General features: G+C 43.8%; 1 protein-coding gene and 1 pseudogene across 2 annotated transcripts; both read right to left on the bottom strand.

Annotated features, from left to right (window-relative positions):
* Positions 1–3029: 3029 nt before the first annotated feature.
* Positions 3030–212656, bottom strand: LOC311127966 (voltage-dependent N-type calcium channel subunit alpha-1B-like; annotated as a pseudogene). Its single transcript has 48 exons — positions 212363–212656; positions 210774–210869; positions 208159–208298; positions 138338–138429; positions 137610–137762; positions 136564–136751; positions 103193–103296; positions 98216–98331; positions 97224–97313; positions 84636–84725; positions 82880–83098; positions 82516–82628; positions 80645–80757; positions 80129–80260; positions 69144–69216; positions 68689–68806; positions 68290–68357; positions 68075–68181; positions 66046–66108; positions 62115–62828; positions 61794–61996; positions 60293–60419; positions 59929–60058; positions 59448–59507; positions 59029–59139; positions 53299–53423; positions 52259–52419; positions 46469–46606; positions 41384–41585; positions 40114–40278; positions 36322–36432; positions 35229–35312; positions 33700–33816; positions 31250–31315; positions 26947–27038; positions 26552–26702; positions 26308–26435; positions 20160–20256; positions 17790–17895; positions 17246–17353; positions 16706–16866; positions 16108–16271; positions 15815–15944; positions 14407–14517; positions 13035–13073; positions 5552–5813; positions 3695–3918; positions 3030–3557 (listed from the first exon to the last, which is right to left on the bottom strand). The product of its transcript is annotated as a voltage-dependent N-type calcium channel subunit alpha-1B-like (transcript).
* Positions 212657–248315: 35659 nt separating this feature from the next.
* LOC311127970 (histone-lysine N-methyltransferase EHMT1-like) lies at positions 248316–270506 on the bottom strand. Its single transcript, XM_084159886.1, has 27 exons — positions 270430–270506; positions 266228–266315; positions 264950–265485; positions 264606–264765; positions 264245–264369; positions 263959–264120; positions 263694–263771; positions 263366–263480; positions 263155–263262; positions 262394–262530; positions 262059–262202; positions 261527–261762; positions 260611–260823; positions 260269–260351; positions 260004–260110; positions 259606–259728; positions 259246–259347; positions 258290–258394; positions 258006–258160; positions 256053–256214; positions 255655–255799; positions 255235–255312; positions 255034–255149; positions 254678–254764; positions 254446–254524; positions 252762–252937; positions 248316–248863 (listed from the first exon to the last, which is right to left on the bottom strand). The coding sequence occupies exons 1-27, from the start codon at positions 270451–270453 to the stop codon at positions 248686–248688; spliced, it is 3822 nt and encodes a 1273-aa protein (XP_084016012.1). The 5' UTR covers positions 270454–270506; the 3' UTR covers positions 248316–248685.
* Between the last annotated feature and the right edge of the window lie 17852 nt (positions 270507–288358).

A 288358-nucleotide genomic window follows, 5' to 3' on the forward strand; every position in this document is an offset into this window, starting at 1 on the left:
TCCACACCAAAACAGATCACCATCAAGCAGGTGAATATATCACCAATAAATATGCCAACTCATTGGCTTTAATCATTTTCATATATCTTTATTCAAGGACTTCTATTCATACAAAATGTAATGGTAGAAATGACTGTAGGATTGACAGTCATAGGCCTATAACATATCAGGCAGCAAATGACCCACTTGCTCCAGACCAGAACCTTTTGCACTTAACCACACTAATGGTTCAATACTTTCGTTAAAATGTTATTCAACCTATTTGTCTTTCCAGAAACAAAGACATATGCATTAAAGATCTTCAGAAAATACAACCAGTGAACAGATTGTTTATCTTCATACACTACATTCTTTATACAATGTATTTTTTTTGCACATGCACATACTTTTCATAACATGCAAACATGACATGTCCAGGGAATATAGCCACAGGAAAACTGGATGAGGTATACTGAGACAAACTGGTGTGGTTTTAAAATTGGCATCCTATTTAATGGGGGTTTGGGGTGGGGTGAGTGAGTGAGTGAGTGAGTGAGTGAGTGAGTGAGTGAGTGAGGTTTAAAAAATGTATGGGTCTGTCCACAGATCTAGGGGTACACACTGATTTTATCCCCCACTATGACACCATATTGTGACATTTAGAGGCCAAAGGAAGATTCCTGCAATCCTACAAATAGCCATGTTCACATTTACAGACTTCAATTCAAAGTCTAATACTTCACCTTTGACGATCCATCAAATAGATTGCACGATATATCTGACTCTAGAAAACAAAATAAATGTGATTTCTGATTTAGTACAATAAAAACCAACATTTGTACATCTGGGTGGTTCTATCAGGGTACATGCAAATCGACTTGCTGAACTCAAAATGCCCCTTTGACATAATTCAATTTATAACCATTGTGCCTTCATCAATGCATTTTCCATGTACATGATATACTACATTTAAATTTTACAACTCTTTGTTAATAAATCCTACGTAAAATTTGGTAAAAAATCATGCTAAAGCCTGAACCTGGAGACTCCAGAGGGTCAAGCTACAGGGCAGGGAAGAATTTGTCCCAAAGTGTAATCTTGTTGCATAGCCCTACTTTAAAGAGTCGACAATCAACACAACCCTTCAATACCTGTGAACACACAAGGTTGTAGGCTATATATCAGTTAGTGAAACCCTTCACACGACCCTGTTTTTTTTTCAGGATAAATATATTTGGAAGAAAACAAACCCTTGAGATATTGGCAAAAGTGGCAGAATTCATAAGCATACTCTACATTAACTCTATTTTATCTGAAAGATATGGAGGCATTTATTTGAATATATTGTTTCTATCGATAAGAACATGTAAAGTGAAACTTTCCTTGTTGGAAGGAATCACAAAGGGCACTTTTTCCCTTGGAACCACTTTTCCTTCCATCTCACTCTGGCAGTGCTGTATATTTTTGGAAGAGAAAGACAAAAGCCCTGTAAAGTACAGACAACTTTGACATGTTCAAGACCCTGGCATGCATTCCATTGCTTGCTTTGGATCTGTAGTTCTGACCTACTTATAACTACTATATTGTACATAATCATTACACAAAAATTATTTTTTGCATTCTTTCCCTCCTTCGAGATTCAAAGAAAAGGCTTTGTTCATTCCAAACCAGCAATTCATACTGTAGTCCTTAAATTCTGTAAACCTTTATTTCCTTTACAACTATATACATTTCTACTCATATGCATAACCAGTTATTATATACCTCATATACTGTATACCTAATATCATACGTTCCACCCTCTCCTCTGCTCTCCAGTGTTGATACATCACGAAAGTCAGGCTGCATTATAGCTTTACAATAACACATCTTTAATGATAGGCACTTGGTATTCAGCCACTAGAGCAATACGTTAGAAACAGCTGACCTACCCAACTACACTAATATCATTTAGGTACAACTCACAAAATAATGAACATCATGAAAAGATATTCCATCTAATGTTATAGTTCCATAGAAAATGTATTAGAATCTTCGGTCCTTCTGTGTAATTTTTTTTAGAGAAATGGTTCAACATGTCATGGGTGACATGGAAAAACAGCAGCAATACTATACCTACTTAACCATATACTATCCCTTATGTATGTTACTGTAATACCTATATGGGTCTATCAGTGAGAAGCCCAACGCTTGTGTAAAAAGAGTTAAAGAGATACACTAAAGTATTTTCTGCAGAGAGGGAGGGGATTTGAGTGGTAGTGCATTGTTATCATCACTTGTGCCTCCTGGTTCCTCTCATTTTACTTCCAGGGCCAGCAGACACATTAAAGGAAAACACACACCATACGCAGTAGATCACCTGCTGGGTGTCAACGAACATTGGTGATTCATTGTGTAGAATCGTCTGGAAATTAATACAAAATGGCGGCTGATGGTCTGTGGTTAGAGGCGATAGGCCACCCGCTGCTTTTAACCGTTTGACAGCACAGTGTGTTTTGTCCTTTAGACAGCAATAGCATGTAGCCCCATTTTAAAACTGGAATAAAGGGGGAAGGAAAGGTTTTTATCTGCTCAATCCTGCAGAGAAACACTGTTCACAGTCTTAGTTGTTTTCCCCCACAGACAGTAGGAAGACATTTTGGCTTTTTTTCATCTACTAAAACAATGATTTCAATGACCAAGGCAAAATACTCACAGGGATTTCACATGTGCTCTGGACTATGCACACTATCGAAATAAGCTTTAATTTCAGTGCAAGAAGGGAATTGAGAAAATGTCATAGCAGGTGTCCTTTGACCTTTAGTGTCCTTTGTGTAGAAAAGAGAAAACATCACAAAAGAACGGGAATGATTTTCCTTTTCAGAGTACTTTTTCAATATTTTACACATCTTGGAACATATCCCTCACCCTTGAGCACCTAAGAGCACACAGGAACTGACATCAACACTGTACTGTCATCTGCACAAAAGATGAGCGAGTTCATCAACATTCAAGCTAAAACGCTTTCAGATATGTGAAGGGGGATGTTAGCTAAGCCACGCTATGCAACACTAGCACCAGTCATCCTCTTCCTTCTCCCGGAAGCTCCCAGTCCCTCTGGGGCTGGAGCTTGAACTGGCGTTGACCCCAAGAGTGAAGTGGTACCCATTTGGGACCCCAGCCCGGCCCTGTGGGGCAGGGGCAGAAGAAGGCCCAGCAGCCCCATGGGAGGCTGAGGCAGCAGTCCTAGGGGAGCGGCTCCCTCCATGGGTGCTCACAGCATCCTGGAAGTCGTCAGGCTCCTCAGGGAGGCTGTGTGGAGGGGCGTTCCGTGGACAGGGGCTCAGGTTTGGGTCTGAGCCAATGAGGGTGACGGGCAAGGGGGGTGACTCCAGCAGAGCGTTATGATCCGAGAGGCCACGACTGAGAAGGGACTGGTGCCCCGTGGCACCAAACTGCACAGGCAAGGAGTTTCCAGTCTTGTAGGCCACGGCGGGGCGGGGGGTCAGGGGGGTCTGGGGGAGCTGTCTGCGCCCACGGCAGGGTGTGATAGACCCAGAAGTTAGGACCGCTTGGCTGCCTTTACCCATGCCGATACTCTGCAGGAGACAGAAAACAAAGCAGAGAGCAGTAGAGATGAAGTGATGGACAGGATATCGGCCCCCTAACCTAAATCATCTCACCCTAAAGCAGCACTGACATCTCACCCTCAACCCCAAGCTCCAGGGCTACTCACCTGCTTGAAGAGGCCTAGGTCGTGGGTCTCTCCAGGGGAGGTGGAGCGGCTGGGGCCAGCTGACTTGGTGTGGCAGTGCTCCCTGCCTCCGTAGCGCTCACAGGAGTAGTAACGCTTCTTCTCCCCGGCTGCAGAGTGGTGCCTCCTCTCCTGAGGCCGGCCACGGTCACGCTCCCTCGCCCGCTCCCTGGACAAGCCCTCTACAGGAGGGTCAACAGGCGAACCTGGGGCACACACACACAGGATTAGGGACTGAAGTAACATACACGCATGTGGAGTATGTGTGTGTGTGCATCCCTCAGACCAAATTAAAAGGAATAAAGCCAAAACATCAGAAAGTGATTTCTGCTGACCTTTCAATTTTCTTCCAAAATTCTATGTTCTGATGAAAACCACGACAGAACAGCTTCAAGTGGCTGTTTTTCACTCTTCATGTGTCAGAGCCCTGTCCTAGTGTGTCTGTCCCAGAGGAATGTATCGCTTTCTCTTAATCTCCCTCCCTCTCTCTCTAACTCGCTCTCCTTCCCTCCTCCCTCTCGCCTTCTCTCCTTCTCCTCCTCTGTCTTCATCTCTACCTCCCTCCTCCCTTCCTTCCTTCCCTCCCTCCCCTCCCCTCCACTGCCAAAAGGTGTCCATAAATCCCCGACTGGGCCTGCCCAATAAAGCCCAGCTGCTGCTGCCCTCCAACGCTAACACAAAAACCACCCTGCGATCCTGGCATTACCCTCCATCTCCACTACACCATGACCACAGACTGATCTCTATTGCAGATCACCTCCATGTCCTCATCAGTGGACACTTGGCTGACCAGCCAGCCCACCAGTTCCATGGATCATGTTTCTGCTTCATGGAGATCATGGCTAGGTTCCAATTGGCACCCTATTCCCTATGTAGTGCACTACTTTTGACCAGAGCCCTATGGGACCTGGTCAATAGTGCACTATATAGTGAATAGGGTGCAACTTCAGACATTACCTCATACAGAGCAAACAGGGACTTAGGGGTGTCATCATGGTCTCTGAGCGATGTGAAATGGTACGGTATCTGTGTGGTTGTCTATGAATTAGGTCAGTATGGGTTTGAGTGTGTATTGATGACCTTTGACCTATGTGAGAAAACATGAACTATACCAACACAACTCTTGGCTGCTGAGGCCCATGTTCTGTGGGGCTCAGGCTGCCTGAGATATTCTCGACTAGAAGTAAAAGGGGGTTTTAGCCTCAGTCAGTCACAGCCTGTACATGAGACAGGCTAATTTCACATCGTACACAGTTTGTAGAGCGGCAGCCCTGTCGCCCATAAGGGGAGCTACTATTGGAGCAGCTTAGCCAACATTTTATAACTACTTTTTTTGAGGCCATTGTACAAAGAAGAACGGCGAATACAAATCAAAAATCTAATCCCCACAAAGCAGATTTTCCTCAGGGAGCTCATAAGTCTCTTTGCTAGTCAGATGGAAAACTTGACACGCAAAATCCCTGGCTCAAGCCCTTAGGGAAGCGCAACAGAGAAACCCCTTTCCTTCATAACCCGTTTCCTTCATAACCCGATCAGGCCCTTAATCCAATAAGGAATTTATGCCACTATGCAAAGGCGTCCAAGCGATTTGGAACAAGTGCTAGGTCTCTAGGTTTCTTTCGCTGCCTCTGAGAATGAAAGGTTTCCTTACTCTATTTCTGTATGAATTCATAGTTCAACAACTAGGATTCCACAGTGAGTGAGATATCTTTGAGTGTGTGTATGTTGCTGCATAAGTGTAGGTATGCATGTGAACATGAGTACATGACCATGTGAAACAAGTCTGTGTGTGTATCTGTGTTTCTGCACATGCATGCATCATGTGGGTACCCCTCTCACATGCTGTACTAGAAGGCTGAACGCTGGTTGCCCTGTCGAGTGACTTCTGCTTCTTGTCCCGGTCCTTGTCCCTGCGTCTGTGACAGCGGTGGTGGTGGTGATGGTGGTGGGTCCTGTCCTGGGCCTGACCTGGGGCTGAGGAGGCCTGGGCTTGGGCCTGTCTGGGCCGCTCCAGGGTGTAGTTCCTTAGATTCACCTCCTGGGGGCGCTGGGAAGCCAACATGGATGCCGACCGTCTGATAGGACTGATGTCAGCAATAGGCTGAGAGGAGCAAGCAAAGAGGAAGAACAGTGAGTGGAGGAATACAAGATGGAGGGCTAGCTACCATAGTAGTGTAGCGTTAGAGTGTTATAGAATACAGCACAACCAAAGCACTACTGGACTGGAGCACCAAGCACCAAACTGTTCACTAGACACAGTACAGACGAGGAGGTACGACCGACCGGTGGATACCACTCTCTGGGCTTGAGACTGACGTTCAACCTCTTCAGACACAGATGTTGAGGAGACATTTCTGACTAAAACACTCCGCGATTTCAACTCACTACATTTCATCTTGAACACATCACTAATGATTGGCATAGCACCCTTCGAATCCCAAATCAACCCCTTTGCCCCTATCCCTAGGGCCTAGGCACATGATATAGATCCGAAAGGATAGGGTAGGTATAATCAATATGGTAATGACTCTACCTTGCCCCTGGCCCCTGGCTAGCTCGGGTCCAGGGCATTATGTGAGGCTTGCTGACGTTGTAGGATGGCACAGCATCAGCAAGCCACATGTAACGCCGTGGACCAGAGCTATGGCCTCTGGCACGCTACGTGGCAACATACTGGCACCGTACCATATTCACCATACTGCCTAAATCTATCACATTTTTGGAATACACACAGGTGCATAGGGGGTAAGAGGTTGGGTGTACATAATGTTGGGTCCAAGTTGTTAAAACTTGTCATAAGCTAGCAGGAGACACTGCTAGTGAAGTAAGAAAAAGAAGGGTGTTGACATTTCCCATTAAATATTCCACACCTTGACAAGCTCAGATTTTTCTGTCTTTGAAAGAAGCTTGATTACGCAGTAAAATTAACATGGCAAAAGAGAACATTATGAAGTTTAAGACTGCTGGAAATGAATGCATTGACAGCTTCTATCAATGTGGCCAATTAGTAGTCAGTACAATACCAGTCAAACGTTTGGACACACCTACTCATTCCAGGTTTTTTTTTTTTTTTGACTATTTTCTACATTTTAGAATAATAGTGAAGACATCAAAACTATGAAATAACACATATGGAATCATGTAGTAAGCAAAAAAGTGTTAAACAAATCAAAATATACAGTGGGGAGAACAAGTATTTGATACACTGCCGATTTTGCAGGTTTTCCTACTTACAAAGCATGTAGAGGTCTGTTATTTGTATCATAGGTACACTTCAACAGTGAGAGACGGAATCTAAAACAAAAATCCAGAAAATCACATTGTATGATTTTTAAGTAATTGATTTGCATTTTATTGCATGACATAAGTATTTGATACATCAGAAAAGCAGAACTTAATATTTGGTACAGAAACCTTTGTTTGCAATTACAGAGATCATACGTTTCCTGTAGGTCTTGACCAGGTTTGCACACACTGCAGCAGGGATTTTGGCCCACTCCTCCATACATACCATCTCCAGATCCTTCAGGTTTCGGGGCTGTCGCTGGGCAATACGGGCTTTCAGCTCCCTCCAAATATTTTCTATTGGGTTCAGGTCTGGAGACTGGCTAGGCCACTCCAGGACCTTGAGATGCTTCTTACGGAGCCACTCCTTAGTTGCCCTGGCTGTGTGTTTCGGGTCGTTGTCATGCTGGAAGACCAGCCACGACCCATCTTCAATGCTCTTACTGAGGGAAGGAGGTTGTTGGCCAAGATCTCGCGATACATGGCCCCATCCATCCTCCCCTCAATACGGTGCAGTCGTCCTGTCCCCTTTGCAGAAAAGCATCCCCAAAGAATGATGTTTCCACCTCCATGCTTCACGGTTGGGATGGTGTTCTTGGGGTTGTACTCATCCTTCTTCTTCCTCCAAACACGGCGAGTGGAGTTTAGACCAAAAAGCTCTGTTTTTGTCTCAGCAGACCACATGACCTTCTCCCATTCCTCCTCTGGATCATCCAGATGGTCATTGGCAAACTTCAGACGGGCCTGGACATGCGCTGGCCTGAGCAGGGGGACCTTGCGTGCGCTGCAGGATTTTAATCCACGACGGCGTAGTGTGTTACTAATGGTTTTCTTTGAGACTGTGGTCCCAGCTCTCTTCAGGTCATTGACCAGGTACTGCCGTGTAGTTCTGGGCTGATCCCTCACCTTCCTCATGATCATTGATGCCCCACGAGGTGAGATCTTGCATGGAGCCCCAGACCGAGGGTGATTGACCGTCATCTTGAACTTCTTCCATTTTCTAATAATTGCGCCAACAGTTGTTGCCTTCTCACCAAGCTGCTTGCCTATTGTCCTGTAGCCCATCCCAGCCTTGTGCAGGTCTACAATTTTATCCCTGATGTCCTTACACAGCTCTCTGGTCTTGGTCATTGTGGAGAGGTTGGAGTCTGTTTGATTGAGTGTGTGGACAGGTGTCTTTTATACAGGTAACGAGTTCAAACAATTGCAGTTAATACAGGTAATGAGTGGAGAACAGGAGGGCTTCTTAAAGAAAAACTAACAGGTCTGTGAGAGCCGGAATTCTTACTGGTTGGTAGGTGATCAAATACTTATGTCATGCAATAAAATGCAAATTAATTACTTAAAAATCATACAATGTGATTTTCTGGATTTTTGTTTTAGATTCCGTCTCTCAAAGTTGAAGTGTACCTATGATAAAAATTACAGACCTCTACATGCTTTGTAAGTAGGAAAACCTGCAAAATCGGCAGTGTATCAAATACTTGTTCTCCCCACTGTATTTTATATTTGAGATTCTTCAAATAGCCACCCTTTGCCTTGATGACAGCTTTGCACACTCTTGGCATTCTCTCAACCAGCTTCATGAGGTAGTCACATGGAATGCATTTCAATTAACAGGTGTGCCTTCTTAAAAGTTCATTTGTGGAATTTATTTCCTTCTTAATGTATACAGAAGATAGCCCTATTTGGTAAAAGACCAAGTCCATATTATGACAAGAACTGCTCAAATAAGCATAGAGAAACGACAGTTCATCATTACTTTAAGACATTAAGGTCAGTCGATACGGAGAATGTCAAGAACTGGCTCTCATGAAGACCGCCACAGGAATGGAAGACCCAGAGTTACCTCTGCTGCAGAGGATAAGTTCATTAGCGTTACCAGCCTCAGAAATTGCAGCTCAAATAAATGCTTCACAGAGTTCAAGTAACAGACACATCTCAACATCAACTGTTCAGAGGGGACTGTGTGAATCATGCCCTCATGGTCGAATTGCTGCAAAGAAACCACTACTAAAGGACACCATTAAGAAGAAGAGACCTGCTTGGGCCAAGAAACACGAGCCATGGACATTAGACCGGTGGAAATGTGTCCTTTGGTCTGGAGTCAAATGTGAGATTTTTGGTTCCAACCACCGTGTCTTTGTGAGACGCGGTGTGGGTGAACGGATGATCTCTGCATGTGTATTTCCCACCGTAAAGCATTGAGGAGGTGGTGTTATGGTGTGGGGGTGCTTTGCTGCTGACACTGTCTGTGATATATTTAGAATTCAAGGCACACTTAACCAGCATGGCTGCCACAGCATTATGCAGTGATATGCCATCCCATCTGGTTTGGGCTTAGTGGGACTATAATTTTTGTTTTTCAACAGGACAATGGCCCAACACACCTCCAGGCTGTGTAAGGGCTATTTTACCAAGAAGGAGAGTGATGGAGTGCTGCATCAGATGACCTGGCCTCCACAATCCCCCGACCTCAACCCAACTGAGATGGTTTGGGATGAGTCGGACCGCAGAGTGAAGGAAAAGTAGTCAACAAGTGCTCAGCATATGGGGGAACTCCTTCAAGACTGTTCAAAAAGCATTCCAGGTGAAGCTGGTTGAGAGAATGCCAAGAGTGTGCAAAGCTGTCATCAAGGCAAAGGGTGGCTATTTGAAGAATCTCAAATATAAAATATTTTGATTTGTTTAACACTTTTACGTTTTACTACATGATTCCATATGTGTTATTTCATAGTTTTGATGTCTTCACTATTATTCTACAATGTAAAAAATAGTAAAAATAAAGAAAAACCCTTGAATGAGTAGGTGTGTCCAAACTTTTGACTGGTAGTGTACATAATTACAGTTATTTCTAAACCACTTCAATACTAAACATCTGGGTGATACTGTAGTTGCTTAATAGGAATGTCTCCCCCCTACCGGATTCTTATCTGACCGAATGGCTCTGCCTGGACTGGAGGTACAGTTACTAAGCTGATTGGCTGGAACGCTAACTACGTTATCACTCCCTCTGGTGGTCACAGCCTGGATGACATCCTGCCATAGTCTCCTCGAAAAAGCATGTGAGTATTCCCAATATAAAAGTCCTATTCAATTTTCAGTTCTAAGTTTAGTTCTTAATTGATTGTTGAATCGGTACGGCCACAAGTCAACTGACTGATATTCTAGATGAAAACCAAATTGATTCTTGAGGTATACACTCCGTTGTGCTTGTTCCAAGAGTTCCTATCACACAGTCCTGGCCAGTAGCTTCAGTCAGTGGATTGTACAACAACAACAACAACAACAACAACAACAACATACAAAGAGAGAACAGTACAGTTATGTCAGTAGGAAAGTAGGAAAGTAGGAGAATAGCAGTCCCTGATTACATTAAACATTAACACACCACCCACTGAAACAACATTCAAAACACTAATTCTCAAAAATATCATATGATGTCACTTCATGGAAAGAAAGCAGAAAGAGTGTTTGGCGTACCATGCATTCGGAAAGTATTCACACCTCTTGACTTTTCCCACATTTAGTTATGTTACCGCCTTATTCTAAAATGGATTTTTAAAAATGTATCCTCAGCAATCTACACACAATAACCCATAATGACAAAGCGAAAACAGGTTTTTAGAAATGTTTGCAAATGTATTACAAATAAAAAACAGAAATACCTTATTTACATAAGTATACAGACCCTTTGCTATGAGAGTCGAAATTGAGCTCAGATGCATCCTGTTTCCATTGATCATCCTTGAGATGTTTCTACAACTTAACTGGAGTCCACTTGTGGTAAATTCAATTGATTGGACATGATTTGGAAAGGCACACACCTGTCTATATAATGTCCCACAGTTGACACTGCATGTCAGAGCAAATACCAAGCCATGAGATCGAAGGAATTGTCCGTAGAGCTCCGAGACAGGATTGTGTCGAGGCACAGATCTGGGGAAGGGTACCAAAAAATGTCTGCAGCATTGAAGGTCCCAAAGAATACAGTGGCCTCCATCATTCTTAAATGGAAGAAGTTTGGAACCACCAAGACTCTTCCTAGAGGTGGCCGCCCGGCCAAACTGAGCAATCGGGGGAGAAGGGCCTTGGTCAGGGAGGTGACCAAGAACCCGATGGTCACTCTGACAGAGCTCCAGAGTTCCTCTGTGGAGATGGGAGAATCTTCCAGAAGGACAACCATCTCTGCAGCACTCCACCAATCAGGCATTTATGGTAGAGTGGCCAGACGGAAGCCACATGACAGCCCACTTGGAGTTTGCCAAAAGGCACCTAAAGACTCTCAGACTATGGGAAACAAGATTTTCTGGTCTGATGAAACCAAGATTTAACTATTTGGCCTGACTGCCAAGCGTCATGTCTGGAGGAAACCTGGCACCATCCCTACGGTGAAGCATGGTGGTGGCAGCATCCTGCTGTGGGGATGTTTTTCAGCGGCAGGGACGGGGAGACTAGTCAGGATTGAGGCAAAGATGAACGGAGAAAAGTACAGAGAGATCCTTGATGAAAACCTGCTCCAGAGCGCTCAGGACCTCAGACTGGGGTGAAGGTTCACCTTCCAACAGGACAACGACCCTAAGCACACAGCCAAGACAACGCAGGAGTGGCTTTGGGACAAGTCACTGAATATCCTTGAGTGGCCTAGCCAGAGCCCGGACTTAAACCCGATCTAACATCTCTGTAGAGACCTGAAAATAGCTGTGCAGGGACGCTCCCCATCCAACCTGACAGAGCTTGAGAGGATCTGCAGAGAAGAATGGGATAAACTCCCCTAATACAGGTGTGCCAAGCTTGTAGAGTCATACCCAAGATGACTCAATGCTGTAATCGCTGCCAAAGGTGCTTCAACAAAGTACTGAGTAAAGGGTCTGAATACTTATGTAAATGTCATATTTCAATTTTATATTTTTAATAAATTAGCAAAACATTATAAATACCAGTTTTTGCTTTGTCATTATGGGGTATTGTGTGTAGATTGATGAGGGGGAAAAAAACAATCAACTTTAGAATAAGGCTGTAACATAAGAAAATGTGGAGAAAGTCAAGGGGTCTGAATACTTTCCGAATGCTCTGTATGTGGGGGAACTTTCAAAGTACTAAAACACTGAACAATAGTTCTACTGTGGGTGATGTGGATCTTGACTACTCACACCAATATGGGCTTAAACTAATGTCTAAAGAGTGTCAGACTGATGGTGAGCAATGTTCCCTCTAATAGTTTTCGGCTCTGAACAAATTTCAGGTCTGCTGAACGCAAACTTGAACATTGTGAAAATTCTGTGCAACTTCCAGCGCGTGTTTACTATGAACACTGAGGCTGTACCCGCTTTAAGTTACAGTTTTAACAGTGGCCAAGTAGGCTACTGTGGCGATTAGATCATAATGTAGGCCTACCCGATTGGATCACCATAAAAAACAACGGAGAAAATGCAACTTTTACAGTTTTAACATGGAAATAGCTGTTCTATCATTCAGCCTACAGTAGCAGCCAATGTGTGGTGTTCAATGTAGGATTTTTGAAAAAATCATGCAGGGTTTGACATTCATCTGTTTATCCACTCGTCCTTCAGACAAGGAGGTGACTGAAAATGTTGTGTTGTTTGATGCAAGAAACCACTTTACAATTTAAAATGCTTTATTATTCCCATTCCATTATTACAGAGAATCAGATAAATGATGCTCCCCTCTGCCTATTGGCTACTTAGCTTATTCAAGCCTGTCTCAAAATACAACACTGCTCCTTTAAGACAAATAAAAGCTCTACCTGACTCGCATTTCAAAGATGTCTAGAAACGTGCGAACTCCGCACTGGAATGGAGGGAGCACAGAGGCAAACATAGAGTTTGAAAAAGAGGAATGCGAGAGAGAAAGGGAAAGAGATATATAGAAAGAGAGAGAGGAGAGGAGAGGAGAGGAGAGGAGAGGAGAGGAGAGGAGAGGAGAGGAGAGGAGAGGAGAGGAGAGGAGAGGAGAGGAGAGGAGAGGAGAGGAGAGGAGAGGAGAGGAGAGGGAGAGACGGAACAGGTGTACATACTGCCAGGTAGGTCCCAGGTAGGAGGCGAGGGTGGTTCCGCTATCAGACACAGGAGGGAGGTGGGCACAACATTAGCCATGGGAGTCAAGAGGAGAAGAGGAGGGAGGATGGGAGGAATGGGAGTGGATGGGGAGACAGGAAGACAGATCGACAGCAAAGCGAGACAGACATGTTTCATATGGTTAGACGTGTGAACCAATCACACAGCTGGAAAGAAGGGTCCAGAAAAAGTATTCAAGAGGGAAGAAACCAGGACTCCATTTACCATCGGAGCAGGGAGAAAAATATGGGGGAAAAAATGAAAGACAGTAATAAAAATACAGAAAATTAATATAAGGGGAAAACAATTTTGGACATTGACTATATCCATAATGGATATAATAACGTTTGTGTGAAAAACAAAATCATGCAAATGGGTCAAAAAATATGTGGAAATGGATTTCAACATTTATAAACAGCATGATGAAGATGGGGCATAGTTGAAATAAGGTTTTATGCAATTCCCTACATTTCTTTCACCTGAACTTTTCGGGGAGAGAGATATTTGCATATGACATTATTATATTACACAATGTGACCATCAGATTAGCATCAGTTGTTTAAAACATGATTTTTTAAAATCTTGTGTAGTATGCTAAATACTCTGTGTTAACAGAGATAAACATTATTCTCGTTCAGGTACAGTGTCGCTATCTGTTCCAGGGTGCCATGTATTGCTGGGGACATGGCTCTACATTCAGAATTGTTGAGGAAATATTATAGTGAGATGTCACATAAGGTCTACATCACAAATGGCACCCTATTCCCTATATAGTGCACTAGTTTTGACCAGAGTCATATGGGCCCTGGTCAAAAGTGGTATATTGTATAGGGAATAGGGTGCCATTTGGGATTCACACAAGGTCAGCAGAATGACTTGATGTGCACTGACAGACAGCATCTCTGCTTTAGTTAGCCTGTGGCTGCTTTCACTAATTAATGTCTTCCTACCTACCTTTATCTTCTGTCTTTCTTCTACTCTATCTTTCTCTATCCTACTGTATGTTCTCTTTCACTTCTACTACTTTCCTCACTCCCTTCCTCTTGGACTATGTATCATAGTAATATCAGCATCAAGTACTACTGACTGTCTGAGAAAGTATTATTTAATACTGTCAACTCTGGAGTATTAACTGTGTTGTACGAACCCTAACCTGTATAATTTGTACTGCTGTACAACTAGAATTGTCCTAATGTTGACATTGTCCTATTTGTAGAATCAATGCCCTTTGATTTGTGCAGGCACCATGTTGGCAGCCCTAGCGGGTCCTGGTGGGGTCCTTTGTGAGAGAGTAAAGGGGTACAGTAAGGCGGTGAGTGATGAAGGACTTACATAGTACTGGGAGTCCAGTCTTGGCATGGAGGCTGCTCTGCCATGGCCATCCAGACCAGAGTAGCCCCCTATATCAGCACCGTTCTCCACCTGCCTCATCTCCACTGATTCCTAAAAGTTAAGTTGAGGGTACCAGAGTGAATGATGGTACGGTGGTTGCTTGCATAATTCACATCTTTGGTACACTACCAGTCAAAAGTTTGGACACACATACAAGGTATTTTCTTTATTTTGACTATTTTCTACATTGTAGAATAATAGTGAAGACATCAAAACTATGAACTAACACATATGGAATCATCTAGTAAGGTCAGTCAATACGGAAAATGTAAAGAACTTTGAACGTTTCTTCAAGTGCAGTCGCAAAAACAATCAAGCACTGTGACGAAACTGGCTCTCATGAGGACCGCCACAGGAATGGAAGACCTCTGCTGCAGAGGGTAAGTTCATTAGTTACCAGCCTCAGAAATTGCAGCCCAAATAAATGCTTCACAGAGTTCAAGTAACAGACACATCTCAACATCAACTGTTCAGAGGAGACTGTGTGAATCAGGCCTTCATGGTCGAATTGCTGCAAAGAAACCACTACTAAAGGACACCAATAAGAAGAAGAGACCTGCTTGGGCCAAGAAACACGAGCAATGGACATTAGACAGGTGGAAATCTGTCCTTTGGTCTGGAGTCCAAATTGGAGATTTTTGGTTCCAACCGCTGTGTCTTTGTGAGACGCAGTGTGGGTGAACGGATGATCTACGCATGTGTAGTTCCCACCGTAAAGCATGGAGGAGGAGGTGTTATGGTGCTTTGCTGGTGACACTGTCTGTGATGTATTTAGAATTCAAGGCACACGTAAACAGCATGGCTATCACAGCATTCTGCAGCGATATGCCATCCCATCTGGTTTGGGCTTAGTGGGACTATAATTTGTTTATCAACAGGACAATGACCCAACACACCTCCAGGCTGTGTAAGGGCTATTTTACCAAGAAGGAGAGTGATGGAGTGCTGCATCAGATGACCTGGCCTCCACAATCCCCCGAACTCAACCCAATTGAGATGGTTTGGGATGAGTCGGACTGCAGAGTGAAGGAAAAGCAGCCAACAAGTGCTCAGCATATGTGGGAACTCCTTCAAGACTGTTGGAAAAGCATTTCAGGTGATGCTGGTTGAGAGAATGCCAAGAGTGTGCAAAGCTGTCATCAAGCCAAAGGGTGGCTATTTGCAGAATCTCAAATATAAAATATATTTTGATTTGTTTAACACTTTTTTGGTTACTACATGATTCCATATGTGTTATTTCATAGTTTGATGTCTTCAATATTATTCTACAATATAGAAAATAGTAAAAATAAAGAAAAACCCTTGAATGAGTAGGTGTGTCCAAACTTTTGACCGGTAGTGTAAGTACCTGAGGTTTGTTGGAGTAGGGCACGTCCTCTGACTGGCCCCTCTGTAGAGTCCTATTTCTACTGCTGGACCACTGGCCCTCCTGAGACAGCTGCTCTCCTGACTCTCTTATGGCACTTCTAGGGCTTGGTCTGAGGTCACACACACACAACCATATTAGTTCCATTATTAGTTAACGTGATGTGCTACATCTAATGTTACCTGCTTTACTACCTGTGTACAGTATGTGTATGTTAATCCATTGATATTCATGACTCTATGTCTGCTAAGAAAACCCCATGGGTGGGCACTCACACTGCATCCCCATTGGTTAGAGAGGTGGTGGAGGGCAGGGGCTCTGGCTGAGACGCTGGTTCAGGCTGGGAGGATGGCAGGGGATTGGCACTGGTGATTGGCGTCACCTCCTCCTGCATATGGGTCATGGTCATGGGTCGGAAGAAGGTTGGACCCTTTTTACTCTGCAGGAGACACAGAGAGAGGAGAAAATAATCAAGTGATGTTATGAATGCATTGAATTCCATCCCATTTCTAGCTCTTCATCTGGACCTCACAGTAGAGATACATTCAATGGATTTGGAGCCTATAACTCGCTAATAATTTGTCCCCAAAATAACACCATAGGGCCCAATGCCTTTTTGTCTGTATGGGTCGATTTATCTCGGGAGCATCCGTGAGAGTCAGTCCCATGCATGAGTGCATATTTGAGGCCAATAGAGTTGGATAGAGGGCTCACTTGCCACAAAGCTTGTTTTTGCATGGGAAGCGCCATTGACGACTTTCACCATTTTGAAGAAGTGGAGATAACCCTCAATGGCCCTCCCCATGCTGTCACAGAAGCAATTATGGCAAAGATGAGCCCTTTATCCAACTCTATGTTGGGGCCATATCCTACCTTAATTGTCCCTGTGAAGTCCAGTCCCAGTTGCTGTTCCAGTCTCTTGGCCCGGTTCTGCTTGTAGTAGTCAAAGATCATGAGGGCAGCGTAGACCTTCCCCACTGTCAGCTCTCGGTTTACAACCGCAAAGGGGCAAAGGAGCTCATTGAACTCATCAACTGAAAGAAGAGAAGGAAGAAGGTGAGATGGAAGAAGGAGAGAGTAGTGGAGAAAAGCACTAGTTGTCTTCTCTCCACTACCACTAGATGGCATCGAAGGAGACAGAATGAGGGCGAATGTACTGTAGTCAGGCCGTGTGTGTGTGTGTGTAAATATAGCTCCTCCCACATACACAGAGTAGACTGAACAAGCAGTAAAAAGAGCAGAATGAGTAGAAAGCAGCTGGGCCTACACACTCACTCAAGGGATGACTGGGATTTGGTGAAGCCGTCTTTTCTGTCTTTCTAAGTTCTTTCTCTGTATTTTAGTTTCTCACTCACATCCTTTAACACACACACACACACACACACACACACACACACACAGAGCTTGGCTTACTTTTATATGGTGTGACCAGCAGGTCAACAGTCTTCTGAGGCAGGTTGGGCCAGACTCTGGAGATCTCTTTCCTCAGGTCAGCGTCACACAGGCGCTGGGCCAGGACGCCTGAGGAGAGAAACTCCTATGTCACATCACATCCATCCACACTCGTTCATCAGCACCACACACTAATGTCCCACACATCCCTATCAGGGCCCATATGTATCAAGCATCTCAGAGTAGAGTGCTGATCTAGGATCAGGTCCCCCCCTGTCCATGTAAGTTAATTCATTTTGATCTAAAAGGCTAAACTGATCCGAAGTCAGCATTCCTACTGTTGATGCTTGATACGGCCCTGGACCTAGCAGGACAGGTTTATTAGGCCACCACCCTCTTCTTTGAATGATTACATATTGTGATTTCTTTAAGTAAACAAAATGAGTACCTTATTTTTCATATATTTTTTTACTTGATTTATGATTTGTATTTGCCATATTCATATTCTACTACTGTGGTTGGAGTGTGTTCATGTGTAGAGGTGCTTAGGTTAAAGATCACTGACCAGATGCCAGTTTGATCTCCAGAGCGGTGCGGATGAGAGCCATCAGAGTGGATGTGAAATGCACTGTGTTGTCATCGGCGATGGGCATGTTCATCTTAACCAATCGCTAAGGAGAATAGAAACCATGGTGAGGGCCCATTAGAACACCCACGTTAGCACATGTTAGGATCAATAGCTCTTTGGGGAGGTTATGTGTGCTGGCTGTAGAGTATTTCCATGTTAAATGATGGAACCGAGACTGACACAAGTCCTGCAGAGTCTGAAACTGTCCTAATATGGACACTAAACATGCAGAATTAGTTGATATGTTTCACTTGAGAGTAAGTGTGGACTTCTGACAGCCAGTGGCTTGGCTTAGTTTCAGACCAGCACACAGAAGAGCTTTCCAAGGAACACAACAACACAAGACATCCCAGAGAGGAGAGAGAACATTCAGAGCAACACTCCATGCAAATGGTAATGTGAGAGTAAGACTATGGGTCGATGTTTGAGATGGACATTGAGAGGGACAACAAATCAACGCAATGTGCATTAGGACTCCTCAGAACATGTCAGGGTTTTATTTGGCTTAGAGAAATGTATGGTGAGTTCATCATCTTATGGACTTAATAGCAATTTACTAGAAACTATGAGTGGTGTGGATGAAGTGGAGTGTAGTTAGTCCTTTTCTGAATTCAGTGACCACATTACATAATGTCAGCATGCATCCAAGGCAAGCCCTGGAGTAGTATGTTTTAGTGCTGCTATGAAAGGATGAATGAATGAAACCATGTCTGTGTTATGGGGCCACACTCCTCCAAGCCTCCTTTCATTGTGAGGAGGCTAGCAGAGCAGAGTGATAGGCTGCATCCCAAAAGGCACACTATTCCCTATATAGTGCACTACTTTTGACTAGGGCCCATAGGGCTCTGGGCAAAACTAGTGCAATATATGGGGAATAGACTGCCATTTGAGACTCAGCCATAGTGATATACATGCATGTAGAGCTTGATGCAGGGCTAATGGGGAGGCAGAATGAGGATGCACACAAACACATGCAGACACTGGGAAGGACGGATCCTATTGTCTTCAAGCCAAGTGGAGGGGAATCGCAGATGAGACGTGTGTGTGTTTGTGTGTGTGTGTGTGTGTATGTGCGTGCAAGCAAGCCTCCCTTGAGCTCAAGAGAACGTACTTCCATGCGGGAGTTGTTACAATACAGAAGGAGAAGAGGAGAGGGGGAAGAGGAGGAAGTGATGTGGAGGGTCTGACATGTCATGTAGTGTCCACTAGAGAGACAGGAAAACCACAGACACGTGAGGCCATCACCCAAACATACAAATACTGTATATACACATACAGGTACACACATGCTGTCAAAAACACACGCACACACGCATGCATACACCCACCAGATCACCCACCCACCCACACACACAAAGTGGAGCTGGGCTGATGAGAGGAAGGAAAAATCCCAACAGGGAGGACAAGAAAGGTAATTTAGCAGGGATTGTGACGCTCTGCTCATAGCCAGAGCGGAAAATTAGGAGTTGAAAACAGAGGGTGACAGAGGGACAACAGAGATACACAGGAACCACTGTGTTCATTAGGGAGGGAGTTGAGCTAAATGCATTTTCCACAACAGCAAAGAAAGGGAGGAAGAATGAAAAAAATGGATGAAAAAATAAAAAAGGCTAGCCTTGCTCCAGTGTGCCGCATATCTCTATCATTTCTCCCTGTCGATTCATCTCTCAAAAGCTGGAGTTATATTTGGAGAAGCCACACAAGTCAGACCCAACTAGTCGCTTGGCAGACGCTTTTATCCATGATTCATCTAGACAGCTGTGTACATGATAGAACCACTCACAGTGGTAAACGCCACATACAAAGTGTACCTGAGTACTGAACAATCATTACCTTGGTTCTATAGGACTCTAATTAAAGGGGAATTCTGCCACTTTCTAACCTCGTATTCATTATCTCATTTTATGTGAAACGGCACGTTTGTTTAAAAATATAAGAAGAAAAAATCCTAAGAAAGTAAATACAGTGATTTTTTTTGCAAACTTCATGGTAATAGTGTGGCTTGTGTGAACTGTCAGTCTTAATTTCTTCTTAGTTGAACAGAATGAAAACATAGTTTAAAAACAAAACAAGTCTAAATGGCCAGACGGAGAACACTAAACACCAAACACTGAGAGAAGGCAGAAGGCAGAAGAGAACGTCACAAACAGACAGAAAGAGCAACAACAAGGACACAACAAGAGCACAGCAGGAAGTGGCTGTGACAGACTGACAGAAGCCGGGATATACAGGGCAGGTGGGAGTGAGCGACAGGGGTGAGAGGAAGACTGCTCGGGGAAGAAGTGGGAGGAGGGGGAAAGAGTCTACCTTGTAGGCGATTCTGGGCGGACATTTCTTTCCCAAACCTAGCGGAGGGGACATGTGACGGAGCATCTCGTACATATCGAGGTAGGTCATACGGCCACTTCACAGGGGGAGAAGTCACAGGTGGAGATCACAGGGGTCAGAGAGGGGGTTGGAGGTATCCAGGTAAGGTAGGAGGAGGGGGCAGGGGGAGTTAGAAATTACCAAAAGAAGATGGTAAAACAGAAGAGAAAATGACAAAAACAGACATCTGTATTATTTTAGATGTACAGGGCAGTGGGCAGTGTATTCAGGGGCGGGATGCCATCCCTGTCCTGCATGAAACAAGGATGGATCCCAGGATTGGAGAGGAAGAGGGTATGGTGTTTTCTGGGAATTCAGATGGCAGAATCATGAGGTTGGATTGATCATGATGGGTACAGTGGCTTGCGAAAGTATTCAACCCCCTTGGCATTTTTCCTATTTTGTTGCCTTACAACCTGGAATTAAAATGGATATTATTATTTTTTTCTTGTGAAACAAACAAGAAATAAGACAGAAGAAAAACTTGAGCGTGCATAACTATTCACCCCCCCAAAGCCACCTTTTACAGCAATTACAGCTGCAAGTCTCTTGGGGTATGTCTCTATAAGCTTGGCACATCTAGCCACTGGGATTTTTGCCCATTCTTCAAGGCAAAACTGCTCCAGCTCCTTCAAGTTGGATGGGTTCCGCTGGTGTACAGCAACCTTTAAGATATACCACAGATTCTCAATTGGATTGAGGTCTGGGCTTTGACTAGGCCATTCCATGACATTTAAATGTTTCCCCTTAAACCACTCAAGTGTTGCTTTAGCAGTATGCTTAGGGTCATTGTCCTGCTGGAAGGTGAACCTCCGTCCCAGTCTCAAATCTCTGGAAGACACACAGGTTTCCCTCAAGAATTTCCCTATATTTAGCGCCATCCATCATTCCTTCAATTCTGACCAGTTTCCCAGTCCCTGCCAACGAAAAACATCCCCACAGCATGATGCTGCCACCACCTTGCTTCACTGTGGTGATGGTGTTCTCGGGGCGATGAGAGGTGTCGGGTTTGCGCCAGACATTGTGTTTTCCTTGATGGCCAAAAAGCTAAATTTTAGTCTCATCTGACCAGAGTACCTTCTTCCATATGTTTGGGGAGTCTCCCACATGCCTTTGGCGAACACCAAACGTGTTTGCTTATTTTTTTCTTTAAGCAATGGCTTTTTTCTGGCCACTCTTCCGTAAATCCCAGCTCTGTGGAGTGTACGGCTTAAAGTGGTCCTATGGACAGATACTCCAATCTCCGCTGTGGAGCTTTGCAGCTCCTTCAGGGTTATCTTTGGTCTCTTTGTTGCCTCTGATTAATGCCCTCCTTGCCTGGTCCGTGAGTTTTGGTGGGCGGCCCTCTCTTGGCAGGTTTGTTGTGGTGCCATATTCTTTCTATTTGTTAATAATGGATTTAATGGTGCTCCGTGGGATGTTCAAAGTTTCTGATATTTTTTTATAACCCTACCCTGATCTATACTTCTCCACAACTTTGTCCCTGACCTGTTTGGAGAGCTCCTTGGTCTTCATGGTGCCGCTTGCTTGGTGGTGCCCCTTGCTTAGTGGTGTTGCAGACTCTGGAGCCTTTCAGAACATGTGTATATATACTGAGATCATGTGACACTTAGATTGCACAAGGTGGAAATGATTTAACAAATTATGTGACTTCTGAAGGTAATTGGTTGCACCATATCTTATTTAGGGGCTTCATAGCAAAGGGGGTGAATACATTTGCACGCACCACTTTTCCGTTATTCATTTTTTAGAATTATTTGAAACAAGTTATTTTTTGGGGGACTATTTTGTGTATGTCCATTGCATGAAATCCAAATAAAAATCCATTTAAATTACAGGTTGTAATGCAACAAAATAGGAAAAACGCCAAGGGGGATGAATACTTTTGCAAGGCACTTTATGTACAGTACCAGTCAAAAGTTTGGACACACCTACTCATTCAAGTATTTTTTACTATTTTCTACATTGTAGAATAATAGTTAAGACATCAAAACTATGAAATATATGGAATCATGTAGTAACCAAAAAAGTGTTATATTTTAGATTCTTCAAAGTAGCCACCCTTTGCCTTGATGAAAGCTTTGCACACTCTTGGCATTCTCTCAATCAGCTTCACATGGAATGCTTTTCCAACTGTCTTGAAGGAGGTCCCACATATGCTGAGCACTTGTTGGCTGCTTTTCCAACTCATCCCAAACCATCTCAATTGGGTTGAGGTCGGGTGATTGTGGAGGCCAGGTCATCTGATGCAGCACTCCATCACTCTCCTTCTTGGTAAAATAGCCTTTACACAGCCTGGAGGTGTGTTGGGTCATTGTCCTGTTGAAAAACAAATGATAGTCCCACTAAGCACAAACCAGATGGGATGGTGTATCGCTGGTTAAGTGTGCCTTGAATTCTAAATAAATCAAAGACAGTGTCACCAGAAAAGCACCCCCACACCATCACACCTCCTCCTCCATGCTTCATGGTGGTAACCACACATGCAGAGATCATCTGTTCACCTACTCTGCGTCTCACAAAGACACGGCGGTTGGAACCAAAGATCTCAAATTTGGACTCATCAGACCAAAGGACAGATTTCCACCGGTCTAATGTCCATTGCTCCTGTTGTTTGGCCCAAGCAAGATCTTCTTCTTATTGGTGTCCTTTAGTAGTGGTTTCTTTGTAGCAATTCGACCATGAAGGTCTGATTCACGCAGTCTCCTCTGAAAAGTTGATGTTGAGATGTGTCTGTTACTTGAATTCTGTGAAGCATTTATTTGGGCTGCAATTTCTGAGGCTGGTAACTCTAATGAACTTATCCTCTGCAGCAGAGGTAACTCTGGGTCTTCCTTTCCTGTGGCGGTCCTCATTAGAGCCAGTTTCATCATAGCGCTTGATGGGTTTTGCGACTGCACTCAAAGAAACTTTCAAAGTTCTTGACATTTTCCAGATTGAATGACCTTCATGTCTTAAAGTAATGATGGGCTGTCGTTTCTCTTTGCTTATTTGAGCTGTTCTTGCCATAATATGGACTTGGTCTTTTACCAAATAGGGCTATCTTCTGTATACCAACCCTACCTTGTCACAACACAACTGATTCCTCAAACGAATTAAGAAGGAAAGAAATTCCACAAATTAACTTTTAACAAGGCACACCTGTAAATTGAAATGTATTCCAGGTGACTACCTCATGAAGCTGGTTGAGAGAATGCCAAGAGTGTGCAAAGCTGTCATCAAGGCAAAGGGTGGCTACTTTGAAGAAACTCAAATATAAAATATATTTTGATTTGTTTAACACTTTTTCGGTTACTACATGAATCCACATGTGTTATTTCATAGTTTTGATGTCTTCACTATTATTCTACAATGTAGAAAATTGTAAAAAAATTAAGAAAAACCCTGGAATGAGTAGGTGTGTCCAAACTTTTGACTGGTACTGTATGCTCAGGGCAAGGTTGCAGCTTCACTGTTCAGATGTCTTCTGTTCCTGCATGCTCCGAGACATCAGCGGTAACCAAATTGAACATCGGAAACAAAGCACACAATTCTCATAACCTTTACTTTACTCTGTGTGTGCGTGCACTGGTTCAAACAGTCTCTCAGGCCTACTTTGAGAAAACTATATAGGCCTAATGCATACTGCATTCAGTATGGTGAAAACAGAGCTTGATGATGAAGCCTGGTCAGTATACTGTAATGAGACTTACATTGTGGCATTGTTTTCCATTAGTTGCCATGGTTACCCACCAGATGGTTAGTATGGGAGGTGTGTGTGGTTGAATCTCTGGCACTAGGAGTCATTCACATTCATTCACTCTCCACTTCCAAGTCATCCCTTTATGATTAAGGGGTGTGTGGGGTTGCAAACCTTGTAGGCCACCCTATTAGGACACTTCTTCCCTAAGCCGAGAGGAGGCGAGATAAAACGCAACAATTTGTACATATCCTGATAGCATATCCTTCCGCTGTAAAAGACAGACAGGTTAGAGGAGGTTAGGACACAAACACAACCATTTCCAATGACTTAACATGTACAGTGCCTTCGGAAAGTATTCAGACCCCTTGACTTTTTCCACATTTTGTTACGTTACAGCCTTATTCTAAAATGGATTAAATAAATAAAAATCCTCAGCAAACTACACACAATACCCCATAATGACAAAGCGAAAACAGGTTTTTAGAAAGGTTTGCAAATGTATATAAAAAAAAAACGGAAATACCTTATTTACATAAGTATTCAGACCCTTTGCTATGAGACTCGAAATTGAGCTCAGGCGCATCCTGTTTCCATTGATCATCCTTGAGATGTTTCTACAACTTGATTGGAGTCCACCTGTGATAAATTCAATTGATTAGACATTATTTGGAAAGGCACACACCTGTCTATATAAGGTCCCAAAGTTGACAGTGCATGCCAGAGCAAGAACCAAGCCAAGAGGTCGAAGGAATTGTCCGTAGAGCTCCGAGACAGGATCGTGTCGAGGCACAGATCTGGGGAAGGGTACCAAAACATTTCTGCAGCATTGAAGGTCCCCAAGAACACAGTGGCCTCCACCATTCTTAAATGGAAGAAGTTTGGAACCACCAAGACTCTTCCTAGAGCTGGCCGCTCGGCCAAACTGAGCAATCGGCGGAGAAGGGCCTTGGTCAGGCAGGTGACCAAGAACCCGATGATCACACTGACAGAGCTCCAGAGTTCCTCTGTGGAGATGGGAGAACCTTCCAGAAGGACAACCATCTCTGCAGCACTCCACCAATCAGGTCTTTATGGTAGAGTGGCCAGACGGAAGCCACTCCTCAGTAAAAGGCAAATGACAGCCCGCTTGGAGTTTGCCAAAAGGCACCTAAAGGACACTCAGACCATGAGAAACAAGATTCTCTGGTCTGATGAAACCAAGATTGAACTCTTTGGCCTGAATGCCAAACGTCACATCTGGAGGAAACCTGGCACCATCCCTACGGTGAAGTATGGTGGTGGCAGGATCATGCTGTGGGGATGTTTTTCAGCAGCAGGGACTGGGAGACTAGTCAGGATCGAGGCAAAGATGAACGGCGCAAAGTACAGAGAGATCCTTGATGAAAACCTGCTCCAGAGCACTCTGGACCTCAGACTGGGGCGAAGGTTCAACCTTCCAACAGGACAATGACCTTGAGCACACAGCCAAGCCAACGCAGGAGTGGCTTCGGGACAAGTCTCTGAATATCCTTGAGTGGCCCAGCCAGAGCCTGGACCCGAACGAACATCTCTGAAGAGACCTGAAAATAGCTGTGCAGCAACGTTTCCCATCCAACCTGACAGAGCTTGAGAGGATCTGCAGAGAAGAATGGGAGAAAATCCCCAAATACAGGTGTGCCAAGCTTGTAGCATCATACCCAAGAAGACTCGAGGCTATAATCGCTGCCAAATGTGCTTCAACAATGTACTGAGTAAAGGGTCTGAATACTTATGTAAATGTGATATTAAATAAATTAGCAAACATTTCTAAAAACCTGTTTCTGCTTTGTCATTATGGGGTATTGTGGGTAGATTGATGAGGGAAAAAAACAATTTAATCCATTTTAGAAGAAGGCTGTAACCTAAGAAAATGTGGAAAAAGTCAAGGGGTCTGAATACTTTCCGAATGCACTGTATATCCTCCATTGCGTGCAGTCTTGGTCATTGAATAAAGCCCACCTGTAGATATAGTGCAGATATACACTGAGTATACAAAACATTAAGAACTCTTTCCACAACATAAACTGACCAGGTGAATCCAGGGGTGGAACTCAATATTTGGAAGGTGTTCCTAATGTTTGGTATAATCAGTGTATAAATAACAACATGACTACAGGGTTCCTGGAAGGTTATAAGTGTGTCCCAAATGTAACCCTATTGCCTATAAAATGCAAGGGCCCATAGGGAGTCCCTCCCTGCCCGTCAAACGTTGTCAAATGTCACAGAGTCATCCCACTGGAACTTAGAGCCATCTTTGTTTTGTCACCCCTCACTATGACACTTCATCTCCCTCTCTTCACCTCTTCACTCCTGAACCTTAAACTGATGCTGTCTTGACTCAGGGGGGGGGGGGGGGAAATCACCTGGAGGAGGATTAAAGACACGTACCAGGCAGCAGGGTCGTACTCGGCCCAAACACGGATGAATTCGTCCAGGTGGTGAGGCCCCAGGATAGAGGCGTCTCTGGTCAGGTACTCAAAGTTGTCCATGATGACCGCCACAAACAGGTTGAGCATCTGGAGGGAGGGAGAGGGAGGTGGAGAGGTGAATGGTCCTTCATTGCTGATCATTGGTCAATCATTGGACATTGGTCATTCTGATTGGTCATTCATTTGTGATGGCCCATACTGACCAGAAAGGAGCAGAGGAAGATGAAGGAGACAAAGTAGAAATAAGCAAAGTCACTGCCGCATTCTTTCCCTGCGGACCCTGACAGCTTATCACACGGACGGTTACTCAGACACGACAGCATGATCTCATGCCACGCCTCGCCTGTTGCACTCCTGCAACGGGACACACACACACACACACATTGTAGATACACACATATACACAAACAAACACATGCAATGTAAGCAGTGTATATCCATCATTGGACACTGTATATCCACCACAAACACCACCATGAGCATAAGGAACTACATGGCTATTTTACTACATTATATTGCAATAGAAAGAATAGAAAGACATGAGAAAAGGTCTAAAAGAAGAATATGGTGAATATGGAGATTGTGGAGGGATGGTCACCTGAACAGAAGCATCAGAGCCTGGAAGAAGGTCTGGAAGTTGTTGTGGTGGTTGATGGCTGATTCCTCATTCAGCTCAATGTTTCCAAACACCTGAAGGAAGCAGAAAGGGCCAGCATAGCAGTTAGAGGGATTCCCTTTATGCTATCTATAGGTATGTCCCAAATGGCACCCTATTCCCTATATAGTGCACTACTTTTGACCAGTCCTATGGATTCTGGTCAAAAGTAGTGCACTATGTAGGGAATAAGGTGCTATTTGAGACACACTTATGTGCGAGTTAGAAATAGGCAAGTGATTTGTATAAGAAAGTGGTCCCAGGAGCTAGTGCTGATTGTATCAGCCTTTGCAGGATTCAATATGATGTAATGTAATGCAATCTCCAAAAAACACATTGGCCACTTTGGCCAGGAATCATTACTTTTCTCAAATCCTGCCAGAGTAGGTAGACGATGTGTGTGTGTGTGTCTGTCATCACACTACCACCACCATACTTGACCATTGGTATGAGGTTTTTACTGGGGAATGCAGTGTTTGGTTTTCGCCAGACATAACGGTGGCCATGTCGTCCAAAAAGTCGACTCACATTGGCCAAAAAGCACCTGGATGATCGTCAAGACTCCTGGAAGAACGTTCTATGGACAGATGAGTCAAAACTGGAACTTTTTGGATGACATGGGTCCCTTTATGTCTGGCAAAAACCCAACACTGCATTCCACTGTAAGAACCTCATACCAATGGTCAAGAATGGTGATGGTAGTGTGATAGTTTGGGATGCTTTAATGCCTCAAGAACTGGATGACTTGCCATCATTGAAGGAACCATGAATTCTGCTCTGTATCAGAGAATTATAAAGGAAAATGTGAGCTGAAGCGCTACTGGGTCATGCAGCAAGACAATGATCCAAAACACACAAGCAAGTCTACATCAGAATGGCTGAAAAGCAACACATTTAAAGTTTTGGAATGGCCAGACCTAAACCCCATTGAGATGTTTTGGCAGGACCTGGAACCCACAAATGTTGCTGAGTTAAAATAGTTCTGCATGGAAGAGTGGGACCAAATTCCTCCACAGCAATGTGAGAGACTGATCAACAATTACAGGAAGCGTTTGGTTGCAGTCTTTGCAGCTGAAGGTGGCACAACCAATGATTGAGTGTAAGGGGGCAATTACTTTTTCACACAGATGCATTGGGTGTTGCATAAATTTGTTTATAAAATAAATGAATTAATTATCAACATTTTGTATTATTTGTTCACTCAGGTTCCCTAATATTTGGTTTTGGTTGAAGATATAATAACATTCAGTGTAAAAAATATGCAAAAATAGAGAAAATCAGAACGGGGGCAAATACTTTTTCACTGCATGTGTGTGTGCACGTAGATGCATGTTTGTGTGTGTGTGAGTGCGTTTGTGCGTGTGTGAGACAGTCACACAGTGTGATCTCCCATTGAGACCACACCAAAACATCCTCAGGGCCTTCATCCATTATTAACATGCCTCTGGGCCAGGTCAGCCTCAGTTGTTGGCCCATAGACATAGACATGACATCAGCCTGTCTAGGGTACTAGATCTTTGTTCTGGCCAATGTACAGAAACTTCAATGTTCACAATGTACTATACCAAACATCAGCACACAACTGAACCATAGAGACTGAATGCATAGTGGTTATGTACAATACTATATACAGTGAGCTCCAAAAGTATTGGGACAGTGACAAATGTTTTGTTGTTTTGGATCTGTACTCGAGCACTTTGGATTTTAAGTGACACATACAACTATGAGGTGAAAGTGCAGACTTTCAGCTTTAATTTGAGGGTATTACAGCACTTTTTGTACATAGTCCCCTGAATGAATTTGTGAATAAGTTACAGATGCACAAATATCATACCCCACCAAAGATGCCCTGTTAATGTAATGGTTAGAGGTTAGCATGTCTTGGGGGTATGGTATTTGTGCGTTTGTAACTTTCTCAGTCATCATATTCACGATTCCTTCAGGATTATCCGGAATCATGGTTGCATCCACATGAATGTAGAAGTTTTTAGAAACATATTATATTCTTATTTACAATAAAAGTGACTCCAAAATGACACAATACATTATTTACCATTCATTTCTATTGGGCACAAAATAATCTGAGAAACAACCAAAACAAACAGCAAATGCATCCAACAAATGTGTAGAGTCACACGCTTGATGTAGTCATTGTGTGCTATGAATATGGGACCAAGTACTTCACTTTTTACTACTTTAATACACATATAAGTACATTTGTCCTAATACTTTTGGTCACCTAAAATGGGGGGACTTTGTACAAAAAGTGCTGTAATTTCTAAACGGTTCAAAGGGCTGGAAGTAAAGAGCCAAAACAAACAAAAATAATTAACTGTCCCAATACTTTTGGAGCTCACTGTAGCTATCTAGAAATCTTTATAATCTAAAAACAATAGAATTTAATGACATGGTGATGCCCTCTATTCTGCCCAAGTCCACACTTATAGGGTGCATCCCAAATGGCACACTATTCACACTAATTTTGATATTCCCTATATAGTGCACTCTTTTTATTTTTTTAAATTTTTTTGGTAGATCAGCTTTAATATTTCAGATAGATTGTAACTTCCATCAATGTAATTGTCTGCATCACTTCCAATCCCCCATATGTTTTTTTCTCTGGCAAATATATATATACAGTGGGGAGAACAAGTATTTGATACACTGCCGATTTTGCAGGTTTTCGTACTTACAAAGCATGTAGAGGTCTGTAATTTTTATCATAGGTACACTTCAACTGTGAGAGACAGAATCTAAAACAAAAATCCAGAAAATCACATGAGGGAAAACCTGCAAAATACTTATTTTCCACCATAATTTGCAAATAAATTCATAAAAAATCCTACAATGTGATTTTCTGGATTTTTTTTCTCATTTTGTCTGTCACAGTTGACGTGTACTTATGATGAAAATTACAGGCCTCTCTCATCTTTTTAAGTGGGAGAACTTGCACAATTGGTGGCTGACTAAATACTTTTTTCCCCCACTGTATATATATATATATATATATATATATATATATATATATATATGTATGTATGTATGTATGTATGTATGTGTGTATATATATATATGTATATATGCAAGAAAAAAAACAAAAAAACATATGGGGGATTGGAAGTGATGCAGACAATTACATTGATGGAAGTTACAATCTATCTGCAATATTAAAGCTGATCTACCCCCTAATAAATTTAAAAAAAATAAAAAATAAAGACCATAAGCAAATAGGTAAACTAGGATAATACTAATGAGTTTATTAGGGTGATTTTTCCACAAATTTACAGGTATTTACCTTTCCATGGTAGCAAGATCATATCTATTTTTGCTAACTTTCTATTAAAATGTATTGGAGTGAGATCATTTATTTCATTTGGGATATGTATTCCGAGTATATCCACATCACCATCAGACCATTTTATTGGTAAACTACATGTTCATGTAAAATGTTTATTTTTTAGTGATCCAATACGTAATATTGTCCATTTATCATAATTTGGTTGTAATCCAGGGAGGTTAGAAAATGTATCTAGATCCTCTATGAGGCTGTGGAGGGATTAAAGTTGTGGATTTAAAAGAAAACATGAATCATTACATTTACATTTACATTTACGTAATTTAGCAGACGCTCTTATCCAGAGCGACTTCATCAGCGTACAATGACACCATTGTTTTTAAGCCCTGGATTTCTAATCCCTTGATATTATTGTTGGATTTGTTGCACTACCTTTGATAAATGCACTATATAGGGAATAGCGTGCCATTTGGGATGCACAGATAGTCCTGATAATAACAAAGAGACAGATAAGCTTCTGTTATCTCCCTGTTTAATTGGGAAGTGAAGTTTGTCACTCATGGTGGGGGGTGTCCTGATCCAACCCTCCCTCCGGGGCTCTGTAGTCATTAAACAGCATCTCATTATACAGTATTGCTGATTAAATGAGGGCTCTTTTACCGGAAGACACAATTACCATTGATTTACAATGCCATGCTAATCTAGTGGATGGCACGCACCCCCATTGTGCATACAATTGACCAGATTTGCTGCCACATAGGCTTCCTTTTAAATGAGCAATCAACTTTAAAGATTGGATCCATTTGTTTAAGAGGAGAGCCAGGTTCTCTGTGTCTCTCCCATAGAGCAGAAGCTATTGACATTCTCTTTATGATATATAACATAGTTCAGCATAGTCATTGTCACTGGACGTGTGTGTGTGTGTGTGTGTGTGTGTGTGGTACGGCTCACCTGCATGCCGATGATGGCATAGATGAAGAAGAGCATAGCGATGAGGAGGCAGACGTAAGGTAGGGCCTGGAAATAGAAAACACAAACCGAGAAGTTAACAGCCCAGTAAGGTTTAATAGTCTTATTTATGGAGCAGAGCAGCCAACTTGACCCGCGGGGTTGATTTCCTTAATCACATATTTATAAGGCTACACATTAATCATAATTAATGAGCTACCTTTTAACACTCTTCAGCAACTCTTCATTTTCATTGGGGCTTAAAAGCGCTCACCACCCCACATTTAACCTGCTATCAAATTAACTATTATTGGCAATGCCCTTGTTCTTTCTATGACAAAAGCTCCATAGAACAAACCACTTCTCTAAGACTCCAAATAAACATCAATATCACTCCAAATGCCATTAAAGGGATACTTTGGGATTTTGGCCATGATGCCCTTTATCTACTTCCCCAGAGTCAGTTGAACTTGTCGATACCATTTTTATGTCTCTGTGTCCAGTCAGAAGGAAGTTAGAGGTCGTTTCGCGAGCCAATGCCAAACTCCCTCTAACTTCCTTCATAATGGACACAGAGACATAAAAATGTTATCCACGAGTTCATCTGAGGAAGTAGATAAAGGGCCTCATTGCCAAAATCCCGAAGTATCCCTTTAAGTACAGTGGGGGAAAAAAGTATTTAGTCAGCCACCAATTGTGCAAGTTCTCCCACTTAATAAGATGAGAGAGGCCTGTAATTTTCAGACAAAATTAGAATTTTTTTCTCCAGAAAATCACATTGTAGGATTTTTAATGAATTTATTTGCAAATTATGGTGAAAAATAAGTATTTGGTCAATAACAAAAGTTTCTCAATACTTTGTTATATACCCTTTGTTGGCAATGACACAGGTCAAACGTTTTCTGTAAGTCTTCACAAGGTTTTCACACACTGTTGCTGGTATTTTGGCCCATTCCTCCATGCAGATCTCCTCTAGAGCAGTGATGTTTTGGGGCTGTCGCTGGGCAACACGGACTTTCAACTCCCTCCAAAGATTTTCTATGGGGTTGAGATCTGGAGACTGGCTAGGCCACTCCAGGACCTTGAAATGCTTCTTACGAAGCCACTCCTTCGTTGCCCGGGTGGTGTGTTTGGGATCATTGTCATGCTGAAAGACCCAGCCACGTTTCATCTTCAATGCCCTTGCTGATGGAAGGAGGTTTTCACTCAAAATCTCACGATACATGGCCCCATTCATTCTTTCCTTTACACGGATCAGTCGTCCTGGTCCCTTTGCAGAAAAACAGCCCCAAAGCATGATGTTTCCACCCCCATGCTTCACAGTAGGTATGGTGTTCTTTGGATGCAACTCAGCATTCTTTGTCCTCCAAACACGACGAGTTGAGTTTTTACCAAAAAGTTCTTTTTTGGTTTCATCTGACCAATCCTCTTCTGGATCATCCAAATGCACTCTAGCAAACTTCAGACGGGCCTGGACATGTACTGGCTTAAGCAGGGGGACACGTCTGGCACTGCAGGATTTGAGTCCCTGGCGGCGTAGTGTGTTACTGATGGTAGGCTTTGTTACTTTGGTCCCATCTCTCTGCAGGTCATTCACTAGGTCCCCCCGTGTGGTTCTGGGATTTTTGCTCACCGTTCTTGTGATCATTTTGACCCCACGGGGTGAGATCTTGCGTGGAGCCCCAGATCGAGGGAGATTATCAGTGGTCTTGTATGTCTTCCATTTCCTAATAATTGCTCCCGCAGTTGATTTCTTCAAACCAAGCTGCTTACCTATTGCAGATTCAGTCTTCCCAGCCTGGTGCAGGTCTACAATTTTGTTTCTGGTGTCCTTTGACAGCTCTTTGGTCTTGGCCATAGTGGAGTTTGGAGTGTGACTGTTTGAGGTTGTGGACAGGTGTCTTTTATACTGATAACAAGTTCAAACAGGTGCCATTAATACAGGTAACGAGTGGAGGACAGTGGAGCCTCTTAAAGAAGAAGTTACACGTCTGTGAGAGCCAGAAATCTTGCTTGTTTGTAGGTGACCAAATACTTATTTTTCACCATAATTTGCAAATAAATTCATTAAAAATCCCACAATGTGATTTTCTGGAGAAAAAAAATCTCAATTTGTCTGTCATAGTTGACGTGTACCTATGATGAAAATTACAGGCCTCTCTCATCTTTTTAAGTGGGAGAACTTGCACAATTGGTGGCTGACTAAATACTTTTTTCCCCCACTATATACACAAAAGCTAAAAAATATGCCCTCATTTTATTTCCTTATATCTCCTTACAGTTCAATCTATATGCTTACGGTCATTACAAAATAATGAATCAGCCTACTTTCATTCAATTCACTACAATTGATCAGATGAATACCATGTAACTCTCAACTCAAGACTCCATGTTGAGTAGGCAGGGGTCAAACCTCAGGGTCAAGGGTCAGAGGTCAGGGGTCAGTGACTCACCTTGAAGGACTGGACAAAGGTCCATAGCAGGATGCGAATGGTGTAGCCCTGTCTCAGCAGCTTGATGAGCCTGGCCGCCCTGAACAGCCTCAGGAAACTCAGGTTGATCAGCTTGTCCTGCAGGAGGAGACACACTGGCCATTCAAACTGGTCCTGGATCAGATCTGGGTTACACTCAGAATGGCTGAGGTTAACAAGGGGGCTCAGTGAAGCAGTGGTCAAATTTCAGTGAAGAGTATCTACCTATCCATTTATGTATGATTTATGTATGATTCAGACTGGCTGCCAAGGGAATGGTCAAAAGCAGCGGGAACAAGAAAAGACACTTACCGTCTAGAGAGGCCCAGAGTGTCAGAGAGGGTGGCACAGGCGCCAGCAAAGAAATAGCAGAAGATGGAAACACAGCAAGAGAAAGAGAGAGAAAACCAGAGAGTGTGAGAAGAAAAAGACAGTAATGTAGAGAGAAATCCGACACAAAGGGAGATTTCTTCCACAAAGAGAGTTAAATAGTAAACGGACTACTCCAATCCACTTCAATGTTACTGTGCTGCAATCTGCACAGAGGCTTTACCCATTTCAAACTCCGCCTGCCACTCCGGTCTGTCCCCCAGCTCCATACTAATCGATCCAGCAGGAGAGACTGACTGCTCAGTCCCGGCAGGCAACCGGGGCCAAACTTCCTGCCATCCAGGACCTCTATACCAGGCGGTGTCAGAGGAAGGCCCTAAATATTGCCAAAGACTCCAGCCACCCTAGTCATAGACTGTTCTCTCTGCTACCGCACGGCAAGCGGTACCAGAGTGCTAAGTCTAGGTCCAAAAAGCTTCTTAACAGCTTCTACCCCCAAGCCATAAGACTCCTGAACAGCTAATCAAATGATACCCGGACTATTTGCATTGTCCCCCACCACCTCTTTTTACGCTGCTGCTACTCTCTGTTTATTATCTATGCATAGTCACTTTATCTCTACCCACATGTACATATTACTTAAATTACCTTGACTAACCTGTGCCCCCGCACATTGACTCTGTACCGGTACCCCCTGTATATAGCCTCACTACTGCTATTTTACTGCTGCTCTTTAATTATTTGTAATTTTTAAATTTTTCTTCTTTTTTATATTTACATATCTATTTTTTACTTAACACTTATTTTTCTTAAAACTGCATTGTTGGTTAAGGGCTTGTAAGTAAGCATTTTACTGTGAGGTCTACACCTGTTGTATTCGGCGCATGTGACAAATACAATTTGATTTGATTTGATTTGATATGATGCTGGCTTCCACTGATTACCTCACCACCAGCACTGTAACTTGGATAAACGTCATGAAAACATCCTCATTCAAGGAGTAAATGTATTATGAGTGAAGACATACAGGCACGACCGCATATAGGAGAATCGCAATGTCCTGATTCATTTTGTAAATTGCCATATCTTTTTGCCATATAAGAAGTTGTATGGGCACACTGTACTGAAGCAGCTCTTACATAAAGTAAGATATTGTATAGGGACATGGTAGCAGCACTTACCTTAATCTCTGTGACCAAGATGTCCGTGATACTCCCCAATACTGTCACAAAGTCAAACACGTTCCAAGCTGCCTTCAGGTAATTCTGCAAACAGAGGAAGAGAGAGGAAGAAAGAGAAAGCGAGAAATAGAGGGAGCGAGCGAGAGAGGGGGGAGAGAGAGAGGGGGGTGGGAGGGAGAGGGGGGAGGGAGGGAGAGGGATAAAGAGGTTTTACTGTCATTGGTACCAAACTCTTGCTATTTAAATGCTTTCCTTAGGCCACGCTCTACAGAGCATGTCTTCTAAGCTCCTCAAATGAGGCAGCTTTTAATGAGTTGCTTTGAGTTTCATTAAAAGGCCATCCAATATTTAGCTACAGTGTGTCACTCACTCCCTGACACACACACACAGATTCTAAACAGTCTTTCAAACAGTGGCACAGACCTCCTAAGACAGACAGGCCAATCTGTCAGGTGGCATGGCAGTGAGCATATGCTCCTCCTGGGGAGCATAGCAATTTGAAAAGCAGGGGGTTTAAAACTACATAGGTGCCCGGAGAGAGAGAGAGAGGCCCATCCATCTGGGCTAAGTGCTGAACAGGTGGAGGTAAGTGGCGTGTGAGAAAAGCCATTTGATAAATGAGCCTGGGGATGAACTGTGGATGAAGCTAGAGATGAAGCGCCTCGCCGAGGGGCCAGACGGCCCGGCACTGCCTGGGAGATTTATTTGTCCCTCCCTCCATCCTACACCTCTGCTTTACCTTCCCACCCTCATCCCCTCAACTGAAGCTGTTGTATCATCCCCAACACACACCTCTCCTCCCCGGTGGCTCTTGCTGAAGGCTTGTCAGCCTACCCTCATCCAGCCTACCCCTCGCCATCCATCAACCTTCCAACGTTTTCACAAAGGCTCTTTATCAGTCTCTGTCCTGATTTCCCCCTTTCTCTATCTCTGCTTCTCTGTCTCTCTTTCCCACCCTAGTACTCAAACTAATCATCTATTTTCCCAAAAAGGACAACTTGAGTGATTCCAAAATTCGTCTACAGTCGATTTTCCAAAATGCTTGGATAGATAGTGACCATGTGCAGTAATGTATGGAGAGATGGAGGCTCACCAGTGGTCCGAAAGCGATGATCTTGAGGATGCACTCTAGTGTGAAGAGAGCTGTGAACACAATGTTCAGGTACTTCAGCATGGCCTCGTACAGCTCCGGAGCACCGTGAAACTGAAGGCAGAGGTCAGAGGTCAGGCAAAGGTCAGGAAGATGTCAATCAGTGGTCAACATTCATTCCCACTGAACATGAGGAAATGATAATAGGCATGTCCATTTCCAATTTCATACAGACAGACCATTGTAATACTTGTTAAAGTTATCCTTCCCCTCTTTCTTCATCTTTCTGTCTCTATCTGTCACACAGTGTGTGTGTGTGTGTGTGTGTGTGTGTGTGTGTGTGTGTGTGTGTGTGTGTGTGTGTGTGTGTGCGCGCGCATGTGCATGTGTGTCTTTGTGTATAACACTGTCCCTGATTCATTGACCGGTAATTAACAAACACGTTTAGTATCGCCAGACCTCCACGCATACCAGCTGCATACAAACTGCTGATGCGTTCTTTTGGAATATCTACATTTAAAAAAAAATATATAAATTATAATAAATCAATTTAATATACACCATCACAATAAATCCATTATTTATTTTAGTCAGGTCTAAAGAAACATTATTATTTGAAGAAAATATATTTCAGAAGAACAGAATATGAGTTGGCCTACTGTATGTTATCTGGCTATGCTCCATGCCATAGGCTGTAGGCTTGTTCCTTTAGCTGACAAGATATGCTTATAAGTTCCGTGCCATTATTTTATATTATATGATTTTATAGTAAGAAGAATATAATTGAACTTAGCTGAATAAAATAGAAAGGATATTTTTCCCATTCTGGAGCGAGTGCACATAAGAAGTTGTGAGTAAAAGTGATAATTTGAAAAAAGTTCCTATATGTTAGATTTTTAGTTATTTGGCAACTTTGGTTTTGAATGTTACAAACCTTAGAATGTCTTAGAAAGCAAAACATATATGGGCTACATGGTGCGACAATAGGCTATTGATTATATGTTCCTTGCCTCAGGCTGCACAGCTGTTCTCTCATCAAAGTGATCATATTTTCACCCATCAGACTATTCTCAATTTAATCTTCTCTTTACTATGTAAAATTAGTTTTGATTTAGAATGGCCCATTATCAAATGGGCAGGAACAGGGGCAGCGGAAAAAAGATATGTCATCTGTATGCACTCGAATAGCGAATGGAGGCCTCGCGCTTTCCCCGCCGGTCCGGTAGGCTACTTCGGTTTTATAGTGGAGCTGTACTTAATATGAGTAGCTGAGAAATAAATATAACAACACTTATTTCACTTCATGCATCAACCACTGTTTGAGGAGCATGTTCTCGCTGCTCTCCAACCTCGTTCCTGCAGCTACCAATTGCTTAATTTGGGAAACCAAGTGAATGAAATCTGTTCGGGAACATCAACAGTAACATGTTTTCGCAACAAAACATATTTCACAAAACTGTTGACAGCCCGTCTGCACGCTCGAGAAAGGAATAAAGGAGAGAGAGGAGGAGATGGAAACGCATAGTGGTGAGATATTCTGTATAGCTAAAGATAATGTGCCACCAAATTAATTATGAAAATATAAGAAATTCCCTATTACTTGGCTCTTCAAAATCAAATACAAATTCACTATAATTGTAGGCTACCTGTAAGCTGCCCTGCACAATCAATGAACCAACAGCATCGCCTAGGGCTCTCTCCCAGAATCATGGATAGACATTTTGGAGCATAACATAAGGTAACCAGTCCATCCAGTCAGGGCAAGGAGATTGAGGTTGTAACCTCATATAAATATCTTGGAATTCTAATTGATGACGGCCTCTCTTTTAAATTGCATATTCAACAACTTACAAAAAAATTGAAGCTGAAATTGGGATTTTATTTTAGGAATAAGGCCTGTTTTTCTTTTGAAGCCAGAAGGAGGCTAGTATCAGCTACATTTATGCCTTTACTAGATTATGGGGATATTTTATATATGAATGCTTCCGCTCAGTGTTTGAGATCAATTGACACTCTTTATCATGGTACTTTGAGATTTATTTTAAACTGCAAAACCCTTACGCACCACTGTACTTTGTATACCAGGGTTGGCTGGCCTTCTCTAGTCACTCGTAGGCTCAGTCACTGGTATACTTTTATTTACAAAGCCATTTTGGGTTTACTACCTTTTTATTTGGGCATTTTTATTGTTCAGAAATGTGGTGGGTACTCTCTTCGTTCACTGGACTTTATCCTGCTAACTGTTCCAAATGTCCGAACTGAATTTGGTAAAAGGTATTTTATGTACTCTGCGCCATCGTCTTGGAACACCTTACAAAATAATTTTAAACTGGAAGAACTTGTCCCGATTGGTGTTTTTAAATCTCTGATGAAGGATTTTGAGGCTGATTCCCTGACCTGTCAATGTTTTTAATTTGCTGTTTTTGATATTGTTATACTCTTTTGAATTCATGAATGGTTTTTTACTAGATTACTTGTAGTTTTTCATGTTGTCTGTCTGTAATTTTTTGTAATGACTTGGTGCTGCCTACCTTGGCCAGGACGCTCTTGAAAAAGAGATTTTAAATCTCAATGAGCCCTTCCTGGTTAAATAAAGGTTAAATAAAAAATAAAATAAAAAATAATAATACAGTTCACACTCAAAAGGCGATTACTCAGATTTGTTTAATTTTGGAGTATAGGCTAGACCAATTATGTACCCAAGACATCTTTAAACGTTTGATGTTTTTCTGCCATGGGTAATATGCGGTAGGCTATGCGGTATAATGGCACGATCATCATTTTAATTCAGATTTATTTTTAGGCTTGGGCTCATAAGCCTATGCATAAGCTCTTATATGTTTTTGGGTGTTTTGAATTAATCATCACCTTAGAAAGTGCTGCCCATTTCTTTGTGTTAGTCTTTGAAACAACATCCACAACAACCATGTTTTACACTCAGTTTCAACCTGTTGTTGAACTTCTTTCTTCAAATTGATCATCACAGTGAGGTGAGTTTTAAAAGCACAATACTGTTTTGATGAAAAGTGTTTGTTATTTTTGATTGCATTTGCATTGGCGTCAGAATGGTTAGAGGGACAATAGTGCCCTGACTACCAGGCCATTAGGACCTGTCAGTCGTTAGCAAGTTGGGTATGTCCAGAGTGCTTAAAAGGAGATTACCGTGACTCAACAGTCATGTGGATTTTTACTGTGGTCATGATTCATGACTGCCGGTTTGGCGGTAATATGGTCACCGCAACAGCCCTATCCCTCAGTCTGACAGACATGTACAGGTCTATACCTGCAGATAAGCCAGATGGCTCAGCCATGTGGTTAAGGGCATTAGCAACAGAGAGGCTGCTCTCAAAACTAGCTTGTACATCAACAACGAATAAGTTCAATGTATCCATCCAAATTATACTGATTACCTGTGCCAAAACCCTCTCCCAAAGTTATCCCGCTCAAGGTAAAAATGTCCCCTTACAACAGATCTAGGATCAGATTTCCCAACCCCCAAATCATTCATTAGAGTTAGAGTTATGACAAACGATCTGACCCTGCGTCAGTGATCAAGGGCAACTTGCTATGCTTATATCCAGTTATAGGTTGTGTTCCAGGCTGACTTCATAGCAGACGATAAAGTTATTGACTGTGCAGTGGGGCATCCAATTGCTATTATGTGTATAGTTATCCAGTCATTCTGAGATATGGCATGCGTCTACAATGTAGTCAGCCTGGAACGCGACCATTGTTTCTACAATGGACACATGCAATATGTCACAGCGCCCCTGGTGTGTGGGAAGCATCACTGACCTTCATCATCAGCACCACAGTGTTGAGTGCGATCATGGTCATGATGGAGTACTCAAAGGGCGGCGACACCACAAACTGCCACATCTTATACTGGAACGACTGCTTGTCTGCCGGCATGTAGCGCGTCAGAGGCTTGGCGTTGATGGCAAAGTCAATACAAGCTCTCTGTGTTGGAGGAGGGGGAGGGGAAGAAAGAAAGAAAGAAAGAAAGAAAGAAAGAAAGAAAGAAAGAAAGAAAGAAAGAAAGAAAGAAAGAAAGAAAGAAAGAAAGAAAGAAAGAAAGAAAGAAAGAAAGAAAGAAAGAAAGAAAGAAAGAAAGAAAGAAAGAAAGAAAGAAAGAAAGAAAGGTGGGAGGGAGTGAGGGGGGGAACAAAGTGCATAAAAAACTGTATTAGATTGTAAGAGTTTGTGAAACTCACTCACTCATCTCCCTAATCAGATCTGATATTGTTCAAATACTGATTATCAACATAAAAAAGGACCATTGTACAATCAAATGAAAAAGATCGAAGGCTGAACTAACGTCCGATAAGTGCTGGCAACACAACAGTTTCCAGGAGTGTTTAATATCCCGAGACAAGGCTGCAAAAGCAGTTTACAGACAAGAAACACAAATGCTGCGTCCCAAATGGCACTCTATTCCCTATATAGTGTACTGCTTTTGAGCCCATAGGGCTCTGGTAAAAAGTAGTGCACCATAAAAGGGAATAGGGTGCCATTTGAGACATAGCCAGTGAAACTCAGTGATGTAGGAAATAGAGATACAGCTGGATAGACTGGGCTGGTTGCTCCTCCTGAGGGTTGCTGTTCTTTTGTGTTGACGCCTTTTGAGGGAAACAACAGTCTAGCAAGGAAATCAACTGAAATATATCCACAGGTGCTCTGAAAAGTATTGAGATATCTAACACTGGGCCGGTTTCAACAGAGGAGAGGCAGAAATGACTTTGCCTTCTATTAATAACGGTCTGTGCACGTCTCAACAAAAAGTGAGTTACCTCCTACTGGGTGCTAGGCAACTAGGTGAGAGTGTGTCTGTTCTCTGTGTGTGTATGTGTGTTTTTCTCTCTGCTTGTGTATGTGTGTGTCTTTCTGTGTACGTGTGTGTATATCTCTCTCTGTGGTCCAGCGTGTGTTCAAACAGCATACTGTGCCTTGTTCTTCTCCAGTCTACAACCTGACACGGTCTTGTCTCCCGGCTCCTGGAAGGTGTGTGTGTTGTGTTGTGTGTGCCTGCGTGCGTGCGTGTATGTGTGTGTGTGTGTTTGTGTACCTCGTTCTTCTCCAGACTACACTCTGACATGGCCTTGTCTCCCTGCTCCTGGAAGGTGATGATGATCAAAGCCACGAAGATGTTGACGAAGAAGAAGGGAAAGACCACAAAGTAGACCACATAGAAGATAGAGGTCTCCATACGGAAGCCTGGGCTGGGACCCTCGTCCTCATAGGTGGCATCCACAGAATGCTTTAGGACCCTGGAGAAAACAGGTGAACAGGAGGGTGAATTTGCCCCTAGTGGCTGACCTTGGGTCAGTTTTGTATTTTTCCCACTATGGTTAAAGTAAGGATTTGGGTAGGGCAAGCTGATCCTAGATCTGTACCTAGAGGAAACATCACCCGGAGCTACACAAACATGAGACAAGGCCAATGACACTAAACTAAGAAGACAAACATGCAACTATTATGTACAGCCCTCTAACCAATTGTACTATTATGTGTGTTTTTCGGCGTTATTTGTAATTTATTCTGTACATAATATTTCTGCCATCGTCTCTTATAACCAAAAAGAGCTTCTGGATATCAGGACAGCGATTACTCACCTCGTATTGAACGACAATTTTTTCTTCAACAAGTCGGACGCGAAGGATATCCTACAGACACCCGACAAGGCCCAAATCCCCATCATTCGCATGAGAAAGAGACGGAGATATCGTGGACGTAGGTCGGGATGCCTTGTAAGGATCCGACGGTGAGCGAGTAAACTGCCTCTTCCATCAATCGTATTAGCCAATGTTCAATAAATTAGATGACCTAAGATTACGGTTATCCTACCAACGGGACATTAAAAACTGTAATATATTATGTTTCACCGAGTCGTGGCTGAACGACGACATGGACAACATACAGCTAGCGGGCGATACGCTACATCGGCAGGATAGAACGGCTGACTCCGGTAAGACAAGGGGTGGCGGTCTGTGTATATTTGTAAACAACAGATGGTGCACAAAATCAAATACTGAGGAAGTCTCAAGGTTTTGCTCGCCTGAGGTAGAGTATCTTATGATAAGCTGTAGACCACACTATTTACCAAGATAGTTTTCATCTATATTTTTCATAGCTGTCTATTTACCACCACAAACCAATGCTGGCATTAAGATTGCACTGAATGAGCTGTATAAGGCCATAAGTGAACAGGAAAATGCTCATCCAGAGGCAGCGCTCCTAGTGGCCGGGGACTTTAATGCAGGGAAACTTAAATCAGTTCTACATAATTTCTACCAGAATGTTAAATGTGCAACCAGAGGAAAAAAAACTCTAGACCACCTTTACTCCACACACAGAGATGCATACAAAGCTCTACCTCGCCCTCCTTTTGACAAATCTGACCATAACTCTATCCTCCTGATTCCTGCTTATAAGCAAAAACTAAAGCAGGAAGCACCAGTGACTCAGTTAATAAAAAAGTGGTCAGATGACGCAGATGCTAAGCTACAGGACTGTTTTGCAAGCACAGACTGGAACATGTTCCGGGATTCTTCAGATAGCATTGAGGAGTACACCACATCAGTCACTGGCTTCATCAATAAGTGCATCGATGACGTCGTCCCCACAGTGACCGTACGTACATACCCCAACCAGAAGCCATGGAAGACAGGCAACATCCGCACTGAGCTAAAAGGTAGAGCTGCCGCTTCCAAGGAGCGGGACTCTAACCCGGACGCTTATAAGTAATCCCGCTATGCCCTCCGACGAACCATCAAACAGGCAAAGAGTCAGTACAGGATTAAGATTGAAACGTACTACACCAGCTCTGATGCTCGTCAGATGTGGCAGGGCTTGAAAACTATTACAGACTACAAAGGGAAGCACAGCCGCAAGCTGCACAGTGACACAAGACTTCCAGATGAGCTAAACCACTTCTATGCTCGCTTCGAGGCAAGCAACACTGAAGCATGCATGAGAGCACCAGCTGTTCCGGATGACTATGTGATCACGCTCTCCGTAGCCAATGTGAGTAAGACTTTTAAGCAGGTCAACATTCACAAGGCCGCAGGGCCAGACGGATTACCAGGACGTGTACTCTGAGCATGTGCTGACTAACTGGCAAGAGTCTTCACTGACTGAGTCTGTAATACCAACATGTTTTAAGCAGACCACCATAGTCCCCGTGCCAAAGGACAGTAAGATAACCTGCCTAAATGACTACCGACCCGTAGCACTCACGTCTGTAGCCATGAAGTGCTTTGAAAGGCTGGTCATGGCTCACATCAACACCATTATCCCAGAAACCCTAGACCCACTCGAATTTGCATACCGCCCCAACAGATCCACAGATTATGCAATCTCTATTGCACTCCACACTGCCCTTTCCCACCTGGACAAGAGGAACACCTACGTGAGAATGCTATTCATTGACTACAGCTCAGCATTCAACACCATAGTGCCCTCAAAGCTCATCATTAAGCTAAGGATCCTGGGACTAAACACCTCCCTCTGCAACTGGATCCTGGACTTCCTGACGGGCCGCCCCCCAGGTGGTAAGGGTAGGTAACAACACATCTGCCACACTGATCCTCAACACGGGGGCCCCTCAGGGGTGCGTGCTCAGTCCCCTCCTGTACTCCCTGTTCACCCATGACTGCATGGCCAGGCACGATTCCAACGATGAGACAGCCTATAGGGAGGAGGTCAGAGACCTGGCCGTGTGGTGCCAGGATAACAACCTCTCCCTCAACGTGACCAAGACAAAGGAGATGATTGTGGACTACAGGGAAAAAAAGAGGACTGAGCACGCCCCCATTCTCATCGACGGGGCTGTAGTGGAACAGGTTGAGAGCTTCAAGTTCCTTGGTGTCCACATCACCAACGAACTATCATGGTCCAAACACACCAAGACAGTCGTGAAGAGGGCACGACAAAGCCTATCCCCCCTCAGGAGCCTGAAAAGATTTGGCATGGGTCCTCAGATCCTCAAAAAATTATACTGCTGCACCATCGAGAGCATCCTGACTGGTTGCATCACCGCCTGGTATGGCAACTGCTCGGCCTCCGATCGCAAGGCACTACAGAGGGTAGTGTGTACGGCCCAGTACATCACTGGGGCCAAGCTTCCTGCCATCCAGGACCTCTATACCAGGCGGTGTCAGAGGAAGGCCCTCAAAATTGTCAAAGACTCCAGCCACCCTAGTCATAGACTGTTCTCTCTGCTACCGCATGGCAAGCGGTACCGGAGTGCCATGTCTAGGTCCAAAAGACTCAACAGCTTCTACCCCCAAGCCACTCCTGAACAGCTAATCATGGCTACCCAAACTATTTGCACTGCCCCTGCCACCCCCACCCCATCTTTTTACGCTGCTGCTACTCTGTTAATTATTTATGCATAGTCACTTTAACTCTACCCACATGTACACATTACCTCAACTACCTCAACTAGCCGGTGCCCCCGCACATTGACTCTGCACCGGTACCCCCCTGTATATATAGCCTCCCTACTGTTATTTTATGTTACTTCTGCTCTTTTTTTCTCAACACTTTTTTGTTGTTGTTTTATTTTACTTTTTTTTAATAAAAAAATAAATGCATTGTTGGTTAAGGGCTGTAAGTAAGCATTTCACTGTAATGTCTACACCTGTTGTATTCGGCGCATGTGGCCAATACAATTTGATTTGATTTGATTTATGTTAAGTGTGTAATAGTTTTTTTTGTATACAGCAGTATTGTGTGACCAAGACAATTTCCCCCCAGGAGACAATAATCCTATCCTAACTAGCTTAATTGTTTTAGTCTATACATAAAGCACTATGGTAGCCATGGCAGGGAGGGCACAGAAGAATATGTGCTGTACAAGCAGGCTGTGGGGAAAAAAAGCCATACATTTACTGGAACAAAACATGTTCAATATTCATCTGTCATCTCCCATAACTGAGTACAGTGTTGTTCGAATATGATTAAAACAGATGAGCAGTAAATATGTGTAAATAAAACTAAAAACACTGATATTTAGAAGATATTCTGACATATTCATTTCTGAGAATACCAAGAAGAGCTGTGACATTCCTTCTCAAGCCCTATTCACTGGGTCACAGGGAACAGAGCCATTTTGATTTAAAGATTAATCTAACGGCTAGTTTGCTCTTTTTACATGATATCGTGTAGCCCTTGTTAAACCATGTATTTGGGGTAATGTTTTCCTTGAGGAAGGAGATGTGGCGAGAGAGAGAGAGAGAGAGAGAGAGAGAGAGAGAGAGAGAGAGAGAGAGAGAGAGAGAGAGAGAGAGAGAGAGAGAGACGAGAGAGAGAGAGAGAGAGAGAGAGAGAGAGAGAGAGAGAGAGAGAGAGAGAGAGAGAGAGAGAGAGAGAGAGAGAGAGAGAGAGAGAGAGAGAGAGAGAGAGAGAGAGAGAGAGAGAGAGAGAGAGAGAGAGAGAGAGAGAGAGAGAGAGAGAGAGAGAGAGAGAGAGAGAGAGAGAGAGAGAGAGAGAGAGAGAGAGAGAGAGAGAGAGAGAGAGAGAGAGAGAGACGGAGAGAGATGATGAATGACTGACTAGCTGAGGAGAGCATTTAAGACACTGTGGTGTCCTCAACTCCAACCCTAGTCAGGTTCTACATGCCATAAATTAGTGCTAATGATGAGGGGCATCTCACTGACTAGCGCTATCTCCTCCTGAACATTACCTCAGCACACGCACGCCATTACGCACGCTTGTACACACACACACACACACACACACACACCTCTCCCACTGAATTTCACCCTACCTAGCCTCACCCCGAGAGCATTTATTTTCCCCACATCATTGGCACTTTGGCCTTTGGAATGGATGTCAAATGGGATGCTCGTCTTGTAAAGGACACTGTGTACATTAAATAGGGGTCAATGGACCCGACAGGAACCCTCTCGTCTGCCTGGGATTATCCGGGAAGCTGATTGGCTAGCTGGTGGTTATGTGAATAGGTGATGTGTAGGTGATTGACTGGCCTGTATTTCTCTTTGCAGTTGATTGGTTAGCTAGTCTGTGGTTTTGTGAGTAGCTCATTACCAGTGATTGGCTAGCCTGTGGTTATGTGACTAGGTCCTTACTGGTAATTGGCTGGCCTGAGCTTCTCTCTGCAGCTGATTGGCTGGTGTGGGCTACTCACATTGGCCAGCCCTCCCCGGTGGAAACGGTGAAGAGGGTGAGGAAGGCCCACAGCACGTTGTCATAATGGAACTCATACTTCCTCCACTCACGATCCTGGGCCGCCACTTCATCACGGTCATAGTCCAGAAACTTACCCCTGATGAATGATGGAGAGAGAGAGAGGGGGAGAGAGAGGAGAAAGACAGACAGAAAGAAACAGAGAAAGAGAGTAGCACAGTATCATATTATTATCTTGTAGGTAAATTGGCACGAGCTATGTTCACCCTTACAACAACAAAAAACTTTACATGTGAAAAGATGGTGTTAACATTTTGCAGTAGCTATAATTCCACTGGTGGAATTAAGGTGACCACATCTAAATAGCCCAAATGCGAGACAGGGGAAAGATTTTGCGGGACATTCACGGAACAATGGACAGAATAAAAATGTTGGGGACAGGTTAATGGATCACGTTCAAATGGCGACATAGTTCTGCTGTATGAAGGTCACTGGCTGTTAAAGGGGCAATCCTTAGTTGCTACATATATTTTTGGACTTATAAATGAATCACATGAATCCATTGATTCTTGAAGAATATAACGTACAAATGTCTCATGAGCTTAGTTTAACTGTCGTACCCCATCAGCACACAAAATATACGATTGTTTTACTCCAATGTTTGTAAACAAAGTAAATGTAAACAACCATTGTATAGCCTAAAAACACTACAATGTTGATATCATGGATGGTCAGTCCTTGCATCGATCAGCCGTGGTCGGGAGAGGTTGTGTTTTCTCTAGCAGGAGGTAAGCTTGGCTTTTTATATGGTGTTGAGTAAAGCTTAAACCATGTATTTAGATTGTAGGTAGGTATTGTAGTTAGGTATTATAGGTAGTTTACTCAGGTAGTTATTGTAGGTTATTGTAGGTAATTATTGTAGGTAAGGACTGTATTCGGCGGACCCCGGCGAAGCACGAGGCTAGCTTACCCACTACTTGGACCAACAAAGCTAGCTAGCTAGCTAGCGGGTAGCTACTGGTAACTTTTAGCAACAGTGGTTAGTTGTTTCCAATGTTATTTCACGCTTAAGAGTACCTGTGATTGAGCCAGCTAGCCGCCACCATTCAGCTGTTTTTCTAACCTCATTATCATTAACGTTAGGTGGTTGGTAGCTGCTGTACTTAATTACGGTTACTGATTGCAGTCTGCCAGTTTGGCTTTATACATAGCTTGGGCTTTGTCGAGTAAGGCTTAAACTTTGTATTTAGATTGTAGTTAGGTATTATAGGTAGGCATCGTGGGCTGTATATTATTAAGTAGTATAGGTAGGCATCGTGGGCTGTTGTGGGTAGCTGTTGTGTAGTTATTGTAGGTTACTTTTGTATTCGGCGGTGCCGGGTGTAGCACGAAGCTAGCTAGCTAACTCACCTCCTGGATTAGCTGGCGAGTAGCTATTAGCAACGGTAGCAACTAAAAACAATATCCTTTTAGCCAGCTACATTCGTTCGCAGCGACGCCGTTTTTCAAACAAAGTCAACACAGCAGCCATTGCTAGCTAGCCAACACTACCAGCTGGCTGTACTGTAGTAGCTAAATACAATATCTTTGTGCTAGCTACCCAACGTTTAATCATTGCTGCGTTATGAAAGGTAAGCTTGGCTTCTTATATGGTGTTGAGTTAAGCTTAAACCATGTATTTGGATTGTAGGTAGGTATTGTAGTTTGGTATTATAGGTAGCTTACTCAGGTAATTATTGAAGGTTATTGTAGGTAATTACTGTAGGTAAGTATTGTATTCGGCAGACCCCGGCGAAGCACGAGGCTAGCTTACCCACTACTTGGACCAACAAAGCTAGCTAGCTAGCTAGCGGGTAGCTACTGGTAACTTTTAGCAACTGTGGTTAGTTGTTTCCAATGTTATTTCATGCTTAAGAGTACCTGAGATTGAGCCAGCTAGCTGCTACCATTCAGCTGTTTTTCTAACCTCATCCGAGGCATTAACGTTAGGTGGTTGGTAGCTGCTGTACTTAATTACAGCTACTGATAACAGTCTGCTGTAGTTTACAACAATTCTAATTTCTAAAGTGGAAGTTGGGAGAGTTTTATTCGGGTGGTTCAGTGAAACAATTATAGTTTCTGAGGTGGAAGTTGGGAGAGTTATATTAATTTTTTTGGTGAGGGAGGCCTGCTCTCTCCTTTCCCAGATGTTTAGTTCATTTCATTCCGATCTCCTCTGCATTATTGTAGCCATCTGCTGCAGCCTGTCAACTATGCCTCTGCCTATCCCTGTTCTCTCCTCTCCGCACAGGCTACACAAACGCCTCACACCGCGTGGCTGCTGCCTCTCTAACCTGGTGGTCCCTGCACGCACCACACACCTGGAGTTCCAGGTCTCAGGCAGCCTCTGGAACTGCCGTTCTGCCGCCAACAAGGCTGACTTCATCCCAGCCTATGCTACCCTCCAGTCCCTCGACTTCCTGGCGCTGACGGAAACATGGATTACCACTGAAAACATTGCTACTCCTACTGCTCTCTCCTCGTCTGACCATGTGTTCTCGCATACCCCGAGAGCATCTGGTCAGAGGGGTGGTGGTACAGGAATCCTCATCTCTCCCAAGTGGTCATTCTCAATTTTTCCCCTAACCCATCTGTCTATCTCCTCATTTGAATTCCACGCTGTCACAGTCACTAGCCCATTTAAGCTTAATATCCTTGTCATCTATCGCCCTCCAGGTTCCCTTGGAGAGTTCATCAATGAGCTTGACGCCTTGATAAGTTCCTTTCCTGAGGATGGCTCACCCTTCACAGTTTTGGGGGATTTCAACCTCCCTACGTCTACATTTGACTCATTTCTCTCTGCCTCCTTCTTTCCACTCCTCTCCTCTTTTGACCTCACCCTCTCACCATCCCCCCCCACTCACAAGGCAGGCAATACGCTTGACTTCATCTTTACTAGATGTTGCTCTTCTACTAATCTCACTGCAACTCCCCTCCATGTCTCCGACCACTACTTTGTATCCTTTTCTCTCTCGCTCTCCTCCAACACTACTCACTCTGCCCCTACACAGATGGTAACGCGCCGCCGCAACCTTCGCTCTCTTTCTCCCACTACTCTCTCCTCTTCCATCCTATCATCTCTTCCCTCTGCTCAATCCTTCTCCCTCCAATCTCCTGATTCTGCCTCCTCAACCCTCCTCTCCTCCCTTTCTGCATCCTTTGACTCCCTGTGTCCCCTATCCTCCCGGCCGGCTCGGTCCTCCCCTCCAGCTCCGTGGCTTGATGACTCATTGCGAGCTCACAGAACAGAGCTCCGGGCAGCTGAGCGGAAATGGAAGAAAACTAAACTCCCTGCCGACCTGGCATCTTTTCACTCCCTCCTCTCTACATTTTCTTCATCTGTTTCTGCTGCTAAGGCCACTTTCTACCACTCTAAATTCCAAGCATCTGCCTCTAACCCTAGGAAGCTCTTTGCCACATTCTCCTCACTGCTGAATCCTCCCCCCCCCTCTCTGTGGATGACTTCGTCAACCACTTTGAAAAGAAGGTTGACGACATCCGATCCTCGTTTGTTAAGTCTAATGACACTGCTGGTCCTGCTCACACTGCCCTACCCTATGCTTTGACTTCTTTCTCCCCTCTCTCTCCAGATAAAATCTTGCGACTAGTGACTGCAGGCCGCCCAACAACCTGCCCGCTTGACCCCATCCCCTCCTCTCTTCTCCAGACCATCTCCGGTGACCTTCTCCCCTACCTCACCTCGCTGATCAACTCATCCTTGACTGCTGGCCATGTCCCTTCCGTCTTCAAGAGAGCGAGAGTTGCACCCCTTCTCAAAAAAGCAACACTCGATCCCACTGATGTCAACAACTACAGACCAGTATCCCTTCTTTCTTTTCTTTCCAAAACTATTGAGCGTGCCGTCTTTAGCCAACTCTCTTGCTATCTCTCTCAGAATGACCTTCTTGATCCAAACCAGTCAGGTTTCAGGACTGGTCATCCAACTGAGACTGCTCTTCTCTGTGTCACGGAGGCTCTCCGCACTGCTAAAGCTAACTCTCTCTCCTCTGCTCTTGTCCTTCTAGACCTGTCTGCTGCCTTTGATACAGTGAACCATCAGATCCTCCTCTCCACCCTCTCCGAGCTGGGCATCTCCGGCGCGGCTCACTCCTGGATTGCGTCCTACCTGACCGGTCGCTCCAACCAAGTGGCGTGGCGAGAAGCTGTCTCCGCACCACGTGCTCTCACCACTGGTGTCCCCCAGGGCTCAGTTCTAGGCCCTCTCCTTTTCTCCCTATACACCAAGTCACTTGGCTCTGTCATATCCTCACATGGCCTCTTCTATCATTGCTACGCTGACGATACACAACTAATCTTCTCCTTTCCCCCTTCTGATAACCAGGTGGCGAATCGCATCTCTGCATGTCTGGCCGACATATCAGTATGGATGACGGATCACCACCTCAAGCTGAACCCTGGCAAGACGGAGCTGCTCTTCCTCCCGGGGAAGGACTGCCCGTTCCATGATCTCGCCATCACGGTTGACAACTCCGTTGTGTCCTCCTCCCAGAGTGCGAAGAGCCTTGGCGTGACCCTGGACAACACCCTGTCGTTCTCCGCTAACATCAAGGCGGTGACCCGATCCTGCAGGTTCATGCTCTACAACATTCGGAGAGTACGACCCTGCCTTACACAGGAAGCGGCACAGGTCCTAATCCAGGCACTTGTCATCTCCCGTCTGGATTACTGCAACTCGCTGTTGGCTGGGCTCCCTGCCTGTGCCATTAAACCCCTACAACTCATCCAGAATGCCGCAGCCCGTCTGGTGTTCAACCTTCCCAAGTTCTCTCACGTCACCCCCCTCCTCCGCACACTCCACTGGCTTCCAGTTGAGGCTCGCATCCGTTACAAGACCATGGTGCTTGCCTATGGAGCAGTGAGGGGAACGGCACCTCCGTACCTTCGGGCTCTGATCAGTCCCTACACCCAAACGAGGGCATTGCGTTCATCCACCTCTGGCCTGCTGGCTCCCCTTCCTCTGCGGAAGCATAGTTCCCGCTCAGCCCAGTCAAAACTGTTCGCTGCTCTGGCACCCCAATGGTGGAACAAGCTCCCTCACGACGCCAGGACGGCGGAGTCACTCACCACCTTCCGGAGACATTTGAAACCCCACCTCTTTAAGGAACACCTGGGATAGGATAAAGTAATCCTCCCCCCCCCCCCCAAAAAAAAAAAAATTGTATAATTGTAAAGTGGTTATCCCACTGGCTATAGGGTGAATGCACCAATTTGTAGTCGCTCTGGATAAGAGCGTCTGCTAAATGACGTAAATGTGCCCTTGAGCAAGGCACTTAACCCTAATTGCTCCTGTAAGTCGCTCTGGATAAGAGCGTCTGCTAAATGACTAAAATGTAAAATGTAAATGTATAACGTAGTCTATGGATTTGAGAGTGGTTGCATGCCTCTGAAGCTAAGCAGTGTCTCCCTGGATGGGAGACCAGATGTAGCTGGAAGTTGTGAAAAATAAACAGGTGAAAAATGAATCGCACATGAGGGGAAAACACATGAAATATTCACATGTGAAACTTCACGTGTCTGACTCATGTAAAAAAAAAAAATATATATATTTAAAAATATATATTCACATGACATTTTTCAGGTGATTTGTTCACAAACGACTTTGTCATGTTTCTTTTTTGTAAGAGCATATCCAATACCAGTCAGTGTAATTTGTAAGTCGCTCTGGATAAGAGCGTCTGCTAAATGACGTAAATGTAAATGTAAATGTAAATAGTGTGAGTGTGTAGTGTACCTGCAGTCCTTCTCCAGACCTTTAGACTCGTCGGTGCAGTAGAAGAACTTGCCCTTGAACAGCTGCACGGCGATCACAGCGAAGATGAACATAAAGAGCATGTAGACGATGAGGATGTTGAGCACGTTCTTCAGAGAGTTCACCACGCAGTCAAACACAGCCTGAAGGAGACACACACATACACATCAATACAGCCACACACAAACACATACACAATCACGCAAACTCATTGGCATGCATGTGAACACCCATCTGCACACATACACACACACACAGTCTCTACGCAGCACTCTGTTGATCAGTTTGTGGTTTGAATGACTGTGTCTACCTGTCATGGCATGTATGCAATCTGCCCAATGAATATGTATCAGCAGGGATGAATGAGACAGTAAATCACAGAGCTGCTCCCTGATGTAAGGTATTTTTACCTTCTAAAGACAACATGTCACTCATGTCACTCAGTCCAGGTATCTAACTGTATAAGAGTGGTTAGCTCTGGTCCAGTGCGTTATGTGCAGCTTGCTGACGCGGAGCCTTCAGCATCAGCAAGCAGCATGTAGCGCCCTGGACCAGAGCTAGGGAGTAGTAGGTCTTACCTCCCTGCCAGCCCTGATCTATCTCAATCATCCCATCAATTACTTTAACAGGATAGGGCTGCTATTTGGTCTGATCAACTACCTTCCACACATCAATTACTTTGGTCTAGTCTTCGTGAGACAAGATCGGAGCTGGGGTCCTGATAAGAGTGAGACATATTTGCATTTTTCTCATTTGTCACCGGGCAGAGGATGATAAACTGGTATATGAAGATAGACACTGGGGATATCAGTCATTACATCACGCCCACCTCTTCTCTCCCACTGATGTGATTAGCTTATTAGCTTATATCTCATACAATCACTTGGGAGATCTTAATCCACTGGCTGCTGCTGCAATTTCTGTGTGTGTGTGTGTGTATGTACGTTCGTGAGTGCATCCGTATATGTTTGTTTGACTTGTAACAGGTCATGGTGGAGTTAACAGGTGACAGATGTAGCTACCTTGAGTTTTGGCAGTCGTTTGATGGTCTTCAGAGGCCTTAGAACTCGCAGCACCCTGAGAGACTTGATGGTGTTGATGTCCTTGCCTTTAGTTCCCCTGCACAGAGCAAGCCCGCAGTTAGTGACTAGAGACAAAACAAAAGGAAAATGGGCATTCTGCTGTGGCCCACAGGCTCTCACCACTACCTTACCTTCTGTTCTGTCACACACACACACACACCCCAGAGAAGGTTGGTGGGAGGAGCTATAGGAGCATGGGCTCATTGTTGGAATGGAATAAATGGTACAGAGTCAAACGTGGTTTCCATGTGTTTGATACCGTTCCAGTTATTCCATTCCAACCATTACAATGAGCCCGTCCTCCTAAAGCTCCCCCCACCAGCCTCCACTGACACACACACACACACACACACACACACAGTATTCACTAAACTCTCTCCCTCCACACATGTATAAATCAAATATCCCTCCATCCGTGCAGTTACAAGTTCTAGTAAGGTATACTCAGCAGTTAGTCGAGTACAGTACAATAGAGTTAGTAGAGTACAGTAGAGTACAATAGAGTTAGTAGAGTATAGTAGAGTATAGTAGAGTACAATAGAGTTAGTAGAGTACAGTAGAGTATAGTAGAGTACAATAGAGTTAGTAGAGTACAGTAGAGTACAATAGAGTTAGTAGAGTACAATAGAGTTGGTAGAGTATAGTAGAGTACAATAGAGTTAGTAGAGTATAGTAGAGTACAATAGAGTTAGTAGAGTACAATAGAGTTGGTAGAGTACAATAGAGTACAATAGTTGGTAGAGTACATGCATGTGAGTGGATGGGTTATTCTACAGAAACATACCTACACACGGCAATAGGACTATTGAATCACATTTTAAGAGCAATTCCAAAGTGTTTCTATACAGGGAGCATTCACATAATAGGACAAAGGACTACAATCCACTATCCACTGGTATTTCTGTAGAATAACACAGACATACACAGTGGTAGAAAAATATACAAAGAAACATGCCCTGAAAGAAAGAACCACTTCTGTCCTAGCCATTAGCGCTGCTCTTGCTACAGTTGCGGGTTACAATAATTTAGAACCTGTTAGCGACAATATACAGTACCATCCTCAGGAGCCAGAAGGATTGGTCAAAGACAGTGAGTGTGGCGTCAATACAATAATCTACCAGTCACATTGACAAACTGTGGCTGTCCATTACTCTCACCATGGTATATTCTGTTTGTGTGTTTATTATAAGTTTACATACTTTATTGTGTGTGTGTGAGCTTGTGTGTGTTTGAGCGTGTGTGTGAGCATGTCTAGTGTGTGTGTGTGTGTGTGTGTATGGTCATAGCTCCTCGGCAGGTTGATAAGGCCTGCGGCTCCACACTCATCTGTAGAGAGCTCTCTAGGGTGCATCTCTCCCCCCTCTTTCCCGCTCTCCCTCCTCCTCTCTCTCCGCTCACTCAGGCAGAAATCAGTCAGTCCTCTCTGTCCATCAATATGGATGAAGCTGAAGCTTCTAAACTCAGTGTGAAATAAGGCCCAGACAGCCAGTGGAGGAGGACTAAGTGGCTCCAAAGAAGAACTGACTACTGGAAGTTGTAACCCGTCCATGATTCTGCTAGAGGGGATGAGAGAGTAACCATGCCTTTCCACTCTCAGTGGAGCACTGTGCAATGTACTGCACTATACAGTTTGGAATCATGACTTGAGGTGCATACTGAACTGAAGTACACACCTCATACTTTGGAATAAATTACACACTGCCGTCAACGGAAGATTGGCATGTAAACTGGAGCTATACAGTATGTATTCTGCACCCATCTCAAGGACTGAACCCATAATGAGTTAGTCTACTTGTATTCAGTGGACACAACTACCTTAGTAACGAGAGAAAACAGAATCATGGTTCCACACAGAATGGGCGTGTTTACTTTTTTTTACCCAATGGGAGCTTTAGGTCTAATACACTTGCATGCAACAGTCATGCTCTGAAGATCTGGTTACCCTGGCATGCAATATGGTAAGTCAACCCCCGCCCGCGTCAATCCAGGGTCTCAACACATCTAGATGGCGAGTGAACCGTTCACCAATAGCTTTCAGAAGAGCCGTGGGCAGGAAGGATGGATGTGTGTGTGTGTGTTCACATTAAGTAGCTCAGATCAGCCCTGATATGCCTTGTGTGTGCAACTGCAGCAGCCAGACGCGAGGAGGTTATACTCGGTCACCATGACTACAGCCTTATTGGCTGCCCCTTTCCGAGAGAGAGCGCACATCATTTCCTGTTTACAGATGGGAGATCTGTCTTCCAATAATCTGCCTCCCAGTAGAACATGAGCATTACTCTCAACCTTCTGCTCTCTCTGTTGTTTCCACCCAGAAACATGATTCACTCTCCCTGATCTGCCCTTCTCACTAACTCCTTCACTATTTAAGATTATGCTCATTAAGGATGTTTGTATGTGAATTGTGACTTTCTGATGACACAGTATGTTTGTAACTATGCACAGTATAAACATATGAATATTGATTTGATATACTGTAAGTCTAATTCCAACTGTAAATGTTGGCATTGTACAACTGTCCTTTACTTTGGCATGTCGGCACACAATGGCAACAAGAGACAGAGTTGAATCTGATCAGTGATTGTCTTCTGAAAGCTACCGGGAAGAGTCTCCAATGGTTCCTCATTGGGACTGGGCTTGGTTCACTGAGAGAGTAATAGGTGGAATGGGTATCCCGCCCGGTGCAGCAGAGAGAGTGAGAGCATTGGAACGCGATGGAGGAGGTTGATAGGGGAATGTTTTTGGGGTCAGGGGTCAATGATAGAGAGAGGGTAGGTCCCCACCTGGCCACGCTTTGTTGCGATCTGATGAAGAAAAGCAATGATAAACAGGACACACTCAAACAAACACACGTCACGAATCACATCGAACAAACACAAAGCACATAAGAAATTATGGCTGCTTCGTAGAGACAAAGAAAAAGGCAGAAATATACAGAAACACTGATCAAAAGAAACACTTTAAGCCAATAATAATAATAATAATACTGTTGAACAGGCATGGCGATACAGCGGTGCTAGTTAGCCTTAAGACTTAATAAGAACATCAAAACACAGCAGAAACAGATCATGACAAGCACAAGGACTTTACTAAGTTCAAGTGAAGAGCAAAAAAGAGCAGAAACCTAACATACTGAAAAAATAGTAAAAGGACAGATTTAGCTGTCCATCTTCTGTTTCTGACAAGAAGACCCACGCTGAGTTCCAAATTACACCCTATTCCCTACATAGTGCATATTTTTTTGACCTGAGCCATATGGGCCCTGGCCAAAATAAGTGCACACATAGGTAAATGGGGTGCCATTTGGGACTGGAGGTTTTTCCAGTGAGATGGCATCAAGGAGGACAAGACATGATTTTCAAGGGCCTCCCGAGTGACGCAGCGGTCTAAGGCACTGAATCGCAGTGCTAGAGGCGTCACTACAGACCTGGGTTCGTTCCCGGACTGTATCACAACCGGCCGTGATCTGGAGTCCCATAGGGCGGCGCATAATTTGCCCAGCGTTGTCTGGGTTAGGGGAGGGTTTGGCCGTGGGGGGCTTTACTTGGCTCATCGCGCTCTAGCGACTCCTTGTGGTGGGCCGGGCACCTGCAGGCTGACCTCGGTCATCAGTTGAACGGTGTTTCCTCCGACACATTGGTGCGGCTGCGTTCCGGGTTAAGCGGGCAGGTGTTAAGAAGCGCGGTTTGGCGGGTCATGTTTCGGAGGACCCATGACTCGACCTTCGCCTCCCGAGCCCGTTGGGGAGTTGCAGCGATGAGATAAGATCGAAATCTATCTATCTATCTGCCAGTGATGTGAGCAGCTAGGGAGAGGAAGTGTATCCTCCAGATAATCTCCCAATCAGCAGCCCAACATCCCACAGCACCAGGAGAGGAACACACATACATACCCTACTGAGCCAACATTATGGGACAACAACTACCACACACATGCATGCATGCAAACACTCACACACGTGCACATACACACACGCGGAGGTATGAACATATAGACATCCATTCACACACGCACACAGAGAACAGGCACACACACTCACACACACACACACACACACATCTCAAACGCACCTACTGTTACATGTAAAAACATCCTGTCCATGGTGAGTCTGTGTGAATTTTCAATGGAAGAGTAAATAAGTGAACATATGCAAATGGTAGAATAACAGGTAACAATTTATTTGGATAGTTGGTTTGTAGATGTTCAGTAGATGTTCAATAACTGTCAACAACATTTCAACTAACCATCCACTAAACCTAACCCTAGCCCTTAATCTAACCTTAACCCTAAACTGAACGCTAATCTTAACCCTTACCCTAACCCTTATTCTAACCCTAACCCTAACATATAGTTTGTTGATAGTATTACCATCTGTAGATCATCTATATGGCACTATCCAAATAGGGTGTGACCGAATAATCTACAGTAATATAATGAGGGTGAATCTATAGATACGTAGCCATACAGGCTAATTAAGCAAATGGACTGAGAAATGAGCATGAGGCTGCTGGCTACATGCTGGGCATAGGCTCTGCTGACTCAGATGGACAGACAGAGAGACAGAGCGAGACAGACAGAGAGACAGAGCGAGACAGACAGAGAGACAGACAGAGACAGAAAGAGAAACAGACAAACTGGCAAGAAAGGCAAAAAAGACAAAGACAGGGAAAAAGCAGGCAATCACAAAGGCATTACCCCATGAAGCTCCTGAAAGCAATCCAAGCCACAAAAGAGAAAGATGGAGGGACAGAGTTAAAGAAAGGAGAAAAAGACAGTCAGCGACACAGAAAACCATCAATATACAGAGAGAAGAGTAGGATAGACACAACAGCAATAAAAAGGTGGTACAATTGGCTACTTCACAGGTTATTACACATTAACCCCATAATGACACCACTGGGTGCAAAATAGCTGACTGAGCTGGTTGTGGGAGAGAAAATACTATTTCCTTTTACTGGTCGGCATGCTTGAAAAGACTGGTTTTCACCTCCCTTTATTGTCTTTGTGTGTATGTGTGTGTGTGTGTGTGTGTGTGTGTACTTGTGCTTGTCTGAGACTCTGTGTGTGTTACTTGCCATAGAAGCACCTGATGACATTCCCTCTCAGTACCAGCTGAATATTAGCACTAAGAGGAAGCCCCCCCCACCTCCCCCCCCCCAGCTTAACCGCACACTCATTAACCAAATCACACACATCCTATTACACAGATGGGAGGGGTGATTAACGGTTAAAAGAAGAGTTTGAGCAACAACCCACAGGCAAGGTGGTTTGGAGTCCCTGAGAGCTGTACGGAGAGGTTGGTTTGGGGGAATGTTTTGGGCTATGGTGGGTGAGTGAGAGCACCACTCAGACTGGCATGTTTGTAGGTGCGCCAGCAGGGAGAGTCAGTGTGTGACTGTGAGGGGGGAACCTGTGGAGGTCACAATGTAGGGGAGAGGTGCTGTTGGCTGAAACAGGATTTGAAACAGTAATAATACTGTAATCAATTTAAAGGAGGCAATCTGGGATTGGTACATACATTTTTGGACTTATAAATTAAGTTTCTAAATTTCTCCTTTCCTCATTCCTCAGCTGTTTACCAAAACAAGTGGTGAGGTGACTGCTGTTTGGTTTTTCGAATCCCAGATTGCCCCTTTAACCCCACCTACAGCTGGCATAGGAAAGCCGTACTCACGAGCAGGCGAACGCCACCAGAGCTCCGCTGACCACAATAAAGTCCAGGATGTTCCACAGGTCGCGGAAGTAAGAACCAGGATGGAGGAGCAGTCCCAGGTCTATCATCTACACACAGAGTTAAAGTCATAAGGAAGATGATCCACATTATGAATGTAAATGGGTGAATGTTACCACTCCAATACGGAGCCCTGATCTTGGATATACTGTAATACCAATGCTACCGCAGTGGCTTTGCATGCTAGCAGTACTTAAAAAGAAACCAGATATTTATTATCTTCCTTCCACCTTGAGGCAGCATTGTAGTGGAGCTATTTCTAGCTGCAACCTAAGAGAGTACCCTCTGTGTGTGCTATTCAAACTGAGGAAACTGTTGTATGTCCATTTCCAACAATTTCACCAGTATGACCTCTCACCTTAATCACCATCTCAAAGGTGAACACTCCTGTGAAGATGTAGTCCAGATACTTGAGCACCTGCAAGAGGACAGAGGAAATATGATGGTGAGAAAGTATTGAATGTTCAGTCAGATGTCACACAGCCTGTCTTCTTTCCTCTTCCTCAAGACACACAGCAGGCAATCACCTTAGCAGCACTCATCTCATAGTTATTACTATTTTTGTTTCTGTAGCACTCTCATACAGTCTAACTGTCAGGTGATATTAGCAGAAATTCTAGAAGCTTCTGGCAGCTCAATCAGGCCTAATGAATCAGCTAGTCAGTCAGTCGGACTGAGGGGGTTGTGGGATTTGGAGGCAATTCCTATAGCGCTAGTAGGGACTGCTCCTCAGGCCTCTGTACCCAAATACCCAACAGCCCAGTGTGTGTGTGTGTGTGTGTGTGTGTGTGTGTGTGTGTGTGTGTGTGTGTGTGGGTGTGTACTCTTGCAGGACTCACGTTGTTGCGTGGTGCATTGGCCTGCACAGGGTCCTCTGCAGCCAGGGCTATGCTGCTCATGGTGATAACTGACAGGATACACATCTCAAAGTAACGCAGGTTCACCACGTAGTGGCACAGCCGACGCACCCTGAACAGTACAGCACAGATCATCTCACTGAGTGCACTCAACATACCCTCCCAAAACGCTAACATAATACTGAGTTGGACTCAATATCGAAATGCAGAAACAGTTATTGCCCAGACTAGTCTTACAGCATTTACAGGTAGAGTTATAGGTAGAATCACAGCATTGTTATACTGTACATAATATGAGCAAGATAAATTAGAGCCAACAGGTTCCCTGTCTCAGGACCTGACTTACAGGTTGGTCTGTCCAAACACAAACATGGAGCTGTAGGGGAGAATGTGTTTGGGGCCGTTCTTCAGCTCCTCCTCCAAGTCCTTCTTCTCCTCGTTCAGGGGGAGGCTCTCACAGTCTATGTTATTCACTATCAGACAGAGAGCGAGAGCCAGAGCGAGAGCGAGAGCGATTACACTCAGAGAAAGAACTCATGACAGGCCTCCACTACAACATAACCAACCCACAGCTGATCAGTCATACTAACCTGATGTTACACCAGCCTATGGCTAAGAGGAACATAACACAGTGGGGAACTGACTAGGGTAAGGACTGGGGAACTGCCTGGGGTACTGACTGAGGTACAGACTGGGGTACTGACTAGGGTACTAACTAGGGTACTAACTAGGGTACTGCCTGGGGTACTGCCTGGGGTACTGACTAGGTACAGACTGGGGTACAGACTGGGGCACTGACTAGGGCAGGGGTTTTCAAACTCGGGTCCGCGGCCCCCCTAGGGGTTGTGGGGATTTTTTTGTATGTGAAAAATAATTATTTTATAAATATCACTAGCTGCAACAGAATATCATCATGGTCACCATTTTTATGTCACTGTGTCCAGCATGAAGGAAGTTAGAGGTAGTTGCACTAGCCCATGCTAACTGGGCTTAGTGCAATGATTGGAAGCCTACAGGAACAGTTAGCATGCAAGCTGTTCCTGTTCATCCGACTCTGGGGAACTATCCCTTTAATATGGAGTAAATTACAGTCATTGGAGCTAATTACTGGGGGGGTTTAAGTTGCAATTTACGGGATGGAAAAACTATTTCAGTGTCAATTTAAACGACCAAAACCAGATAGAAAGCACGCAAAAAAGATGTTGAACTATATTTTTTCATAATACCATCTTTGAGAACAAATAATCAAATAAAAGCTAGACAGTCAAAAAAAACGAACATTTCTTTTTTAGAAAAAGGCATTCGGGGCACATGTCCATTGATTTTGTTCTACTGTTTGAGCAGAGGAACACAGCATTAGCCATGGCAAATGTATAGAATTGCAGGAAATTAGCTTAAAAATGGCAAAATTGTCTCTCAGGTCCATGCCAAAGTGTGTAGAATTTCTGAAAATTGGCTTCAAAACTGCAAAATGTTCTCTAAGTTCAATGGGAAAATGTGTAGAATTGCAGAAAATTTGCATTACAACAGCAACACTTTCTCTACGCCGCCAAGATACCTTTCTTGCTAATAGACTATGTTAGAGTTCACACTTTCTCTTCCAATGAACTGTGGAGAGGTCAGAATAATGCAACTGTTTATCAGATCTATTCATTTTAATCTAATGTTGATTACTTCTACTTGCCATTATCATTCACAATTTTTTTGGCTAACATATGATGGAGGTCCCTTGGTCGCTGGTTTACCTGGGCGGTGGTCCCTGGGCAAGAAAAGTTTGAAAACCCCTGGACTAAGGTACAGACTAGGTACAGACTAGGTACTGACTAGGTACAGACTAGGGTACTGACTGGGTATGATGGCGGTCTCTCTGGACGGGGCGGTGATGGTGACAGGGATGTGGACAGTGTTGCTGTTCAGGCCTGCCTGGCTGGCTCTGTGGCTGTTCTTCTGGTTGTCAGCATCCTCTTGCTTCTCTCCAGCCTGCAGACCTGCAGGAGGCTGAACAGGACTGGTGGGCAAGCTCTCCCCTTGAGAGTCGGTCTGCCTGTCCCTGCAAAACATTCAAAACACAGCCAGTGCACATCAGTGAAGCTCTGCAGTGATGACTTAGTAAAAAGAGGTCATTAAAGCACATTGAGAATGTGTTGGTCAGTCAGCACTGGTCTCACCTGTGTCCTTGGTCCCTGTCTCCATTTCTCTCTCCGTTCTCTCTGCATTCGTCTCCATCCAGTGTTGACTGGGCCCTGACCATGCGTGAGCGGTGCTTCCTCCTCTCTCCGTTCTCCTCCCTGTGGCCCCGGCCCCTGCTCTCCCCTCTGTCCCCGTTATCCAGGGCCCCGTTCCCCTGTCTGTAGGAGTGGTGGGGGCGGTCCTCCCTTTCCTTTCCCCCTCCATCAACCCCGTCCTCTGGGGATCCAGCCTGGTGATGGTGCCTGTGGCCCTGCCCCCCCTCTCGACTACGGCTCCTCTCCCCCTTGCCCTCTTTGGACAGGGGCCCATCTGGGTGGTCGTGGTCCCTACTGCGGCTGTGGTGGATGTGATGCCTGCTCTCACCATTCTCCCCGTTTCTCTCCCGGTGATGGTGGTGCTTGCGGGGCTGTGGGCTGTGGGGGTCTCCTCCCTCTTGCTGGGGGTCTGCTCCGTCTCTGACCTCCTCGGGGGGCCGGGGTTTGTCCCCGCTGCCTGGCTCCATCACTAGTGGGCGGTCGTTGTGGGTCTTCATGTCGGGGCGCAAGTGGAGGGCGGAGGAGACACGCAGGCGCTCCTCGGGGTCCAGCTCGTTGAACAGAGCCTCGGAGCTGGCCCTCAGGTTGTTTCGGCGCAGCTGGTTGGTGCGCTGCTCCCACACCGACATCATCTTATTGGCTCTCTGCTGCTCCTTACTGCAGGGCCGGTGAACAGGGGAGGGGAAGGGAGATGAGGGGGGAGAGGGATACATGGTGTTAGTTAGAGTAAAGTAGCAGCTCACCTGTAGCTCTCCTATTTTGGCGTCAATGGTGTTTAAGAAAACATTGTCATCCATAGCACAACCATATTTTGCTATCAACCCATGAGCATCTAAGCTTCACAACTTGCACACAAAACAAATCTCTAATTTCTCCATTATGGTCTGAGTTGCTGTCCAAACAACAGTGGGACTTTGCTGGCTGGGGACACAAGATGGTCTTCATGGATGTGGAAAGAAGTAGAAGGTGCTCACCCAACATGAGTAGAAGTGCAACCTAAACATTTGCAGACATCATTGGACAGGAAAAGGCGCAACGCTCGCTTCACCATAAAAAATACGTCGTTTTATTAGGCAAGTTTAAAAGATTGACGTTTCGGCCTTCTATGGCCTTCTTCAGAATAATCACAAAGGGAATGGACAAGTTCATAAAGGGCGTGCCATAGTAAATGCTCACCATAGTAAACTTGTCATTTACCATGCTTGGGTTTAAACATGCTCACCCATGGGCTGCATCTGAAATGGCACCCTATATAGTGCACTACTTTTGATGAGAGCCCTGGTCAAAAATAGTGCACTTTGGAATAGGGTGGTGCCATTTGGGATGCCCCCTGGCCATGTTTGGACCAGAAGCGCCACGGTTCCCTGTGGGACCACAGTTACCATAGTGATGCTTTTCTGTGAGGTCTAAAAGGCATGTGAGAACATGTGATGGGTTGCATTAGGGATGTCATTTTCTCCTTGCATATGCTTTCTGTTTCATCGATTCATCTGAGTTAGTACTGTAGATGGCAACAGTTGAGGATGACAATTCTCCAGTATTGTGAGCAGCCAGTCCTGACCTGCATAATGGAGGCAGCCAGCTTTAATCTCCACCCAATCACACCAGCAGCTGAAAATACCTCACATGTTGACCTCCTAGTTCCTTTACTCTCTAAATAGTAAGCTACAGTGGCTTGCGAAAGTATTCACCCCCCTTCGCATTTTTCCTATTTTGTTGCCTTTTTTGGTGGTTTGTATCATTTGATTTACACAACATGCCTACCACTTTGAAGATGCAAAATATTTTTTCTTGTGAAACAAACAACAAATAAGACAAAAAAACAGAAAACTTGAGCGTGCATAACTATTCACCCCCCCCCCAAAGTCAATACTTTGTAGAGCCACCTTTTGCAGCAATTACGGCTGCAAGTCTCTTGGGGTATGTCTCTATAAGCTTGGCACATCTAGCCACTGGGATTTTAGCCCATTCTTCAAGGAAAAACTGCTCCAGCTCCTTCAAGTTGGATGGGTTCCACTGGTGTACAGCAATCTTTAAGTCATACTACATATTCTCAATTGGATTGAGGTCTGTGCTTTGACTAGGCCATTCCAAGACATTTAAATGTTTCCCCTTAAACCACTCGAGTGTTGCTTTAGCAGTATGCTTAGGGTCATTGTCCTGCTGGAAGGTGAACCTCCATCCCAGTCTCAAATCTCTGGAAGACTGAAACAGGTTTCCCTCAAGAATTTCCCTGTATTTAGCGCCAGTTTCCCAGTCCCTGCCGATGAAAAACATCCCCAGAGCATGATGCTGCCACCACCATGCTTCACTGTGGGGATGGTGTTCTCGGGGTGATGAGAGGTGTTGGGTTTGCGCCAGACATAGCGTTTTTCTTGATGGCCAAAAAGCTCAATTTTAGTCTCATCTGACCAGAGTACCTTCTTCCATATGTTTGGGGAGTCTCCCACATGCCTTTTGGCGAACACCAAACGTGTTTGCTTATTTTTTTCTTTAACCTCTCTTGGCAGGTTTGTTGTGGTGCCATATTCTTTCAATATTTTAATAATGGATTTAATGGTGCTCTGTGGGATGTTCAAAGCTTTAGAACAGGACAAATGGGGCTGGATTTTGACAAAGGCTAGGTTTTACATGACCTTAACACCAAGGCCAAAATCTGGTGAATTAATATGAAGATGGGAGGGAAATATAGATTTCAAGGGAAGTAACCCTTTGTTCCTCCTGTCACGGGATATCGTATCGTATCATGATCCGAAGGAATCATTTCAATGATGGTTTCTATGTACACATGATTTTAGATGTTTTTGAATCTGTGTGTACAGTATGAATGTACGTGCAGACCTATGTAAAGTTGCATCCTTTGTGTCACCTGTACCTCAAGACTCGACGGGGAGTAGATCAAACTCCTAAAAGATGACAGCATAGTAAGACAGACAAGTATGCAAGACAGACAGACAAGTATGCAAGACATAGACAAACGGACATGTAAGCTGTGATTTTGGTATAAGAGAGAGATTACAGTGGACAAGAAAGAAACATACACACACACACACAGACTAGCAACAACAGCACCACACCACAATGTTTAGAAATAAGAGTTGCTACTAACAAATGATCAAGACGTGTCAGGTAAGCAGCAAAGCCAAATTCATGTAATCTCAAAGAGGTCAGAGGTTAAATCCACAAAATGCTATGTTTCACTTTATTTGATTTGTCTAGTATGGCAGACTACCACTTGGCTACTGTACTATATTTAGTTTGGCCCTCACTCATAGTGTGTTGAAGAAGTGAAACCCCGGGGCATAAAAAACACAAGCTGTAAAACTGACAAAGTGTCTTGGGAATTGACTGAGCTCAGAGACATTCAATATATATATAGGAATTATTCACTCTAAAGCTCAGGTTAAACTCTCATCACTTCAGGCGTCAACACAGTGCAGACGAAAGCTGGCGCTATGCACAATGACATATTCAGTATTCAGAAACACACACACTCAGTCACACACACACACACATACACACACATTTTCACACATGCATTTACACTCACGTATTATTATGTTAAATATCACTCTATAGTGTGAGCCACCAGTGAGCCACCAGTGGGTTCTCCAGTTTCAAGCGTATCTCAACACTCTGGGAGGACTGGGAGGATCACAAGGATGGAGAGAGTGATGAATAGAGGGATCGGAAGGCTAGGAGGAGGAGGAGGGGAAAGAAGAGATGGGGAAGTGGATGGGGGTGAGGTAGAGGGGGGTTCAGAATTGGAGAGAGGGGAAAGGAGAGGGGGAGCAGAAGGAGGCGGATATGGGGGAGAAGACGGGGAAGGGGAGGAGAGGGGGTAAAAATAGTGTAACAGAGAGCAAAAACTCACGGTGAATGTACGCTGGAGACGGACGAGCTGCGAGAAAGTGCATCTCGATTTTGCTTTACAAAACTGCACATTCAGAACAAAAACAAAAAAACAAACAAAAGAAAGGATGAGACACAAACCAAAAGGATGTGGTGGGGAGAGGTGTACGGCAGTTAAACTACTCCATAAAGTGTCTGTCCACCTTTCCCCTCCACGAACAAGAAGGACTAGTCCATCAGAGCTACAACTACAGTAGTGGTTAACACTTCAGCAGTAGGGGTAGTGTACAGTATACAGTAAAGATAGTTTGTAGTACTGTCCTTTGTAGTACTGTACACCCCACACTGTTACATACTGTGGTCAAGTGACTACGAGGGGTGCAAATATTTATTGATACTAAACCCCTTCACTGAAGTGTTACCAAAAGACATAAAACTGACAACTTTCGGAAGAAATAACACTCAAGTCAACGTAATGAGAGAAAAAGTGGATTCACAAAGTTCAATACACAATGGGTTTACAAAGCCTTTCAAACCGTAAGAGTGAATTTTTCAATCAAATAGACAATGGTCTTTGTTAAATAAACATCATGATTACTTTTGTGAATAAAATATGATTATGGATTCACTTAATCAAAAGTAAAAAGGTTTGTAAAACTGCACATTACACAGATATCTAAACTAAAACGTTTCCTCAGAAATGGCCTGCATCAACACAGCTTTGAAATAGACTGACAAATGAAACTCACTACGTTTTAATCATTCTATGTTACAAAGATCAAAATGAAGATAAAAGCACAGATAAAACAAGAGGCTATTTATGGCAAATCCATCTTCAAAAGCAATCATCAGGATTGATGCAGTAGGCTACTGTCAATCTAAAATGTGTTTATTCATTATTAATCTTGGTTGACTAAGAACTAAAATAGTGTGTAATTTGGTCATCTGTCCATGAAAGATGAATTCATTATTTCAATGATTTGTTTTCTGAAACTAACCACCATTCTGACCTAGGCACGTATCCACAATGCGTCTCAAAGTAGGAGTGCTGATCTTGGACCAGGTCCCTCCTATCCATATCATCTTATTCAAACTGATCCTAAATCAGAACTGCTACTCTGAGGGTCTTTATCAATACGTGCCCTGGTCATTGGGCTCACAGTCAGGACAAAGAGGCCATGTCATAAACATCTAATAGATGATGTGTCCCACCTGGGCTAAGACTGACATTACTGATGCATTGTCATGTACAAACCAATTACTTATTGACCGTCAAAATGTTTTGTCAATATTCTTTATAGAGTACTGTTGTCAATACTGCTCATCTTTACCTACTACATAATGGCATCCCTAATGCTGAAAATGACACTATTAATTAATTAGACCTAAAGCCAATTCCAGTGGGGAGAGGGCGTGGCTGCTTGGTTAGATACAGTAAATAGGTTATAGGAGATCGCTGATGTTGACAATGTTCTGATTGACTCCATCAGACTCTAATGCATGAATCAGTTATATTGATGTTCACTAAATGAGTGAAAGGCCAATGAGAGAAACTAATGCTGATTGGAGATCAGTTTCAGATCAAGCATCCACTCCTGTCAGTATCTGATTGGTAATGTATCCCAAATGGCACTTATAGGGAATTTAATACGCTGCCTGGGTCACCTCTTCCACCTGGGAGGAGGATAACAGAGGGGCTCCCAGTTCTGTAAGACAATCATGACCAACATTAAAATACCATTGGGGGGGATATTGCCATAGACGGGGGAAAGAGAAGGATCGTCGTCAAAGCACACACACACGTAGACAGAAACATGTCAATTGTGTAGTTAGGAGAATGCAAATGGACAGAGGCAATAATCACAACAGAGACACATTGAGAGACAGTAATCAGAGCCAAGACACCAACATCAACAACAATAGCACATTGACTAAGGGCAGAACCAGCTATATCTGATACTTCACAATAGAGTGACAGGCTGGTGTCAGATTGGGAGGGCACACGGGAGAGACCATGTTTGGAGAACATGGGGGGGGGGGGGGGGACTTACGCAGCGATTGAGATGTTGGCTGCTGACATGGGGCTGACCTCCTTCACCTCCATGGCCTTCTGCAGGGCCAGCTTCTTATTGGCTTCTTCCTCCTGCTTCTCCTCATCCTGGACCAATAAACCAGAAGGGATGGGTAACCAAGGGTAATGTTATTCAGAATTGTTTTTTAAAAGTTCCCTGGGTAGAATGTGGTTTCTTGGGTTCCTCAGCCTTACCTTGGTGAGCTCCTGTGCATTGGCAAGGTTGTCGACGGCGATAGCCAAGAAGACGTTCAGGAGCGTGTCTGGTTGGAACTAAGCTCAGGAAAAATCTTGACACGACTTTAGTGGCTTTCACGGCTGAACAGAAGTGCATTACAACCAAACATTTTGAACATCAGCAACAAACTGGATGTGGTGGAAATGTGTGGTGGAAATGGCCAGAATTCACTGGGGGATCCCTCCTAAGGGGGTTCAGGGGCATGCCCATCCCCGACTGAAATAATTTGTCAAAGTTTACAGCTCTCATTGCAGCACTTGACATGATATATTTATATTTCACTATATGAATATTTCATGCAGATTAAATCTCTGATATCCATGCAGGGGTACGACTCGGAGAGTCAAAGAGGATACAGTTTCCAAAGAGTGTGAGGACGATGAAGTAGACTGAGGAGAACATTCCCTGCCGTACGCCCCCCTGGGACTCAATGCCATGATACATCACTGCATTCCAATCCTCGCCAGTCAAAACCTGCCGTTGGCCGTTGAGATAGAAATATAAAATATTGTTTTCTGGGGAGTGGCTCAGTGTAAGAGATGAAGAATAACAATATTTAGTTATACTGTAGGGTCAAAAGTTCAACAATGAATACTTTTAATAAAAGTATAACACAGGCTAACAGAAAGATAAGTCATTTGGAGAGAAAGAGACAAAAAGTACACAGACCACCAAATTCCACTAATTGCAAATTATCTTTGTTCAAAACACAATTCTTTCATCTAGTCCAACATTCCGAAGGATAGAGCTCCAGAGTGAAAGGCCAAATTAGTTAGTTCATTAAATGGAGAGAAGGACAGACAGAGTGTACCTGGAAGACAGTGAGAATGGCAGCCGGGAAAGTATCAAAGTTGGTCGTCGGTGTCTCTTCTTCAAAATTAAACCTTGAATAAAGAACAATGGACAGTTTGAGTCAAATAAAAGACGTTTGGCCTGAGAGAGGACAGACAGGACGTTCAGAATCAGATACATGGGCTTCCATCTACAGTGGGGGGAAAAAGTATTTAGTCAGCCACCAATTGTGCAAGTTCTCCCACTTAAAAAGATGAGAGAGGCCTGTAATTTTCATCATAGGTACACGTCAACTATGACAGACAAATTGAGAAAAAAAAATCCAGAAAATCAAATTGTAGGATTTTTAATGAATTTATTTGCAAATTATGGTGGAAAATAAGTATTTGGTCACCTACAAACAAGCAAGATTTCTGGCTCTCACAGACCTGTAACTTCTTGTTTAAGAGGCTCCTCTGTCCCCCACTCGTTACCTGTATTAATGGCACCTGTTTGAACTTGTTATCAGTATAAAAGACACCTGTCCACAACCTCAAACAGTCACACTCCAAACTCCACTATGGCCAAGACCAAAGAACTGTCAAAGGACACCAGAAACAAAATTGTAGACCTGCACCAGGCTGGGAAGACTGAATCTGCAATAGGTAAGCAACTTGGTTTGAAGAAATCAACTGTGGGAGCAATTATTAGGAAATGGAAGACATACAAGACCACTGATAATCTCCCTCGATCTGGGGCTCCACGCAAGATCTCACCCTGTGGGGTCAAAATGATCACAAGAACGGTGAGCAAAAATCCCAGAACTACACGGGGGGACCTAGTGAATGTCCTGCAGAGAGCTGGGACCAAAGTAACAAAGCCTACCATCAGTAACACACTATGCCGCCAGGGACTCAAATCCTGCAGTGCAAGACGTGTCCCCCTGCTTAAGCCAGTACATGTCCAGGCCCTTCTGAAGTTTGCTAGAGTGCATTTGGATTATCCAGAAGAGGATTGGGAGAATGTCATATGGTCAGATGAAACCAAAATAGAACTTTTTGGTAAAAACTCAACTTGTCGTGTTTGGAGGACAAAGAATGCTGAGTTGCATCCAAAGAACACCATACCTACTGTGGAGCATGGGGGTGGAAACATCATGCTTTGGGGCTGTTTTTCTGCAAAGGGACCAGGACGACTGATCCGTGTAAAGGAAAGAATGAATGGGGCCATGTATCGTGAGATTTTGAGTGAAAACCTCCTTCCATCAGCAAGGGCATTGAAGATGAAACGTGGCTGGGTCTTTCAGCATGACAATGATCCCAAACACACCGCCCGGGAAACGAAGGAGTGGCTTCGTAAGAAGCATTTCAAGGTCCTGGAGTGGCCTAGCCAGTCTCCAGATCTCAACCCCATAGAAAATCTTTGGAGGGAGTTGAAAGTCTGTGTTGCCCAGCGACAGCCCCAAAACATCACTGCTCTAGAGGAGTTCTGCATGGAGGAATGGACCAAAATACCAGCAACAGTGTGTGAAAACCTTGTGAAGACTTACAGAAAACGTTTGACCTGTGTCATTGCCAACAAAGGGTATATAACAAAGTATTGAGAAACTTTTGTTATTGACCAAATACTTATTTTCCACCATCATTTGCAAATAAATTCATTAAAAATCCTACAATGTGATTTTCTGGATTTGTTTTCCTCATTTTGTCTGTCATAGTTGACGTGTACCTATGATGAAAATTACAGGCCTCTCTCATCTTTTTAAGTGGGAGAACTTGCACAATTGGTGGCTGACTAAATACTTTTTTCCCCCACTGTACATGTAGGTTGGAGTGTAGTGACTTTCATGGTCACAGCAGATGAAATGTGTAAAGCCATTATAATTGCATTTGCAGTCATTGAATATGCTACATTAACCCTGAATTACTGAAAGTTTGCCAACTGACATCAACTGGCAGAAATACTCTTCTCCAAAATATAAACAGTTATAACTAATTCAACGCAACAACAGAGTTCCATCCTGTTGTTCATCAGTACACATACAAATAGTATGCGCACTCTAGGCACTGCCCCCCACCCCCACCCCCCACCCCATCTTTTCACGCTGCTGCTACTCTGTTAATTATTTATGCATAGTCACTTTAACTCTACCCACATGTACATATTACTTCAACTACCTCAACTAGCCGGTGCCCCCGCACATTGACTCTGCACTGGTACCCCACTGTATATATAGCTTCACCACTGTTATTTAATTTTCTCAACACTTTTTTGTTGTTGTTTTATTTTACTTTTTTTATTAAAAATAAATGCACTGTTGGTTAAGGGCTGTAAGTAAGCATTTCACTGTAATGTCTGCACCTGTTGTATTCGGCGCATGTGGCCAATAAAATTTGATTTGATTTGTAAGCTTCAATACATGTTTTCTATGCATCGGAAGGATTCCATCAACACACCCACACATTACGACAACATGCATATAGAAACACTGCACTGAACAATGACTTATTTCCTTGACTGTCATTGTTTGAGTGGTTTCTTTACGTAGATGACAGGACCTTTGCCCAAGAACACCAAGGTAACCTGCCTGTCTGTAGCCATGAAGTGCTTTGAAAGGCTGGTCATGGCTCACATCAACACAATCATCCCAGAAACCCTAGACCCACTCCAAATCGCATACCACCCCAACAGATCCAAAGATGATGCAATCTCTATTGCACTCAACACTGCCCTTTCCCACCTGGACAAAAGGAACACCTCTGTGAGAATGCTGTTCATTGACTACAGCTCAGCGTTCAACACCATAGTGCCCTCAAAGCTCATCACTAAGCTAAGGACCCTGGGACTAAACACCTCCCTCTGCAACTGGATTCTGGACATTATGACGGGCCGCCCCCAGGTGGTAAGGGTAGGCAACAACACATCTGCCACACTGACCCTCAACACAGGGGCCCCTCAGGGGTGGGTGCTCAGTCCCCTCCTGTACTCCCTGTTCACCCATGACTGCGTGGCCAAGCACGACTCCAACACCATCATTAAGTTTGCCAACGACACAACGGTGGTAGGCTTGATCACCGACAACAATGAGACAGCCAATAGGGAGGAGGTCAGAGACCTGGCAGTGTGGTGCCAGGACAACAACCTCTCCCTCAACGTGATCAAGACAAACAAGATAATCGTGGACTACAGGAAAAGAAGGGCCGAGCACGCTCCCATTCTCATCGACGGGGCTGTAGTGGAGCAGGTTGAGAGCTTCAAGTTCCTTGGTGTCCACATCACCAACAAACTATCATGGTCCAAACACTCCAAGACAGTCGTGAAGAGGGTACGACAACACCTATTCCCCCTCAGGAGACTGAAAAGATTTGGCATGGGTCCTCAGATCCTCAAAAAGTTATACAGCTACACCATCGAGAGCATCCTGACTGGTTGCATCACCGGCTGGTATGGCAACTGCTCGGCCTCCAACCGCAAGGCGCTACAGAGGGTAGTGCGTACGGCCCAGTACATCACTGGGGCCAAGCTTCCTGCCATCCAGGACCTCTATACCAGGTAGTGTCAGAGGAAGGCCCTAAAAATTGCCAAAGACTCCTAGTCATAGGCTGTTCTCTCTGGTACCGCACGGCAAGCGGTACCGGTCTAGGTCCAAAAGGCTTCTTAACAGCATCTACCCCCAAGCCATAAGACTGCTGAACAGCTAATCAAATGGCTACCCAGACTATTTGCATTTTTTTACGCTGCTGCTACTCACTGTTTATTATCTATGCATAGTCACTTCACCCCTACCTACATGTACATATTACCTCAATTACCTCGACTAAACTGTACCCCCGCACATTGACTCGGTACCGGTACCCCCTGTATATAGCCTCATTACTGTTATTTTATTGTTGCGCTTTTATTTTTTACTTTAGTTTACTTAGTAAATATTTTTCTTAAAACAGCATTGTTGGTTAAGGGCTTGTAAGTAAGCATTTGACGGTAAGGTCTAGACCTGTTGTATTCGGCGCATGTGACAAATAAAATTTGATTTGATTTGACAGTATGATGTACACATAATTAGGAGGAGCAAGTTCAAGTCCCAGGCATTCACATTGTTAATGTACCTTCTTACAGTTACATTACAGTCTCTCTCTCTATCTAACTCTCTATTTCAAACTTGCTCTTTGAAACCTTTACACACACACTCTTACACACACCAACGCAACCTTGTATAGTGTTATACACAGGTACTTTTATTTATTTATTTTACCTTTATTTAACTAGGGAAGTCAGTTAAGAACAAATTATTATTTACAATGACGGCATACACTGGCCAAACCCGGACGATGCTGGGCCAATTGTGCGCCGCCCTATGGGACTCCCAATCACGTCCGGTTGTGATACAGCCTGGAATCGAACCAGGGGTCTGTAGTGACGCCTCAAGCACTGAGATGCAGTGCCTTAGACCGCTGCGCCACTCGGGAGTTCTAGAGTTCTGAGAGCATTTGGGGATCGACCCAAACACTGTGCATTCCCCTCAGAACAGCCTCAATTCGTCGCAGAATGGACTCTACAAGGTGTCCAAAGTATTCCACAGGGATGCTGGCCCATGTTGACTCCAATGCTTCCCACAGTTGTGTAAAGTTGGCTGGATGTCCTTTGGGTGGTGGACCATTCTTGATGCACACGGGAAAATGTTGAGGGTGAAAAACCAAGCAGTGTTGCAGTTCTTGACATAAACCAGTGCGCCTGGCACCTACTACCATACCCCGTTCAAAGGCACTTACAGTGGCTTGCGAAAGTATTCACCCCCCTTGGCATTTTTCCTATTTTGTTGCCTTACAACCTGGAATTAAAATTGATTTTTTTGGGGGGTTGTATCATTTCATTTACACAACATGCCTACCAATTTGCAGATGCAATTTTTTTTTTATTGTGAAACAAACGAGAAATAGGACAAAAAAACAGAAAACTTGAGCGTGCATAACTATTCACCCCAACCAAGTCAATACTTTGTAGAGCCACCTTTTGCAGAAATTACAGTTGCAAGTCTCTTGGGGTATGTCTCTTTAAGCTTGGCACATCTAGCCACTGGGATTTTTGCCCATTCTTCAAGGCAAAACTGCTCCAGCTCCTTCAAGTTGGATGGGTTCTGCTGGTGTACAGCAATCTTTAAGTCATACCACAGATTGGCAGACTAAATAGCCTTGGTTTCTCAAATGACTGCCTCGCCTGGTTCACCAACTACTTCTCAGATAGAGTTCAATGTGTCAAATCGGAGGGCCTGTTGTCTGGACCTATGGCAGTCTCTATGGGGGTGCCACAGGGTTCAATTCTTGGGCCGACTCTTTTCTCTGTGTATATCAATGACGTCGCTCTTGCTGCTGGTGACTCTCAGATCCACCTCTACGCAGACGACACCATTTTGTATACATCTGGCCCTTCATTGGACACTGTGTTAACAAACCTCCAAACGAGCTTCAATTCCATACAACACTCCTTCAGTAGCCTCCAACTGCTCTTAAACACTAGTAAAACTAAATGCATGCTCTTCAACCGAACGCTGCTTGCACCCGCCCACCCGACTAGAATCACTACTCTCGACGGGTCTGACCTAGAGTATGTGGACAACTACAAATATCTAGGTGTCTGGTTAGACTGTAAACTCTCCTTCCAGACTCACATTAAGAATCTCCAATCCAAAGTTAAATCTAGAATCGGTTTCCTATTTCGCAACAAAGCCTCCTTCACTCATGCTGCCAAACATGCCCTCGTAAAACTGACTATCCTACCGATCCTTGACTTCGGCGATGTCATTTACAAAATAGCCTCCAACACTCTACTCAGCAAATTGGATGTAGTCTATCACAGTGCCATCCGTTTTGTCTCCAAAGCCCCATATAATACCCACCACTGTGACCTGTACGCTCTTGTTGGCTGGTCCTCACTACATATTCGTCGCCAAACCCACTGGCTCCAGGCCATCTATAAATCACTGCTAGGCAAATCCCCGCCTTATCTTAGCTCATTGGTCACCATAGCAACACCTACCCGTAGTCTGCGCTCCAGCGGGTATATCTCACTGGTCATCCCCAAAGCCAACACCTCCTTTGGCCGCAATTCCTTCCAGTTCTCTGCTGCCAATGACTGGAACAAATTGCAAAAATCTCTGAAGCTGGAGACACTTATCTCCCTCACTAACTTTAAGCATCAGTTGTCAGAGCACCTTACCGATCACTGCACCTGTACACAGCCCATCTGAAATTAGCCCGCCCAACTACCTCATCCCTATATTGTTATCTATTTTGCTCATTTGTACCCCAGTATCTCTATTTGCACATCATCTCTTGCACATCTATCATTCCAGTGTTAATACTAATTGTAATTATTTTGCACTATAGCCTATTTTATTGCCTACCTCCATAACTTGCTAAATTTGCACACTGTATATTATATGTATTTCTGTTGTATTTTTGACTTTGTTTTGTTTTACCCCATATGTAACTCTGTGTTTGTTTTTATCGCACTGCTATGCTTTATCTTGGCCAGGTCGCAGTTGTAAATGAGAACTTGTTCTCAACTGGTTTACCTGGTTAAATAAAGGTGAAATAATTTTTTTTTTTTTAAAGATTCTCAATTGGATTGAGGTCTGGGCTTTGACTAGGCCATTCCAAGACATTTAAATGTTTCCCCTTAAACCACTCGAGTGTTGCTTTAGCAGTATGGTTAGGGTCATTGTCCTGCTGGAAGGTGAACCTCGGTCCCACTCTCAAATCTCTGGAAGACTGAAACAGGTTTCCCTCAAGAATTTCCCTGTATTTAGCGCCATCCATCATTCGTTCAATTCTGACCAGTTTCCCAGTCCCTGCCAATGAAAAACATTCCCACAGCATGATGCTGCCACCACCATGCTTCTCGGGGTGATGAGAGGTGTTGGGTTTGCGCCAGATATAGTGCTTTCCATGATGGCCAAAAAGCTCAATTTTAGTCTCATCTGACCAGAGTACCTTTCTTCCATATGTTTGGGGAGTCTCCCACATGCCTTTTGGCGAAGACCAAACGTGTTTGCTTAGTTTTTTCTTTAAGCAATGGCTTTTTTATGGCCACTCTTCCGTAAAGCCCAGCTCTGTGGAGTGTATGGCTTAAAGTGGTCCTATGGACAGATACTCCAAACTCTGCTGTTGAGCTTTGCAGCTCCTTCAGGGTTATCTTTGGTCTCTTTGCCTGGTCCATGAGCTTTGGTGGGCAGCCCTCTCTTGGCAGGTTTGTTGTGGTGCCATATTCTTTCCCTTTTTTAATAATGGATTTAATGGTGCTCTGTGGGATGTTCAAAGTTTCAGATATTTTTTTATAACCCAACCCTGATCTGTACTTCTCCACAACTTTGTCCCTGACCTGTTTGGAGAGCTCCTTGGTCTTCATGGTGCCGCTTGCTTGGTGGTGCCCCTTGCTTAGCGGTGTTGCAGACTCTGGAGCCTTTCAGAACAGATGTATATATACTGAGATCATGCGACAGATCATGTGACACTTAGATTGCACACAGGTGGACTTTATTTAACTAATTATGTGACTTCTGAAGGTAATTGGTTGCTCCAGGCCATCTATAAATCACTGCTAGGCAAATCCCCGCCTTATCTTAGCTCATTGGTCACCATAGCAGCACCCACCCGTAGTCTGCGCTCCAGCAGGTATATCTCACTGGTCATTCCCAAAGCCAACACCTCCTTTGGCCGCCATTCCTTCCAGTTCTCTGCTGCCAATGACTGGAACGAATTGCAAAAATCTCTGAAGCTGGAGACTCTTATCTCCCTCAATAACTTTAAGCATCAGTTGTCAGAGCACCTTACCGATCACTGCACCTGTACACAGCCCATCTGAAATTAGCCCACCCAACTACCTCATCCCTATATTGTTATTTATTTTGCTCTTTTGCACCCCAGTATCTCTATTTGCACATAATCTCTTGCACATCTAGCATTCCAGTGTTAATACTATTGTAATTATTCTGCACTATAGCCTATTTATTGCCTTACCTCCATAACTTGCTTCATTTGCACACACTGTATATATATTTTCTGTTGTATTTCTGACTTTATGTTTTTTACCCCATATGTAACTCTGTGTTGTTTTTTATTGCACTACTTTGCTTTATCTTGGCCAGGTCGCAGTTGTAAATGAGAACCTGTTCTCAACTGGCTTACCTGGTTAAATAAAGGTGAAATAAAAAATATAAAAAAAAAAAAAAAAAAATGTAGGGGCTTCATAGCAAAGGGGGTGAATACATATGCACACCACTTTTCCATAATGTATTTTTTCGAATTTTTTGAAACAAGTTATTTTTTCTTTTCACTTCACGAATTTGGACTATTTTGTGTATGTCCATCACATGAAATCCAAATAAAAATCCATTTAAATTACAGGTTGCAATGCAACAAAATAGGAAAAACGCCAAGGGGGATGAATACTTTTGCAAGGCACAGTAAATATGTTGCTTGCCCATTCACCCTCTGAATGGCACACAAACACAATTAATGTCTCATTTGTCTCAGGGCTTAAAAATCCTTCTTTAACCTGTCTCCTCCCCTTCATCTACACTGATTGAAGTGGATTTAACAAGTGACATCAATAAGGGAGCATAGCTTTCACCTGGATTCACCTGGTCAGTCTATGTCATGGAATGAACAGGTGTCCTTAATGTTTGTATACTCAGTGTATATAAATGCATGTCCAAATAAGCATTATTGTCTATGGCCGTAGAAATGCATATGACATATTATGCATGTGTGTCATTTAAGATGGGCATTCATGATGGGCTTTCTCAATGCTGAGTTGTGCTTTCCCGTTCCCTTTGAATGCTCAAAAATTCTGACGAGGTTACACGATAACTCCAATGAGTAATTACAAAGATATTCCTAGATAGACTTGCAATGTACACTTAAGAAATTGGTTTGCTAGAGACAGCACTGGTGTGAATGGAAGAGCATTAGAATGGAAGTGATGGGGACGTGTGAGGAGAAGAGCATCAGAGGAAGTTAGGCATGGGATGGTTTGATGGGAAGGAGGGCACATAGGGTTATCACAGTTACCAGCTCTATAAACAACTCCTCATGAACCCTGCTTAGAGAGCCGGTGGTAGTGGTGTGTGTGTGTGTGTGAGATATTAAGTATGGGTGTGGTAAATTGTAGATTGTCCACCTGCAGATATGCAGCCTTTTCCCTTGTTCCCTTTCTCTCTCTAGGTTGGCACACTGATGGCAGTGGCGGCAGAATGCTCTGGTGCCGCTGTGCAGACCTCCACAGTGTTTACTCTGATAATAGGGATTGGATGTTGTTGTTTCGCCCCCCCAAGGCATCTACAGAGACTTCATTAAATCAATTCTCAAACAGAGGCTTGTGAGAGGCTCTGATACACTGCGATGGATTCTGCCACCCCCTCCCCCACCCCCTGAGACAATAGCTCTGCTCTGTGGAGAATGGGAGGAATATGCTCTAGTTTACAACGAGAAGGGAACGCAGGCGTTGGATCGGCTTCCATTAAAATGTGTTGAATTTAGAGTGCGGTCACAGTCCTCTAGACTAGAGTATTGAGAGGCTCCCTGAAGCACATGAGGGATTCAATACAAAGCACACCTATAAAACACCATCTCTATCTAATAGAGGAATGAATAATAAAATGTTTATATCTAACATGAAAACCACACAATAACCTATATAACCAATGAGAGTGAAGTTTTTAAGACAAAAGGGCAATACTTTTCCATGTGGACCAAATAGGCCTACCACTAGGCAAAAATGTGGTTGGATCTAAAAACAATTCCCTTGTTATTTTAGCTTACTTTATCAATGGAATGAAGTTGCATCAAAGTTGGCAGGTTCCAACAAGTGAATAAAAACGAATATTAAACACAAGCCCAAAAAAAATAATTTCTACAACATTATCTTTTTATCCTCCCCATTGTTGATATTATCATTTGATTAGAGCTTTTCATAAATCCCCTGCAGGCAATTATGTCCTGCAGACATTCAAATCCCTGCGGAGCAGAAGACTGCTCTCTTAAACCGTTTACTTTCCCGTCCTCCCTGGATTTTATTGAGAGATATGTCTGGGGCTGGCTGATAGGGATGCAACCTCTGCAGTGTATAATCAACTCAATCATTCACTGGCTGAGCTCAAATATAGAAGTCTATTAATGCCTTTTCTCTGTCGCCCATGTCTTTTCACAAGGAGTCGGAACACAGGTGATTATAGGAAAAAGAACAATGGATTCAGACTCTCATCACATGATAGGCATGAGGCCCAACAGCTGAGCACCATGTGCACATCAGAGTGTTTTCACACATATCCATCAGCCTAGACTGATGTGGCCATTATGATGGAACAGCCAGTTTAAATTGAGCATGGGACCATGCCTATCCAAATAGCCCAATGGGAGCGCAGCATCCGCCAATGTCGTCATTCTGGGAGAGGTGAGAATATGACACTGGAGTTTCCCTCGAGTGCTCTAACCTCTTACCTGCTGCAATGTCGAGGATATATTGGGCAAGGTAGCTTACTTTGACTCAGGTCGCTGAGGTAAAAATCGAATGACAACATAAACAATGTAAACCTGACTAAACAATTAGGAAGGCATTTTGACTGGCCTCTGGTCTAAACAATAAACAGTGTTCCGCCAGATGGTGTGTTTGTGGCTGTCGGCAGGCAGAGCTTGGTTAGAGCCAGGCCTTTGATTAACACATCGTAGCACAGATCAGGTGGTTTTACACAGCCCGGTTTCAAAGCTACACTGCTGTGCCGGTCCCTGCTGTGGCAATGTGTCTGCCACCACTGCAGTGCTGGATCAGGGATTAGAGAGAGAGAGAGGGGGGGGTAGGTAGATAGGTAGGTGTGTGGTGTGTGTGTGTGTGTGTCTGTGTGTGTGTGTGTGTGTGTGTGTGTGTGTGTGTGTGTGTGTGTGTGTGTGTTTGTGACCAGAGAGGAGTCAAGGGTGAAAAGTTAGGGGTCAAGGGTCAGGTTCCATGGAGGAGAGTGTAGGGAATACTCACTGTCCTCCGAAAAGCTGCATGCCCAGCAGAGCAAAGACAACGATGAAGAGGAAGAGGAGGAAGAGCAAACTGATAATGGACTTCATTGAGTTGAGCAGAGACACCACCAGGTTCCTCAGGGAATTCCAGTACCTGGGGAAAGCAGAGAGAAGAGAAAGGAGGAAGAGAGAGAGAAAGAGAGAGAGATAGTAGTGAATGGATAGGGAGAACATAGGGAGGAAAGGACGGTGGGAGGCTTGATTGTGGTGCTACTGGTAAATAGATAGAAATGTTCCACTACATTGTTGTGAATCACATGATTATTGACTAATCTAGTGAGTATAAAATGATCCCTATCTAACTTTAATAGGATTACAGACTGACAGAATGGGACAATGCTAAACATTGCTCTGTGGAGAAATATCTTCTTACTGTCCCCACATTTGATTCTGAATGTATGTTGATATCTTGTATGAGTGTACACGGAGTGCGAGCGTATGTAGGCCTATGTGTGGACAGAAATGTGTGTTCACTCACTTGGTGAATTTGAATAACCTTAGCAGACGAAGAGCCCTCAGTACACTAATGCCATAGGATGCCCCTGGTTTGATCATAGACCACACCACCTCAAGTATACTTCCTATTATCACCTGTGGAGAAGAGGAGAGGAGAAAGAGCTACTATAACAAAGTAGCTACTACTTGCTACTCAGCAGCAATAGTTTGGACACACCTACTCATTCAAGGGTTTTTCTTTAATTTTACTATTTTCTACATTCTACATAACACATATGGAATCATGTAGTAACCAAAAAAGTGTTAAACAAATCAAAATGTATTTTATATTTGAGATTCTTCAAATTTCAAATAGCCACCCTTTGCCTTGATGACAGCTTTGCGCACTCTTGGCATTCTCTCATGCAGCATCATGAGGTAGTCACCTGGAATGCATTTCAATTAACAGGTATGCCTTAAAAGTTAATTTGTGGAATTTCTTTCCTTCTTAATGCGTTTGAGCCAATCAGTTGTGTTGTGACAAGGTATGGGGGTATACAGAAGATAGCCCTATTTGGTAAAAGACCAAGTCCATATTATGGCAAGAACAGCTCAAATAAGCAAAGAGAAATGACAGTCCATCATTACTTTAAGACATGAAGGTCAGTCAATACGGAACATTTCAAGATCTTTGAAAGTTTCTTCAAGTGCAGTCACAAAAACCATTAAGCACTATGATGAAACTGGGTCTCATGAGGAACGCCACAGGAATGGAAGACCCAGAGTTACCTCTGCTGCAGAGGATAAGTTCATTAGAGTTACCAGCCTCAGAAATTGCAGCCCAAATAAATGCTTCACAGAGTTCAAGTAAAAGACACATCTCAACATCAACTGTTCAGAGGAGACTGTGTGAACCAGGTCTTCATGGTCGAATTGCTGCAAAGAAACCATTACAAAACGACACCAATAAGAAGAAGAGACTTGCATGGGCCAAGAAACACGAGCAATAGACATTAGACCGGTGGGAATGTGTCCTTTGGTCTGGAGTCCAAATTTGAGATTTCTGGTTCCAACCGCCGTGTCTTTGTGAGACGCGGTGTGGGTAAACGGATGATCTCCGCATGTATATTTCCCACCGTAAAGCATGGAGGAGGATGTGTTATGGTGTGGGGGTGCTTTGCTGGTGACACTGTCTGTGATTTATTTAGAATTCAAGGCACACTTAACCAGCATGGCTACCACAGCATTCTGCAGCGATACACCATCCCATCTGGTTTGGGCTTAGTGGGACTATTATTTGTTTTTCAACAGGACAATGATCCAACACACCTCCAGGCTGTGTAAGGGCTATTTTACCTAGAAGCTGGTTGACAGAATGCCAAGAGTGTGCAAAGCTGTCATCAAGGCAAAGGGTGGCTATTTGAAGAATCTCAAATATAAAATATATTTTTATTTATTTTTATCACTTTTTTGGTTACTACATGATTCCATGTGTTATTTCATAGTGTTGATGTCTTCACTATTATTCTACAATGTAGATAATAGTACAAATAAAGAAAAACCCTTGAATGAGTAGGTGTTCTAAAACTTTTGACCGGTAGTGTATACTGTATACATACACTGTATATGCCATTTAGCAGACGCTTTTATCCAAAGCAACTTACAGTCATGAGTGCATTCATTTTACGTGTGGGTGGTCCGGGGAATCGAACCCACGATTCCCCAGAGGACCAATGAATTAAATCAATTGATTCAATTCAACATTCAACATTTAACATTAGAATCAATTCAACATTTAATCATCATATAAAACATGTATCCAGTGGCCATGTAAGTCAAGTTAAGTTAGCATCTGCATCTGAGATAGATTAATTAGCTTTTCAAGGTATTGCAAAGGCATGTATGGTGACTTACACCAAAGTCGAAGCAGTTGAAAGAGGAATGGAAGTAGTTTCTTGCTCCCAGGCCGTACATCTTCAGGCTCATCTCAGACAGGAACAGACCCAGGAACACAAACTCTGCCTGGTCTGGGGTTCCAGGGGGATGGAGAACCATCAATGACTAAATGCATCAGCTACTGATAATCATCCATTTGATTGTGAATGTGTGTGTGTCTGTGCATGTGTGTGTAGGCATCTGTGAGTGTGTGTGTGTGTGTGTGTGTGTGTGTGTGTGTGTGTGTGTGTGTGTGTGTGTGTGTTTGTGTGTGTGGATGTGCGTGTGTGTGGATGTGCGTGTGTGCCTGCTTGGTGTGAATACACACGTGTGTGTGACTTACAGAGGGTGGTGGTGAGCCACTCAGGCTGGTCGTAGTGGACGATGGCCACACACAGCGTGTTGAGGCCCACCAGACACAGTACTATCCAGTAGAAGCTCTGGGCTTTGACCATGCGACGGATGAAGAAACGCATTCTCCTTTCCTTGCGGCGGAAGTAGGACGAGCTCTCCAGCTTACTGCTCTTCACGCTGGCCCGGCCAAACGGAGAGCCTGGGGGCGCTAGGGGAAAGAAGGTGAAGAAGGGAAGTCAGCACAGAAAGGTGTATCATGTCATCCATCACGTCACATTCCCAAAAGTGATTTACTGTTCATCATCGTTGGCATTATTATCATTATCATCATCAAGTAATCATCGGCAAGTCTAGGGTGATTTGAACATTATATTACAATACATGTTCTAATAGTTTACAAAAAGAAATATTGACATCCAGCATTAAGTCTGTACTTCTGTATCTGAGGGGGAACCGTATAAGAATATTGAGGCTGTTTCAGGCTGTAATCAACCCACTAGAAGCTCCATATTTAGACTCTCGCTCTACATTCCACCTGAATAAATCAGAGCTTCTTTGCTAATTGAAAGACCTTCACGGCTAAGACTCAAATGGATAAGACTCAAATGACTAAGACCAAAATGTATCCTCAATTCTCACTTACCACTCTGAAAAGGTATAATTTTTTCCATTAAAGGTTTTATAATCTGCCTCACTGAGAGTGAAATCGGATCTTTAGTTTAGAACAGGACAAATGTAGATGTTAGATTTGACTGTGTAAAGCCTGTATCCCCATGACAGTAATTTAGATGTAAAACAGCCACTGGAGGTTGTCAGGAGAGGAATCCTGTCACACCCTGGCTCTGGGACTCTATATGTTGAGCCAGGGTGTGTTCATTCTATGTGTTCTGTTTCTATGTTGGGTGTTCTAGGTTGGTTATTTCTATGTTTGACTGAGTGACTCCCAATCAGAGGCAACGAGTGTCAGCTGTGTGCTGGTTGTCTCTGATTGGGAGCCATATTTAACTGTCTGTGTTTCACTTTGTGTTTGTGGGTTTTTGTTCCGTGTTCAGTCATTGTCACTGAGGACTTCACGAGTCGTTTATTGTTTTGTTATTTCGTGTGTATGCTTTAATTAAATAAAGCAAGTATGTTTGCAACTAACGCTGCGCTTTGGTCCACTCCTTCATACGACGTTCGTGACAAATCCAGACGGTTTCTTTAATGTGAACACTAAAATCATTTCAATTATCATGGTTAGGAGTATTTCCCCCAAAGACAAGTAATTACATATTTTTTTCTGTGAAGCAAACTTAATTTCATTAATATTAAAACTCGAATCCATTATCCTGGAGTGATTTTTCCAGCTACTATAATTTTAGAGTATAATAAGAAAATTGAACAACATCTACAGGCTACAAATAATCAGTAAAACAAGCAATCCTTCTGACTATGGTAATGTAAGTAGAGTTTCCTTGTGTAACAAGTGTTGTTAGTTTGTGTTACATACCAGAGATAACAGTGAAATAAATTGAAGCATCAAAAAGATGCATGAAAATAGAAAAACTTTTGAATAGGCCAAAGGTCACCAGAGGGGGAACATGAGACAAGCTGTGAGGACAAGCTCAAGTAGTTGTTATCTAAAAGGTCAAGGGTCAGCCAAAGGTTGATTTAGTCAGTTGAGGTCAAATGTGAAGGTTGGGGTCAGTCAGACAGACAGTTGAGTCTGGTCAGTCAGATAGGAGTACAGGATGGTTGAGTCTTACCAACAGAGGACATGTCAGTGAAGTGATCCTCTCCCTCCTCAGCACCGATCAGGTCATTCTTACTCTTCTTGACCTTGCCTCGTTTCAACACTGCACACACACAGCACAGCAGAGAGGCAGGAGTAAGGATTTCTACACACACATGGGCATTTACATACACACATGTATGTGTTGCCACGTGCACTGACGTACACACGTACGCACGCACGCACACACACACACAGCATGCCCCTCCCCCCATATGTGTGGGCTAATTGGATGCTATGAATAGTGGGCATCAATCACATTTTTCATTCTCCGATTCTGGCTTCCGCTTCAAGCCAGCCTTGGAATGAAAAACTGTTGTGCATGAATGTGATCGTCACGTGAGCCTCGATGTCACAAAAGATCTACAACCCTTCTAGAATCTAGAGTACCTCTTCAATGCTCTGCTCTGAGGCAAAATCAGCTCCGCTTATGTTCTCTATGAATGAGGATCAGAGCAGTATCTTAATTTATGAGTAAATGGTGAAACAGAGAGAACCATATCATCTTTAATAGAACGACAGACAGATTGACAATGGTCCAACATTTGTATCTTTACCTATAAATCCGTCCTTTCATTTCTCTCCATCCCTTCCAGCGACTGTATCTTTGCTTGGGATTTGCCCAATGCCCTCACCTGCGTTATGTGCAGCAGGTAGCCTAGTGGTTAGAGCGGTGGGCCTGTGACCGAAGGGTTGCTAGTTCAACTCCTGAAGCTGACAAGGAGAATCTGTCAATGTGCCCTTGAGGAAGGCACATAACCCCAATGTGCAGAGTCACTTCATGATAAGATGGATGACCTCCGATTGTGGATGTGCTATCAACGCGACGCTCGTAACTGCAATATCCTCTGTTTTACTGAAACATGGCATTCGGAAAAAATATAATCGAGCGGACAGGACATCGGATTCAGGGACAACCAGAGGGGGAGGGCTATGTCTCTTCATCAACAACAACTGGTGTGCTGACTCTATCGTAGTGGTAGTCTCGATCTATTGTTCACCCGTCTTGGAATACCTGATGGTCAAATGCCAACCCTTCTACCTCCCGAGAGAGTTTTCCTCTGTTATCGTGACTGCTGTATACATTCCACAACAAAAAGCTGGCACTTGACAAACTGTACGAGGCTATAAGCAAGCAGGAAACCATGTACCCGGAGATTGCTTTTCTTGTTACCGGTGATTTTAATTCCACGTCACTAAGACAAGTGATGCCTAGGGCTGTTGCAGTGACTGTATTACCGCCACACCGGCGGTCACGAGTCATGAAGGCAGTCAAATTTCACGTGACCGTTTAGTCATGGTAATTAGGCTTCTCCAAGCTCTGATGCTGCTGATGGTCATTAGTAGCCTACCAAAATTGCTAACTACGTGGTACTCAGCACTCTATTGTCCCGCTAATCACTCTGACATCAATGCAAATGTAATCGAAAATCTAATCAAACCCATGAGCTCATGTTGCACAACATTTCTATAAGCTATAAAATTGTGCAAGAAAACAGAGTGATGACCTCTATTAAAAAGAGGAGGATCCCATCAGCTTTCTATATTTATTTTTCAACTTTCCTAATATTAAGCAAATATTAAGCACATTGCTTATCTTTACAACAGGGGCTATAGTCTACCTGGCTGGCATGAAAATGAACCACAGGAAAAGCGTCCTCCATTCGCTATTTAAGTGCAGAGATTACATGTATTTTTTCCCCTACCCCTATTTCGAGACAGCTGCATGATAATGGTCCATTCTAAATCAAAATGAATTTCACACATATATTATTTAGTATATGTAAAGACAAGATTAAATAAAAAATAGTCTGATAGGTGACAATATTAGCCTATCACTTGTGAATTATATATTATCACTTGTGAATGATGCCCATCTTAAGGCAAGAAACAATGCCTTTTTTGTGTGACTTTTTGGAATCATAGTCGCACACCTCATGTAGCCTAGCCCATAGGCCTATATGTTTTGATAAGGTTTGTATCACAACAAAAGTGACGAAATAACTTCTTAAAATGAAGCACATTAATCCACTTTACAACGGGTGTAGAGCCTAACTGACATACATACGCAGCGCGTGAGTTTCAAGTTAGGGGAAGATAATTTTCACCATAAAAATGCACCTTTATAATAAAAGCATTACATGCATAATCACATTTGTGGTCCCTTTTGATAATGGTGTTTTCCCGCAAATGCAACATTTGCGCTTATAGCCTACTGCCGTGTGCGCATTGCTGCGCTTATAATGTGAAGAAATAGCCTAATAGTTTATCAACATTTTAAGCTAAACGTTCTGATCTGTTGCGTCAGCCTCATTGCGTAAAAAAGTTTTGGGATGCTAGGGTTTGTATTAATTTGGGATCTATCGCATCCCACAACTGTCCCAGGCTATGTTTGGCACAGAATAGAATAGGTCAACTTTTGTACTATGGGGGATAGTAGATTGACATAGGCTAGTGCTTTTGCTGTTCGTTAGGCCTACTCATCTTGTTGGCTGACGAAAAGTAAATGTGGAAAGTTCTTCCAATATCTTCAATATGCACCTCGGAATTGGATAAGGACGCGCGCAGTTGCGTCCCGGATGTGTCTGTCTTCATTTGTAGCCTGTGAGAAAGACCGATCACGTGATGGAGAGCCCTGTGAGTGAGATGAGAGCTGCTTCGGAGCAGGCAGCACTCAGGGAGAAGGGCTGCAAAAGGCATTTAATTTTTTAGGTGCATTTTGGCCACACAAAGGGGATGCCGCCGGGAAATTCAAGGCATTATCAAGTGCTTCTCAAATTGTGAATGTGAGACTGACGAAGTGTGTACAGCCTGTGCAAAAAACAAAGCAGAGCTCATGACTTTCATGCAACTTTTTTCAAATCATCATTAGAGTCGCATCATGCAGCCTTACAATGTATTAAAAATCAAAACATATAGCCCAAAGTTTGTAGAACAACTGAAGTTACATTAATAACTCTAAGTTAAGCATTTGGAGTACCTATTTCTTTGTTAACCGCTCAACACAGAATAGCTGCATGTGCGCACTCCCTCAAAAGGTTTGGAGAAAAAATCATTTCAATTTTATTCAGCTATGTTCAATTGTATTCTTCACACTATAAAATAATATAAAATAATGCCACGGAATTCTAAGCAAATCTTGTCTACTAAATGAACTAGTGTAGCCCACAGCCATATGGCATAGCCAGATCAGGACATAACATAAGGACAACTCAGAGTATGCTATTCTGTTCTTCTGAAATAGACTACATTTTCTTCATATCATGTTTCTTTAGACCTGTCTAAAATAAATCATGGATTTATTGTTAAGGTGTACGCTGTATTACATGGATGTCACGGATTCTGCCGAGGCTGCCCCTCCTCCTTTCTCGGGCAGGCTTCGGCGTACGTCGTCACCGGAATACTAGCTGCTGCCGATCTATGTTCTATGTTTCTATGTTGCACCTGTTGTCTGATTGTTACACACCTGTTGCCCATTATGTGATTACTCCTTCCCTATTTAACCCAGTGGCTCCCAATGTGTTTTGTCGGTGGTTGTTTTTCGTTTCGTGTGTCGTTGGTGAGCGGGTTAGTTCCTCCCTGTGTGGAGGTATTCTGTATTGTTTTTACTTATTTCAGTAAAGTACGTTTCTGTGTTCTGTGTCCTGCGCCTGACTTCGATCCACCGCATTACACTGACACTCGTGACAATAGATTTATTAGACTTTTTTAAATGTAGATGTTCCAAAGGTCTGCATCAGTGGCTTGTAGGCTATGTGTGGAAGCCAGGAGATGCTAAATGTGTTTATGTTAATTAACGGTCAATTACAGTGAGACCGACAGTTATTTGCTTGACAATCACCGCCACAGCCCTAGTGATGCCCAACTTCTATCAACACGTCTCCTTCGCCACTAGGGGTGATAAAGTCCTGGACCACTGTTCCTCAACCCACAAGCAAGCATACAAGGCCCTCCCTCGTCCCCCTTCGGCAAATCAGATCACGACTCAATACTCCTGCTTCCTGTTTACAGAAATAAGCTCAAACAGGAAGTACCCAGGACACGCTCTGTTGAAAAATGGTTGTCCGAATCAGAGGCAATGCTGCAGGACTGCTTTGCTAGCGCTGACAGGAACATGTTATGGGACTCCACCGATAGCATCTACAATCTAACCACCTTCGTCACCGGCTTCATCGGGAAATGGATTGCCGACATTGTCCCCACAGTGAAGGTTTGCTGCTTGTGTCAATGATGGCAGATTGATTGACTTCCAAGTTTTTAGTATACGTTTTTTCAAGATGAGTGATGAGAAGAGAATCGTCCAGCCCATTGGGTATCTCACTACACCCCCATATGCCATGTCTTGCAATATGCAGACAGACGGATTAAAAGTAAGTTTACATTGTAATCATTCTGACAGCCAATTTTATAGGTCCGCCCACAACTTCCGGACTATATAGCATTCCCAGAAAGCATGGATTATTGAGTCATTATTAGTTTTACACTTGAGACATGACCATTGTGCTGTAGAATTTATGAATTTTGTCTCTTGTATAATACATTCTATACATCAGTTTATACTGGATTAAGCGTACATATTTGTTAATTGTAATTTTGTTAGTTATGCTCCAACTTTCCCTCCATCTTGTGCCAACATCAGTCCTTTTTTTTCTCTTTGTACTTTTACCCCTTTGTCTCCCCAATTTCGTGATATCCAATTGGTAGTTACAGTCTTGTCCCATCGCTGCAACTCCCCTACGGACTCGGGAGAGGCAAAGGTCGAGAGCCATGCGTCATCCGAAACACAACCCAGCCAAGCCGCACTGCTTCTTGACACACTGCTCGCTTAACCCGGAAGCCAGCTGCACCAATGTGTCGGAGGAAACACCATCCAGCTGGTGACTGATGTCAGCTTGCAGGCGCCCGGCCCGCCACAAGGAGTCGCTAGAGCGCGATGGGACAAAGAAATCCCGGCTGGCCAAACCCTCCCCTAACCCAGACGACGCTGGGCCAATTGTGCGCCGCCTCATGGGTCTCTCGGTCACGGCCTGGGATCGAACCCGTGTATGTAGTGATGCCTCAAGCACTGCGATGCAGTACCTTAGACTGCTGCGCCACTCGGGAGGCCCAACATCAGTTATATTTCTTTCTAAGAGATTGTCAGTTGGAAATGCTCTCTGCAAGGTTTTGTATATCTTCCCTAGCATATGAACATCCTTTTCGGACTCAAATAATAATTCCCTCAAGGTTGCTCTGATGTCCAAAAGATTGCTTGTATTTGAAACGACAATGAGTATACAAAACATTAAGAACACCGCTTTCCATGACAGACTGACCAGGTGAATCCAGGTGAAAGCTATGATCCCTTATTGATGTCACTTGTTAAATCCACTTCAAATCAGTGTAGCTGAAGGGAAGGAGACAGGTTAAAAAATTATTTTTGAGACAATTGAGACATGGATTGTGTTTGTGTGCCATTCAGAGGGTGAATGGACAAGACAAAATATTTAAGTGCCTTTGAACGGGATATGGTAGTAGGTGCCAGGCACACCGGTTTGTATCAAGAACTGCAACGCTGCTGGGTTTTTCATGCTCAACAGTTTCCAGTGTGTATCAAGAATTGTCCACCACCCAAAGGACACCCAGTCAACATGACACAACTGTGGGAAGAATTTTAGTCAACATCGGCCAGCATCCCCGTGGAATGAGTTTCATTTTCTTCCATATTGTTATATTGTTATTAACTACTTCTCCCTGTGGAATGCTTTCATTGCCTTGTAGAGTCCAAGCCCGAACAAATTGAGGCTGTTCTAGGGGCAAAAGGGGGTGCAACTCAATATTAGGAAGGTGTTCAGTCAGTGTATATTCCTGCTACCAGTCACTTTTCAGCCCGGTTGATTTCTATATCCGCCTATTACTTTTTACTATTTTACTATTATAATAATAATAATTATTATTATTATTATTATTATTATTATTATCATCGTCATTGTTATTATGATTATTATCATTATTATTATTATTATTATTATTATTATTATTATTACTATTATTATTATCATCGTTGTTATTATGATTATTATCATTGTTATTATTATTTTTATCATTATTATTATTATCGTTGTTATTATTATTATTATTATTATTATTATTATTATTATTATTATTATGGATCCCGCTACCAGTCCCTTTCTCCTAATCCCCGCCTACGTGTACAGTACATACAGTGAGGGAAAAAAGTATTTGATCCCCTGCTGATTTTGTACGTTTGCCCACTGACAAAGAAATGATCAGTCTATCATTTTAATGGTAGGTTTATTTGAACAGTGAGAGACAGAATAACAACAAAAAAATCCAGAAAAACGCATGTCAAAAATGTTATAAATTGATTTGCATTTGAATGAGGGAAATAAGTATTTGACCCCCTCTCAATCAGAAAGATTTCTGGCTCCCAGGTGTCTTTTATACAGGTAACGAGCTGAGATTAGGAGCACACTCTTAAAGGGAATGCTCCTAATCTCAGTTTGTTACCTGTATAAAAGACACCTGTCCACAGAAGCAATCAATCAATCAGATTCCAAACTCTCCACCATGGCCAAGGACAAAGAGCTCTCCAAGGATGTCAGGGACAAGATTGTAGACCTACACAAGTGTCACACCCTGGTTCTGGGACTCATTATGTTGAGCCAGGGTGTGTGCAGTCTATGTGGTTTGGTTCTATGTTGGGTGTCAAAGTGTTGTAATTATGTTGATTAGTCATATGACTCCCAATCGGAGGTAACGAGTGTCAGCTGTCGGCTCGTTATCTCTGATTGGGAGCCATATTTATTCTGTATGTGTTCTTGTGGGGATTGTGGGTTATTGTTCCGTTTCTGTCAGTTTAGCAGAGGACTTCACGAATCGTCGTTTGTTTTGTATTTACGTGCTTTACTTTATTAAAGTTATCATGTTCACTCAACGCGCTGCGCTTTGGTCCGTTCATTCATCAGACGATCGTGACAGAATAACCCACCAAAGAAAGACCAAGCAGCGCGTCCAGGAGCAAAGGGTCTGGACATCGGAGGAGGCGCCGGGTCAGGAGAGAACGTTGGTGGATGTCCTCCTCGGCTGGGGACATATTACCCAGGAGGAGGCCGTCCGGTACCGGAGGGCGATGAAGGGGGAGAACCTGGCAGGAGAGGAGCAGGGCCATCGTCGGAAGGACGGGAGGCAACCCCAAAAAGTTTTTGGGGGGGGGCACATGGCTTGGGCGACTGAGCAGCAGGAGGCTGCCACAAGGCAGATTCAGAAGGCTACCAGGTTAAGGGGGCTGACGGAGGCAGAGAAGGGACGGATTCAGGAGGCTACCAGGTTAAGGGGGCGACTGGGAAAGGCAGGGAAGGAAGGTGTAGAGGCACGGCGAGAGGTACTGGGGTGTGTAACCAGTCCGGTCCGGCCCGTTCCTAATCCCGAGGTACAGCCAGTCGTGTGTGTCCCCAGTACGGTACGGCCTGTTCCGGCCCCTCGCACTAAGTGTACGGTGCGCGTCGCCAGCCCAGCCCGGCCTGTTCCTGAGCCTCATACGAAGCCTACGGTGCGCGTCGCCAGCCCAGCCCGGCCTGTTCCGGCCACTCGCACCAGGGATACGGTGCGCGTCGCCAGCCCAGCCCGGCCTGTTCCTACTCCACGCACCAGGGATACGGTGCGCTTCGCCAGCCCGGCCCGGCCTGTTCCGGCCACTCGCACCAGGGATACGGTGCGCGTCGCCAGCCCAGCCCGGCCTGTTCCGGCCTCTCGCACCAGAGATACGGTGCGCGTCGCCAGCCCAGCCCGGCCTGTTCCTGCTCTCCGCACTAGGCCTTATGTGCGTCCCCAGGGCCAAGCATGCCCTGTTGCTTCTCCCCGCACTAGCCCTGAGATGCGTGTACTCAGCCCGGTACCTCCAGTTCCGGCACCACGCACCAGGCCTACGGTGCGCCTCAGACGGCCAGAGGCTGCCGTCTGCCCAACGGGGCCTGAACTGTCCGTCTGCCCAACGGGGCCTGAACTGTCCGTCTGCCCAACGCCGTCTGAACTGCCCGTCTGCCCAACGGCGCCTGAACTGCCCGTCTGCCCAACGGCGCCTGAACTGCCCGTCTGCCCAACGCCGTCTGAACTGCCCGTCTGCCCAACGCCGTCTGAACTGTCCGTCTGCCCAACGCCGTCTGAACTGCCCGTCTGTACTGAGCCTGCAAAGCCGCCCGTCTGCCATGAGCCTTCAGAGCCGTCCGCCAGACCGGAGCCGCTAGAGCTCTCCGCCAGACAGGATCAGCCAGAGCCTTCCGCCAGACAGGATCAGCCAGAGCCTTCCGCCAGACAGGATCAGCCAGAGCCTTCCGCCAGACAGGATCAGCCAGAGCCTTCCGCCAGACAGGATCAGCCAGAGCCTTCCGCCAGACAGGATCAGCCAGAGCCTTCCGCCAGACAGGAGCAGCCAGAGCCTTCCGTCAGACCGGATCAGCCAGAGCCTTCCGCCAGACCGGATCAGCCAGAGCCTTCCGCCAGACCGGATCAGCCAGAGCCTTCGGCCAGACAGGATCAGCCTGATCCGTCGGCCAGCCATGAGCAGCCAGATCCGTCGGCCAGCCATGAGCAGCCAGATCCGTCGGCCAGCCATGAGCAGCCAGATCCGTCGGCCAGCCATGAGCAGCCAGATCCTTCAGCCCGCCATGAGCCGTTCAGCCAGGATCCGCCAGAGCCGTCCAGCCAGGATCCGCCAGAGCCAGCCAGCCAGGATCCGCCATTGAGTCAGGTGCTGCCCCTTATCCTGGTGCTGCCCCTTAGTCCGGTACTGCCCCTTAGTCCGGTGCTGCCCCTTAGTCCGGTGCTGCCCCTTAGTCCGGTGCTGCCCCTTAGTCCGGTGCTGCCCCTTAGTCCGGTGCTGCCTCTTAGTCCGGTGCTGCCCCTTAAACCGGTGGGGGTCATTTGGAGGAACCTACGTAAGCGGGTAGTGACGATGGTGGGGTGGTGGTCTAGGCCGGAGCCAGAACCGCCACCGAGGAGGTATGCCCGCCCAGCCCTCCCCTGTTTGGGGGTTTTGAGGCGCGGTCGCAGTCCGCGCCTTTAGGGGGGGGTACTGTCACACCCTGGTTCTGGGACTCATTATGTTGAGCCAGGGTGTGTGCAGTCTATGTGGTTTGGTTCTATGTTGGGTGTCAAAGTGTTGTAATTATGTTGATTAGTCATATGACTCCCAATCGGAGGTAACGAGTGTCAGCTGTCGGCTCGTTATCTCTGATTGGGAGCCATATTTATTCTGTATGTGTTCTTGTGGGGATTGTGGGTTATTGTTCCGTTTCTGTCAGTTTAGCAGAGGACTTCACGAATCGTCGTTTGTTTTGTATTTACGTGCTTTACTTTATTAAAGTTATCATGTTCACTCAACGCGCTGCGCTTTGGTCCGTTCATTCATCAGACGATCGTGACAACAAGGTTGGAATGGGCTACAAGACCATCGCCAAGCAGCTTGGTGAGAAGGTGACAACATTTGGTGCGATTATTCGCAAATGGAAGAAACACAAAATAACTGTAAATCTCCCTCGGCCTGGGGCTCCATGCAAGATCTCACCTCGTGGAGTTGCAATGATCATGAGAACGGTGAGGAATCAGCCCAGAAATACACGGGATGATCTTGTCAATGATCTCAAGGCAGCTGGGACCATAGTCACCAAGAAAACAATTGGTAACACACTACGCCATGAAGGACTGTAATCCTGCAGCACACGCAAGGTCCCCCTGCTCAAGAAAGCACATATACATGCCCGTCTGAAGTTTGCCAATGAACATCTGAATGATTCAGAGGAGAACTGGGTGAAAGTGTTGTGGTCAGATGAGACCAAAATGGAGCTCTTTGGCATCAACTCAACTCGCCGTGTTTGGAGGAGGAGGAATGCTGCCTATCACCCCAAGAACACCATCCCCACCGTCAAACATGGAGGTGGAAACATTATGCTTTGGGGGAGTTTTTCTGCTAAGGGGACAGGACAACTTCACCGCATCAAAGGGACGATGGACGGGGCCATGTACCGTCAAATCTTGGGTGAGAACCTCCTTCCCTCAGCCAGGGCATTGAAAATGGGTCGTGGATGGGTATTCCAGCATGACAATGACCCAAAACACACGGCCAAGGCAACAAAGGAATGGCTCAAGAAGAAGCACATTAAGGTCCTGGAGTGGCCTAGCCAGTCTCCAGACCTTAATCCCATAGATAATCTGTGGAGGGAGCTGAAGGTTCGAGTTGCCAAACGTCAGCCTCGAAACCTTAATGACTTGGAGAAGATCTGCAAAGAGGAGTGGAACAAAATCCCTCCTGAGATGTGTGCAAACCTGGTGGCCAACTACAAGAAACGTCTGACTTCTGTGATTGCCAACAAGGGTTTTGCCACCAAGTACTAAGTCATATTTTGCAGAGGGGTGAAATACTTATTTCCCTCATTAAAATGCAAATCAATTTATAACATTTTTTACATGCGTTTTTCTGGATTTTTTTGTTGTTATTCTGTCTCTCACTGTTACATTTTACATTTTAGTAATTTAGCAGACACTTATCCAGAGCGACTTACAGTTAGTGAGTGCATACATACTTTTTTTATTTTTCATACTGGCCCCCCGTGGGAATCGAACCCACAACCCTGGCGTTGCAAACCAGCCGGCCATTCCCTCCCCTACCCTGGACGACGCTGGGCCAATTGTGCGCTGCCCCATGGGTCTCCCGGTCGTGGCCGGCTACGACAGAGCCTGGATCAAATAAACCTAACATTGAAATTATAGACTGATCATTTCTTTGTCAGTGGGCAAACGTGGCACTGACCCTGTATATAGCTTCCTCTCTTATTTCTTATTTATTGTGTTTTCTTTATTATATAAATGTTTTATTTTGATTAATTATACTATTTTGATATTGATTACTGCACTGTTGTGTAGAGCTTGCATTTCACTGTACTTGTGCATGTGAAAATAAAACTTGAACTTGAACCTGCCATTCAACATCCCTTGGCCACGATTACATTTTCAGCTTTAACAATATTATTGAGTGGGATTTCTCTGGCAGTGAGCTCAAGCATTATAATCCTCAGCATGTAATTAAGTTATTAAACGAAGGAAGATGTAGACAAGCCATCAGTTCTGTCATCTAACCTGAGAAGTATGTGTATGTGTGTGTGTGTGTGTGTGAGTGTAGATACGTGCTTATGTGTGTGTGTGCATGTATTGTACAGCCCTAATCCAATCGAGTCATCTCTCTAAATCCCCCTAATTAACCCTGGCTCCCACACCAGACCTAATTGGCTGAGAGTATGGGCCTAACACAACATGCGGCTGCCGGGGGCTGAGGGGAGTAACATCTGGGACATGACTGCACTCCAGCTGGAGCAGGGAGAACCGTCCATGTCGGAGAGAAGAGGAACGAGAAAGAGAAGAGGGGGGGTGGAGCGAGAGAGAAGGAAGTGAGAGAGAGAAGAGGAAAGAGGGAGAGCAGAGAGAGGAGGGGAGTGAGAGAGAAGGGGAAAGAGGGAGAGAAGAGAGAGGAGGGGGAGTGAGAGAGAAGGAAGTGAGAGAGAGAAGTGTGGTCCTCTGTAGCTCAGCTGGTAGAGCACGGCGCTTGTAACGCCAAGGTAGTGGGTTCGATCCCCGGGACCACCCATACACAAAAAAATGTATGCACGCATGACTGTAAGTCGCTTTGGATAAAAGCGTCTGCTAAATGGCATATTATATTATTATATTATATTAGAAGAGGAAAGAGGGAGAGCAGAGAGAGGAGGGGGAGTGACAGATAAGGGGAAAGAGGGAGAGAAGAGAGAGGAGGGGGAGTGAGAGAGAAGGAAGTGAGAGAGAAGAGGAAAGAGGGAGAGCAGAGAAAGGAGGGGGAGTGAGAGAGAAGGAAGTGATAGAGAGAAGAGGAAAGAGGGAGAGGAAGAGAGAGAGAGAGGGGTAGTGATAGAGAGAAGAGGAAAGAGGGAGAGGAAGAGAGAGAGAGAGGGGTAGTGATAGAGAGAAGAGGAAAGAGGGAGAGGAAGAGAGAGAGAGAGCGATAGGGGAAGTGAGAGAGAGAGGGCAAGAAGAGTGGAGTGAAGGGAAATACATAGAGGGAAAGTTTAAGAAATAAAGGATAGAAAGATACAGACAGAGAGAAAAGACTGACAAACAAGATGTAGTGCAGGGACACCAGACAACAACTCATTACAGCAGTCTCCCTGGACCTTAGTAATCACTCACTGATACTCTAACACATTGTAATAGTGTATTAAACCCTATACCCCAGGTGAAAGAGAACCAGACCACATTCATGGTACCCTAAATATGGCATGAATCGAATTGAGCGATTTATACACCACAGAATGACATGGTGCAAAATCGTCTCAATCTGAAAATGGAGGGTGAGGCTAATTCATGAGAATGATGAATCGTATCTGACTATGCCTGTTTTACCATAAGGTACCATGGTAGTCCAGTAGGGTACCATGGTAGTCCAGTAGGGTACCATGGTAGTCCAGTAGGGTACCATGGTAGTCCAGTAGGGTACCATGGTAAAGGCCACAGTGTGGACCTCGAGCCCTCTTTTCACCTGGGAGGTTCTGTTTCCTCTTGTACCACGCACCGTCCAGAGGGGACTTCTCCTCCGCGTTCTCATCCTCCTCCTCCAGCAGCACCTCCTCTGGAACAGGAGAGGACAGGGTTATATACCACGACACACGCACACATACTCACAAACGCTCATGCACACACATACAACCACACAAACTGTACACTCTTAGAAAAAAGGGTTCCAAAAGGGTTCTTCCGCTGTCCCCATAGGAGAACCCTTTTTGGTTCCAGGTAGAACCCTTTTGGGTTCCAGGTAGAACCCTCTGTGGAAAGGGTTCAACATAGAACCGAAAACAGTTCTACCTGGAACCACAAGGGTTTTACCTGGAACCAAAAAGGGGTCTTCAAAGGGTTCTCTCCTATGGCGACAGCCAAAGAACCCTTTTAGGTTCTAGGTAGCACCCTTTTTTCTAAGAGTGTACATACACATCACCAACACACACATGCCTTGCAAAAGTATTTAGACCGTTTGGATTATTTCACATTTTATTGTGTTACAAAGTGGGATTCATATTTTTTTGGTCAACAATATACACAGAATGCTCTATAATGTCAAAGTGGAAGAATAATTAAAAAAAATAAATGTATAAGTAAAATATAGTCATTGCATAAGTATTCAGTCCCTTAGTTTAGTCAAGCCTAAATTAGTAACATTTGGCTTAACAAATCACAAAAAAAGTTAAACGTAGGGTTTGACATGATTTTTAAATGACTAACTCTTCCTCTGTCCCCATACACACAACATCTGTAAGGTCCCTCAAAATACATTTGCAAAAATTTCTAAAAACCTGTTTTGGCTTTGTCATTATGGGGTACTGTGTGTAGATTGATGAGTTTAAAAACATAATGAATCCATTTTAGAATAAGGCTGTAACATAAACAACATGTGGAAAAAGTCAAGGGGTCTGAATACTAGCCGAATGCACCATTTACACACACACACGGATTACAAGAAGTGGAGGTGAGCCTGACCTGCCTTGCATATCCACTCTAGGTATCCCGTTAGCTCTTTCTCTATCTGCTGCTGTCTGCGCAGCTTCAGAAAGTCCTGCCTCTTCTCCACACGCTCTCTCTCTTTGGCAAACTCCCTGTGAACACACACACACACACACATATGGACACACACACACGGACCCACACACTTTAAACTCCTATTGGAATTCACAGGTTAATTTCTATGGCATTTCAGCCTATGTGTGTGTTCCACTCCTCCTCTCCTCTCTAGGAGTGGAACATGAAAGGGCTCTTTGAAGGGCCAAACTCACAGAGAAACAGACATGGATGAATGGACGGACAGACAGATACAAAGATATAGCCGTGTGTTCCACTGTTAAAGCGTGGTGTGGATGAGGTCAGCTCACAGATAAAAGACACAATTATTTAAATATGCTCACACACACACACAAAGACACAGGCACGCACCTATGCACGCACTCACACATGCACACACACCAACTCATTCCTTAGACCCAGATAAAGTTCTGCTTCCCCATAGGAACCCCAGTTCTTTCTAGACTAATGACAGTGTTTATGGAATGAGCCCTGTGGAGACGGACCCAGTGTGTGTAGAGGAGTGTGTTTCACTGTCACAGACAATGAGACGGACAGACCACTGAGTTCAAAGAGAAGAGCAAGGGACACCATTAAGTTTAAAGACAAAGACCTGGCCATTTTAAAACACAGGAGAGAGAGATCGAGAGAGTGAGAAAAGAGAGGGAGGGAGAGGGAGATAAAGAGAGCAAGTAGTGGGGAGGGAGAGAAGGAGAGTGGGAGAGAGATGACTAATCTTGCAACTGAATTCTATTTTAGCCGTTTTCAGTATCATTTCAGTTAAGATGCATTTCCCGTCAGTTGGAGGAATTAAAAATGAATGCGGTATCATGTGGTATCACCAGTATCATATTATGATGTTCCCCAACAGTGTCACTGTCTTCACAGTGCCATCTCTCTGTTAGCTCAACCACTGGAGTGATGGCTGAGATTCTACTGTGGTAAGCTGTGGAATGTGAGAGGGGAGGCTAAAGGCTTTCGCATATTTCGGTTCGGCTGGCGCCTAGCCGAACGAGTGTGCTCACATACTTCCTTAAAACACCTTTGCTTGAAAAACGAGAAAAAGCAGCAATAGTACTGTTTGTCCATCTTGAGACGCAGTAACCCAGAATAGTCTGAATTAATGTAAGATAACTCAAGAAATTAGATCTTAGTTGCGCAATTTTACATCTAACTAAGATGTTTGGTGCAGTATTTCTCAAGTGAAAAAAGTACCATGAAAACAATTAGTCTATCGTTGAATGACAACAAACACTTAATTGAAGAATCCCTACTGTTGACCAATGACCGACGAAGGGGCGTAGACTTCGGCTCTGAACTTCGGCTTGCCTCGAGAATTTTAGGGTTTTCACAAACAGCCGAAAAAACCCTTGCCGAAGACCAAAACGAACCAAAACGTCACAAAATGTTGTCATAATATATGCACAAACTGTTCCGAATTGTTGTGGATGGGAAGCATGCGGAAGCCTTAAGGCAGAGAGTCATTGGGTTCAGGAAGGACAGAAGAGATGGAGGATGCACGCACATACGCACACATAATACACACACAGACAGAGGAGAACTAGCCATGCACTGAGTAGGAGATTAGGCTTTCCAGAAAACATAAATATAGCACCTGACCAGGAACATGTAGCCACACTACGGTGCTCTTAACAGGATGTCTCCTCGTAGGGCTAATGGGAGACATTGTGTGCCTGTGTGTGTGCCTGTGTGTGTGCGTGTGTGTGTGTGTGTGTGTGTGTGTGTGTGAGCATGCACGCGTGTGTGTGTGCGTGGGTGAATAATGCAAACCATATTAAAAGAGTGGGCGAGAGAGAAAAAAGGAAGAAGATCGAGTGAGAGAGGGAAAGAGAGAGAGTGAATGATGACTCAGAATTAACATTGCTGGGGAGGGGATGTAAGTGAATTCCGATAAGCTTTTCATTATGATAAATCTGGAGCCTCAACTCTCTCCATATTTACACAGCTATTCCAGCGGCACTGGCTAATTTCATTATGGTAATGCTGTCTCTGTAAATGCACATCTCTTTATGGGGAAGGTCTCCCCGTCAGGCCAGCTAGGCTTTCAGCCTGAGTGGGCTCCGCTCAGCCCCTCCACTGGAGACACAGGATCAAACACGCGCACACACAAACACAAATACAGTACATATACAGTGGGGAAAAAAAGTATTTAGTCAGCCACCAATTGTGCAAGTTCTCCCACTTAAAAAGATGAGAGAGGCCTGTAATTTTCATCATAGGTACACGTCAACTATGACAGACAAATTGAGCATTTTTTTTCCAGAAAATCACATTGTAGGATTTTTAATGAATTTATTTGCAAATTACGGTGGAAAATAAGTATTTGGTCACCTACAAACAAGCAAGATTTCTGGCTCTCACAGACCTGTAACTTCTTCTTTAAGAGGCTCCTCTGTCCTCCACTCGTTACCTGTATTAATGGCACCTGTTTGAACTTGTTATCAGTATAAAAGACACCTGTCCACAACCTCAAACAGTCACACTCCAAACTCCACTATGGCCAAGACCAAAGAGCTGTCAAAGGACACCAGAAACAAAATTGTAGACCTGCACCAGGCTGGGAAGACTGAATCTGCAATAGGTAAGCAGCTTGGTTTGAAGAAATCAACTGCGGGAGCAATTATTAGGAAATGGAAGACATACAAGACCACTGATAATCTCCCTCGATTTGGGGCTCCACGAAAGATCTCACCCCGTGGGGTCAAAATGATCACAAGAACGGTGAGCAAAAATCCCAGAACCACACGGGGGGACCTAGTGAATGACCTGCAGAGAGCTGGGACAAAAGTAACAAAGCCTACCATCAGTAACACACTACACCGCCAGGGACTCAAATCCTGCAGTGCCAGACGTGTCACCCTGCTTAAGCCAGTACATGTCCAGGCCCGTCTGAAGTTTGCTAGAGTGCATTTGGATGATACAGAAGAGGATTGGGAGAATGTCATATGGTCAGATGAAACCAAAATAGAACTTTTTGGTAAAAACTCAACTCATCGTGTTTGGAGGACAAAGAATGCTGAGTTGCATCCAAAGAACACCATACCTACTGTGAAGCATGGGGGTGGAAACATCATGCTTTGGGGCTATTTTTCTGCAAAGGGACCAGGACGACTGATCCGTGTAAAGGAAAGAATGAATGGGGCCATGTATCGTGAGATTTTGAGTGAAAACCTCCTTCCATCAGCAAGGGCATTGAAGATGAAACGTGGCTGGGTCTTTCAGCATGACAATGATCCCAAACACACCGCCCGGGCAACGAAGGAGTGGCTTCGTAAGAAGCATTTCAAGGTCCTGGAGTGGCCTAGCCAGTCTCCAGATCTCAACCCCATAGAAAATCTTTGGAGGGAGTTGAAAGTCCGTGTTGCCCAGCGACAGCCCCAAAACATCACTGCTCTAGAGGAGATCTGCATGGAGGAATGGGCCAAAATACCAGCAACAGTGTGTGAAAACCTTGTGAAGACTTACAGAAAACGTATGACCTTTGTCATTGCCAACAAAGGGTATACAGTGATCCCTCGCCACTTCGCGGTTCACTTATCGCGGATTCGCTATTTCGCGGATTTTCATAATGCATTTTTTTTTTTTTGGTGCATTGTGCTCTGCATTCTGATTCGCTAAAAACTCACTCCCGCTTCTTGTATCAAAACATGCTACGAATTGTGCTATCATTTTGTCGTCTCGTGCAGTTATGTGTACGTACATAAAACAGCTTGGCAAATTTACATTAAGTTGGCCAAATTATCTTGTAATTTCGAACATCTCCTAAACCCATAATGTCGACGAAACGGCCTGGACCGACAAAAGCACCTGCGGATGGGCCCAAACGGCGGAAGATGCTACCTATCTCAGATAAAGTTAAACTTCTGGACATGCTAAGGGAAGGTAAAAGCTATGCAGCCGTTGCTCGCCATTACGGAATCAATGAATCTTCCGTTCGTTACATAAAGAAGGAGGAAAAAAACATAAGGACGACAGCAGCAGTCAATGAGGAGGAAGGACTAACGCTTGGTCGCTTAGCAACCATGGTGCGAATGGCCACTGAACTTAAGCGAGTAGCTGAGGAATGGGACCCTTTGATGAGCCGTTCATTACAGTTCTCCAACGTAATCGATGGTGGCATGTCGGTGTACAAGGATCTTTTTGCAAAGAAGAAAAAAGAGCGACAACAGCTGCCTATCACTATGTTCTTCTCCCGAACAAACACACCTGCACCGCGGGCTTCAGAAGAAGAGAACACTGCAGAGCGCAGTCAGGATGCAGCGGCCCAGTCTGAAGAGCAGTGAAACGGCCTACACGTGAGTCACTGTATTTGTATACATGTAATAGTTGCTAATTGTAAAAAAAAAAAGTTTTCTATTTCGCGGATTTCACTTATCGCGGGTCATTTTCGGAACGTAACCCCCGCGATAAACGAGGGATTACTGTATAACAAAGTATTGAGAAACTTTTGTTATTGACCAAATACTTATTTTCCACCATAATTTGCAAATAAATTCATTAAAAATCCTACAATGTGATTTTCTGGATTTTTTTTTCTCATTTTGTCTGTCATAGTTGACGTGTACCTATGACGAAAATTACAGGCCTCTCTCATCTTTTTAAGTGGGAGAACTTGCACAATTGGTGGCTGACTAAATACTTTTTTTCCCCACTGTATGAGCACAAGCACAAACACATACACACGTATGCACACACATATTTGTGCACACACAAACACACACGTCTCCTACTACCTCCCCTGTCAATAGAGTGGGTCAGTATAGGGGACCGTGGCTCTAGTTGTCATCCTGTCCTAGCTAATAAAATGGGTGGTTTGTATGCTAAGTCTGATCCATGCTTCCCTAGACCGTGTGTCTGTGTGTGTTGGGTCAGACTTACCCTGATAAGACACCCAGGACCAAGTTAAGCATGAAGAAGGATCCGATGATGATGAGGGGGATGAAGTAGAGCCAGTTCCAGGTGTTCCCCGAGGCATCGTTGGCCTGCACACACACACACACACACACACACACACACACACACACACACACACACACACACACACACATTCAGAGTGGGAAAGAGAGACAAAGAAAAAGGTGTATGTGTATTAGTATTACGCTTCTTAATGTTTGCAGTTGGTCAACGTACAACATCTGCATGACATCGATATCCAGGTAGAACCCTTTTGGGTTCCAGGTAGAATCTTTTGGGGTTCTATGTAAAACCCTCTGTAGAAAGGGTTCTACATGGAACCTAAAAAGGGTTCTACCTACAGAGGGGGAAAAAAGTATTTAGTCAGCCACCAATTGTGCAAGTTCTCCCACTTAAAAAGATGAGAGAGGCCTGTAATTTTCATCATAGGTACACGTCAACTATGACAGACAAATTGAGGAAAAAAAATCCAGAAAATCACATTGTAGGATTTTTAATGAATTTATTTGCAAATTATGGTGGAAAATAAGTATTTGGTCACCTACAAACAAGCAAGATTTCTGGCTCTCACAGACCTGTAACTTCTTCTTTAAGAGGCTCCTCTGTCCTCCACTCATTACCTGTATTAATGGCACCTGTTTGAACTTGTTATCAGTATAAAAGACACCTGTCCACAACCTCAAACAGTCACACTCCAAACTCCACTATGGCCAAGACCAAAGAGCTGTCAAAGGACACCAGAAACAAAATTGTAGACCTGCACCAGGCTGGGAAGACTGAATCTGCAATAGGTAAGCAGCTTGGTTTGAAGAAATCAACTGTGGGAGCAATTATTAGGAAATGGAAGACATACAAGACCACTGATAATCTCTCTCGATCTGGGGCTCCACGCAAGATCTCACCCCGTGGGGTCAAAATGATCACAAGAACGGTGAGCAAAAATCCCAGAACCACACGGGGGGACCTAGTGAATGACCTGCAGAGAGCTGGGACCAAAGTAACAAAGCCTACCATCAGTAACACACTACGCCGCCAGGGACTCAAATCCTGCAGTGCAAGACGTGTCCCCCTGCTTAAGCCAGTACATGTCCAGGCCCGTCTGAAGTTTGCTAGAGTGCATTTGGATGATCCAGAAGAGGATTGGGAGAATGTCATATGGTCAGATGAAACCAAAATAGAACTTTTTGGTAAAAACTCAACTCGTCGTGTTTGGAGGACAAAGAATGCTGAGTTGCATCCAAAGAACACCATACCTACTGTGAAGCATGGGGGTGGAAACATCATGCTTTGGGGCGTTTTTCTGCAAAGGGACCAGGACAACTGATCCGTGTAAAGGAAAGAATGAATGGGGCCATGTATCGTGAGATTTTGAGTGAAAACCTCCTTCCATCAGCAAGGGCATTGAAGATGAAACGTGGCTGGGTCTTTCAGCATGACAATGATCCCAAACACACCGCCCGGGCAACGAAGGAGTGGCTTCGTAAGAAGCATTTCAAGGTCCTGGAGTGGCCTAGCCAGTCTCCAGATCTCAACCCCATAGAAAATCTTTGGAGGGAGTTGAAAGTCCGTGTTGCCCAGCGACAGCCCCAAAACATCACTGCTCTAGAGGAGATCTGCATGGAGGAATGGGCCAAAATACCAGCAACAGTGTGTGAAAACCTTGTGAAGACTTACAGAAAACGTTTGACCTGTGTCATTGCCAACAAAGGGTATATAACAAAGTATTGAGAAACTATACTTATTTTCCACCATAATTTGCAAATAAATTCATTAAAAATCCTACAATGTGATTTTCTGGATTTTTTTTCCTCATTTTGTCTGTCATAGTTGACGTGTACCTATGATGAAAATTACAGGCCTCTCATCTTTTTAAGTGGGAGAACTTGCACAATTGGTGGCTGACTAAATACTTTTTTCCCCCACTGTAGAACCAAAAGTGTTCTACCTGCAACCAAAAAGGGTTCTTCAAAGGGTTATCCTATGTGGACAGTCGAAGAACCCTTTAAGGTTCTAGGTAACACCTTTTTTTCTAAGAGTGTACTCACAGTTATGTACTGGTACGATATGCTCCAGTGGATTACTGGACTCTAATCCAGCTAGATCTGCTGTACTGTTACACACTTCTCTTATTCCATGTTAATTAACATTCAAGTTTTTATTGTCACGTGCACTGCAGTAATCAATATCAGTAGTACTATAACATGTATTTAAAAAAAGAAAAGAAAAACACAACAAAGTAAGCTATATACAAGATCAGTTCCAGGGTCAGTACCAATACCATATTTACAATGTGCAGGGATACTGTAGTGGTAGGGTTAGATATGTACAGGGTTAAGATGACTAGGCATCAGGATATACATCATAAACAGAGTAGCAGCAGCATACAGCATATGACGATTGTGCAATTGCTAAAATATGTATCAGTGCCTCATTTAAATTCAATAGCAGGGAAAGAAAGTGTTCTGCTACACAGCTGACATTGCGTTTGCGAAGCTGACACAACAGTTTATCTTTTCACTTTCACTTATCTTTCCGATTATCCATCTACAGTCCCCAGAGATGCTGGGGGAGACAGTGAGACATTGGGAGAGACAAAGTTAAACTACAGAGATAATGAGGGAATGAGATAGAAGTTAGAAAGATAGAGAGACAAAGGGAAGAGTAATGGACGATAAATCAAAGCGAAGAAGAGAGGCTGATGCCGGACATTTATCCTGTGTGTGGGCTGAGACAGTGACAGCTGAGAGAGAAATGGTAGGATGGGATGAGTGTGTGTGCTCGTGCATGCGCCTGTGTGGGCCTGTTTTTTATTTTTTTTGTTTGTTTATTTGTCAGGGACCATGTACAACATGCCATTGCACCAGATTTAGCTAGATAGCTCATTTTCATCTGTAGTCCCTGGGCAAAAAAGCATCAACATGCGTGTCTGTGTTTGTACACCTGTGCGGGCTGTGTGTGTGTGTGTGTGTTCACCAGCTTGCTGAATCAGCTGCCCTGAACCCCCCCCCCCCCCCCCCATCAATTACACCCATTATGTGGCAGCGCTCCGACACTGGCGTCTGCACAATGTCACCATGCTTCATGAAGTCCATCAGTCCCTGGGTCCATCCTGTTAGCTCACTGTCATCTATAGGGCATCACTGGGATCAGGGACTCACATAGCAAACACACCCTCTGGCAGCCCGCTGCCCAGGAGAACTGATTCTGGATCAGATCTTCCATAACTCAATCCTACTCTTCACAATATGAGCACAGTGACCAAAACAGCCCTGGGCCAGTTAGAGTAACCAAATCAACACACAAGTGGGGCCCAAAGGAGAGAGTGTACAGGGAGAGATGGAGTGTCCAATTATGGTGTGCTAAGCTTGTGGAATGGTGGGAGATACACTTTATATACAAAAGACGTAGACACCTCTTCAAATTAGTGGCTTCGGCTTTCAGACATACCCGTTGCTGACAGGTGTATAAAATCAAGCAAACAGCCATGCAATCTCCATTGACAAACATTGGCAATAGAATGGACTTACTGAAGAGCTCAGTGACTTTCAATGTGGCACTGTCATAGGATGCCACCTTTCCAACAAGTCAGTTTGTCAAATGTCTGCCCTGCTAGAGCTGACTAGGTCAACTGTAAGTGCTGTTATTGTGAAGTGGCAACGTCTAGGAGCAACAATGGCTCAGCCGCGAAGTGGTAGGCCACACAAGCTCACAACATGGGACCAATGAGTGCTGAAGAGTGCAGCGCTTAAAAATCGTCTGTCCTCCATTGCAACACTCACTACTGAGTTCTAAACTGCCTCTGGAAGCAATGTCAGCACAAGAACTGTTCGTTGGGAGCTTCATGAAATGGGTTTCCATGGCCAAGCAGCCGCACACATGCCTAAGATCACCATGCGCAATGCCAAGCGTCGGCTGGAATGGTGTAAAGCTTGACGTCATTGGACTCTCTCTGGAGTGAGCCCCTTAGTTCCAGTGAGGGGAAATCTTAACGCTACAGTATACAATGACATTCTAGACGATTCTGTGCTTCCAACTTTGTGGCAACAGTTTGGAGAAGGCCCTTTCCTGTTTCAGCATGACAATGTCCCCGTTCACAAAGCGAGGTTCATACAGAAATGGTTTGTCGAGATCGGTGTGGAAGAACTTGACGGGCCTGCACAGAGCCCTGACCTCAACCCCATCGAAGACCTTTGGGATGAATTGGAACGCCGACTGCGAGCCAGGCCTAATTGCCCAACATCAGTGCCCGACCTCACTAATGCTCTTGTGGCTGAATGGAAGCAAGTCCCCCCAGCAATGTTCCAACATCTAGTGGAAAGCCTTCCCAGAAGAATGGAAGCTGTTTTAGCAGCAAAGGGGGGACCAACTCCTTATTAATGCCCATGATTATAGAATGAGATGTTCGACGAGCAGGTGTCCACATTTTGGCCATGTAGTGTATTCACTATAGGTCTCACACTTTTATCTGTTGCTGCATCACTATTGATCATTAGCATACAGTACCAGTCAAAAGTTTGGACACACCTACTCATTCAAGGGTTTTTCTTTATTTAAAAATTGTTTTACATTGTAGAATAATAGTAAATAACACATATGGAATCATGTAGTAACCAAAAAAGTGTTAAACAAATCAAAATATATTTTATATTTGAGATTCTTCAAATAGCCACCCTTTGCCTTAATGACAGCTTTGCACACTCTTGGCATTCTCTCAACCAGCTTCACCTGGAATGCTTTTCCAACAGTCTTGAAGGAGTTCCCACATATGCTGAGCACTTGTTGGCTGCTTTTCCTTCACTCTGCCGTCCGACTCATCCCAAACCATCTCAAAAGCACTCCATCACTCTCCTTCTTGGTAAATAGCCCTAAATAGCCTGGAGGTGTGTTGGGTCATTGTCCTGTTGAAAAACAAATGATAGTCCCACTAAGCCCAAACCAGATGGGATGGCGTATCGCTGCAGAATGCTGTGGTAGCCATGCTGGTTAAGTGTGCCTTGAATTCTAAATAAATCACAGACAGTGTCACCAGCAAAGCACCCCCACACCATAACACCTCCTCCTCCATGCTTTACGGTGAGAACTACACATGCGGAGATCATCCGTTCACCCACACCGCGTCTCACAAAGACACGGCAGTTTGAACCAAAAATCCCCAATTTGGACTCCAGACCAAAGGACACATTTCCACCAGTCTAATGTCCATTGCTCGTGTTTCTTGGCCCAAGCAGGTCTCCTCTTCTTATTGGTGTCCTTTAGTAGTGGTTTCTTTGCAGCAATTCGACCATGAAGGCCTGATTCACACAGTCCCCTCTGAACAGTTGATGTATTTAATTTTTTTGTATTTTATTAGGATCCCCATTAGCTGTTGAAATAGCAGCAGCTACTCTTCCTGGGGTCCACACAAAACATGAAACATGACATAATATAGAACATTAATGGACAAGAACAGCTCAAGGACAGAACTACATCAATTTTAAAAAGGCACACGTAGCCTACATATCAATACATACACACAAACTATCTAGGTCAAATAGGGTAGAGGCGTTGTGCCGTGAGGTGTTGCTTTATCAGTTTTTTTAAAACAAGGTTTTCTGTTTAATTGAGCAATATGAGATCGAACGGAGTTCCATGCAATAATGGCTCTATATAATACTGTACGCTTTCTTGAATTTGTTCTGGATTATGGGACTGTGAAAAGACCCCTGGTGGCATGTCTGGTGGGGTAAGTGTGTGTGTCAGAGCTGTGTGTAAGTTGACTATGCAAACAATTTGGGATTTTCAACACATTAATGTTTCTTATAAAAAGAAGAAGTGATGCAGTCAGTCCATCCTCAACTCTTAGCCAAGAGAGACTGGCATTCATAGTATTTATATCAGCCCTCTGATTACATTGAAGAGCAAGACGTGCCGCTCTGTTTTTGGCCAACTGCAGCTTAACTAGATATTTCCTTGCAGCACTGGACCACACGACTGGTGTCAAAAAAAGCAGAGCATCTCTTTACTACGGACAGACCTCTCCCCATCTTTACAACCATTTAATCTATATGTTTTGACCATGATAGTTTACAATCTAAGTAACGCCAAGTAATTTAGTCTCCTCAACTTGTTCAACAGCCACACCATTCATTACCAGATTCAGCTCAGGTCTAGAATTTAGGGAATGATTTGTACCAAATACAATGCTTGTTATGACGAGTTTCTCTGGTATAGAGTACTTCAGGATGTAAGAGAATAGTTAAACACTTTGATGGAGAGTTGATTCATAGTTATTTAATAGTTACAGTACTGGATTCGTTTGACAAGCGGTACGGGAGTAGCCTATTGTTAACCCGAATGACTTACATAGAAAACCTCTCAGTTTATATAATGCTTTCTGAGCTAATTCCATCCAACAGTTGCCAACCATTATTGAGTGTCACTCATCTCCTACAATAGGATCCCCCTACATGGTATCGTGTGGCACCCTAGCCAGGATATTCCATCACGTACTCCTTCTAAGATTAGCACAAGTGGCCCCCAAGCTATCTTGGCACGCAGACCTTCTGGCACCCACCAGTGACAGAAATAACACATGGAATGTCCTTATCCTCTCACCCATACCGCTCAGGAGATCGAAGACATTAACAAATACTGTATAGAAAAACGTCATATCAATGCTCTTAGTTTTAGAGATGTTCAGGACCAGTTTATTAGTGGCCACCCATTCCAAAACAGACTGCAACTCTTTGTTAAGGGTTTCGGTGACTTCATTAGCTGTGGTTGCTGATGCGTATATGGTTGAATCATCAGCATACATGGACACACATGCTTTGTTTAATGCCAGTGGCAGGTCATTGGTAAAAATAGAAAAGAGTAGAGGGCCTAGAGAGCTGCCCTGTGGTACACCACACTTTACATGTTTGACATTAGAGAAGCTTCCATTAAAGAAAACTCTTTGAGTTCTATTAGATAGATAGATCTGAATCCACGATATGGCAGAGGTTGAAAAGCCATAACACATATGTTTTTTCAACAACAGGTTATGGTCAATAATATCAAAGGCTGCACTGAAATCTAACAGTACAGCTCCCACAATCTTCTTATTATCAATTTCTTTCAACCAATCATCAGTCATTTGTGTCAGTGCAGTACATGTTGAGTGACCTTCCCTATAAGCATGTTGAAAGTCTGTTGTTAAGTTGTTTAAAGAGAAATAGCATTGCATTTGGTCAAACACCATTTTTTCCAATAGTTTGCTAAGAGCTAGCAGCAAGCTTATAGGTCTAATGTTAGAACCAGTAAAGGCCGCTTTACTATTCTTGGGTAGCGGAATTACTTTGGCTTCCCTCCAGGCCCGAGGACAAAGACTTTCCTCTAGGCTCAGATGAAAGATATGACAGAGAGGAGTGGCTATAGGGTCAGCTACCATCCTCAGTAGCTTTCTATCTAAGTTGTCAATGCCAAGAGGTTTGTCATTATTGATCGATAACAATAATTGTTCTACCTCTCCCACACTAACTTTACAAAATTCAAACTTGCAATGCTTTTCTTTAATTATTTGTTATTTTACGCATGAATACGATGGCTCACTGTTCATTTTTGGCATTTCCTGCCTAAGTTTGCCCACTTTGCCAATGAAATAATCATTAACATAATTGGCAACATCAAATGGTTTTGTGATGAATAAGCCATCTGATTCGATGAAAGATGGAGTTGAATTGGTCTTTCTACCCATAATTTCATTTAAAGTACTCCAAAGTTTTTTTTTCCCATAGTTCTTTATATCATTGATCTTGGCTTCATAATACAGTTTCTTCTTCTTTTTGTTGAGTTTAGTCACAAAATTTCTCAATTTGCAGTAAGTCAACCAGTCAGATGTGCAGCCAGACTTAATAGCCACTCCTTTTGCCCCATCTCTTTCAACCATACAGTTTTTCAATTCCTCATCAATCCATGGAGCCTTAACAGTTCTAACAGTCAGTTTCCTAACAGGTGCATGTTTATCAATAATTGGAAGAAGCAATTTCATAAATTAATCAAGTGCAGCATCTGGATGCTCCTTAATAATCACATCAGACCAACAAATATGTTTTACATCATCCACATATGAGTCACAGCAAAAGCTTTTCTATGATCTCTTATACACTATTTTAGGCCCAGCTGTTGGAACTTTGGCTTTCCTGGATATAGCCACTATATTGTGATCACTGCATCCAATGGGTACGGATACAGCTTTAGAACAAAGTTCTACAGTATTAGTAAAAATGTGATCAATACATGTGAATGATCTTGTTCCTGTAGTGTTTGTAAACACCATGGTAGGTTGATTAATAACATGAACCAGATTACAGGCACTGGTTACACTAAGAAGCTTCCTCTTGAGCGGACAACTTGATGAAAACCAGTCAATATTCAGGTCCCCAAGAAAGTAGACCTCTCTGTTTACATCACATTCACTATCAAGCATTTCACACATATTATTTAAATTCTGACTGTTCGCACTTGGTGGCCTATAGCAACACCCCAAAAGAAAAGGCTTTAGATGTGGCAAGTGAAACTGCAACCACAACACTTTAATAACACTTGACATAAGATATTCTCTAAGCATTACAGGGATATGGCTCTGAATATATACAGCAACACCTCCCCCATAAGCATTTCTGTCTCTTCTATAGATGTTATATTCTTGTATTGATACTGCTGTATCATCAAATTAATTATCTAAGCGAGTCTCAGAAATGGCTAATATATGAATGTTATCTGATGTTAGCAAGTTATTGATTTCATTAACCTTATTTCTAAGGCTACATATATTAATATGGGCTCTTTTCAGCCCTTTCCTGGGAAGCTGATCAGATAGACATAATACTAGAAAGAGCAAACAAAGCAAAATAAAAATATATACATTCAGCAGACCATTAATCAATTGGTGTGTGTGTGCTGCGGGGTTGAAGCTACAAACCCATAGTCTTGGCTCTCTCATCCCTTCCAGGTTGCTGGAAGGTAGGGTGGACAATGAGCCTGTCATAGCGGATGTAAGCAATGTCCCCACGCACTCTGGCAGCTTTCATGGCTGGGATAAGCTCTTTCATCTTCTGGCGCACAGCTTCAGGATAGTCCTTGTTGAGAAAGATATACGTTCCTCTCAAGTTCTTGGCTCTTTCCAGAACAGCTACCTTGTCCTTGAACCTCAGGAACTTGACCACTATCGGCATGGGCCTGTCACCTGGGCCGGTGGTGGTTTTCCAGTCCTTTGGGTGCGCTCCACCTCAATCTTCCTGTGGTCCATCTTCAATGTCTCAGAGATCATTTCCCTCACTTTGTCCTCAGACTCCGTCCAGGTCTCATGTGGAGATTCTGCAATTCCGTCCACAACCATGTTATTACGCCTTGATTGTCCCTCGAGACAGTCTGATTTATCCGTCATTGTTATCATGGATTCACAGACAGAACTGATGTCCTCTCTCAATGTCTTACAGATTTCTGTAATCATGCTGTTCTCCTGTTTCAACTCATCGAGCTGACCCTGCAAACTGTTCTTTAGGTCCTGGACCTCTCTGGTCAGGTCGTCCATTCTTTTATTAGTCGAATCCACCAGTATTTGGACAAAGCACTTGAAGCTATTTTCTTGTTGTTGAAACAACTGCTTGTAGAACTATTTTTGTTCGTTTAAAAGATCCTTCACGTGTGATAGAGAGACACCACTCAATCAATCAATCAATTTTTATTTTATATAGCCCTTCTTACATCAGCTAATATCTCGAAGTGCTGTACAGAAACCCAGCCTAAAACCCCAAACAGCTAGTAATGCAGGTGTAGAAGCACGGTGGCTAGGAAAAACTCCCTAGAAAGGCAAAACCTAGGAAGAAACCTAGAGAGGAACCAGGCTATGAGGGGTGGCCAGTCCTCTTCTGGCTGTGCCGGGTGGAGATTATAACAGAACCATGCCAAGATGTTCAAAAATGTTCATAAGTGACAAGCATGGTCAAATAATAATCAGGAATAAATCTCAGTTGGCTTTTCATAGCCGATCATTAGAGTTTAAAACAGCAGGTCTGGGACAGGTAGGGGTTCCATAACCGCAGGCAGAACAGTTTAAACTGGAATAGCAGCAAGGCCAGGCGGACTGGGGATAGCAAGGAGTCACCACGGCCGGTAGTCCCGACGTATGGTCCTAGGGCTCAGGTCTCTCAGTTGGCTTTTCATAGCCGATCATTTAGAGTTGAAAACAGCAGGTCTGGGACAGGTAGGGGTTTCGTAGCCGCAGGCAGAACAGTTGAAACTGGAATAGCAGCAAGGCCAGGCGGACTGGGGGCAGCAGGGTGTCATCATGCCCGGTAGTCCTGACGTATGGTCCTAGGGCTCAGGTTCTCAGAGAGAAAGAGAGAACGAGAGAATTAGAGAGAGCATACTTAAATTCACACAGGACACTGGATAAGACAGGAGAAGTACTCCAGGTATAACCAACTAACCCCAGCCCCCCGACACATAAACTACTGCAGCATAAATACTGGAGGCTGAGACAGGAGCGGTCCGGAGACACTGTGGCCCCATCCGAAGAAACCCCCGGACAGGGCCAAACAGGAAGGATATAACCCCACCCACTCCGCCAAAGCACAGCCCCCGCACCACTAGAGGGATATCCCCAACCACCAACTTACAATCCTGAGACAAGGCCGAGTATAGCCCACAGAGGTCTCCACCACAGCACAAACCAAGGGGGGGGGGGGGCGCCAACCCAGACAGGAAGATCACGTCAGTAACTCAACCCACTCAAGTGACGCACCCCTCCCAGGGACGGCATGAAAGAGCACCAGCAGGCCAGTGACTCAGCCCCTGCAACAGGGTTAGAGGCAGAGAACCCCAGTGGAGAGGGGAACCGGCCTGGCAGAGACAGCAAGGGCTGTTCGTTGCTCCAGCCTTTCCGTTCACCTTCACACTCCTGGGCCAGACTACACTCAATCATATGACCTACTGAAGAGATAAGTCTTCAGTAAAGACTTAAAGGTTGAGACCGAGTCTGCGTCTCTCACATGGGTAGGCAGACTGTTCCATAAAAATGGAGATCTATAGGAGAAAGCCCTGCCTCCCGCTGTTTGCTTAGAAATTCTAGGGACAATTAGGAGGCCTGCGTCTTGTGACCGTAGCGTACGTATTGGTATGTACGGCAGGACCAACTCGGAAAGATAGGTAGGAGCAAGCCCATGTAACGCTTTATAGGTTAACAGTAAAACCTTGAAATCAGCCCTTGCCTTAACAGGAAGCCAGTGTAGGGAAGCTAGCACTGGAGTAATATGATCAAATTTCTTGGTTCTAGTCAGGATTCTAGCAGCCGTATTTAGCACTAACTGAAGTTTATTTAGTGCTTTATCCGGGTAGCCGGAAAATAGAGCATTGCAGTAGTCTAATCTAGAAGTAACAAATGCATGGATTAATTTTTCTGCATCATTTTTGGACAGAAAATTTCTGATTTTTGCAATGTTACGTAGATGGAAAAAAGCTGTCCTTGAAACAGTCTTGATATGTTCGTCAAAAGAGAGATCAGGGTCAAGAGTAACGCCTAGGTCCTTCACAGTTTTATTTGAGACGACTTTACAACCATCAAGATGAATTGTCAGATTTAACAGAAGATCTCTTTGTTTCTTGGGACCTAGAACAAGCATCTCTGTTTTGTCCGAGTTTAAAAGTAAAAAGTTTTCAGCCATCCACTTCCTTATGTCTGAAACACAGGCTTCTAGCGAGGGCAATTTTGGGGCTTCACCATGCTTCATTGAAATGTACAGCTGTGTGTCATCCGCATAGCAGTGAAAGTTAACATTATGTTTTCGAATAACATCCCCAAGAGGTAAAATATATAGTGAAAACAATAGTGGTCCTAAAACGGAACCTTGAGGAACACCGAAATGTACAGTTGATTTGTCGGAGGACAGACCATTCACAGAGACAAACTGATATCTTTCCGACAGGTAGGATCTAAACCAGGCCAGAACTTGTCCGTGTAGACCAATTTGGGTTTCCAGTCTCTCCAAAAGAATGTGGTGATCGATGGTGTCAAAGGCAGCACTAAGGTCTAGTAGCACGAGGACAGATGCAGAGCCTCGGTCTGACGCCATTAAAAGGTCATTTACCACCTTCACAAGTGCAGTCTCAGTGCTATGATGGGGTCTAAAACCAGACTGAAGCATTTCGTATACATTGTTTGTCTTCAGAAAGGCAGTGAGTTGCTGCGCAACAGCTTTTTCTAAAATTTTTGAGAGGAATGGAAGATTCGATATTGGCCGATAGTTTTTTATATTTTCCGGGTCAAGGTTTGGCTTTTTCAAGAGAGGCTTTATCACTGCCACTTTTAGTGAGTTTGGTACACATCCGGTGGATAGAGAGCTGTTTATTATGTTCAACATAGGAGGGCCAAGCACAGGAAGCAGCTCCTTCAGCAGTTTAGTAGGAATAGGATCCAGTATGCAGCTTGTCCTCGACAACGGTACTCCCGCCGGATTTGGTCTTTGTCATTGTAGCTAGCAACGTAGGTTATGCTGTTACGCCTCGCAGTTCCAGACAGGGCAGGTCACAGGGAAGATTGAAAACAACAAACAGCAGGGATCTAGACATCCACAAACACGGGACAATCCGCAGTCCCAGCCACAATGGCTATCCATGTCGCGGACTGCGTTCAAGCCCTCAAGAAAACTCAGCTAGCTTGATATGCTGCTAGCTAGCAGCTAGGCTAGCTGCAATGCCAAATAGCTCCTCAGACCCGTCCTTGGTCGGCAGGATCACTGGACAGAGACTAGCAATCCCAGCAACTGATGTCAACTGTGTCGCGGGATCCAAACTAAAAAGTTAGCTAGCTACAAAGAACTTCCCAATACACTTTCAAAACAACAAACTTTTCAAAACAACAAATCCGAGCTCTTCCTTGTTCCGCGTTTAACAGGAAGCGGTGTACAACAAGGATGTTGAGATGTGTTTGTAACTTGAACTCTGTGAAGCATTTATTTGGGCTGCAATTTCTGAGGATGGTAACTCTAATGAACTTATCCTCTGCAGCAGAGGTAACTCTGGGTCTTCCATTCCTGTGGCGGTCCTCATGAGAGCCAGTTTCATCATAACGCTTGATGGTTTTTGCGACTGCACTTGAAGAAACTTTCAAAGTTCTTGAAATGTTCCGTATTGACTGACCTTCATGTTTTAAAGTAATGATGGACTGTCATTTCTCTTTGCTTATTTCAGCTGTTCTTGCCATAATATGGACTTGGTCTTTTACCAAATAGGGCTATCTTCTGTATACCCCGCTACCTTGTCACAACACAACTGATTGGCTCAAACGCATTAAGAAGGAAAGAAATTCCACAAATTAACTTTTAAGAAGGCTCACCTGTTAATTGAAATGCATTCCAGGTGATTACCTGATGATGCTGGTTGAGAGATTGCCAAGAGTGTGCAAAGCTGTCATCAAGGCAAAGGGTGGCTACTTTGAAGAATCTCAAATATAAAATATATTTTGAGTTGTTTAACCCTTTTTTTGGTTACTACATAATTCCATGTGTGTTATTTCATAGTTTTGATTTAGTTACAATGTAGAAAATAGTAAAAAATTAAGAAAAACCCTCAAATGAGTAGGTGTTCTAAAACTTTGGACCAGTAGTGTATTTTTCATAATTTTTTGAAAAACGTTATTTTTTTCATTTCACTTCAACAATTTGGACTATTTCGTGTATGTCCATTACATGAAATCCAAATAAAGATACATTTAAATTACATTTAAATTTTTTACATTTACGTCATTTAGCAGACGCTCTTATCCAGAGCGACTTACAGTTAGAGTGCATACATTATACTGGCCCCCCGTGGGAATCGAACCCACAACCCTGGCGTTGCAAACGCCATGCTCTACCAACTGAGCTACACGGGGCTACATTACATTAATTATTAAATTATTAATTACTCATTATTAAATTACAGGTTGTAATACAACAAAATAGGAAAAATGCCAAGGGGGATGAATTTGCAAGGCGTACCCCCTATACAGACAAATCAAGTAAGGAATGGAATTAAGAATATATACATATATGGACGAGTAACAACAGAGCGGCATGGACTAAGATACAGTAGAATATGATAGAATACAGTATATACAAATGAGATGAGTAATGCAAGATATGTAAACATTATTAAAGTGACTAGTGTTCCATTTCTTAAAGTGGCAAGTGATTTCAATAGGCAGCAGCAGCCTCTAATGTGCTAGTGATGGCTATTTAACAGTCTGATGGCCTTGAGATAGAAGCTGTTTTTCAGTCTCTCGCTCCCAGCTTTGATGCACATGTACTGACCTCGCATTCTTGATGATAGCGTGGTGACCAGGCAGTGGCTCGGGTGGTTGATGTCCTTGATGATCTTTTTGGCCTTCCTGTGACATCGGGTGCTGTAGGTGTCCTGGAGGGCGGGTAGTTTGCCCCTGGTAATGCGTTGAATGGTGTTGAACGCTGAGCTGTAGTCAATGAACAGCATTCTCACGTAGGTGTTCCTCTTGTCCAGGTGGGAAAGGACAGTGTGGAGTGCAATAGAGATTGCATCATCTGTGGATCTGTTGGGGTGGTATGCAAATTGGAGTGGGTCTAAGGTTTCTGGGATAATGGTGTTGATGTGAGCCATAATCAGCCTTTCAAAGCACTTCATGGCTACAGACGTGAGTGCTACGGGTCGGTAGTCATTTAGGCAGGTTATCTTAGTGTCCTTGGGCACAGGGACTATGGTGGTCTGCTTGAAACATGACGGTATTACAGACTCAGTCAGGGACATGTTGAAAATGTCAGTGAAGACACTTGCCAGTTGGTCAGCATATGATCGGAGTACACGTCCTGGTAATCCGTCTGGCCCTGCGGCCTTGTGAATGTTGACCTGCTTAAAAGTCTTACTCACATTGGCTACGGAGAGCGTGATCACATAGTCATCCAGAACAGCTGGTGCACTCATGCATGCTTCAGTGTTGCTTGACTCGAAGCGAGCATAGAAGTGATTTAGCTCGTCTGGTAGGCTTGTGTCACTGGGCAGCTCGCGGTTGTGCTTCCTTTTGTAGTCTGTAATAGTTTTCAAGCCCTGCCACATCCGACGAGTGTCAGAGCCGGTGTAGTACGATTCAATCTTAGTCCGGTATTGACTCTTTGCCTGTTTGATGGTTTGTCGGAGGGCATAGCGGGATTTCTTATAAGCGTCCGGGTTAGAGTCCCGCTTCTTGAAAGCGGCAGCTCTACCCTTTAGCTCAGTGCGGATGTTGCCTGTAATCCATGGCTTCTGGTTGGGGTATGTACATACGGTCACTGTGGGGACGACGTAATCGATGCACTTATTGATGAAGCCAGTGACTGATGTGGTGTACTCCTCAATGCTATCTGAAGAATCCCGGAACATATTCCAGTCTGTGCTAGCAAAACAGTCATGTAGCTTAGCATCTGCATCATCTGACCACTTTTTTTTTAACCGAGTCACTGGTGCTTCCTGCTTTAGTTTTTGCTTATAAGCAGGAATCAGGAGGATAGAGTTATGGTCAGATTTGCCAAATGGAGGGCGAGGGAGAGCTTTGTATGCGTCTCTGTGTGTGGAGTAAAGGTGGTCTAGAGTTTTTTCCTCTGGTTGCACATTTAACATGCTGGCAGAAATGAGGTAGAACGGATTTAAGTTTCCCTGCATTAAAGTCCCCGGCCACTAGGAGCTCTGCCTCTGGATGAGCGTTTTCCTGTTCACTTATGGCCTTATACAGCTCATTGAGTGCAATCTTAATGCCAGCATCTGTTTGTGGTGGTAGATAGACAGCTACGAATTATATAGATGAAAAGCCTCTTGGTAAATAGTGTGGCCTACAGCTTATCATGAGATACTCTACCTCAGGCGAGCAAAACCTCGAAACTTCCTTAGTAATAGATTTTGTGCACCAGCTGTTGTTTACAAATATACACAGACCGCCATCCCTTGTCTTACTGGAGTCAGCCGTTCTATCCTGCCGATGTAGCGTATATCCTGTCAGCTGTATGTTGTCCATGTCGTCGTTCAGCCACGACTCTGTGAAACATAAGATATTACAGTTTTTAATGTCCCGTTGGTAGGATAACCGTAATCTTAGGTCGTCCAATTTGTTCTCAAATGATTGAACATTGGCTAATAGTATTGATGGAAGAGGCAGTTTACTCGCTCGCCGTCGGATCCTTACAAGGCACCCCGACCTACGTCCACGATATCTCTGTCTCTTTCTCATGCGATTGACCGGGATTTGGGCCTTGTCGGGTGTCTGTAGGATATCCTTCGCGTCCGGCTCGTTGAAGAAAAAATCTTCGTCCAATACGAGGTGAGTAATCGCTGTCCTGATATCCAGAAGCTCTTTTTGGTCATAAGAGACGGTGGCAGAAACATTATGTACAGAATAAATTACAAATAACGCAAAAAAACACACATAATAGTACAATTAGTTAGAGGGCTGGAAAACGGCAGCCATCTTCTCCGGCGCCTCTTCTAGACTCAGATTAAAAATATGACAGATAGGAGTGGCAATAGAGTCAGCAACCATCCTCAGTAGCTTTCCATCTAAGTTGTCAATGCCAGGAGGTATGTCATTATTGATCAATAACAATTTTTCCACCTCTACCAAACTAACTTCACAAAATTCAAATGTACAATGCTTTTCTTTCATAATTTTTTTTATTATGCATGAATACGATGGCTCACTGTTAATTTGCCAAATTTGCCAATTAAGTAATCATTAAAATAGTTAGCAACATCAAATGATTTTGTGATGAATAAGACATCTGATTCAATGAACGATGGAGTTTAATTTGTCTTTCTGCCCATCATTTCATTTAAAGTACTCCAAATGTTTTTTTCCAGCATTCTTCATATCATTGATCTTGGCTTCATAATACAGTTTATTTGTATTTTTGTTGAGTTTAGTCACATCATTTCTCAATTTGCAGTAAGTCAGCGAGTCAGATGTGCAGCCAGACTTATTAGCCACTTCTTTTGCCCCATCAGATGCACAATTGAGAGCATCCTGTCGGGCTGTATCACCGCCTGGTACGGCAACTGCACCGCCCGCAACCACAGGGCTCTCCAGAGGGTGGTGCAGTCTGCCGAACGCATTAACGGGGGCAAACTACCCGCCCTCCAAGACACCCACAGCACCCGATGTCACAGGAAGGCCAAAAAGATCATCAAGGACTTCAACCACCCGAGCCACTGCCTGTTCACCCCTCTATCATCCAGAAGGCGAGGTCAGTACAGGTGCATCAAAGCTGGGACCGAGAGAATGAAAAACAGCTTCTATCTCAAGGCCATCAGACTGTTAAATAGCCATCACTAGCACATTAGAGGCTGCTGCTGCCTATTGAAATCACTGGCCACATGAAGAAATGGAACACTGGTCACTTTAATAATGTTTACATATCTTGAACTACTCATCTCATATGTATATACTGTATTCTATTCTATAATATTCTACTGTATCTTAGTCCATGCTGCTCTGTCATTGCTTGTCCATATATGTATTCATAAATTCCATTCCTTACTAGTTTTGCGTGTATTGGGTATATGTTGTGAAATTATTAGATATTGCTTGTTAGATATTACTGCACTGTCGGAGCTAGAAGGACAAGCATTTCGCTACACCCACTATAACATCTGCTAAACACGTGTATGTGACAAATACAATTTGATTTGATTTGATCTCTTTCAACCATAAAGTTTTTAAATTCCTCATCAATCCATGGAGCCTTGTCAGTTTCTTAACAGGTGCATGTTTATCAATAATTGGAAGAAGCAATTTCACAAATTCATCAAGTGCAGCGTCTGGATGATCCTTATTATTCATATCCGTCCACACTATTTTAGGCCCAGCTTTTGGAACTTTGGCTTTCCTGGATATAGCAATATTGTGATCACTGCACGGATACAGCTTTAAAACAAAGTCCTACAGTATTAGTCATGTTTTCAATACATGTGAATGATCTTGTTCCTGTAGTGTTTGTAAACACCCTGGTAGGTTAATTAATAACATGAACCAGATTACAGGCACTGGTCACAGTGAGAAGCTTCCTCTTGAGAGGACAGCTTGATGAAAACCAGTCAATATTCAGGTCCCCAGGAAAGTAGACCTCTCTGTTTACATCACATACACTATCAAGCATTTCACACACATTATTTAAATACTGCCTGTTAGCACTTGGTGGCCTATAGCAACACCCCAAAATAATAGGCTTTAGATGATGCAGGTGAACCTGCAACCACAGCACTTTAATAACACTTGGTAGCTAGTTATGAGGTTGGGAGATTGGCTCTGACAGTGTATAGAGAAATAGATTCAACACCCAACCCATCCCTACCCCTCGAAAATTCCACAGGGTTGCATTCCTGGAGGAGAAAAAGTGCTGTAGAGACATAATGATGGGAGAGATAAAAACACATACACACCCACAGATCTGTAGAGCTGCAAAAAGGCCACCTTGCTAGACGCTTGGTAAAAGATGGCACCTTATTTCCTATATATAGCGCATCACTTGTGACCAGAGCCATTTGGGCCCTGGTCAAAAGTAGTGCACTAAATAGGCACTCAGAATCAGTTCTGGAGCTCCTTTAAGAGTGCAGACACAGGGAGAGTGAGGTACAAACTGGTTGGAACAATGGGGGACACACAAGGAACAACGGCCTTGAGAGAATTCTGAAAAGGAAAGCATTTTCTTTACAGTTCTAGGTGATGTTAAGTGCACTACTCTCTGCTTATCAACTTGGTTTTGTTCATGAGATGAACACTGGAATGTTATTACGGTTATGAAACAGGAAGAAAGTATGTCTCTCTCAATCTCTCTATCAGCCCTATGTATCTCATTTACACACTCACTGTTCTTTGCTACTCCCTTTGTCCTTTTCTCTCTTTTTCACTTTCTCTGTCTCCCTGCAGATAGAGCTAACGCATGTCTCTGGAATGTGTAGCCGTCTGTCTCAGTAAAGACACACACACACACACACACACACACACACACACACACACACACACACACACACACACACACACACACATATGCACACACTCACAGTCACACACACACACCGAGATGTGAGCACAGTCTCTTCCACTCCCCTCATGTTTAACTGCCGCTCCAACTAGCCGCAACAAAAAAAGGGATGATCCACTGACAACAGACAAACACAGATCATATTAGTCTCAACGTGGCCCCTCTCACTCCGCGCCGCCCGCTCGCCCCTCCTCCTCACTCTCCGTCTATTTTTAAAAGTGTTTAATGAGCGATGTGATCGTTGTGACAGTACAGGATACCATGGCGACGGGGTCAAGGTGAGCCCAGACTACAGTGACTCAGATGGCTCTAATGAGGCGAGAGACACGGGCAACACTGACCACAACCACTACTGTGACTGTGAACCTAGGACTATTGTGACCATGAAACTAGGGCCATAAGGACTACTGTGACCATGAAACTAGGGCCATAAGGACTACTGTGACCATGAAACTAGGGCCATAAGGATTACTGTGACCATGAAACTAGGACCATAAGGACTACTGTGACCATGAAACTAGGGCCATAAGGACTACTGTGACCATGAAACTAGGACCATAAGGACTACTGTGACCATGAAACTAGGGCCATAAGGACTACTGTGACCATGAAACTAGGACCACAAGGACTACTGTGACCTTAAAACTAGGTCCACAACCACTACTGTGACAATGAAACTAGGTCCACAGCCACTACTGTGACAATGAAACTAGGTCCACAACCACTACTGTTACCATGAAACTACAGTAAGACCCCAAAGACTATTGTGACTAGACATTAGGACCACAAAGAGTACTGTAACCACACAAAATTACAATTTAAAACTTATAGGGGGCACTATGACCACAAGAGGGCCACACAGGCAACCCACCACCATAAACATTTAGATCGCCTCGACCACATTAAAAACTTTTCCTGCAGTCAATGACAGAAAGTGCCCTCTAGTGGCTTCATGGGTGGAAGGTTATTAATATTTTTCATAATTTCATAATTATTCAACATTATTTCAAAACTACCACTGAAAATATGGTGTTTCAATGTCACATGGGCCCTCAGCCAGCCAAATCACCAGTTGAGATCTTTATCAGCCTTTCTCCCCTCCAACACATGCAAATAGTTCAGGTAGCCATGATTAGCTGTTCAGGAGTCTTATGGCTTGGGGGTAGAAGCTGTTAAGAAGCCTTTTGGACCTAGAATTGGAGCTCCAGTACCGCTTGCCGTGCGGTAGCAGAGAGAACAGTCTATAACTAGGGTGGCCGGAGTCTTATTTTAATTGTTTTAATTTTAAATTTTTGTTATATTTTAGTTTTATTATTAATTGTTTAGTTTTTTTCGTTTTACTTATTTTTTAATTTTTTTTGTTTTTGTTTTTGTTTTTTATGGGGGAATGGATCAGCTCAATATTGCAGATAGATTGTATCTTCTATTAATGTAATTGTCTGCATCACTTCCAATCCCCCATGTTTTTTTTATATATATATATATATACTCCCCTTTATTACTTTTCTACCCCACCATCCTTTCCCAACTTGGAGTAAATTAGTGAACAACAATGCCCAGGCCTCTACTTCCGGTATATACTTACTAGCTACACATTATGGACAGAGTTAATTTTACAATAATTCTATTATATATATATATATAAAATAAAAATAAAATATATATATATATTTATTTTATTTTTTTTGCTCCTGAACTTCTTCTCCTCTCAACCTCTCCAATCATTTTCATGATGTCCATCCGGTTTTCCATATCTTTCTAACTGTGCTCTTTCCCAAAAGCTCCCAACATACAACCTATATACTTATTGTGGACACAGTATGCTTACATTATTAGCTATCTTTGTTATTATTTGTTGTTATTTGTTATTAGTCCCATCCTTCAACTCTATTCAATACCTCCCATCTATCTCTTAACACCATCCATATAGGATTTCTATTTGCCATATATATTTCAACTGTACTGTGATGTTTTACAAAAGTTCTGAACCTTTCTATTCTCATTGCTTCTACAGATTGTGAATTAAAAATAAATTGTTTTTGCAATAAGTATTATTATATTATTGATTGATTGACTATGACTTTTCAGATCACCCAGTAATGCTATCTGCAAGGTTAGCTCCAGGTAAATATTGCAATCCTTTAGCCATTCCTGGACCTGTGTCCAAAAACGAGCTACAAATGGACAGAACCAAAACAAATGATCTAATGATTCTGTCTCTTCACAGCAAAATCTGCAGAGCTGGGAAGATTGTATCCCCCATATAAATAACATTCTATTGGTAGCAAGAATTGTATATAATAATTTAAATTGAAAGATTCTAATTTTTGAATCCGGTGTCGTTTTGCGTGTCAGTTCATAAACACTATGCCATGGGATCAGTACGTCAAAGATCTCTTCCCAACTATTTTGCAATCTATATGGGACGGCTGTCAATCCTTTGGTCCTTAAGTGAAACTGATATACTTTTTTATTTATCACAGTTTTCCTTAACCAATTATGTTCTTTAATGCAAGGCCGACAGACAAGTTCCTTACTTTCTCCCCCTTCCACTTTCCTCTTCCACTTTTGCGGTAAGGCTGCAATTATTTGGTTGTAATTTTGGGTAGAGCAGACATTTCCATATGTTTTTGTTAGCTGCATGTGCGACATAACTCCACCAGTCCTACCGATGATATCATTTACGAAGATTATACCTTTTTTAAACATTCTGTCAAAAAATAAAGGTTTTTTGTCAATTAGTATATTTAAATTTAACCACAATATTTGTTGCATTATTTGTTCTGTCGTTTCTGGAGGATTAAATTGAAATTGCAACCAACTTTCTATGGCTTGTTTTAGAAATAGTGATATTTGGGAGATTATTTCCTTTTCAAATAACTGAAAGTGAGAGGTTGTAATCTGAATAAAGGGAAAAAGGCCTTTCTTGAACATTGGGTGAGACAATCTTACTAATTTGCTTGAGAACCAGTTCGGATTTAAGTATAACTTTTGTATGACTGAAGCTTTTAGTGATAGGTCTAATGCTTTAATATTTAATCATTTCTGTCCTCCGAATTCATATTCATTATATAAATATGCCCTTTTAATTTTGTCTGGCTTGCCGTTCCAAATAAAATTTAATATTTTTTTCTCATATAATTTAAAAAACTGTTCGCTAGGCGTAGGCAAGACCATAAGCAAATAGGTAAACTGGGATAATACTAAAGAGTTAATCAGGGTGATTTTTCCACAAATTGACAGGTATTTTCCTTTCCATGGTAGTAAGATCTTGTCTATTTTTGCTAAATTTCTATTAAAATGTATTGAAGTGAGATCATTTATTTCCTTTGGGATATGTATTACGAGTATATCCACATCATCATCAGACCATTTTATTGGTAAACTACATGGTCATGTAAAAATTGTATTTTTTAGTGATCCAATACGTAATATAGTACATTTGTCATAATTTGGTTGTAATCCAGAGAGGTTAGAACATTTATCTAGATCCTCTATGAGGCTGTGGAGGGATTCTAGTTGTGGATTTAAAAGAAAACATGAATCATCAGCGTACAATAACACCTTTGTTTTTAAGCCCTGTATTTCTAATCCTCTGATATTATTATTGGATCTGATTTTAATAGCTAACATCTCGATGGCCACAATAAATAGATATGCCGATAGTGGACAACCTTGTTTCACTCCTCTTGACAGTTTAAAACTTTCGGAGAAATAGCCATTATTTACTATTTTACACCTAGGGTTACTATACATGATTTTGACCCATTTTATAAGAGATTCTCCAAAATTGAAATGCTCCAGGCATTTATATATAAACCACAGTCGAACTTTATCAAATGCCTTTTCGAAGTCTGCTATGAATAGCAGGCCTGGTTTCCCATATTTTCCATAGTGTTCCATTGTTTCCAATACTTGCCTTATATTATCTCCAATGTATCTTCCATGTAAAAAAACCTGTCTGATTAGAATTAATAATATCCGACAATACCTTTTTAATTCTATGCGCTATACATTTTGCTAGGATTTTTGCATCACAACACTGAAGTGTAAGGGGCCTCCAATTTTGTAAATGGACTGGATCTTTATATTTTCCACTTGTATCCTGTTTCAGTAATAATGAGATCAGACCTTCTTCTTGAGTGTCAGATAATATACCATTTACATAGGAGTGGTTAAAACATGCTAATAACGGTCCTCTTAGTATATCAAAAAAGGTTTGGTATACCTCGACTGGTATGCCATCCAACCCTGGAGTTTTCCCGGACTTAAAGTCTTTAATTGCATCCAGAAGTTCCTCCTCTGTAATTTCACCTTCACATTAGTCTTTCTGTGTGGCTGTTAATTTGACATTATCAATAGAAAAAAATCTCTACAATTAGCTTCAGTTAGAGGAGATGGAGGCGACTGAAAAGAAAATATATGCTTAAAGTACTTTGTTTCTTCCTTCAAAATATCATTTGGTGAATTATGGGTGACTCCGTCAATTGTAACCAGTTTCATTAAGTTATTTTTGGTAGCATTCCTATGTTGAAGATTAAAAAATAATTTTGTGCATTTTTCCCCATATTCCATCCAGTTTGCTTTAATTTTATAATATATTACACTTGATCTTTCTTGAATAAGTTTCTCCATTTCTTTTAATTCTGAGCCTCTATGTTACAGTTTTTATTGCCATCTATCTGTTCTGTTAGACTTTCTATTTCCTTTCTTAGTATAAACTCTTTTGACCTAAATCGCTTTTGTTTTCGAGATGAGTACTGAATTGCATGGCCTCTAATGGCACATTTAAAGGTGTCCCATACAATAAGGGGATTCGCTGTACCTATGTTATGTTGGAAAAAGTCAGTTATAAATTCCTTTGTTCTAATTATAAATAAATGATCATCCAATAGGCTTTGATAAAATTTCCAATATCCTCGCCCACGTGGAAATTCAGTAAGAGTAATGTATATGCCTATTATATGATGGTCCGACCGCATTCTGTCCCCTATCAACACTTTTTTTTACTTTTGGTGCCAACGAGAATGAGATAAGAAAGAAGTCAAGACGACTAGCTTGATTCAGTCTCCGCCATGTATATCTCACTAGATCAGTATATTTAAGCCTCCATATATCTACTAGTTCTAATGTATCCATGACATTCACAATTTCCTTAAGAGCATGTGGGTGATTGTTTGTGGTGTGATTTCCTTTACGGTGGCTGGAGTCTTTGATCATTTTTAGGGTCTTCCTCTGACACCGCCTGGTATAGAGGTCCTGGATGGCAGGAAGCTTGGCCCCAGTGATGTACTGGGCCATACGCACTACCCTCTGTAGTGCCTTGCGGTTGGAGGCCGAGCAGTTGCCATACCAGGCGGTGATGCAACCATTCAGGATGCTCTCGATGGTGCAGCAGTATAACTTTTTGAGGATCTGAGGACCCATGCCAAATCTTTTCAGTCTCCTGAGGGGAAATAGGCTTTGTCGTGCCCTCTTCACGACTGTCTTGGTGTGTTTGGACAATGATAGTTTGTTGGTGATGTAGACACCAAGGAACTTGAAGCTCTCAACCTGTTCCACTACATCCCCTTCGATGAGAATGGGGGCGTGCTCATCTCTCTTTTTTTCCCCTGTAGTCCACAATCACCTCCTTTGTCTTGATCACGTTGAGGGAGAGGTTGTTATCCTGGCACCACACGGCCAGGTCTCTGACCTCCTCCCTATAGGCTGTCTCATCATTGTCGGTGATCAGGCCTACCACTGTTGTGTCGTCGGCAAACTTAATGATGGTGTTGGAGTCGTGCTTGGCCACGCAGTCATGGGTGAACAGGGAGTACAGGAGGGGACTGAGCACGCACCCGAGGGGCCCCTGTGTTGAGGATCAGTGTGGCAGATGTGTTGTTGCCTACCCTTACCACCTGGGGGCGGCCCGTCAGGAAGTCCAGGATCCAGTTGCAGAGGGAGGTGTTTAGTCCCAGGGTCCTTAGCTTAGTGATGAGCTTTGAGGGCACTATGGTGTTGAACGCTGAGATGTAGTCAATGAATAGCATTCTCACGTAGGTGTTCCTCTTGTCCAGGTGGGAAAGGGCAGTGTGGAGTGCAATAGAGATTATATAATCTGTGGATCTGTTGGGGCGGTATGCAAATTGGAGTGGATCTAGTGTTTCTGGGATAATGGTGTTGATGTGAGCCATGATCAGCCTTTCAAAGCACTTCATGGCTACAGACTACAGAGACCACTGCAAATTTTTCTTAAATCACCATCTCTACATGTATGACAGCCTTTCCATTCCAGTGTCTGTTGAATTCCAACACAGGCACACCTCATTTTACTGAATTAGGTACTGATTAGGTGATCACCTGAACCAAATCTTATTTAATGAGGAAAAGTATAAAAACCACTGCTGTGGTCATCACTATCCTCTTGCAATAGGACCAGCTGGATGGTAAAAACAGTGCTAATAGTACCTAAAAAGTAATATTAATCAAAAATGACTCTCTACTGACCGGGATGACTGCCAACTCATTCGAATGTCACTCAACAACTGTAGGATGACATCAAGTGGCCTACAAAAAGAATGGCAAACGCCAGCTGGGGTGAAGTGCACGGCGAGGACGGTTCTAAACAGGCTCCTAGGGGCAGAGCTGAAGTCGTGCAAAGCTAGAAAAAAGCCCTTCCTCAATGAGAAGCAAAGAAGAGCCAGGCTGAGGTTTGCAAAAGACCATAAGTTGTGGGTGACCAAATACTTATTTTCCACCATAATTTGCAAATAAATTCATCAGAAATCCTACAATGTGATTTTCTGGAGAAAAAAATTCTCAATTTGTCTGTCATAGTTGACGTGTACCTATGATGAAAATGACAGGCCTCTCTCATCTTTTTAAGTGGGAGAACTTGCACAATTGGTGGCTGACTAAATACTTTTTTCCCCCACTGTATATGCATGAAAATAAAGATGTTTCACACTAGGGGAGATTTTTGGACACTAGGGGACGCCTAGGCATTCTTATTGATAAATGTCTATAAAGATGGATTGGTATAAGATATCTGCTCCATTTTTGGGGAACATGTTGACAAGATGTTGGGAATCACTGGAGGGGAATACTGACCAACTGTGCATCTCTGAACAGTCACCTCAGTGTACAGCTCAATAAACACACTAGGCGTTTGTTATATTTCAGTCTTCTGTGATGTATATAAAGTGTAATATTGGGATGCAAACTTAAAATGGAATACATTTAAAGTCTATATCTGACATGGTACAGGTGTCTTGTTTTTTGTAAGCCTATTAACCATGTGTGTGAGATGTACACCTCTGTTTCAAAGTAGATTTGTTCAAGACTACCAAGAAACACTCTGTGTTACCATGATTTAGCACTACCAAGGAACGCTCTGTGTGACCCTGATTTAGCCCACTGCAGTAAAAGGTTAACCCAATTACATTACAGCTATGCTACCAATATAGCTACAGAATGCCATTTACTTCCAACTCAGTGGCCTTGTTAGATTGTCTGCCCTGAGATTGGAAGGTTGTGGGTTTGATTCCCCGGTCGAGTCCTATCTAAAACTCTACAAATGGGACCTGATGTCTCTCTGCTTGGCACTCAGCATTAAGGAGATGGATTGGGGGTAAGATCCTGTGATAGACTAGGATCCTGTCCAGGGGGAGTACATCAAGCTGCCTCACGCTACAGAAATAGGAGATAGGCTCCTGCACTATTCAGGCTCATTCTGACAAGGCTACTTACTTAATGCCATTTACCAGAGGCTTTTATCCAACGCTAGATCACACTACATTGAGACAAAGTTCCCATCAGTTGAAGGGAGATAAAGCCTTCTATACAGAGTGAGAGAGGCTTTTGTTCAGTAGTCTCTCCATGTGGTTGGGGTGACTGCTGTGCCAAGGAGGATTATGGGGGACATAAAGAAAAACAATGCACAGCAGAGGTGATTAGAGATTGTTCTAATTAGCCAGCAGTCATTAGGTTGCTTAGAAAGAGAGAGAGAGAGAGAAATAAAATCAACAAGCATGAAATGAAAATTGCCACATTATTAACACTAGGAACCACCCCCGCTCACTAGCATCTAACGGCAGCATCTAGCTAGCCTGACAGGGACTACGTCCCAAATGGCACCCTATTCCCTATATATTGCAATACTTTTAATCAAGGCACATTGCTGCTCTGATCCCTGACTGATGCTCTGATCCCAGTAGCAGTCAGCAAGAAACAGAAAGAGAAATATACAGAGAGAAACAGAAGCTAGGTTTCCATCCAATCAGCGACAGATTTTCACGCGAATATTCAAAAATCCACATAAAGAAAATATGCGCATTTTCCACCAAACCGTCTTGTTGCGGATAAAAATCAGTGCGTGATGACGTAGTGCACACAAAAAGTACTTTTCGCTTAAGTTTTCATGTACTGAATAAAAATCGAAAGTTCAATGTGTTTCCATAGCCAACAACAGCTCGCAATCTACATGATGAGATTGTTATGTATAAGAGCAAGAATAATTTTTTTTTGTCAAACAGCAGTCAAGCATCGATCATCATGTCACCAGAATAAGACCCTCGATATTTTATTGGAAAAGAGCATCAAGCGCATAGCGTGCTCTTTCACCACCCTGTGAAGTTCATCATAACTTATTTCATCTGTAGCCTAATAAGCTGCATGGTTTCGCGAGTCGTAGTGGGAGGACCACACAACATATCATCGCGTGACTCCAAGTTTACTTCGATATGATGGTTATTATATCAATATTTGCACATAAAGGCGTTTACACCGCCATTTCTCGCATAATTAAATGTACAAACACAAAAATATCCCACCATGTCGAACGAACAAATTATAACAAATTCCATCACAGCTGTCGTGAATCTTTTTCTATACGGTATGACATCACTAGCATTAAAACAGTGGATAGAAAGGTGGTTAGAGCGAGAGAGAACAAGACAGATAGACTGAACGATAGAGAGAGCAAATGAGAGAGTTATAGAGTGTGATTCTGTAATTTTCAATCCATTTACCCTCCATGGGTAGTTGAACAGTTCAATATGTATTCCTCAGCAATATAGCCCCACAATGGTCCATGATAGCCCATGCTTGTGTCCTTAATGGCACCCTACTCCCTACATAGTGCACTACACTATGGGCCATTTGGGATGCAGGCCATTTCTGTTCTGTTCATCCTCTCTCTGTGTGTGGCTTCTAGACTAAGATGACACTGGGAAGTTGCCTCCTAGTCAGCCTACGCTCTCTCTCTGAGATGGATGACAACATTATCAAAATTAGCATAAGCTCATATCATTCTTTATTTGTAGTATCTTCCCATGATTAAAACATCAAGATAGTGTGCTCGCACTACTGCCCTCTCCTCTGGGAGTGCACATGATGTCTCCTTTAGTCAGGACTTGTGCCCCCAGCCTGGCTGTCTGCAGTTCAGTAATTAAAGTGCAGATTAGCGCTCACCACACCATTAATGAGTATCCCAGCATTCCCTTGGGGCTGTGGAGAGGATAGATAGTCCATCAATCCACAATGTTAACGCTGGGTAACGGGAACACGCAATGTATAGAATGGAGAGAGGCTTGTGTTCTTATTTCATTATGCTACTGTATTGTTCCTTCCCCCGCATCTGTGCTAAGAACACACACACACACACTGGCATGTGCATGTGCATGGACATGTACGCACGCACGTATGCACACACACACACACACACACACACACACACACACACACACAGATACATACAGTCTCCTCACAGTGCCTTTAGCGTGATGTGCAAATATTACTGGAAGTGACTCAGAGGCCCAGGCTGAATGTGTGAGCATGACATAAGCAAAGTGTCAAAACCATCCTGTTGCTGTTAAGATGCCCACTTTACAATTCTCATGTATTCACAAACACATCACTTCCAAGAAAATATCTCCAGGACGTCATCCAGGACCTGTGTGTGTGCTTGTCTGTGTATGCGCGCGTGTGTGTGTGTGTGTGTGTGTGTGTGTGTGTGTGTGGACGTGTTTAACTATTCTTGTGGGGACCAGAAGTCCCCACAAGAATAGTAAACAAACAAACATTTGACCAACTGGGGACATTTTGTTAGTCCCCACGAGGTCAAATGCTATTTCTAGGGGGTTTAGGGTTAAGGTTAGAATTAATGTTAGGGTTAGAATTACGTTAAGGGTTAGGAGCTAGGGTTAGTTTTAGGGTTAGGAGCTAGGGTTAGGTTTAGGGTTAAGGTTAGGTTAGGTTTTTGGGTTAAGGTTAGGGTTAAGGTTTGGGTTAGGGTAAGGGAAAGAATACGGTTTAGTGTTAGGGGTTAGGGAAAATAGGATTTTGAATGGGACTGAATTGTGTCCCCCCACAAGGTTAGCTGTACAATACTCTCTGTGTGTGTGTGTGTGTGTGTGTACACATGCACCAGTTCAATCCACTTAACCAGAGTAGAGGAAGACGGGCCAACAGGATTGATCTGATAGGAGGAAGGCAAACAGTATGTTTCCGAGTTCCATGAGGCCTTGTGAAAACTGCCTGTCCTACTTAGAGGGAACACTCCTCGCCCTGTGTGAAGGCAGCCTTGCCAGGAACACAGCAGGGGGCATAAGAGAGAGAGAAATAGAGAGGGGAGAAAAAGAGAGAGAAATAGAGAGAGAGAGAGAGAGAGAGAGAGAGAGAGAGAGAGAGAGAGAGAGAGAGAGAGAGAGAGAGAGAGAGAGAGAGAGAAAGAAAGGGGAGAGAGATAGAGGAAGAGGGAGAGGTAGAGATGGAAATAGAGACAGAGGGAGAGAGAGAAGAGAGAGAAATAAAGGGGAGAGAGACAGAAAGGTATAGAGAGTGACAGGTGCACTAAAAGCCCAGCGAGTCTGTTCCCAGCAGCAGCATGGATCCACACTGGAGAAGAGCTGCTTAGCATAACGAGACAGCAGGCAACAGGAGAGGTTTTATAAAGAGGAGGAAAAAGAGGAGGATGGAGAGAAGAGGGAGGGCGAGGTGGAGGTGTTGGAGGTGGAAGTTGTAGGGGTTGAAAATGCTGCCATCCTGCCACGTTGCTGGCAGCCCAGCCTGCCTAAAGACAAGGTGGCAGGATTTGGGGGGAAAAGGAAGAAGCCAGAATCCACACTAGACTCCAGAACCCAGCAGGGGGTAATCTAAACTGCTGTCTACTACTCCTGGTTCTCCAATACCAGCTGCTCTTCATTCAAACTGTCTGCTAGTCCTGGTTCTCCAATACCAGCTGCTCTTCATTCAAACTGTCTGCTAGTCCTGGTTCTCCAATACCAGCTGCTCTTTATTCAAACTGTCTGCTAGTCCTGGTTCTCCAATACCAGCTGCTCTTCATTCAAACTGTCTGCTAGTCCTGGTTCTCCAATACCAGCTGCTCTTTATTCAAACTGTCTGCTAGTCCTGGTTCTCCAATACCACCTGCTCATAATTCAAACTGTCTGCTAGTCCTGGTTCTCCAATACCAGTTGCTCTTCATTCAAACTGTTTGCTAACCGAACGCACCATTGGGTGCACACTGCCTGCCCTACAGGACACCTACAACACCAGGTGTCGCAGGAAGGCCAAGAAGATCATCAGGGACCTCAGCCACCCCCTGTTCTCCCCGTTTCAATCACTCAGACGTGGGCAGTATAGGAGCATCATGACAAACTGTAAGACTGGCCAATAGTTTCTACCCCCAGACCATCACGCTGCTGAATAGCCACCACTAGTCAGCTACCTGCTCCCCCTCTCCTCCTCCTGCCCCCTCAGACTTCCTACCACCCCCATGGACATCCTCCCCAACCCAATGGACATTTATCATGCTGAATAGCTACCACTAGTCAGCTATCTGCTCCCCCTGTCCCCCCTTCCTACTCCCCCGGTATTCCTACCCCCCTCCCCTCCTCCATTGCTGCTCCTCCTATGCCCCCCCCCCCCCCCCCCCCCCTCAATATATATAATTAATTTTTAGAAATGTATTTTTTTATTTCACTTTTTCCTGCATTGTTGGAGGTCGTAATTTCACTGTACCCTATTAAACTCTATAATCTAAAAACACACACACACACAGTAGGTAATGGAAACACAACACACGGTACCAAGTTTTAGGCCTCGCTTGCTTGTCTTCATTTTGATAGATAGCCTTTTATAGGCAGATTTTGATAGATCACCTCTCAAGGTTGGATAAGTACAGTGGGGAGAACAAGTATTTGATACACTGCCGATTTTGCAGGTTTTCCTACTTACAAAGCATGTAGAGGTCTGTAATTTTTATCATAGGTACACTTCAACTGTGAGAGACGGAATCTAAAACAAAAATCCAGAAAATCACATTGTATGATTTTTAAGTAATTCATTTGTATTTTATTGCATGACATAAGTAGTTTGATACATCAGAAAAGCAGAACTTAATATTTGGTACAGAAACCTTTGTTTGCAATTACAGAGATCATACGTTTCCTGTAGGTCTTGACCAGGTTTGCACACACTGCAGCAGGGATTTTGGCCCACTCCTCCATACAGACCTTCTCCAGATCCTTCAGGTTTCGGGGCTGTCGCTGGGCAATACGGACTTTCAGCTCCCTCCAAAGATTTTCTATTGGGTTCAGGTCTGGAGACTGGCTAGGCCACTCCAGGACCTTGAGATGCTTCTTACGGAGCCACTCCTTAGTTGCCCTGGCTGTGTGTTTCGGGTCGTTGTCATGCTGGAAGACCCAGCCACGACCCATCTTCAATGCTCTTACTGAGGGAAGGAGGTTGTAGGCCAAGATCTCGCGATACATGGCCCCATCCATCCTCCCCTCAATACGGTGCAGTCGTCCTGTCCCCTTTGCAGAAAAGCATCCCCAAAGAATGATGTTTCCACCTCCATGCTTCACGGTTGGGATGGTGTTCTTGGGGTTGTACTCATCCTTCTTCTTCTTCCAAACACGGCGAGTGGAGTTTAGACCAAAAAGCTATATTTTTGTCTCATCAGACCACATGACCTTCTCCCATTCCTCCTCTGGATCATCCAGATGGTCATTGGCAAACTTCAGACGGGCCTGGACATGCGCTGGTTTGAGCAGGGGGACCTTGCGTGCGCTGCAGGATTTTAATCCATGACGGCGTAGTGTGTTACTAATGGTTTTCTTTGAGACTGTGGTCCCAGCTCTCTTCAGGTCATTGACCAGGTCCTGCCGTGTAGTTCTGGGCTGATCCCTCACCTTCCTCATGATCATTGATGCCCCACGAGGTGAGATCTTGCATGGAGCCCCAGACCGAGGGTGATTGACCGTCATCTTGAACTTTTTCCATTTTCTAATAATTGGTAAGCCGGAATTCTTACTGGTTGGTAGGTGATCAAATACTTATGTCATGCAATAAAATGCAAATCAATTACTTAAAAATCATACAATGTGATTTTCTGGATTTTTGTTTTAGATTGCGTCTCTCACAGTTGAAGTGTACCTATGATAAAAATTACAGACCTCTACATGCTTTGTAAGTAGTAAAACCTACAAAATCGGCAGTGTATCAAATACTTGTTCTCCCCACTGTATGTGTCTCTCAGTAAGGAGTTGATGGAGCTATAGATAGATAGATAGATAGATAGATAGATAGATAGATAGATAGATAGATAGATAGATAGATAGATAGATAGATAGATAGATAGATAGATAGATAGATAGATAGATAGATAGATAGATAGATAGATAGATAGATAGATAGATAGATAGATAGATAGATAGATAGATGTGTTGAGTGTAGAGTTGAAATGGATCTGATAGAATACAGTTCCTGTATGCATACTTTCTGCCATCAATGTCAGTGCAGGGTGTGAGTTAAGCGTAGTGTTGATGGCTGTGCCAGCTGGAGGTTGTGTGTGTGTGTGTGTGTGTGTGTTTGACCCCCTGTGTGGTGGTGGTGTGAGAGGTCTTGACAGCCTGCTAATGTAAGTGTGTGTACATGTGTGAGTTATTTTAGTAACAAACAGTGGGGTAACAAAGCAGCTCAAGGCACTGGTAACATCTCCCCAACTGCAGGTTGCTGGGTGTGTGTGTTTGTGTATGTGTTTGTATGAGTTATCAGCAGGTGTGCTGCGGCATTTAGCACTGAGTGCATGTCAGTGTGTGTATGTGTGTCCCATATTCTAAGCTCACTTAATGTGCCAGGGTGTTTGTTTTACTGTATATGTTGTAATTGCAGTAACTCACTCTCTCCCTCTGAATTTTGGGAGAGTTGAGTGAATTTTGTAACCCTACATACGTGACATTGTGCTTGGAGAAAGCGTAAAAGATAGACAGATGGAGAGAGAGAGAGCGAAATAATGAAAGAAAGAGGTCTCACATTGTAGAGGATGTCCACCCATCCCTCCATGGTGATGCACTGGAAGACGGTGAGCACGGCAAACAGGATGTTGTCAAAGTTGGTGATGCCGTAGTTGGGGCCGATCCAGTACTCTGTACACTCTGTACCGTTAGGACACATCCTGGCTGGGGCCTCCGTACCACAGGGGAATGCTGCCGCTCGCTCACCTGGATGGGGGGAGAGGAGAAAGAAGGGAGAGAGAAGGTAGGGCGGGGTAGGGGGTTGGTGGGAGGGGGGAGGTAAGGACACGAGGGAGAGGGGGAGGGAGAGAGTGAGTTACTGCAATTACAACATATACAGTAAAACAAACACCCTGGCATATTAAGTGAGCTTAGAATATGGTACACACATACACACACTGACATGCACTCAGTGCTAAATGCCGCAGCACACCTGCTGATGACTCACACAAACATATACACACACACACATATATACACACCACACACACACACACAAACACATACACACACAGCAACCTGCAGTTGGGGAGATGTTACCAGTGCCTTGAGCTGCTTTGTTACCCCACTGTTTGTTACTAAAATAACTCACATGTACACACACTTACATTAGCAGGCTGTCAAGACCTCACACCACCACCACACAGGGGGTCAAACACTCACACACACACAACCTCCAGCTGGCACAGCCGTCAACACTATGCTCAACTCACACCCTGCACTGACATTGATGGCATAAAGTATGCATACAGGAACTGTATTCTATCAGATCCATTTCAACTCTACACTCAACACACTATCTATCTATCTATCTATCTATCTATCTATCTATCAGCGCCATCAACTCCTTACTGAGAGACACATACTTATCCAACCCTGAGAGGTGATCTATCAAAATCTGGCTATAAAAGGCTATCTATCAAAATAAAGACAAGCAAGCAAGGCCTAAAACGTGGTACTGTGTGTTGTGTTTCCATAACCTACTGTATATGTGTGTGTGTGTGTGTGTGTCTGTGCATTCTACTACTGTGTACAGTATGTGTGTGTAATCCATTCAGCACTCACCAGTGTCGACATTGAAGCAGGTGGTGTGGAACTTGCCCATGTAGAACTCCACTCCGATGATGGCAAACATGAGTATGGCGAAGAATAGCAGCAGGCCTATCTGGAGCAGAGGCACCATGGCCTTCATGATAGACTTCAATACCACCTGAAGACCTGTGGAGAGAGATGGAGGGGGAGGGAGAGAGATGGAGGGGGAGGAAGAGAGACGGAGGGGGGAGGGAGAGAGATGGAGGGGGGAGGGAGAGAGACGGAGGGGGGAGGGAGAGAGATGGAGGGGGGAGGGAGAGAGATGGAGGGGGAGGGAGAGAGACGGAGGGGGGAGGGAGAGAGACAGAGGGGGAGGGAGAGAGATGGAGGGGGAGGGAGAGAGATGGAGGGGGAGGGAGAGAGACGGATGGGGGAGGGAGAGAGATGGAGGGGGAGGGAGAGAGATGGAAGGGGGAGGGAGAGAGATGGAGGGGGAGGGAGAGAGATGGAAGGGGGAGGGAGAGAGACGGAGGGGGGAGGAAGAGAGATGGAGGGGGAGGGAGAGAGATGGAGGGGGGAGGGGTAGAGGGGGGTGCCATATGTAGTCCATGTAAGATAAGATGAGTCATACTTAATAAGTCAGTTTGTGTTTGTGTGTTTAAAAATGTATGATCTGTATATAAATCTTTGATATTTTATTAACACTACAGTAATGTTATGGTGCACACTGAGTGACCTTTGACCTGTTGTCAGTGACTTACTGGGGATGCCAGACACCAGTTTGAGTGGTCTCAGTACTCTCACCGCCCGCAGAGTCCTCAGGTCAAAGTCTGAGCCCACCGTGGCCAGGATCCTGCACACACATACATAAGACAACGAGAGGAGAGTCAGGTGAGTGCATTCAGAAGAGGCACGTAAAACAGTACACTCAGGGCAAGATATCTTCCCCACTTTCTCTCTCTGTCAGTAGGGACAGTAGAGCAGCAGCAGGTCCTTGTGTGTGTGTGTGTGCTGTTCTCAGCCACAGAGCCACAGCTGGCAGGCTGCATTAGAAGCAGAAGCACATGGAGGGGGGGACAAGTAAGTGCTGCACTAAAACCTTCTGAAAAACACTACACTCGGGGGGGAAAGAGAGAGAGGCAGGCATCAGGCAGGCAGGCAGGCAGGCAGGCAGGCAGGCAGGCAGGCAGACAGACAGACAGAGAAATACAGTCAGGTCCAGAATTATTGCCACCCTTGATAAAGATGAGCAAAAAAGACTGAATAAAATAAATAATACCAATACTGAGCTATATTGTATGCTCCAAAAAATGGGGAAATTATATTATCTTATACTAATTGCTCTGAGAAAAAGATTTTGTTAAACAAGTAATAACTAAAATACATTTTTTTTAAACACGAGGTCATAATTACTGGCACCCCTTGCGAGGATAACGACGCCAAGCCTTTTTCTATAATGTTTTATGAGATTGGAGAACACGTTGGGAGGGATCCTAATACAGAATCTTTCCAGATCTTTGATATCCTTCGTCTGCTGTTACGGACTGACCTCTTCAATTCAAACCACAGTTTTTCAATGTGTTTCAAGTCGGGAGACTGAGATGGCCTTCTGCTTTCAATGCCAAATCCACCACTGGGGTACAAGCTCTTTTTTATGTTATCTGACCATAGCACCAGTTCCACTGGTCCTCAGGCCCTTGTTAAGGTCAACAGCATCATGAACTTTACCAAGTACCAGGACATTTTAGCCAAAAACCTGGTTGCCTCTACAAGGAGCCTGACACTTGGCCGCAGGTGGATCGTCCAGCAAGAAAATAACCCCAAGCACTAACCAAAATTCACAAAGAAATGGTTAATTCACCCCCAAAATAAACATTTTGCAATTGCCATCTCAGTCTCTGGACTAGAACCCCATTGAATACATCTGGTATGAAAAAAAAGAGGGCAGTCCATAAGAGCAGACAAAGGATATCAAGGATCTGGTAAGATTCAGTATGGATGAATGGTCTAAGATCCTTCCCAAAGTGTTCTCCAATCTCATAAAACATTTCAGAAAAAGGCTCAGTGTTGTTATTCTCGCAAAGGGAGGTTATTGGTCACAGGGGTGGCAATAATGTTTTTAATTATTAGTTAATGTTTTACTACAAAATCTCTTCTCAGAGCAATAGCATTAGTATAAAATAATATATTTTCCCAATTTGTTTAAGCATACAATATAGCTCAGTATTTGTATTTCTTTTATACTGTCTTTTTTGCGCATCTTTATCAAGGATGCCAATAATTATGGACCTGACTGTATACAGTTCCTTCAGAAAGTACTCATATCCGTTGACTTAGTCCACATTGTGTTGTGTTACAGCCTGATTTCAAAATTGATTAAATATATTTTTTTCCTCACCCATCTACTACACACAATACCAAAAATGACAAAGTGAAAACATGTTTTTAGAAAATGTTGCTAATTTATTGAAAATGAAATACAGAAAATGTAATTTACATACAGTACCAGTCAAAAGTTTGGACACGTACTCATTCAAGAGTTTTTCTTTATTTATACTATTTTCTACATTGTAGAATAATAGTGAAGACATCAAAACTATGGAATAACACATATGGAATCATGTAGTAACCAAAAAAGTGTTAAACAAATCAAACTATATTTTATATTTGAGATTCTTTAAATAGCCACCCTTTGCCTTGATGACAGCTTTGCACACGCTTGGCATTCTCTCAACCAGCTTCACCTGGAATGTTTTACCAACAGTCTAGAAGGAGTTCCCACATATGCTTAGCACTTGTTGGCTGCCTTTCCTTCACTCTGCCATCCGATTCATCCCAAACCATCTCAATTGGGTTGAGGTCGGGGGATTGTGGAGGACAGGTCATCTGATGCAGCACTCCATCACTCTCCTTTTTGGTAAAATAGCCTCCCACTCCTCTTTCTATTCTGGTTAGAGCCAGTTTGCGCTGTTCTGTGAAGGGAGTAGTACACAGCGTGGTACGAGATCTTCAGTTTCTTGCCAATTTCTTGCATGGAATAGCCTTCATTTCTCAGAACAAGAATAGACTGATGAGTTTCAGAAGAAAGTTCTGGCCATTTTGAGCCTGTAATCAAACCCACAATTGCTGATGCTCCAGATACTCAACTAGTCTCAAGAAGGCCAGTTTTATTGCTTCTTTAATCAGCACAACAGTTTTCAGCTGTGCTAACATAATTGCAAAAGGGTTTTCTAATGATCAATTAGCCTTTTAAAATGATAAACTTGGATTAGCAAACACAACGTGTCATTGGAACACAGGACTGATGGTTGCTGATAATGGGCCTCTGTACGCCTATGTAGATATTCCATTAAAAATCAGCCGTTTCCAGCTACAATAGCCATTTACAACATGAACAATGTCTACACTATATTTCTGATCAATTTGATGTTATTTTAAAGGACAAAAAAATAGAATTTCTTTAGAAAACAAGGACATTTCTAAGTGACCCCAAACTTTTGATGGTAGTGTATATAGAGAGAGATAGAGAGAGAGAGAGAGAGAGAGAGAGAGAGAGAGAGCGAGAGAGAGATAAGGAGATAGAGAGAGGGGTGCGGAGAGGGAGAGTGAGCTAGAAAGACAGAAGGAGATAGTGTGAGAAAGAGAGAGAGACAGAGATCCCGGCAAGGCCACACACCACTTTGTCAGTAACAGACAGGTCAAGTCACAATATAATGAACACAGGCTAGGCAGGAGACGCTCGACACGACTGAGTCTATTTTGACGATGACACAAAACAAGACAATGAACAGAGGTTACCGGGGGTAAAAATAAGTCTAATGATATACAATATGTTGTAATGTATCATTGAATGTGATGGTTTGATATCATTTCCATGTACGTCATTTAGCAGACGCTCTTATCCAGAGCGACTTACAGTTAGTGAGTGCATACATTTTCATACCGTAATAATGAATGAGCCTATGGTGTCAATTCCGATTCAAAAGTCAAACGGGCACAAGATGAAACATCATTGCGCGAGCAAACACTTGAGTAGAGAGAGAATAATTGCTGTCGAGCGAGCAGAGGACGGGTGCTGTGAGCTCAGGGCAGCGTGGTGCGCACAAATTACATGTGAGAGCTTGTGAGTGTGACTTTGAGCAAGCAGAACTGAATTTCCGAACGCAGTAAATTAATTTTTTAATTTTTGTTCGCCTAAATAAATACTTACTACATGTCAAGACAGTTTTTCAGTAGAGAAACTAGCTAACCAACTAGCTGGCTAATCAACTATGATACCAATATTGAAATTGAAGTAGGTAGTTATTTGGTCTTCTGTTATTGAAGCAGGCTATTGATGTGGCAAGCTAGGTGAACGTCAGCTAGCTAGGATGCTAACTGTGGTTTAACCAAAGCCAAAGCTGCGCTCTACTGGTTAGAAAGATGGTTCTATATTGAATGTATGTGATAGTCATTGCTAACAATATGAGTAATGTAGGTAAGGGATGAAGTGAACCTATAGGAGGATAGCTCTCCACGAGGTGGATTGGGCATGAACTGACAGCATGCTGTTCAACATTGAGCCATGCTGACTGACAAGTGGCGTGGATTGGTACAGGGGAATTCCATGGTAACGGAGTGATGCAGAGACTCAGATTTTTCACTTTAAAATATAGGTCAAACAAACCAATTATTTAAAATTGTTAAAAGTAGTCATTGTGCATATATTTGTATGGTTTGTTTCACTTTGAAATCATTGGTTTTTGTTTGACATACATTTTAAAGTGAAATCTGAGCCTCAGCATCACTCTGTTACCATGGAATTGCACTACAGCTCGGCTCAGTCCCACATCTTGTGATTACTTATTTGGCTAAATTATTAACCATTGTTGCCTCTTTTGATACAGCCACAGCAGTCTTAAAATGGACTGTTACCTTGAATGCAACATTAAGATGTTAAAACATTTCAACTGCAATTGAACTATGTCTGTGACATTTCGTGACATCTTATTTTCCTCTCTCTATCACTCGTTGTTCTCAGGAGACAGGTCAGTGTGTGTAGAGAGAACACATTTGACCAGGTGGAGTCAGGCTTTTACTTCATCGCCCTGGACCACTACACCAATGAGGCAGAGGACCTCAAGTTTGGACCAGTGAGTCACCAACTCATCTTACGCCTTACACAACTCGACACATACAGTGCCTTCGGAAGGTATTCAGACCCCTTGACTTTTTCCACATTTTGTTACGCTACAGCCTTATTCTAAAATTGATTAAATTGTATTGTTTCCTCATCAATCTACACACAATACCCCATAATATTCCTGTCGCTGAAAAACATCCCCACAACATGATGCTGCCACCACCATTCTTTACCGTAGAGATGGTGCCAGGTTTCCTCCAGACGTGAAGCTTGGCATTCAGGCCAAAGAGTTCAATCTTGGTTTCATCAGACCAGAGAATCTTGTTTCTCATGGTCTGAGAGTCTTTAGGTGCATTTTGGCAAACTCCAAGCGGGCTGACGTGCCTTTTAATCAAATCAAATGAAATTTTATTTGCCACACAACAGGTGTAGACATTACTGTGAAATGCTTACTTACAGCCCTTAACCAACAATGCATTTATGTTTTTATAAAAAAGTAAAATAAAACAACAACAACAAAAGTGTTGAGAAAAAAAGAGCAAAAGTAAAAAAAAATAACAGTAGGGAGGCTATATATACAGGGGGGTACCGGTGCAGAGTCAATGTGCGGGGGCACCGGCTAGTTGAGGTAATATGTACATGTGTCACGGTTTCGGCCGAGACTGCTCCTCCTCCTGGTTCGGGCAGGCTTCGGCGTTCGCCGTCCCCGGAGTACTAGCTGCCACCGTTGAATGTTTCGTGGTGTGATTGCTTTGGTCTGTCTTGTACACCTGTGTCTGTTTGTGTTCTGATTACGTGTCCTATAAGTTCCCTGTTTTGTATTGGTTAGATTGTGTGTTGTTGTCTGCCTGTATTTCGGAGCTGCGTGTTGACGCTCTGTTTGTTTGTTTAGTGTTTACGCATGTTTACGTATTCACTCGCCTCTGTTTGTTTTCGAGGCCGTGTATTGTATTTTTGCACTTTTGACTAGTAAAGTCTGTTGGACGAAGCCTCTGTGTCCTGCGCCTGACTCCTCCACCACATCCACATCGGTTCTTCTGACAACATGTGGGTAGAGTTAAAGTGACTATGCATAAATAATTAACAGAGTAGCAGCAGCGTAAAAAGATGGGGTGGGGATGGGGGGGCAGTGCAAGTAGTCCAGGTAGCCATGATTAGCTGTTCAGGAGTCTTATGGCTTGGGGGTAGAAGCTGTTGAGAAGTCTTTTGGACCTAGACTTGGCGCTCCGGTACCGCTTGCCGTGCGGTAGCAGAGAGAACAGTCTATGACTAGGGTGGCTGGAGTCTTTGACAATTTTGAGGGCCTTCCTCTGACACCGCCTGGTATAGAGGTCCTGGATGGTAGGAGTGGCTTCCGTCTGGCCACTACCATAAAGGCCTGATTGGTGGAGTGCTGCAGAGATGGTTGTCCTTCTGGAAGGTTCTCCCATCTCCACAGAGGAACTCTGGAGCTCTGTCAGAGTGACCATCGGGTTCTTGATCCCCTCCCTGACCAAGGCCCTTCTCCCCCGATTGCTCAGTTTGGCATTTTGGCAAACTCCAAGCGGGCTGACGTGCCTTTTAATCAAATCAAATGAAATTTTATTTGCCACACAACAGGTGTAGACATTACTGTGAAATGCTTACTTACAGCCCTTAACCAACAATGCATTTATGTTTTTATAAAAAAGTAAAATAAAACAACAACAACAAAAGTGTTGAGAAAAAAAGAGCAAAAGTAAAAAAAAATAACAGTAGGGAGGCTATATATACAGGGGGGTACCGGTGCAGAGTCAATGTGCGGGGGCACCGGCTAGTTGAGGTAATATGTACATGTGTCACGGTTTCGGCCGAGACTGCTCCTCCTCCTGGTTCGGGCAGGCTTCGGCGTTCGCCGTCCCCGGAGTACTAGCTGCCACCGTTGAATGTTTTGTGGTGTGATTGCTTTGGTCTGTCTTGTACACCTGTGTCTGTTTGTGTTCTGATTACGTGTCCTATAAGTTCCCTGTTTTGTATTGGTTAGATTGTGTGTTGTTGTCTGCCTGTATTTCGGAGCTGCGTGTTGACGCTCTGTTTGTTTGTTTAGTGTTTACGCATGTTTACGTATTCACTCGCCTCTGTTTGTTTTCGAGGCCGTGTATTGTATTTTTGCACTTTTGACTAGTAAAGTCTGTTGGACGAAGCCTCTGTGTCCTGCGCCTGACTCCTCCACCACATCCACATCGGTTCTTCTGACAACATGTGGGTAGAGTTAAAGTGACTATGCATAAATAATTAACAGAGTAGCAGCAGCGTAAAAAAAATCCAGAAAAACGCATGTCAAAAATGTTATAAATTGATTTGCATTTTAATGAGGGAAATAAGTATTTGACCCCCACTCAATCAGAAAGATTTCTGGCTCCCAGGTGTCTTTTATATAGGTAACGAGCTGAGATTAGGAGCACACTCTTAAAGGGAGTGCTCCTAATCTCAGTTTGTTACCTGTATAAAATACACCTGTCCACAGAAGCAATCAATAAATCAGATTCCAAACTCTCCACCATGGCCAAGACCAAAGAGCTCTCCAAGGATGTCAGGGCCTAGATTGTAGACCTACACAAGGCTGGAATGGGCTACAAGACCATCGCCAAGCAGCTTGGTGAGAAGGTGACAACAGTTGGTGCGATTATTCGCAAATGGAAGAAACACAAAAGAACTGTCAATCTCCCTCGGCCTGGGGCTCCATGCAAGATCTCACCTCGTGGAGTTGCAATGATCATGAGAATGGTGAGGAATCAGCCCAGAACTACACGGGAGGATCTTGTCAATGATCTCAAGGCAGCTGGGACCATAGTCACCAAGAAATCAATTGGTAACACACTACGCCGTGAAGGATTGAAATCCTGCAGCGCCCGCAAGGTCCCCCTGCTCAAGAAAGCACATATACAGGCCCGTCTGAAGTTTGTCAATGAACATCTGAATGATTCAGAGGAGAACTGGGTGAAAGTTTTGTGGTCAGATCAGACCAAAATTGAGCTCTTTGGCATCAACTCAACTCGCCTTGTTTGGAGGAGGAGGAATGCTGCCTATGACCCCAAGAACACCATCCCCACCGTCAAACATGGAGGTGGAAACATTATGCTTTGGGGGTGTTTTTCTGCTAAGGGGACAGGACAACTTCACCGCATCAAAGAGACGATGGACGGGGCCATGTATCGTCAAATCTTGGTTGAGAACCTCCTTCCCTCAGCCAGGGCATTGAAAATGGATCGTGGATGGGTATTCCAGCATGACAATGACCCAAAACACACGGCCAAGGCAACAAAGGAGTGGCTCAAGAAGAAGCACATTAAGGTCCTGGAGTGGCCAAGCCAGTCTCCAGACCTTAATCCCATAGAAAATCTGTGGAGGGAGCTGAAGGTTCGAGTTGCCAAACGTCAGGCTCGAAACCTTAATGACTTGGAGAAGATCTGCAAAGAGGAGTGGGACAAAATCCCTCCTGAGATGTGTGCAAACCTGGTGGCCAACTACAAGAAACGTCTGACCTCTGTGATTGCCAACAAGGGTTTTGCCACCAAGTACTAAGTCATGTTTTGCAGAGCGGTCAAATACTTATTTCCCTCATTAAAATGCAAATCAATTTATAACATTTTTGACATGCGTTTTTCTGGATTATTTTGTTGTTATTCTGTCTCTCACTGTTCAAATAAACCTACCATTAAAATTATAGACTGATCATGTCTTTGTCAGTGGGCAAACTTACAAAATCAGCAGGGGATCAAATACTTTTTTCCCTCACTGTATCTATAACACAAAATCCATGTGTACATGTGTGCATGTTATCGTGTGTTTGTATGCATGTGTCTATGTTTGTGTTGCTTCACAGTCCCCGCTGTTCCATAAGGTGTATTTTTATCTATTTTTTAAATCAAATTTTACTTCTGGCATGAGTTACTTGATGTGGAATAGAATGTAGTCATGGCTCTATGTAGTACTGTGCGCCTCCCATAGTCTGTTCTGGACTTGGGAACTGTGAAGAGACCTCTGGTGGCATGTCTTGTTTGGTACGCAAGGGTGTCCGAGCTGTGTGCCAGTAGTTCAAACAGACAGCTTGGTGCATTCAACATGTCAATACCTCTCACAAATACAAGCAGTAATGAAGTCAATCTCTCCTCCACTTTGAGCCAGGAGAAATTGACATGCATAGTATTCATGTTAGCTCTCTTGTACATCCAAGGGCCAGCTGTGCTGCCCTGTTCTGAGCCAATTGTAAAGTCCCTCTTTGTGGCACCTGACCACACGACTGAACAGTAGTCCAGGTACGACAAAAATAGGGCCTGTAGGACCTACCTTGTTGATAGTGCTGTTAAGAATGCAGAGCAGCGCTTTATTATAGACAGACTTCTCCCCATCCTAGCTACTGTTGTATCAATATGTTTTGACCATGACAGTTTACAATCCAGGGTTACTCAAAGCAGTTTAGTCTCCTCAACTTGCTCAATTTCCACATTTTTCATTACAAGATTTAGTTGAGGTTTAGGGTTTAGTGAATGATTTGTCCCAAATACAATGCTTTTAGTTTTTGAAATATTTAGGACTAACGTATTCCTTGCCACCCATTCTGAAACTAACTGCAGCTCTTTGTTAACTGTTGCTGTCATTTCAGTCGCTGTGGTAGCTGACGTGTATAGTGTTGAGTCATCCGCATACATAGACACACTGGCTTTATTCAAAGCCAGTGGCATGTCGTTAGTAAAGATTGAAAAAAGTAAGGGGCCTAGACAGCTGCCCTGGAAATTCCTGATTCTATCTGTATTTTGTTGGAGAGGCTTCCATTAAAGAACACCCTCTGTGTTCTGTTAGACAGGTAACTCTTTGTATCGCTCCACCTTCCTCAAACTCCAGTGCCATACTTTTGTTGACCTTTTTACCAACGTCTATGGATTGTACAAAGATTTTAAGATGGGACTTCCACTCCATACTAAATCTAATTCCATCTCCTGTATTGTTCTGCCCTCTCTATAGATTATGCTGATGCCCCATTGTAAAAACCTGGAGATCTTCACTGGTTCTGAGGGAGGTGACGTGGACACAAACAGTGCCTGAGACACCTTCCAGAGCTACTGCTGTCTAGAGAACAGTCAGAGGCTGGTCAAGACATCTAAAAGGTATGGAACTGCACTCCCAACAGTCATGTATGCTTAAACATACTTGTATGCTCATTTATATGTTTCTTAAAGCGGCAATCAGGAGTTGAAACAATAACAAAGCGTCCTCCCTGCCACGTCATTGCTCATGTCATTGTTTTAGGTGGAATCTTATGTTGAATGATACATTTATTCTGTTTGCACTTATATCTTTGTTCTACTTGTGCTCTTTCCACAGATGGCTCTGGCTTGCTGATAACATCTTATCTGATGAGACTCCCTATGCGATTTGACTCCTCTATTACTGACTCTACTCAATAAAACTTCCAATGTCAAAAATAAATAATATGGGATTCTGTTTTTGATAGACAATGGTAGTTCCCTATGGTGTCAAATCCAATTCAAAAGTCGAACATGCACGAGATGGGAGTCTTTGGAAGAGGGGCTAGAAGGCGTCGGCGTTGATCTTTCCTGCACGCTGAAGTCGTGCAGGACCTCGATGGAGGGCAGGTGGCAGCCAATGACCCTCTCAGCAGACCGGACAATCCGTTGCAGTGATGAAGGAGGTGAGGATGGACTCGATGATGGTAATTTAGAACTGAATCAGTACACACAGCATTCAAAGGAGGGCTGAGGACAAAACAACACCATACATTCACCAAACATTGTACTGAGGAAAATACATTTTATATATAGTAATTGTCTGATTGGCAACTACCATCGTCTTATCAATCTCTTGACTGGCCTGTGCCCTCGCGGGACCCATCCTCTGCTTGCTCGACCACATTTCTTCGCTCTTAACTTAGTGTTTGCTCGCGCAATGATATTTCATCTTGCTCGCGCACACCATCTCGTGCGTGTTCAACTTTTGAATTGGATTTGACACCATAGGGAACTACCACTGTCTACCAAATACAGAATCCCAAATTATTTATATTTTACAGTTTTATTGAATAGAGTCAGTAAGAGGAGTCAAATCGCATAGTGAGTCTCATCAGATCAGATGTTATCAGCAAGCGAGAGCCATCTGTGGAAAAAGCACAAGTAGAACAAAGATATAAGTGCAAACAGAATAAATGTATCATTCAACATAAGATTCCACCTAAAACAATTCCATGAGCTCTGTCCCAATTAATCTGAGGTCTGAGGCGAGTAACTGAGGCGAGTAACCTTGAGTTTTTAGAAGGAGGCACGATGGTCAGTCCTTGCATACATTGCTCTGTCTATAAATTTGAGTGGGATTACATTTCTATATTTCTATCCTCCTATAGGTTCACTTCATCCCTTACCTACACTACTCATATAGTTTAGCAATGACTATCACATACATTCAGTATAGAACCATCTTTCTAACCAATAGACAGCAGCTTTGGGCTTTGGTTAAACCACATGGCTAGCTGACGTTCACCTGGCTTGCCTCATCAATAGCCTGCTTTAATAACAAGACCAAATAACTACCTACTTCAATTTCACTATTGAAATCATAGTTGATTAGCTAGCTAGTTGGTTAGCTAGTTTCTCTACTGAAAAACTATCGAACTTAGCTCTTTATTTTTGTCAGACATCGTTCACCTTTCACTGTCCCCTTTCATCTCTATGGTAAAAACTCTGGTTAGAGAGCAGTCAAGCCGTAATTGGTCCAAAAACCGGACCAAATTGCATTTCAGTACACTGCTACAGGCTATGTTAATTGGCTCGAATTTCCCCCTCTTATAAAGTTATAGTAAGCAGTTGCGAGAGTAAAATGGATTTTGGAGAGCAAACTGGAAAATTGGTGTGAGAGGGAGAAAATACATCCGTGTGGGGACGTGGCGTATTTGTGAGTGCAGAAATTTCTGAGTCTTGATATGTACAGTAGTAAGTATTTTTTCAGGCGAACAAAAATCTTTGCTCTCAAATTTATTTACTGCGTGTGGAAATGCAGTTCTGCTCGATCAAAGTCACTCGCAAGCTCTCAAGTTTAATTTGCGCGCACCACGCTGGCCTGCACCACCCGTCCTCTGCTCGCTCGACCATAGGGCTTCTCTCTCGACTCTAGTGTTTGCTTGTGCAATGATGTTTCATCTTGCTCGAGTGCGCCATCTCGCGCCCATTCGACTATTGAATCAGAATTGACACCATATCAACCCGAATCACTGATGAAACCTTTAGCTCTTATCAAAAAAGTGTTTCTCTGTGTGTGTGTGTGTGTGTGTGTGTATGTGTGTGTGTGTGTGTGTGATGGGGACAGGAGGGCATGGTTTTTATGTCTGAGGAGCAGACAGCCAGCTGGGAGCTGAAGAAGAGTGGGTTTTAATATCCCTTTATCATCACCACAATATATCTATCTATGTGGGCGCCAGGCGATGCCACGGGAAATATAGAGGGTGATGCTATCAGCCATCAGTCACACACTCGGCGCCTGCTAGCCACTGCTAGCCACACACAGTCAGACGGCAGGTGTGTATGCATGTACACAAAGACACACACACACACTCTCACACACACATGCGCGAGTGCACACACACACACTCATTTCCTCTTGTGGGTCCTTGGTGATGTTTCCCTATCATGTGAGTCACCCCTTATCAGTATACCAAAAATAGCATATGGCAGAAATCTTAAGCATATATTGTGGAGAGCATTCACCTGTATGGACCTTTGGACTGAGCCCACTCACTGGGGGCTGGGGCTTTTTCTCTTGACATATTAAAAACAAATATCTAAAAATGGATGTAGCAATGGCACAATGCCCCTTTAACCCTAAAAGCAACAACATACAGGTAACTGCCAAAAGGCAACACGAGTAAATAAGTGATACAAAGTACAGTGTTTATAACCCTAAAAGTGCCAATTGGTAATGATTGCAAAGAGACAGTGTCAGAACAACCTTCTGAGAGAAGCCTTACTAGACATCCAAACTAGATCGATGAGAGAAAATCTAGTACTTACGGGTATTCAGGAAAAGGAGGGAGAAATAACCGAGAATATTATGAAGGATTTCCTGCATACAGCGCTTCAAATACCACTCGAGGCTGTCGATAAAATCCAACTCGAACGTGTACACCGTTTCGGACAAAGAGGACAGAAATATGATCACCCAATCGTTGCCAAATTTGCATTTTTTAAGGATAAAGCTATGGTTAAAAGCCTAGGAAAAAGACTTGCTGGCACGAAAATAGGCATGAATGATCAGTTCCCGAGGGAGATTGGATACAGAACTTTGCACCTTTCTGCAATCTTCAAGGAAAATAGATTCAAAGGGAAACGTGTGGCACTTGTGGTCGATAAACTATATATTGACAACCAAATGTTCAGAGACACAGACTACTCCATGGCTATTCTAAAAGTTGTAATAGAGGAGTTGAATAATGGAATACCCAATACTTGTCACGGTTCTCTAAGACCGAACCCAGAAGCAGACCAGGACAAGGTGAGTTGAACGAATGTGAGTGTTTATTTACAGATTCAAAAGATGCAGAATAATCCAGGAGACAGAGCGGGTGGCGGAGATGAGTAGGTGGTGGTGAAGTGGCAGATTAACTGATGGCACGGCAGGGGTTGGGTGAAGGTTCCGGGAGAATGACTGTAGACAGAAAAAACTGAGGTAAGTACAAGGCAGGTCAACAAGGTGCAAAAAAACAACAAAACTAACGCTAGTACTCAGAGGCTGATACGCTGGCAAAACATACTGTTAATGGCTAACGATCCGGCAGGGAATGGATGTCAGGTCAGAGCTTATGAAGGGGTGATGATCAGGACCAGGTGTGCCGAAGCTGATGAGAAGCAGGTGCGGGTAATCGAGAGATCACCCGCCTAGCAACGTCGCCCGGCAAACCGGACAGGGTGTGTTCAGGAACCTTCGGGAAACAGGAGATTCAGAGCAGAAAAACGGCAACACAGGCAGGAACAGACTAAGGACGCAGGGTTCATGACAGTACCCCCCCTCCGACGAACGCCACCGGGCGGACTACCCGGAGCGCCAGGATGGAGGCGGTAGAAGTCACGAAGGAGGTCAGCATCAAGGATCTGACGCCGAGGAATCCAACTCCTCTCCTCAGGACCATACCCCTCCCAGTCCACGAGATACTGGAAACCCCGGCCCCGCCGTCTGGAATCCATGATGCGGCACACCGTGTAGACAGGACCTCCTCTGATCATCCGAGGAGGAGGAGGTGGAGGGGGTAACAGAGGGCTGAGGAGAACAGGCTTGAGGCAGGAGACATGGAAGGTGGGATGGACTCTGAGCGTACTAGGCAACTTGAGTCGAACCACAACAGGATTAATCACTCTCTCCACCACAAACGGACCAATGAACCTCGGCGACAGTTTCCTTGACTCAGTCCGCAGAGGAAGGTCCCGTGTAGCCAACCAGACCCTATCTCCAATTGCATAAGCGGGGGCTGGAATACGGCGACGATTCGCCTGGAGCTGATACCGGTCAGAAACTCTAAGAAGGGCCTTTCTGGCCCGATGCCAGGTCCGGTGGCAACGACGAATGTGGGCCTGGACAGAGGGAACCGAGAGATCTTTCTCCTGAGAAGGAAACAAGGGGGGTTGGTAGCCGTATAGGCACTGGAAGGGAGACATCCCAGTGGCAGAAGTAGGGAGAGTATTGTGAGCATACTCAACCCAAGGCAACTGAGAGGCCCAAGAGGTGGGGTTGGAGGAAACAAGGCAGCGCAGCGTGGATTCCATCTTCTGGTTGGCTCTCTCCGCCTGTCCATTAGATTGGGGGTGAAATCCAGATGTGAGACTGACTGTAGCTCCAATGGCCAAACAGAAGGATTTCCAGACAGCAGAGGTGAACTGAGGGCCACGGTCGGAAACTATGTCACTGGGCAATCCGTGGACCCTGAAAACCTCCCTAACCAGGATCTTGGACGTCTCAGAGGCAGAGGGAAGCTTGGAGATGGGCACAAAGTGGGCGAACTTGCTGAATCTGTCCACAATAGTCAGAATGACCGTGTTCCCCTCAGAAGAGGGCAACCCAGTGACAAAGTCCAGGGCCAAATGCGACCATGGTCGCCGGGGGATCGGTAGGGGGTGAAGAAGTCCAGAGCTGGGCCAATTGGCACTCTTGTTCTGCGCACAAACTGGACAGGCAGCAACAAACCTCCGAGTATCTTCTCCCATGGCAGGCCACCAAAATCGTCTGCGTAGAAGCGCCATCGTCCGAGCCACGCCAGGGTGACAAGCCATCTTGCTGGCGTGGGACCATTGGAGGACAGCCGAACTAACCGACTCAGGCACAAATAACCGACCGGGTGGACCGTTACCGGGGCCGGGCTGCGTCCGAAGGGCCGCCATAACCTCCTCCTCAATCCTCCACATAACGGCTCCCACGACAAGGTTCCGGGGAAGAATCGTCTCAGTCTTGGCCCCACTCTCCTCCGTCTTGGAGAACATCCGGGACAAGGCGTCCGCCTTGCCGTTCTTAGACCCCGGTCGGAACGTCAAGGAAAAATTAAAGCGTCCAAAAAACAACGACCACCTGGCCTGACGGGAGTTGAGACGTTTAGCCGATTGCACGTAAGCAAGATTCTTGTGGTCAGTCCAGACAACAAACGGTTGCTCCGCCCCCTCCAACCAGTGGCGCCACTCCTCCAAGGCAAGTTTCACCGCGAGGAGCTCCCGGTTACCCACATCGTAGTTCCTCTCCGTAGACGAAAGACGACGAGAGTAGTAGGCGCAGGGATGGAGTTTACCGTCAGTGGAGCATCGCTGGGACAGGATGGCGCCAACCCCCACATCAGACGCATCCACTTCAACGACAAACTGACGAGCAGTGTCAGGTTGAGAGAGAATCGGAGCGTTGGTGAATCGCCTCTTCAAATCCAGAAATGCTCGGTCCGCCTCAGGATTCCAACTGAAGGTTCTGGTACTAGAAGTCAGGGCAGTTAAAGGAGCGGCCACACGGCTGTAATCACGGATAAATCTACGATAGAAATTCGCAAACCCCAGAAACCTCTGGAGCTGCAATCTCGTACCGGGCTGGGCCCAATCCAGAACTGCCCTAACCTTCTCTTGGTCCATCCTAATCTCTCCCCTGGAGATGATGTACCCGAGGAAGGATGTAGTGTGGGCGTGAAATTCACACTTCTCGGCCTTCACAAACAGGCGATTCTCCAACAATCGTTATAGAACCTGCTTGACATGCTGGACGTGGCTGGAAAGCTCCTTAGAGAAGATTAGAATGTCATCCAGGTAAACGAACACAAAAAGACCGATCATATCTCTCAGGACGTCATTCACCATACTCTGGAACACTGCTGGGGCATTGGTCAGTCCAAACGGCATCACCTGATACTCGAAATGACCCATCGGTGTATTGAAACCAGTCAACCACTCGTCCCCCTCTCTGATCCGGACCAGATGATACGCATTGCGTAGGTCCAGCTTGGTGAACACAGTAGCACCCTGTAAGGAGTCGAAAGCAGAGCTCATCAAGGGCAGGGGATACTTGTTCTTGACCGTGATATCATTCAACCCCCGATAATCAATACAAGGTCAAAGAGAGCCATCCTTTTTACTCACAAAGAAGAATCCTGCCCCCAGGGGTGATGACAAGGGACGAATGAGACCAGCAGCTAGGGACTCCTTTATGTAGGTCTCCAAAGCCTCACGTTCAGGTCGGGAGATGCTGTATAACCGTCCCTTGGGATAGGCAGCTCCAGGGAACAGGTTTATGGCACAATCATATGGTCAGTGGGGAGGGAGTGACAGAGCCCTCTGCTTACTGAACACTTCCCCCAAATCGTGATATGTTTCGGGAACCAGGGACAAATCTGGGGGGTTAGCCTCAATAACCTGACTGGGAACAGAATGGGAACAGGCAGTCTTGAGGCAGTTAGCATGACAATCAATGCTCCAACTAGTTACCTTGCCAGTCACCCAATCGAACGTGGGATTGTGTTCTTTCAGCCAGGGGTATCCAAGGACCAGAGGAAGATGGGGAGAAGGCAGAATGAAGAATGAGATAACCTCAGAATGATTCCCTGACAACAGCATCTTAACCGGTTCAGTCCTCATCGTGATACGTGCCAGACTACTGCCGTTCAGAGTGGTAGCTTCAATGGCTTCCGGTAATCGCTCCTTGGAAAGCCCCAGCTGTTCCACCACGTCGGCATCAATAAAGCTTCCATCGGCACCTGAATCGACGAAACAGTTAATCGCTAAACTCTGATTCCTGTTCATGAGGGTAGCCGGGAAAAGGGGTCTGACAGGGGTATTGAGAGGTTGAAACTGGCTCGCTAAAAGTCCTCCCAAACTTAGCGAGCCGAGCAGTTTGATGGCCGCTGGGAACAAGTGGAGATGTAATGTCACGAACTACCACAGTAGAGGCAGCGGTTGGTCTTACGTCTATGTTGGCGCTCCTCCTTGGTTAACCCGTGCCGCCCCACTTGCATGGGTTCAGAATCTGGAGGCAGGACCTCTCCACTAATCCTGTGTGGTGGACAATGATCGACGCGTTCTGATCCACCTCCTGACCCGACTGGGAACCGAGAAGCTGGTTGATTGGACGGGCCCCATTGCTTCTCCCTCCTTCTCTCTCGAACTCTGTTATCCACCCGAATAGACAAAGCTACCAAACTGTCCAGGTCACTAGGCTCCGGATAGGAGATCAATTCATCCTTGAGTTGCTCCGACAGCCCCTGGTAAAAGGCCGCTTGCAGTGACTCTTCATTCCACCCACTCTCCACAGCCAATGTCCTGAATTCGATTACGAAGTCGGCAACGCTGCAAGTTCCTTGGCGAAGAGAAAACAGGCGCTTAGCTGCGTCCTTACCTCAGACTGGATGGTCAAACAGCTTCCTCATCTCTGCCGTGAACTGCTGGTATGACGCCATGCAGGTGTCCTGTCGTTCCCATACGGCTGAAGCCCACTCCAGGGCTCTACCACGCAGCAATTCAATAACAAAGGCTATCCTAGCCTTATCTGTGGCGTAAGAGTGGGGCTGTAGATCGAACACTAATCCACACTGCATAAGAAAGGAACGGCATCTTCCCAAATCCCCTTCATACTTATCAGGCGTCGGAACCTTGGGCTCACGGAAGGGCACAGCTCCAGAAGCGGCAGGCGAGAGAGGTGAAACCGGTGGTGGATTCTCCACCGGCAAACTGAGCTGAGCCTGGATCTTCGTCAGACTGGTAGAAAAGTTCCGAACCGACAACGCTATTTCCTGTAGCGCCGTGCTGTGTTGTCCCAACATCATTTCCTGATGGGTAATGGCATGGCGAACAGAGTCCAGGTCCGCTGGGTTCATTTCTGGCCGGATCGTTCTGTCACGGTTCTCTAAGACCGAACCCAGAAGCAGACCAGGACAAGGTGAGTTGAACGAATGTGAGTGTTTATTTACAGATTCAAAAGATGCAGAATAATCCAGGAGACAGAGCGGGTGGCGGAGATGAGTAGGTGGTGGTGAAGTGGCAGATTAACTGATGGCACGGCAGGGGTTGGGTGAAGGTTCCGGGAGAATGACTGTAGACAGAAAAAACTGAGGTAAGTACAAGGCAGGTCAACAAGGTGCAAAAAAACAACAAAACTAACGCTAGTACTCAGAGGCTGATACGCTGGCAAAACATACTGTTAATGGCTAACGATCCGGCAGGGAATGGATGTCAGGTCAGAGCTTATGAAGGGGTGATGATCAGGACCAGGTGTGCCGAAGCTGATGAGAAGCAGGTGCGGGTAATCGAGAGATCACCCGCCTAGCAACGTCGCCCGGCAACCGGACAGGGTGCGTTCAGGAACCTTCGGGAAACAGGAGATTCAGAGCAGAAAAACGGCAACACAGGCAGGAACAGACTCAGGACGCAGGGTTCATGACAATACTAGCAATGATAGGGATTGGAATATTAAATAACATTTATAGTAAGTATAGTATTTAAAAAAGGATAAAACGATATAACATGAAAAGATAACAAGCAGAATAATACATCTTCAAATACAACTAATTAGAACATGGCTTTTTTGGCGGGCAATTGTTATTTTGGCGGACGGTTGTTGGGGTTGGTCCTGTGTTCTCCCTGGCGTCCTTTCCCCCTTGCGGCAGGTGTGGGAAGAGGGTGCGTTTGCAAGCTCGGCCCATTTCCTCCGCAGTCAACCATGTGGTGTGCATTTTTGTGTTTGGAAAGGTGCAGTGTTAATTGAGTGAGAGGGGAAATAGTTGCATATCCTAGAGCCGACGGGTGTCTATGAGCAGGGGTAGTGAGAGAGAGCTTTCAATTTTGTGTAGATGAGGGATATACATTTTTAAATATAGTATCTAATTTAATTTTTTATTGTCCTATCATGATGGAAAGATCCCCAACCCTATATCCTGGACACCCACCTGAGTGACCCATACACCAAAGAGAAGTTCCCATCTCCTTTATGGACCTGCTGTGAGTATGCAGCCTAAACAGAGAAATAAATGCGGTCAGAGACCTACTTGAGCAGCACCGCCCCCTCAAGATTCTGAGCCTGCCTGGCAGGGTTGGTCCTACAAAGCCAGAGCCCCCTGATGGGAGAGCATTATATACAAGGAAATTCTCAAAGCTGCTAATGAGAACCTTGACAACCTTTTACCTAGCCGGTGGGGATTCCGGTGGGGTACCCCCATCCAGGTAGTGGCAGTGCTGGCAACACTGGCTGCAGTAACCCATGGGGAGGGGGTCACACTCGGACAATCAGAGAGGGGGTTTATCATTGTGGCCCAGGTAGCACAAAATAATCAAAGGTCTGACTGCACGGAGATGCTTGGGAAAAATGGTTACAACGGGGGACCAGAGTGTTTGTGTCTCAGGTGAAGAGGGTGGATCTGATCTCCATCACCTAGGACTTTACATAGATTAAGTAGATTAATCAAATCTGACATTGTTGTCAATTTCTGCTGAATCTTGCATGCTTTCTCACTCAGCTGTAACTGTATGTGCACTCGTAAATCAGGTCCTTTCTTGAGTTGGGCTCTGGGATATAACAACCGTTGAGTATCTGATTTTATGGTGGATTGTGGAGGAGGGGTGATGAGTGTGTTGGAGTAATTATTTGCTAGGATAGTAATTGCTTGTCAATAAATTAAATGTAATACAATGGCAATCCGGGTTATATGTTAAAATCCTACGTATGAACTGCCAACATTATTACGCATATTAATTGATAATGATGGAAAATAAGATATGCAAGATATTTGAATAGATATATATTTTTAAATAGTTATATATAGAGGTGACAGCATTGGAAATGCTTTTGGCGGTTAATCTGCTTCTGTTTTGTGCGTGGCACTGTGTGCTGTTTTCGATGGATGGGTCCTGGCCTCTCGGGGCCCTAGGGATCCGGAGGGATGTGGGTGGGATGCCGATCACTGGGATGACGGCTCAACTTGGGATGGGGAGGGGCTTTAGCGGGGGAATTAGTGGAGAACAATTGAAGGGATACTTAGTAGCAATGCAAATATCACGGTACAGCTATATGGACACTCAATCATTACGTTTTTTTTTTTTATGGTAATTTACAAACATATATAATGATAAATAGACTTGAAACTTGTATCTCATTATGGTGTATGGTGAAATAAGTATAGCCAGTTATAATTGTAATGGCTTAGCTGATAATAACAAAAGAAGAACAATATTTACATGGCTCAAAGAGAAGGAATATAATATCTATTGTTTACAGGAAACTCATTCAACAATTCTAGATGAAGTTGCGTGGAAAAAGGAATGGGGGGGGGGGGCAAAATATACTTCTCCCATGGGCAAAGAAATTCAAAAGGGATGATGATATTAATTAATAGTAATTTCGATCCGAATGTGCAAATTATCAAAATAGATACGCAAGGTAGATGGATTATTTTAAATATGTTATTGGACAATAAACAGATATGGCTCATTAACATTTACGGACCAAATAATGATGATCCACACTTCTTTGACAATATACAGTGGGGAAAAAAAGTATTTAGTCAGCCACCAATTGTGCAAGTTCTCCCACTTAAAAAGATGAGAGAGGCCTGTAATTTTCATCATAGGTACACGTCAACTATGACAGACAAATTGAGAATTTTTTTTCCAGAAAATCACATTGCAGGATTTTTAATGAATTTATTTGCAAATTATTAATTAAAATCCTACAATGTGATTTTCTGGATTTTTTTCTCTCAATTTGTCTGTCATAGTTGACGTGTACCTATGATGAAAATTACAGGCCTCTCGCATCTTTTTAAGTGGGAGAACTTGCACAATTGGTGGCTGACTAAATACTTTTTCCCCCCACTGTATGTGTATGTATGTATGTATGTATGTATGTGTGTGTGTGTATGTATATATTTATTTATGTACAGTGGGGAGAACAAGTATTTGATACACTGCCGATTTTGCAGGTTTTCCTACTTACAAAGCATGTACCTGTAATTTTTATCATAGGTACACTTCAACTGTGAGAGACGGAATCTAAAACAAAAATCAAGAAAATCACATTGTATGATTTTTAAGTAATTAATTTGCATTTTATTGCATGACATAAGTATTTGATACATCAGAAAAGCAGAACTTAATATTTGGTACAGAAACCTTTGTTTGCAATTACAGAGATCATATGTTTCCTGTAGGTCTTGACCAGGCTAGGCCACTCCAGGACCTTGAGATGCTTCTTACGGAGCCACTCCTTAGTTGCCCTGGCTGTGTGTTTCGGGTCATTGTCATGCTGGAAGACCCAGCCACGACACATCTTCAATGCTCTTACTGAGGGAAGGAGGTTGTTGGCCAAGATCTCGCGATACATGGCCCCATCCATCCTCCCCTCAATACGGTGCAGTCGACCTCCATGCTTCACGGTTGGGATGGTGTTCTTGGGGTTGTACTCATCCTTCTTCTTCCTCCAAACACGGCGAGTGGAGTTTAGACCAAAAAGCTCTATTTCTGTCTCATCAGACCACATGACCTTCTCCCATTCCTCCTCTGGATCATCCAGATAGTCATTGGCAAACTTCAGACGGGCCTGAACATGCGCTGGCTTGAGCAGGGGGACCTTGCGTGCGCTGCAGGATTTTAATCCATGACGGCGTAGTGTGTTACTAATGGTTTTCTTTGAGACTGTGGTCAAAGCTCTCTTCAGGTCATTGACCAGGTCCTGCCGTGTAGTTCTGGGCTGATCCCTCACCTTCCTCATGATCATTGATGCCCCACGAGGTGAGATCTTGCATGGAGCCCCAGACCGAGGGTGATTGACCGTCATCTTGCCAGGGCAACTAAGGAGTGGCTCCGTAAGAAGCATCTCAAGGTCCTGGAGTGGCCTAGCCAGTCTCCAGACCTGAACCCAATAGAAAATCTTTGGAGGGAGCTGAAAGTCCGTATTGCCCAGCGACAGCCCCGAAACCTGAAGGATCTGGAGATGGTCTGTATGGTGGAGTGGGCCAAAATCCCTGCTGCAGTGTGTGCAAACCTAGTCAAGACCTACAGGAAACATATGATCTCTGTAATTGCAAACAAAGGTTTCTGTACCAAATATTAAGTTCTGCTTTTCTGATGTATCAAATACTTATGTCATGCAATAAAATGCAAATTAATTACTTAAAAATCATACAATGTGATTTTCTGGATTTTTGTTTTAGATTCCGTCTCTCACAGTTGAGGTGTACCTATGATAAAAATTACAGACCTCTACATGCTTTGTAAGTAGGAAAACCTGCAAAATCGGCAGTGTATCAAATACTTGTTCTCCCCACTGTATGTATATGTGTGTGTGTGTGTGTGTGTGTGTGTGTGTGTGTGTGTGTGTGTGTGTGTGTGTGTGTGTGTATATATATATATATATATATATATATATATATATATATATAAAACATGGGGGATTGGAAGTGATGCAGACAATTACATTGATGGAAGTTACAATCTATCTGCAATATTAAGCTGATTAACCCCCCCTTGTGCCTTTAAACAGCTTGGAAAATTCCATAAAATGATGTCATGGCTTTAGACGCTTCTGATTGCTAATTGACATCATTTGAGTCAATTGAAGGTGTACCTGTGGATGTATTTCAAGGCCTACCTTCAAATTCAGTGCCTCTTTGCTTGACATCATGGGAAAATCAAAAGAAATCCACAAGTATGGTTCATCCTTGGGAGCAATTTCCAAACGCTTGAAGGTACCACGATCATCTGTACAAACAATAGTACGCAATATAAACAACATGGGACCACGCAGCCGTCAGAAATGTCCTCTGGTTTGATGAAACAAAAATAGAACTGTTTGGCCATAATGACCATCGTTATGTTTGGAGGAAAAAGGAGGATGCTTGCAAGCCGAAGAACACCATCCCAACCGTGAAGCACTGGGGTGGCAGCATCATGCTGTGGGGGTGCTTTGCTGCAGGAGGGACTGGTGCACTTCACAAAATAGATGGCATGATGAGGAAGGAAAATTAGGTCGATATATTGAAGCAACATCTCAAGACATCAGTCAGGAAGTTAAAGCTTGGTTGCAAATGGGTCTTCCAAATGGACAATGACCCCAAGCATACTTCCAAATTGTGGCAAAATGGCTTAAGGACAACAATGTATATGTATATGTATTTATATGTATGTGTATATGTATATGTATGTACTGTATGTATACATATATACAGCTCTGGAAAAAATTAGTAAGTGGTGTATTTTGGTCGGTAACTAGCTGCTTGACAAAGTCCTACAATTTCAGAAGGATAAAAAAGATTGACATTTTTGACCCCTTTGGTGCTTTGAGGGTTAAGCGTATATTGTGGAGAGCATTCAACTGTACATGGACTGAGCCCACTCACTGGGGCTACATTATTGATATATTCTAGTTGGTCTACAGCTTTGTTCCTAGAAGCTAACAGGACATGGCCTAGACTGGATGACAGGCAGACCTGTAGCAGGCAGAGCCTCTACACCAAACTACAGACCAAGCCAAGGTACCAGGCAGAAACACCAGTACTACTACACTGAACAAAAATATTTTAAAAAAAACATGTAAAGTGTTAGTCCCATGTTTCATGAGCTGAAATAAAAGATCCCAGAAATGTTCCAGACGAGAAAAAAAAGTATTTATCTCAAATTTTGTGCACAAATTTGTTTATATTCCTGTTAGTGAGCATTTCTCCTTTGACAAGATAATACATCCACCTGACAAGTGTGGTATATCAAGAAGCTGATTAAACAGCATGATCATTACACAGGTGCACGTTGTGCAGGGGACAATAAAAAGCCACAGATGTCTCAAGTTTTGAGGGAGCGTGCAATTGGCATGTTGATTTCAGGAATGTCCACCAGAGCTGTTGCCAGAGAATTGAATGTTCATTTCTCGACCATAAGCCGCCTCCATTATCGTTTTAGAGAACGTGTATGGCGTTGTGTGGTCGAGCGGTTTGCTGATGTCAACTTTGTGAACAGAGTGCCCCATGGTGGGGTTATGGTATGGGCAGGCATAAGCTATGAACAATGAACACAATTGCATTTTATTGATGGCAATTTGAATGGACAGAGATACCGTGACGAGATCATGAGGCTCATTGTCGTGCCATTTATCCGCCACCATCACCTCATGTTTCAGAATGATAATATACGGACGGCCCCATGTCGCAAGGATCTGTACACAATTCCTGGAAGCTGAAAATGTCCCAGTTCTTCCATGGCCTGCATATTTACCAGACATGTCACCCATTGAGCATGTTTGGGATGCTCTGGATCGATGTGTACAACAGCGTGTTCCAGTTCCCGCCAATATCCAGCAACTTTGTACAGCCATTAAAGAGGAGTGGGACAATATTCCACAAGCCACAATCAACAGGCTAATCAACTCTATGCGAAGGAGATGTGCCGCTCTGCATGAGGCAAATGGTGGTCACACCAGATACTTACTGGTTTTCTGATCCATGCCCCTATTTAAAAAAGAAAATAGGTATCTGTGACCAACAGATGCATATCTGTATTCCCTGTCATGTGAAATCCATAGATTAGGGCCTAATTTATTTAAATTCACTGATTTCCTTATGAACTGTAACTCAGTAAAATCTTTGAACTTCCAGTGTATTTCAGCCTGTTACATGAGGATGCCTCAGTAGCTCTGGAGACTGTGTGAGAATACAGCTCCTCATTCCTTCCTCCAGCTCTGCACACACACACACACACACACACACACACACACACACACACACACACACACACACACACACACACACACACACACACACACACACACACACGAGAGAGAGAGAGGGAGAGTAGCAGAGAGAGAGCGAGAGAGAGAAAGGTTTCTAGCCCTCCGCGGGTGACTGAGACACTTTAATTACTGAAACACAGCCAGTCTGGGGGCAGCGTTTGAGTTCTTCACACGTCCTGACTAAAGGAGACGCCATGTGCACTCCCAGAGGAGAGGGCAGTAGCGAGCACAGTGATGAGAGCCTGTCTGGCTGACTGTCTGAGGAGAGAGGACCACTGGCTGTGACTACTAGCGGCTGGTTCACCCATTTTGAATGTTATATTGTTTTTGTGCATCTCTGAGTGATGTTCTATTGATTCCCATTTCATTTTTTCATGTGTATCTGAGTTATTGTCATTCAAATTAGGAAACATATAACGCCCCACCCAGCAGACTTACGACCAATCACGTTCATGTTGTCATGCTGCGTCACGAGGTTGCTAAGCTAATCGTCACACAATCCCTTCTCAATGTCGAAAAACATGCCTATTTTCCTCTAAAGTACGTAATATCACGATTCCAAAGCTATACCATATTACAGATAGCAAGCTAATTATCTCACATCTCGGAAAAGATTTGTAATGTTGTACTTCTTGTCTACGAAATGCGTGCTAATGTTAAGTTTTTGACCTACCACCCAATAGACTCCCATTCACTCTTTGAAGCGCTCCTTGTCCCAGATTCGCCCAGAATGCACCGCGCGGCCCATTGATGTAGCATGGCCAACGTTTCCCATCTCCTCAAAAGTATATAATGTCAGACTCAACTCTGTGAAGCACATCAATCTGCAGGTTGAACATGGTGAGATTGTAGACTCCTAAATTGATAGTGCAGTTTGTTTAGGCGATTTTACAGCTAACTAGCTACTTTACATGCTGATATTGTCTTTGGTGTTACTGTGTGTAGCTACATTTGCTTGCTAGCGAGCCAGCCGGCTAGCTAGCCAGCCAGCCCATAGAGAGAGCATTGCATTGTGGATTTTGTAGTCGACTTAAGCTGCAACAGATTTCAAAGATATTACATGATGCTACCAACCTTATAACGGCAAAATCAAACATTTGTTCACAAAAAAAATGTGTTCTCACAATAACACTGTAAATTAAAGGAATGAGTGGTTTTGGTTGGATTTGTCCTTGAATGTCTCTGAATGCAAACAAACACACACACAGACATGACACACATACCCTATGAACTCGCCATTAGACAAAGCCCATTTCTTGCCAATTAAAATGAATTTCTGCCATCTCTTCTAATAGAAAGGGACATCAGTCAAGTCCACCAATTACGTGGTGGCAGTCTACAGCGTGTCATATCCTGTTAGTCTGCTAGGCGGAGGTCAACTAGTCAGTGAAGCTTTGACCACAGCCTCCCGCCACCATGTGATTTGAGAGGACAGCCGTGCAAAGACAGAAACGGAGAGAGGCATTTCCAACAATGCCCCATAAGGACGGGTCTAATGAATTCATCGTGCCTGCCAGGCCTCCTTTGGATCAAATATGGCCACCTGTGGCAGTCGCATGGCTGTGATTAACAGCGCTCATCATACGGAGTGATGAGACGCTTCCAGATTAGAGCCATGAACATCTCAGACATCAAAGATCAGGACAGAAAAGTCAAACTGTCCATCCAACGTCAACAATACACAACTTCAAAAGTAAAAATGCTAAACGCCTGTTGTCTTTCTCCTAGTGTCACGTAGCCAGACTTCGTATTCTCGGGTTCGGCCTGCATCCCATGAACCTGGAAAACCTAGAAGCTTGATGCGCGCGGCTGTCTTTCTCCTGGTTCTCTTTCTGTCGTTATGGGCAGATACAGTCTCCTTTTAGAGACTGTAGTTGAGTGTTGAGCAGCGTAGCTTGAAGAGTGATGTCACAGCAGTCAGGCAGGGTACAACGTGTTCTCCTGTGAGAACTCTTGTACTAAAGACTCAGGTGAGAGGTTGAAGTCTGAGCCAGTCTCTTGCCTGATCCCACCTCAGTCAATTAACACAGCAGAGAAGATGTTAGTTTAGCCACATTACTCACCCCCCTCCCGCCTCCTCACCCCCTCTCAGCCCTTTCCTCACCCTTCAGAACGTTAATTAACACGAGCCCACTGTGTCCCAAGCTGATCCTGCACTAATTGCAGAAAAGCAAAAAGAAGAGAGAAAAAATTGACTGATTCATGTGTTTTCATCCCCTCTTCACACCCCATAGGATGCTCTTAGCCATTGCCAGATTTGTTAAATAAGGAAAGAAAAGTATGGATGTTGGGTTTTATCAAAGTGACTGGCTGACTTGATGACAAAGCTATGGCAAGGCTCAGTGCCCTCTCTGCCCCTGCCACTAATTCAGCTATAGGGGATGAAGGCTTTCTACCAAAACATTTAAATCACTCTCAATTATTCATTCTCACAATTTCATTTACATTACATTTACATTTTAGTCATTTAGCAGACGCTCTTATCCAGAGCGACTTACACAAGCAATTAGGGTTAAGTGCCTTGCTCAAGGGCACATCGACAGATTTTTCACCTAGTCGGCTCGGGGATTAGAACCAGCGACCTTTCGGTTACTGGCACAACGCTCTTAACCATAGTGTAGGTAACTGACTGTGTAACCTGTGTGTATCAGTCACTAACAGTCCAGAGGATGAATATTAGCTAGGGTGTTACAGTTGGATGATTGGAGGATTGTATGCAGAGCCGAGAACAGATCAGATACTGTTCAGTTAGTATATTGAAGAGTGGATATACCCTACCCCATAAATAGGGCTGGATGAGATGGCCAAAATATCATATCACAATATATACACTCAACAAAAATATAAATACACCATGTAAAGGGGTTGGTCCCATGTTTCATGAGCCGAAATAAAAGATCCCAGAAATGTTCCATACTCACAAAAACCTTATTTCTCTCAAATGTTGTGCACAAATTTGTTAGTGAGCAATTCTCCTTTGCCAAGATAATCCATCCACCTGACAGGTGTGGCATATCAATAAGCTTTTTAAACATCATGATCATTACACAGGTGCACCTTGTGCTGGGGACAATAAAAGGCCACAAAAATGTGCAGTTTTGTCACACAACACAACGTCACAGATGTCTCAAGTTTTGAGGGAGCGTGCAATTGGCATGCTGACTGCAGGAATGTCCACCATAGCTGTTGCCAGAGAATTGAATGTTATAAGCCGCCTTCAACGTCGTTTTAGAGAATTTGGCAGTACGTCCAACCGGCCTCACAACCACAGACCACGTGTAACCACGCCAGCCCAGGACCTGTCATGTGAAATCCATAGATTAGGGCCTAATGAATTTATTTCAATTGACTGATTTCCTTATATGAACTGTAACTCAGTAAAATCTTTGAAATGTTTGCATGTTGCGTTTACATTTTTGTTCAGCATATTTATCATATTTGACGGTATGACAGTATTTTATGGTATTTTATGAGTAATGCATGACCCTAGAATGGCAACAAATGAATTCCAGGGTTTTCCCAAAGAACGTAAGTGAGGCGCTGCGCCACCTTGTGGACTGGCTGCGCCATGCTATCATTTAAGGCCATCTTTTGCTCTAGATTGCAGAACATAAGATGGGTATTACTTTCCCCATAAGACTCATCAAAATAATACACAAAACCTAATTTTGGTTAATATTGAATAAAATAGTGTGAAAATAGAAAGAAGTGGTGGCAGGCAGCCATTGTTGGAGTGAGTAATGCTCTGCTCCCTTCCCTGGTGGTGGCTGTATTAGGTGACACTGGTTGTTAGAGGCCAGAGCCTGCTGTGGTTGAGACACGAATCCCATTTGTGGTAAGGCATGGTCGTGGCCTTGGGGGACAGAGAGAGAGGCTGACGTCATGGTCTTATTATAGGCCCGTCCACTAAGGAACTCTGGGAAGGAAGGAAGGCACAGCGGCAGCTAATGAAAGGGGTCAGCTGACCGTGTCAGAGTCCCATTGCTGCCCACAGTACAGTACACCAGTGGTTCTCAAACTGGAGGGTCGGGAGAAGGATTTGTGGGGTCACGAGTGTGAAACAGAATGGAAAAAATTATATTTTTCATTCATATTTTAAAAGGCTACATATACCATTTGTATTTTATATTCATACCTTTGCCTATTCGATCTGGTTAATAACATAGGCCTTCAGTATTGTACCAAATTCTTATCTCAAAAACATCTCATCTGTGCTTCAGAACCAAAATGTTGAGTGTCGACTGTTGACAAATGGCATTGGCGCGCTAAGGTGGGCACTCATATCCAAAATAGTAACAAGAAAGCACTTGTTTCATTTTCTCCCATTTTGCTTGGTATCCATATAAAACAGTAAAATACAGTTTAGCAATCTGCTATGGACTCATCTTTGCCAGAACAATAATTGATCATTTTCATATAGGCCTAATTCGGGTGGCTACTGGCTATATGTCTAAAGATGGCTGTAACATCGCAGACAGACAATGCTTTCCATCCGATCCTGGAACTGCATACAGGTAAGTTGTATCCTGCTTGCTCTGGACTCCAGGAAAGTGACATATCCCTAGTTGATATTAGCTGCTAACATAAATGACTTTCAGCTCAAAATAAAGGTGTAAAATGCGGTTTATTTCTGTGTGTGCTTGTGCGCGCATCGATGTGCATGCGCGGGGGTCGCAAGCTTTTTGGGGGTCGCAGGTCAAAAAGTTTAGAACCACTGCAGTACACCACCCAGGGAGACTGGACCATTGCTCGCCCATTTACACCAATATTAATTGGAGTATCAATGTACATAATACTACCATATGTATAGACTTGGGAGTATGGTAAAGCCAGCCTATGTACACTCTTAGAAAAAAAGGTGCTATCTAGAACCTAAAACGATTATTCGGCTGTCCCCATAGGAGAACCCTTTGAAGAACCCTTTTTGGTTCCAGGTAGAATACTTTTGGGTTCCATTTAAAATGAGGGTTCTACATGGAACCCAAAATAGGTCTAACTGGAAACAAAAAGGGTTCCACCTGGAACCAAAAAGGGTTCTCCTATGGGGACAGCCGAAGAACCCTTTTGGAACCCTTTTTTCTAAGAGTGTAGGATAAGAAGCTGATAATACATATATTTTTGGATGATGATCGGCTAGACAAAAATATACACACTTGAGAGGAATTTGAGATGAAATAGTGTACCTGTAAGCGTATGTCGTGTATGGTAACATTAGTTAACCCAGACAACCTTCCTCCAGTATATAATAATTGCAATTCCTCTTTTGTGTTGGCACTCCCTCAAACATCAATATTTTTTCCAAATGGAATCAAAACAAAAACTGTCCACTGTCTGGCCCCAGGGATTCTGCTCCCCTCTCATAAGGTAAATTGAGAGAGAGAGAGAGAGAGAGAGAGAGAGAGAGAGAGAGAGAGAGAGAGAGAGAGAGAGAGAGAGAGAGAGAGAGAGAGAGAGAGAGAGAGAGAGAGAGAGAGAGAGAGAGAGAGAGAGAGAGAGAGAGAGAGAGAGAGAGAGAGAGAGAGAGAGAGAGAGAGAGAGAGGAGACTACATTACCAAAAGTATGTGGACACCTGTTCGTCGAACATCTCATTTCAAAATCATGGCCATTAAAATGGAGTTGGTCCCCCCTTAGCTGCTATAACAGCCTCTACTCTTCTGGGAAGGCTTTTCACTAGATGTTGGAACATTGCTGTGGGGACTTGCTTCCATTCAGCCACAAGATCATTAGTGAGGTCAGGCACTGATGTTGGGCAATTAGTCCTGGCTCGCAGTCGATGTTCCAATTCATCCCAAACGTGTTCGATGGGGTTGACGTCAGGGCTCTGAGCAGGCCAGTCAAGTTCTTCCATACCGATCTCAACAAACTATTTCTGTATAGACCTCACTTTGTGCACAGGAGCATTGTCATGCTAAAACAGGAAAGGGCCTTCCCCAAACTGTTGACACAAAGTTGGAAGCACAGAATCGTCTAGAATGTCATTGTATGCTGTAGTATTAAGATTTCCCTTCACTGGAACTAAGGGGCCTAGCCTGAACCATGAAAAACAGTCCCAGACCATTATTTCTCCTCCACCAAACTTTACAGCTGGCACTATGCATTGGGGCAGGTTGCGGTTTCCTGGCATCTGCCAAACCCAGATTTGTCCGTCGGACTGCCAGCTGGTGAAGTGTGATTCATCACTCCAGAGAACACGTTTCCACTGCTCCAGTGTCCAATGGCGGCGAGCTTTACACCACTCCACCTGAAGCTTGGCTTTGCGCATGGTGATTTTAGTCTTATGTGCGGCTGCTCGGCCATCAAAACCCATTTCATGAAGCTCCTGACAAACAATTACTGTGCTCACGTTGCTTCCAAAGGCAGTTTAGAACTCTGTAGTGAGTGTTGCAACCGAGGACAACCGATTTCTACGCGCTTCAGCCCTCGGCGTCCCGTTCTGTGAGCTTGTGTGGCCTTTCATTTCGCGGCTGAGCTGTTGCTGCTCCTAGACATTTCCACTTCATAATAACAGCACTTAAAGTTGACCTGGGCAGCTCTAGCAGGGCAGAAATTTGACGAACTGACTTGTTGGAAAGGTGGCATCCTAAGACAGTGCCACGTTGAAAGTCACTGAGCTCTTCAGTAAGGCCATTCTACTGCCAATGTTGGCAGTATGGCTGTGTGCTCAATTTTATACACCTGTCAGCAACGGGTGTGGCTGAAATAGCCGAATCCATTAATTTGAATGAGTGTCCACATACTTTTGTGTATATATTGTATGTATTCTTGCTGTCCCAAGTGTCTTGTTGTTAAGTAAGTGCCTATTGTAGGTCTGTGTGCTCATACACTCCTAAACCACACACTGATAACAGAGCTGTTTTCTCCAGCCTGCTGTGAAATCTATAACCACTTATTGATTCAAGGATTCACATAAGACAATCAATCAATGTCAAACCCAGACAAGACTCATTTCCAACTATCTTTGCCTGCTACTGTCGACAAGACATCAGTTATTTAAACTATAATAGAACCCTCCTCTTGACATAGAACTTCAAGACATTTTATTCTTATTCCAATTTATTTTACAGATGACCTCCATATGCATAGCAACAGAAAACACAGTCTCATCCCAGTGTCCATGGATACACAACAACAGTCCTTAATTTCCAGTGATCCCAGAGCATCACATAGTGAGGTCATCAACGCTGTCATCACCTGCCCCCTATTTGGCATCCACCAATCAAGAACAAGCTCCTGACAGCCCCAACCAGGAATCTGTCACCACAAGTTTCACACACACAATCAAACCTCTAGTCTGTAGAATCACAAATATGCACACAACTATCATTATGTCGTCAGCCACTTATTTGATCATGTTTCATCACATCTCAAATCCTGTATTTTTGCAAAGCCTTACTTAGAAATCACACTGCATTTGGTGAAATGTTGAGAGCTAAGCTGCCGGTCGGGTAGTGGGAAAGTATTTGACTAAATATTTCCCATGAGAAAATACATAATGTGGTGTCACTATGAAGGAGCTGAATTCGATACCCTGTTCAGTACATCAGTCAGAGCCTATCAAAGCATATAACCCACTGTACAGGCATCTCTCAAATCGGCGACAGGTAGCCTAGCGGTTAAGAGTGTTGCTCCAGTAACCGAAAGGTTGCTGGTTCCAATCCCCAAGCCTACTAGGTGAAAAATCTGCAAAGCACTTAACCCTAATTGCTCTTCTTTGTCGCTCTGGATAAGACTAAAATGTAAATTAATAAAACACACAACTTACATTACTATAATTCATCTAAATGTTCTGTAAAAAAATAAACACTGCCTCAACACATACACACTTAAAAAGAAAGGTTCCAAAAGGGTTCTTCGGCTGTCCCCATAGGAGAACCCTTTCTGGTTCCAGGTAAAACTGTTTTTGGTTTCAGGTAGAACCCTTTTGGGTTCCATGTAGAACCCTCTGCGGAAAAGGTTCTACTTGGAACCAAAAAGGGTTCTTCAAAAGGGTTATCCTATGGGGACAGCCAAAGAACCATTTAAAGTTCTAGATAGCACCTTTTTTTCTAAGAGTTTAACGTCCATTACAGCAGACCCAGATAGGCCCAGAACGCACATCCCACTGGGCACACACTGGTTGAATAAATGTTGTTTCCAAGTCAATTCAATAAAATTACGTTGAACGTGGAATAGACGTTTAATTGACGTCTGTGCCCAGTGGGATCCCTGTAGTCTCCTACAATCTGCATATTTCCTTGCATGCCTCTAAAACAAACAGTGTCTTTCATAAGGCTGAGAGAAAGACTGAGTCACAGTAGCAATGTGACATTTCTAAGAATCCTTGGTGGCGCGACGTGCAAGAGATTATTTGGGAGGCCTGAGACCCTTCATCCTTTGTCTAATCATAGGAAAAAAGGAGTGAGGTGAATGAGGGAGGGAGCAAGGTTATTCGGCTTGAATGGGGTGTTCCATAACCCTCTGGCTCGCTCTCTAGCTGTCTAATGGTGAGTCAAATTTTTTTTGTCATTAGGCTAGCTGTGGAACAACAGTGTGGTCAAGGGGCTGTTGCACAGCTACAGTATGATTATGGCCAGTGCAGCTTCAGCATTCACAGGCCTCTCCATAGAGATCCTATAATTCAATTGATTCTATAAGTAATTCTATGGCGCTCTCACTCAAAGCTAAGGAGGCTGCTGAACCAGAGTGCTGTTAGCAATAGAGGAGACATGGCAAAGAAAGGACACGTGGAAAACAGATAACCAAAGGAATTGGTAGTAAAGGATGCATAGTCAAAGATGAATCCTGTGCACATTTTCATTCAAAGCACTAGATGAGAGTAATTTAGTATGTTGACGTAAATAATCCAACAGATGAGGGCTGAGGTTTGAGAGTTGTTGACTATGGAAGGCAGATTCCAGTAGCCTAAGGAAAGAAAGAGAGATTCGAGCAGAGGGCAAATCTTTGCGACATTCAACCGCAGTGATCCATTTGGAGGGAGCTATTTTCTCTCTCTTTTTTCATTAATGTGAACAAATGATGTATGGGTTGGTGCATCCTGTCCGTTCGCATCACACGGTTTGTGACAACCTCTGTACTACCTCATTAAGACGTCAAGAGGTGGAACATCAAAATCATGGGATTCATCTCAATTGTATTTCCTTGATTCCTCACATCCTCTCTCCTGGCCTCAGATCTTCTGCTCCAATGTGCTTTGAGAAGGAGATCAGGGAGTACGTGAGGAATCAAGGATTCACTCCTGCTTTCCAATTTCACCTATCAACAGAAGTCATAGAAAACCACTGCCTCAGAGCAGATTTCTATGACCCTCAACATTCACAAAAGGTTGACCCTTCTACAGTGAAGATCAAGCCTATGACATTGAAAATGCATGGTGTATTTCACTATGATGGAATATTTCTACTCCACTTCTACACTTCGCACAACTACTGATAATCACCTCATCTTCGAAAGACAGACTATCTCTGATTGGTTCTCTGATTGGTGCTTTCTGTAGCTGAGAGAGAGCGAGAGAGAGACATTGGGACACATTTAGCCAGAGACTTGAAACCATTTGCTTTCACATTCAGCTTGTCGAATTGGGCTGCATGTGTAAGAGCAAAGTGGAAAAGAGACAACAACCTCGCCCCAACCCGGTCCGCCCACACTCATTTGCTGACTAATCGCCCAGATAAACACATTAGTAGTGAGCGTACGACGAGAGGACTGGGAGGGCATGTGAGTCAAAGGCTCCAGAAAAACAAGCTTATAGCCTCCATAACAAACATTATGATTGTATGTGGGCGGAGCCCTGATATCACCCTGATATTGTAGAAAAAGAGACAGAATTGAGGATGGTTACAACAAAAAGTTTTACTTGAAATATACATTATTTCAACTTTCCTAGTAACAATATGGTTATAAAAAATAAATGACAGATAAAAGTATGTGTTGAAAGATAAAAGGATGTCAAGGCCTAATAAAGTGATATTTTCCTCAGTGAGAAGCTATGCCAAGGCTGCTGTGTGCAGAGAAGGATTTACGGTACCAATGTCACATTGACACAGAGTTTAGTGGAAACAACAGGTCATCACATCACTGACTGAAGCTCAGAGGTGTACTACATGGACGAAAGTATGTCGAACATCTCATTCCAAAATCACAGCCATTAATATGGAGTTAGTCCCCCCTTTGCTGCTATAACAGCCTCCACACTTCTGGGAAGGCTTTCCACTAGATGTTGGAACATTGCTGTGGGGACTTGCTTCCATTCAGCCACAAGAGCATTAGTGAAGTCGGGCACTGATGTTGGGCAATTAGGTCTGGCTCGCAGTCGGAGTTCCAATTCATCCCAAAGGTGTTCGATGGGGTTGAGGTCAGGGCTCCATGCAGTCCAGTTCTTCCACACCGATCTCGACAAACTATTTCTGTATGGACCTCGCTTTGTGCACGGAGGTATTGTCATGCTGAAACAGGAAAGGGCCTTACCCAAACTGTTGCCACAAAGTTGGAAGCACAGAATCGTCTAGAATGTCATTGTATGCTGTAGCGTTAAAATTTCCCTTCACTGGAACCATGAAGAACAGCCCCAGACCATTATTCCTCCTCCACCAAACTTTACAACTGGCACTATGCATTGGGGCAGGTAGCGTTCTCCTGGCATCCGCCAAACCCAGATTTGTCCGTCGGACTGCCAGCTGGTGAAGCGTCATTCATCACTCCAGAGAACGCGTTTCCACTGCTCCAGAGTCCAATGGCAATGAGCTTTACACCACTCCAGCCGACCCTTGGCATTGCGCATGGTGATCTTAGGCTTGTGTGCGGCTGCTCGGCCATGGAAACCCATTTCATGAAGCTCCTGACAAACAGCTTGTGCTGACGTTGCTTCCAGAGGCAGTTCGTAACTCTGTAGTGAGTGTTGCAACCCGAGGACAGACAATTTTTACGCGCTACGCGCTTCAGCACTCGCCGTCGCATTCTGTGAGCTTGTGTGGCCTACCACATCGCGGCTGAGCTGTTGCTGCTCCTAGATGTTTCCACTTCACAATAATAGCACTTACAGTTGACCGGCACAGCTCTAGCAGGGCAGAAATTTTATGAACTGACTTCTTCGAAAGGTGGCATCCTATGATGGTGCCACGTTGAAAGTCACTGAGCTCTTCAGTAAGGCCATTCTACTGTCAATGTTTGTCTATGGAGATTGCATGGCAGTGTGCTCGATTTTATACACCTGTCAGCAATGGGTGTGGCTGAAATAGACAAATCCACTAATTTGAAGGGGTGTCCACATACCTTTGTATATACTGTATAGTGTAGGTACATAGCCAACTGAGGTACCAGATAATTATCACAAACAAACACAACTAAAAGGGAACAGTTGATATCTTTGAGGGTGAATTATTTTATGTTCAGACGAAAGCAGACTGAACTTCCTTTGAGAGTGTCTCTCATTAGCCAAAATAATGATTTCAGTACAAACAAACTAGAAGAGAAGAGAGAGCAGCAATTGACTGCTACACATGGCCTGTCTGTCTGAGAAACCCTCCTCCTCTCCCTTGGGCATATGTTACATCACATCACTCACTCCCATAACAATAATTAATTCTTCCCTCAGTATACAGCAAATAGTGATAGTTAAATATAATCACACCTGACATACTTCCAGACTGTATGAGCACATCAAGTAGTGTCGATTTCTCAATAAAAAGATACCGAAGGCTACTTAAAAGCACACAGAGAATGGTATTAAAAACCATTCTCCGGTTTCATTTCCCATTGTGTAGGCAAATAAGTATAAGAACAAAGAACAAAATAAGAACAAAGTGTGTTATCAAATAGAGAGAACCAGACCCAGAAATCGTTTCTGTCCTCAGTGCGCCCATATCAGATGAGGTAGTGCTTACATTACACCTTCGCGAACAGGCACAATAGAATTTCAGATCAATGACTTATCGACTACATGAAAAGACTGCATCCCGCTCTGGGTCCCCTGCATATTAAAACCTAATGAAAATAATTATTCTTGGATGGCGACAGATCATCATTTATTTATGTGAACAGTAGATGAGGTGAAAGTGGGGAAAGAAGAAAAGCCATTTTATTTTTCTTGTTCCTATGACGGTCTTTACAAGCAAGAGGCCAAATCAATCTCCAAATTAATGTTCAAATCACACTAGGGAGATGGAATAGCAAAACCCTATTACCTCCACAACACATTTATGTCAACTTCTGTCAATGGTAATCCATTCCAAGGAGGTACACCCTCACACATTCTCTTCTGCTGGCTCCTCAGCTTGGCATGTATATAGTTAATCTACTAGCCTATGTCTGCATCCCAAATGGCTAGGGCTGTGCACATACCTTTTGGGGGGGGGGCATGTGCTCAAACCAAAAAAAGGGCACCCCCCCCCCCCCCAACAAAATGTCCCGCAACCGCAGTCACAGACTCGTTGAGCAATTATTAATTTCATTATTTACTAGAAGTATTGAGATGGGAAGTTGAAGGTCACTTCAGGGATACAGCTGCTACTCTACAAGTGCTCTAGACTAACATTTTCCCCTAAGTTTTTCAGATGGTGGCACCAGCCCATGATTTAGTCGCGCCAATCTTTTTTAGCGGCTTCACAAAATATAAACATTTGTATCATCTTAAAAAGTAAAAAAAAGTAAAAAGTAACGGAGATGGTATTCAAGAAATACGTTTTTTCATGTTGTGATTCCAAATATTTTCAAGTGCAACCTAATACAGTGATTGTCATGCATTTTGGGTTGACAATTATGCTATTGTTGTTTATATTTTACTGTTAATATTGGGCTCCAGAATTTCATTTTTTTTCAATAGAGATGAATTTGCCTGCATCTTTATGTGCACTAATATCATAGGCTAATTTATTTGGGGCTAATTCACCACCTCTGTGTAAGTGGAAACTGAAAAACAAGATCGCTAACTCTAAATATAATACCCACTACCAATAGTGATGTATTAATCTAACAGTAAATGTTATGTCCAAAAAAAAGTTGCAGTTGTATATCGTAGAATGAGGCCTATGCAATCGCAATGGCCAATGCGCATTTTGCTCACTCTGTATCTCAATGCCATATCAAATATATCGGTTGTAAAATAGTTGCTATTGAGTTCAAAATTTAGAGTTGAGAAATAAGTATACCTTCAGAAATCTAAGAACCTCCTCAACTGTGAGAACATGGCTATGTTTTCCCCGCAATTGGAATTTAAAATGTTATACATTTAGAAAACGTTTCTTCTACTGGAGCATTTTTGGGGGGTTTGTATAATTTGATTTACACAACATGCCTACCACTTTGAAGATGCAAACATGCCTACCCCCCCAAGCCAGTGGTGCGCGTCGCCAGTCTGGCCCGGCCCGTTCTGGCTCCTCGCACCAAGCCAGTGGTGCGTGTTTCTAGTCCGGTCCGGCCCGTTCCTGCTCCTCGCACCAGTCCAGTGGTGCGTGTGTCCAGTCCGGCACGGCCCGTGCCCGTTCCACCGGTGCCTGGTCCGGCACCGGTCAGCGGCTCCACTCCGGAGCCAGAGCAGTCCGCTCCACCGGTGCCTGATCCAGCTCCAGTCAGCTGCTCCACTCCAGAGCCAGAGCAGTCCGCTCCACCGGGGTCCAGTCCAGCTTCGGTCAGCGGCTCCATTCCGGAGCCAGAGCAGTCCACTCCACCGGTGCCTGATCCAGCTCCGGTCAGCTGCTCCACTCCGGAGCCAGAGCAGTCCGCTCCACCGGGGTCTAGTCCAGCTCCGGTCAGCGGCTCCAGTCCAGACCATGACGTCAGCCCCTCTCCAGGTTCGGGGTCTCCCACACCAGGGTCCAGACAGGGCCTGGCGTATCGTGGGAGGAAGGAGAGGGGAAGCAGCGCGCCGAGATCCAGACCAGACCAGGGGCGCAACAGAGAGGCGGAGAGTAAGAGGTCGTCACGCCCGGAGCCGGATCCGCCTCCGAGGCGGAATGCCCACCCGGCCCCTACCCTGTTATGTTTATGTTGTGCGGTCGGAGTCCGCACCTTTGGAGGGGGGTACTGTCACGCCCTGACTCAGGGGTACTCTTATATGACACTGGGAGCCAGAAATCTTTCTGATTGAGAGGGTCAAATAGCTATTTCCCTCATTAAAATGCAAATCAATTTATAACATTTTTGACATGTGATTTTCTTGATTTTTTTGTTGTTATTCTGTCTCTCACTGTTCAAATAAACCTACCATTAAAATTATAGACTGATCATTTCTTTGTCAGTGGGCAAACGTACAAATTTAGCAGTGGATCAAATACTTTTTTCCCTCACTGTATGTGAATTTCTGACCCGCTGGAACTGTGATACAGTGAATTATAAGTGAAATACTCTGTCTGTAAACAATTGTTGGAAAATGACTTGTGTCATGCACAAAGTAGATGTCCTAACCGACTTGCCAAAACTATAGTTTGTTAAAAAGAAATTTGTGGAGTGGTTGAAAAACGAGTTTTAATGACTCCAACCTAAGTGTATGTAAACTTCCGACTTCAACTGTACATACACAGTACCAGTCAAAAGCTTGGACACACCTACTCATTCAAGGGTTTTTCTTTATTTTTACATTGTAGAATAATAGTGAAGACATCAAAACTATGAAATAACACATATGGCCTCATGCAGTAACCAAACAAGTGTTAAGCAACTCAAAATATATTTTATATTTGAGATTCTTCAAATAGCCACCATTTGCCTTGACAGCTTTGCACACTATAGACATTCTCTCAACCAGCTTCATGAGGTAGTCACCTGGAATGCATTTCAATTAACAGGTGAGGAATTTATTGGCGTTTGAGCCAATCAGTTGTGTTGTGACAAGGTATACAGAAGATAGAATGAGTAGGTGTGTCAAAACTTTTGACTGGTACTGTGTGTGTGTATAGACTCAGCAAAAAAAGAAACGTCCTCTCACTGTCAACTGCGTTTATTTTCAGCAAACTTAACATGTGTAAATATTTGTATGAACATTACAAGATTCAACAACTGAGACATAAACTGAACAAGTGTGACTAACAGAAATTGAATAATGTGTCCCTGAACAAAGGGGGGGGTCAAAATCAAAAGTAACAGTCAGTATCTGGTGTGGCCACCAGCTGCATTAAGTACTGCAGTGCATCTCCTCCTCATGGACTGTACCAGATTTGCCAGTTATTGCTGTGAGATGTTACCCCACTCTTCCAACAAGGCACCTGCAAGTTTCCAGACATTTCTGGGGAGAATGGCCCTAGCCCTCACCCTCCGATCCAACAGGTCCCAGACGTGCTCAATGGGATTGATATCCGGGCTCATCGCTGGCCATGGCAGAACACTGACATTCCTGTCTTGCAGGAAATCACGCACAGAACGAGCAGTATGGCTGGTGGAATTGTCATGCTGGAGGGTCATGTCAGGATGAGCCTGCAGGAAGGGTACCACATGAGGAAGGCGGATGTCTTCCCTGTAACGCACAGCGTTGAGATTGCCTTCAATGACAACAAGGTCAGTCCGATGATGCTGTGACACACCGCCCCAGACCATGACGGACCCAAATCGATCCCTCTCCAGAGTACAGGCCTCGGAGTAACGCTCATTCCTTCAACGATAAATGCGAATCCGGCCATCACCCCTGGTGAGACAAAACCGCGACTCGTCAGTGAAGAGCACTTTTTGCCAGTCCTGTCTGGTCCAGCGACAGTGGGTTTGTGCCCATAGGCGACGTTGTTGCCGGTGATGTCTGGTGAGGACCTGCCTTACAACAGACCTACAAGCCCTCAGTCCAGCCTCTCTCAGCCTATTGCGGACAGTCTGAGCACTGATGGAAGGATTGTGCATTCCTGGTGTAACTCGGGCAGTTATAATAATAAATAATATGCCATTTAGCAGATGCTTTTATCCAAAGCGACTTACAGTCATGCGTGCATACATTTTTGTGTATGGGTGGTCCCGGGATCGAACCCACTACCCTGGCGTTACAAGCGCCGTGCTCTACCAGCTGAGCTACAGAGGACCAGTTGTTGCTGCCATCCTGTACATGTCCCGCAGGTGTGATGTTCGGATGTACCGATCCTGTGCAGGTGTTGTTACACGTGGTCTGCCACTGCGAGGATGATCAACTGTCCGTCCTGTCTCCCTGTAGCGCGGTCTTAGGCGTCTCACAGCACGGACATTGCAATGTATTGCCCTAGCCACATCTGCAGTCCTCACGCCTCCTTGCAGCATACCTAAGGCACGTTCACGCAGATGAGCAGGGACCCTGGGCATCTTTCTTTTGGTGTTTTTCAGAGTCAGTAGAAAGGCCTCTTTAGTGTCCTAAGTTTTCATAACTGTGACCTTAATTGCCTACCATCTGTAAGCTGTTAGTGTCTTAACGACCGTTCCACAGGTGCATGTTCATTAATTGTTTATGGTTCATTGAACAAGCATGGGAAACAGTGTTTAAACCCTTTACAATGAAGATCTGTGAAGTTATTTGGATTTTTATGAATTATCTTTGAAAGACAGGATCCTGAAAAAGGGACGTTTCTTTTTTTGCGTAGTAGCCTTATACAGAGCCTAGACTATTTTCAGAATGTTCCAATCCCTCTGAAACCCAAAATCCTGACTCCTGTCTCGCATGAAAATTCCTAACTTTCTTCTGTAATCCATAGGTTGCACGTGTCGCCTATGCATACCGCTATAACATTTCCCCCGCTTCTCTGCGCTCTCTCGTATTGCTGCCCATATGAGAGTTTCAGTAGAGAATGTGTGATCAACAAACGGTATGAGAGTAGATATGGATATTGTTTTAAACAGAGTTGTTCCCTGTTAAAATACCTTGATATTTAAACAATTTCCTCTCTTCATCTCCCCGTTATTCATGAGCTGATCTGCTATCTCTATAATTAGCAACTTGATTTTGCCAAATAGGTGATATTCTGTCATTCGATGGAGGTTATCGAGCAAGCTTAGCAACTTTGGTCAATTGACTTTTGTTTGACTGCCGTTACAAAGTTTGTATGATTCTACAACGCTAAGGCCTACTTGGGGTGAGCTCTGTGCGTCCTGAGCGCACTCTGTGTCGAGATAGCCTAGGCCTACTGTCACGATCGTAGAAAGGAGCAGACCAAAGCGCAGCGTGTTGAGCGAACATCGTAGACTTTATTATTAAAGAAACCACGATAAAAACAATAAACCACGATCATGAAGTCCTCAGTGACACGACTGAAACGGAAACAAAAACCCACAAACAAAGGTGAAACCACACAGATTAAATATGGCTCCCAATCAGAGATAACGAGCCGAACAGCTGACACTCGTTACCTCCGATTGGGAGTCATATGCCCAATTAACAACAAAACCAAACATAGAAAATGAACAACCAGATCCCACATAGAAATACACCCAAAAGAAAATGACAACCCTGGCTCACAACAAAGAGTCCCGGAGCCAGAACGTCACAGTACCCCCCCCTAAAGGCGCGGACTGCGACCGCGCCTCACAACCCCACAATAGGGGAGGGCTGGGTGGGTGTTGCTCCCCGGAGGCGGTTCCGGCTCCGGGCTTGACCACCACCCCACTATAGTTCCTACCCGCTTTCTTAACCTCCTCCCAATGACCACCCTCCACTTAAACCCACCTGGATAAATGGGCAGCACCGGACTAAGAGGCAGCACAAGGCTAAGGGACAGCACCGGACTAAGGGGCAGCACAGGACTACGTGGCGGATCCTGGCTGGCTGGCTCTGACGGATCTGGCTGCTCATGGCTGGCTGACGGATCTGGCGGCTCATGGCTGGCTGACGGATCTGGCGGCTCATGGCTGGCTGACGGATCTGGCCACTCATGGCTGGCGGAAGGCTCTGGCTGATCCCGTCTGGCGGAAGGCTCTGGCTGCTCCTGTCTGGCGGAAGGCTCTGGCTGATCCGGTCTGACGGAAGGCTCTGGCTGCTCCTGTCTGGCGGAAGGCTCTGGCTGATCCTGTCTGGCGGAAGGCTCTGGCTGATCCTGTCTGGCGGAAGGCTCTGGCTGATCCTGTCTGGCGGAAGGCTCTGGCTGATCCTGTCTGGCGAAGAGCTCTAGCGGCTCCGGTCTGGCGGACGGCTCTGAAGGCTCATGGCAGACGGGCGGCTTTCCAGGCTCAGTACAGACGGGCAGTTCAGACGGCGTTGGGCAGACGGACAGTTCAGACGGCGTTGGGCAGACGGGCAGTTCAGACGGCGTTGGGCAGACGGGCAGTTCAGACGGCGTTGGGCAGACGGGCAGTTCAGGCGCCGTTGTGCAGACGGGCAGTTCAAGCGCCGTTGGGCAGACGGGCAGTTCAAGCGCCGTTGGGCAGACGGGCAGTTCAGGCGCCGTTGGGCAGACGGCAGACTCTGGCCGTCTGAGGCGCACCGTAGACCTGATGCGTGGTGCCGGAACTGGAGGTACCGGGCTGAGGACACGCATCTCAGGGCTAGTGCGGGGAGAAGCAACAGGGCATGCAGGACCCTGGGGACGCACATAAGTCCTAGTGCGTGGTGCCGGAACTGGTGGTCCCGGGCTGAGGACACGCATCTCAGGGCTAGTGCGGGGAGTCGGAACAGGGCATGCTGGACCCTGGGGACTCCCATAACGCCTAGTGCGAGGAGCCGGAACAGGGCATGCTGGACCCTGGGGACTCACCTCACGCCTAGTGCGGAGAGCAGGAACAGGCCGGGCGGGGCTGGCGACGCGCACCGTATCCCTGGTGCGAGTGGCCGGAACAGGCCGGGCCGGGCTGGTGAAGCGCACCGTATCCCTGGTGAAGCGCACCGTATCCCTGGTGCGTGGAGTAGGAACAGGCCGGGCTGGGCTGGCGAAGCGCACCGTATCCCTGGTGCGTGGAGTAGGAACAGGCCGGGCTGGGCTGGCGAAGCGCACCGTATCCCTGGTGCGTGGAGTAGGAACAGGCCGGGCTGGGCTGGCGAAGCGCACCGTATCCCTGGTGCGTGGAGTAGGAACAGGCCGGGCTGAGCTGGCGACGCGCACCTTACACTTAGTGCGAGGGACCGGAACAGGCTGTACCGTACGGGGAACACACACTACTGGCTGCACCTTGGGACTAGGAACGGGCCGGACCGAACTGGTTACACACCCCAGTACCTCACGCCGTGCCTCAACACCTTCCCTCTCTGCTTTACCCAGTAGCCCCCTTGACCTGGTAGCCCACTGAATCCTACCCTTCTCTGCCTCCGTCAGCCCCCTTAACCTGGCCGCCTTCTGACTCTCCCTTGTGGCAGCCTCCTGCTGCTCCGTCGCCCAAGCCATGTGCCCCCCCCCAAAAATTTCTTGGGGTTGCCTCTCGTCCTTACGACGTTGGCTCTGCCGACGCCGTTGCTCCTCTCGCCTTCGCCTCTCCTCCGTCTCGCTCCATGGACGGCGATCCATACCGTCCAGGATTTCTTCCCACGTCCAGGACCCCTTTCCGTCCAAAAGCTCTTCCCATGTCCAGACCCTCGGCTCCTGGACACGCTGCTTGGTCCTCTTTTGGTGGGTTTTTCTGTCACGATCGTAGAAAGGAGCAGACCAAAGCGCAGCGTGTTGAGCGAACATCGTAGACTTTATTATTAAAGAAACCACGATAAAAACAATAAACCACGATCATGAAGTCCTCAGTGACACGACTGAAACGGAAACAAAAACCCACAAACAAAGGTGAAACCACACAGATTAAATATGGCTCCCAATCAGAGATAACGAGCCGAACAGCTGACACTCGTTACCTCCGATTGGGAGTCATATGCCCAATTAACAACAAAACCAAACATAGAAAATGAACAACCAGATCCCACATAGAAATACACCCAAAAGAAAATGACAACCCTGGCTCACAACAAAGAGTCCCGGAGCCAGAACGTCACACCTACTGCTGAAATGTCCTGAATTAATTGAGGAACATAATAATGCTCTGAATTTATGAACATCCTGTTTTGCAATTCACAACAATGCCATTGGCGATCAAATAAATCTTTACAAAGTGGCACAGTGACAATCACATTTTGGGAGAACCCTGAGTGACCATATCTTGGTTTTAAATGCTTTAAATGGGCACTTCAGATTTTTAAAGGTATTTCCCGGGACTCTCGGGATAATTATGAATTATCTGCGGTATTGCAACTGGATAGATTTTCGGGAAAATATTAACCCTTACGAAAAAAGATTACAGTCAGATTGCAATATAACTGCAGTACACTGTAGTATAATTGTAGTTAGAATGCAGTGTAATTGCAGTATGCTGCAAATACTGCGTCCAATGATTTGCAGTGTAACTGCAGTTACAGTGCATTATAATTGCAGTTCAACTGCAGTACACTGCAGTTATTCTGCAATCACTGAGTCCAAAATACCACAGTCGACTGCAGTTACTGCACTTTTACTGCAGTTTCAAAACTGCAATCTTTTTTTCTAAGGTAATCCCTAGTATTGACTGCATCAAACCAAGAGAAGCTAGTTAGCCTAATTGAGACTACATAACTTGAACTGTGTGCTTTTTCCTCTTCTGAATCCTACAGTATATATTAGGGAATACAATTCTAGTGATTATATTTCTGTGGTCCATACTTTAGCTCTGATACTGTGTTCTCCCATAGCCAGAAGGTCCAAGTTTCAAGTTATTGTCACGCGCACTAGTACAGTGAAATGCCTTTCTTGCTTGCTCTTTCCCAACAATGCAGTAGTACTACAATAAATCATGTCTGTAAGGTCTCCACACACACATTCATGTACACACACACAATCACAGTGCTCTGCAGGCACAAGCCCTTGGATGAGGCCAGTGGTAAATGAGGGGAAAATGAGCAGATTATGCTGGAAGGGTTCAGAGATTCACACCTCCGCCAGCTCATACACCCCTCAGCCTAGACAGCTGTCTCCACCCAGGGACCAGGGAGAGGAGCAAACCCCCTCCATACACACACACACGTTTCAACCCCCTTGACATGTAGCCATTGACATGTGGCCATTTGCTCTTATGTTCACAGCAGAGGGTAGGACTGAGAGAAATAAAGAAAGGAAGAAAATAAAAATGTATTAGAAAAAGAGAGAGAAATATAGAGTACACTACAGCACATTGTCAGCTGTACCTGTCAACTCTCTCATTGCCATGCAAGGTATCATCCTCCAACACCTGCTATCACTGTCTTATTACATGGGGTATAATATAATTATGATATGATAAAAATAAAGAGTCGCACACTCTATATGTAAGCTTCCAGTAATTTGTTGGGATAAATACCAACATTCCGGCATCACTCTGCCTTGCTTCTTCAGGATGGAGAAGGCACAGTGATGCCGAAACGTTGGTGTTTTACCCCAAAAATACTGTGAGCTTACATATAGCATGTCTCACTGTTAGTCAGCACCTCTACTAACTCTTTGGGGTATTTGCCAGCTCATGCTTTTCACTAGAATAATATAATATGATATCAATACATACTGTATGCGAGGTTGGTGCCAATCATATGGGTAGGTCTTGCCTGTGGTTCAGTACCAGCTGGTGAGATGCATCGTTTCATATTGGTTTCCCATCAGTGGGAGTGTGTGTGAAGCAGGTGTGTGTGGATGATAACTCAAGCTAAAGAGATAGACTAAGGATTACATAGTTCTTTGTGTGTGTGTGTGTGTGTGTGTGTGCGTGTGCGTGTGCGTGCGTGCGTGCGTGCGTGTGTGTGTGTGTGCATGTGTGTGTGTGTGTGTGTGTGTGTGTGTGTGTGCGTGTGTGTGTGTGTGTGTGTGAGCATGCACGTTGTGGGATAGAAGGAGAGACCGAGAGGGTTAGAGACATAACTCAGTGCCTCCTGCCTAAGTGTGACTGCTTGTGCGTACGTGAATGTTCATGAATGTTAGAGGGCATGTGAAAGGTCATAATAATATAATAATATGCCATTTAGCAGACGCTTTTATCCAAAGCGACTTACAGTCATGTGTGCATACATTTTTATGTATGGGTGGTCCCGGGGATCGAACCCACTACCCTGGCGTTACAAGCGCCATGCTCTACCAATTGAGCTACAATGGACCATGATAGAATGGGTTCATGAGTGCGTGATGTGTGTGTGCCTGCATGATGGGCATAAGCGTTAGTGTTCATGTGTGTGTGAGAATACGGAGACTGAGCTACACTGGCCACAGATTGCACCTCGTCACCATAGAAACAGGAAGGTGACATGACAACAGCTCCATTGGGTTTGTGGGAGCAGCTCAGCATTAGATGGAGCGAGCGAGAGAGAGAGTTTTTCTAACATCACACTGCAACGGGGCACACACGCAGGAATACGGGCAAGACTAATGTCAATATTAATTGAGACTGAATTCCACCATAATGTCAACTAAAACATAAGGATTAATATGCCTACTATGATTAGTTGAGTGGGCAGTGTGACGCCAGAGTGAACGCAAAACAAACACATGCACACACACACTAAAAGCCATGCATGCGAAGATAGCAATGATTATTCTGCGCTGACAGAGGAGCACAGCCTTTCTTCAGGTTGAGGGCAGAGAGAGGGAGAGGCACAGAGAGAAAAAGAGGAGAGGAGAGAGAGGGGAGGAAGAGAGAGAGAGTAAATGAAGGGATGGCTGTCTGCAACACACAGACAGAGCTAACAACAACAAAACATGGCTGGCATTATCACATACAGAGCTGATCACAAACACATAGGGTTATCCGAGTCAGGGACAGATACGCAGGGGACATAAGGAGATAAAGACATAACAAGATCACAGGTCTTCAGGTTGAGGTCAACAACAATAGAAAAGACACAAAAAACATTCCCTAAGACATACACACAGGGTCACAGACACACACACACAGGGACTAAGACATACACACAGGGTCACAGACACACACACAGGGTCACAGACACACACACAGGGACTAAGACACACATACAGGGTCACAGACACACACACAGGGACTAAGACACACACACAGGATCACACAGACACACACACAGGGACTAAGACACACACACAGGGACTAAGACACACACACAGGGACTAAGACACACACACAGGGACTAAGACACACACACAGGGACTAAGACATACACACAGGGACTAAGACATACACACAGGGACTAAGACACACACACAGGGACTAAGACACACACACAGGGTCACAGACACACACACAGGGACTAAGACATACACACAGGGTCACAGACACACACACAGGGTCACAGACACACACACAGGGTCACAGACACACACACAGGGACTAAGACACACACACAGGGTCACAGACACACACACAGGGACTAAGACACACACACAGGGTCACAGACACACACACAGGGTCACAGACACACACACAGGGTCACATACACACACACAGGGTCACAGACACACACACAGGGTCACATACATACACACAGGGACTAAGACATACACACTGGGACTAAGACATACACACATGGTCACAGATATACACACAGGATCACAGACATACACACAGGGACTAAGACATACACACAGGGTCACAGACACACACACAGGATCACAGACATACACACAGGGACTAAGACATACACACAGGGACTAAGACATACACACAGGGTCACAGACATACACATAGGGACTAAGACATACACACAGGTTCACAGACACACACACAGGATCACAGACATACACACAGGGACTAAGACATAAACACAGGGACTAAGACATACACACAGGGTCACAGACATACACATAGGGACTAAGACATACACACAGGTTCACAGACACACACACAGGGACTAAGACATACACACAGGGTCACAGACATACACACAGGGACTAAGACATAAACACAGGGACTAAGACATACACATAGGGACTAAGACATACACACAGGGTCACAGATATACACATAGGGACTAAGACATACACACAGGATCACAGACCTACACACAGGGACTAAGACCTACACACAGGGACTAAGACATACACACAGGGACTAAGACATACACACAGGGTCACAGACATACACACAGGGTCACAGACATACACACAGGGTCACAGACATACACACAGGGTCACAGACATACACACAGGGGGCATGAGGAGACAAAGAGGGGACGGTGGGAATTGACACTGTGCATCATGGGGGGTTTACTGAGATCTGAGGCTGTGTTAACATTTAAATGTCAGGTGGAGGAGGGATGGAGGATGGAGAGACTTGTAGGCAGTGCAGGGCCTAGGGGTGAATTGAGAGAGAGAGAGAGAGAGAGAGAGAGAGCACAAAAAGCGAAAAAAGAGAGGGAGAGATAAGAGGGGTAGCAGAGAGAGATAGGGAGGTAGCTGGAGCTCTATATGTATTAATCCAGCCTAAGAGCAACATGGAGGACAGTATTGTTAATGCAACAGAGCGATGATTGTGGGAGGACACTTTTCCCTAAGGACCCATTCTGACAAGATGCACTGTGATGTGAGCTTGCGAATGCGATTAACCCAATCTAGCGAGTTTAAGCCTTGTGCTGAAAAGCCATGTGCAGCCTAATGGGGGCCACCCATACGTAAAATGCATGCACGCATGACTTTGGATAAAAGTGTCTGGTAAATGACATATACTGAACTAAAAAATATACGCAACAATTTCAAAGATTTTACTGAGTTACAGTTCATATAAGGAATTCAGTCAATTGAAATAAATTCATTAAGCCCTAATCTATGGATTTCACATGCCTGGGAATACAGATATGCATCTGTTGGTCATAGATACCTTAAAAGAAATGGACCTCACAATGGGCCTCAGGATCTCATTACGGTATTTTTGTGCATTCAAATTGCCATCGATAAAATGCAATTGTGTTCGTGGTCCGTCGCTTATGCCTTCTCATACCATAACCCCACCGCCACCATGGGGCACTCTGTTCACAACGTTGACATCAGCAAACCGCTCGCTCACACAACACCAAACACGTGCTCTGCGGTTGAGAGGCTGTTTGGACGTACTGCCAAATTCTCTAAAACGACTTTGGAGGCGGCTTATGTTAGAGAAATGAACATTAAATTCTCTGGCAACAGCTCTGGTGGACATTCCTGCAGTCAGCATGCCAATTGCACGCTCCCTCAAAACTTGAGACATCTGTGGCATTGTGTTGTTTTTTTGTCCCCAGCACAATATTCACCTGTGTAATGATCATGCTGTTTAATCAGCTTCTTGAAATGTCACACCTGTCAGGTGGATAGATTATCTTGGCAAAGGAGAAATGTTCACTACAGGGATGTAAACTAATTTGTGCACAACATTTTAGAGAAAAAAGCTTTTTTTGAGTATGGAACATTTCTGGGATGTTTTATTTCAGCTGATGAAACATGGGACCAACACTTTACATGTTGTGTTTATACACTGCTCAAAAAAATAAAGGGAACACTTAAACAACACAATGTAACTCCAAGTCAATCACACTTCTGTGAAATCAAACTGTCCACTTAGGAAGCAACACTGATTGACAATAAATTTAACATGCTGTTGTGCAAATGGAATAGACAACAGGTGGAAATTATAGGCAATTAGCAAGACACCCCCAATAAAGGAGTGGTTTTGCAGGTGGTGACCACAGACCACTTCTCAGTTCCTATGCTTCCTGGCTGATGTTTTGGTCACTTTTGAATGCTGGCGGTGCTTTCACTCTAGTGGTAGCATGAGACGGAGTCTACAACCCACACAAGTGGCTCAGGTAGTGCAGCTCATCCAGGATGGCACATCAATGCGAGCTGTGGCAAGAAAGTTTGCTGTGTCTGTCAGCGTAGTGTCCAGAGCATGGAGGCGCTACCAGGACAGGCCAGTACATCAGGAGACGTGGAGGAGGCCGTAGGAGGGCAACAACCCAGCAGCAGGACTGCTACCTCCGCCTTTGTGCAAGGATGAGCAGGAGGAGCACTGCCAGAGCCCTGCAAAATGACCTCCAGCAGGCCACAAATGTGCATGTGTCTGCTCAAACGGTCAGAAACAGACTCCATGAGGGTGGTATGAGGGCCCGACATCCACAGGTGGGGGTTGTGCTTACAGCCCAACACCGTGCAGGACGTTTGGCATTTGCCAGAGAACACCAAGATTGGCAAATTCGCCACTGGCGCCCTGTGCTCTTCACAGATGAAAGCAGGTTCACACTGAGCACGTGACAGACGTGACAGAGTCTGGAGACGCCGTGGAGAACGTTCTGCTGCCTGCAACATCCTACAGCATGACCGGTTTGGCGGTGGTTCAGTCATGGTGTGGGGTGGCATTTCTTTGGGGGGGCCGCACAGCCCTCCATGTGCTCGCCAGAGGTAGCCTGACTGCCATTAGGTACCGAGATGAGATCCTCAGACCCCTTGTGAGACCATATGCTGGTGCGGTTGGCCCTGGGTTCCTCCTAATGCAAGACAATGCTAGACCTCATGTGGCTGGAGTGTGTTAGCAGTTCCTGCAAGAGGAAGGCATTGATGCTATGGACCGCCCGTTCCCCAGACCTGAATCCAATTGAGCACATCTGGGACATCATGTCTCGCTCCATCCACCAAACGCCATGTTGCACCACAGACTGTCCAGGAGTTGGCGGATGCTTTAGTCCAGGTCTGGGAGGAGATCCCTCAGGAGACCATCCGCCACCTCATCAGGAGCATGCCCAGGCGTTGTAGGGAGATCATACAGGCACGTGGAGGCCACACACACTACTGAGCCTCATTTTGACGTGTTTTAAGGACATTACATCAAAGTTGGATCAGCCTGTAGTGTGGTTTTCCACTTAAATTTTGAGGGTGACTCCAAATCCAGACCTCCATGGATTGATACATTTGATATCCAATGATAATTTTTGTGTGATTTTGTTGTCAGCACATTCAACTATGTAAAGAAAAAAGTATTTAATAAGATTATTTCATTCATTCAGATCTAGGATGTGTTATTTTAGTGTTCCCTTTATTTTTTTGAGCAGTGAATATTTTTGTTCAGTGAATATTTCATTGCCCCTTGTGGTGATGATATTTGGTTATGTTCAGTATAGATGGGTGCTCATACTTAATCATTTCTTTATTTGGCTTTCAACAGACATAGACAAATAAATATAATATAATCACAAGTACATGTTTTCTTGAAGCCGGCACGCCAACATAACTAAATGCTCCTTAATCATCACACACGCACGTGCACACACACACACACAGTGTGGTGAAGGGCAGGCAGTGCCTGGTGGTGAAGGGCAGGCAGCGCCTGGTGGTGAAGGGCAGGCAGTGGAGGCAGTGGAGGGAGGCGCTCCTTAAAAGGGTCAGCCGCTCCGCTACTGTTTCCATTCACACCCATGGATTAGACTGGCTCTCCTGAGACGCCCTCCGGTGTGTGAGCGGCAGACAGTTCAACTAAAGGCTGTCTCCATTTTCTGGCTCTCTGTCTGCGTCCCAAATAGCACCATAGAGCAGTATATAAGGAGTGCAGTATATAAGGAATAGGGTGCCATTTGGGACGCATCCTCTGTCTCTGCTCTGGACACTGACTGCCTGTGGTTCAGTTTCAGACAATAACTGGCATGTGTGTGCATGTCTATTTCTCTAGATACTCTATAAATAAGTGGATTGCCTGTACACAAATATGTGAATACGTGTGTAAAATCTATGCATGCATGTGTGTTCATGTGTCATTCCTGCAGTGAGGGGAGAGTTTTCCAGAAGAGGAATCCAGCCAGAGTGGTGAGTTGTGAAGGACAAACACGGGTCCAGTGATCGATCAGAATATTAACAGCCTTGTTTGGCTGGCCTAGATTGCGGACTGGCCATTTAGTGGGATGGTGCGTCACTAAAAAGGAGATGGCTGACTCCAAGGCAGACTAAGAGCTCTCTCTGCAACTCCCTCTTCTACTCCCGCTAAAGTTCTAGTCAATATTGACTTATAGTGGATTGGTAAAATGTCAGATAACCAAACACCTCAATTGAAATAACATGTGTTGCTAAGAGACTGTATTTTGTTTAATTTGTGTTTCTTAGATCATGTTTAAGACTTGGATGATGACCCATTTAATAGCAGAAAAACACCCATACTGAGTGTCGCACACTGAAACAGCACTACATAACAGTATGAGCTGATAAATGACCACACACCACCCAACGAGTGTTAGTCCCGAAGAGCATGGATAACAAGTTCGCATTCCCAAATAGCACCCTATTCCCTATATAGTGCGCTACTTTTGACTAGGGTCCTGGTCAAATGTAGTGTACTATATAGGGAATAGGGTGCCATTTGGGATGCACAAAGGCCTTTAATGAAGGGAGCGGGGGCTGACCGTATCAATAGTCTCCACTGCTAGGGATCAATATCTCATGAGCATATCAAGCAAACACAGACAGACGCACGCACTGACCACAGGGTTGGACGGTTGGACCCTCCCCTCCTACTCCACTCGCCCCCACAGCCCCTCTTTGTCTTACTCATACATACCTTGAGCTTATCGCCTCATCCACAGTCTCACTTTCTCCCTCTTGCGCTCTGTGACACGTTTACCTCCCCCTTTCTTACTCTATCCGTCCTCTCTGTAGACACTGTTTATGCTCCCTCTCACTTTCTCGGTCTCTCTCTCTCTGTCAGATATGCCACAGAAAGAGGGCACAAACAGAGCATTTCTACACTGAGGCGAGACGAGATGAGAGGAGGCGAGAGCTTCAGCACCGAGCGAGACAGCCTCCTGATAGATGTAATGAGACCGAAGGGAAGGGAAACTGGAGGAGGAAGGCTGTTCTCTAAGCGCACAGAGCAAACACTCTCCTCTCACTCACCCTCTGTTCTGTGGAGCTGAAGGGAGGCAGACACAAAGCTTTCTTCTAAAACCATCCTCTCCATTACACTACTGTTAGGGAGAAGGGACAAGTTGCAAAAAGCAATTTTCGCTCCCTTTTACAGGCTTTCCATTGAGCTGTAGAGAACCAATAGTGCTAGTCAAACAGCCCATTACAACACAGCCATGTGATGTGGGTTGTATTTTGTTGACCTACACCCTCGGAGGAGCACTCAGGGAGAATGAAGAGGAGGCTGGCTGGCATACACCAATACGAGTTAGTTGCAGTATTAATTATTCACACAGTCAGTGGTTTCACTTCCTCCACATTCGTAGCTCTTGAGGGACACATTGTGAGAGTGCTATGGTACTATCTATGTTCAGATGTATTTGGACAACAGAAACAGCAGGTGGGGTTTATGGGAGACATTTTACTGCAGACATTTTGGGCACACAGACACAACACAAATATACTGTATCTCGATCTTGAGAGCAGACTGAGATGAGCAAGTAGCCAGGGCCCTATGTGCCTGGACCTCAAAGCCAACCTGATCATCTGGCCGATCCTTTGGCAACCTTCCTTGACAGGCCTTCTTATGTATTGTATTTGTTTGCAGCTTGGTGCCAAGACGTTATGATTGGTGAAGAGACATTAGCAGTGGGCAGCCATGAATGATAAGCAGCATTTCCACATTCAGGTCTCTGTCAAAGAGCCTGATGAATCATCACAGCTCCCTGGCGAATGCAATCTGTTAAGAGTTCTGATGCAGTGATGAGACTTCCTGGCTCAGAGAGGACCTCCTCAAACACTTCCTCCGTACATACACAGCTTCCTGCTGTCAGTCTGGGATTGGCTGCACAAAGCTGCCACCAGGGGAGGGGTGGGAGGACAGAGGACTCCATCTTGGCTCCAGGCTCCTTGGGCAGACTGACAGCTTTTCGTCGAATCATAATAGCCAATGATCTTTCCATCAAGCTGGTTGGCATACAGGTAGGACCTTCTGAACCTCCATTTCCGAGGAACACCAGTACAGACAGATGTGCACAAATTCAACTCAATCCCACTTCAGAGTTTTTTTTTTTACCACTACAGAGACACAGAGAAAGTCATGGGTTGGCGCCCCCCCCCTTGGTTTGTGCTGTGGTGGAGACCTCTGTGGGCTATACTCGGCCTTGTCTCAGGATTGTAAGTTGGTGGTTGGGGATATCCCTCTAGTGGTGCGGGGGCTGTGCTTTGGCGGAGTGGGTGGGGTTATATCCTTCCTGTTTGGCCCTGTCCGGGGGTTTCTTCGGATGGGGCCACAGTGTCTCCGGACCGCTCCTGTCTCAGCCTCCAGTATTTATGCTGCAGTAGTTTATGTGTCGGGGGGCTGGGGTTAGTTGGTTATACCTGGAGTACTTCTCCTGTCTTATCCAGTGTCCTGTGTGAATTTAAGTATGCTCTCTCTAATTCTCTCGTTCTCTCTTTCTCTCTGAGAACCTGAGCCCTAGGACCATACGTCAGGACTACCGGGCATGATGACACCTTGCTGTCCCCAGTCCGCCTGGCCTTGCTGCTATTCCAGTTTCAACTGTTCTGCCTGCGGCTACGAAACCCCTACCTGTCCCAGACCTGCTGTTTTCAACTCTTAATGATCGGCTATGAAAAGCCAACTGAGAGACCTGAGCCCTAGGACCATACGTCGGGACTACCGGCCGTGGTGACTCCTTGCTGTCCCCAGTCCGCCTGGCCTTGCTGCTATTCCAGTTTCAACTGTTCTGCCTGCGGTTATGGAACCCCTACCTGTCCCAGACCTGCTGTTTTCAACTCTTAATGATCGGCTATGAAAAGCCAACTGAGATTTATTCCTGATTATTATTTGACCATGCTTGTCACTTATGAACATTTTTGAACATCTTGGCATGGTTCTGTTATAATCTCCACCCGGCACAGCCAGAAGAGGACTGGCCACCCCTCATAGCCTGGTTCCTCTCTAGGTTTCTTCCTAGGTTTTGCCTTTCTAGGGAGTTTTTCCTAGCCACCGTGCTTCTACACCTGCATTACTAGCTGTTTGGGGTTTTAGGCTGGGTTTCTGTACAGCACTTCGAGATATTAGCTGATGTAAGAAGGGCTATATAAAATAAAATTGATTGATTGATGGCCATGTGAAGGGAGTGACCCAGCCAAAAGCTGAACCTATCCTAGGGGAGAGATGACGCAAATGTCACCACATCTCTCTTTATTCCCTCTCTCTTACCGCCTCCTCTCTCTCAGCACAAACCCTCTGCCTCCACCTAAAGTGACATAACCATCAGATCTCAGGTTCAGATATGATGTGATATCGATAATGATGAGACGCATCCTTACAAATCACTGCAATCATTACATTACAGGTCACATTTTAATTTGCTCAACTGTGATGGGTGGCAGAATTCAATTACATTTTAGGAAATGTGGTCATTAGACGACCTGGGTAATCGCTACTGTAAAAAAGAAGAAGAATAAAAACCATGTGTGAAGAGACTTCAGTTGTGGCTTTCTCTAGTTCATCTGCTCACATGAAAATGACAACCACCACCTTCAACAATGCATGACTGCACTACTGCCAGCAAAACCACACAGATATGGTGTGTGTGTGTGTGTATGCGGTGTGTGCAGAAAGCTCTGAACTGAGGAAGTGCACCGATTCACAAGCTATTAGCAGCTGCCTGAGGTTGGTACCACTGCTACAGCAGATGGCGTAACTCTTGACCCCTCCAACAGGAAAGTGGCATACACATGTACTGTACAGTGGGGGAAAAAAAGGATTTAGTCAGCCACCAATTGTGCAAGTTCTCCCACTTAAAAAGATGAGAGGCCTGTAATTTTCATCATAGGTACACGTCAACTATGACGGACAAAATGAGGAAAAATAATCCGGAAAATCACATTGTAGGATGTTTTATGAATTTATTTGCAAATTATGGTGGAAAATAAGTATTTGGTCAATAACAAAAGTTTCTCAATACTTTGTTATATACCCTTTGTTGGCAATGACACAGGTCAAACGTTTTCTGTAAGTCTTCACAAGGTTTTCACACACTGTTGCTGGTATTTTGGCCCATTCCTCCATGCAGATCTCCTCTAGAGCAGTGATGTTTTTGGGCTGTCGCTGGGCAACACGGACTTTCAACTCCCTCCAAAGATTTTCTATGGGGTTGAGATCTGGAGACTGGCTAGGCCACTCCAGGACCTTGAAATGCTTCTTACGAAGCCACTCCTTCGTTGCCCGGGCGGTGTGTTTGGGATCATTGTCATGCTGAAAGACCCAGCCATGTTTCATCTTCAATGCCCTTGCTGATGGAAGGAGGTTTTCACTCAAAATCTCACGATACATGGCCCCATTCATTCTTTCCTTTACACGGATCAGTCGTCCTGGTCCCTTTGCAGAAAAACAGCCCCAAAGCATGATGTTTCCACCCCCATGCTTCACAGTAGGTATGGTGTTCTTTGGACCCAACTCAGCATTCTTTGTCCTCCAAACACGACGAGTTGAGTTTTTACCAAAAAGTTCTATTTTGGTTTCATCTGACCATATGACATTCTCCCAATCCTCTTCTGGATCATCCAAATGCACTCTAGCAAACTTCAGACGGGCCTGGACATGTACTGGCTTAAGCAGGGGGACAAGTCTGGCACTGCAGGATTTGAGTCCCTGGCGGTGTAGTGTGTTACTGATGGTAGGCTTTGTTACTTTGGTCCCAGCTCTCTGCAGGTCATTCACTAGGTCCCCCCGTGTGGTTCTGGGATTTTTGCTCACCGTTCTTGTGATCATTTTGACCCCACGGGGTGAGATCTTGCGTGGAGCCCCAGATCGAGGGAGATTATCAGTGGTCTTGTGTGTCTTCCATTTCCTAATAATTGCTCCCACAGTTGATTTCTTCAAACCAAGCTGCTTACCTATTGCAGATTCAGTCTTCCCAGCCTGGTGCAGGTCTACAATTTTGTTTCTGGTGTCCTTTGACAGCTCTTTGGTCTTGGCCATAGTGGAGTTTGGAGTGTGACTGTTTGAGGTTGTGGACAGGTGTCTTTTATACTGATAACAAGTTCAAACAGGTGCCATTAATACAGGTAACGAGTGGAGGACAGAGGAGCCTCTTAAAGAAGAAGTTACAGGTCTGTGAGAGCCAGAAATCTTGCTTGTTTGTAGGTGACCAAATACTTATTTTCCACCATAATTTGCAAATAAATTCATTAAAAATCCTACAATGTGATGTTTTGGAATTTCTTTTCTCAATTTGTCTGTCATAGTTGACGTGTACCTATGATGAAAATTACAGGCCTCTCTCATCTTTTTAAGTGGGAGAACTTGCACAATTGGTGGCTGACTAAATACTTTTTTCCCCCACTGTATGTCATCATGATTGTCAGGGGATGGAAGAATCCCTCGAAACCAATACACCCACCACTCATGCAGTGAGTCAATCCAACCATCCAGACCATTGATTTCTGCTTGATGATGCCACTCGAGAAATATTAATGATTTTTGTCACAGGATACAGTTCTGAACAAAACATTGTTTCTGTTGTTAAGGGTTCACATAAAGGAACCAATAGTCTCTTAATCTCGATAGGTTTTTTTTTTTTGTAACACTGACACCATAGAGACCTGTGCATGGTCACATAGGCATGAAGGCACCTAACATGGTCCACACACACCCACACAGTCGTGAAGAGGGCACCGCCACACCTATTCCCCCTCAGGAGGCTGAAAAGATTTGTCATGGGCCCTTGGATTCTCAAAAAGTTCTACAGCTGCACCATCGATAGCATCTTGACTGGCTGCATCACCACTTGGTATAGCAAATGCACCGCCTTTGACCACAAAGCGCTACAGAGGGTGATACGGACAGCCCAGTACATCACTGGTGCCGAGCTCCCTGCCATCCAGGACTTCTATATCAGGCGGTCAGAGGAAGGCCCAACAAATTGCCAAAGACTCCAGCCATCCAAGCCATAGACTGTTCACTCTGCTACCGTCCGGCAAACGGTACCGGAGCATCGGCTCTCGGACCAACAGGCTTGAGACAGCTTCTATCCCCAAGCCATAAAACTGCTAAATAGTCAAGTAATGGTACCCGAACTATCTGCACTGACTATATCTTGAACTGACCCTTTACACACACACTCCCCACACACACACACATACCGACAACACAAACACATTCATACACACTTTAACTCATTTGCTGCTGCTACTCTGTTCTTTGTTTTACTGTTGTTATTATCTATCCTGATGCCTAGTCACTTTACCCTGCCTTTATGTACATACAGTATCTACCTCAAATACTAAGTACCTCTGCACATTGATCTGGTACTAGTACATCCAGTATATAGCTCCATTCTTGTGTATTTTATTTTATTCCTTGTGTTACCATTTTATTTTTAAACTGCATCATTTGGAAGGGCTGGCTCGTAAGCAAGCATTTCAAAGTAAAATCTACACCAGGCACATGACAAATAAAATGTGATATGAGTGAGTGAGTGAGTGAGTGAGTGAGTGAGTGAGTGAGAGAGAGAAAGGGTTGAATAGCCAGGACAGCTGGCCAGGGACAAGTGATGGGTGAGGAGGGTGGTGGGAGGTGGCACCTCATACGTGGCACCTCATGGTCCACATCTTCCTTTGTTTCCCCAGTGCTACGCCTGCTCTCACACAGGTGCCAAAGTAGTGTGTACTCACAGTGAGGAGGGAGAGAGATGTGGGCAGGAACAAAGACCCACCTACAGCTGGTGTTGATTGGTATGGCAGCAGGTATTGTTGCTGTGCAGGTGAATGGGAACGGTGACCAGTTCATCAGATAAGAGGGCTTCTTCTTTAGGTTACACAGTAACCGACAGAGATGTGGGCTGCATCTGAAATGGCACCCTATTCCCTTGGGCCTTGGTGGTCAAAAGTAGTGCACTAAATAGGGAATAGGGTGCCATTTCGGACATTATGTGTTCAATCATTCATTAAGATTGAGTGTGGGCATTTGTGTGTGTGTTTATTTTTATTTAACCTTTATTTAAGTCAATTCAGAACACATTCTTATTTACAATGACAGCCTGGCAAAAGGGGACTGGGGCTTAAAAATAAACTTTAAAAAGTAAGACAAAACGGACAACACAGACAGAAGACACAGGCAACAGCACAAATACAACAGCAAACAAACAGTGGATGTGTGTGTCCCCGTGCAGGCGTGTGTGGTGTGTGTGAGGTAAAACAAGATGCTTCCATACATAAGGCAATGCAAACTAGTGACAACTAGAAACAACTACCCCACTGGGCACACACAGGTTGAATCAACATTGTTTTCACGTCATTTCAATGAAATTACATTGAACCACAGGGAATAGACGTTGAATTGACGTCTGTGCCCAGTGGGACATGTCTCAACAACCTGTCTACTTGTCCTGCAGGGACACCAGGTCGTGGAGTTTTGGTTGGCTTGGAGGGAATTCCAAGTGATGAAAGGACCTTTTTCCATGCTCGGTTCAAATTTTTCGGGACTGTGCCACGTGAGTCTGTGCATGTGTGCTCTGCTTTGTCTACAATGTCTGGATGATATTGTGAACAAATAAACTCCGGCCACAAGCTGGAGGGCCCCAGATGAATCACTGCTGTCAGACACTCAGACACACACATCTGTAAAAAAAACACACACACACACACACCTAGGGAGGTGCAAATAGAACAGGGAGACAGACAGTCTTACCTAATACAATCTGTCCACTTTGATGCAAGTTCCTTGACTGAAACCAACATGGTAGAAGTGGAGGAAACTCCCCATATAGCCGGACGATGGAGAGTATAACAAGCTCGCACAGTGGATATAGTCAGTGGCCTTGCCAAACTAAGTACAGCACTAGTGTAAAACATTATACCACTTTAGTATTTCAGGAGTTCAGTTCCTAGCTGCTGTAATGTGATCATTATTACCATTGAAAAATGTAGATGAGTCTAAGGCTGTTACGGTGACTGTATTACCTCCACACAGGCGGTCATGGGTCAAGACCGCAGTCAAATTCCACATGACCGTTTAGTCAGTCACATAACTAGGCTTCTCCAAGCTCTGATGCTGCTGACGATCATTAGTAGCCTTCAAAACGTGCTAACTGTATGGTACTCAGCACTCTATTGACCCTCTAATCACTCTGACATCAATGCAAGTGTAATGAAAAATCGAACACTTCATGAGAGCCCATGAGCTCATGTTGCGCAACATTTCTATAGGCTATGGAATTGCGTGAGAAAACAGAGTTTTGATGGCATCTATTAAAAAGAGGATCCCATCAGCATTCTATAGGCTAGGCCTATTATATTTATTTTCTCAACTTTCCTAATATTAAGCACATTGCTTCTCTTTACAACCGGAGTAGCCTACCTGGCTGGCATGAAAATGAACCACGGGAAAAGCGTCCTCCATTCGCTATTTAAGTGCATAGATTACATGTATTTTTCTCCCCTGCCCCTGTTTTGGAACATTCGCGCTTATAGCCTACTGCCGTGTGCGCATTGCTGCGTTTATAATGTGAAGAAATAACCGAATAGTTTATCAACATTTTAAGCGAAACGTTCTGATCTGTTGCATCAGCCTCATTGCTTTTAAAAATGTTTTTTGATGCTAGTGGTTGTATTAATTTGGAATCTCTCTCATCCCACAACTGTCCCAGACTATGTATATTTATTTCTCGACACTGAAGGACAAGTTGACCAATAGAATAGGTAAACGTTTGTACTATGGGGGATAGTAGATTGACATAGGCTAGTGCTGTTGCTGTTCGTTAGGCCTATTCAGCTTGTTGGCTGACAAAAAGTAGATGTGGAAAGTTCTTCCAACATCTTCAATATGCGCCTAGGAATTTGATAAGGACGCAGTTGCGTCCCCGATGTGTCGGTCACTTGTAGCCTGTGAGAAGGACCCGATCACGTGACAGGCATTGGCTAATAAGAACTGAGATATCTGAGAGAGCCATGTGAGTGAGAGGTGCTTCGGAGCACGCAGCCGGAAGAAGGGAATTATAATTATTATAGGTCAGCCCAAGGGCACAACGGCCACTGGCCGCAAAAGGCATGGATTTTTTTAGGGGGCATTACAGCCACAAAAAGAGGATGCCGCCGGGAAATTTGAGGCATTATCAAGTGCTTGTCAAATTGTGAATGAGAGACTGATGTGTGTGCAGTCTGCACAAAAAATAAAGCAGAGCTCATGCCTTTCAAGCAACTTTTTTCAAATCATCATTAGAGTCACCAAATGTTCCGCGACACAAACACTACTCCATGGCTATTCTCAAAGTTCTAATAGAGGAGTCGAATAATGGAACACCCAATACTAGGCATGGTAGGGATTGTAATAATAAAACACATTTATAGTATTTTATAAAGGGATAAGACGGTATTACAAGACAGGATAACAAGCGAAATAATGCATCTTCAAATATAACTAATTAGAACACTATCAACTAATTAGAACAGTACTCAATCAACAGTGGAGATAAAATCACAGCAAACAGAAGACATAGAAGGCACAGTATGTGGGTATGTGTGGATGTATTGTGATGGAAGGTCTGGTGTGCGTTTTTGTGTTTGGAAAAGTGTGGCGTTAAGTGAGTGAGAAAGGAAATGGTTGCATATCCCAGAACCAACGTGTGTCTGTGAGCAGGTGTTGTGAGAGAGTTTTCAATTTTGTGCAGTTGAGGGATATCATGATGGAACGGTCCCCAACCCTATATCCTAGACACCCACCTGAGCGACCCATACACCAAAGACAAGTCCCCATCAGTTTTATGGCCCTGCTGTAAGTTGCCTATATGCAGCCAAAACAGAAAGATAAATGCGGTCAGAGACCTACTAGAGCAGCACCGCCCCCTCAAGATTCTGAGCCTGCCTGGCAGGGTTGGTCCTACAAAGCCAGAGCCCCCTGATGGGAGAGCATAATATACAAGGAAATTCTCAAAGCTGCTAATGAGAACCTTGACGACCTTGTACCTAGCCGGTGGAGATTCCGGTGGGGTACCCCCACCCAGGTAGTGGCAGTGCTGGCAACACTGGCTGCAGTAACCCATGGGGAGCGGGTCACACTTGGACAATCAGAGAGGGGGCATATTATTGTGGCCCTGGTGGCACAAAATAATCAAAGGTCTGACTGCAAAGAGATGCTTGGGGAAAATGGTTACTACGGGGGACCAGAGTGTTTGTGTCTCAGGGGAAGAGGGTGGATCTGACCTAGGACTTGACAAAGAAAAAGCCATATCTCAGACTGCCCATCTTAATCTTTTCTTTTTATTGCCCAGTCTGAGATATGGCTTTTTTTTTGCAACTCTGCCTAGAAGGTCAGCATCCCGGAGTCGCCTCTTCACTGTTGACGTTGAGACTGGTGTTTTGCGGGTACTATTTAATGAAGCTGCCAGTTGAGGACCTGTGAGGCGTCTGTTTCTCAAACTAGACACTCTAATGTATTTGTCCTCTTGCTCAGTTGTGCACCGGGGCCTCCCACTCCTCTTTCTATTCTGGTTAGAGCCAGTTTGCGCTGTTCTGTGAAGGGAGTAGTACCCAGCGTTGTACGAGATCTGCAGTTTCTTGCCAATTTCTCGCATGGAATAGCCTTCATTTCTCAGAACAAGAATAGACTGACAAGTTTCAGAAGAAAGTTATTTGTTTCTGGCCATTTTGAGCCTGTAATCGTACCCACAATTGCTGATGCTCCAGATACTGTCAAGGCGGAGTGTAGTGGAACGTGGAATCACACGCAGGACACAGAGATTCAAAGCCAAATGTCTTTAGTAAAGTCCGTGGTACACGCCAAACACGGCAACAGGCCACAGGCGAAAACAAATGCACACTAGACTGTCCAAAGTAATAAAGCACAACGTGCAGGACTCTCTTACAAAACACGAAAATAAGAGAGCACAATACAGAGGACCAAAAACACAACACGTGACAGCAGAACAATTACACACAACACCTGACCAAACACAAGAGAACTAAATAGGGTGCCTAATGAACACTAAACAATAAACAGGTGTGACAAACAGACAAAACCAATCAAACATGAAACATCGAACGGTGGCAGCTAGTACTCCGGAGACGACGACCGCCGAAGCCTGCCCGAACAAGGAGAAGGAGCCGCCTCGGCCGAAACCGTGACAGATACTTAACTAGTCTCAAGAAGGTCAGTTTTATATCTTCTTTAAAATCAGCACAACAGTTTTCAGCTGTGCTAACATAATTGCAAAAGGGTTTTCTAATGATCAATTAGCCTTTTAAAATGATAAACTTGGATTAGCAAACACAACGTGCCATTGGAACACAGGACTGATGGTTGCTGATAATGGGCCTCTGTACGCCTATGTAGATATTCCATTAAAAATCAGCCGTTTCCAGCTACAATAGCCATTTACAACATTAACAATGTCTACACTGTATTTCTGATCAATTCAATGTTATTTTAATGGACAACAAAATTGCTTTTCTTTCGAAAACAAGGACATTTCTAAGTGACCCCAAACTTTTTAATGGTAGTGTATGTATTTATACATATGTATGTTTATATATATATGTATGTGTACGTATGTGTAATAAATATATATAAATATATATCTTTGCGAGAGAAAAAAACATGGGGGATTGGAAGTGACGCAGACAATTACATTGATGGAAGTTACAATCTATCTGATATATTAAAGCTGATCTACCCCTCCCAAAAAAATAAAAAAATAATAATAAATACACTGTACCAGGCAGACAAGCATGAGAGTCCCACAGCCAACCGCTAACCAACCCAGCTCAGTCCCCTGCCCATGTCTAGGCATACAGCAGTCAGCAGGTACAGGGAAATCACATCAGCGTGAGAAAAAGCCAAACCATAAGGACCATAGAATAGGATCTCTGTGATAAGAACATTGTGGGTGTGGGAAATATTTAACTGGAAAAGGACTTCCAGAGAGACACACACTCACAACTCTCATGTGCACGGTCCAAAGCCACTCCTCAAAGCCAGGGTGCGTAAATAAGCCTCCTATCTGTACATTTCAAATGGGATTTTGATGCCCTTACCAGGAGGGATGACAGAGACTGTCGTTTTACTGTCACTTTGCATCAGGCAGTGACAGGGCCCATTCCAAATGACACCATATGGTTCATTCACACTGTCATGTCTTATTCAGCAGAGCCCCAAGGTCTGGCAACATACAGACCCACAAGTTTATTTTACTATCCTTGTGGGGACCCAAAAATGTATTCCCATTCAAAATCCTATTTTCTCTTACCCCTAACCATAAACCTAACCCCTGACCCTAAAACTAAACCCAACCCTAAACTTAACCCCTATGCCTAAAATAGCTTTTTTCCTTGTGGGGACGGGCGAAATGTCCCCACTTGTCTGAATCTTCCTTGTTTTACTATCCTTGTGAGGACTTCTGGTACCCACAAGGATATTAAAATCAAACAACACACACACACACACACACACACACACACACATATAATCTCATGCACATGTCACCTGTAGAGCAAAACAGTTACAGAAGTAGCAGACAGATAACAGTTTGGCAGAGGTTCAAAGGGACGATTCATTGATGCTGTTGGGAACGGCAACAGAAAGGACTGACCCTAGCATGCTTCTCTACTGCCACTTTGAAGCCCATGATTGTTGGTCCGACCATATTACATGAAAAGGCACATGAAAGGGTGAAGGATTGAAAGCACTACTTTGAAGTCAGCAATGGCCATCTCATATTCATAACATTTAGAAGTCCGACTTGATCATCAAGCCCAAACACAGATGACAACAAAACAGCACTACTGCCAATGTTTTGTCTGCAGGTCACTTATAGATTACAGTTAGCTGAGAGTGAAGTCTTTGACCTCACCATGAGAACATTTGATTGTGGTTGCCATGCTGTTTCTAAGGGCTGTAAAAGGCAAACTGAGGCCTTGATCAATAAAAGTGATGCCTGGATGTCTCAGAGCATGAACAGCTAGAGTAGCTGGCACTCCAACCACAGGAGCACAGTGGAGCACAGACCTGGCAAGCACTCAGAGAGGGAAACAAAACACAGCTCATTATAGATCCCTCAGTCAACACATACTATTATGTGAGGTGTGTAACACTCCTGTGATTAAAAGCTGTCTATCATTCAAATGCATTGGCTAAGAAAACGGGAAAGCAGCTCTCCTCCTTTACACCACGCTTCAGCACATACTCTAACTGATTAATTACTCTGTTATAGGTTCAATAGACCAAGGGGCCTTTAATCAAAACGGGGAACCAGGTTTCTAAATTAAGTAAATAATTAGATGTTCCTGTGCAGCGAGTCAAAAAATAAAATAATATTTATAATAAAAAATAAAATAAAAAAATCAGGACTGTAATTTATTTTGTTGGGTATGTGAAACAACATCCAGTCTGGATAAGAACGTCTGCTAAATGACTAAAATGTAAAAATGTAAACAGCTCTGGTGGACATTCCTGCAGTCAGCGTTCCAATTGCACGCTACCTCAAAACTAGATCTGCGACATTGTGTTGTGTGACAAAACCGCACATTTTAGAGTGGCCTTTTATCATTCTTAACAATGGGCTAAAATATAGGGTAATTAGTGTGCTTGTCAGCAAGAACACTACTGTTATTCCCCACTTATTTTATTATTCCAATTTTGCCAGTGTAATCACATATTTGAAATCTGATATGCCTACATGTGTCTAATTATATAAGGCTATGCATTTTTGCAGCCATTCATGGACAGTTTTGAAAAAGTCATACAAATAAGCATTGGATATAAAAGTCTAATATCATTTTTGACATTTAAGAGGGACTCACAACTCATAAACATCATATTTTGGCTATGTTGAGTAAAATGATGGCAAGGATCTTCAACTTGTAGGCATAAACCACCTGAATATTGATAATCATTAAATTCTTCTTGAAGGTTGGGTGATTTTGATAAATTAATTGTTATAACAAGAACATTCAAACACCTGGCACTTCGGAAACATAGATCAAGGGTGGCCAACCCTCCTGGAGAGCAAGCAGGATTTTCTTCCAGTGTCACGTACGTTGACTGATGACTCGTGGAACCAAGGCGCAGCGTGATAAGCGTACATTTTATTTAGTACACAACACACGAACAAAACAACAAAACGAACGATACGTGAAGTCCTGAGGTTACAACAACACAAACTTTTACGGAACAAGATCCCACAAACTAACTGGTGCCAACAGGCTGCCTAAGTATGGTCCCCAATCAGAGACAACGAGCTACAGCTGCCTCTGATTGGGAACCACCCTGGCCAACATAGAACTAAACGATCTAGAACAAAAAACATAGAAAACTAAACATAGAAAATCCACACCCTGGCTCAACATTTAAGAGTCCCCAGAGCCAGGGCGTGACATCCAGACCCATTTTAAAAAGATAGTTCACCCAAATTACAAAATGTTTGTGTCTTTTTTATTTTTTTGGGGCCCATAAACCCCCCTACTTTGTTTTTACAGCTTTTTCTTTTGTTGTTACATGTATATTCATATTTTACATGCATCAAGGTAAGGACAATGTTTGTGTCCTTATCTTGAAAGCAGTCTATGGACAAGGAGACAATCTATGATTTGGTTACCCACTGCCATCAACCACTAACATAAAAATGTCCTGTGCAGAGCAACAATCCCCAGCACGTGTTGCATACAACTTCCAACCTTCCCACTGTTTCTAACATTTGCCTGTCTCCCCATCTCATTTCATTACTGTCTGAATAAAGTTTCAAACCACTGAATTTGTACTAATATTTAGCATACTTTGAATTTCATCCCCAAAAATCTCAAAGTAACAAATGTGCCGAATTTTGTGTTCATTTAATGTTCAAAGTATCCTGAATACACCGGACCTGTGGTTGTAATAAAAATAATAATTCCACCCTAGTCATAGGCCTAAGCCATGTCAACATTTGTAGAATTGCTGGAAATTAGCTTTAAAACAGTAACATTTTCCTGGGGGAGGAACCCCAGTCCCCCGTCTAGGGGTTGTGCTAGGGGGCAATGAAATTCACATAGAAAATCTCACCAAGCTTTCTTCAAAAGTTGGCAGCCCTGTCACCTCTTGAAGAGCATAGTCAGACCTACAAACTTCCATGCAAAACAACTGCGCACATTCAGCTCTGTCAGAGTTATACAGCAAGTAACTGCATGCTTTTCATGATCAGTATACATCAATTGAGGGTAGGGTAGCCTCACGATCTCTCTCAATATTGGCCACCATTAATTGGATATTTGAGTGAACTAGGAAAACCAGCCAGTATCTGGTGTGACCACAATTTGCCCCATGCAGCGCAACACATCTACTTCACATAGAGTTGATCAGGCTGTTGATTTTGGCCTGTGGAATGTTGTCCCACTCCTCTTTAATGGCTGTCTGAAGTTGCTGGATATTGGGGGGAACTGGAACACGCTGTCATACACGTCGATCCAGAGCATCACAAACATGCTCAATGCGTGACATGTCTGGTGAGTATGCAGGCCATGGAAGAACTGGGACATTTTCAGCTTCCAGGAATTGTGTACAGATCCTTATGACATGAGGCGGTGCATTATCATGCTGAAACTTGAGGTGATGGAGGTGGATGAATGACAATGGGCCTCCGGATCTTGTCACGGTATCTCTGTGCATTCAAATTGCCATCGATAAAATGCAGTTGTGTTCGTTATCTGTAGCTTATGCCTGCCCATATTGTAACCCCACCGCCACCATGGGGCACTCTGTTTACAACGTTGACATCAGCAAACCGCTCGCCCACACGATGCCATACACGTGGTCTGTGGTTGTGAGGCCAGTTAGACGTACTGCCAAATTCTCTAAAACGACGTTGGAGGTGGCTTATGGTAGAGAAATTAACATTCAATTCTCTGGAAACAGCTCTGGTGGACATTGCTGCAGTCAGCATTCCAATTGCATGCTCACTCATAACTTGAGACATCGCTGGCATTGTGTTGTGTGACAAAACTGCACATTTTAGAGTGGCATTTTATTGTCCCCAGCACAAGGTACACCTGTTTAATGATCATGCTGTTTAAAACAGCTTATTGATAAGCCACACCTGTCAGGTGGATGGATTATCTTGGCAAAGGAGAAATGCTCACTAACAGGGATGTAAACATATTTGTGCGCAAAATGAAACAAATAAGCTTTTTGTGTGTATGGAACATTTCTGGAATCTTTTATTTTAGCTCATGAAACATGGGACCAACACTTTACATGTTGCGTTTATATTTTTGTTATCATCAGAGCTGCCGACTCTCACGCATTGGCCGTGAGACACGCATTTGACCTCATATCTCATGCATTGAAAAGTACTGATTTTACTTTTCTAATTAGTCAACGTGTTAACTTTTAAAATAAAATCACGCTACTGATGACAGCTGATGTTATGACTTATGAGAGGTGTGTGTGTAGGCGAGGGGTACAAGAGGAAGACTACATCAACAGCCACACTGTTTCTCCCACTCCCTTCCCCGCTCTCTCTCTCACTCTATTACTTACCGGCTTCAGTATCCAGCTTGATTTATTTGTTTATCGACTTTCCGGAATGGCCATTATTTACACCATAAATCCTATCCAAACTCCTTATAACACCAAGCCGGCACAATACCTTGCCGCTCATACATTTAACAAAGCAAAGGCAAGGTTTACCACCGGCAAGAGCAACAGAGAAATAAAAAGCAGTAACATAGCGTGACTGAGTTGTATTTGTAGGCTCGTGCCTGGCTCCCTATAGCAGTGGAGTATGATACACCCTGATAGGATGTAATTCTACCTGATGACCTGGCTGGTCCACTTCTCAGAGGTGATTATACTGTGTTGGTACGTCACCACTGCTCCACATAGCTAGCTCTACCCTCTCACCCCTGTCTGGGTTCAATCAGAGACCGAGCCATTACTGCTCTCCAAAGTCCTCTGACTGGCTAGTAGTCGCCTTGCCAGCCAGACACTCTCTCTCAGCCCAGCCAGACTAAGAGCCGACCCCAGACTTTTAACGTATGCCACTCAGAGCATCCATCCAAAACTGTGGAACAACGACCCAGTAAAACTAGTGCTGCATCGCTGAAGTTCTACTAATTTTCACCTTTTTCCCCGAGTTAGCCTATTACCTCTTGAGCTTCCACTGAGCCCTTGCATCAGAAAAAGGAGAGCCAAAACAGATATTTAAAATGACAATAAAAGACTTTTAGGAACAAATTTCATGAGCAATATTGGGCAATACATTGGTATAACAGAATTATTCTTTTTTATTTAAGCGTCACTTTCGGTTGCTTTGCATTAATATTATTTGTAGAACTGTGTTAATCAATAGCGCAATAGTGGAAAAGGCAAATTCCAGGCAAATGCAGCAATAAGGAATGTGCCACGTACACATTCATAAAAAAACATACAAATAAGCATGGACATGAACAAATCAGCCCTTCTTTCATCCATTCTATATACACACACACACACACACACACGGCAGGCCCAGGACTCACCCAGTGAGGACGACCACAAAGTCCATTACGTTCCAGCCGTTGCGGAGGTACGAGCCTTTGTGAAATGCAAAGCCCAAGGCGATAATCTTAATGCCAGCCTCGAAACAGAATATTCCAATAAAGTAGGGCTCTGTGTCATCCTGCAGAGAGAGACAGGGAACAAGGGAGAGGGAGAGATAACTTTTTGTTAGAAGTAAGTGAGAGGTTAATGAAGAATGGCAGAAGAGAGAGAGGGGGAAAGAGAAGGGGGATTGTTTCTTTGACTTTTCTACCAGCATGCGGAGAATGGGTCGAGGAATGGAACCCTCTCTTGGTGGATGAAAAGAGGAGGAGAAAAGAGGGGGAGTGAAAACAGCCTATACCAGAAGACCAACTGTAATCTTGGACACCATTTTCAATCAGTGAGATTTACGCATTTATCATAACATGTTATCACCTGCGTAAGATAATAGCTTACATTTTACTCTTAACAAATCTTACTAATTGATAGCAAATTAGTATGATTACAATTTACACAGAAATTATAATTTAATGAGGCTTTGTAGTCTCCAAAAGGGCTATTAGTGATTGGCTTCTTGTTAAATATATTTAACAAAACATTAAAACAATTAACAAACCATTGGAGTGGTATGAAGATCTTTAACAAAAAACAATTTTTAAGCTAGGATGACCCTTGCCCTTGTTCAAAGCAGTACACCTATGATATGACACTTTTCACTCCCTTCCATTAATGTCAGTGGAGACCGGAGGCCCTGTTACACACACAGGCACTAGCAGAGGATATCTCACGGATTAACACCAACTTCCCTCTCTTTCTTTCGCTCTCTCCACAGCTCCATGAACCCAACCCCCAACCCAGGCTTCCCAACGCAAATAATCACAAATGAGTTTGACAGACTTGAGAACAGCGTTAAATGGTATGTGAGCTTTTCACTACCTGTAAGGTAAATCTAACAACAATCAAGAACAATTAAAATATACCTGTTTTATTAGCGTCACTGTAACAGGAGATGGTTCAGAAAAATACAGTTTTAAATAACTGGTTTGTTGTTCAGCCAGTGAAATGATTCTGGGCCTCCCGCTGACTATCAAGACCACACAGGGCTGAGGCTGTCAGGGCTTTAACGTAAGGAAAGACTAATGAAGAGCATTGAGTCTGCTATAAAAGAGATAGCAGACAAAACAATGCTATGCCAAGCCTTATATAATGGCTAGGTTGGATTGTCCATCCATAAAGCATTATGTAGTACAGTAGACTGTGTTAACATAAGGTATAAATGTCAAATGCTCATGAATAATGAACGCTCCATCTATAGTAAATGGCTCTGGAGGGGCAGAGGGGAAATCACAGGGGACCACGAGGGTAAAACTCTGAACAACAACGCCCATTGACAATGTTCTATTATCAGGAGCTCCACTTAAGACACACCCCAATCTATTCATCCTGGACCATAAAGGATGCTGGTATTACATGCTTCTACTTGAGGGGAAGGAGGGAGAAAGGAGGAGGGGAGACGTATTCTCTTTCTCTCTCTCTCTACTAACACTAATCAGTTTCTCAGGTGTCGAGTACCTTATGTTTTCTTGTGCCACTACGCCGCTGCTGATGTTGCATCACAATTACGGAGATAATTGTAAACAGGAGCAGGTGGCTGCATTTGAGGGGAGTCATTAACCTTATCTCGCCAAGCTGTTGCAAAAGCGCTTTTTATGCCTTTTCCACTATTCTATGCTGACTCCCAGGAGTCAAAACGTCCTTAAGACCGCATCTGTGAGCTAAGTGCTGAACAACGTAATGCTATTCTATGCGTGTCCTGACTGTAGACGCTGTGTTAGAGAAGCAGCACCACAATCCTCCAATGGCTGTGTGGCAGCCCCTCCCAGTTTCATTCTCTCACAGCTTAAAGTGAAAAGATGCTGTTTAAGATTTTCACAGCTTAAAACAGCATTGGTTTAATGACTTGACTGGCAGAGTTCAAACGGGGGTTTAAGTTGCGTGTGTGAGCAGGCGGGGGAACAGGGGGCCTGTGGAGGAGAAGGGGGGATCAAAGCCCGCTCAGTGTGAGGCTCAACTGACATACAGAATGAGAGCCAGGAGGAGGGAGACACACACATCTCCATGCTTCCAGGCACTAATGAGGAAGGGGTGCTGCTCTCCCATGTACTGGAGGTGTGTCTGGGACTCAGGGCCCTCTGGGAGGAGTTGTTTAGGGCTGACTGGGCTGCCTCATCACTGAGCTCCAGTGGTGGAAAGCTCAAAATGAGCAATAGCTCTGAGTGAATTCTCTGTTTCGATCTGTCTAACTACCTATTTCCCTCTTCAAAATCAGCTAAAATAACAATGTAACATTCTACACTTTTACAGCAAACAAACAGAAGACAATACTGTATAAGTATATAAATTGGAACACTAGGTAAAGTTATAGAAAGTATGATAGGTATAGTTATCATAGGCTGTGTCCCAAATGGAACCATATTCCCTACATAGTCCACTATGGCTCCTGGCAACTGCGTGTCGTGTTAGAATGACACCATCTGACGGAAGACAATGGGGAATAGGGTGCCATTTGGGACACAAAAAATCGATTTGGGACACAGCAGGTTGAGTGTCTTACCAGACGTTCTGACATGGGGGTCTTGTCGTTGGCTGGTAGGTGCTGCTCCAGGGCCAGTACGATGCAGTTGGCGATGATGGTGGCCAGGATCAAGTACTCAAACGGAGTGTGCAGGTTAAGGAACACAAGCTATGACAGAGAATTTCAAGCACAATAAAAAATACTAACTCCAACATATAAGATACGTGGTAAAAATCTCTATTGTCGTAGAATAACCTAGATTAAAAAAAATATATGCTAAAATACACAAATTGTGTAAAAGACTGGTGAGAGTTGCCTCAACAGGGTTTGTGTACAATGAGCATTGCTAAACAGTTCCACTGTCACCACCAGCCACCACCCAGCTGAGGTGCCACAGAACAGATTGATCTATTTGGATGAGCAGAAAATATATTCAGCTTTAGGATGTCACTGACTCATTGAGCTCAGTTAACCAATTAATGACATTGACTGAACAGGAGTCCAATAGACAGCCATGCTGTGTGAATTAGGCTACATATGGTCAGAAATAAAAGATGATAGGCTAATCCCACACACTACAGCAACAGACCATGGTCTGCCCATGCAGTGTTGCTAAAACCCTGGCCAATAGAGCTACACTTGGGTTACAACATCTTTCCAGTTGGGTGACCATTTCAATCCGTTGTCTATGTAGCGAGTCGAGGAGGAATGGGAAGGCTTTACTGACCCATCGACATATCACCCTAGAATCGTTTGCCCAGGGGCCGCCAGAAGCCTAAACACTTCATTTTGCCCTTCGCAAAAAGCACAAAACAAGCCTTCCTAGACTTTGAGTGAACAAATACGAAAAATGCATGGTGGAATCTGCCCTTCAGACGAAGCGAGGCGTTTTACAACCTCAGAGCCAGCGATCTCCTCTCCAACTCACTGAGCGCTCACTTTACCATGGAAACGGAAAAATCCGTGAACAGCAACAGTTGAAACGAACCTTCTAACACACAAACAGGCAATGTACAAACGAGACGGAATACAGAGAAGGTGAATTAAAAAACGAACCCTAATCCAAGAGAAGCAAGCGCTGAGAGAACAAAAAATCTACATACACATTATAGAGATTAAACTCGCTCACTTACAATTGAAACTGAAAACTGAATCTAGCGAGTAGGTAGTTGGATCACAACAAAATATTTTTGGAGAGGTAACAAGTAGTCATGCAAAATTCGTGAATGTGTACACGGTACATAGGACATCTTGCCAAGTTATTAAACTGTATGCTAACACTATTGGAGGAAAATCCTTTCTCGTGTCCAATCAGGCAGAACACTGAGTGACAGGTGCACCAGGGGTTAAGCAAGAGGTTTAATGAACTAATCATTTACACCAGAATAGGCATACATCCTATAATGTAATAATCGATTTTGAGTTCACTGACAGATGAGCTTCGAAATGGTGACAAAGGGCATACATTTGTCATTTTCAGTAAAAGCAGACATAGGGTTATGCATTTAATTGACATTTTTAAATAAAATAAAAGCTCTTCACTCCCTGTGTCATGTTTCTTAATGAAAATCTACCAGTCTGTGTTTGTCAAATAAGGATAGATGCGTTATACAAACACCAATGTGTACCCTGGTTTTGGGTAGGAAAGGATATGGCCATTCGGTTATTCGCTTAGCATACTTCCTAATGAGATTGTCCTCTCGAAAGATGAACATTGATCGGTTGACAGTGAAGCAGTTCTGTTTGACTGGGTTAGGGTTGTATATGGCCATTGTCCTGGCTCTCTGAGCCATCGACTGCTTGTACATCCTTTGGCCGCCTGGAGGACCACCCGCCCGGGCGCCCCCTCTGCCTGCGCCCGGCGCACCTCTGCCTCCTCCACCTCCATTGCGGGTGGGTAGATCTTCTGCGAAGCGAGCCATTCTGGAAACGCACAGATCCAACAATGAAAATCCAAACAGCTGTCAGTGGAAATGGAGGGCAGAAGCATCACAACAATCACACTTAGCCAGACCACAGGTTTGCATTAGTGTGTATGGCATGTGTTTTGAGAAAATACATCGATTTTCTTTGGGTAAATCCTTTCCTTTTTGTCCATTCTCAAAGAAATTCGAAATATAAAAAAGAAAGTATGAATTCAAGCTCAATATGTGCAAAATGATAAATTCTCCAATTCATCCCACATATTACATCCATATCAGCCTGCTCCAAGTAAATAGATCATGCAGCCACCACAGGAAAACTCCCGAAATGAAACACGCGTGTGTCCTTTCCGTAGTGGCAACATCTTGTTGAAACACCAGTTGAAAGACCCCAGAAAAAGTATTTTGTGTCTCCAAAAGAAAAGAAAAATACACAAAATAGTTATGTTTTGTCTGCAAGTGTCAATTATCGATTCCAATAACAAAACAATAAACCAATACCGGGATGTGCCCTCCTGATTCTCACTTGATCGCTCGCTGTCTGTACAATGTAACCAATTCTGTAGACTCTGGTCCAATGATTTACTGCTCTTCTTAGATGAGGTTTAACGGCGGTTGGCATCCAATAAATGTTGCATTACCGCCACCTGCTACACTGGAGTATAACTCCCTTATACCTTGCTTTAATTTTTATTTTATTTTTTATTTTTTACAAATGACCCTATCATCTAACACTCACTAAAATAAAATAAATAAATAAAACACCACCCTACTCTATTTTTTCTCTATTTAAATCTATTTAGTCCTACTTCAGGCCAACAGCCTGAAATGACTGGACACCACCACTTAAAACACTCTGTAACTCTTCTGAGGTCAAGTCTCGCACACCCAAATACCTCTTTGCAGCTGCCACCACAACCTCCATTTTCTGCGACTTACATTCCATCCCTGCAGTACAGTTGATAACCATTCCCATAAATGCTAAAAATCCAATCTTACTGAAACATATATCACTTGTTGGCTTATCCCTCTGTATTGTTACAGATCTACTACTCACACCACTCCTCTCAGGATCCCTCACCCTTGACCTATCTTCCTCTACTTTCTTCACTGCCTCAGCATAGGACACCTTCTGCACTACTCTAACCCTGGAAACCTCAACCTGCCTCTCTCGCACCGGACATTTTTGATTACCAGCCCCATGGGCACCCCTACAATTAACACATACCACTACTTTCCCCAATGCTACACATTCCTTTGTCTCATGCCCATCTACACACTTCTCACACCTAGGAACCTCCCTCCTACACACTGCTGCCACATGCCCATAAGCTTGACACCTGTAACAACGTAATGTATTCAGCATAAAAGCTTGTACAGGATAACTTATAGCTAGCTAGCTAGCTAGCGGGTAGCTACTGGCGGGTGGCTACTGGTAACTATTAGCAACTGTGGATAGTTGTTTCCAATGTTATTTCACGCTGAAGAGTACCTGTAATTATGCCAGCTAGCTACCTACCATTCAGCTGTTTTTCTAACCTCATTATCTGAAGCGTTAACGTTAGGTAGTTAGTAGCTACTGTACTCGAAATGTAGCTGTCACGCCCTGACTCAGGGGACTCTTATATGTTGAGTCAGGGTGTGAATGTTCTATGTTAGTATTTCTATGTTTCATTCTGCGTAGATCTATGTTGGCCGGTGTGGTTCCCAATCAGAGGCAGCTGTCGCTTGTTGTCTCTGATTGGGGATCATACTTAGGCAGCCTATTGGCACTCGTTAGTGTTCAGCCTTAGGACTTCACGTTTGGTTTGTTGTGTGTTTATCATTCTAATAAACATGTACGCATTTCACGCTGCGCCTTGGTCTGACCCGTCCTTGAACGAACGTTACAGTAGCTAGCTTGTTGCTACCTGGATAGCTAACTAAACAATATCTGGAACGACCTAGCTGTAATGTTTGGAGACGCTTTCTCTCCGTTGGGACAGACACAAACTGGCTAAATCGATTCAGTAGCTAGCTTTACACATAACTAGCTAACAGTAGCTACTAAGGGTAAGTTATAACCTACATTTATTTTAATTTAATTTTTACATACTGGTAACCAGATTAGTTCAAAAGGAATTCAAGGCATGGGTGACTAGTTAACGTTAACTTGGCTCTCTCTGTGTGTTTCATACCGTGGGAGGAGGGGTTGGTTTGTTGACAGAGAGCAATGGCTAGCTAATATGCTAACTATTCTAGCTAACTAACTGGCTGAATAAGTTGACGACGTACTCTCTCAAACTGTCAAAACTAACCCCAAACCTTTACACAACGTTAGACACGGACACGAATGATCTGTTTAGCGTGTTAACACACTATTGGTAGTTTGTTGTAACCGAGTATTGGTGCTAAACCGTGTTATTGGAAGCTAGCATGCTAGTTAGCTATGGCGTCATAGGATACGCTGCCCTAGGCGGTTTTCACGGAAGAATACTGTACCAAGTTAGCTAGCTGAATAAACTAAGTTAGAGTCTATTCCTAGAAACATTGAACCGCTGTAGTTTACAACAATTATAATTTCTAAAGTGGAAGTTGGGAGAGTTATATTTGAGTGTTTCAGTGAAACGTAAGTGAGGGAGGCCCCGCTCTCTCGCTTTCCCAGATGTTTAGTTAATTTTATTCCGATCTCCATTGCATTATTGTAGCCTGTCAACTATGTGTCTGTCTATCCTTGTTCTCTCCTCTCTGCATAGGCCATACAAACGCTTCACACCGCGTGGCTGCTGCCACTCTAATATGGTGGTCCCTGCGCGCATGACCCACGTGGAGTTCCAGGTCTCCGGCAGCCTCTGGAACTGCCGTTCTGCGGCCAACAAGGCAGAGTTCATCTCAGCCTATGCTACCCTCCAGTCCCTCGACTTCTTGGCGCTGACGGAAACATGGATTACCACAGAAAACACTGCTACTCCTACTGCTCTTTCCTCGCCTGATCATGTGTTCTCGCATACCCCGAGAGCATCTGGTCAGCGCGGCGGTGGCACAGGAATTCTCATCTCTCCCAAGTGGACATTCTCTCTTTTTCCCCTGACCCATCTGTCTATCTCCTCATTTGAATTCCATGCTGTCACAGTCACTAGCCCATTCAAGCTTAACATCCTTGTCATTTATCGCACTCCAGGTTCCCTTGGAGAGTTCATCAATGAGCTTGACACCTTAATAAGTTCCTTTCCTGAGGATGGCTCACCCCTCACAGTTCTGGGTGACTTTAACCTCCCTACGTCTGCCTTTGACTAATTTCTCTCTGCCTCCTTCTTTCCACTCCTTTCCTCTTTTGACCTCACCCTCTCACCGCCCCCCCCCCCCCCCCCCCCTACTCATAAGGCAGGCAATACGCTTGACCTCATCTTTACTAGATGCTGTTCTTCTACTAATCTCACTGCAACTCCCCTCCAAGTCTCCGACCACTACTTTGTATCCTTTTCTCTCTTGCTCTCCTCCAACACTACTCACTCTGCCTCTACTCAGATGATAATGTGCCGTCGCAACCTTCGCTCTCTCTCTCCCGCTACTCTCTCCTCTTCCATCCCATCATCTCTTCCCTCTGCTAAATCCTTCTCCCTCCGATCTCCTGATTCTGCCTCCTCAACCCTACTCTCCTCCCTTTCTGCATCTTTTGACTCTCTATGTCCCCTATCCTCCCGGCCGGCTCGGTCCTCCCCTTCTGCCCCATGGCTTGACGACTCATTGCGAGCTCACAGAAGAGGGCTCCGGGCAGCTGAGCGGAAATGGAGGAAAACTAGACTCCCTGCGGACCTGTCATCTTTTCTCTTCCTCTGTTTCCGCTGCTAAAGCCATTTTCTACCTCTCTAAATTTCAAGCCTCTAACCCTAGGAAGCTCTTTGCGACCTTCTCCTCCCTGCTGAATCCTCCTCCTCCTACCCCTCCCTCTCTGTGGATGACTTCGTCAACCATTTTGAAAAGAAGGTTGACGACATCCGATCCTCATTTATTAAGTCAAATGACACCGCTGGTCCTGCTCACACTGCCGTACCCTATGCTTTGACTTCTTTCTCCCCTATCTCTCCAGATGAAATCTTGCGACTTGTGACGGCCGGCCGCCCAACAACCTGCCCGCTTGACCCTATCCCCTCCTCTCTTCTCCAGACCATTTCCAGAGACCTTCTCCCTTACCTCACCTCGCTCATCAACTCATCCTCCATGTCTCTTCCGTCTTCAAGAGAGCGAAAGTTGCACCCCTCCTCAAAAAACCTACACTCGATCCCTCCGATGTCAACAACTACAGACCAGTATCCCTTCTTTATTTTCTCTCCAAAACTCTTGAGCGTGCCGTCTCTAGCCAACTCTCCTGCTATCTCTCTCAGAATGACTTTCTTGATCCAAACCAGTCAGGTTTCAAGACTGGTCATTCAACTGAGACTGCTCTTCTCTGTGTCACGGAGGCTCTCCGCACTGCTAAAGCTAACTCTCTCTCCTCTGCTCTTATCCTTCTAGACCTATCTGCTGCCTTTGATACTGTGAACCATCAGATCCTCCTCTCCACCCTCTCCGAGTTGGGCATCTCCGGCGCTGCTCACTCTTGGATTGCGTCCTACCTGACAGGTCGCTCCTACCAGGTGGCGTGGCGAAAATCTGTCTCCGCACCACGTGCTCTCACCACTGGTGTCCCCCAGGGCTCAGTTCTAGGCCCTCTCCTATTCTCTCTATACACCAAGTCACTTGGCTCTGTCATGGTCTCTCCTATCATTGCTACGCAGACGACACACAATTAATTTTCTCCTTTCCCCCTTCTGATAACCAGGTGGCGTATCGCATCTCTGCATGTCTGGCAGACATATCAGTGTGGATGTTGGATCACCACCTCAAGCTGAACCTCGGCAAGACGGAGCTGCTCTTCCTCCCGGGGAAGGACTGCCCGCTCCATGATCTCGCCATCACGGTTGACAACTCCATTGTGTCTTCCTCCCAGAGTGCAAAGAACCTTGGCTTGACCCTGGACAACACCCTTTCGTTCTCTGCTAACATCAAAGCGGTGACCCAATCCTGCAGGTTCATGCTCTACAACATTCGCAGAGTACGACCCTACCTCACACAGAAAGCGGCACAGGTCCTAATCCAGGCACTTGTCATCTCCCGTCTGGATTACTGCAACTCGCTGTTGGCTGGGCTCCCTGCCTGTACCATTAAACCCCTACAACTTATCCAGAACGCTGCAGCCCGTCTGGTGTTCAACCTTCCCAAGTTCTCTCATGTCACCCCGCTCCTCCGCACACTCCACTGGCTTCCAGTTGAGGCTCGCATCTACTACAAGACCATGGTGCTTGCCTACGGAGCTGTGAGGGGAACGGCACCTCCTTACCTTCAGGCTCTGATCTGACCCTACACCCAAACGAGGGCACTACGTTCATCCACCTCTGGCCTGCTAGCCCCCCTACCTCTACGGAAGCACAGTTGCCGCTCAGTCCAGTCAAAGCTATTCGCTGCTCTGGCACCCCAATGGTGGAACAAGCTCCCCCACGACGCCAGGACAACGGAGTCACTGACCACCTTACGGAGACACTTGAAACCCTACCTCTTTTAGGAATACCTGGAATAGTATAAAAGTAATCCTTCTACCCCTCCCTCCCCCACCCCCCCCATCATTGTTTTAAAAAAAAGTTTAATGCACCAATTTGTAAGTCGCTCTGGATAAGAGCGTCTGCTAAATTATGTAAATGTAATATCCTAACATCACTTTTTTTGGGCAAAGACAACGTCAAAACTCAAAAGAACAGACAACGGCTCTTCTGTTTCACCACTAAGCCACCCTGTCTGCGTCGCACCAAACGACGAGCATCAAACACCAGGAATCTTCTCCTTCAGTTGGTCAACTTTCACATTTACGCTACACCAGTAATCACTGCTTTCAATGGCGCCCTTTTCTTGAGAGCAAATCAATTCACATCTCTTGCCCCCATTCGTTTAACGCGGAGCGCCTGCTCCTGATTTACTGGTCCCTAACAATCAGTGCATGTGACTAAAATTTGCCTTTTGGTACTCAACCTGCTCAGGAGCGCTCTGTGGATGGAGCTGGATGCATGTGAATTATTTAGTAAGGACGCACCAAGAGCCTAGATTTTATGTTGTGTTTAATCATGTATTCGATTAAACATTAAGCCTACATGAAACATGTATAATAAGTTAGGATTTGTTGGTAGGCTTACTGAGTTTGACACCTGTGGGCATCCTTGATGTATGACGTCACTACTTGATGTGAAAATCATTGTATCGAAGTGGCCTGAAAAGACTGTCCCTTGTAGGCTATTGTGGCACTACTGATTACAGAAAAGGATGCACATTGTTTGCAACTCGTCAAAGCAGGAGAGCTCTACTTTTGCTGGACCGGATGTTACGGATTATGGCACCGCGATCAGAGCATTGAATCTACTTTGTTCAACAAGTAAACACAGCATTTGCCCGCCAAACGTTTCAGAAAATTGCACAAAGGGAAGGTGAGACTGTACAACAATTTAGCACTCGCTAAATTGTTTTATTTGGAAAGGCTTAAATAAAACATTGAATTAAAGTGATAGGCTAAAGAACTTTGGATAATTTTGAATACACACATGGATTTCAATAAACAAATGGATAAGACTGTTCTATTCTCTTTGATTTAGTTCCTATTGCAACTCAGACAAACGACAGACTAGATGACATACTGACTGACTGAACTGAATGAAGGATTAATTAAATGTTCAAATATGTTGGAATGATGAGTTGCAGGCATCATGCATCCTCTGCACTTTATTTGGCTAGTAGACAAATAGGCCTACATTATAATATAATAATGACTCTATGGCTGAATGCCTCCAGAAAGGCATATTCTGAGGCTAAGGGGTGCTTTTCCGAAGGCGTATGGTGCTCTGATGCTGCATGGAGATCACAAGCTCTTCAACTGGGCAAAGTCTAGCTAAGATCACAGCAACAGGGTTATTGTAAAGTGTGGGAATAAGCTTATGCCAGACTTAGCCTACGTTTAACCTCTCCCATGTTCATTTCAAAGTCCATATGTTCATGACCCGATTCATATAAATAATGTCAAATTATTTTAAATTCATATTAACCCCTCCTACAGAATATGATTTGGTAAGATTTTGAGTGATGAAAGAAATGTCAAAATATTCTATACAAAAATATTTTGAGTGGCAAAGACTCCAGTGGTCATACATAATTCATAGATTCACCAAACATCTATTATTGTTCTATGTTTCATTATCCCTGGTATATACTACTGGTTATGATTGCAGACAGAGCCCAGAGAATGGGATGTCATATTTTGATAAGGTGCATGCATGGGGATGTCCACGTCACCCAGAGATATGCCCATGCTGTAAAGATACACCTAGCGGACTGAAACTTCACTGTTGTAGGCATTACACAGCTAGTGCTATCTAGACTTGCACTGGCAAACAAATCCATTACATTAGCTACCTAAATGTGAAGTAAACTCAACTGAGGAGTAATAGAGAATGGAGACTTTAACTTGAAAACGTGCAGGATACCTCTTTCCAGTTTCCCTGACTTCTGTTTTTTTTATACTGTGTTATGCTTGTTCGCGTAGCACTCCTCACAGGCCGTTTGGAGTATGTTTTTTTTGTTGGTGAGATGAAACTGCCAAAACTCTGAAAGGTATTATTGTACGTCAGAATTGCAAAACAAAATTTGTTCAAGCCTAAAATGTTAGTCTGTAATCGTAACATGGTGTTTGTATGTTCACAGATTAAATGTAACTTTTAGGTTTCATGCATGGCTTTTTTACGATCCTAACGATACGTATGTTCAACCTTTTGGCAGCTATCTGGCTCCATAGATAGAGCCCTGTCCAAGATGAAAGTCAAGAGTGAACCTCATATTTGTATTCACAAAGTGGAGAGTAGCTAAGCGATTCAAAACCGACCTGCTGAAAAGGTAAGACATACAGTGGCTAATGTAGATATCTTGCTAGCTAGTTAGATATAAAATGATATGTCATGTTTGCTTTTAGTTGTAAATATGTATGCGAGTGTTATAGTTCCTATGGATTACTTGATTGTTGTTTTCAAGCCACGTTAGCAGCTAGCTAGCTAGTGTACACTACATGACCAAAAATATGTGGACACCTGCTCGTCGAACATCTCATTCCAAAATCATGGGCATTAACATGGAGTTGGTCCCCCCTTTGCTGCTATAACAGCCTCCACTCTTCTGGGAATGCTTTCCACTAGATGTTGGAACATTGCTGCGGGGACTTGCTTCCATTCAGCCACAAGAGCATTAGTGAGGTCGGGCACTGATGTTTGTCGATTAGGCCTGGCTTGCAGTCGGAGTTCCAATTCATCCCAAAGGTGTTCGATGGGGTTGAAGTCAGGGCTCTGTGCAGGCCAGTCAAGTTCTTCCACACCGATCTGGACAAACCATTGTCATGCTGAAACAGTAAAGGGCCTACCAATTCCCTGCAGCCTAGATTGGTCATCATGGCTAGAAGGGACCCAGGTTTTTTCATAACTGACTTTTCGTGGCAGGAGAACTTACGCAACAGGTTCGGAGAATTAGGTTATGGTTAGGTAAGGGGTTAGGGTTAGCTAAAATGCAACAAAAAAACAACTTTTGACGGAAATTTGACAAAAGCTGGATCCCATCTAGACATAATCGCCTAGACTGTTCAGAGAAGATGTCGTAAATTTACTCTGGCTATCTACTCCAATTTCAGAACAATCTCGTCTGAGTGTGCAGGTGCGCAGAATAACTGATGAATTTACGAACGCACAACCGGTGTCAGTAAACGTTGGCAAAAAAAGTTTTTAATTTATTGCGAGCAGAACAGTTACAGTCACTAACAATCTAGATAACATGAAAGCAGCCTAACCAGCTCTGCTAGGGCGAGTAAAATAGAGTGAGATGTTTACTTATTTGTGTCTGGAAGTAGCTATCAAGCTAGCCATCTTTAGCCAGTTAACTTGGGTGCATGACTGCTGTTGTGAGGTCAGAATGCTCGGATCAACCCTTCTCCTTGGTCAGAGCGTCCAGTGTGCGCTCTGAACGCTCCGAGAGAGAAACACTCTGAATGTACGAACAGACAATCTGGCAACGCTCTGAATTTACGAACAACCCGGAGCGCACCCAGCCGACTACCCGTGAGAGCGGGGGTTTCTAGGAAATTGTGTTCCAATCTAGAAAAAATACCGCATTCTTGCCAGAGGGGTCTCCAAAAACACCTGTACACACATAGTTACGTAGTGCAGCTTTAAAGGAGGGAAACGCGCAAATGTCAAAGTGGAAACCAACTCAGACGAGGGAAATAACGAAAGACAGTATAACTAATAATTCAATATTAAACTGATTATGGCAGTAGGCTGAGTATGGCAATAGTTATGTAAACACTTTACTCTGCTTATCTTAATCGGCGTAAATTCAAAATCAAAGTAAGCATACGCCGATTAAAACACCTGGTTTTCTGACCATTGTTTCAAATTATTAGGACATGCAAACATCTTAATCAGCATTACAAGATCTGCGCATGTGCTAACACCGGGTAGCGCAAGCCTCCCTCTATGTGCGAGCGTCTTATAAAAAAATTATGAACAAAAATATAAATGCAACGTGCAACAATATCAACGATTTTACTGAGTTATAGTTCATATAAGGAAATAAGTCAATTGAAATACATTCATTAGGCCCTAATCTATGGATTTCACATGACGGGTCAGGGGTGCAGCCATGGGTGGGCCTGGGAGGGCATAGGCCCACCCACTGGGGAGCCAGGCCCAGCCAATCAGAATGAGTTTTTCCAAACAAAAGGGCTTTATTACAGACAGAAATACTCCTCAGTTTCATCAGCTATCCGGGTGGCTGGTCTCAGACGATCTCGCAGGTGAAGAAGCCGGATGTGGAGGTCCTGGGCTGGCATGGTTACACGTGGTCTGCAGTTGTGAGGCCAGTTGGACGTACTGCCAAATTCTCTAAAACGACGTTGGAGGCAGCTTATGGTAGAGAAATGAACATTAAATTCTCTAACAACAGCTCTGGTGGACATTCGTGCAGTCAGCATGCCAATTGCACGCTCCTTCAGAACTTGAGACATCTGTGGCATTGTGTTGTGTGACAAAACTGCACATTTTAGTGGCCTTTTATTGTCCCCAGCCCAAGGTGCACCTGTGTAATGATCATGCTGTTTAATCAGCTGCTTGATATGCCACACCTGGCAGGTGGATTGATTATCTTGGCAAAGGAGAAATGCTCGCTAACAGGGATGTAAACAAAATTGTGCACAACATTTTAGAGTAATAAGCTTTTTGTGCGTATGGAACATTTCTGGGATTTTTTTTCTCCAGCTCATGAAACATGGGACCAACACTTTACGTGTTGCGTATAGTTTTCACATACAAACTTTATATGTCCGAACACCGAATCAAATGGTCTTCGCAAAAATAACACACTGTGGTAGAACGTTTATTTTGATTGGCTATTTTTCTGCATTTATCAAAAGTCCCATCAGTAGCCTGACTTCAGATGTGTCCATGTAAACAGGGTTATTAGGGAGATCAGTCTTCTTGCAAAGCATTAAGACCTGACTAACCACAATAATCACATTATTGTGTGCATGTAACCGTGCTCATCTGAACTCGAACAAGGAGGGAAATAACGAAAGACAGTGTTTATAGATGTGGTCACACAGATCACATGGGGCGAGACCCAAAGAGTCCCGCACAGGGGCAGACGTGTCACAAGTGCAATGGAAAGGACCATTTCTCAAAGGTGTGTCACACAAAGGGTTCCAAGAGTCGAAGTGTGAATATTGTTGAGGAACAATATGACTTTGCATTTGCTGTTAATGAGAATGACATGTCAGATAGACTTATCTTTTGTGTGGTGGGAGTTGAAATTAGAATGTTGATTGACTTGTGCAACTAGCAATGTGATAGATGAGAATACATGGGAAAGACTGAAGTCCGATAAGATAAGTGTTACTCATATGTCCCTAAAACAGAGAGAACTGTATTCTTATTGTTGTAGTGACCCACTATCAGTCAAGGGATCACAAACAGCAATAGAACTGAGCAAGCAGAGTTCATTGTAATCAAAGGAAATGGAGAACCACTCCTGGGCAAAGAGACAGACATGAAACTGGGGGTTCTGAGAATAGGTGCTGATGTTGCAACAGTGACATTTTTACTTTTTTATTTTACACCAAGCACTCACTACAACAGCAGTACCCACAGGTGTTCCAGGGAGTGGGAAAACTGAAATCAAAACAGATCAGTCAGCACATTGACCCAAAGGTGAAACCAGTAGTGGCCCAGCCGCTCAGGCGCGTACCATTCAACCTCAGGCAGAGGGTAGACCAAAATGTAGAGAAACATTTGGACATGGACATTACAGAACCTGTTAACCCAGTGGTGTGGTGATTATTGTACCAAATGCAAATGCAAATGATGAGATGAGAACGTGCTTAGACATAAGACAAGCAAACCAGGCTATTATAAGGGAACGCTATCCTAACCCAACAGTAGATGAGTCCAAAGGCATCAGACCGACAGCAGAGAGAGTGCGAGCTGTGATGGAGGCCAGGCAGCCAGAGAATGCCTCAGAGGTGAGAAGCTGCCTGCTGGGAGTGACAGCACAGCCGGAAAAACACTCACACAGATCAGTATGTGAGGTTTTTAGCAGTGAGCTCTCCACCCAAAGCACTGACTACCAGAGAGATAGAGGAAGCCTCAGCCAAAGACCCAGAACTGAGAGAGGTACGTAATGCTATTACAAGTGGACATTTTGAGAACTGTAAAGTTTATTCCCCAATAGCGAGTGAATAATGTGTAGTTGGATACCTAGTTCTCGGCGGAACACGCATCACACATCATGCTGCCACAGGCACTACAGGCACCACGTTTATCCAAACTCAACAGTGAGTTCACCTCCTACTACACAGACATTGAAAACAAGTCTGCCAAACTTGACTAGGTGCGTAAACCACATTTGTCAAATGTACACCTAATCTATGAATCAAGCCGGTCTCACGTGCATGAGGGGGTACATCAGGCAGGTCAGTGTTTTAGGGGTACAGTACCCAAAAAAGGGTTGGGAACAAATGCTCTACAACATATAACATGTAAAATGTAAATGTAAACATAGACACACAATCCAAAGGACTGGGATCAGTGGAGGAGCTAGCCATCGTTCACACATACAATACCATAGCTAGCTAGTAACCGCATGTTGAATTCAGAATGTTAATATCATCCTAAAAAGTACAATTACAATTGCATCTTGACAAAACCATCCACTTATGTGTAAACGTTAAATGTACAACATTATTCATGAACAAAACACTGTGTCATGACTTTTGTGCTTATTAGATCTAACTTTTCTGAAGACAACAGAAAAAGCGTGCCTACCTCCTATTGTGTCAAAATGATCTGAGCATGAGCACGCAGGGCAACACGTAAGTACGCGCTCCCCTATTCACAGGATGCAGGCATGCATTATAACAAATCAACATGCTATATTTAAGCAATAAGGCCTGAGGGGGTGTGGTGTATATGGCTAATATACCACTGCTAAGGGCTGTTCTTCGCACGACGCAACTCGGAGTGCCTGGATACGGCCCTTAACCGTGGTATATTGACCATATTCTACAAACCCCCAAGGTGCCTTATTGCTATTATAAACTGTTTACCAACGTAATTAGAGCAGTAAAAATAAATGTTTTGCCATACCCGTGGTATATGGTCTGATATACCACGGCTGTCAGTCAATCAGCATTCAATAATAATATATGAACCTGGTGAAATTCACAAAGTATTTTAACAACTGTTACACGAGCACAGTACTCCGAAGTGGCTGTGGCAAACACAGTACTCGTACAACAAGAAAAGGTTCACAATGCCATTCAACGCTACACCACACAAGGTTGTAAGCAAACAGGAAACAGTGTGATCGTGGAGTCTCCAATGGGAAACAAGACGTGTGTAAAAAGTACAGAATCAGTGACACAAGTGAAACACTCACTGAGCAGGACAACACTGGGGGCTGAGAACAGTACAGACTTTGAAACACAACCCATTGTTACTCAGGCTCCTGACCAAGGCATCACAGTGCCACCAGACATTCAAAAGACAGACCTCACAGGGTTAAAAGAGCACCACTGAAAATGTCTGAGTGTGATAAATTAAAAGGGTACAAGTGATGTACTGGTGAAATATAAAAATGGTTGAGTGTTTACTCTAAAAGAAAATACTTGTTTGTAAGTTGTCTTAAAATAAATGCATTGTAACAGTGTTACTGTAATGTTATGAATGTTGGTGGAAAACAAAAAGTGTTCAGAAAATAGGCCACATGTTGAAAAGTTGTTTGTAAACTGAAAGTTGTCATGTACTGGGTTTTGTTTGACACCTGTGGGCATCCTTAATGTATGAAGTTGCTACTTGATTGTATTGTGGGACTATGGAAAAGATGCACATCGTGTGCCATGCAGTAAAGTGGACATACATGCAGTCATGCTGTCTGAGTCTTATTTTATTAATTTATGATTGAATTCAGTCTGTCTAATCAAGCATTAAGACAGAGACAGAACACATACAAATGTTTGTTCCATTATTGTGTTGTGTAGATGTGAGGAGATACTAGATTGGTAGAGCTTGTGATAAAAAAATACTCCACATTCTATATTCAGCTATTCATAAAATCACATTATCTATAATCTGTATCCAGTGGATTTTATCTAAATCATAAGGAGGCATCAGGCATGCAGTGGTTAACCAAGATCACATGCTTTGAGATTGGTTGCATCATGCACATAATTTTTTTTATTCAATGTCTTTGAATTCATTCTGGTTAAAATAAAAACAGAAAATCTGGGTAAAATATATTAAACTATAGGATAAACCAGACACAGCGGCACGGGCCTTTGCAGTGGAAATAGATATCAAAGAGGCTCTGTGTCAAATGGGGTAAATGCTGAGGAGTCGTCTAATGCTCACAGAGCAGAGAGCATGTAGATTTTCAGCTATTTATCACTGACTCACATCAGACTGAATGGAGATGAGCCTCCCCCACCAGCTCACTGCTGAAGATATTCCTTAGGAAATCGTCCTGTGTTTCCCATCTAGGGACTGTGGGTGGGATGGCAGTGGCCTGGCGGGTCTTTCTGTGCAGCAATGGTCGGTCTGTCGCCCTGAGCCAAAGACCCTGTTTGAGCAGCTTGGATGCCCCCTTGCTTAGGAGCTTATCTCCCTCTGAGTGACTCTGTGTGCAGGCTTGGCATCACTCTCACTTACTATCCTCAAGGACCTCTGGAATTCAGGTTTTCATAGCCTATACATCAGAGGAGGCTGGTGGGAGAAGCTATAGGAGGACGGGCTAATTGTAATGGCTGGAATGGAATAAATGGAACGCTATCAAACACATGGAAACCACAGGTTTGACACCGTACCATAAAATCCATTCCAGTCATTACAATGAGCCCGTCCTCCTATAGCTCCTCCCACCAGCCTCTGCTATACATCTATTGAATGTGTTTTTTGACCTCATATACGTAAGAGAGCTATTGAGGATATGGTATAAGCTCAGTGTTGCAATACATCCAACAGAACAGCCTCTTAGGTTGATAGAAAGAAACTTTGAAAAATGCCGGTGCATAAAAGTGCCTAATAACTCCTGGCCTGTGTTTGAATTTTAGATATCTAGAGCAGGAGTTGAGTGAGGTTTTGATCCCTCTGCTGGCTGCCATTATGTATTGCAACAGAATGAAAAATTAATGGAATGAGTAACCTTTTCAGTGATATTAGAGACAAAATATCCCTTGCACAGACGCTACTGGGAAGAAAAACACTTTTGACAGCTTTGATAAAGAGGCTATCTTCCTCAGATCATTGTGCTAGCCTAGACTGAGAAGACCATTACTGGGTCGTTCGACTTGTTCTATCAATTGTATTCTGCGCATGTGGCAAATACATTTTGATTTGATTTGATCAATTTGTTGCCTTTTGAGATGTGTAACAGGGTTGATGATTTCATCTTAAATCAGCCAGAAATCCCCTTCTGACAGGGCAAATGGAAGCTTGTTGTGTGCAACAGGGAGGGGCAGTTGAATGCAACCTTCACAAAAAAATGAAATTGTTAAACATTTCTAGCCTGTCTATCAAGGTTGATGTGTTATGATCGACCCACTCAGTTTTCCACCACAAAACACTCGAAATTGGCAAATAGAGTAGAACCATCTCACCTGGTTTTACGCTATGATTTCACTTATAGATGTTCAATTCAGTTTCTTTAGAAAAATTATTTTAAAAGGAATAGTTTCACCATATTAAAACGAGAGTTCAGGATTGGGTTGACCATAAAATGAGGGACAGGGCTTGCATTATTATTATTATATATATTTTTTCTTATGAATCACTAATCACATGAAATAAATAACAATCTTCAGAAATGACTTTGTCAAAGCCACAAAATAACAAGTGCTTTACAATGATGGTGAAAACCTTGAGAAATGTTGGGGTTAAGTGGGTTAAAATGTTCCTGGAAGTCACAGAGGGTGCACAGAGGGACATGTCAAAATGCTGAATTTTGGCACTTTAGCAAGTCTGTATTCATATAACAAATTTGATTCATTGAATTCTCTATGTGTTCTATATTAAAGGGAACTTCATTGAATATCACAGGCTTTTAAAATTCAATATTGGTGCATAATTTCTACTTAAAATATCAAAGGGACTATCAACTTTACCTGTTAGACTTGGACCATGGCGTGCTATTGAGGGATTCGTGTGTACGAATGATGTTATGATTGCCACGACCCCCTCCTGAAGCCGCTCTCTCGTCAAGATGCAGGACGGCATCATACTGTTGAGGACCGTCCATCTGCCGCTCTCTCCATGACGGGTCAATGTCGATGCTGTCCATTTCTTCTGAGTTCTCGCTTATCACTGCCTGTCGTCGACGAAGGCTTTCGGGAGACTGGGCCCATGAGCTATATTCCACGCCCAAAGTCAGCATCCTCCACGAGCCGAATGTGGCAGAGCGCATGGCTTGTGGGGTTAACAAAATAAAAAAAATCATAATGTCACCTTATGGTTTTTACGAATATCAAATTATTCTAGCTGTGATTGTAGACTACAGTAGACATATAGCCTAGCTTACTCTAAAATGGGACTCAAATTGGACAGGGAAAATCAAGTTATCTTTGGTCTGTCTATTCCTTTCTTAAAGACAATAACAGCTATTTATTTTTATAAGCTATGGCCTACAGATACTTGTTGCATTATATATGGTATTGTAGCTGTTTTTTCTTGGCCTGTCCTATTCCTAGTTTGAGTCAATCACATGCACTCTCGCCCTAAACCAGCAAAATACAAGGCAACTCTAATCCACTATGCCTACTTGTCCATTTTAATCAATTGGAGTCAATGTTAGCCTAATATTGGTTAAAGGCCCAGAGCAGTCAAAATTCAGTTTTTGTGTTTTGTACTATAATGTAGAACAGCTGATGAAACTAACACTGTAAAAGTGTGAAAAAACTTGATGTGTTATTTCCTGATAGTTGCTGGTTTAAAATACAATCTACACAGGACCATCTTATCAGCAGGTTTTGCATGGGTGGGGTTTTGGCTTGCCTCATGACATCACCAGGTGGTAAATTAGTTAATGGACCAATAACAAAGAGAGTTACAAACATCTCTGCCAATAAGGGCTCTTTTCCCCTCCCCACTCAGACCACTCCCAGACAGTCCTAGCTAAATTCTTACTTGATAAAAAGCTATTGTTGTTTCTTTTTGACCATTTTAATAGAAAACTATTACAGTAAGGTACTTAATTGTTAACCAGAAATGAATTGATATGGATTTAAAAACTGAGAATGCACACAATGTAATGGCCAAATGTGAGGTGCCAATACATGCTGTAATGTCCAAATAATTATTTGAAGTACAAAACCAAGTTTTATTCAATGATAAATAATAGAAGGAACCAAAAACAGGGTTAAAATAAAGTGAATCATTGTGTGACACAAAAGCAAGTGGAGTATAACAGTATTGCGATGTTGAGGAGTGAGTGAGGAAGGCAGCCAGAAAAGGAGGAAGCACCATAAAACAAGTCCCATCATTGACGCACCTTCGAGGGAAGCTTTGCAATTTAAGAATCCTCACCTACCATAAACCACAGTGGATCGCCTTTCTGCCCATTTGGAGTAGTTTGGGGCCCTCCTCTCCATGACTGCTCCTTTACTAACCGTTGTGTCTGTAATCCAAGGCAAAAAAATATGAAATGGCTACAATAGCAAGCCAACTAACTTTTCACTTCTACTGTGTATCTGCCTGCTTACAGGGGCTTCTCTACGTGGCACAAGGACTGGGTGCACAAAAAGGTTTTGCCCCCATGGAATGCGGAAAGGCTGTTTCCTGTTCTGCTAGTTAAAAGCTTTGTTATCAGCCCAAATGTCTTCAGTTCTGAAGGAGAAAATTCTCCTCTGATTCAAAGATCAACGCTTCTTTCTCCCTCGTTCTCTGTAATCAGGAAGGGAGCAATCATCGTCTAGTTTATAAGACCTTAAAGGCCTGCTGAGGCACAATCAAAGTCACTTCCTGATGTGTTCTCGTTGGTTGGTTTCTTCTGGGGACATTTTGAGTTCAAGCATCAGAGGCCTTTCTAAGCCATCTACCAATGTCTATCTCTGAATCTCTGAATGTATAGATATCAGAGAGATAAACAACTATTTTAGTTCCATGGGATCTACCATCCAGTCTGGTCTGATAGACTAGACGTAACATAGTAAATGTAAATCTGGAACACTCAAATTAATATGATATGTAACGTTTGGTATGGTTTTATAAGACAGATGGTTACTTAAGGCAAAAACAAAAGGTTTGGGGGGGGGGGGGGGGGGGGGGGGGCGTATAACGTGAACGTCTAGCAACCCAAAGGTTGCGAGTTTAAATTTAATCACGAACAACTTTAGCATTTTAGCTAATTAGCAACTTTTCAACTACTTACTACTTTTTAGCTACTTTGCAACTACTTAGCATGTTAGCTAACCCTTCCCCTAACCTTAACCTTAACCCTTTTAGCTAACCCTTCCCCTAACCCTAACCTTAACCCTTTAACCTAATTCCTAAACTTAACCCTAACCCTAACCCCTAACCCCTAGCCTAGCTAACATTAGCCAGCTAGCTAATGTTAGCCACCTAGCTAGAATTTGTAACATGTTATACGTTTTGCAAATTCGTAACATATAATATGAATTGTAATTAGTAACATATCATACGAAATGGGTGATCGACAGCCACAAATCAATATATACCATACGAAACATAACATATCTGTAGCTCAATTGGTAGAGCATGGCGCTTGTAACGCCAGGGTAGTGGGTTCGATCCCCAGGACCACCCATACGTAAAAATGTATGCACACATGACTGTAAGTTGCTTTGGATAAAAGTGTCTGCTAAATGGCATATTATTATTATAATTATAAATGAAGTGTCTCGGATTCACGTGCAGAATAATATTAAACGAGACCAGGTTGCAGCATTAGGTCCTGGCCTATATGCCACCCTAGGCAAGACAAAAAAAATTAGCAACCCTCCTATCCCGGCAAAGTAGAATAGTAGCCTAGGCTATACAGTGTCGGCCTGCAATGCACTAATTGTGAATGCCTATCCATGTGGTTTGTAGTTGCATTGGCTTTATAGTCCTGATACCTAGCAATGACTTAAGAGTAATCATTTAGGATATTCAAGCTCTGAATATCCGTTACAATAGACTACATGGTGCGTCCTAAAGTAAATTGTATTGTAGTATCGAGTAAAATGTTGCTAGTCATTGCTGTAACAAAGGAGTCCACTCATACTGAACCTTGATCATAAGTTTATTCATATCACACGCTTTCAGCATAAGTTTTACAGATGTCATGATCACCCGGAGAGCAACGTCCCAGATTGCAATGGCTGCTCTAACCTCTTCGTTGTTTTTACCCAGTATATATAATCTTCCCAAGATATGGGTGGCTCCCTCTACTGTCCAATCCCCTGTCTACAACACACACTTCCTGTCTGTTGTATGTGGCGTTACACTAAAACATTCCCTCTTGATACTAAAATAAACATCCTCAAAGGGTCCACTTAAACCCATAAAGAAAGTCATAATCTTAATACACTACATATCCCCCCTTCGAGACGAACTAAAAGTCTTGAAAACAAACAGAATAGGATTATGACAAGTAACAATTTATCTTATTGAGTATCTTTAACATTAAACCAAAAAACATTATTCTCTAGAGTGTAAATACCTTTCCATGAAATATGAATAAATGTTTATGAAGTGTGAATACATTACTATGAAATATGAACAAATCTTTATGGAGTGTGAATACATTACTATGAAATATGAACAAATCTTTATGGAGTGTGAGAGCGAAAAACTGTCTGGCAGCCTTCAATCAAGACAGTAAAATTATCTCACGGTCCCTCTGCCCCAGGCAACCACCTAGGTACTCCCGATGAATTCATAAATCTTTATCAATGCATTTGAAACTATGATGCAATTAAATACACATGAAAGCCCCTGCAAACAAAATACTATCCAAAAAATGTCCACTCTCAGGCTGGTCGACCCATCGGACCCTATAGTGGACCTCTATCCCTGCCTAGACTCCCTGTCCCTAAGCATTCACGAAATAAACAAAAACATCTAAGATCCCCACATGTATTCAATAACATCAAATATCATTCTACAAAAATTAATACCTAAGAATATGACACAAATCATGTATTACACATGCAAATATGTCTATATTTCATTGCAGACACTGGAATGTAGTCCACTACACTTAATCTCCCCCGTAGTCTCCTCTTCCAATGCATCGTTGATGATGGAATGGGAACATTTCCACACCTTCCCTGTTCCATCTCCTCCAGTCATTCTCCTTTCATATTGTCCCTTCATATTGTCCTTGTTTGAGTATTTCAATCTCTACATATTCCCCCAAATGCTTCTGGAAGAAAAGAAAAGACCAAACAGTATCTTTTGCAAAACAACACTTTCAAATTAAACATCAATATCAACTAAGAATATAAAAATTATATATAAATGATGTATGAATCACATTATCCTATTTCCCCCCTTTGATTCATAACATCATACTAAAATCACACTAATATCGAAAAAATTTGAAAAAATGATCAAATAATCAAAAAGGAAATTTATCCATCAATCCAGTCCCACTTGTCCATCTTCATCCAGATCAGGAACAGTCAACAACGGCATCTGAGTGTTGTCTCCAGGCATCACAACTCCAACCTATCTCAATATCATAGCTTTCTCAAAGGTCAGTAACAAATTACAAACATCACACACAGTGCTATCAAAACTGCTATTAAATCTAATCCATCACTGCTCCCACTGGGCCTAACTGATCTTGCAACCAAGACTTCGCTGACCATCCAGCTCATTCAGATCTACCAAACGCATCCCTTATATTCTTCAACGCATAGTGATACTATCTGAACTATCTGGAATCAAAGTATAGCTAATATTATCAATATGATCTGCCAAAAATGTTACACCATACCATGGAAAAAGTCCCCCCTTCTCTCTTAGACTTATCCTCCAATGATAGGCTTCAAGACTATGAAATGTCGGCATGTCTCTTTTCACCCTATTTCCAAACCTAGATTCAGATTTATCTGTGTCCGGTGCTACCCCTCTTTTAATGGTAAAAACCTCATATGGAAGCTTCAACGTTGACATGTAACAACATCCTGTCCATCCATAGGGTAAGACTATATACGCTTTATCACCACAAACCCTCCAAATATCTCTAAAATTCCCAATAGTCACATTGTCAGGCAAAATCTGATCTTCCACCATCAAAGTCCTACTCTTCTTACTAACTGGAACATAAAAAGTAACATATTTCTCATTACTACCCTTAAGGTCATGCTTACCCAAAGTCATCATATAATCATCACAATCTGATATTCCCATTAACATACCCCTTACATCATATGTTTTATTAGAACAAAAACAACTTTTAGCCCTCACTGGTTTCACCTCCAATGCATCAGGGTTCGCTGTTACCTGATTTTCCTTCCCATCTAACAAATTCACATAGGGTAATTCATTTAACCAAGAACACCTAAACCTAGGCTTAAACAAATGTTTTGACAACGACATTATTTTATCTGTTACTGATTGTTGCTGATACAATAGCCATGACAAAGCATAAGACTGACACATACTTGATAGAGGCTGAGCGACCTTCTCTAAAATGTAACCCCACGTGTCTGGTGCTGGAATTCTCAACAGACATGGACCCTCAAGATTCCTCACTGATCTTACAGAATGAGCTAGCTGCTGGAACCAAAGATTCCTACCTGCCCATCTATCTTTAATTTTCACAACAGAAGAATCAAACCCATACGCCTTCCATTTAGTTTCTCTCTTCCCTAACGAGCGGTACTGATCAGATACCTCTCCTTGTCTGTCATTAAAATCAAAGACCTCATCCTGTACCTCCATGATAGTATCCTTCACTATTTCAGATGAATCTATATTGTTCTCTACCACTATCTGCTCTCCTATTTTAACCCTATCCTTACTACCATTGACAGCACTCTCCATCCGTATCATTTCAGAAAAGTCGTTGTTTGTGTCTGTGTCATACTTCCTACATTTGTTACTGCCGTCGTACCATTAATCCCTTTCAAAGTTACCATTAAAGTAGTTGATTTAGTTGATGTATTAACACCCTTAACTACTTCTAGTGGGAAAGCTACCGATATCCTCTGTGTATTATTTACTGTTGGAGTGACTACTGTAATATACTTCTCCTGAACTCCTTCGGTGACTGTGGAAGCTTCAACAGATTTCAAATCTTCCATTATAAGCGTCACTTTACGATTACATAGCCTTTTAACCAATAATTCTTAACCGGAACAAATTTTAATGCTTGCACTAGATAAGTACACATATATTCTCCCTGATCTTTCTCTGTAACATTACGCAAACTAAATGAACAATCACTCATAACCCTCTTCCACTTCATATCGTTGTACAAACTATACTTCCTTTGACTAGGTGCAACAGCTTCTACATCTGGTCCTGATAACAATACTTCTTCTCCAGAATTATCTCTCCATGTGGGAGGAACGTCACCATCCTAACCCTAATAACAGTCTTTTTCCCCCTAAAATTGGTGCTGGAGCTATTGGTTCCCTTATAATCAAATGCGATATATTTATGGCTTTAATAACTATCAATGTTGAAAGAGTTAAATTGCTTCTCACTGTTGTTTTAATATGCTGAAGTGTTAATGTCATTGTTGTTACTTCATCTATTTTCCCTAAGACTTTTAACTCCTTACTTGTATTTCCCTCTATCACCACTAGTGTCACTTTTTTTTTAAACTCTCAGTCCTACCTCTAATCCCTGACTTTCAAACTTTTGATTATAAAAAATACACCCACAATTACCTTGATCTTCCTGCTGGGAACTGTAAGTATAGATACTCAATCACCCTCAATCTTCTCTTATCATTCAGCAACGCATACTTTCTCAATGCATCTGCTCCTAACAGATCTAAACTCCTACCATATCTATCTTCCCACTAAACTCTAAAATGTCCTTCACCACTGTTCTCTCTCTCTTACTACTAACTTTAAAACTTAGCTTACTGTCTTAGAGTTCCTTCAACCCTAGTTCTCCTAACTTTTTTAATCTAATCTTTTCTCCTAACCTTTAAAAACCCTTTTCCACTGATTTATTCACAAAATCCTTTACCACTATTTTTTAGAATATGTGATTGGGAAGTCCCCACCTGCTTCTGACTTCTTTACACACAGACTTGGCAAACGACTAAACATCTTTTAGCCTAGTCTGAAATCCCTTGGTGTAGGAATGTAACCAAGAATAACAGTCACCCCTTTTAACTTTATTTTTCAGACAGATTGTCTAATAGGCAGTCTAATAGATTATCATCCTTCCTATGATATTATTTTCCTAAGCAAATATGATTCCCAAAAACCCTACTTTTTTAAAAATCTTCTACCAGACAGCCGTCTAGTGTACATCTTATTGTACAGTTCAATTTACACAATGCATCTCTTCCCAACAATGCAATAGGTATATGTTCTAATATTAGTATGTCTATTTTAATTTCTCTTTGATTTTTTATAGCAGAGCTCAATTGGCTCCTTAAGAGTAATTAGCTGTTTTACTACCTCAAATCCCTATCCTAATTAGTTAATTTTACATAGTGAGATGTTTAACCTCTTTAGGCTCAACACAGATAAAAGTTTTTCCACTATCACTTCTCCTAGTCCTTTTTATTTCACTTCAATTGTTAGATATTTTCTTCCTTCTCCCTAAATCGGTTCTATCAGCTGACACCCCCCTTCGTATCTTCTAGGCACCTCTAGAATCCTTGCTCCTTTAAGGGTTCACCTGGAGAACAGGTGATCTTCACTTGCTCCTTTATCTTCCTCAGAAATGTCCTCTATTGTTTCCTCCTGGCGCATTGCAATCACAGGTAAAGTGACCAACCTGTCCACAATTATAACACTCTTCTGAAAGTTGCTGGAAGTGTAGCTGAAACCTTCCTCCTCCTTCTAAGCCTTCTCGTCCTCTTCCTCTCCAATTCTGTGTCTGTCCAGAAACTGGCTGTGGATATGAAACAACTGGTACTGCCCTTGGTGGCTGGTACAATTGCATTTGACATTGTTTAGTTGAAGCTGTAGCAGTGATTGTTGATTTGGTTCACTCTGATTCTTCATAACCAAAGCTTGTTTCTTCTCCTTCACCAGTTGTATTTGATTGAGTTTTCTGAGAGTTTCTTGGTCCTGTTCCTTCTTGTTGTTGACATATCAGTATTCTTCAAAAGGTTATATTCTAAGTTCTGTCCTTGAAATATCATCTTCCATCATCTTCTTACTAGTGGCCTTTTTCCTTGGCCTCAATGTATTCTTCTCCTCCAATTCTTGGGATTCTTTTCTCAGCAGTTTTTCTTCTCTTCTGTATCTTCATCTTTCCGAACCTCATTCTTCTCTTAGTTTCCAGACATCTCGGTTTTTTCTTACTTCTGGAGTTTTGGATTCATTTTTATTGTCGTTTCTGCTTGTCCTCTCTATATTATTCGTTCATCTTCATCTCTGATGCAATAATCACCCTCCTGGATGATCACCGGAAGCTGAGGATAAACATCCCTAAGCTCTACTTCCTTCTCATAAGGTGGGGGTCTTTTTGCTGAATCCGTATGTGAGAAAGGTGTACTAACTTCTGCCATTAGTTTTTCTGTCGCCTTTTCTTCCTTTAGCATTTTCTCTATACCTTTGTTTATCTTATCGCTGGAATCTTTTATCAGTTTTTGTTTGAGAATGAAGGACAACTTAACTTTGTGTCTTTTCTTTACATTGTTCCCTTTTTCCCTTCTTTTGATTTGCTTTATGAATTGACAGAAGCACTTTCATTATGTTGATGACGTCAGGGTTAAGATTCCCTCTACTAGCTATAGTTTGTTCAATGTCAGGCCAACTTTTGTTTCATTTGCCAGATAACCTTGCAATACTTTAGTTAAAGGATTACTATTTTGTACTATATCAACAGGTGTAATTACCTTCATAGTCCTGATATCTTTTTCTCATTGTACCAACTCTTTTATATTCCTTTATTGTGAATTATTTTATTTTAGACTATATAGCCTATGGCATCCCCCCTTTAATTATTAATATAACCTAAAAAAAATAAAAAAAATAAAAAAAACATTTTATTTTTTTTAAATCAATCAACAAAAATATGAATATAAAAAAATTCTATTCAAAAATTTTATTCAATTTTTTTAAAATTAAAATAATAAAATCAATTTAAAAAAATCAATAAAAAATTTATGAATAATTAAAACAATTTTTTCATTTCTATATTCCTATTATACCAATTAGTGGCTATCTTACCACAACCCATCCGGAAAGTAAATGCAAGTAGTCAACTTCAGACTACAATACCCATAAACCCCCTTGCTTTATAAGCACCCAATTATCTTAATTTTACAGAATAATGTCAGTACTCGATTCCCAACACAACTCCAATCAACCCAAGTGATGCACAGAAACTCCAAAATGCAAATTTTTAATGAATCAGTATTTGCCAAGCCTCTGTGAAATTGTCATAACATCAAATATCCTGTAGGGGAAGATTTTGTAAACAGAACAGTACCAAAACCTTTTTGACTCGATCCTTGTCACGTGATGTACACGCCAGCCCCTCCTCTCTTTCTCTCTCTCTCTCTCCTCTCGTCCTATCGTTCCTCTCATATGACAAAAGAGCATAGAAACAGACAAGAATTTAAAGTTTATACATTCCCTGAGTTATTTCCAGCATTCAATATTCCTCCAGTCACATTCGCTCTAAGAATCAACTCAGGAATCGCATTCAAATAGCTCAATAACATTTTTATTTTATTTATTTATTTAATTATTTTTATTTTTAATCCGTCAACATCTCTCTCTCATTTATCAATTCAATAGGTCACAAAAACAGTTTCATCTTTAACCAACAGCCGATGTAACAACTAGAAGATTCCATTCGTGTTAAAATCTCTCCTCTTTGTTCCCTCGTCTGTGTCTCTGTCTCCCCCTGCAGTGTAACAGAAGTATGACCCATTTACCCAAAATCCCCCTTGTTGTAGTTTTAGTAAAATCCCTCGTGTTGTAGTGTAGTGCCGTAAAATCAAACGTGTCATAATCTAGTGTAGTAAAATCACACGCAGGCGCAATACATTTAACCATACGATTTCACCATGGAAGCAGCTCCAGACAATAGAACGTTAGCATTCCGCTATAGCTCCTCTCTTTTACCCTTTATAGACAAACAATAACACTTAACAGTTCACAAGACACCAGACACCAAGCCCAAGCTAACTAAACACATTTCTGATGGCTCGTCCCATTCCTATGGACCACCAAGGAAGAAATATTAATCATAACCCGCATCCAAAATTGGCATGTAGCATGATTAGCATTTAGCATTAGCATTAGCATGTAGCATGAAGCATAATTAGCAGGCCACGTTAGCATTTCTCCCTCCGCTGTACCGTAAAATACCATTTGTTAGCTAAATTTATGCTACCACGAGATCTGTGGAATCGACACGAGAGATTGCATCAAACAAGCCGTTCGTCAACCGCCAGCTGAGGGGCAATATACATCATCAATAAACCACGGTCTCCAGCCCATCGGACTCACCTAAAACACATCTAACGCGTATCAGGATTTTCTGGCCCACCTTTAATAGGTCGCCTGTCTTCCAGGGCTTTTCCATGATTTACAGCGGCTCTAAGTTACATACACATCTGCCTAGGCATTCCTTATTCCACTTGATCGATTGTTCTTGAACTATTATTCAAGCAAATATCTCTCTATAGACACCCTATAGGCTCTCTCTCCCCCCTTTTGCGCTGTCTACCAGTGCAACCAAATTTATAATGATTAGCCAGACCCCCAGTTCTCAGCAATAACGCAACACCAGGCACACATCGTTCCTTTACACGGTACATCTCCCCAGCGCACATACCCAGAAGCAGACGAACGAAACGCACACAAGACCGTGAGAAATCTCACCTTATGCCGGCGCCTTGAGCGAGAGTCACGTCGTTGCTCATGAATATAACACTGAAGAGACGCAGACCGTACCTTTTCGTGACGCCATTCTGTAGTATCGAGTAAAATGTTGCTAGTCATTGCTGTAACAAAGGAGTCCGCTCATACTGAACCTTGATCATAAGTTTATTCATATCACAAGCTTTCAGCATAAGTTTTACAGATGTCATGATCACCCGGAGAGCAACGTCCCAGATTGCAATGGCTGCTCTAACCTCTTCGTTGTTTTTACCCAGTATATATAATCTTCCCAAGATATGGGTGGCTCCCTCTACTGTCCAATCCCCTGTCTACAACACACACTTCCTGTCTGTTGTATGTGGCGTTACACTAAAACATTCCCTCTTGATACTAAAATAAACATCCTCAAAGGTTCCACTTAAACCCATAAAGAAAGTCATAATCTTAATACACTACAGTATAATTACTCCTGTTTTTGCATGACTTAGCTGCCGAAGATCATTAGCTAATTTTTTTAAATGCCTTGTTGGGAAGCCGGCAAATTGGACAGCATGCGTGGAAATAGGACTAGCTGATTATTGAGTTGCGGCTGTCAGTGAAAAGAATCTAAAATATGTGTGAATATAATGTATCTTGAGTATAATTTGAAATGTTGAGACAAGAAGAAGGGGAGGGGTGTGTGGCGAAGATATAGACACATCTCTCTCCAGAAGGCACTCAGCTCTCCAGAAGGCGCTCAGCTCTCCAGAATGCGCTCAGCTGTCTCCCACCAATTCTTGCTGCATTCATTGTTTCATTGTGTGTATTGATTGTTTATTTAGATCAATTCCCCATTACATATGTCACCAGTAGCCTAATAAATGTACCGTTAATCACCTCATTTGGTTAGGCCTACAAAAGTTAATGCATGTATTAATCACAGTCATTTACGTTCTCATTCTCGGAGTGGAAACATTGTTTGCGGAGTTCACAACCTGCTACACTTGTGAGAAACACGTTTTGGTTTATTTCATACCATCATTTAAGCCCTACGAGTTTTGTACATTTTTTTATTGTCTTATGTTTGGAGAGCTTCGTGTGAGCATGTGTCTGGACTGGTTTGTTAATGTTGACGGAGTACGCACGCCTGAGAACAATAAAGTAGGCTACCTGGCCTGCTGCGCACAAATGTAGGCAAGTGCCCATTTGGGGATGTCTGATTTCTCACCACCACTAATAAGCTGAGCTTCTCGGTTATTTTATCTTCACCTTATACAGTAAGTCAACATAGAAAAATTAATTAATCCATTGCGAATGTAAGGCTAATAGGCCTAGTTCCTCGAAGTATTTAAAAAATATTTCCAACACTCCCCCTCGATAATCACCAAGCCTCGGTGTGAAAGAGCAAAATGTCATGATCTGATGATTCCACATATCCAGTAGAAACTTCATAAAATGCCTGAACACTTTCCCAGCTGTCTGTCCGGAGCTCACTGGCGCTGGAAACTCTGAGGACCCGGAATAGGCTAGTTGATACTATGTTGCAAGTTGGCTAGCAACAAGCTTCGGGATGGAAGGGGTTGATTGATTTGATACAATGTTTCACTTCACTAGCCATAGCTCAAGTCAAGACCTCCTGTAGCTCAGTTGGTAGAGCATGGCGCTTGCAACGCCAGGGTTGTGGGTTCGATTCCCACGGGGGGCCAGTATGAGAAATGTATGCACTCACTAACTGTAAATCGCTCTGGATTAGAGCGTCTGCTAAATGACGTAAATGTAATAAAGGAAGGCAGACAGGCTGCGTAGATAGATGAATGTGATCGAAAGGATCTACATTTTTTAACGAAAACGTTATTATTGAAATGGAACTGTTCCACGAAAATGCGAATATGAAAATCATAACTGAAGCAGATTGGTAGAAATGGTAGGACACATTCTTAGCTTCCCCAAACTTGAAACTCACGCGTTGTGCCGCATATGACAGCTATAGGCCTACCTACCAAAGTTGATCAGGAGTTGCGTTATCTTGGATTATGCAGTTCTTATTTACTTCTTTGCTATGATTAAGGAATAGGCCTACAAACTTCAAATCGTAAAGTATCATGAAAATGTAGCCCACTGAGTGAAACTACAGGACAGCACTCGTGAGTAGGCTAATTTCAGTCCAACGGCTATTGTCCATTTTACTTTGACCTGTCCTGTTTTTAGGATATTCACATCGAAGCCAATTTTTTTATTTGGTAAGGCGCCATTTAGGCGATTTGATCGGAGACCCGCATGATGTAAAAAGTGTATGTGACATGTAGGCTACAGAAAAGGCAACAGATGCTACAATGCCAATTTTGTTGTGTTACAGCCTGAATTCAAAATGGACACACAAAACCCATAATGACAAAGTGAAAACATGTTTTTAGACATTTTTGCAAATGTGTTCAAAATGAAATACAGAAATATCTAATTTACAAAAAAGTATTCACACCCCTGAGTCAATACTAGAACCACCATTGGCAGCGATTACAGCTGTGAGTCTTTCTGGGTAAGTCTCTAAGAGCTTTGCACACCTTGATTGTACAATATTTGCACATTATTATTTTTAAAATTCTTCAAGCTCTGTCAAGTTTGTTGATCATTGCTAGACAGCCATTTTCAAGTCTGTCCATAGATTTTCAAGCCGATTTAAGTAAAAACTGTAACTAGGCCACTCTGGAACATTCAATGTTGTCTTGGTAAGCAACTCCAGTGTATATTTGGCCTGTTTTAGGTTATTGTCCTGCTGAAAGGTGAATTTGTCTCCCAGTGTCTGTTGGAAAGCAGACTGAACCAGATTTTCCTCTAGGATTTTGCCTGTGCTTAGCTATATTCCACTTATTTTTATAGTAAAACCAACTCCTTAGTCCTTGCCGATGACAAGCATACCCATAACAGCATTAGTCCATGCCGCTCTGTCATTGCTTGTCCATATACAGTGGGGAGAACAAGTATTTGATACACTGCCGATTTTGCAGGTTTTCCTACTTACAAAGCATGTAGAGGTCTGTAAGTTTTATCATAGGTACACTTCAACTGTATGAGACGGAATCTAAAACAAAAATCCAGAAAATCACATTGTATGATTTTTAAGTAATTAATTTGCATTTTATTGCATGACATAAGTATTTGATCACCTACCAACCAGTACGAATTCCGGCTCTCACAGACCTGTTAGTTTTTCTTTAAGAAGCCCTCCTGTTCTCCACTCATTACCTGTATTAACTACACCTGTTTGAACTCGTTACCTGTATAAAAGACACCTGTCCACACACTCAATCAAACAGACTCCAACCTCTCCACAATGGCCAAGACCAGAGAGCTGTGTAAGGACATCAGGGATAAAATTGTAGACCTGCACAAGGCTGGGATGGGCTACAGGACAATAGGCAAGCAGCTTGGTGAGAAGGCAACAACTGTTGGCGCAATTATTAGAAAATGGAAGAAGTTCAAGATGACGGTCAATCACCCTCTGTCTGGGGCTCCATGCAAGATCTCATCGTGGGGCATCAATGATCATGAGGAAGGTGAGGGATCAGCCCAGAACAACACGGCAGGACCTGGTCAATGACCTGAAGAGAGCTGGGACCACAGTCTCAAAGAAAACCATTAGTAACACACTACGCCGTCATGGATTAAAATCCTGCAGCGCACGCAAGGTCCCCCTGCTCAAGCCAGCGCATGTCCAGGCCCGTCTGAAGTTTGCGACAGCCCCGAAACCTGAAGGATCTGGAGAAGGTCTGTATGGAGGAGTGGGCCAAAATCCCTGCTGCAGTGTGTGCAAATCTGGTCAAGACCTACAGGAAACGTATGATCTCTGTAATTGCAAACAAAGGTTTCTGTACCAAATATTAAGTAATGCTTTTCTGATGTATCAAATACTTATGTCATGCAATAAAATACAAATTAATTACTTAAATCATACAATGTGATTTTCTGGATTTTTCTTTTAGATTCCGTCTCTCACAGTTGAAGTGTACCTATGATAAAAAATACAGACCTCTACATGTTTGTAAGTAGGAAAACCTGCAAAATCGGCAGTGTATCAAATACTTGTTCTCCCCACTGTATATCCCAAAGCTTTGCAGGAGCTTTAAGACAAATCCTAAATGTAACTAGATATCTCAACTTGGGCCACTGTAATTGCAGGTTTCAATCTGTTACCCAGTGATCAAAAATGCATTTTATTCCTGCTTAAAACCAAGCTGCTTACCTATTGCAGATTCAGTCTTCCCAGCCTGGTGCAGGTCTACAATTTTGTTTCTGGTGTCCTTTGACAGCTCTTTGGTCTTGGCCATAGTGGAGTTTGGAGTGTGACTGTTTGAGGTTGTGGACAGGTGTCTTTTATACTGATAACAAGTTCAAACAGGTGCCATTAATACAGGTAACGAGTGGAGGACAGAGGAGCCTCTTAAAGAAGAAGTTACAGGTCTGTGAGAGCCAGAAATCTTGCTTGTTTGTAGGTGACCAAATACTTATTTTCCACCATAATTTGCAAATAAATGTAAAAAAAAAAATAATAATAGTCATAGTTGACGTGTACCTATGATGAAAATTACAGGCCTCTCTAATCTTTTTAAGTGGGAGAACTTGCACAATTGGTGGCTGACTAAATACTTTTTTTCCCCACTGTATATATTCTTAAATTCCATTCCTTACTAGATTTGTGTGTATTGGGTATATGTTGTGAAATTGTTAGATATTACTTGTTAGATTAACTGCACTGTCGGAGCTAGAAGCTATAACATCTGCTAAACACGTGTATGTGACTAATAAATACAATTTGATTTGATGTTTGAAAATATGAAGTGGTACTCAGTGATGTGTTGGGTTGGATTTGCCCCAAACACAACACTTTGTATTCAGGACATAAAGTACATTTCTTTGCCATATTTTTCGTAGTTTTAGTGCCTTATTGCAATTAGGATGCATGTTTTGGAATATTTTTATTCTGTACTGGCTTCCTTCTTTTCACTCTGTCAATTAGGTTAGTATTGTGGAGTAACTACAATGTTGTTGATCCATCCTCAGTTTTCTCCTATCACAACCATTAAACTCTGTAACAGTTTTAAAGTAAACTGAGTTAGGAAGGACGCCTGTATTTTTCTCGTGACTGGGTGTATTGATACACCATTCAAAGTGTAATTTCTAACTTCACCATGTTCAAAGGGATAGGAAGGACGCATGTATCTTTGTAGTGACTGGGTGTATTAATACACCATACAAAGTGTAATTAATAACTTCACCATGCTCAAAGGGATATTCAATGTCTGCCTTTTTCTATTTTTACCCATCTAGCCAGGGGTTAAAGCAAAAACAAATCCCATGACTGAAACTTAAGTTGATCTCAGACCGATTGTCTAGGGCCAAGTTAACCTCCCCTTTCATGTAAGAAAGTCATGACCATCATGCTTTTAGGTGAAAGAGGATCATTTTCTACATTTATTCAACTGCAAGTTTGCCAATTCAAGTACCCTTGCTTAGGGGATCCGGGGTCCTCCCCGGAATAATTTTGATGTAGAAGGACTGAGAAGCTCAGTTCTGGTGACTTTCTAAAAGGACATTCTACTCCAAAATGTATGAAAATAAAAGTATGCTGACATCATCTAAAATATAATTTCCACTTTCAGAAATGGGCCCAATAACATATTGGTAAAAATTATGTGCCAATTATTTTAAAATATTGGACCATGCATATAGGCTTTGCATGGTCTATATTATCATATGTGCTATTAGCAATAAGCATTATCACCTGTAGCCCAACTGATGAAGCATTGTGGCTATAAAATGTGTATAGGCTGATGCATGGGGTTTGTCTATATGCATTCACCACATTGGACACAACATCTTGATTGGTATTATTAATTATTATAATTTTATTATAAATATGAATATATAAATAATTATTAATTCGAAGAAAAAAAAGTTATATTACAAAGAATGTCATTGCCCTTTTGAGACAACTTTGCACCTTTAAGAGCTCTGTTGAGCAGCTGCGCTTAAACCATACTTGAAGCATCTGTAAAAACAATGCCACACGTGCAATTGAAACAGTAGATAAATAAACGTGGTAGCAATGCAAAACTGACCCCCCTCTTTTAAACAAAGGCAAAATTGCTTTCAAAATACATTTTCCAAAACTGCTTTTCCCACGATTGCATTAAGAATAGTTGTGCATTGACTTCTTGTCAGAACACTATGGGGTTGTCTGATTTTGTTTTAATAACAACATTACATGGCAAAAACAGTAGCATTGGAAACTTATATCCAGAGTGACAAAGTATAGGCTTTGAATTACTTTGCCAGCAGCTCCACACCTCTATCTGAGTTGAGCGCTGCTGTGGTGCGCATTATAGACGCTAATTCCCTTAATCTGAACATTGGAGTGTCATCAACCATCATGCATGTCAGTTCAGTGCACACATCACAACAGAGAAAATAAAATATTAGAGGTTACATTTATTTGGGAATATTGTATATATATATGTATTTCGTAGAACAGACATGCTTCTGTCTGTCATCTCCAAACCACAGTTGTATTGCAGATCTACATTGATCCAAAGATTATGTATATACTGACAAGATACTGTACATCTCTCTCCGCCCTAACAATTGGAGTCGTTGTCAACAGAGCGGCACGGCGGGTTGTCTATCTCCCGCCTATCCTTTCTTTGGATTGGTGGATTTATCTCATTGTAATCCTGTTTTGAATATTCAATAAGGGTTGTTGACATCAACCGCCTGTATGCAATGGAGATAACATGCTACGCTACTAGCCTCATGCCATGGATATACATAGCCATCTCGAGACAACTCCGATATAAAGTGCTTTTTCTCAAAGTTGCCGGAATGTCACGTGTCCTACTTAGATCAGTACACTCCTAACAATCAAGCGTTACGAAACGTATATTCGATTAAATAAACCTCACGTAGCAAATAAGCCAAATTCGACACTCATTGACCTCCATACAAAAACTCCTTGCTTGGTGGGCAAAACGAAAAACGTCACCTGCTGGAGGGAGACGGATTTTCCGCCGAGTTGGGTCGCTCTCTTTCTTCCTCTCTGACTGATCTAAAAAACGAATCTCTCGATTCCCATGGCGGAAATCCGTCGCAATGACGCATAACTTGAATCACTACCAATTGGCGCCCTTCTTTGAGGCATTGGAAAACCTTCCTGGTCTTTGTGGTTGAAATTCACTGCTCGACTGTGGGACCTTACATATGATTGAATGTGTGGGGTACAGAGATGAGGTAGCCATTCAAAAATCATGTTAAACACTATTATTGCACACAGCGAGTCCATTCAATTTATGTGACTTGTTAAGCACATTTTTTACTCCTGAGCTTATTTAGGCTTGCAATAACAAAGGGGTTGAATAGTTATTGACCCAAGACATTTCACCTTTTCAGTTTTAATTAATTTGTAAACATTTCTAAAAACATAATTCCACTTTGACATTATGGGATATTGTGTGTAGGCCAGTGACAAAAAAAATATCTAAATTTTATATTTTTAAATTCAGGCTGTAACACAACTAAATGTGGAAAAAGTCAAGCGGTGTGAATACTTTCTGAAGGCACTATCTGCCTCAAGCTTCTGTCTCCAGGTGTTTCTCGGGCTTCCTGTCTGGTGCGCTCCCACCGCACTCATTATGCTCTGTAAATAAAACCTGGCAGCCATATCCATTAGTAGTAAATTTATTGAAAAAAAAGATACAACCAATTAGATGGATGTTTCACGGTCTAGAAATATGTAACAGAAAGTAAATAATTTGTTATAACCTTTTTATATTCATACCTTTGAAAATGTGCACAAGAGTCACTACCATACTTACCACATTTAAAAATACCTAGGAATAATGTGTAGGTTTCCATCAACATGAAATCAAGGACCAAAATTGCAACAGGCTAACTACAGTAACTACAGATAGAAATAGAGTTAAATGTAAAAAAGAAAAGAAAAAAAGAACCCTGCTTCATCTTATTTTACAACTTGTATTCACTTGGTGAGTAATGCAAAATCAACAAAAGGAAAATAAAACATTCTCAGCACAATTTGCTTGCGTCTCACCCCATTAACATTCAACCCCAATTCAATCCCTCTAGAATTGTGGATTTAAAAAAAAATGGAATATTCAAGAGTGAGTCAGCCTCAAACATGCTTAAAAATCCTGCAGATAAAAATAAATAAAAAAATCCACCTGCTTTCATTTTGCAGGTACATAACTGTAGAGCTTAGTCAACTCCCACCTCAACCATTTTGCAATCTTGACACCCTTACAGTTGGGCTATTCGATGTCACACCATCTTTCATATACACATATACTCTGTTTCCAGAAGAAAATTATTTAATAGAAAAGGACCATTGTGTTGAAGAGGAATTCATGCCAGATAACAGACAGAAAATCTGCCACTCCTTTGTGGTTAAAACAGATTGCAACTGCCTTTACAGGACAGTGTCTACTTTACTCCACCCCTCTAAACAGAACAGTGAGATGATTGGTCAGTATTCTCATTGACTTCAAATTGACACTTTGTACTCATGATCATTATCAAAAGGTCTTTCCATAACCTGATTTTCTGCATACAATACACTTGACTTCATGTAACTGAATATAACATTCAATTTAAAATTCGATTTGAATATCAAGTGAATTTAAAAGTATTTGTTTTCATAATTTATATCTAGCACTGACCATTATTTTCCTGTAGAAATGCTCAAGAGAAGAAGTCCAGTAAAAACATACATGATTGTGACCTAAGTCCCCTATGCAATCAAACTATATATAGCATGAGGTAAATACATAAAATGTCTAATTGTACATGAACATTTCTCATTTCTATGGTATCATGTGAGAGGGTAAGGGCACTCCTATGCTACAAATGCCTTACGCACTGTGAAAATGTTTTTCATGGATAGATATACATTGTTGCTTAGTACAAACTTAATTCAGACCATTGGCCAGGAAATACCATTACCCAGAACTGAGCACAAATAGGTTTGAGAATTACAATTGGAACCAACAACAAGAGCCAGGCTCAAAGCAGTGTTTATTTTTTCTCATAAATGTTGTTCATAGTTCGTCGGATACACGTCAATCAAACAGACTGGCTTCCTGTCCAATATGTCCTGCACTGAGGGCGAGTTTCAGCAGAAGTTCAGAGTTTGTGCTGGTAAGGAGGTGATGTTAGAGCTGGTTGAGACATGAAGCAGGTGGGTTTCTGTGGGCTTGATTGTAGGTCTCAGTGATGGGCTCCACAGGCCTGAAGGTGATGGTTCAACTGGGGATGGAGGTGGGGCGTCTTGGGACGTACGGCCTAGTGGTGGAGGTTGCTGTTTGGGGGAATGGAGACGTATCTCTGCTGGCCTGGAAGTCCTTTTTGTGCAGGTGGGAGAGGGGGCTCAGAAAGGGGTGGTGGAGGAGCTGGTGTCAGGGAGGGCGCTGGACTGTTGGTCCAGGGGCGAGCTGTCTGCCTGGCGCAGGGCGATGGTCACTGCGGAGTGCTTGCACTTGGGAGAGCTGCACTCACAGCTAAAGTGCTTCCCCTTGATGTCCCAGAAATGGTCACCGTAGTCAAACCTGAGAAAGGAGGGGTTGGGACATCAAGAGATATTAATCTTAAATCAAGCTCCCTAATCTTGATTTTAGGGGGAACAAAATACTTAACGGCCAAACATTTTGTTGTGTTACAAGGTGGGATTAAAATTGATTTAATTGTCATTTTTTGTCAACGATATACACAAAATACTCTTAATGACAAAATGGAAGAAACTTCACACAAAAATTCCTATCACAGCCATTAAACTCTAGCTGTTTTAAAGTCACCATTGGCCTCATGGTGAAATCGCTGAGCTCCTTCCTCTCCGGCAACTGAGTTAGGAAGGATGCCTGTATCTTTGTAGTGACTGGGTGTATTGATACACCATCCAAAGTGTAATGAATAACTAAACCATGCTCACAGGGATATTCACTGTCTGCTTTTCTTTTTTTCTACTCATCTACCAATAGGTGCCCTTCTTTGTGAGGCATTGGAAAACCTCCCTGGTCTTTGTAGTTTAATCTGTTTTTGAAATTCCCTGCTCGACCGAGGGACCTTACAGATAATTGTATGTGTGGGGTACAGAGTTAAACACTATTATTGCACAAAGAGTGAGTCCATGCAACTTAGTATGTGACTTTATTTTTATTTTTATTTTATTTAACCAGGTAAGACAGTTGAGAACAAGTTCTCATTTACAACTGCGACCTGGCCAAGATAAAGCAAAGCAGTGCGATAAAAACAACACAGAGTTACATATGGAATAACCAAAACGTACAGTCAAAAACACAATAGAAAATCTATATACAGTGTGTGCAAATGTAGTAAGTTATGGAGGTAAAGCAATAAATAGGCCATAGTGCAAAATAATTACAATTTATATTAACATGAGTTATAGATGTGCAGAAGATGATGTGCAAATAGAGATACTGGGGTGCAAATAAGCAAAATAAATAACAATATGGGGATGAGGTAGTTGGGTGGGCTAATTACAGATGGGCTGTGTACAGGTGCAGTGATCGGTAAGCTGCTCTGACAACTGATAGTTAAAGTTAATGAGGGAGATAAGAGTCTCCAACTTCAGAGATTTTTGCAGTTCGTTCCAGTCATTGGCAGCAGAGAACTGGAAGGAATGGCGGCCTTTGGGGATGACCAGTGAGATATACCTGCTGGAGCACATACTACGGGTGGATGTTGCTATGGTGACCAATGAGCTAAGATAAGGCAGGGATTTGCCTAGCTGTGATTTATATAGATGACCTGGAGCCAGTGGGTTTGGCGACGAATATGTAGTGAGGGCCAGCCAACGAGAGCGTACAGGTCACAATGGTGGGTAGTATATGGGGCTTTGGTGACAAAACAGATGGCAATGTGATAGACTACATCCAATTTGCTGAGTAGAGTGTTGGAGGCAATTTTGTAAATGACATCGCCGAAGTCAAGGATCGGTAGGATAGTCAGTTTTACGAGGGCATGTTTGGCAGCATTAGTGAAGGAGGCTTTGTTGCGAAATAGGAAGCCGATTCTAGATTTAACTTTGGATTGGAGATGCTTAATGTGAGTCTGGAAGGAGAGTTTACAGTCTAACCAGACACCTAGGTATTTGTAGTTGTCCACATATTCTAAGTCAGACCCGCCGAGAGTAGTGATTCTAGTCGGGAGGGCGGGTGCAAGCAGCGTTCGATTGAAGAGCATGCATTTAGTTTTACTAGCGTTTAAGAGCAGTTGGAGGCTACGGAAGGAGTGTTGTATGGCATTGAAGCCCGTTTGGAGATTTGTTAACGCAGTGTCCAATGAAGGGCCAGATGTATACAAAATGGTGTCGTCTGCGTAGAGGTGGATCTGAGAGTCACCAGCAGCAAGAGCGACATCATTGATATACACAGAGAATAGAGTCGGGCTGAGAATTGAACCCTGTGGCACCCCCATAGACTGCCAGAGGTCCAGACAACAGGCCCTCCGATTTGACACATTGAACTCTGAGAAGTAGTTGGTGAACCAGGCGAGGCAGTCATTTGAGAAACCAAGGCTATTTAGTCTGCCAATAAGAATGTGGTGATTGACAGAGTCGAAAGCATTGGTCAGGTCGATGAAGACGTTGTTGAGTTTAGGAGTAAAAATGTGCTTATTTTGGCTTGCCATTACAAAAGGGGTTGAATACTTATTGACTCAAGACATTTCAGCCTTTCATTTTGTATTAATTTGTTTAAAAAAATTGAAAAACATAATTCTACTTTGACATTATGGGGTATTGTGTGTAGGCCAGTGACACAAAATCTCTATTTAATCCATTTTAAATTCAGGCTGTAACACAACAAAAGGTGGAAAAAGTCAAGGGGTCTGAATACATTCGTAAAGTATTAAGACCCCTTCCCCACATTTTGTTACGTTACAGCCTTATTCTAAAATGGATTAAATAAATAAAAATCCTCAATCTACACACAATACCCCATAATGGACAAAGCGAAAACAGGTTTAGAAATTTGTGCAAATGTATAAAAAATAAAAAACAGAAATACCTTATTTACATAAGTATTCAGACCCTTTGCTATGAGACTCGAAATTGAGCTCAGGTGCATCCTGTTTCCATTGATCATCCTTGAGATGTTTCTACAACTTGATTGGAGTCTACCTGTGGTAAATTCAATTGATTGGACATGATTTGGAAAGGCACACACTTGTCTATATAAAGGTCCCACAGTTGACAGTGCATGTCAGAGCAGAAATCAAGCCATGAGGTCGAAGGAATTGTCTGAGGAATTGTCTCTGAGGAATTGTCTCCGAGACAGGATTGTGTCGAGGCACAGCTCTGCGGAAGGGTACTAAAACATTTCTGCAGCGTTTAAGGTTCCCAAGAACACATTCTTAAATGGAAGAAGTTTGGAACCACCAAGACTCTTCCTAGAACTGGCCGCCCGGCCAAACTGAACAATCGGGGGAGAAGGGCCTTGGTCAGGGAGGTGACCAAGAACCCGATGGTCACTGACAGAGCCCCAGAGTTCCTCTGTGGAGATGGGAGAACCCTCCAGAAGGACAACCATCTCTGCAACACTCCAGCAATCAGGCCTTTATGGTAGAGTGGCCAGACGGAAGCCACTTCTCAGTAAAAGGCACATAACAGCCCGCTTGGAGTTTGCCAAAAAGGCACCTAAAGGACTCTCAGACCATGAGAAACAAGATTCACTGGTCTGATGAAACCAAGATTGAACTCTTTGGCCTGTATGCCAAGCGTCACGTCTGGAGGAAACCTGGCACCATCCCTACGGTGAAGCATGGTGTTGGCAGCATCATGCTGTGGGGATGTTTTTCAGCGGCAGGGACTGGGAGACTAGTCAGGATCGAGGGAAAGATGAACGGAGCAAAGAACACAGAGATCCTGGATGAAAACCTGCTCCAGAGCGCTCAGGACCTCAGACTGGGGTGAAGGTTCACCTTCCAATAGGACAACGACCCTAAGCTTACAGCCAAGACAACACAGGAGTGGCTTTGGGACAAGTCTCTGAATGTCCTTGAGTGGCCCAACCAGAGCCCGGACTTGAACCCGACCGAACATCTCTGGAGAGACCTAAAAAAAGCTGTGCAGCGACACTCCCCATCAACCTGACAGAGTTGAGAGGATCCACAGAGAAGTCCCAAATACAGGTGTGCCAAGCTTGTAGCGTCATACCCAAGAAGACTCGAGGCTGTAATCGCTCCCAAAGGTGCTTCAACAAAGTACTGAGTAAAGGGTCTGAATACTTATGTAAACGCAATATTTCCGTTTTTTATTTGGAATAGATTTGCAAAAACGTTTTTGCTTTGTTATTATGGGGTATTGTGTGTAGATTATGAGCGAAAAAAACGATTTAATCAATTTTAGAATAAGGCTGTACCATAACAAAATGTGGAAAAAGTCAAGGGGTCTGAATACTTTCCGAATGCACTGTATACGACCCTTACCCTAGCTCTTCCCCAGCCTTGATGGTCTCGCAGGCGAAGAAGGCGATATGGGGGAAGCGCAGGTCCTGGTGTGCCGTGAACACCCGGCAGGAGAATAGGTTCGGCTCGCACATGTGGTTGATGAACCGGCTGATGTTGCCATAGAAACGGGCATCTATGCAGTACACGTCACCCACCTGCGACCAAAGAACACACATAAATGGATCATAATGAATAAAGAAGGATCTGCATAATCTGCAGTGGTAATTCTTTACGGGCAGAGATATCAAACAGAATAACAAAAAAAGACAATTATCAGAAGAATAGCAGAGTGTTTTAGAAACCCCACAAGGATAGGCCTCAAGAGACAGGAATAAAATGCATTTTTGATCACTGGGTAACAGATTGAAACCTGCAATTACAGTGGCCCAAGTTGAGATATCTAGTTACATTTAGGATTTGTCTTAAAGCTCCTGCAAAGCTTTGGGATATACAGTGGGGAGAACAAGTATTTGATACACTGCCGATTTTGCAGGTTTTCCTACTTACAAAGCATGTAGAGGTCTGTAATTTTTATCATAGGTACACTTCAACTGTGAGAGACGGAATCTAAAACAAAAATCCAGAAAATCACATTGTATGATTTAAGTAATTAATTTGCATTTTATTGCATGACGTAAGTATTTGATCACCTACCAACCAGTAAGAATTCCGGCACTCATAGACCTGTTAGTTTTTCTTTAAGAAGCCCTCCTGTTCTCCACTCATTACCTTTATTAACTGCACCTGTTTGAACTCCTTACCTGTATAAAAAGACACCTGTCCACACACTCAATCAAACAGACTCCAACCTCTCCACAATGGCCAAGACCAGGGAGCTGTGTAAGGACATCAGGGATAAAATTGTAGACCTGCACAAGGCTGGGATGGGCTACAGGACAATAGGCAAGCAAGCTTGGTGAGAAGGCAACAACTGTTGGCGCAATTATTAGAAAATGGAAGAAGTTCAAGATGACGGTCAATCACCCTTGGTCTGGGGCTCCATGCAAGATCTCAACTCGTGGGGCATCAATGATCATGAGGAAGGTCAGGGATCAGCCCAGAACTACACGGCAGGACCTGGTCAATGACCTGAAGAGAGCTGGGACCAGAGTCTCAAAGAAAACCATTAGTAACACACTACGCTGTCATGGATTAAAATCCTGCAGCGCACGCAAGGTCCCCCTGCTCAAGCCAGCGCATGTCCAGGCCCATCTGAAGTTTGCCAATGACCATCTGGATGATCCAGAGGAGGAATGGGAGAAGGTCATGTGGTCTGATGAGACAAAAATATAGCTTTTTGGTCTAAACTCCACTCGCCATGTTTGGAGGAAGAAGAAGGATGAGTACAACCCCAAGAACACCATCCCAACCGTGAAGCATTGAGGTGGAAAGATCATTCTTTGGGGATGCTTTTCTGCAAAAGGGACAGGACGACTGCACCGTATTGAGGGGAGGATGGATGGGGCCATGTTTCGCGAGATCTTGGCCAACAACCTCCTTCCCTCAGTAAGAGCATTGAAGATGGGTCGTACCTATGATAAAAATTACAGACCTCTACATGCTTTGTAAGTAGGAAAACCTGCAAAATCGGCAGTGTATCAAATACTTGTTCTCCCCACTGTAGGTTTCATAATGTGATGAGAATAGTAGCACAGATCCCTACCTTGCTGTCCAGGTTGAACAGGTAGGAGTCGTTTTCCCTGACATCTGCCTCTGCATCAGAGATGATCTCCCCCACGTACCTGTGGACAAGAAGTGGGGTCCGGACCCACCAACACCACAACTATCAATGCAGCACCACACACAGATGACATTGGATGGGAAATCATCTAAGAACTTGGTGAATGTGCGGCAAAATAAAGCTGCATTGTGAAAGGGGTACGTCTGGGACTCACTCGCACACAAAGGTCCCCTGAGGAATTTCCTGCAGTGTCCGGACACCCCAGCCCATCCGACTGGTCCGGAACAGCTGGAGCCGGACCCTGAGAAAAACAAACTCTTTCAGCATTGATGTTCTTACAATACACTCATCTCCCAAACATTATCCTCACATGCATTTGGGAAGTCAAATCCATGAAAACTTCCCCACGAATGATTGCTGTTTGACTGTCACTAAAATTCATTTTTCTGATATAGATGTTCTTATCAATAGGGTTGAGGAGTGTTTGCTTGGTTTCATAAATATGGTAGAATGTATAGACAGGAAATTTGGCCGTCAGTGTGGCCACGTGAGGCGGTCTTGGTACAGTACCTCAGTCCGTTCTGCACCACACGGTTCTTGCAGGTTCTCCAGCAGGAGCAGGCGTGGTTACACTCGAAGATAAGGGGCGGTTCCTCACGACAGAACTCGGGGAGCAGACGACCATCCTGAGAACGGTCATGGAACAGACATGACGATCATGCAAGATCATCACTTTGTCAACAATAGTGATACTGAAGTGTTCGGCCTTACCTTGTCATACCAACAGCGTAGGCTGAGCTGGCCACACATGCAGCTGCTTGAGGAGCAGTTGTCTTTACACACACAGTACTGTGGACCGCAGGGAGGGAAAGAGATGGTCATTTAATCTTTCATGTCATGCTATCCCAGGGGTGGGCAATAATTGTCTCGACGGCCACATTGGGATAAAAAAATTCAGCAGTATGCTGCACAGATTTTTCCAGACAGATTTGTTCATCAAAAGCAAGTTGCAGCCCAGAAAAAGGGCTGTTATTTGAAAAGTATAGGTTCATTATAATTTCTACATACTTTATCTTTTAGACTGTCAAGAATGGCCTGGAGTAATTTCTTTACCCAAACCTCCCACGGGACAGATTGAATGGGTATGTTGTCCACCCCTGTAAGTATGGTCAACCCAGTGACATTACCCACCTGTAAGTGTGTGATGTTCTTGTCTATGTTCATGGGGGAGGTGACACAGTTGTCTGGCACGTATTTATAGTTGTCCGGACAGGGCTCACTATCCACTGAGTTGACACATGGGACTGGAACTCTCTCATACCCCCGGGCTATGTCTCTGTAATGTGGAGGGAGATGGAGGCTCAGGTCCCAGTGGACACCCATTGTTAAGACTTTATCAGTGCATTATTATCAAAACAAATAGAATAGTTAGCCACAAGTGAGGAAGAGATAAAGGAGAGGAAAAAGGTAGAAAGGGTACCATGCATTGTCGGCGATAGAAAATCAGAAAGGTTAATGTCTAAGAGAGTAATGCGTGAGATTATTGTGTGTGTGTGTGTGTGTGTGAGAGAGAGAACAAGGGATTCTACCTGTTGAGGACCTTCTCCCCCTGGGTGCCGCTCCTGGCCTCCCTAATCCTCCTGTTAGTCTGAAGGGTGAGCCACACCCTGGAGCTGCGGCTGCAGCAGTCCGGTGGGGTCTCCCCCTCACGGTTCTTCAGGTTGACATCCGCCTCGCGAGACAGGAAGAGCCTGAAGGGCCACAGACCATAGCGTTTAACACATCACTTAACTGTACTAGATGGAACAGTTCTGATACAGTGCCTTGCAAAAGTATTCATCCCCCTTGGCGTTTTTCCTATTTTGTTGCATTTCAACCTGTAATTTAAATGGATTTTTATTTGGATTTCATGTAATGGACACACAAAAAATAGTCCAAATTGGTGAAGTGAAATGAAAAAAATAACTTGTTTCAAAAAATTCAAAAAAATAAATAACGGAAAAGTGGTGTGTGCATATGTATTAACCCCTTTGCTATGAAGCCCCTAAATAAGATCTGGTGCAACCAATTACCTTAAGAAGCCACATAATTAGTTAAATAAAGTCCACCTGTGTGCAATCTAAGTGTCACATGATCTGTCACATGATCTCAGTATATATACACCTGTTCTGAAAGGCCCCAGAGTCTGCAACACCACTAAGCAAGGGGCACCACCAAACAAGCGGCACTATGAAGACCAAGGAGCTCTCCAAACAGGTCAGGGACAAAGTTGTGGAGAAGTACAGATCAGGGTTGGGTTATAAAAAAATATCCGAAACTTTGAACATCCCACGGTGCATCATTAATCCATGATTAAAAAATGGAAAGAATATGGCACCACAACAAACCTGCCAAGAGAGGGCCGCCCACCAAAACCCACGGCCCAGGCAAGGAGGGCATTAATCAGAGGCAACAAAGAGACCAAAGATAACCTGCAAAGCTCCACAGTGGAGATTGGAGTATCTGTCCATAGGACAACTTTAAGCCACTCGTACACTCCACAGAGCTGGGCTTGAAGGAAGTGTGGCGAGAAAAAAGCCATTGCTTAAAGAAAAAAATAAGCAAACACGTTTGGTCTTCGCCAAAAGGCATGTGGGAGACTCCCCAAACATATGGAAGAAGGTACTCTGGTCAGATGAGACTAAAATTGATATTTTTAGCCATCAAGGAAAACGCTATGTCTGGCGCAAACCCAACACCTCTCATCACCCCGAGAACACCATCCCCACAGCAAAGCATGGTGGTGGCAGCATCATGCTGTGGGGATGTTTTTCCATCGGCAGGGACTGGGAAACTGGTCAGAATTAAAGGAATGATGGATGGCGCTAAATACAGGGAAATTCTTGAGGGAAATCTGTTTCAGTCTTCCAGAGATTTGAGACTGGGACAGAGGTTCACCTTCCAGCAGGACAATGACCCTAAGCATACTGCTAAAGCAACGCTTGAGTGGTTTAAGGGGAAACATTTAAATGTCTTGGAATGGCCTAGTCAAAGCCCAGACCTCAATCCAATTGAGAATCTGTGGTATGACTTAAAGATTGCTGTACACCAGCGGAACCCATCCAACTTGAAGGAGCTGGAGCAGTTTTGCCTTGAAGAATGGGCAAAAATCCCAGTGGCTAGATGTGCCAAGCTTATAAAGACATACCCCATCAGACTTGCAGCTATAATTGCTGCAAAAGGTGTCTCTACAGAGTATTGACTTTGGGGGGGGTGAATAGTTATGCACGCTCAAGTTCTGTTTTTTTTGTGTTATTTCTTGTTTGTTTCACAAGAAAATATATTTTGCATCTTCAAAGTGGTAGGCATGTTGTATAAATCAAATTATACAAACCCCCCAAAAATCCATTTAAATTCCAGGTTGTAAGGCAACAAAATAGAAAAAATGCCAAGGGGGGTGAATACTTTCGCAAGCCACTGTATGGCTACAGCCTCGGTTATAATAACAATTATATTACCTATTGCTGAATCACCAGAGCCATTTCCCCTCAACCTTTACTCACATGACGCATTCAAGCCTGTTCTCCCGCGCGGCGATGTGCAGAGGGGAGTCTCCGTGGATGTTGACAGCGTGGAGATCACACTTGGCCTCTAGGAGGAGCTCTGCGATCTCCACACTGCCAGAGAACGCCGCCCAGTGGAGACAGATGTTTTCCTCCTACAAAACAAAAACAAACAGCAGCAAATTCACAACAGTCAGACAAAAAGTCATAGAAACAACAATGTAATTGAAACAATTTGGCTTGGGGGAGGTCATGAGGACCTTTGGTTGCCCATGGTTACTGACCTTGTCCCTGATGTTGATGTCAGCCCCTTTATTGAGAAGCAGCTTCACCTGGTCTAGGTGCTTATACTCTGTTGCCCAGATCATGGCCGTCCAACCGCCATCGTCCTAGAGAGAGTAGCAACATCACATCTTTAAGAATGGGCCCCTACAGTACAGGATTGCTTTAAATGTCCTGGATATAACGATGAGCAATTTCACTAACCTTCTCCAAGAGTTTTGTATTATAAGAGGGTGAGGATATATTTATATTCAAGAGCTCAGAGACCAAACTTATGTGGCAGGGTTACCACCACAAGGTCAAAGACCTGCCATAATGGCTCAATACCTGCAGCAAGGTCAATCACTTCAAATAGAGACATCAAATACCGCACTGGGGTTCTAAACTCTGCAGTCCCACAGGCATATGGCATCAGTGGGCCTTAGATGGTGGCATACAAAAGACGAAAGATATCTCCTTTTGAAATGCTGAAGCATCCCTGCCACACGTCTTTGATATCAGATACATTTTTAGAGGCAAAGATAAACAACCGTTTTAGAGATGGCCAGAATAGAGGTCAAAGGCAACTTACTCGGCAGTGTATAGCTTTACACAAACAAATAGGTTCTCACACGGCAGGGGAGCTGTAATCCTAACTAATGCATGCTGGGAAAGAGCTGGTAATTCCGCAGCGGCTGCAATGTAAGAGAAAACCATTAGGAACTAATGTCGAGTGGATGGGGGCAGCACACCCAACGAGAGGAGAATCAGACCTCTAAGGAAAGGCCACTAGTGAGACCACGACACACAGGCCAGAGGAAAATAGAACTGGATCAACATGAAAGCACTCTTGGTTCTGATTGACTTCAGTAGTACAACCAACACATGCCATCCTAAGCAATAATCTTCTTGAGGGACTAAACTTATGCTCAATTAATTTGGTTTTCACTGGTTTATGACTGAAAAGGACAGAACTCACCTGGCAGTTGATGTCTATGAGTCCTGTGGAGAGGAGATGCTCCACAATGTTGTAATGGCCAATCTTAGCAGCTAGGTGGAGACACGTGAACCCCTCCACATCCTGGAGAACAGAGGGCAGTCAACACACATTGCTCCTGTCATAAGATCCAATAGCCAGTAGCCATAAGATCCATCCAATAGCCAACCAACATGGCTTGCATGGTATGAAAATACTGTTACATAGGCCTAAAATAAGAGTGGCACTTACATACAGCAGCATTAAATCCACTACGCCCATGGAACTATACATCAACAAAACATATTTGGAGGATGATGTGTAAGTGATATAGTGGTGGTAAGAGTGGGTTGGTTGACCCACCTTGTGGCTGGCGATGGCTCCTGCACTCAGTAGGTAGCGGACAGTCTCCAGGTGGTTGTTTTCACAGGCCTCCATCAGGGGCGTGCGCTGGTCCTCATCATAGATGTCCAGATTAGCACCGGACTGGTAGGTAGGGAGGGACATCAAAACTGGATCAATCTACTCATCAATACTATGGACATGTCCATATTCAATGTCAAAATATGAAAATATTGTCTGATCAAAATGAACACGAGTCCATTATAAGATGGCAATACATGTACAACATGATAAGCTGGTGAGTCACAAGACAGATACCAGTGAACCCATGCTAAAAATGTATATTCTGCATGTCCATGTAATGCATTGTCTACCCCATCACTCATCCACTCCCAGGGGGAACCATAGCCAACCCTCACCTGAACCAGCAGGTGACAGATCTCCTGGTGGCCTGCCTCAGCTGCTACATGGAGGGGGGTGCGTCTGCTCTGGCTCTCCATCTTAAAGTTAGGGTCGATCCCATCCACTAGTGGACAGAGATGCAGACAGAGACATTTAAAAAAATCACAAACACCCGACCATAGAACCAGTTATAAAGAGTGAATGGCCGGATAATGACTTTTGTTAATTGATTAATATAAACATCCTGGCCCATTAAGTCTTTAGTGAAGGAATCTCCCTCACCCAGCATGAGAAGGACCTTCTGTAGCTCGCCCTGTTTGGCAGAGATGAACAGCTGCTTGGGGTGAAACCGCAGCTTCTTGGGTCTGATGCACGACACAAACAGGACACATGGAGAAAGTCAATCAAAGGAATACACCTTCACAATAACAGGAAAATCTTGATAGAAAACGGAGAAATAATTTAATGTGCATAAACATGAGCAAAGCACACAAGAACATCAAAGGAATGTACTGTACAATGCACTTTTCACAATACTAACACAATCTGAAACTATTTAGCCTAACGAGTGCATAGTAGAGCAGCACTCTCCTCTCAACCCTGAGTCTTGGTAGTGTGTCTTACTTCTCTGTGTCCAGTGCCAGCAGGATGCTCTCCAAGGTCTCTTTAGGGGTGGCGCCCACTCCTATGCCCATCCCAATCCCCACCGCAGGAGGCAGTACTCCTGTTCTGGAGCCCCCAGGGAAGGAGGAGGTGTCCAGTGTGTGCCCAGGGGGGATGGAGAGAGAGCTGTCTGCTCGGCTACTTAGATCACCTCCCACAGAGAAACGGGATAGACTGAAACACACACAGAATGCCTGACTACTACAACAGAAAAGTGATATGGTTCAAAATACAAGTGTCCTATTCCCAGACTGAAAGGGAGACATAATAGGAAACTACAGGTAACTGCCAAAATAAAGGAAACACCAACATAAAGTGTCTTAATAGGGTGTTGGGCCACCATGAGCCAGAACAGCTTCAATGCACCTTGGCATAGATTCTACAAGTGTCTGGAAATCTATTGGAGGGATGCGACACCATTCTTCAACGAGAAATTACATATTTTCGTGTTTTGTTAAAGGAGGTGGAAAACGCTGTCTCAGGTGCCGCTCCAGAATCTCCCATAAGTGTTCATTTGGCTTGAGATCTGGTGATGGAGACAGCCATGGGATATGGTTTACATCGTTTTCATGCTCATCAAACCATTCAGTGACCACTCGTGCCCTGTGGATGGGGGCATAGCCATGGTAGCCAAAATAATGTCCTGCCCAGCATTGTTATACATGACCCTAAGCATGATGGGATGTTAATTGCTGAATTAACTCAGGAACCACACCTGTGTGAAAGCACCTGCTTTCAATACAATGTATCCCTCATTCACTCAAGTGTTTCCTTTATTTTGGCAGTTACCTGTATGTATTGATGAAAATGGATTGGACTGCAATGGAAGCCCCCCCCCCCCCCCAACTCATTGCCCCCAACAGTGCTGTGAACCTACCCCCCAGTGGTGGTGTCTGCCCTGCCCTCTGCAGCCCCGGGTGTGGCAGGGCCGTGTGCACCATGTGTGGCAGGCATGGTGGAGGTGGTGTCGGCCTTGGCGATGGTGACCTCCTTGGCCTTGCTGGCCTCTTCTCCACAGTGTGGACAGAAGGTTTGGCCCTTCAGCACCGAGGCACAGGACCGGTGGAAACGGTGGGAGATGTTGACGTCCAGTTGGCACTCCATGAAGGTCCCCTACAACCCAAACACAGCCAGGTCAGTGTGACTACCGTTGGAAAATCCCAGTATAATTGTTATGTTTTGGACCGTTATCACAAAATTAAGCCCATCGGTAGTTCAGTGTTTTACGTTGGGCCAGGGGGTTTTCCTAAGCACGACATAACCAGGAAAAAATATTGGTGCCCTAACAAAAACCATCATTATAACTAGGACCCAGAGCTTTTACTGGCTAACTATAAGGCACTTCCTACTAATTCAGAATTAGATGCAGTGTTTGCCCATTCCCACTGCAGGGAGGTGCCAGTACTTACAGCCCTGCAGAAGAAGCCACAGCCGGGGCAGCACTGGTGCTTGACCATGCCGGCCCGGTGGTCCTCACACAGCACCAGCAGCTGCACCGAGTTCGAAGGACGCATCATCTCATGCTTTAGAACCGCACTCTGACATCGGCTCAGCTGTAGGGAGAAGGAAAGAGGTTTGAGTGAGAAACAAAGGCTGCATCCCAATTTTCCAGCATTTTCCCCAAAGTGTGTAGAAAAGAGTGGAGAATCGGGAAGCAGCCAAAGACATAGGGAGAGAAGGTGATAAGTGAACATACGGAATGGAATAAGTGCAAAAATAGGATGAGGCATAGCATCAGGCTCACCTGTCGGTCGACGCTCTCCGTGGCCATGCACTTCCTGTCGGCCAGCGTGAGGATCTCCCGGCTCTTGGGCGTCTCCATGCGACAGCTGCAGAGGGGTAGCTCCTGCACCATGTCTGCCTCCACATCCTCAGAAACTCCTGCCCAGCGAAACATCCACTCAGCTCAGAACATCGAAACAGATGTCAATGTGACCCTTCCTAGACACAGGTTTACTGCTCTTTCCAAGAGTTTATAGAGTTTAATTTGTAAAGACACAAATAGACCGCAGAGCTACAATAGTGGTACAGTTCTTGACTCTTTACATATTTTATATTTCTATAACATACATCACCAGCAGGGGGCGCTCAGTGCTGCTCTGATGAGTCATCTTTTTTATTTTATTTTTTCTTTATTTAACTAGGCAAGTCAGTTAAGAACAAATTCTTATTTACAATGACGGCCTACACCGGCCAAACCCAGACGACGCTGGGCCAATTGTGCGCTGCCCTATGGGACTCCCAATCACGGCCAGTTGTGATACATCCTGGTATCGAACCAGGGGGTCTGTAGTGATGCCTCAAGCACTGAGATGCAGTGTCTTCGACCGCTGCGCCACTCGGGAGCCAGTGGTCCAGTGAGGGAGGACAGAGGCCTTGTCCCTTAACATTAAAAGGTAGTCCATGAATGGAAACTATCTTACCAACAGGCAGCTCAGTTCTCAACTACACCACTACCTACTCCCCTTCCACCCCCATCACCTACTCCTATAAGGCCTCACTCACCTGTGTGCTGTGAGGAGAGCATCATTTCCTTGGCTTTAAGGTTGAGCGAGGGGAGGGGAACCTCTGTGTAGTCCTTACTGAGGCCTGCCTGGCCCTGGGGCCCTGTGCCTGAAAGAGGAGGGAGAGTTAGCTAGCACAGGGAGATGAAAGTCAGGGGTAATATTATGTCCCTATTATGGTCCTCATAAGGCAGAAAGATGGGTTGCTGTACCAGGGAGTCCCTCAGTCTCGGGCTTCCTTTTCCGTTTCCTGGACGGCCGGAGCCAGAAGTAGTCTCCTTTTGCTTTCTTTTTCAACCTCTTCTTCTTCACGCTGGATTCCGAGCCCTGTGTGAACGCAGATCAATTGAGATATGTAAAGTTCTATTCTCTCCCATGAACATCAATGTACTCCTCACTGATGGTGGAACAGATTGACAGAGAAAATTATAGTGCTTTGATAATGTTTGGGTTCAGAAAAACACTCCATGCCATTGGATGATGGTCTAATCAGCAGACTCAAAGAAGAGAAAATTGTTGTCTATGATTGTGTGCTCTTACCAAGTCTGACTCGTTCCCCTCTTCTTCCCCTTCCTCCTCAGCTGATTCCTCAGAGTCTGGCTCCTCTCCCAGCTCGCCCTGAACAGACAAGTACCACAACATGTCAAAGAGGTTTGGCCATTTGGAAAGGGGGGGATTTAATGGTCTACACCAGTGATTCTATACCAGTGATACCTATGAATGTAATAGGAGCATCATTTTATCAAGGTTATCAGCTGGGGTCCAGACAAAGCAAACTAAGACAATGAAGTCAATGGGCTCCAACCTGAATGGCAGGGCCTGATGTTCGACTCTTCTCCAGGGCTGTGGTGACACTTTCCTCTCCACCCTGCTCCTCCTCTTCCTCCCACTCCTCTCCATCCTCCCACTCTTCCTCCTCTGACTCGTTCTCCACCCTTTCCCCATTCACGCGTGCTACCTCTTTAGACTATGAGCAGAGTAATATTACAACATGACACTGTTACAGCTAAATCTCCTATTTACAATAAATGTATTCCTGATTTCCATTTATTCTAAAACAGTTAAGATAGTCTATGGAGGAGAGGTGAGACCTGTGCGCTTTGAGTTGATTGAAGTTGACTAAACATCTCCAGCACAGTCCCCTGCCTCAGCACTTTTGTTTTCTTCCTGGGGACCAGACTGTATGTTCCCATCTTCCTTTTCTTCTTCCTCGATGCTGGAAGAGAGCGTTCAATTGAGCTCAAGGATCCAAGAACCTCTTACACTACATACACAGAAGCTCTCATTCATACTCCTCTGGCTTTTGCAGCCTTGAAACAAGTAAACAGGCTTCAGTAAGCAAAGTCCTGCCATTATATAACTGCATTTCCATTGTTGTGTGTGGACTGTGATGATTATTTGCCTTATACCCCTGTCCCTCCCCCTTCCAGGGCCAAGTGCGGTCTGTCTGACCTGTCTGGGACTTGGCCATGGCTGCAGCTGGCACGTCGCTTTGGCTCGGAGGTAACTGGTTCTGGGAGGGGGACGTCTGCTGGGACTTCTCCTCCTCCTCTGGTCCATTCTGACTCTCCTTGTCTGCACTGTTTGGTTCTTTTAATTCCCTGTTTAGAAGCTATGGGGATAAAGAAGACAGCAGTGAATCAAGTGGTGGCTATGCTTGATATTTTTGTAGAGCTTCACTCACCAGTTGCAGAACCAATAAAACAACATGCAATCACTGCCCAATGTGGACTATGTCTCACTCAAAGACCCAAAAAATTAATTGACTACCTCTTTACTAGGCTAATACTAGTTACCTTTAGTGTCTGGTTGGATGCTGGCATGGACATGGTCTTGCGTGCTCGGTGTATGGCGATGGACCACGGAGAGGGGGCTGGGGAGTTGCTAGGGGACGTGCCGTTTTTAGTCTCTGTGTCTGAGGTCCCCTGTCCCGACGGGGACCCGGCACGCTGGGTGTCAGTCCTTATTGCGCCCAGACTGTGGCCGCACCCGGCTGCCGAAGACGGGAACGTTTTGGTGGCGTGTCCAATCATGGTGGTGCCTGAGGGCAACCAGCTAGTCCTGTGTGGGGCAGCCGCCGAGCCCGTCCCCGTTGAAGACCCCCCCTCCTGCTGCTGCTTACTGAGAACGTATCCATTACTCCCGGTGGTGGAGCCGTGAGGCAGGTCCGTCTCCATCATCCCATTCTCTGTAGCTGCCTGTGACCCATTGGCCGGGGAGACCAGGGGGGTGGGGTTCTTGTGTCCGTTCCCCACCTCTGCACTCTCATATGTCCCATTTAGCTCCGCCTCTGCTCCCAGTCTGGCAGCTACCTTCTCGTCTCTCGATGCATCTATAATAGTGGATTTCAGTCACTCATAGTATGGCCTTATGTTAGTTCAAGAGAGGAAATACAGGAAACTGCCAAAATATTGAAAAAAATTGAGTGAATGAGGGATACAATGTGTATTGAAAGCAGGTGCTTAGGTGTGGTTCCTGAGTTAATTCAGCAATTAACATCCCATCATGCTTAGGGTCATGTATAACAATGCTGGGCAGGACATTATTTTGGCTACCATGGCTATGCCCCTATAGGTTGATAATGCCCCCATCCACAGGGCATGAGTGGTCACTGATTGGTTTGATCAGGATGTAAACATTTTACATTTTAGTCATTTAGCAGACGCTCTTATCCAGAGTGACTTACAGTTAGTGAGTGCATACCTTTTTCATAAATTTTTCAAACCATATGCCATGGCCGTCTGTCACCAGATCTCAACCCAATTGAACACTTATGGGAGATTCTGGAGCGGCGCCTGAGACAGTGTTTTCCACCACCATCAACAAAACACCAAATGATGGAATTCCTTGTGGAAGAATGGTGTCGCATCCCTCCAATAGAGCTCTAGACACGTGTAGAATCTATGCCAAGGTGCATTGAAGCTGTTCTGGCTCATGGTGGCCCAACACCCTATTAAGACACTTTATGTTGGTGTTTCCTTTATTTTGGCAGTTACCTGTATGTCCAAATGAAGACTATGTCAAGGATTACATCTTGCCATGTTTAGCTGTGATGACTTTAAAGATGAACTCACCTCCCTCCTCTGCTCGGTCCCCAGGTGACTCCATCCCATCCTCCATGGACTCCACTTTACCCACTCTGCCTTTGGCCAGACCTGTGGGCTGACAGCACACATACACACTTAACTCCATACACAGAGTCAAGAACACAGCTATGGTCAGAGAACGTCATATACAACAGCATGCTGGAACATAAGCAGCCCTGCTACGCACTAACAGAGGCCTACTCTGTTTCCATATAGAGGTTACAGACTAACATATTGCACTCATTAACCGGACCTAAGTAGCCTACGTCTTTTACAATTTCACCAGATTTTTAAACATTTCAAAGAATCCGATAGGTTGATGTATTATGGGAAACGTATGATCCCCATGGCTGAAATAGCTTACAGCAATAGGAATTGAATCAAACAGTGTCTCCTCCTCCAGAGAGCTGCATTCTGAAAAGCTTTGCCTCCAACGCCTCAAACCTCCAGAGGCATCTCATGCTCAAACAACTGTTATCGGACACTTAAGACACAATGTGATTGGGAAGGTCAGGACCACACATCAACTATGATGGTTATGGTAAAGACCTATTCAGGGAAAAATAAACAATCCAGCTTCTGTTCTTGTTTGCCTTGCCCCATTCTGTCTCGTCTTCACTGATGTACCTGGCCCATCTCTTTCAATACAAGGTAATGCGTTCTTCCTTCAGCAGCACCAGACAAAACAAACAAAGACAACAAAATAAAGACACTAGACACCATGAACCAGACAGGCCCGGGGGAACACTGAAGAACAGATTAATCAGAGAACAAAGAAAAAAGGAAATGCAACTATATCAGTGGAACCACCTTTTCAAACCGACAGGTTTTCCAACTTGTATTTCTGCTACAAAACGTCTAGCTCAGAAGAGCCAAAGGGTTCAGCAATGGAAGGAAATTCACCATCTCCCCCTCCCCCGTGACAACCTAGGCCCCAGACCTGTCGCAAAAGCTCTGCCTTCTGATTGGAAGCCCCATCAGACACCTGCCTCTAAAAGGCGCTGCATGGTCAATCCGACATCTTCATTGGCCGTTGAGATTTTACAGTGATCTGGCCTTTGCAGAAGTCAGGGCATTCATACTTCTTGCGCTTCGCGGAGCAGCACAGAACTGTTGTGAAGGAAGTTGTCAAGGAAGTGAGTTTGTGTTTATACAGGACCTCCCGCCCCCAACTACCGTCAACCAATCATGTCAATGCGGAGCTATTCAGAGCCCTCCACATTGTTACAGAATTTGAGAGGCACACAGCGATACGGTAAAATCTCATTTTGGCCTCTGCATGCCTCCGGAGGCTCCACAATTGCGTCACACCATCCATACGGCGCTTCCGACCACATTTTCTGATCAACCATAAATTGGCTTTAAAACCACCACAAAATGTCTGCTCTTAAGGCGCCCTTCTCTCAGTCTCCACCAGGGGAGCCACTACACAGAGTCTTCTCATATTGGCTCAAGGTTGTGCTTTGGTTTTGGAGGATATAGCCTAGCATTAGCCTTCTTCACCAGCTGTCCACGGCCACCTCCCCCCAGTCACCTCAGCCACAGAACGGCCCCCACCTCCAGCTATTATCAGAAGCTGAAGAGGACTGGATTTATTGAATCTGCTACAGAGGCCTCTCGTTTCAATGTGTCTTTCAGGATTAGCCTGGCCAATGCCTGTCAGAATAAAGACACCTCAGCCTAGCTGCTAGATTTGAGGGAAGAGGAGAGCCTGATTGACAAACTCAGAGGTTTTTGCCATGACACCCTGCTCTCGTGGCCTGGGTGCATCTCTAGAATCTACAGGGAGCAGCACCGACAGAGAGCATGGAGCTAAGGCTGATAATTCACCTTAGAAAACAACAAGCAATATAAACTTTAAAAGTAACCCAACCAATAGGCTAATTTCTTAAGTCTAAGCAAAAGGATGTGTGAATTGTATATGACCACTGACACTCCAGTGGACAAAGACACAGGTGTCCTTTGTCAGGCATTTGACAATGTCGTGATCGGTCTGTAGAGCAACACTCATAACTCAGTGGTTCTACAGACAAATCTATTCGTATTCTGAGCACTCTCTGACTTGTATCCTATGGGTTATTAGAGAAAGGCCTTGAAGAAATGAAGAGATGCTTTGACTTAGATGTTTTATGAAAAATCACAACCACATAAAAGGCTAAGTCTTCCAACATCAATCAAACAGATGTACATTTTGCTTTTTCAACAGTTACAGGGTAAATTGGGCTTACTCATCTGAGAGACTAGCAGCACCCAAAAGCAAGCTGATAACTGTCAGGCTGAGGCACCCAAAGAAGAAGGATCTCTGAGGTATTCAAGGGGTTCCAGAGTTACAGATCCAAGGTCTGTGGTCGACACACACACACACACATATACATATATATATATGGGAGGAGGGAAACCCTTTTGTATTCCTTCATGGTATCAAGAAACCTTCTCTAACCGTGCTTCTCCATGTCCTCAGTCCTCCCCCTAGTGGGTGAAAAGGGAACTTGCTCATTGGAGAGAGAAGGGAGGGGGAGGGGAGAGCCGTCTGTAGATCTCCGCCATTTCGTAACCAGATTGTTTACTGACACAACGTGGCCAACGCTGCATTTTTCCACTAGATGGGGGACATGGGGCCAGGATTTGCGTGGGTGGGGGGATGGGAGCTCAAAGGCAGATCCACCTATGGGTTCTAATAAAGAATTAGCGCACATGAGAAAAGAGATCAGAATCATTACAAATGTAGGCTACATAATAAAAGCCTGTAAAAAAATATATAACTATACTCAAACAAATTCTGAGATACTGTAAAAAAAGACAGACTTATAAAATGTTAATATCAGTCAGACACTGTCATCTAAAAATTACTGCGCATCTATCTGCCAAGTATTTCTTCCAAAACATAAATCTAACTGCAGTGAGGTCAGTGTGGCCTATAGGCCTTGCTAAATGACCTATCTTGGGTTGTTTCTGAATCCAGACTCCTGAATTAGGCAAGTCTAGCTATTGAAAGGTTGTGTACGATTAGAAAACATCTACTAATACAGTCCTGCATAGTACACAACAATTAAGCCTTCTCCTATTGCAGGTGTTAGACTGTCCATGAGAGCAACACCCTAAAGGAAATAATGTCACTAAGAAAAGCAGCTATTGAGCAATGACACTCAACAAGAGAGATGATCGCCTTTTCTTTCCCCGAAGATGGATTATCTGTGTCATTCAATTCACAACAAGTCGGCAGCATGAACAAACAGTGAGGAGTTTGTATTTACAACAACGTGAAAAATAAACTATTGTTACAAAGCCATTATGAGTGTAAAATGCAGGCACCATCACACTGGATACTGAAGATGGTGGGGGACAGCACTGAGGCTATGGTATTAGAAAGACCTGGGTCCTGAGGCTGACTATCACACAGAATTATCCTGCAGTCATTCCTCTTCCTTCTGTTTCTATCCAGTGTCTTTGACCATATGGGACATTTTCCCTGTGGTGCCTCCTTGGCCCTTTCCTGAAAGAGAGGGTAAGGCTGCAGAGGGAGAAAGAGAGAAGATTGAAAAGAGGATGGGTCTGAGTCCTGGAGTGCCTGCCTGGCAGGAAGGAGAACCATTCGAGATTACCAGGAAGTCCGATCTCTGCCCTGCACGCAGTCATCTCCAGCCTACTGTAGCATGCTCCTTTCCCTTGTGTCAATGATCCAAGCACAGCTAATGAGTCGCTTTCGCACAAGACGCAATCAATCCATGGAGATTTCCCAAACAGCAGGACCAGTGAAACACCCCGGTGAGACTAAGAGATTTTTCTAACCCCTGACCCAGGTGAACACAGTGCATTACTAACCACTTCACCACAGGGTAGTAGAGGTTTGCTTCCATATGAAATGCTGCAATCAATGGTCATAAGGCTGAAAAGTCCTTGATTACTGATCAAGCTCTCTGTTCAAGCCCTCTGTCATGGACTCTGAAGACTGGCTGCACCTTCCAGGGGCCAGAGAACTGCCTCCTCTGAGCAAAGACCAGACCAAGCAACCGATGACAGATAAGCAACCTAAAATGTCAATGGCAGATACAAAAAAGCCACAAAAACATGGAAATACAGAGCAAGTTCAATGTGTCTCGACAGAGGAAGATTAAAAAGCAACCAAGGGGAAAGTGTAGGCTAACGTCTCCTTCCCTGTGATAAATATGCGCTTGCAGCAAGCATCATACCTGCTTTCTCCTGATGGCCTCCATTGAGGAGAGTGGTTGAGAGGGACAGAGAGAGCGAGCGCGTGCAAGAGAGAGAGCGGGAGTCTCGAACGGATTGTTCCTCTTTTCCTTCTCCTCCCCACATGCACACAATCTCGTTGGTCATGTGACCCAGCAGCTCCCTCTGTTGGTCTCTCTCTTCAGAGGGCTTCCACAGAGCATGCTCAGTCAGTTCAAATTTCAGTGGCTCTTTTTTTTTTTCTGTCTCTCTCGCTCGCAACCGGTTTGCTAATGAATGCGCGCAGCCATTTCAGGAACAGCAACAAAAAAAAATAGGAAAGGTAGCTACGCAAGGGGCCAAAGAGGAGAGCTGTGTGTGAGTCAGAACCCTAAAGACAACATATGCTCTCCTTCACAAGGACAAAGAGCCCCCAATGTAACCAACGTGAGCGACTTTCAACCATCTTACTTCTGTCAAGAGGCATGTCGTCTCCACAGAGCCTCAGGGCAGGAAAAGGAGAAGAGAATACACAATGCTATCAGGCCTAGCCAACTCAACAGATACTGTAACGCACCTGTGATATAGCCTAATGGATGCCCACTTCACTGTATAGGCTAGGAGAGGACATAGAAGGCATCTAGCTCTCACTGTTCTGTGACATGAAGCAGACAGATCTCATGTGAATTCTAATGAACAAAATGAAAGGGCAATGGCCAGGGGGCAATAACAGAAAGGATAGCTTGAGGATGAGGACAACCTCTGAAAAAACGTCAATAGTATGGGCACTGCCGATGATCTGTTGCTACCTTCTGGCGCAATAATTTTTCAGTTTGGGTGTAATTCATAACGCCACAGCTTATTCTAGGATATAATCCAATCCCATTGATTCACACTGCTGGGTAACTGGTCCATCTCTCGAGAGGTGAAATGCATTATCTCTGCATAGTCAGGATATCTCCCTCTTCCTACTCTTGCTTCCTCTCCCCCTCTCTTTCTCCCTTGCTATCTGCACTTCTCCCTCGCTGAAGGGTGGGAGGCATCAACACTTCCTCTCTGACTACTGACTTCATTTCTTATCCTCAGGTTGAAAACCACAGGGTAACACCACACAATACCTCCCAGAAGAGCTGGGGAAACTAGCACATTTATCACAATAATACAGGGTCTTCCTCTGATTTGATATGCACACTTGTTTTCCCATCCTCTTTCTCACCCCTCCAGAGTAATGTCTTTTCATTTGTTGTGGTAAATGAAAACACCAGAAGTCCGATCTCTCCAGCCTACTGTAGCCAAGCTGATTTCAAGGGAGGATAACATGGACATATCTTTTTGCTCAGAGTTAGTTTGATAAGGACACTCAAGATCTGGCACCTGGGCCTAGTCTTTCAGAATGTCTAAGCGCTATTCTGGGATTCCCTGTTATGAGTGGAGTGGCTCAAATCTTTCTACACATTTTATTAATAACAAACCTCTCTCCAGAACATGTGAAGATAATTAGCCTACATAGGTTGGGAACTCAATGGTGCTCATTGCTTCTGCCCTCTGTGTTCATACTGCCCTATTGTCATGGAGGTTTCAGGATGTCAACATGGCACCACAAAGCAGAGTGAGAGTCAGTCTACCGAGCATGCTCATTAGAAGGCATCTCAGCCATTTTGAAGCTCTATGAACTAGCCAAGTGGAACGCAGTTGAGTAGGATCTGATAAACCCTGGCAGTCCCTTCCCTCAAAATAGTCACAATCTTCACACATCGCTGAACAAAATAAATCTGTTTCCGTTTTCAGTTTGGACAGGAATCAACTTGTTTTCTTCTACCTCGATAGAGTCGAAGCAGGAAGAGAGCAAGAGGGAGAGAGAAAGAGTGCATGAACAAGAGAGAGAGCAAAAGCATGATGGAGAGAGAGAACGAAAGAGTTCAGAGTGTTACAGGAGCTCCGGACAGAATAGGATCTCTGTCAGCCTACTCCCAGCAGTGTATGCTACTGCACACCCACAGAAAGCAGGGGGCCAACTGCCAATGAGCCATTTAGTCCGCATCTCTTCTGGCTAAGGCCACTACAATGAGTAGAACCTATGCACATGCATGGCAATTGAGGCTACCAGATGTCACTAGTACACTAAAACAAAATAAACTATGTTATAAGCCTTGATGAAAAGGTCTTGACAAATACTCTTCTACATTCTGACAGTTTCCACTGTACTCGTCTGCCATCACATAAGTTATCATATTTTAACACCCCATCTGCAATAGAACATAGCACCATTAGTTGCGGAGGTTAGAGGATTCTCAGGATTACATTCAATGTTCAACATAGTATTTTAGGAGAGCATACAATTCAGCTAGATTTGGAAACATCAATGCTGTTCATTGGGAACAAAGGCCTTTCCCAGATCAGCCCTCATTAATTAAATCAATGAGTCAGAGAGGAACACTGGACTTCCGCTAACCTGTCCCTGCTGAATTGAGCTCCTGGGGTGGATGTGGATTTGAGGCCCCTCTACATGGAGCGTTCAGATGATAGTCCCTCAGTCTTTACCACAGGAATGTGGCTTAGCCATAGCCACATACTAGGCTATAGCCAGCTGATCAAGTCTTGCTGGGGATCTGTTTCTCCTGATTGATACCTGAGCTTTTTTGGTCTACGGGTAAAATACATGGCCCAGTCAGTGGAATGTTGACACAATTAAATCGATTAGCCTGATTAGCCAATTAATTAATCCATCCGTCGCAATTTAATAAAGGAGACTCAATTCCCAAACTGGAATATTTAACAGGACAGAAGTCAGGCAGTGAAAGACAACACGATCCATGTGAGCAAGCTCCATTTGAAGATACATGAAAATTGAGATTTTAATAATGCTGTCCTTTTTTCTTTAAGTTGAGCCCCCAGGCAACCATTGAAGTACCTGGATAAAGCAGTGAGTGTCCATTAATGGGGGAGGGAGAGGGCGAGAGTTGAGCTCCACACTCCAACATCTAGCTTCCCACACATGCACCGTCCCAGCTCAGGTCACATGACCAACTCTCTGTAGAAAGCTCTGACATTGCCCTTACTGGGCATGCTCAGATGGAGCCCTGCTGTTCTTCATGGAGAAGGAAGAGGAAAAAAACATTGCAGCCATTTCGTGAAACAATCTCAAGAGACAACAATGGGTAAACTGTCAAGGGGTCTAACATTTCAGAATGTTAATGTCTAGTCATGAAATCATCAATTTTTACTCAATCAATCAGTGACACGCAATCCAAAATATTATTTTCTGTTAATAATCACATCAACTAAATATTTTCCAGAGGATTTAGGATTAGGATGGCCGAAGAAAAAAATGTGGTTGAATATCAGGGTAACAGTTTCTCTGACCAAGTCTTTCATACTAGGCCTAGCATACATTTGCAGAGATAATAGCCTCTAAAATAGCCTAAATCTTATTCACTTACCTAAAAGAAAGATCTTCTTGGAGGTGTTCCATACTGTAAGAGTAGGATATTACCTTCATTGAAACAAGGACTTCACTTTAACAAAGCACGTCAAAAAGTACAATTATACTACCCTACGTCAATCTACCTTATTACACTACCCTACGTAGCCTAATGCAATAACCACTTTCCAGTCACAAACTTGGACCCCTCCAGGGGCCAAGAAGTTCACAATTCTATATATTTTTTAAAAATCTGGATAAGCTATACTGAGGTAGGCCTAAAACCAAGGAGTCCAGATGGGTCATTGTCGGCTGTTTTGTACAGATTAACATTGTAACTGGATATATCGCCCACCAACCTGAATGGTGTTGATAACTGCCTTATGATCAGTTCCGACTGCATCTAGATCAAATTACATTGATTAAATTGTTTGCATTGCAATGTAAATAATCTGTACAACACAGCTGTATTCACTATCCATTAAATCATTGCACTGCTGCTGGGTTTATTTAATCAAAAAGTAGCCTTACCAAAAATAGGCCTCCCCATTAAATAAGTGTTTCACCGAAACACAAGAATAGGATCTGTGTAGATGATAAGCTGCATACTATTTCATGACCCAAAAACCAGGAAGATTAGGCTTTTTCCATCACACAGTCTTCAATTCAAGCAAGATCGAGCACAAGATGCATCCCAGAAATCGCCAAATTGACCCACTCCTTTTGCCACTTGAGATATCAGTGGAAGGCACTTCAACCACCTCACACCTGAATTAGCTAAACCCACACACATCCTACCTGTACATCACAGGGTACAATAGGTTCAGGCTTCACACAGCTTGTGGCCAGATCGCTAATACAATGATTTATCAGTTGCCTGGCAAATCTATAAGATAGAAGGAAATACTGTGATAACCACAACATGAGTGAATTAATTAATATATAGAGAAATAAAGACCAATGATGTCCCCATTCCACCAAAACAGAATCAGACTCCCAATGTAAGGTTGCAGTAATGTTTACTACCCCCCCCCCCCCCCCCCCCCCCCAGCCCAACCCACAGTGCACCATACCTTTGTCTGTCAGCAATAGAGAGGCCGTGCCTTCAAGGAGCCGAGCTGACGCCATAAGAGTCGGTCGTTTCTGTGAAGGCCAAAGAGGCCTAGTTGTCTGCTCTGATCAGTACCCAGTCTATACAGCAGGAGCAGCAGAGCTAAGCTCAGTTCTGAGCATGCTCACTGAGGCCCAATATCTGACAGTCAGAGGGAGAAGGAAGGCTGCAGGGAAGAACTAGCTTTCGTGGCTAACGATGAGCAAGAGGTGAAACTCTCCAGAGGCATCCCTGTTTACCCACACCACCACCAGTCTGACCTTCTTGTATCATCAATACACTTCTCTTTCCCAAATGTTTTACTTCTGTAAAGAAATTATTTGTTGAATAATCATTTTAAGAAGAATCTCTCCACTAATGTTTTCCAATGCTCTCCTCCAAAAATCCTGCAAATGGCCGAAACAACTACCACAGGGCCAAGTTAATTTGGGATACATTAGGTCAGGCTCGCTCTCTTTGACAGTATCTGGCTCTGCCCAATAGAGATCTTTGTCAAACAACAAAACAGCCTCCGGGGCCCTTCTTTTAGGGAGCCACCACCAGGGCCTTTAATGAGAATTTAAGCCTACACACACTCAAAATAGTAACATTCAAAGTAAAGTAGGATAAGGCAACATGTCTAAACAACATCCACTCCTCAGTGTGTTCCCTGCCAAAGCAAACGCCATGGGCATGGCGAGTGGTTATTACTGGCAAGTGTAGAATATTGTATGGATGAAAAAAACGTGTTGCCTATGTGGCTCTGGACCTATAATGAATGGATCTTTGGGTGCAGAAGACAACCTCTAAGGATTTAAAAGCTTCATCCCTGTCAACAAGCCAAATGCATGTTGTCCCACACAAAGTAGACATTCAAGTTCTCAAACAGATGGAGATGGTGCAGAGGGCTGCCTCTGTCAATGGAAGGAAGCTGTAGCTCAGTTGGTAGAGCATGGCGCTTGCAACGCCAGGGTTGTGGGTTAGGGTTGTGGGTTCGTTTCCCACAAGGGGACAGTATGAAAAAAAATGTATGCACTCACTAACTGTAAGTCGCTCTGGACAAGAGCGTCTGCTAAATTACTAAAATGTAAGCTGTCAGGTGCTGAGGGAGACTGTACTCGAGTGACACGTCATTCGAGCTCCCTCTGTAGGATAACAACGGATTATGACAAAATTGCAAATGTACATGAGAGTTCTTGAGTAGATATTACCCAAGTCTGTTGACATATTGATCATATTACTTTTGTACGGCACATATGATCTAAGCATTCCACGTTGTTGGTTGAGTCAACACAGAGTGGTGGGAAGTGCGTGCAAGCTAGCTATCTACTGTAATCACGACTAGCTACACTGTAGCTAGCTAACAATTCCGTATGCTTCCCTGTGCATTCAAGCGTTGCTATTCTGTAGCGTTAGCGATTCTTTTAAAAGTCACCAGATTACTATATTTTGTTGTACTGTATCTCAAATGTACTCGCTAGCTAACTGTGGGGGTTAGTAGGAGTTCCACGCTAGATGGCTAGGTATATTCTACAGGCTCGAGATGTAACTTTTGATGTCTCGTGCAGCTAGCACCAGCAATACTACCGGACGTTTGAGTTGAGAGGGAATTTGGCTTTATTAGATGCTTTTAGGTACAGCACACACTGACCAAATTAATGTCGCTTGCTACCTACCTAGCAGACGTGAAAAACACAATTCCGTAGCTATATAAATGATAGTTAACTACATCCTTGGCCGAGCGCCTGGCTTGGAACCAATATAACTACTGCTGACTGTAACCCCCACAAAAAAAAATACATATCCCAAAAAATTTAAATAAAGTAATTTATAAATATCAGAACGATCAATGTCAGAGTTCGGAATATAAATGTATAGCTATGTATATGATGGTATGTATAGACAGTATATGAGTAGAAAAGGTGTGTACAGTAGTAGTTATATAGGATGTGTACTACTACTGTACACACCTTTTCTACTCATATACTGTATATACACACCATCATATACATAACTATACATGTATATTCTGAACTCTGACATTGCTCGTTCTGATATTTCTTAATTCCTTTATTTTTAGGGATGTGTATTTTTTTTGTATTGTTAGGTTGGGTATTACTGCACTGTTGGAGGTAGAAACATAAGCATATCGCTGCACCTGCGATAACATCTCCAAAATATATGTGTACGCGACCAATCAAATCGGATATATAGTTATCCCCAGCTATCCAATTCCTCAGCTATCCAGGTTCGATTATTAACTAGCTGGCTAACATTACAACTAGCTTGCTAAGCTAATCAGCTACCTAGCAGGTCCCTGCGTGTGGGCAACAGTGGAGAAACAGACTGCTCGTGCAATAGTATAGGCAAAAATTAAGTTGAAAATCAATGCAAGTGTTAAACCAATTACAATAATGTGAGTTTTCGTTGTTTGCACAGGCAAAACACTAGTTGGAGAGACGGATAGGGACAAAACCCTGGAAATTGTATTACTGAATCCACAACGACAGAGCTAAATGCATCAACTTGCACAATTCAGATTCCGGGGCCGCGCATCCTCCTAGCGACACAAGCACATTCAATCGCCCTACCAACACAAAAGCTCAGGCTTGACAGTCCCGGGCGGGCAGTTTGAAATTGACTGCAAGCAGAGGTCTCACAACAGTTATCCAAGTTTCGCTTTCTTTCCCTAAAACTATTACATTTGTTGCTACGGGAAAGCCTACATATTCATAAAAATAAAAATAAACTGATGGAAAACAATCTTGATGTAAATGTGTGTCTCTCGCTTACCTCGGCTTGCACTGAAGCCATGATGGTTCCTTTTGCCTATACAGTCTCCGCCCACTTGACTCATTACGTCATCACATTCGTTCCCTTGACGTGCTCAGGAGGGTCATGGTTAGAAGGGATCCAGCTTTTGTCAAATAATTAACGTAAAAAATATAACTTTTTGGAATTTTAGCTAACTCTAATCCTTTTCCTAACCTTAACCTAATTATCCTAACCTGCTACGTTAATTCTCCTAACCTGCTCGGTAAATTCTCCTAACCTGCTACGAAGTCAAATCTGACATTAATTTAACAAAAACTGGATTATTTCTAGCCAAGACCGCTCAGGAGCCATCTACCACAGTTAGAACAATGAGCCAGATATTTCACGTATGTATAAGTGTGAAGCATCCGTTTTGCGTTTCCACTCACTACCAGATATGGCCGGCAGTGGGAGAAGATGGAGCTAAATGGATTTTGGCAACTTCACACTGCCCTTTCCCACCTGGACAAGAGGGGAAATAACTATGCGAGAATGCTGTTCATAGACTACAGTTCAGCGTTCAACACCATAGTCCCCTCCAAACTCATCAACAAGCTAGGGACCCTGGGACGGAACACCTCCCTCTGCAACTGGATCCTGGACTTCCTAACGGGTCGGCCCCAACAACACCTCCGCCACACTGACCCTAAACACAGGGGCCCCTAAGGGGTGTGGTGCTTAGTCCTCTCCTGTACTCCCTGTTCACCCACAACTGCGTGGGCGCGCACGACTCCAACATTATCATCAAGTTTGCTAACGACGGTGGTAGGCCTGATCACCGACGGCGATTAATCAGCCTACAGGGAGGAGGTCAGAGACAACCTCTCCCTCAACGTCAGTAAGACCAAGGAGCTCATCGTGGACTATAGGAGAAAGAGTGGAGAGCATGCCCCATCCACATCGATGGGGCTGTGTGGAGCAGGTTGAGAGCTTTAAGTTCCTTGGCATTCACATCACTAAGGACTTAACACACTCAGGAGGCTGAAAAGGCCCTCAGATCCTCAAAAAGTTATACAGCTGCACCATCGAGAGCATCTTGACTGGCTGCATCACCACTTGGTATGGCAATTGGACCGCCCTTGACTGCAAAGCCCTACAAAGGGTGGTACGGACAGCCCAGTACATCACTGGGGCTCCCTGCCATCTAGGACCGCTATATCAGGCGGTGTCAGAGGAAGGTCCGAAAAATTGCCAAAGACTCCAGCCACCTAAGCCATAGACTGTTCACACTACATTCACACAATACACGCATGCATACCGACACAACACAAACATACACACACGCACACTCACACACAAACACTTTTACACTCATCATTTGCTGCTGTTACTCTGTTCTTTATTTTACTCTTATTATCTATCATGATGCCTAGTCACCTTACATAAACATACAGTTGAAGTCGGATGTTTACATACACCTTAGCCAAATACATTTAAACTCAGTTTTTCACAATTCCTGACATTTAATCCTAGTAAAAATTCCCTGTTTTAGGTCAGTTAGGATCACCACTTTATTTTAAGAATGTGAAATGTCAGAATAATAGTAGAGAGAATGATTTATTTCAGCTTTTATTTATTTAATCACATTCCCAGTGGGTCAGAAGTTTACATACACTCAATTAGTATTTGGTAGCATTGCCTTTAAATTGTTTAACTTGGGTAAAACGTTTCGGGTAGCCTTCCACAAGCTTCCCACAATAAGTTGGGTGAATAATGGCCCATTCCTCCTGACAGAGCTCGTGTAACTGAGTCAGGTTTGTAGGCCTCCTTGCTCGCACACGCTTTTTCAGTTCTGCCCACAGATTTTCTATAGGATTGAGGTCAGGGCTTTGCGATGGCCACTCCAATACCTTGACTTTGTTGTCCTTAAGCCATTTTGCCACAACTTTGGAAGTATGCTTGGGTTCATTGTCCATTTGGAAGACCATTTGCGACCAAGCTTTAACTTCCTGACTGATGTCTTGAGATGTTGCTTCAATATATCCACATAATTTTCCTTCCTCATGATGCCATCTATTTTTTGAAGTGCACCAGTCCCTCCTGCAGCAAAGCACCCCCACAGCATGATGACCCATGGGGCGGCGCACAATTGGCCCAGCGTCGTCCAGGGTAGGGGAGGGAATGGCTGGCAGGGATGTAGCTCAGTTGGTAGAGCATGGCGTTTGCAACGCCAGGGTTGTGGGTTTGATTCCCATGGGGGGCCAGTATGAAAAATACAAAAAATAATGTATGCACTCACTAACTGTAAGTCGCTCTGGATAAGAGTGTCTGCTAAATGACTAAAATTTAAAATGTAAATGATGCTGCCACCCCCGTGCGTCACGGTTGGGATGGTGTTCTTTGGCTTGCAAGCAACCCCCTTTTTCCTCCAAACATAACAATGGTCATTATGGCCGAACAGTTCTAATTTTCTTTCATCAAACCAGAGGACATTTCTCCAAAAAGTATGATCTTTGTCCCCATATGCAGTTGCAAACCGTAGTCTGGCTTTTTTATGGCAGTTTTGGAGCAGTGGCTTCTTCCTTGCTGAGCGGCCTTTCAGGTAATGTCGATATAGGACTCGTTTTACTGTGGATATAGTTACTTTTGTACCTGTTTCCTCCAGCATCTTCTCAAGGTCCTTTGCTGTTGTTCTGGGATTGATTTGCACTTTTCGCACCAAAGTATGTTCATCTCTAGGAGACAGAACGCGTCTCCTTCCTGAGCGGTATGACGGCTGCGTGGTTCCATGGTGTTTATACTTGCGTACTATTGTTTGTACAGATGAACGTGGTACCTTCATGCGTTTGGAAATGGCTCCCAAGGATGAACCAGACTTGTGGAGGTCTACAATTATTCTTTCTGAGGTCTTGGCTGATTTCTTTTGATTTTCCCATGATGTCAAGCAAAGAGGCACTGAGTTTGAAGGTAGGCCTTGAAATACATCCACAGGTACACCTCCAATTGACTCAAATTATGTCAATTAGCCTATCAGAAACTTCTAAAGCCATGACATCATTTTCTGGAATTTTCCAAGCTGTTTAAAGGCACAGTGAACTTGGTGTATGTAAACTTCTGACCCACTGGAATTGTGATACAGTGAATTATAAGTGAAATAATCTGTCTGTAAACAATTGTTGGAAAAATTACTTGCGACACGCACAAAGTAGATGTCCTAACCAACTTGCCAAAACTATAGTTTGTTAACAAGAAATTTGTGGAGTGGTTGAAAAACAAGTTTTAATGACTCCAACCTAAGTGTATGTAAAGTTCAACTGTATCTACTTCAAGGATCACGTACGTCTGCACATTGATCTGGTACTTGTACTACCTGTATATAGCTCCATTCTTTATTCTTTTATTTTATTCCTCGTGTTAGTTACTATGTTATTTATTTCAAAAAATTTTTACTCTGCGTCGTTTTGAAAAATTTCTTAAGCAAGCATTTAACTGTAAAGTCCACACCAGTTGTATTAGGCACATGGGATCAATACAATTTGATTTTATTTGATTTGAGTGCAAGGGCGAATTTAGTTGTTGCACACACACACTTCACAGAGTAGGTGTTCCCTAACAGAAATATGCAAATACTGCTAGAACGCACCAATAGGATCTCGCTAGCTCGTGCTTGGCTCTCCTCCTTGCTTGTTCTGCCCACTGTGACTCATTTCTTCCCATTGAAAACGACTGTGATCTATCTTTTAGTAATAAAAATCTTTGCGTCTGCTGCTTCTTCTTCTTCTTCTTCTTCTTCTTCTTTCTTTGTGTGGTTTTCCGGTAGACGCAGCACTTTGTTGCATATTGCTGCCTTTCACAGGTCAGAATGTGAATTGCACAAAAGGGAATCTAACCCTACATAGCCTATAAGCCACTATCCCCAACAAACCCACCACCCTTCCCACTACTTTGGCCCTAACATATCCTACACCAGGCAAACCCCTTCTCTCAAATCTCTGACACCCAAAAACTTCTATGCTCCTGCTACCACCAAATCAATCTTCTGGGATTTCATTTCTATCTGTGTGGTACAATTATTGACCACAGCAATAAACACAAGAAATCCTACCTTACTAAAACTCATCCTCTCTTGCTCTCTCTCTTCAGGCCTACTCACTGGGGGGCTCCCAGTCGATTCACTCACCCTTGGGCTATCCTCGACTATCTTCACTGCCTCAGCACAGGAAACTTTCTGCCCCACTTGAACTATGGCAATCTCAATCTGTCTCTCTCTCACAGGGCACTTCGGATCCCCAGCTGCATGGGCGCCCCCACAGTTGACACACAGTGCTTTCTCTATCCCAACTTTACACTCCCTCTGACTGCTCTCCTGCATATTTCTCAGATCATGGGATCTCCCTTCTACACACTACTGCAACATGTCTGAATCCTTGGCACCTAAAGCACCGTAGCGGGTTCAGAACATAGTCGCTTAAAAGTCCAGTGCAGTCAAAATTCTGTTTTCCTGTATTTTGTATCATACTGTACAACAGCTGATGAAACTAACACTGTAAAAGTGTGAAAAAATGTGATCAGTGTTATTCAGTGGTATTCCCTGATAATTGCTGGTTGAAAATATAATCAAAGACCGTACAGTATGAAGATAGGCTAAAACTGCTTCTCCAAAAGAAATCCCAGATCACACTTGTAGGCGATGTCATGGTGACGTTGGCTAGCAAATCTCATGCGTAGAAACACATCATTGGGTCTAACGGTCATCTCGTGACGAACTGCACATGTGCTGTCACGTTCGTTGAAGGACGGGTCAGACCAAGGCGCAGCGTGAAATGCATACATGTTTATTATAAAGATAAACACACGAACAAAACAACAAAACAACGTAACATGAAGTCCTCAGGCTAAACACAATACAAGCCTCTACACGGAACAAGATCCCACAACAAATGATAGCAAACAGGCTGCCTAAGTATGATCCCCAATCAGAGACAACGAGCGACAGCTGCCTCTGATTGGGAATCACACCCGGCCAAACATAGAAACACAAAACCTAGAAAGTGAACATAGAAAATAACAACATAGAACTCCACACACTAGAGTCCCATAAGTCAGGGCGTGACATGTGCAGGCCATCAAATGTACTCCTTCTATATTTATATTTTACTCATTTAGCAGACGCTCTTATCCAGAGCGACTTACAGTTAGTGAGTGCATACATTTTCCATACTGGCCCCCCGTGGGAATCGAACCCACAACCCTGCCATTGCAAGCGCCATGCTCTACCAACTGAGCTACAGGAGGCCCTATATAAAGTTGTTTTTGACAAAAAATTTAATGTGTCAGTTTGTCACTTTAACGAGGTTGGAGTAATAACATGTTCAACTACTTAAGACATTGGCTTGAATCTAGGTTGTGCCTTTAGATTTCGATAAAATTAACAACTAAGGAAGCATTTTTCACTTCTCTCATTGACTTCGCAAACCCCAAACCCTGGCTTGGTCCGTTAGGTCTGTTTCGGAAGCGTTCCCAGAAGTCTTGCGATGTTTTGCCTCTGGGATTAGAAACTCTGTGATATAATCTACACAGTACCTTCTAATCAGTAGGTTTTGCATGGGTGGTGCCTGGTGACATGTTTTGTATCATATTGTACAACAGCTGATGAAACAAACATTGTAAAAGTGTGAAAAAATTGGATAAGTGTTATTCCCTGAAAGTTGCTGTGTATAATCTACACAGGACCTACTAATCAGCAGGTTTGCATGGGCTGGAGTTTCGGCTTGCCTGGTGACATCACTAGGTGGTAAATTGGTTAATAGACCATATAACAAAGAGAGGTCCAAACCTCTCTGCCATGACTGGTTGTATCTACTCGAAACAGTGCCTGAGGAAGGCCTGCAGCATCATCAAGGAGCCCACACACCCCAGAGGAAGGCCTGCAGCATCATCAAGGACCACACACAACCCAGAGGAAGGCCTGCAGCATCATCAAGGACCACACACACCCCAGAGGAAGGCCTGCAGCATCATCAAGGACCCCACACACCCCAGAGGAAGGCCTGCAGCATCATCAAGGACCCCACACACCCCAGCCACGAGCTGTTCACACCCTTACGTCGGGCAGACGGTATCGGAGCATAAGGTTTGATACCAACAGGCTCAGAGAAAGTTTCTATCTACAAGCCATCAGACTGCTTCAGTGGTGGAAAAAGTACCCAATTGTCATACTTGAGTAGAAGTAAAGAGACCTTAATAGAAAATTACTCATGAAAAAGTGAAAGTCACCCAGTAAAATACTACTTGAGTAAAAGTCTAAAAATATTTGGTTTGAAATATACTTAAGTATCAAAAGTAAATGTAATGAATCATAAAGAAGTATAAATAATTTCAAATTCCTTATATTAAGCAAACCAGATGGCACCATTTTCTTGTTTGTAAAATGTACGGATAGCCAGGGGCACACTCCAACACTCTGACATAATTTACAAACGAAGCAAGTGTGTTTAGAGAGTCTGCTAGATCAGAGGCAGTAGGGATGACCAGGGATGTTCTCTTGATAAGTATGTGAATTGGACCATTTGCCTGTCCTGATAAGCATTTGTATTTGTATTCATTAAGGATCCCCATTGGCTGCTGCCAAACTCTTTCTGGGGTCCAGCAACATTAAGGCAATTATTTACAATTTAAAATATTACATGACATTACATTTCATAACACTTTTCGCAACACATTAAGTGTGTGCCCTCAGGCCACTACTCTACTATCACATATCTAAAATACAAAATCCATGTGCACGTGTGTATATAGTGCGTGTCTTATCATGTGTATGTGTGTCTGTGCCTGTGTGTGTGTCTTCACAGTCCCTGCTTTTCCATAAGGTGTATTTTTATCTGTTTTTTAAAATCTGATTCTACTGCTTGCATCAGTTACCTGATGTGGAATAGAGTTCCATGTAGCCATGGCTCTATGTAGTAATGTGCGCCTCCCATAGTCTGTTCTTGATTTAGGGATTGAAAATGTAACGAGTACTTTTGGGTGTCAGGGAAAATGTATGGAGCAAAAGGTACATTATTTTCTTTATGAATGTAGTGATGTAAAAGTAAAAGTAATCAAAAATAAATAGTAAAGTAAAGTACAGATACCCCAAAAAACTACTTAAGTAGTACTTTAAAGTATTTTTACATACAGTTGAAGTCGGAAGTTCACATACACTTAGGTTGGAGTCATTAAAACCCGTTTTTCAACCACTCCACAAATTTCTTGTTAACAAACTAATGTTTTGGCAAGTCGGTTAGGACATCTACTTTGTGCATGACACAAGTAATTTTTCCAACAATTGTTTACAGACAGATTATTTCACTTATAATTCACTGTATCACAATTCCAGTGGGTCAGAAGTTTACATACACTAAGTTGACTGTGCCTTTAAACAGCTTGGAAAATTCCAGAAAATGATGTCATGGCTTTAGAAGCTTCTGATTGGCTAATTGACATAATTTGAGTCTGGTTCATCCTTGGGAGGAATTTCCAAATGCCTGAAGGTACCACGTTCATCTGTACAAACAATAGTAAGCAAGTATAAACACCATGGGACCACACAGCCATCATACCGCTTAGGAAGGAGACGCGTTCTGTCTCCTAGAGATGAACGTACTTTGGTGCGAAAAGTGCAAATCAATCCCAGAACAACAGCAAAGGACCTTGTGAAGATGGTGGAGGAAACAGGTACAGAAGTATCTATATCCACAGTAAAACAAGTCCTATATCGACATAACCTGAAAGGCCGCTCAGCAAGGAAGAAGTCACTGCTCCAAAACCGCCATAAAAAAGCCAGATTACGGTTTGCAACTGCACATGGGGACAAAGATCGTACTTTTTGGAGAAATGTCCTCTGGTCTGATGAAACAAAAATAGAACTGTTTGGCCATAATGACCATCGTTATGTTTGGAGGAAAAAAGGGGGCGCTTGCAAGGCGAAGAACACCATCCCAACCGTGTAGCACGGGGGTGGCAGCATCATGCTGTGGGGGTGCTTTGCTGCAGGAGGGACTGGTGCACAAAATAGATGGCATCATGAGGAAGGAAAATTAGGTGGATATATTGAAGCAACATCTCAAGACATCAGTCAGGAAGTTAAAACTTGGTCGCAAATGGGTCTTCCAAATGGACAATGACCCCAAGCATACTTCCAAAGTTGTGGCAAAATGGCTTAAGGACAACAAAGTCAAGGTATTGGAGTGGCCATCACAAAGCACTGACCTCAATCCTATAGAACATTTGTGGGCAGAACTGAAAAAGCGTGTGCGAGCAAGGAGGCCTACAAACCTGACTCAGTTACACCAGCTTTGTCAGGAGGAATGGGCCAAAATTCACCCAACTTATTGTGGGAAGCTTGTGGAAGGCTTCCCGAAATGTTTGACCCAAGTTAAACAATTTAAAGACAATGCTACCAATTACTAATTAAGTGTATGTAAACTTCTGACCCACTGGGAATGTGATGCAGGAAATAAAAGCTGAAATAAATCATTATCTCTACTATTATTCTAACAGTTCACATTCTTAAAATAAAGTGGTGATCCTAACTGACCTAATACAGGGAATTTTTACTAGGATTAAATGTCAGGAATTGTGAAAAACTGAGTTTAGATGTATTTGGCTAAGGTGTATGTTAACTTCCGAATTCAACTGTATGCACAAACTCTTCTGAACTGTTTAGGCTGGGAAGCATGGGGACACCTTTAGGGCCCCCAAAAGGCTAGAGTCAGCCCTGCCTCAATCACATGCACTTATGGAAATCAACTTTATATTGATAACTAACGTTTTTAGAGGTGGTACACTTTTGTGTATTAATTTGGAGCAAAAAATTAGTTTTGTTCTACAGTGTCAGTATTCATTCTAAATAGTTGCCAAAGTAATAATTTCATTAACCCAGTACACCTGTGATTTTAATGAAAGTCATTCATGCTCTCAGAGGTCTCTTTAGTGAGTACAGGGATTTTATTTTTTACTTGGCAAGTCAGTTAAGAACAAATACTTTTTTACAATGACAGCCTACCCCAGATAACACTGTGCCAATTGTGCGCCGCCCTATGGGACTCCCAACAGCTGGTTTGTGATACAGCTTGGAATTGAACCAGGGTCTGTAGTGACGCCTCTAGCACCGAGATGCAGTGCCTTAGACCGCTGCGCCATTTGGGAGCCCAGGTACTGTGACTATGGTAATCTGAGCATGGTAATCTGAGCAGGTCTCTGGTTCCTAAAACAGTATGACAAAACCCTTTATGTCAGTGCAATACTTAAAGGATCATTGTGGAATTATGAGATCTTAAATGTACATTTTAGTCATTTAGCAGACACTCTTATCCAGAGCGACTTACAGGAGCAATTAGGGTTAAGTGCCTTGCTTAAGGGCACATCGACAGATTTTTCACCTAGTCGGCTCTGGGATTAGAACCAGCGACCTTTCGGTTACTGGCACAACGCTCTTACCCACTAAGCTACCTGCGACCCCCTAAATGGCAATTACATTGTGTATTTGTGGCCTCTACACCTACAGTCTAAAAATAAAAGGTTCCTGGAGTATCCTTTAGGGGTTCTTCAAATTGAATCCGTGGGGGAACCCCTATAAGTTCTTCTAAGAACCCTTTAAAACGGTTATTCAAAGAACCACTTTTAATTGATCCTCGAATAACCTTTTGAAGAACCTTTTGGGGTTCATTTTTGAACTACCCCCCCCCCCCCCCTACTTTTATTATTAATTAATAATAATACGCATAACAATAACACAATATTTTAGTTGTCAGTGTTTATTATAATTTTAGTAGCAAAGCAGAATAAAATAAATAAAAATATGAGGTAAACTCCCAGCAGAGCCCCAAGTCCAATGGGTATATCCTCTGGCGTGTATATCCTCTGGCATTGATGTTCTCCGTATCCATAGCCAGAATGATTTTGCAGTGCATGGGGATCGAACAGGTTTCCTGTTATATTCATCAGAGGTGTAGGGAGGGTGAAGCCTGTGAATCCAAAAAATAGTAATTATACAGATAATTAACAAAAAATGCACACGACAGTATTCATACCTTGGTTTTTGTGGTAAATGTGAATGAAAAACTGTTTTGATAATGGTTTTCATACACATACCTTGTCCATAATGTAGAGGCCTGTGGGATTTTCTTTGAAGAGGTAAGGGAGGAGGATGGTACATGTGATCTGCATAACATACCAATACCAACTGACATACCTTTGTATGCCTCCTTGTCTGTATACCTGCAAACACAGACACAAAAGTGAGCAGTTCAGTCATCTGCACCCAATACAGCTAGCATTCAACATATTCTTATAGTCTACATATTCTTACCTCTTTGTTGATTGATATCTATTGAATTGTGTCCATTTTCTGTTTTAGAAAGATTTGCACAAATATGAAAAGATAGATGGTATCATCATAAAACAATATAAATGTAGATCATTGTCACACCCTGGCTCTGGGGACTCTATATGTTGAGCCAGGGTGTGTAGTTTCTATGTGTTTTGTTCTATGTTCACAGTCTAGTTCTTGTATTTCTATGTTGGCCAGAGTGGTTCCCAATCAGAGGCAACGAGTGTCAGCTGTTGCTGGTTGTCTCTGATTGGGAGCCATATTTAAACAGTCTGTTTTCCCTTAGTGTTTGTGGGATCTTGTTCCTTTTGGTGT

The sequence above is a fragment of the Coregonus lavaretus genome (genome assembly GCF_964263955.1).
Source record: "Coregonus lavaretus genome assembly, chromosome: 4".
Taxonomy (NCBI): Eukaryota; Metazoa; Chordata; class Actinopteri; order Salmoniformes; family Salmonidae; genus Coregonus; species Coregonus lavaretus.

Bases quoted from the DNA above. Each gene is read 5' to 3' on its own strand.
- LOC311127970 (XM_084159886.1), bottom strand. From the start codon at position 270,453: ATGGAGGCCATCAGGAGAAAGCAG. The intron at 255,800-256,052 runs GTAGAATCCCTT...TCCACATTACAG, and splicing joins GGGGAGAAGGTCCTCAACAG to AGACATAGCCCGGGGGTATG. The intron at 254,525-254,677 runs GTGAGTCCCAGA...TCTTGTCCACAG, and splicing joins CAGGGGACCTTTGTGTGCGA to GTACGTGGGGGAGATCATCT.